This window comes from Rhinoderma darwinii, chromosome 2, assembly GCF_050947455.1.
Source record: "Rhinoderma darwinii isolate aRhiDar2 chromosome 2, aRhiDar2.hap1, whole genome shotgun sequence".
Classification (NCBI taxonomy): Eukaryota; Metazoa; Chordata; class Amphibia; order Anura; family Rhinodermatidae; genus Rhinoderma; species Rhinoderma darwinii.
Genome location: NC_134688.1, coordinates 398,087,888 through 398,365,715, shown reverse-complemented (window position 1 = coordinate 398,365,715; position 277,828 = coordinate 398,087,888). Strand labels below are relative to the sequence as shown.

Genomic DNA, 277,828 nt, shown 5'->3' with positions numbered 1-277,828 from the left:
GACAACCCAGTCTTATCCCCTGTGGTGGAAGAGGATCACTTTCTCACATGGTTAAGATTAGACCATATAAAATTGAAACACATTATGCGGAATTGTGCCCTACCGATATTATAAGACTTGATGTTTATGGGCCCTAGAGACGTTACCTTGTGGTTTGCATACAGGCAGCGTCAATCCTTCATTTGCTTCCTTCACCACATCTCTCCTTGCACTTTGCTTGAGTATTTGCTCCTTCAGGACACTACACTGACAAACACCATTTCCCTACAACCTTTTGCTAGCCGGAATAGGAACCTGGGCCTGCTATCTCCTCATTTGTTTGGATGAAGACTTGTGTGCTCTCCCACAAACTGCCTGTGTGACTCAATGTGTATCAATGCACAGCTGACCCTCATGCTATCTTCTTGCATTCTGACAGTTGCTAGTGCTGTGGGACTGAAGGGGGCACTATGGCCCATATTAGGTGCAGCTATTTATAGAGAGATTTGTGACACTCCTATTTAACTTTCCCTCCACAAATTGTCCTTTTCTCTACTGTGCCTGGCTACTTGACCAAGAAAAGCCACCTCAGGTATGTGCATATGGCAACTCAAAGTCAAACCCCGGCAGTGGAAGTTCACAGAGATTCCCTCTATCATAGTTAACTACTAGTTGACCTTTCTAACTTTCCACAACATCACACAGTTTATTCAGTGAGTTTCCTTTTGAATGTTGAATAATATTTTGCAAAATAGAATATAGAAGAAGAGAAAACTCCACCACCACTAGGGGTGAAATCTCACTTTTATGTACAGTATATACCTCCACACACCAATCAATTACAACTCAACCACAGAGGGGTCTCTCTGACTGGCTCACGATCCCTGACCTTGACATACCTGACTTGCTAACAATTCTGGAATTCTCAAAGCTCTCCTTTTCTCTAGTTAGGTTTAGGTGATCAAAACGGTAGCTCATAACTAGGGGGTGGAGGATGGGTATCAGGGGCAGAAATAGAAAGCAGAGGGTCCCTGTGCAAGAACAGTATAGGGGCCTCTTTCACTCCAATCATAGAGTATCCCCCTTATCAGAGGGTAGAGTTTCTCCCTTTTGTCTCTCCAACAATTCTCCAATAATTGTGAGCTATGAAATGCCTTAGCTCAGTCCCTTATATGCAAACTAATAGACAATAGAGATGCTAGCTGCTTTAAATTTGGCAGAGGGCCCCCTTAGCTGGCTATGTTATGTCTGCCCCTTATGGGCCCTTATACCCTACTGATACCGGTTTAAAATGTTGGTCCTGCTGGCTGATATAATTCCCTGTTTATGGTCATGCGGGGTGATTGCTATTGATATTATGAATCATGTTTAAATAAACATGTGTAGACTCAATGTGATTTACACATAATTATACCTGTTATTACTGTTTAAACAGGAACTACAGGCCAGCATTTTATCTGATCAATCTTACATGAAGATGGCTGTAGGGAGCACTAAAGAGATAATTCTGTGCAATTACATAGCAGCTGCTGAGTGTTAGGTATTGGAGAATAGTACACAATTCAATTAAAGCGTGTACTGATAAACATAAGATACTTATATTGTAGTTAAAGGGATAATACACTGATGGTATGGTCCCACTTGCGGTGGCCAATGGCCCCACACTTTTGCCTGGTATTACCTAGCAGATCATGCAGCTATTGGCCACCGCAGGTGAGTGGGGTTTGAGCTGCAAACTCTATCTTATCTAAATAATCTGTACAATTGAATATCATCTTTTGTTCCCTACTATCTGCCATTTCCGGCTGGGGAGAGAATGGATGTAATTTTCTGTAATGGTAGAGACAAGAGGTCCAGTAAAAATGTTTGCCCCATGATCAGTACTTATCTCAGACATCCTCAACCTTTTGTAGGCTGCGAGCCACTTTCAAATATGACAGATGGTGTTGGGGGGATATTTATCAGACCAATTACACCAGATTTGTGGCGTAACTAAAAAGAATGGCATTCAGACTGAGCAACGTATTTATCAAGTTCCAACTCGATACTTTTTCGGAAACTTACGAATTTTGAATAGGTGTCAGAAAAGATAGGCATGGCCTGCAAATTTAATCCTGATTTCATATTGGTGTACCGTTTAGCAGTGACCCAGTATTAGTAAACGCACTGTTCAGTCATAACATTAAAACCGCCTGCCTAATGTTGTGCAGGTCCTCCTGGTGCCACCAAAACAGCTCTGACCTGTCAAGGCATGGACTCCACAAATGGGTTTGCCCATCAGGGACATTTATGGCATATCCACAGATTTTGCCATAAATGTCAGATAGATGCAGGTCCCACCTCTGGGACCCGCACCTATCTCTAGAACGGGGACCCCCTATACCCAGTTCTACCTTTTTTGGTTCCCACTGCCACTTGTTATTTCCGACCATGTAATCAGAATACAGCGTAGCTCGCTGAGCTACGCTGTTTCTGTAACTCCCATAGAAGTAAACGGCAGTTAACGTAATTGCCATTCACTTCTATGGGTGTTACGGAAACAGTGTAGCTCAGCGAGCTACGCTGTATTCTGATTACATGGTTGGAAATTACAAGGCAGCGGGACATGGCAGCGGGAACCGAAAAAGGTTTGTGGGGCCCCGTTATAGAGATAGGTTCCGGGTCCCAGAGTTGTGACCCGTATCGATCTGACATTTATAGCATATCCTGCCAAAATGCCATAAATGTCCCTGGCGGGCAAACTCCTTTAAGGCACCAAGACATTAGCAGCAGATCCTTTAAATCCTGTAAGTTCTGTGGTGGGGCCTCGATGAATCGGACTTGTTTTTACAGCACATCCTACAGATGCTTGATCAGATTGAAATAAGAGGAATTTGGCGGCCAAATGTACTCCCTGAACTCTATGCCATGTTCCTCAAACCATTCCTTAACAATTTTTGCAGTGTGGCAGGACGCATTCTACATAAAAAGGCTACTGCCATTAGGGAATACAGCTGGAATAAAAGTTGCTGGTCTTCAACAATGTTTAGGTAGATGATATGTATCAAAGTAACATCCACATGAATGACAGGACCCAAGGTTTCCCAGCAGAATATTGGCCAGTGCATAACCCTGCAACCGCCAGTTTGCCTTTTTCCAATAGTGCATCCTGGTACCATCTCTTCCTCATGTAAGTGACGAACACACACCCGACCGTCCACGTGATGAGAAAGAAAACGTTATTAATCAGATCAGACCTCCATTTTCCATTGCTCCATGGTTCAGCTCTGTTGCTCACGTACCCAATGTAGATGTTTTTGGCGGTGGACAGGTCACAGCATGGGCACTCCATGGGAACGGTCTACGGCTATGCAATCCCAAACACAGCAAGCTGTGACACAATGTGGGTTCTGACACTTTTCTATTATAGCCAACATCAACTTTTCCAGCAATCTGTGCTACAGTAGCTCTTCTCTGGAACTGTGTCACGATCTAGGGGTACGTGGACTCACTAGGCTGCTCCGCAGTAGCGGAGTGGCAGCTGTCCAAGTCACAGTCTATGCAAAGTTCGTGGCACAAGGGTACCTGAGATAGTCCGGACAGTCGCAGAGGCTTTAGCACAGATGGGGTTTGACGTGGTAGGTGGCGTCAGACGTGGTGGACGATACCAGGCGTGGCAGGCGAAGCAGACGACACCAGACGTAGTGCATAACAGCAGGCGTAGCAGATGACACAAAGCGACTCCAACACTAGTAGGACGCAGGAACAAACAAAGCACGGGATACAGTATACAGGTAGCAGGGCACGAGAACACTGGGAGCAGCATACAACTAAGGGACCATTTGCAATACAAACATGGGTAGACAACAACAACACTCAGGCAAGGAGTGGAAGGGCGGAGCCCTTTTTATAGTCCAGGGTGATCTAGGGATAGGTTAGGGAAACTTAAGTGAGTCCATGCGCTGGCCATTTAAGACCGGGGACGAGCGCACGCGCCCACCTTATTACATAGTCCAGGACGGGGAGGCCGCACAAGCTGGCTTCTCCAGGGAGGGCGACGCTGGCAGATGGCCAGTAGGCTGCGGTCGTGGCCATTCGCCAACAGGGAGCGGCTGTGGTCCTCGGCTGTAGTTATTACAGACTGAACCAGATAGACTAGTCTTCAATCCCCACACACATTAATGTTGAGCCTTGGGAGTCCATAACCATGCCGGTTGTTCACCGGTTGTCTTTTCTTGGACCACTTTTGGTAGGTACTAACCACTGCATACCGGGAACACCACACAAGACGTGCCAATATGGAGATGCTCTGAATTTGTCTAGCCATCACAATTTGGCCCTTGTCAAAGTAATTTTTGCTGCTTCCAACACATTAACCCCTTCCCGCTCCTTGACGTACTATTACGTCATGGCAGCTGTATCGTTCGCGCTCCATGCCGTAATAGTACGTCTCGGGAGTAACGGCCGTTTCGGCCGTCCTCCCGACACATACAGGAGCTGTGACGCTGCTGTCTTGTTCAGCAGCTGTCACAGCTCCTACAGCGGGGACCGATCGCTGTGTCCCCGCTGATTAACCCCTTAAAAGCCGCGTTCTATAGAGATCGCGGCTTTTTAGGGGTTAAGCTGCCATCGCCGGCCTGCTACGCGATAGCGGCCGGCGATGGTGACTTTGGCAACCGGACACCAAACAATGGCGTCCGGCTATGCCATAGACGGAAGCCTAGTGGGTCCTGACAACGTCAGGACCCACTATGCTTGCTGTCAGTGAGTAGCTGACAGTTCTAATACACTGCACTACGCATGTAGTGCAGTGTATTAGAATAGCGATCAGGGCCTCCTGCCCTCATGTCCCCTAGTGGGACAAAGTAATAAAGTAAAAAAAAAGTAAAAAAAAAGCTGTGTAAAAATAAGAAAATAAAAGTTTTAAAAGTAATAAAAGTAAAAGTCCCACTTTTTCCCTTATCAGTCCTTTATTATTAATAAAAATATATAAACAAACAAATAAACTATACATAATTGGTATCGCCGCGTCCGTAACGGCCTGAACTACAAAATTATTTTGTTATTTATCCCGCACGGTGAACGCCGTAAAAAAAAATATTAATAAACCGTACCACAATCACAATTGTTTGGTCACTTCACCTCCCAAAAAATGGAATAAAAAGAGATCAAAAAGTCGCATGTACCTAAAAATGGTACTGATGGAAAATACAGTTCGTTACGCAAAAAAAAAAGTCCTCGCACGGCTTTATTGATTGAAAAATAAAAACGTTCTGGCTCTTAGAATAAGGTAACACAAAAAGTGAATGATTGTTTACAAAACGTATTTTATTGTGCAAACGCCATAAGACATAAAAAAAAACTATAAACATCTGGTATCGCCGTGATCGTATCGCCCCGCAGAATAAAGTGAATATGTCATTTATAGCGCACGGTGAACGCTGTAAAAAAAAAAAGTATACAAAAACAATAGTAGAATTGCTGTTTATTAGTCACCACGCCACCTAAAAATGGAATAAAAACTGATCAAAAAGCCGCATGCACCCCAAGAAAACTACAATGGATTCCTCAAGGGGTCTAGTTTCCAAATTGGGGTCACTTTTGGGGGGTTTCCAATGTTTTGGCACCACAAGACCTCTTCAAACCGGACATGGTGCCTAATAAAAAAGAGGGCTCAAAATCCGCTAGGTGCTCCTTTGCTTCGGAGGCCGGTGCTTCAGTCCATTACCGCCCGAGGGCCACATGTGGGATATTTCTCTAAACTGCAGAATCTGGGCAATAAGTATTGAGTTGCGTTTCTCTGATAAATCCTTTTGTGTTATAAAAAAAATGGTATAAAAAGAGTAAATTTCACCTCTACTTTGCTCTAAATTTCTGTGAAACACCTAAAGGGTTCATAAACTTTCTAAATGCTGTTGTGAATACTTTGAGGGGTCTAGTTTCTAAAATGGGGTGTTTGATAGGGGTTTCTAATATATGGGCCCCTCAAAGCAACTTCAGAAATGAACTGGAACCTAAAAAAATAAATAAATGAGGCAATACTTCGCTTCTTACATTATACTGATAATGAGCCGTGCCCACCCCGAGATGACCCCAGTTTTGACCGTTTGTATAAACGGAGACCCCTATTAGACCGTTCCAGTGCCCGGTTTTCCCAAGCATACACCCCCGAGAAGTGTTTTTCTATTGATGAGTCCCTGGTACATTTTAAAGGGAGGGTTCAATTCCGCCAGTACCTGCCAGGTAAGAGGGCAAGGTATGGCGTGAAGATGTATAAGCTGTGCGAGAGTGCATCAGGGTATACCTACAGGTTTAGGATATATGAAGGAAAGGCCACCCCCAAACCAGACTGCATCCTGGACTACAATAGGTACATGGGAGGGATGGACTTGTCAAATCAAGTCCTGAAGCCCTACAGCGCCATGCGGTGTGGTATAAGAAGCTGGCCGGGCACATCATACAGATGGCTTTGTACAATGCGTATGTGCTACGTCGATGTGCAGGCCAGAGGGGAACTTTCCTGGAATTTCAAGATCTAATCTTTAGGGACCAGGAAGGGGGGGCACCCAGTACTTCTGGAAGCGAGGCCACACGCATCGTACCAGGGCAACACTTTCCAGGAGAAGGTCCCCAAACCGGTGGAAAGGGAAAGAGTCAAAAGAGGTGCAGAGTCTGCTATAAGAGGGGGATAAGGAAGAACACAATATACCAATGTGACACGTGTCCCGAAAAACCAGGGCTCTGTATAAAAGATTGTTTTAAAATGTATCATACATCCCTTGATTTTTAATTTACCCTGATGCACTCCGCACAGCTTACCCCCCTCATCTTTCCCTTCTGAGCCCTGCCGTATGCCCAGGCAGCTGATAACAGCCACATGTAGGGTATTGTCGTACCCAGGAGAACCCACATTACAATTTAAGGGGTGTATATCTCCGGTGGCGCATGCTGGGCACACTATATTGGACACTGAAATGGCATATACATATATAAAATTGCAAATCTCACACTGCACCATCTGCTGCGCATTATCTTTTACACAGTACCTGTGGGGTCAAAATGCTCACTACACCTCTAGATGAATGTCTTAAGGGGTGTAGTTTTTAAAATGGGGTCACTTCTCGGGGGTTTCAACTGTACTGGTACCTCAGGGGCTTCTGCACACATGACTTAGCACCAGAAAAGCTCCAGTAGGCCAAATGGTGGTCCTTTCCTTCTGAGCCCTCCCATGGGCCCAAAGGGCAGTTTATCACCACAAATGGGGTATTGCCGCACTAAGGACAAATTGGGCAACAAAATGGGGTATGTTGTTCCTTGTGAAAATAAGAAATTTTGATCAAAAATGACATCTTATTGGAAAAAATATCATTTTTTTCATTTCACAGCCCAATTCAAATAGGTGCTGTGAAAAAACTGTGCGGTCAAAATGATAACAAAAACCATAAATGAATTCCTTGAGGGGTGTAGTTTCCAAAATGGGGTCACTTCTGGTGGGTTTACATTGCTTTGATACCTCTGGGGCTCTGCAAATGCAACATGGCACCCGAAAACCAATCCAGCAAAATCTGGACTCCAACAAACACATAGCGCTCCTTTCCGTCTGAAACCTCCCATGGGCCCAAACGGCAGTTTATCACCACAAATGGGGTATTGCCGCACTAAGGACAAATTGGGCAACAAAATGGGGTATGTTGTTCCCTGTGAAAATAAGAAATTTTGATCAAAAATGACATCTTATTGGAAAAAATATAATTTTTTTCATTTCACAGCCCAATTCAAATAGGTGCTGTGAAAAACCTGTGCGGTCAAAATGATAACAAAAACCATAAATGAATTCCTTGAGGGGTGTAGTTTCCAAAATGGGGTCACTTCGGGTGGGTTTCCATTGCTTTGATACCTCTGGGGCTCTGCAAATGCGACATGGCACCCGAAAACCAATCCAGCAAAATCTGGACTCCAACAAACACATAGCGCTCCTTTCCTTCTGAGCCCTCCCATGGGCCCAAACGGCAGTTTATCACCACAAATGGGGTATTGCCGCACTAAGGACAAATTGGGCAACAAAATGGGGTATGTTGTTCCCTGTGAAAATAAGAAATTTTGATCAAAAATGACATCTTATTGGAAAAAATATCATTTTTTTCATTTCACAGCCCAATTCAAATAGGTGCTGTGAAAAAACTGTGCGGTCAAAATGATAACAAAAACCATAAATGAATTCCTTGAGGGGTGTAATTTCCAAAATGGGGTCACTTCTGGTGGGTTTCCATTGTTTTGATACCTCAACGCCTCTTCAAACCTGGCATGCTGCCTAAAATATATTCTAATAAAAAAGAGGCCTCAAAATGCACTAGGTGCTTCTTTGCTTCTAGGGCTTGTGTTTTAGTCCACGAGCGCAGTAGGGCCACATGTGGGACATTTCTAAAAACTGCAGAATCTGGACAATACATATTTAGTAGTGTTTCTCTGGTAAAACCTTCTCTGTTACTAAAAAAAAATTGAATAAAATTGAAATTCTGCAGAAAAAATGAAATTTGCAAATTTCATTTCCACTTTGCTTTAATTCCTGTGAAATGCCTGAAGGGTTAAAAAACTTTCTATATGCTGTTTTGAATACTTTGAGGGGTCTAGTTTTTAAAATGGGGTGTTTTATGGGGGTTTCTAATAAATAGGCCCCTCAAATCCACTTCAGAACTGAACTGGCACCTTCAAAAAAAGGCTTTAGAAATTTTCTTAAGAATATGAGAAATTGCTGTTTATGTTCTAAACCTTGTAACGTCCAAGAAAAATAAAATAATGTTCAAAAAACGATGCCAATCTAAAGTAGACATATGGGAAATGTGAACTAGTAACTATTTTGGGTGGTATAACCGTCTGTTTTTCAAGCAGATGCATTTAAATTCTGAAAAATGCTATTTTTTGTAAATTTTCTCTAAATTTTGCAATTTTTCACAAATAAAGACTGAATATATCGACCAAATTTTACCACGAACATGAAGCCCAAAGTGTCACGAGAAAACAATCTCAGAATCGCTTGGATAGGTTTAAGCATTCCGACGTTATTACCACATAAAGTGAAATATGTCAGATTTGAAAAATGGGCTCTGAGCCTTAAGGCCCAAACTAGGCTGCGTCCTTAAGGGGTTAAAATCCATGACTGACTGTTCACTTATGCTGCATAATATATCCATAAGGGTTCACATGGCTTATTTTCGGGTCGTAAACAGCCGAAAAACATCCTGTTCCGACAGGACGTTTTTTTATGCGGCCGAAAACGAAGTGCAAGTCACTTCTTGAGCCGTTTTTGATTGACCCTATAGAAAAACAGCTCCAAAAACGTCCGTCAAAAACACAGCGAAAAACGCTGGTTGCTAAAAAAAAAAACAGCTGAAAATCAGGAACTGTTTTCCCTTGAAAACGGCTCCGTATTTTCAGATGTTTTTTTGCGAAGCGTGTGAACATAGCCTTACAGATGCCATTGTAACTAAATAATAAATGTTATTCGTTTCACCTGTCGATGGTTTTAATGTTATGGCTTAACGGTGTATGTCCCACTGTGTATGCATTTCCATGGCAGGTTCCATCTGCTAGGATCCTATATTACTATAGGCAGCCAAGCTGTATGGCTCCTATTTGAAACCATAAGGGTATGTGCACATGATAACGACAATTACGGCTGAAATTACGGAGCCGTTTTCAGGAGAAAACAGCTCCTGCATTTCAGACGTAATTGCTCGGACTCGCATTTTGCGAGGCGTCAATTACGGCCGTAATTTGGAGCTGTTCTTCATTGAAGTCAATGAAAAATGGCTCAAATTACGTCCCAAGAAGTGTCCTGCACTTCTTTGATGACGCTGTTATTTTACGCGCCGTCTTTTGACAGCGACGCGTAAAATTACAGGTCGTCGGCACAGTACATCGGCAAACCCATTGAAATGAATGGGCAGATGTTTGCCGACGTATTTGAGCCGTGTTTTCAGGCATAATTCGAGGCGTAAAACGCCTCGTTTACGCCTGAATATAGATCGTGTGAACCCGGCCTAAGGGTAAGGCCACACGGTGCGGCCAATTAGCATTTATGTTGTGTTTTTAAACTGCAGCAAGTCAATTTTCAATAGAAGTCAATGGTGAAACTTTTGTTATGGACAGACTGCTGCTATTATATTACAATGTATTTTTTGTGCAGTTAACGGCATCTTCATAATGTCCGACCGCATACGGTCAATGACCGCAATGCCAAAGGTTGTTGCTGAACTGCTTGCATTTTTGCTAACAGTTCTGCAATGCATTGTAATGAATTATATACAGGAAGCACCGAACAAACTTTAACACGGGTGAAAACGATGTCCATCAATTATTTCCTTTAACCGGTTAAGGACTAGGCTGTTTTACAGCTAAATGACCAGAGCAAATTTGACAATTTTGCTATGCGCTTCTTTAGATGACTATAACTCTGCAGGTTAATAAAGTTCATCTTTGAATTTTACACTCTTTTTAAAGGACAGATAGGGCTTTGTTTGAGTGGCATTTGTCAGTATATATCATTTTTATTTTTTTCTCTAAAGTGGGCAAAATTGGAAAAAAATGCAAGAATTTAGCAATTGCGTCAGTTTATGATAGCATTTTTCACACACGGTATGGACCACGGACAAAATTAATCTCCTTTTACATTCTTCCACTTCTCCCGTGCATGGGGATACCAAATATGTGTGCCTTATTCACTGTGCGGGCATGTGCCAGGGCTTGGCATAAAAGGAGGCTTTTTGGCCTTTTCGGTCCAGGAATTTTGCATTTGATTTTATAGCAGCATACTGTTTTCTGGGGGGCCTAATGCTGCTGAAACATTAGAAACACCCCATAAATGACTTCATTCACACAAGTAGACCCCACAAGGTTTCCTTCAAGGGGTTTATCATATTTTTAGCAAGTCCAGTTTTCTTCTGAAAGTTTCTTGAATAAGATGGAACAAAAAAAAAAATCTGCTATTTTTTAGCAAATGCGTCAGTTTAGGCTAGTATTTTTCACACACGGTATAGACCACGGACAAAATTAATCTCCTTTCACATTCTTCCACTTCTCCCGTGCATGGGGATACCAAATATGTGTGCCTTATTCACTGTGCGGGCATGTGCCAGGGCTTGGCATAAAAGGAGGCTTTTTGGCCTTTTCGGTCCAGGAATTCTGCATTTGATTTTAGAGCCGCATACTGTTTTCTGGGGGGCGTAATGCTGCTGAAACATTAGAATCACCCCATAAATGACTTCATTCACACAAGTAGACCCCACAAGGTTTCCTTCAAGGGGTTTATCATATTTTTAGACAGTCCAGTTTTCTTCTGAAAGTTTCTTGAATAAGATGGAACAAAAAAAAATCAGCTATTTTTTAGCAAATGCGTCAGTTTAGGCTAGTATTTTTCACACACGGTATAGACCACGGACAAAATGAATCTCCTTTCACATTCTTCCACTTCTCCCGTGCATGGAGATACCAAATATGTGTGCCTTATTTATCACATAGAGAAGTAGGAGGGCGGACGATAGAAGAAGCTTATTTCACAAATCGCTTTTTTTCAAAGCTTAAACAAAACTCAACAGAGTTTCTATAACACTTCCAAAATATCTGCTCTTGAAGCAGAAATCCCAAAATATTCATCTAGGGGTATAATGGGAATTTATTTTCTTGGGTTTTCTAAAATAAGAAATTGCAGGTTTATGCAAATGGAGCTCTCCAGCAGATGAACTTTAGAGAATATGCAAACATGACATCCACCCCCCACCCATTCCCTCCCTCACCCTCGGAGTAAAATCAGGGGAAAAATAAAAACGTAATGTAGGGCAAATATATTTTCAACGAATTAACTAAAATCTAATAATTCAGAACAGTGTGGTATTTTTTAAAACATGGCTCAATGCACAGGCCTGGTTGTGAGGGACATGAGGGACAGAAATATCGGGAATCTTTGCGGTGCCCGTCTTTTCTGCAGACGCGGCACTTTTTCTGGGGGTTGCTTCTGGTTGGTGTTGGGGGAATCCGACTGATGAAGTGTCTTTCAGTCAGTCGCGTGACATCCTCAGACTGGGGGCATTCTCGGGTGTCCTGAACATCAAAAATGAGGCCTTCAATAATTTTTTCCTGGAAATCCAGGTATGTGTCTCTGCCTCTGTTTTTTTTGTAGAGCACAAATGAGTTGTGGATGGCCACCTGTAACAGATAAATGGCCACTTTTTTGTACCAGGTTTTAGTTTTGCGTTTTACTAAATAGGGCTGTAAAACCTGGTCGCTTAAATCCACCCCCCCATGTACTTGTTATATTCGGACACGCTCACTGGTTTGTGCTTGTCCGATGTTGCCCCCCTTTCCTTCACTGCCACTGTTCCTGCGGTATGAATCGTGCTTAGCACATACACATCTTTGCAATCCCTGAACTTGACCGCCAGCAATTCTTCAGATGCATAAGCACAGGAGTCCCCCTTTACCATGCGCTTCCCCACTAATTGCTGTGGAAAACCAATTCTGTTTTTGCGCATGGTACCACATGCCCCAGTCCTTGCAGCATGCAAATGCCTAAACAGGGGCACACTGGAATAAAAATGATCACAGTACAGGTGGTACCCCTTGTGAAGCAGAGGCTGCATTATCTCCCACACGATCTTACTGCTGGTGGAAAGATCAGGGAGGCATCCAGGAACATTTATTGTGCGGTCCCGCCCTTCATAAATCCTGAAGGCGGTGGTATATCCTGACCCGCTTTCACACAATTTGTAGAGCTTAACGCCATATCTTGCCCTTTTGGAAGGTAGATATTGGCGAAAGCTAAGTCTGCCATGAAAGTTGAGGAGGGATTCGTCCACACTTACATTCTGCTCAGGGGTGTAAAGTTGCAGAAATAAATTATTCAGGGAATTTATTAGTGGTCTTATTTTGAACAACCGATCCCGGTTTGCATCGGTACTTGGGGGGCCTGTGCGTTGTCATTGAAGTGGAGGAACCTCATTATTGTCTCATAACAAGACCTGGGCATTACTGCAGAATATACTGGGGTGGCTTGGGCGGGTCTTGTTGACCAGTAAGACCTAATGGAGGGCTTTTTGACAATACCCATATTTAGGGTGAGCCCCAAAAATTTTTTTAATTCCTGCAAATTGGTGGGCGTCCAATCTCTGGCATGGGTGGATGAAGGTTTCTGCCTTATATATTGAGTGGCATATAAATTTGTTTCGTGGACAATCTGATTTAGGATGTCGTCCGTTATAAATAAATGGAAGTAATCCATTTGGACAAAATTTGTATTGTCCACGGTTATGCCAGGAGTGGCAGTAAATCCGTGGATTCTAGGTCCAAAAGATGGGGCAGGTGCCCATACAAGAGCCTGGACTGGAGGGACCAGGCTGTCCCGTGCTACTGCGCTACTTGGCCCTGCGCATTCATGTTCTGCAGTTTCAACTGCGTCAGGGATAACGTCCCCTGAAGATGAACCTGAAGTGACGCTGTCATCGTCACTACCTAAAACAGGTTCCATCTCGGACGCCATCTCTGATGCGGTCTCCGACTCAGACCACAGCATGGCGTATGCCTCCTCGGCGCTAAACAACTTCCTCGCCATAACGTCACTAACACTAACACTAACTAAACAAATTTGTTTTTGTTTTTTTTTATAAAACACACAAACTAACTGGTATATAGATTTACACTACCGCTAACAAAAAAATAAACCGCTATTGCTATATATATAATTATATACTCCCTACCTGCCTATTCTAATAGAATAAAAGAAAGAAAGGTAGATAGATAGATAGATAGATAGATAGATAGATAGATAGATAGATAGAAAAAAAGATAGATGGATAGATAGATTGTATAGATAGATAGAAATCTATCTATACAGAGAATGTTTTAGAGTGTAACTGTATTTTTTTGTAACTGTAACTGTAATCTTCTGGCAGCAATTCTCCCGAGTCTCTTCTTCTCCTCAAACTGAAACAATGTTTGAGGAGAAGAAAAGAGGCAGGAGATTTACTGCCAGAAAAGTCAAAATAAAACAAATGTGGTCGCTGTGATAGGTTTTCACAGCGACCACATGTTCAGGGACCATCAGATTGGTCCCTGATACTCTGCCCAGTGCCCAGAGCTGTTGGTAACAGCGTGCGCACAGGGCTGTGTGCACGCGATCGCGTGCACAATGTTTTATATGCAGAAATGCATGTGATCTCTGTGATTGGTTGTCACAGCGATCACATGTTCAGGGGCCAAAAGATTGGCCCCTGACATTCTGCCCAGTGCCCATGGCTGTTAGCAACAGCCAGTGTATAGAGCTGTGTGCATGCGATCGCGCGTGCACAGTCTCTGAAGTGCCGCCGTAAATAGTCTATACGGCGGTCTTCAGAGACCCTGACCGCTGGCCGTATAAATACGGCCAGCGGTCGGGAACCTGTTAAAAACGCAACAGAAATGCAGAATACAGAGACAAAAAACGCATGCAGTTGGCCGCATGCGGTTTTCAAACGCAACAAAACTGCGTCAACGACGCACTGTGTGGCCTTACCCTAAAAGTATTAGCAATACGGGGCGTGGCCTCGACCTGCATGAGGACGGACGTGTGACCGGGAGCTCCGTGGCTATGAAGCTCAAAACGGCTTAAATAAACCTGCATATCAGTACCTAATCTTTCTCCTGGTAGATTAAGACGTCCTGTGTCTAGTGGGCGGCTTGAAGGCGGGTGGTCGGCTACGGAAGGGAGCTGGTTCGGCTCTGGAAACGGCTCAACGCAGCGGAGGGGAAACACGAAGTGCTTCTGCCCGGGCTCAGGCTTCTCTACAAAGATCACAAGCAGCAGATCAGGAGTTGCTGAATGCCTGAATCCTGGTGTGCCACGAGGGAACTGCTGTTTTTCGTGTGGACGGGAGACATTACAGCTTATGCCGGTTCACTGGCCTTGAAGGCGCAGGTCAGACCGGAGGGGAGCAGTTCAGAGGAGAGGATTCGCCATCTTGATCGTCCCGTTCTCCGGAGGTATGTCACAGGGCTCTGCTCTAAACTGAAAGGAGATAACATCTAAATACAGACTTCCATAGGCAGTCCTTCACCTTGTTATCTCTTCACTGCACTATAGAGAGCATAGACAGGAGTGAGGAGAACCCACTATTGGCGGGAACAGGCACCATTTTTCCCTTCCCCTCACCTCACTCTGCAAGACGGTGCACAGTACAGGTCCCCAACACCAGTATCTGACTGAGATTCCTAAATGTACAGATACCTACATAACTTGGAAATTTATTATTATTTCTTTATTCACCTTGTACATCAAAGTTCCTAATGGGCGGCACTACAAAGAAAAAAGACCAGAAATCCAAACCCACTAAACTCACAGAGTTTTTTGCCACCTCTCCTTCTCGGCAGGCAGGAGCAAAGAGACGTCGGTCGTTACCTCCTTCGTCTCCTGCATCTTCCTCCAGAGAAGAATCACTAAATAACGATATGGGGGAAGATTCTGATATACATCCAGTATCGGAAACTACAATTAAAAAGCTATTGAATTCTTTGAGAGACTCTCTACAGTCCGATTTCAAAAGCATTTTGGGGGAGCTGAAAACTGACATTCTTGCCATAGCCTCTCGCATGGATCATATTGAACATAAATCTGAAGCCTTTGGTTAATCGCATAATTTGCTAATAGATGCAAATTCAACACTGGAGGAGGAGGTTCAGAGGTTATCCAACAAAGTTTTAGATCTTGAGGACAGATCACGCAGGAACAATGTAAGAATTCGGGGTATTCCGGAATCGGTGACCCCGAATCAACTCTCTCCATATCTAACGGATCTCCTGAATGTGGTATTACCTCAAAAAACTACCTTGGATATGACTATAGATAGGATCTATCGAATTCCTAAACCACGGCATATCGCGCCACATCTCCCGAGAGATTCCATCGCTAGGATCCATTTTTACCATATTAAAGAGGAGTTCCTCCGTGCTCTGAAAAGCTCTCCAGAACTGCCGGAACACTTCAAAGAAATTGCGATTTATCCAGACCTGTCAGCAGCTACTATGCTAAGGCGTAGACAGTATATTCCTCTAACTAAAATTTTACGAGATAAAGGAATCCTCTACAAATGGGGATTTCCGGTGAAGCTCATTGTCTCTAGAAATGGTAGTGTACATGTGTGTACTTCACCTGAGGCAGCGAAAGAATTGCTTCAAGAATGGGGACTTATTACTTCACCGTCACAGAGTCCTCGACGCCGGGAAGTTTTACGTCCGGAGGTGATCACCCCATTGTGGTCAGAAAAAGTCAGCCGCTCCAGGAAAAGAAGGGGAGACTGATATATATATATATATATATATAAGTATATTGTGCTAAATGTATAAGAGCTTCATTTGTCCTAGGTATTCTTGGTGGTAGATTGTGGAGGTAGCTCATATCTACTTCAGGAAAGGCAGGTCCTACTGACGTTGCCTCCTATTTTTCCCTGAAAGAGGGAAATACTATGTTGTTGTGTCATTTAAGCAATCTGTTAGATTGGAAAGTGTTTTGTTTCTACAATGTAGTTTGCTTTGTTTTATGGTTATTTTTCGGCCTCCCCCCTGCTGCGAATACTGCTATACGCAGGATGATCCTACTTAGTCATGATGGGTCTTAAGTTTGTATCACTTAATGTACATGGTCTGAACTCACCTTATAAACGATCTATGTTATGGAAGGAAGCAAGCAATTCTAGGTGTGATGTATTATGCATTCAAGAGTCACATTTACGTACTAAAGATGCTCAAATTTTATTTCAGCTACCACTACTGTGAAAAAAGCAGGGGTTACTATTGCAATTAATAACTCAGTATTGTTCGAAAATATTGCGTCTTTAATAGACCCTCAAGGCAGATATATAATTCTAGTCTGCAAATTGGATTCAGTTATGTATATTATTGTTTCTCTATATGCACCTAATAAACGACAAATTCCGTTTATTACTAAAATTCTTACTAAAGCTAAAACTATGCAACAGGGCGGCTTGCTGATTTGTGGGGACTTTAATACTGTTATGTATAACAGATTGGATAGATCTAATCCAGGGAGGGGCAGAGGTTTAGATATAGAATCTTTGGTATCAGGGGAATACTTACATGATGTATGGCGTTATCAACACGCATCTGAAAGAGATTTCACCTTTTTTTCGGCGCCTCATACAGCGTATTCCAGGATAGAGTTTTTCTTGGTCGATAGAGAGATTTTATTAAACTCTGAAAAAACGGACATTGGGGTTATTACCTGGTCGGATCACGCCCCCATATCCTTAACCCTGAAGGCAAAATATAGTCTGCCTCCTAGAGCCCCATGGAAACTGAACACGTTTCTTTTGAAGTCTCGGCTCATTCAAGATTCTATACGGGCAGCTTTAATAGAGTTCTTTGAAATAAACTCTCCCTCTGCTACTCCAGAATTGGTGTGGTGTACTCATAAAGCTTTCGTGAGAGGTCTTTTTATTCAACAGGCAAAGCGAGATAGGAATAAAGAAATGGAGGTGTTATTAACAGCAATTAAAGTTAATGAATCCTTGATGAAATCTAATCCTACGCGGGCTACAGGTGAGATTCTTCGAGATTTACGTGATAAACTTCAGGTCTTGAATTTATTTCAATATGATAAAAATTTGAAACGCCTCAAACTGAACTTTTATGTACAAGGGGATAGGCCTGGTAAACTTTTAGCGAAAAGGGTAAAAGTTCAAACAGCTAGATCAAAAATGCAATACTTATCCCTTCCGAATGAACAAAAGGTGTATGAACCTCAAAAGATTGCAGATTCCTTTGCAGACTACTATAGCCGATTATATAACTTGAAGGAGGTCTCTTCTTTACCCCATGTTTCTTCAGACCGAATTAAAGAGTTCCTGTCTGAAATTAACCTCCCACAACTATCTGAGTCACAAATAGTTAGCCTAAATGATCCAATTTCAGAGACTGAACTTAAAACAGTAATGAAGGGTTTAAAACTAAACAAAGCTCCGGGTCCGGACGGGCTCCCTAATGAGTATTTTAAAATATTTGATGAAGTACTTCTTCCATATATGACTAATACATATAATGAGTTGGTGGCCAAACAGTCTCCTCCATCGGAAATGCTGCAGGCGATTTTGCTAACTCTCCCTAAACCTGGCAAATCGACGGATAGGCCAGAGAACTTTCGTCCAATTTCGCTACTAAATAGTGATATCAAAATTTCTTCAAAACTACTGGCAATGCGAATAAATGAGTGCCTGCCCTCCTTGGACCAAGTAGGGTTTGTGAAAGGTCATCAGGCCAGAGATGGCACCAGAAGAATGTTAGATTTGATTCAGATAGCATATGATTCGTCAGAACCCACAGTTGTCCTTGCTCTGGACGCGGAAAAGGCCTTTGAACGAGTACATTGCCGTTTTTTAGAAGCTGTATTAGATAAATTCGGCTTTCACTCCTTTATTAAAATGGCGGTCCTCTCCCTCTACTCCAATCCTTCGGCTCTGGTATATACGGCTGGGTTTTTGTCCAAAACATTTTTTATAAGCAACGGAACTCGCCAGGGTTGCCCTCTCTCCCCCCTAATTTTCGATTTATGTATGGAACCATTTGCGGAAATGATTAGAACATCACCACATATCTCAGGCATTATCGCAGGGGGAAGAGAACACAAAATTCGCCTTTATGCGGACGATGTGGTTCTTATTTGTCAGTTGCCTATGTCTTCCTTAGCTGAAATAACTAGGATTATAGCCTGCTATTCTGAGATGTCATACTATAAACTGAATGTAGCAAAATCACTGCTAATGCCCATTCATATTCCCCCAATAATGAAACCGCTTCTCTCTAGCATTAATTTTATTTGGGCAAATGATGGTCTAACATATCTGGGTATAATGCTGACTCCTCATCCAGCTATAGTTATGAACAAAAATTACACGACACTCCTCTCTCAATTAACGAAGGATTGTAATAGATTGGATAAGTTTCAATTGTCATGGATGGCCAAGATTAATATAGTAAAAATGCTACTTCTGCCCAAATATTTATATTATTGTAGGACAATACCTTATTTAATATCGTCCTCATTATTGTCCAGATTACAAACAGTACTTATGAAATTCATTTGGAACAATAAGAGAGCGAGAGTAGCTAAACATCTATTGTTTCAAAGGGGGAAATATGGAGGACTGGGAGTTCCAAACTTAAAAGCGTATAATGTAGCGGCCATAATGGATCAGATGAAACCAAGTTGGATTTCCTCTGAACAACCTCTATGGTCTCAATTAGAAGACGCAATGTTTCCTACGTTAATAATGAAGCATTTTATGGTAGCTACATACTTAGGGGCTAAAACACCAGCTATGCCTTTGCGGTCGATGTCGGATTCTCAACAGGTTTGGGGTAAATATGTATGTAAAGAAAACTGGATCCATGTGCCATTGAGTAAAATCCCAACCCAAATTATTGCACTCTTTCTCCCGAACATCTCGATTACTCCATGGCTGGAAGCTGGGCTTGAGTGGTTCTCTGATTTTTTTGACGGTTGTACGTTTAAATCTTTTGAGAATCTTGCAAATACATATAACATCACCTCTAGATATTTTTTTCAGTACCTTCAAATACGGCACCTCATGCAGTCAGTAAAGTTTCCATCGACGGCAGAAAGTTTTGGTGCCTTTCACAAATTCCTGTGGGCGAGGTCAGGACAGGGCAAAGGTCTGACATGTAGTTACGACCTTATTCTTACGTTGGGGAAAGGAGGGAATGCAGTGTATATGACAAAATGGGAGGGGGAATTGGGGACTTCCTTCCCTATTGAGTAATGGATTAAAGCATCTATATGGCCATCTAAATTGTCCAAATGTGTGAACCACATGGAATTAATGAAGAAAATCCATCTTAGATGGTACCTTACTCCTTCTAGGATGGTGCACATTTTTCAGGGGTCTTCCAGAATTTGTTGGAGGGACTCACAGGACTCACAGGATCTCTACTACATATGTGGTGGTCGTGCCCTATTATTGCCTCTTTATGGACAGATACATTTAATCTAATTTCAGAGGTATCTGTAATGATGGGGGTAAGGAAACAGACAAGTGAGCCCTAATCTACCCGCCACTCAGTCCCTGCCTACTTGCAACGACCCGCCCTAGGCGACGGGGTACAACTGGGCGACGGTCCCTACGCTCAATAAGTGCACGACAGACAAACAGACAAGGGTACACAGAAGCAAGGGAAAAGGGGCAGTTGCCCACGGCAACACTGTGAGCAACAAGAGTGGTGAACGAGCCGAGTCAAACCAGGAGTGTACGAGGTACCAAACGCAGAGCAGGAGAGTAGTCAGTAAGCCAGGGTCAATATGAAGCAGGGTCAAATAGTACAAGAAGCTGCAGCAGGGCCAGGAAACCAAACGAGAAGAATCACAAGCAAGGAGGAACAGGAAAGGCAGGTATAAATAGACAGAGGGCGGGAGCTAGCTCCGTCTGGCCAGGCTATGATAGGCTCTCCCACTCCTAAGCCTGCCATCCTGAGTGGTGGAAGATGGAGTCAGTCTCACAGACATAGAAGCAGGTGCAGACTGATTACCTATGGGCGTAGATACAGAAGCTGTGCCTGGCAGATCCTTAACAGTATCAGAATCTCAGGTTAGGATCAATCCTTCTCTAGCAATTCTAGACATCTCGCTTGATGACATCTCACCGGACAAGAGGTTGGTCATACACCATATTTTAATTGCTACTAGATTAACTATAGCTTAGTCATGGAGGTCCCCAGCTTCTCCTAATATTGCTGAAGTTATTCGGAGGGTCAATATGCAATGTCATTATGAAACATCATTACTATCACAGGTTCATACTCATCACCATACTAGGATGTTATGGGAAAGGTGGTTACAATCTAAGTATTTCAAGTGAAGCAATAGGATTGATCTAATCAGGGGCATTCTTTCCTTGGAGGCAATGTTTATTTCCATGTTTATTTCCATGTTTGTATTTATATGTATCATTGACAGATCTCAAAATGTTTAGAGATCTTCACATTTCTGTTATGTTTTTGTGTTGGAGAATTCAAATAAAAATCTATTGAATAAAAAAAAAAAAAAAGTATTAGCAATACTGCTCCCAAGTGCAATAAACAAACAGGCCATCGACTTCAATAGACGCGGTAAAATTCTGCATTTCTCCTACAACTTCTCTGAAAGAGAAACGAGAACTGGCTGGCGGCTTCACCTGGTGATAATAGCTGACCCTGCAATCAGCTCATCATTTAGGGAATGTGTGAATCAGGATGCACGTACACGTAGCAGAAGAGTGCTGCATGTGCTTTTAATGCCACGTGGACAAAAACTGCTTTGCAAAACGACAGCAATGCGCAGTGTGGTATATGCTTTATTACGGAATGCTTCTGTATGAATCAGAATAGCGAACTATGCTATCCCGTACAGTGAAAAAAACAAAGGGAAGCTAACGGATTCTGCCCCAATGTATGCCAAAAGGATATGCTCGGCATACATACTGCTCAAACATGATGCGAACACAGCCTAATGCTGTTTAACCCCTTCCCGACCACCCCTCGTAGATTAACGGGCTGCAGCGCTGGTCTTTGTGCCTGCAGCCCATTAATCTACGTGTGCTCCTAACGGAGCGCACAGGCATTCCTTGCAGCCCGGCATCTCTCAGTACTGGCTGCTACTAGCAGCCTTAGGCTGGGTTCACACAACCTATTTTCAGGCGTAAACGAGGCATATTATGCCTCGATTTACTCCTGAAAATACGGCTACAATACGTCGGCAAACATCTGCCCATTCATTTGAATGGATTTGCCGACGTACTGTGCCGACGACCAGTAATTTACGCGTCGTCGTTTGACAGCTGTCAAACGTCGACGCGTAAAATGACTGCCTCGTCAAAGAAGTGCAGGACACTTCTTTGAAACGTAATTTGAGCCGTTTTTCATTGAAGTCAATGAAGAACAGCTCAAGATTACGGGCGTCAAAGACGCCTCGCAAAATCCGAGGAGGAGCATTTACCTCTGAAACGACGCAGCTGTTTTCTCCTGAAAACAGTCTGTCTTTTCAGACGTAAAAGGAAGCTAGCGTGTGCACATACCCTAAGTACTAACGGAAGACATCGGGTGGGATGACAGCCGTAATCCCCACTGAGTAACCTCTTAAATGCAGGGGACAATAGCCGCATTTAAGGAGTTACAACAACATCGGCACCCCGTTACGTGATTGCGGGGTGCCGATGATTGCTATGGCAATCGGAGGCCTAACAAAGGCCCCCGGGTCTGCCATCTACGGAAGGTGATTAGGTCCTGCCAGGACCGATATACATGGTATTGGCGTAATCGCATCGACCACAGAATAAATTAAATATGTCATTTTTAGTGCATAACTAACGCCGTCAAAAAAATAATAAAAAACTATACACGTTTTCACGGCCTAATTCCACTAAAATCAGAGAAAAAGTGTGTGATCCAAATGCTCACTATACCCCTAGATAAATTCTTTTAGTGCTGTAGTTTCCCAAATGGGGTAAATTTTGGGGGGTTTCCACTGTTTTGGTATCTCAGGGGCTTTGCAAATGCGACATGGCACCCGAAAACCAATCCAGCAAACTTGAGCTCCAAAACCAAATGGTGCTCCTTCCCTTCTGAGCCCTGCTGTGGGTCCAAACAGCAGTTTATTGCCGCATATGGTGTATTGCCGTAATCAGGAGAAATAGTTTTTCAAATGTTGGGGCGTTTCTTCTTCTTTATGCCTTGTAAAAATATATCATTTCTAGGTTTTATTGGAAAAAATTTAGATTTTCATTTTCACGGTCTAATTCCACTAAGTTTAGCAAAAAACCTGTTGGGTAAAAACGCTCACTATACCCTTCTATAAATTCCTTGAGGGGTGTAGTTTGCCAAAAGGTGACTTATTGGGGGTGTTTCCACTGTTTTGACCCCACAAGACCTCTTCAAAAATATATTCTAATAAAAAGGAGGCCCCAAAATCCTCTAGGTGCTTCTTTGCTTCGGAGGTCTGTGTTTCAATCCATTAGCACACTAGGGCCACATGTGGGATATTTCTAAAAACTGCGAAATCTGGGCAATAAATATTGAGTTGCGTTTTTCTAGTAAAACCTTCGGTGTTACAGAAAAAAAATTGATTCAAATAGATTTTCTAAAAAAAGAAATTAAATTTATAAATTTCACTTCCACTTTGCTGTAATTTCTGTGAAACACCTAAAGGGTTAAGAAAGTCTGTAAATGCTGTTTTGAAAACTTTGAGGGGTGCAGTTTTTAAAATTGGTAACTTATGGGGGTTTCTAATATATAAGGCCCTTAAAGCCACTTCAGAATTGAACTGGTCCCTGAAAAAAGAGGTTTTGGAAATTTTCTTGAAAATGTGAGAAATTGCTGCTAAAGTTCTAAGCCTTAGAAAAATAAAAGGATGTTCAGACAACGATGCAAAGATAAAGTAGACATATGGGAAGTTAACTAGTGACTATTTTGTGTGGTATAACTGCCTGTCTTACAAACAGATACATTTAAATTTAGAAAAATTATAATTTTTGCAAGTTTTCACAAATAAATACTGAATTTATCGACCAAATATTTCCGCTAACATAAAGTACAATACATCACGAGAAAACGATCTCAGAATCGCTTGGATAGGTAAAAGCATTCCCAAGTTATTGCCAGATAAAGTGAGACATGTCAGATTGAAAAAATCGGCTGCGTCCACAAGGCCAAAACAGGCTGTATCCTGAAGGGGTTAAGCAAACTATCTGAAGTATTAGATCTGCAAAGTTTTGTGGCTCCGGATGTAATGAAGAATGTTCACATTCACTGACAGTTAACATTTCATTACACAATGAATGAACTTTATTTACACAAACCCAGAAAACCCTTTAAATACAGTCCTAAAAGAGGAAGGGAGATAGAAATGAGCTTGCTATTTGACCTTGAACGTTTAATAAAAAATGGTCTTATATTCTAAATCTGAATTGCTGGTTACGTTTTCATTTTCCAATATCACAAATGTTTTCCTTATCCTTTGGCCTCATGTACATGACCGTACATTTGTGGCCGCATACTATCCGCAATTGCGGATGGTATAGAACACATCCTATCCTATAGCCAATGTACACGATTGTGGTTTTCACAGTCTATGCATCGCCCAGAGCCCGGACCTCAATAAAAAAAATAGGACATGTTATTTTAAAGACCGCATTTTCGGTCCGGGCTCATTGAAGTCAATGCAGATCTTGTGTGTGCATGGTCCGTGATTGCGGCCCGTCCGTGCAGTAATCATGGACTGTGCACATGGCTACAGTCATGTGGATGAGGCCTTTCTGAAATGACACAACAAGTGTAATGAAAGAATGAGGACCAGTAGAGGGCAGTAGTGCAGAAAAGTTAAGAAGAAAAGTTTACAGTAAACTGATCTCTGTAATTTTAATGTAAAACACAAATTTTGCACAGATGAATCTGATTCCGGTACTTTTAGAAACCTCCCTTCAACGTATGATTGATTCATCTTGGCATAGGGAAAAATACTGATGCACCACATGGACCTCAATACTAGTTACATTGCAGAACTGTATTGAAGTGTGTGCCCCTGTGCACGTATGCATAAGGCCTTACTGGTAACAGACTACCGCATGATGGTATCGCTAAAAATACGCAGAAATTGTCATAGACAATTTACCTGCATTATGCAGATGATAATATTTAGATATCCTGTTGGACATTTAGTTATCTAATATGCATTCACACTGGGCAATTTTTGTGGCAAGCAAAGAGATGACTAATGTCAGTGAATAAGAATTTAATGTGCGGTTCTGAGGCAGTTTAACACCATGCAACAGTGATGTACTTACTATAGAGGCAGACTATGTGACTACTACAGGGCCCGTGGTGGGAGGGGGGCAGGCTGTGAACTGCTTCTACCGCTTTTCATGACATTGTCATAGTAGCTACCTGCAGCTGCCACTAGACAGAGCTCACTGCATACAGATTCATACAGCTCTCAATTAGTTCAAAACTAGCTGTATAAATGCACATGTAGTTAGCTCCCTCTAGTGGGGGTTTCATGAAACCAGAATAATATAATAATACCATTTTTCTAAAAAAAATATCTCTGCTATCTCCCTCAAAATGCCCCCACACAGTATCATGCCCTCATAGTGCCCCCATAAGGTATAATGCCCCCATAGTGGCCCACCACACAGTACCATTCCCTTATAGTGCCCACCACACAGTATAATGCTCATATAGTGCCTCCCATCACACAGTATAATGCCCCATAGCATCCCTCACACACAGTATAATGCCCCATAGCGTCCCTCACACACAGTATAAGGCCCAATAGTGCCTCACCACAAAGTATACTGCCCCTCTAGTGCCTTCCCACACAGTATAAGGCCCTCATATTGCCTTCCCACACAGTAAAAGAGCCCATAGGTTGACTACATACAGTATAATGCCCCCATATTGTGCCCCCACCCAGTATAATGTAAATATTCTGCCTCTATAAACGTTTAAAATAATTATTTATCAAAATTATTAAAATTGGTAGGGCACAGAGTGCCAAAAGATCCAGGTACAGGCGTTGGCAACCGGATCAAGAACGCACAGTGAGTTATATGTGAAAAAAGACAGTCAGCGCGCACTCATTCGTGAGTGCCTGAGATGTCAAATGTGAATTATCACATAAGCCCACTCAAAGTGCTTGCAAATATTGTTAGAGTCTGATTGCCACAGATTAGTTAGCAGACACACTTCCCAACGCGTTTCTGCACCACATAGGGGAGCGTCCTCAGGGGTACGAGTTGCCTGATTATTATCGTAATGTTCAGAAAGTGCCTGTCAGCTGATATTCAGCTGTTCATTTCTGCGTGGTTACTATGGAGCCGCCTCTTGGTTGGGCGTTGTTTTTACACGCTTTACTCTTCCATTGGATGGCCCGATATTACGCAATGCCTGGTGGGTGGGGCTTAGGTTGTTAAAACTTCCGAGTTTCCCCGGCGCGTGCCAGACCGCTATCAGTGTCTCGTATGCGCCGTCACACCAAATGAACAGCTGAATATCAGCTGACAGGCACTTTCTGAACATTACGATAATAATCAGGCAACTCGTACCCCTGAGGACGCTCCCCTATGTGGTGCAGAAACGCGTTGGGAAGTGTGTCTGCTAACTAATCTGTGGCAATCAGACTCTAACAATATTTGCAAGCACTTTGAGTGGGCTTATGTGATAATTCACATTTGACATCTCAGGCACTCACGAATGAGTGCGCGCTGACTGTCTTTTTTCACATATAACTCACTGTGCGTTCTTGATCCGGTTGCCAACGCCTGTACCTGGATCTTTTGGCACTCTGTGCCCTACCAATTTTAATAATTTTGATAATAAATAATTATTTTAAACGTTTATACAGGCAGAATATTTACACTTTAGTCATTTAAACGTATACCTTCACACTGTAACTTTGTGGTAAATCACCCAGTATAATGCTCCCATAGTCCTTCCTAAAAATAATAAAATAAATACTCGCCTAGCCCCATTCCCATGACGAATGGAGGAGATCCCTCTGCAGATCTCCTTCGGTCAGCACTGTATGTGGCCTGGCGCAGGCAGGCGTGATGACGTCTCTGCATCGTGCCTGCCTGAGCTAAGCCGCTTACAGTACATGTCACAGGGTGAATAGTGGAGCAGGTAGCTCACGGCTACCTGCTCCACCATTGTATTCAAATGTATCTGCATCCTGAGGACTGCCCTGCTGGATCCGGGACTGTTCGGAGGCATGCCCACAGGTTGGAGTAAGGAAGAGTTTTGTGTCTGGTATGCCGTAATTGGCAAGTATATTATGTAACACCTTGATAATTAACCCTTTAAAGGGAAGGTGTCACGCCAAAAATTTTTTAATATGTTATTGCTTTTAGTATGTCATTCAAATAAAACTAATTTATTGGTGTTTTTGTGTTGTACTTTTTTCTTTTTTATTTCTTTTACTTCTCTATGGGGGTTGCCATTTTTTTTCATCTCTGTATGTGTCGATTAACGACACATACAGAAATGGAATACGGCACATACATCCCCATAGAGAATGCGAACGGGAGCCGTTCCATTCACTATAGCGTACGCCGTCTGTGTGGGAATGGCGCATGCGCCACTCCCACACAGTCCAAAAGGAAGGTCTTTGGCAGAGCGACATCCGGCGCCATTTTCATGTGGACCGGAAGCCGCGTTCGGACAGTAAGATGACGACTTCCGGTCGCGGCTTCCGTCCATATGTTCAGAAGCAAGGACTAGGAGCGGAGGGAGAAGAGGCAACAGCAGCGGCAAGAGCAGCTAAGTTATGTTTGTGTATGTGATGTGTGTGTGTATGTTCGTGTTATACTGTCTGAGTACCACTGTATCTAATCCTCCTACACTGCGCATTCGCTCAAAAAATGGCGGCACACAGTGGAGGTTTGAACATTCAACCCCCTCTTTTCTCCTGGCACTAGCCAGGATAAAGGAGGGGGGATTGTGTGAGGACACTAGAGCGAGTGTGTCTTCTCCAATTTTGCAGCATAAAGCAATGAGGTTGCTTTACCACATGCCAATGCTGCAATTTTGGGAATTGCTCCCTCTAGTGAGCAGCTTATGGAAATGTTATAAATTAGAATCTAATTTATAATATTTCCTGACTTGTGAAAAAATTAAAACAATGTGCAATCATTTATATACTAACAGTTTAACTAAAAAAAAATAAAAAAAAATTTCTAGCGACACATATCCTTTAAGAACGTGGACTAGTTTGCACGTTCAGGACGCAGCCCCATTTTTCAAATCTGACATGTCACTTTATGTGGTAATAACTTTGGAATGCTTTTCCTATCCAAACGATTCTGAGATAGTGGTAAAATTTGGTCGATACAGCCAGTATTTTATTATGAAAAACACCAAAATTTAGCGAAAAATTTCAAAAATTAGCATTTTTCTAAATTTAAAAGTATGTGCTTGTAAGACAGATAGTTATAGCACACAAAATAAATGCTAATTAACATTTGTCATATGAGTGGCAAGTTTTTTGAACATCATTTATTTGTTCTAGGACGTTACAAGGCTTAGAACTTTTTCAGAAATTTCTTACATATTCAAGAAAATTTCAAAAGGCTATTTTTACAGGGACGAGTTCAGTTGTGAAGTGGTTTTGAGGGGCCTATATAATGCAAACCCCCATAAATTGCCCCATTTTAAAAACTGAACCCTTAAAAGTATTCAAAACAGCATTTAGAAAGTTTATTAACCCTTTAGGCGTTTCACAAGAATTACAGCAAAATAGGGATGAAATGTACAAATTTTAATTCATTTTTAATTCTTTTTTTTTCTGTAACACAGAAGGTTTTACCAGAGAAACGCAACTCAATATTTATTGCCCAGATTCTGCAGTTTTTAGAAATATCCCACATGTGGCCCTAGTGTGGTAATGGACTGAATCTTAGGCCTCAGAAGCAAAGGAACACCTAGAGGATTTTGGGGCCTTCTTTTTAATCTAATATATTTTAGGCACCATATCCGGTTGGAAGAGGTCTTTTGATGCCAAAACAGCTGAAACACCCCCAAAAAATACACCATTTGGCAAACTACACCCCTCAAGGAATTTATCAAGGGTATAGTGGGCATTTTGACCCCACAGTTTTTTTGCTGAATTTAGTGGAATGAAGCGGTGAAAATTAAAATCTATTTTTTTTTTCCAATTAAATGTAGAAGTTTTCAATTTTTACAAGGAATAAAGGAGAAAAAGCACCCCAACATTTGAAAAGCAATTTCTCCAGATTACGGCAATACCCCATATGTGGTAATAAACTGCTGTTTGGACAAACGGCAGGTCTCAGAAGGGAAGGAGAACCATTTGGCTTTTTGAGCTCAAGTTTTGCTGCAATAGTTTTCGGGTGCAATGTCGCATTTGCAAAGTCCCTGAGAGACCAAATCAGTGGAAACCACTCAAAAGTGACCCCATTTGGGAAACTACACCCCTCAAGGAATTTATCAAGGGGTATAGTAAGCATTATGATCCCACAGGTTTTTTGCTGAATTTAGTGGAATTAGGCCGTGAAAATGAAAATCATTTTAGCTAATAAAATGTAGTTTTAGCTCAGATTTTTCAATTTTCACAATAAATAAAGGAGAAAAAGCACCCCAACATTTGTAAAGCAACTTCTTCTGAGCACTGCAATACCCCATATGTGGTAATAAACTGCTGTTTGGACCCACAGCAGGGCTTAGAAGGGAAAGAGTGCAATTTTGCTTGAATGGTTTGGGCGACATGTCACATTTGCAAAGCCCCCGAGGGACCAAAACAGTGGAAACCCGCCAAAAGTGACCCCCATTTGTGAAACTAGACCCCTGAAGGAAGGGGTATAGTGAGCATTTTGACCCCACAGATTTTTTGCTGAATTTAGTGGAATTAGGCCATGAAATGAAAATGCGAAATTTTTTCCAATTAAACGTGGACATTTAAAATTTTTACAAGGAATAAAGGAGAAAAAGCACCCCAACATTTTGATAAGCAACTCTTCCCGATTATGGAAATACCCCATAAGTGGTCATATACTGCTGTTTGGACACACGGCAGGGCTCAAAATGGAAGGAGCATCATTGCGGGCTCAAATTTAGCTGGAATGGTTTTCGGGTGCCATGTCACATTTGCAAAATGCCTGCGGGGCCAAAACATAGGAACCCCCCAAAAGTGACCCCATTTGAGAAACTACAACCCTTAAGGAATCTATCTAGGGGTATAGTGAGCATTTAGACCCCACTGGTCTTTTGAAGAATTCATGGGAATTAGGCCGTAAAAATGAATATCAAAATTATTCCCACTAAAAAGTTGCATTTTTTCATTTTCACAAGAGATAAAGGAGAAAAAGCACCCCAAGATTTGTAAAGCAATATCTCCAGTGTACGGAAATACCCCACATGTGGTCATAAACTGCTGTTTCGACACATGGTAGAGCTCAGAAAGGCAGAAGCACTATTTGGCATGCAGATTTTGCTGGATTGGTTTTTGGGTGCCATGTCGCATTTGCAAAATCCTGAGGTACCAGAGTACAGTGGAAGTCCCCAAGAAGTGACCCAATTTAGGAAACTACACAGGTCTATATTGGTGATTTTCACAGCATTGGCCCACAATTGCAGGGCTCTGAGGTCAAATAGTAAAACAAACCCCAAAGTAGTGACCCTTATTTTGGAATGTACACCCCTTAAGGCATTTTAAGGGGTGTAGTGAGCATTTTGCCCCCACAGGTATTTTTTCATTAGTAATTAATGTTTTGGGAGGGGTGGTGATAAAAGAATAGATATTATGGAATTGTTTTTTATTGATTTCTTGCGGTGTTCATCGTGTGGGAAAAATAATATTATAGTTTTATAGATTGGGTCATTACGTTTTCATTTTTTCCTAGAATAAAAGACTTATAGGAAAAAAGGCAGCGTTTGTTTTTATTGACTTGAAACTTTTCTTTTTACACTTTTATTCAACTTTTTTTGTCACACTAGGGGACTTGAGGGCCTGCAGCTCTGATCTCTACTCTAATGCATTGCACTACCCACGTAATGTAATGCATTAGAGCTGTCAGTCATTCACTGACAGCAAGCCTATTAGGTCCCGTATCTGGGCGGGGCCTAATAGGCTATCGTACGTGGCAGACCAGGAGGCCATTTTTAGGCCTCCGGTTGCCATAGCAACGATAGGCATCCTCATGATCACATTGTGTCGATACCGATCGCTACAAACCACTAAGTTGCCACGATCGCTTTGATTGTGGCATCTAAGGGGTTAATGGCAGGGATCTGAGCTAGCTCCGTTCCCTGCCGTTACAGCACGGTGTCAGCTCTAACATACATCTGACACCAGCGGCTGATGTCGCAGGCTCAGCTTCTGAGCCTGCGCCATATTGTTACTGTGGCCGGATGCATTTTAAGCCCCGCCTCTGGGCGGGACCTAGCAGGCTTTCGTACTTGGCAGACAGGAGGCCATTGTTAGGCTTCCGGTCTGCCAAAGCAGTCATCAGAACCCCGCGATTTCATTGCGGGGTACCGATCTGCTTGTAAACACCATAGATGCAGCGCTCGCTTTTGAGCGCTGCATTTAAGGAGTTAATTGGCCAGATCGGAGGCTAGATCCAGTCCTGGCCTTGAAGCAGTGATAGCGTTAAGCTATCACTGCTTTAAAACTGTGTCTGCAGACTAGTCTGCAGACACAGAACCCTGTTAACGCTATGACGTAATAGTCCATCAGTTTGCATTAACAGGACAACGCCTGTGACGGACTATTACGTCACATATCGTTAAGTGGTTAAGAAATAAACTCTTCCTTCAATGGATCGTGCACGGATCCATAAACCTCTGATTTTATGCTGAGGTAATTTCTATCAGATTCTGTATGAATCCAACATTAAAAAATGGTGTCATGTTTAATTGGATTCCATATTATGGAGGTATTCTAGGGAGGTATTACGGAGTATCTCTGTAATACGGCGGCACACAGAGGAGGTAATCTATTAAGACTGGTGTTTTTTATATGCCAGGCTTAATATTAAGAGCGGTGGAGTAAAATGCGCCTAATTAATTATTGATTATTATAGAGAGTTTGATCAGCACATTCCAACAAAATTTAAAAAAAGTGTATACAGGTGCAAGAACGCGTGCGACTGCAAAATAATACATTACACAAGAAAATGGCGACAGCACTCTGTGAACGCCAATGCCACTTAAAACACTGCACATATATATAAATAAATATGCATTGCTGCGCAATTGACTTACAATAGTGAGGTTCTTAGCGCACATTTTGATCAAATTGTGTGAGCCCACCTGCCACGACATTTTTGATCTTGCACTCCTCCCATTCTGCCCAGGGTGATTTTAATTAGTATATGTAGGCTTAGTCCCACAACTGGGTGTATGAGCAGCATAGGGACCCACCTTATAAGTGAGTTCACCTTGTCGTGGCAGGTGGGCTCACACAATTTGATCAAAATGTGCGCTAAGCATATTGAGCTAATGTAAGCAGATTCAGAAGCAATGAATATTTATCTATCATTGAGACGTACGCTTCTTAATAAATTGGGTGCATCTCTGGCTGTCCCTATGGTGGAAACAGAAAATGTGTTACTTTTTAGAAAAGACCGTGAGCATTATAAATTACTCAAAAGTCAAATCCCCCCTGCAAATTGCGACTTCTGTGCCAAATAAAATCATGTTAATTGTTGCTACATGTAATTAAAATCATGTAAAATACGTGGACTTCAAAGTGATAGAGCCACAAATATAGGGCTCGAAAAAAAAAAATGCAGCTCTTCAGGTCAGATTGTCCTCTGTGGAATGAAATGAACCTCTTTCTTCAAAAGCCTGAAGGCAACATAAACAACATTCTGGATCCTATTGATAAACCGTTATCCTAGATGTGTGGCATTTACAGTAAATAGGGAGCGATGTCTGTATCAGAGCCATTGAGAAGTCTATATGTACGAGACCTAAGTAAAGACGCGCTCCTCTCAGAGTTACAGAAATAATGAAATGTAACATTAGGCTCTGTTCACATCTGCATTGCTATTTCCATCATGGTGTCTGTCGTTTTACTGGAAAAATGAGCGCAGATGTGAACATAGCTTTATTTATATATTCCTGGTATTGACATCATTTTCTGGTTGGTGGGGTTTTGACTGCCGGGCCCCCACCGATACAGACAATGCAGCGCAATGCAGACAATGAGCTATGTTGTCGTTTCCGGCAGAGTGGGTGACCTGAGAAGGGGCCACAGCGCTAAGGGTATGTTCACACGCAGTGGTTTCAGACGTAATTCGTGCGTTTTTTACGCTCGAATTACGCCTGAAAAAACGCCCCTAATGCGCCGACAAACATCTACCCATTGCTTTCAATGGGAATTACGATGTTCTATTCCCACGAGCCTTTATTTTACGCTTCGCTGTCAAAATACGGCGCGTAAAATGACGGCTCATCAAAAAAAGTGCAGGACACTTGGGACGTTTTTGGAGGCGTTTTTCATTGACTCCATTGAAAAACAGCTCTAAAAACGGCCGTAAAAAACGCCGCCAAAAACGCGAGTTGTTAAAAAAAGTCTGAAAATCACGAGCTGTTTTCGCAGTTTTTCTCGGCCGTTTTGCATCCGTTCTGTTTCTGTTCCGGACCGTGTTTCCAATTTTAACGGACGATTTTGACGTGTTTTGAATCAGTTTTTTTCCCTGTCTGTTTTAAAAACAGATGAATTTCATTTGTCAATTTTTTTTGCCACACAATTCCCTCTGTAGATACTGCGACACACTGCCCACTGTAAGTAATGCCAAACACTGCCCACTGTAGATACTGACACAGCCCCCCCTGTAGATAATCCCACACACTGCCCTCTGTAGATAATGCCACACAGCCCCCTGTAGATAATGCCACAGCCCCCCCTGTAGATAATCCCACACATTGCCCTCTGTAGATAATGCCACACACTGCCCTCTGCGGATAATGCCACACAGCCCCCTGTAGATAATGCCACAGCCCCCCCTGTAGATAATCCCACACATTGCCCTCTGTAGATAATCCCACACATTGCCCTCTGTAGATAATGCCACACACTGCCCTCTGCGGATAATGCCACACAACCCCCTGTAGATACTGCCACAGCCCGCCTGTAGGTAGTGCCACACAGCTCCCCTCTAGGTAGTGCCACACAGCCCCTGTAGGTACCACACAGCCCCCTTGTACATAGCACCCCCGTAGATGCCCGCCCCCGTAGATGGCACCCCCCTTCCTGTAGATAGCGCCCCCCTTCCTGTAGATAGCGCCACATGTATGCACAGTGACATCATGGACTTCTCCTGGAGCTGTCCCCTGCTCCTGAAGCGGAGTCCCCGCCACAGCGGCCCGTTGGCCGGTGATTCCGCTCCAGGAGAAGTCCCTGACTTCACTGTCCATATATGGAGAGTGACTTCTCCTGGAGCAAGATTACCGGCCACAGCTGCGTCAGGGACGGCCGTAACCGGGGATTCGGCTTCAGGAGAAGTTCCTGACGTCACTGACCTTATATGGACAGTCAGGGACTTTTCGGGAGCGGAATCGACGGGCAGATTCCGCTTCACGTCCCTGACGTCATTGTCCATATATGGACAGTGAAGTCAGGAACTTCTCCTGGAGTGAAATCACCGGCCGAAAACAGCTTCTGATTTTCAGCAACTCGCGTTTTTTGACGGCCGTTTTTGGATCTGTTTTTCTATGGAGTCAATGAACTACGCCTCCAAAAACGGCTCAAGAAGTGACATGCACTTCTTTTTCGCAGGTTTTTTTACACGCCCGTTTTTCAAAACAGCCGCGTAAAAAAAACGCCCGGTCGGAACAGAACGCTGTTTTTCCCATTGAAATCAATGGGCAGATGTTTGGAGGCGTTCTGCTTACGATTTTCCGGCTGTTTGGAGGCCGTTTACGGCCCGAAAAACGTCCGAAAATAGCCCGTGTGAACATACCCTTAGGCTTGAATATTTTTGACTAAGGCCTCATGCACACGACCGTGTTTTTGCGTCCGCAATTCCCCTGAAAATCCACGGGAGTATTGCGGCCCCATTCTTTTCTATGGGGCCGTGCACACGACCGTAGTTTTTGCGGTCCGTGCACGGCCCGGGAGCCCGGACCGCAGAAAGAACGTGCATGTCTTATTACGGCCCGGTTCTGCGGTCCGGGCTCATTGAAAACAATGGCCGCGGCCATGTGCATGTGCGGGCGGCCTGCGGCTGACAGTCCGCTGACAGTCCGCAGCCGGCCGACCCGAAAATCACGGCCGTGCACACGGCTACGGTCGTGTGCATGAGGCCTAAGCCCTTTGGTTATTAATGATTTAATAATATGGTATTTTATGAGTTAAATATATATTTGTTATTGTTATTGGTAACCCATAAATAAATAGTGGCCTTATTTCTTTATTATTCTTATTATTGATGTTAGGTTTATTATTTGTGTATGGTGCCTATGATCCCAAGTCAAGTGATGGCATATCCTGGCAGTAAACACTGGGCAGTTTGATGCATGAAAAACTGCACTGTGTGAACTTGGACTAAAAAATGAGGCCACATTTGCAAACAAATTTTGAGCACAGCGAACTATGCCTCAAAAATGCACCTTCTGCTTTGGTGAAAGGGGACATGCAGTTTTCAAGGAATAGCTACAATAAATACCTATAAAACAGCAAATTATAACGTGTAGAGCTGTGGGAAAAATGCCTTTTTGCCCTGTCCTGAACCACTGTCGAAATGACAAATACAAACGGCAAGGCCCGGGGGTTCCCTCTTCGTCTATGCTCAGCTGCAGCTTTACCTGTCCGTCAGGCTACATAGGTTAGTAGTAAAGGTGTCTGCCGGTGTCTTCTCCTCCAGTGACAGGGTGTGTCCCCCCAGCCCCCTGTGGCAGTGAGAGGCAGTCCCTGGAAGCTCTGCCCCGTACCGCAGCCACTCCCTTGTCCCTACACTGACTGCTGGACTGTCACACAGGGGTCCTTCATATGAGGAGGAGGAGGAGGTGTCGCTCACCACACTGAGGAGACCGGGAGCAGCTCCCGCCATGTGAGCCCGTACAGTGAGCAGCTGATAGGAACATCCGCCCGCAGGACTGTCACTGAACTCCCCACTGTGGACAGTGCTACAAGTATCGGCTGGCATGCCACTCGTGTGCCCTCCGCAGGGCACAGTATACCGGCTTCTACCCCCTAACATTGGCCTCCATGTATTCCGGGCTGTCTCTAGTCCGCAGGTGATATATAATACATGTTAGGTCGGTGCTGTTTATAATATGAGGTGACACCCGGTCACACTGTGCAGTAATCCCAGTGACGTTACTACTTCTACTAGCGGGACACAACATGGAGAGCAACGGGCTATACACCACAGTGCCGGTTCCTGGAGAGATGGGGATGAGGGAGCAGAGTGTGTCAGGAGGAGGGGATACCCAATATAGCCCCCCATGTGCAGCACCCGCAGCTTGTGCCCCACCTGAGCCATCTTCTTCAGGTGAAGGTGCCCAGTGGTTGAGTAAGCAGAGGTCCCTGCGGGTCGTGTATGTGCTGAATGACAGCATGAAAGCAGCAATGGGAGGCAGCCCGGAATCTGGCGCACTGCACTGCCTGCGCCGCGCCTGCGACAGTGAGGGGGCGCAACTCACTAGCGTCAACTTCGGGGAGCTGGACTTCGGGGAGACGGAGGTGCTGGACACCTTCTATGATGCAGGTGAGTGCAGAACAGGTAGTAAAAATGTTATCTTTACTTATACGATTATCTCTGCTTGCTGTCATTCAATAGGAGGAACTGTGGTTTACTTCCTGTAGTTGAAAATCTGTCAAATCTGCTGAAAGTCCTCTACATGTCAATGGATTTTTGAAAATACAATGAATAATTGATACAGAAAGTTTATTGGAAAATTGTGCAGCACTTTATTATAGAAAAAAAATCCCTTCCATCAGTCCTACTCCTTCCTGTTCTGACATATATCTGGCATATAATCACGTAGTAGGAGACCGGGTGGAGTATGACTGCAGAGTTTGTAGACAGTTACCATGGAGATTCATAGACCTGCAGTGTAGCTGTAGATTGAAAATGCTAGGAACATTTTAACCACTTCCTGACATTCACCATACACGTACAGCGAAAGTCAGAGGGGCAAGTATAGAGCTCCTGCGTGTGTTAGCTGTGTATTACAGCTGATACCCTGCTCAACAGCTGGGATCAGAGACAACTCAGATCCCGGCTGTCTAACCGATTAGATGCCACGCGACCACGGCATCTAAGCTGTTAGACGGAGAGGAAACCACTTTCACCCCATAGGCCCCCCCTGCATTGTGATCGCGCAGGGAGCCGATGGATTGTCATGGCTGCCAGGGGCCCAATAAAGGCCTCCACGTCTGCCATCTTTGTCATTCTATTAAGTCCTATCAGAGACAGGGTGTGATAATATAAAAATGAAAGACGCACACTGCACTGCAATATATAAGTATTGCAGTGTATTGGGCAAGCGATCTAACGATTGTGTTCAAATCCCCTGTTGGGACTAAAAAAAAATTACAAATTAAATAAAGTTTTTAGAAATCTAGCAAAAAATTCAAAAGTAGACAAAAAATGGTGCAGAACTTTACATAGTTGGTACGGTTGAAAAAATACACATGTCCAACAAGTTCAACCAAGGGATGGGAAAAGGGAAGTGATGAAACAAAAATTCTACACGTTGACATAGCAGCTGATATTTTTATGTTCTAGGAAATGATCTAAGCCTTTTTTAAAGCCATCTACTGTCCCTGCTGTGACGGCTCCTGCGGTGACTATTCCACAGATTCACAGTTCTCACAGTAAGGCTGGATTCACACGAACGTGACGTTTTTGCGGATGCAAAAACGCGGCGTTTTGCGCGCGCAAAAATCACTTGTCAGCTCCGTGTGTCATCCGTGTATGATGCGCGGCTGCGTGATTTTCGAGCAGCCGCCATCATAGAGATGATTCTAGCCGACGTCAGTCACTGTCCAGGGTGCTGAAAGAGTTAACTGATCGGCAGTAACTCTTTCAGCACTCTCGACAGTGAATTCCGATCACCATATCTAGCAACCTGTTAAAAAAAAAAAGAGGTTCGTACTTACCGAGAACTTCCCGGCCGTTGCCTTGGTGACGCGTCCTTGGTGACGCGCCTCTCTTGACATCTGGCCCCACCTCCCTGGATGACGCGGCAGTCCATGTGACCGCTGCAGCCTGTGCTTGGCCTGTGATTGGCTGCAGCTGTCACTTGGACTGAATTGTCATCCCGGGAGGTCAGACTGGAGGAAGAAGCCGGGAGTTATCAGTAAGTTAGAACTTTTTTTTTTTTAACACGTTCATGTATATTGTGATCGGAAGTCACTGTCCAGGGTGCTGAAACAGTTTAACTCTTTCAGCACCCTGGACAGTGACTATCTCCTGACGTCGCGTCCCGGATATTTTTTTGCCGGGTTCGGCCAAAACGAGTTCGGCCGAACCCGGTGAAGTTCGGTTCGGTTGTCCGGGTTCGCTCTTCTCAAAGACACTCTGTTTGGATGTTTGTAAACAGAAAAGCACGTGGTGCTTTTCTGTTTACATTCATCCTTTTGACAGCTCTTGCGCGAATCACGCAGTTCGCACGGAAGTGCTTCCGTGCGGCATGCGTGGTTTTCACGCACCCATTGAATTCAATGGGTGCGTGATGCGTGCAAAACGCCCAAAGAACGGACATGTCGTGCCTTTTTTTCAGCGGACTCACGCTGAGCAAAAATCACGGACATGTCTGCACGGCCCCATAGACACATATAGGTCCGTGCAACGCGCGTGCAAATCACGCACGTTGCACGGACCTTTTTCACGTTCGTCTGAATAAAGCCTAAGGGTACGAACACACACAGTGTAAACACTGTGGATTTTCTGCAACGGGTTCATCGTGGAAAATCCACAGCGTATTACAGTAGCAGCAGTGTGGGTGAGATTTCAACAAATCTCGTCCCCACAGAGCGGAAAACAGATGCAGAAAAAAACGCACATAAATTGACCTTCAGTGCGGTTTCCTCAACATGTCAATTAATGCTGCAAAATTGCAGCTCTTCTGTTGCGAGTTTTCCCCATTGCATTCAATGGGGTGCTTAAACCCGCAACAAAGTGGTGTGTGTTGCGACATTTGCAGCGGAATCACAGCAATTCCGGCGCAAAAATCGCAAGTAATAGAAAAAAAAATAAAGTTGTACTTACCCAGAGTTCCCTGCTTCTTTTCCAGTCCAGCCTCCTGGGATGACGTTTCATCCCATGTGACCGCTGAAGCCAATCACAATGTGGTGCGACTTTTTGGATGCCATTCCCTGCGGTGTTCAGGACGGATACGCTGCGAAGTTTGACGCAGCGTATCTGCCCAGAAAAAGGTCTTTTTTCATAATCATCACTTATCACCTATCCACAGGATAGGTTTTAAATGTCTAATCGGTGATGTTCCGTCCGCTGGGACCCCTACCGATACAGAGAACTAGGGTAACCTACGTGAATGGAGCAGTACTGCGCATGCTTGGCTACCGCTCCATTCACTTTCTATGGGGCTGCAGCAGATAGCCATACAAACCCGTTTTAGATTACGTATTCCCTTGACAGTTGACATAAGGGGATCACCGTACTTGAAACCCCCCCCACCACAAATGGCAGTGCAGTGTTTCTGATCATGTCTGACTGAATCGGAGGTGCCCATTGTTATCAGTGGAGGTTCAAGTTGTCGACATGGATTATTACTGAGGTCTTCTAAAGCCAAATGTCAATGCACTTTCCCTGGAAATTCTCTGCACTTTTAGAACCTGTCCTGTATTAATCACAGTATTTCATTTTTCATTAATATTTAATCAGGATGTACGTGCAAGTGAAGTGGTTGTAATTCATGGTCTGGACTATTGCCATATTGGCATACTTTACCAACACTTATCACAGCTAACATTTCCTGTAGTACTTACTGACAGGGAGGTGCTCCTTGATGTAGTGTTGGCTTGTTGCGGCCTCAGTAATACTTGTCACCCTGCCGCTGAGGATATTGCATCAACCCTGCTATATTTTCCTGCATGTAAAACGTAATAGCTTATCAGGGATGAGGAGCCTGCGCCAATATACAGTAGCTGAGTGGTTGGTACAAAAAGCTATGTGCTGTTTACAAAGTAATCACACTTGAAAAAGGCTGAACGTTCCCCCTGCTTCTTTGGTCATGCAACCAATTTTTTCATGTTGATTCTATGGAAATATCCAAACTGGCATGGTGCACGTCTCTCCATGCCCTGCCTAACCTACTGGGCATGTACAAATATGAAGAGGGGAGCTATAAGCCAGCATGTGCCTTCCTCTTCCTAGCAATAGCAGGAAAAGGCCTCGTGCACACTTAGGCCTTATTCAGATGAACGGGATATACGTCCGTGCAACGCGCGTGATTTTCACGCGCGTCGCACGTACCTATATTAGTCTATGGGGCCGTGCAGACATGTGCGTGATTTTTACTCAGCGTGAGTCCGCTGAAAAAAAGTCACGACATGTCCGTTCTTTGGGCGTTTTTCGCGCAATAACGCACCCATTGAAGTCAATGGGTGCGTGAAAACCACGCATGTCACACGGAAGCACTTCCGTGCGAACAGCGTGATTCGCGCAACAGCTGTGAAAAGGATGAATGAAAACATCCAAACGGAGTGTCATAATGATGGCGGCTGCGCGAAAATCACGCAGCCGCGCATCATATGCCTAGGCCACACGGAGCTGTTAAGTGCCTTTGCGCAGGCAAAACGCCACGTTTTTGCGTGCACAAAAACACCACGCTCGTGTGAATCCAGCCTTAGGCTGGGTTTACACGAGCGTGTGCGTTTTGCGCACGCAAAAAAACACTGCGTTTTGCGTGCGCAAAAGGTACATAACAGCTCCGTGTGTCAGCAGCATATGACTCACGGTCACGGAATCCCGGACCAAAGTAGGACATTCTCTACTTTGGATCGGAACGGAGCAACAGACCATCAGAAAAACTGTAGTGTGCATGGCCCCATTGAAATGAATGGGTTCAGGGTGCTATCAGTGACAAAAACGGATAGCACCCTGAAGGAAAAAACTGAAGTGGGCATGGGGCTTTTTAAGACTGAAGGAATGACAGCGCCAACATATTTGCAGCATTGTACAGAGATTGTCACCATTCACATCAGATCCTTTCCCCAGTGGGGCTCGCAATCAAGTTTCCCCATCTTTGATTTATGTACACACAATATGGCCAATTTCTTAGGAAGCTAGTAGGGGGAAAAACTGGAGTACCTGGTGGAAATCCATGCTTTGTTGCCCGACCTCCCCATAACCATGCATATTTGAGTTGGGGCATGCGTTCATGTTTATTCCAAACATACAATAAATACTCCGAATGGGGTCATTTCTTCAGCAGGTGCATGGAGTTCTGCACGTTCCATTCAGATGAATGGAACAGATTTTCAGTTATAGAAATTTCTGCAAAAAATCTGCCGTGTGTAAACTTACCCTTAGGCCTCATGCACACGACCGTAGCCATGTGCGCGGCCGTGATTTTCGGTTCGGCCGGCAGCGGACCGCAGAACACGGCCGTAATAAGACTTGCCCGTTCTTTCTGCGGTACAGGCTCCCGGGCCATGCACAGACAGTGAAAACCACGGTCGTGTGCATGGCCCCATAGGAATGAATGGGGCCGCAATTCTCCCGTGGATTTTTGGGGGAATTGCGGCCGCAAAAGCATGTTTGTGTGCATGGGGCCTTACACCGGGATCACATGGCTTTGTGCCACACTGTGTGAATGCATTTTTGCTGCCCTGAAAACGTGACTAAAAATTGTTTTTTAGGGAGCCTAAAAAAGGTCCCTAATGTTTAATCATCCAAGTGTCTATACGTTATAGCAGTAGAAAACGTACGTGTTTACCATCATTTTCACAAGTAATGAACGGTTCTAGAACTCCACAACCGAGCAATAAAAAAAAAATCTATATATATATATATATATGCATGAGTCTCAGGAGCCTCTTTACCAAATGTCCAATTTTAAGGGTATGTTCACACGTACACGTCCGATACGCCTGAAATGACGGGGCTGTTTTCAGGAGAAAACAGCTCCTGAATTTCAGACGTAATGGCATGTGCAGGCGTTTTTCGCAGCGTCCATTACGGACGTAATTGGAGCTGTTTTTCTATGGAGTCAATGGAAAACGGCTCCAATAACGTCCCAAGAAGTGACAGGCACTTCTGTGACGCAGGCGTCTTTTTTACGCGCTGTCTTTTGACAGCGGCGTGTAAAAAAAATGACCGTCGGCACAGAACATCGTAAAGCCCATTCAAATGAATGGGCAGATGTTTGCCGGAGCATTGGAGCCGTATTTTCGGACGTAATTCGAGGTTGAAATGCCCGAATTACGTCCGTAAATAGGGTGTGTGAACCCAGCCTAATGGTAACATGGAATCTCAGCTCAGTTTATAGTATACTGGTTGTCCACATAAAGCTAACATACTCCTTTCCTTCTGAAATGCCTTATTCGTTTTGGGATATTTTGTCCTGGAGTTATCTGACAGCTACTTTCACCATTTGCGTCCCTTTATCAAGCCAACTCCTTCGCAGATCCGGCAGGGCTTACCGGAGACGATAGCGCAGCATGCCGCAATATTGTGTTCGGTAAAATCACGGACAGCCCGACAGAAAGTCGACGGAACCTATTAAAGTCAATAGGATCCGTCGGCAACCGACGGTGTCCGCTGTGCAACGGAACCGTTGGTTTCATTATTCCCTTGTTCTGCTCCTCTAACGGAGCAGAACAACGGAACAGCACAACGCATGTGTGAACATATACAGCATGATTAAATTGAAAACGATATTTTTGCCCTGTTTACAATTCCTTTGGGTAAGATCTATTGAAGTTTATTTTTTAGTCCAGTTCTCCCCTGTTCTACACCTGATTTGAAAAAGACCTGGATGTCAGGTTACATCCAGCTCATCTTTCCATTTAAAGTGGAACTCCAATTTAAACTTTGTTTTTTGAGAAGGTACAACTTTTGCTCTCCCTTTTAGCACTTAGATTCTCCAGAATGCTCTTATTCCAGCGGGTGTTATTCAAGTTAAAGGCCAGGTCCCCCACAGTCTGCCTCATGGGAGTAGCTCTGGCTAAAAGGTAAAATATCCACAGTATAAGCCTACTGTACATGAAGTTATTGACATAGTTGCAGAAAAAATATAAGTTTAAGATCCATTAGCGCAATTTGCATACTTTAAAGGGAGTGTCACCACTTTTGCCCTCCCCACACCACTAGATGGGGTGGGGGAGACCTGTTTAATCATACCTATGTCGGCGATCATGCTGCAAGCCACATTAGAGAAATTCATTTTTAATTCTCACGCTACGTATGCTAGTGAAATATGAATTGTTCGGCTTCTATGGCGTAACCCCTCTCCTCTGCTCTTGAGTGACGGCTCTACTGGTCCTCAGTAACTAATGCCGTGAGATCCAAGAGCCCTCACTCAAGAGTAGGGAAGTGGTTGGGGAAATGTTACAGTGGGGAAGCCGAACACCACATTCATTAGCAAACGGTGCATGAGGATTAAAAGTTAATTTCCATAGTGTCGCTTACTTCATGATCTCCGACATGATTAAAGGGGTAGTCCGGACATGAGGCGATTTTTTTTATTTTTATACTGATGACCTATCCACGGGATAGCTCATCAGTATATGATCGGTGGGGGTCCGACACCCAGACCCCGCAGTGATCAACTGCTCCGGCTGCCTGCGGTCACTGGATGTACGTTCCGGAAGCAGATGGCTCTGGTTATAGTATAGCGGCCATGTTGCAGCACCTCTGCTCTACTCCTATTCAAGTGAATAGGAGCAGGACTGCAGCACGGCCGCTATACAGTGTCCTCTGCTTTTGACATCGGCCACTGCATAAAATTCAGTGCCCTGGAATAGCTGATCGTGCGGGGTCCGGGTGCTGGACCCCCACCGATCATATACTGATGATCTATCCTGTGGATAGGACATCAGTATAAAAAACTGCCCCGTGCCCGAACAACCCCTTTAAACTTGTCTCCTCCACCCCATCTAGTGGTGTGGAGGGCACCAAAGACTCCCTTTAAGGAACAATGTAATCCCTACACTTTTTTTCAGTCATTACAAATTTTCTTAAATGTACTAAAATACTAAAAAATATCTGCTGGCATACAGTATATAACTGGACAATTCTTTGTATTTAAGGGGTACTGTATATTACCTAATATAAACGGGGAATTAATTTTATTGTGTTTTATACTAATATATTTATGTCGCTCTGTGGAATTTAGGTGTAGAATACAAGTGCAGTCTCACCTTAATGCCTTGGTCATACTGTTCTCTACAAGGCAGGAAAATGTGTCCCGAAAATGGGGTGCCTGTATTCAGGGAGGGGTTTTAATCTAGAAATACCATTTGAGGGTGTTATCTGCAGAACTTTGATTTATGTCCCTGATGCATGGGGGATTTGATGCTGTGGTTTGAATGTATGGATGTGCATTGAAAAAGTGTTAAATTGCTTATATATTGCTTTTTTTTTTTTTATCACACTAGGCCATCCACTGTGAGATAAATCAGCAGTATCTACTGTTCTCTTCACATGCAGCGCTTTTGGTGGCGTTTTATGCAGCCAGATATTCGCTGGAAGTCAATAGGGAATAATTAAACAGACTATAATAAATTTGTTTTTTGTGGCGTTTTTTCCCCCCTTTTTTGTCTTGCGTTTTTTATGTAAGTGTTATATTTTTTTTTTAAATCACAGCAAGAGTTTGGTTTAACGGTTTCGTCTCTATAGGAAAAAAAAAGCATGTAATAAAATGTCTGACTGCAAACAACAGCGCACATAAAATTCATGCCGTTTCTTATTAGGGTATGTTCACACGGCAGCCTCCGTTACGGCTGAAATAACGGAGCTGTTTTCAGCTGTTTATTCTCTGGAATTTCAGATGTAATGGCATGTGCAGGCGCTTTTCGTAATTGGAGCTGTTTTTCCATGGAGTCAATGGAAAACGGCTCCATTTACTTCTCAAGAAGTGACAGGCACTTCTTTGACGCGGGAGTCTTTTTTACGCGCCATCTGTTGACCGTCGGCACAGAACATCGTAAAGCCCATTCAAATGAATGGGCAGATGTTTGCCGACGCTTTGGAGCCGTATTTTCGGACGTAATTAGAGGCTAAAACGCCCGAATTACGTCCGTAAATAGTGTGTGTGAACCCAGCCTTACAAGGCCAAAAAAATTCCACACAAAAAGTGTGTGAAGGAAGCCTAGTAGAGATAAAATAGTGTAGAGTCTAGATAGGGCCTGTTCACATCAGCGTTCGGTTCCATTGATGGGTTCTGTCAGACTGTTTCGTCAGGGGATCCCATCAACGGAAAGGCAAACGGAAACCATAGCTTTATGTTTGTATTACCATTGTATTTCAATGGTAATGCTTCCATTGCTAATGGTTACTGTTTGTCTCCGTTCTATAAGGTTTCCGTTTTTTTGACGGAATCAATAGCGCAGTCGACTGTGCTATTGATTCCGTAAAAAACAGAAACCATTTGCAATGCAAGCATTACCATTGAAATCAATGGTAATGCAAATGGAAGCTATGGTTTCCGTTTGCCTCTCCGTTCATGGTTCCTCCGACAGAAAGGTCTGATGAAACCCATCACATCCTTACCTCATAGAGGATTGACTAGACTGGATACAATTGTAACTACATCTCAGCTGTGAGAAGTTTCGGGTCTGTACAGGCTTTCAGCCTCTGGATGTAAACAAGAAGGTTGTCTTCTACTGGTAACAAACAGAGATTTTGAAAATGTTGAAGAATTAACCCCTTAAGGACACGGCCAATCTTTGTCTTTTCAATTTTGTTTCTTCCTCCCCGCCTTCCAAAAGCCATAACTTTTGAATTTTTTAGTTGACCTAGCCGGATGAGGGCTTGTTTTTGGTGGTATAAGTTGTAGGTTTTCATGGCACCATTTATTGTACCGCATAATGTACTGGGAAGCTGAAAAACTTATTTGTGGGGTGAAATGGGCAAAAAACAGCGATTACGCAACTTTTTGGGTGGTTTTGTTTTTACGGTGTCCAGCAGGCGGTAAAACATACATGATTACCTTATTCTACGGGTTTATACCATCACGGCAATACCAAATTTATGTTTTTTTTCATGTTTTACCACTTTTAGAATAAAAAAACTTTGCTACAAAATAAAATTGGTTTGTGTCGCCATAATCTGAGAGCCATAACATTTTTTATTTTTTTTTCGTCTATTGAGTGATGTGAGGGCTTATTTTTTTGCGGGGGTGAGCTATAGTTTTTACCAATATGATTTTGGGGTACATGCGACTTTTTGATCACTTTTTCTTACATTTTTCTGGAAATCTAAGATGACCAAAAAACAGCAATTATATATATTTATTTTTTTACGGTGCTCATTAAGCGGGTTAAACAATGCTATATTATGATAGTTTGGACAATTACGGATGCGGTGATACCAGTAATGTGAACATTGCTTTAGGGAAAAAATTGGAAAAGTTTTGGTTTTTTTTAACTTAATTTTTTTTTTCTTAGGACATTTTTATTTAACTGTTTTTTACCTTTTTTTTATTAGTCCTATTTTAGGCTAAAAATGCGCCAAATTTACACACTTTTTAACATGTCGCAAATCTATCAGACTCCTTTCCCTTCTTTACATCGCCTATTGGGTGGTATACTTTAGACCAGTATTTTGTGCCACAAAACTGGCGCACGCAAGTAATAAATCTGGCACATTTCACGACTCAAAAGATCTAAGGCCGTATTCTAAGTAAACGACCCAACGTGACGCACATGTCGCAAATCAATTTTCTTTCTGGTGCACGTAATAATAAACTTGGCCAACAATATATGCATCAAGAAAAAAGGGGCACGAAACGACAGAACCGAAGAGAAAAGACAATAATAAATCTGTCCCGTTGTATATTAGAAAGTTGCAGAACTTTTCATTATAAAATGAATCATATTATGTTGATAGTGATGTACCAAATTATACAAAATCTTTGTGGCCTTTTGCATTCAAACAATAGTTGTAAAGTATTGGAAGTTTTCATTGTAAGCCAAGATATCTGATACACTTGGGTGGAAAACTCTACATAAAAGAATTCTTATAATAGAAATGTTTCACAATTGGCAGCAGGATGGACAGGTTGCATTTATACAAACTGATTTGTGTCTCTAGATCAAGGTCATCGAGTGTCATTCCTCATTTCAATGGCACAAATAATTCAGCTTGAAAGATACAAGGACAGACCAGTTGTTAATGCAATCTGCTATTGATCAAAGACTGTCTTTTCCTTTCTCTGTAGCAACAGCCCATAAATCCACTACAAATGTCACATAACGTAAGGGCCAAAATAGCAATGTAAACCTCTGCCTTGCTGAGCTGCGTACATGTATTCAGAATGACACCAGCAGACTGTTATTGGCACAAATATAGACCTCAGACGTGACATGTTGGGGTATGTTCATACGCAGTGTTTTTAGCCGTTTTTCGGGCCATAAACGTCCCGAAAAACTGCTGAAAAATCGGAAGCAGAACGCCTACAATCATCTGGCCATTGATTTCAATGGGAAATATGGCGTTCTGTTCCGAAGAGGCATTTTTTTACGCCTCGTTTTAAAAATAATGGCACGTAAAAAGACGCCCACGAAAAAGAAGTGAATGTCACTTCTTCAGCCGTTTTTGGAGCCATTTTTCACGGACTATAGAAAAACAGCTCCAAAAACGGCCGTCAAAAATGCAGCGAAAAACGGGACTTTGATTAAAAAAAAAGTCTGAAAATCAGGAGCTGTTTTCCCTTGAAAACGGCTCCGTATTGTCAGACTTTTTTGCTAAGCGTGTGAACATAGCCTTACACTATTTCATAAGATGTATGGTTATTGAATCATTAGTTATCATTGCCCTGATTTAGGCTGGGCGTTCTGATCGTGTTTTTACTGCAGATTTGTAGCATTTATCATGTACTTCTTAACTACTGTGCAAAATGCATTGTAAAAACGGTATGCGTTTTATCATGAATCACTGCAGTTTTGCAATGTGGTTTTCAGTCATGCGGTTATTATAGGTGAAGCACATTAAAATCATGCGGTAAAACACATGAGGTTTTTACAATGCGTTTTTCACAGCAATTAAGAAGCACATGAAAATCGCTGCAAAACTGCATTAAAACGCGGTAAAAAATGATCAAAATGCCTTATGGAATACCAATTTTAAACTTAAAAAAGACAAACACCCTGGTGCAGAGTAAATTGTTTAATTGGACAAGGTTCTTGTTAAGTACTTTATTTATATTTTCCAGGTTGATATTATTCATGGCAATTGTCATTACAATAGACTAACGTTTTCATATAAATATGATTGTAATATAACTCATACAAGCCGTAAACACTACACTTATATACATTACCAGCAGAAGAGATAAGAATACTATGTATATAATTGTATTATATTATATACAAATCTGGTATACTACATACCACAAGCATTTTTAGTGACCAAAAAATTTAGTTCTTCTGCATAGTAGCATTTTAAAACCCTAAAAATTTGGGGTACTGTGATGTGGAGATCCTGGAGGTTCTTCCTGTCCTCCTACTCTGTAGAACGCTGCATTGCTTTATACGGATGATTGTTAGTTCATGAGGGGTTCATACTTCCAAAGACACAGGAAGGAAAAATACATTACATGTGAAGAAGAGTGGAATGGCAAAGTATTGTGGTATTAGTTCTGGGTATGTCTATAGTGTAAACCGACGTTTAATCGTGAGATGTGGAACTTGACTATTATAAAACGTACCTCTAGTATATTCTCCTATAACGATCAATCAGCCATAGTCCCAAGTACCTGGATATAATCATTATAAGACATATTGTAACTTACAGTGCCTCTAGACTCCCATATTAAAACGTATTAACTAGTTTACTTTGTTGGAGCAACAGCTTGTGCTCCAGAGCTGCTGTTCTTCAATTTGTAACTGAGGACAGGAAGTTGAAATCATCATCAGCCATTGGAGTCTATGAAGTACTGCCTCCGCATATATCGCTCTGCGTGACTATGGTGAAAGGGAGATCAAAAACATTCTGCTTTCTCTTCCCCCTTCTCTGCTGTCCAGGCGTTTTACTCCCCTGCCATAATTATACCCCTGTACCTTTCTGGATTAGTACATACACTATATGGACAATATGGTTTAGGGGGCCCCGTTCTAGAGATAGGTGCGGGTCCTAGAGGTGGGACCCGCATCTATCTGACGCCACACTTTTCTTGCGTCCTAAATTTACGCTGTTTACCGTGTGGTATAAACAACACAATAACTTTATTCAGTGGGTTGTCACGATTGCAACGATACCAAATTTATATAGATTTTCTATGTTTTACTACTTTTACACAGTAAAAACACTTTTTTTTTCAAATTATTTGTTTTTGTGTCTCCATATTTCAAGAGCCATAACTTTTTTTTATTTTTTCCACCGATGCAGCTGTATGAGGGCTTTTTTTTTTGCGTCCTGCAAAGTTTTTATTGGTTTTAAGTACCATTTTGGAGTAGGTGCGACTTTTCATCACTTTCTTTTTAAGGAAAGATTCACAGAAAACAGCAATTTTTGCATTTTTTTTTAATTTAATGTATTAAATAATGTAATGACTTTATAGTTGGGATTGTTACGGACGCATCGATACCAAATATGTGTAACTTTTAAACTTTTTTTTTTTTTTTAAATAATCAAGCATTTTGTAATGGGGAAAAAGTGTGCGTGTGCGTGTGTGTGTGTGTGTGTGTATCCAGCCTTTTGAATGTTTTTTGATCATTATGTTTTTTACTTAATGCATTTTCTGGATGTTTTTGTTTACAGTGGGTAATGAGTGAAATATTGTAGTATTGTACTTCATTTAAAGATAGGATTTGTTGAGCCAGGAATCTCTATACCCATCATAAATCATTTAAAGACATATCTGTTTATCAAACCCTATTTTACAGTCTGGATTAAATTGGATGAATCAGCGCTGCCCTGGCAGAAATTTAGGCGACACAGTGCATTCTTCATTCGTTGTTTTCATACACTAATCCTGCACAAATTTTACTTTATCTTGTCTATTGTATTTCCATGCCCAAAAAGGAAGACAAAAGCCCGTTCACCATATTAAAGGACTAAGACTGCATTACATGAAGCACAAACACGATCGATCTTCCAGCCTTCCTTTTTTTTAGTCCCCCTTTGTAATCAAATTATTGGAAGAGGAAAGATTACTATCTTGTTTAGACAACCCTGAGTCTTTCTTTCCCTGGGCATACCTTGAAACAGATCTTATTGGTTTGTAGCGGTTCTAATAGACCTACAGACAGTAGAAAAGAGGACAGACGGAGTTTAGTAACACATGACTGCAGGATCAGACTCTGCATCGGATTTGTCTGTAGTCTGTAACCATGGAGACACATAGGTTTGTGTAAGGACTGTATTCCAGAATGGTAGGATAAGTCAAGGTTATCATTTATGTATTAATTTATGTATTTTGGCTATACAAATTTGGTTGCAAATGTATACATAGCCTTTAAAGTATCCTATGAGAAACTTCTAGTGAACATTTGTGTACAAAGGCCAACATTTTAGCTAACAATAATGACTACAATTCATGTTCACAAATATTTATACCCATGTAGGATTGGAATCTAACATGTTGTGGGAGGGGAGTCTAATATTTGTAAAATCTACAGGCACAGGAAATAGGAAGCAATCAATTTAACAATAATACAAAAGCTATATCTGTCTAGTCGCGAACTGTGAAACCTCGGGATAAAAATCAACATGAAAATCCTAAATTATTTTTTTTGCTATGCTTCATTTCGCAACACAAACTCACTAAGTAAATAGTTTGACAGTCAAATAAAAACACTCTTAAAGACATGCATATTTATAAAAAAGTGAATTCCCCAAATCATAGGACAGCTAAAGAGTAACAGCACTTTCAAAAAACTTTTTATATGTCATAGAGACACATCATAAGTTTTGATCGGTGGGGATACAGGGGCTGACACCCCCACCATCGCTGACACAAAAGTGAAGAAATGCTCAGCTGAGCGCTCTGCACCTCTGTTGCTGAAATGAAAGTGCAGAAGCGGTTAGCTGATCGCTCTGCACCTTTGGCTGTGATCGGTGCTCCTTGTCAGGCTGAGGACTGCTCACATAGAACATCTATGAGCCCGTCTTCAGCCTAACAAGGAGCACCGATCACAGCCGATCAGTTGAGTGCATTAACACTTTCCTTTCAGTGATGGTGGTTGTCTCCGCACCCAGTCCCCTAGCGATCAAAACTACTGATATGTCTCTATGACATATCAAACGTTTTTTGAAAGTGCAGAAACTCTTCAAGCTCGCCATTTATGTGTCAATTTGCCCCTGATCTGATCAGCATTCTTATATTTTTTTACTACTGGGATGCCGATGGTAAATACGTGTACATTGCAAGGTAGAAGAAAGGAAGGTAGGATCCAGCGAAGTATAGCGGTTAAAAGGAAAACTCAGTTTCCACTTTATTGAAAATAAACGATAAAATATCGAACACTGGAAAACGTACGCAGTACAAGGTGGTCTAGATGGCAGAATGAGAGCCTACGCGTTTCGAACACGGTCTGTGTTCTTATTCATGGCTAATTCTAGTGTGCAAATGCGAGCCTGTGGTGGTAAATATATCAAAGAACCAGGTAGGAGGGCGATGTCTCTGCCATACAGGAGTTTCTGGCGTATATCAATACTAACTCTCTCAACTTGAAATTCACTCACACTTTTCATCACACTACTATCAACTTTTTGGATTTGACACTGTCAGGTACTGCTGGGGAAATCATTCATTCTGAAATCTTTCACAAACCTATTTCTGGCAATACCATCCTCCACGCCAGCAGCAGCCACCCCAAACATACCATCTCCTCAATACCAGTCGGTGAGCTTACTATGGCTAAGAGAAACTGCACTAGCAATCAAAGCTTCACAGGAGAACAACATAAAATCTGTAAAAAACTATCCAGCAGAGGGTATAATAAGTGGACCCTCAACAGAGCCCAAACCATAGTTGGCTCCAAAAACAGGGAATATTTACTCTCCATTGATCGAGTTTGGGGAAACAGTGACCCTTCTTGCATTTTGGGAACAGAAAAATCCACACTTGTCCTCCAATTTAGCAACCAGTTTAATGAGATACGGGAAATGGTGTATCGATATATTCCCATGATTTATGAGGATGCTAAACTAGAGATGATACTTAAAAACGGCTGTCGTATAGTATCCCGTAGGGCACCAACCTTAGGGAACATTCTCTCTCCTTCATGTTTGTCATCAAATAAAACAGTTCCAACTTGGTTGCATTATGTGGGCTTTTATAAATGTGGGTCACACCCATGTAAGGTATGTACAGTCACTAAAACTACGAAGAAGTTTTCCGATTCTAGTGGGGAAACTGACTTTGCAATAAAAACACACATCAGCTGCAATAGTGACCACGTTGTTTATATAATTGAGTGCACTAGTTGCAATTTCAAATACGTGGGTTGTACCACCAGGAAACTAAAAATCAGAATTTTAGAACATCTGAGCTATATCAGAAATCTGGCTATTGTCAATATCTCCAACGCGACATTTCATATCCTGTCATAATAGAAACATTAATTTCCTCAAAATATACGCTATCGAAAAAATAATAAAGAGTAGTAGAGGAGGTGATCTCAAGCACAGATTAACGCGTGAAACGTTTTGTATTTACCATCTCAACACAAGATTTCCCCTAGGTTTAAATCTTAGGAAGGAGCTCATGTTCAATTATTAAAATCTGTTTACTGTCACTGAGTACACATACATTTCTGTCTTCTTTTTTTTTTAAACTTGTTTTTTATTGAAAAGTGAGTTTGTTTTATCACATTATGAAGTATAAAAACAAATGTAAAGGACAACAGCGTCCCAATCAATACAACTAAGCACTCGCAGGTGCTGTACAAATCTCAACAATATTGCCATCCTGTTTACTTCACTACTCAAAAGAGGCATAATAAAATTCACAGATAGTACATCCATTCACTTACATTTTCACAACTGTATAATGTTCATACAATATGTTTATATGTGAGAGGTCCGGGAGATCCACTACATTATCCGTCTCATCCCTACTCGCCTATCGTCTCCTCCCTCCCCTCCTCGCATCCACTGCCACCTCTAGTTCCCTTGGGGTGTACGTTGTCTCAGTGCTGTTGCACCATATGTCCCATATCTTATGGAAGTTGTCCGGCCGATCTCTATGTTTAAAAATGATACGTTCATATGATATAGTGGAATTAACCATCTGCTTCCATACTGCAACCTTAGGAGGTCGGCGATCCATCCATCTCATAGAAATGCCTTTGCGGGCCAAGAAGAGGGTCTCCTGCGGAAATATTTTTGTATGACGGGACCATATGTCTTCCTCCAGTATTCCGAATAGACACAATTCTGGAGTCCCTTCAACAGGAAATGGTAGCATTAAGTTGAGGAAACCGATGATCTCTGACCAGTAAGAGCGGAGGTGTGGGCACATCCATACCATATGCCAGAAGTCAGCTGGGGCATGTGAACATTTCGGGCAAGCCGGTTCTGGTATGTATTTCATTTGAAATAGGCGCTGAGGCGTCAGATACGCCTGATGGATATAGTACAGCTGGATGAGCTTATTATTAGCAGCAGGTGACACATGTAAGTGTGATTGTAGTAGGTCTTCAATGGTGTCCTCCGTCAAAGAAGGGATTAGTTGAGACCACCTGGAAATAATCGGCAGTGGAGCCGCCTTAGCCTTCTGTTCAATCAAGTGAGCGTAAATAGTAGAGATCAGACCTCTGGGGCCCTGTGACCGGACCACCCCGATGAGCGGGTAGGAGGAGATGGGTTGACGCTGTCTCGGAAACTGCTCAGCAAGGAGGTGACGCATCTGCAGATATCTGAAGAAATGTTGCCGAGGAAGCCAAAATTTTTCTTGCATTTGTTCGAAAGACAGAAGGATATTATTTTCATACACGTCTCCGAGCACTGTGACACCTGCATCAATCCAGTATGCGGCATCTGGGAACTTTACCAAGGATTCGAGCACCGTGTTATGCCACAGAGGAGTTTCCGCGGGGATGTCTGAAGAACTCGAGCTAGTCATAGCCACTTTCCAGACTTCCCTTGCCACTCGACAGACAGGCAGTAAAGAGGATCTTGGCACTTCCTGATGGAACAACACCGGCCACAATGACTTCTGTGCAGAATAGTCCAGTAACATACCCTCAAGGCCCGGGGGGCGTTTGGCTTGCGTCCAGGTGCCTAGGTATTTGAGTTGGCCGGCCAGATAGTATAGATAAATGTCCGGGAGAGCAATACCAGCCATCTCCTTCGGTCTTTGTAGCTTCTGTAAGGCCAGTTTTGACCTAGACCTACCCCATATAAAGGAAATGATGAGAGACTCCAGTTGCCGGAAGAAGGACTTTGGTATAGGAGTGAATATATGTTGTAGAATATAAAGACTCTTAGGAAGTATCACCATTTTAATCAGATTAATTCGCCCCATGACCGACAATGGGAGGGCCGCCCATATCTTAAACTTTTCTCTGGCAACGGATAATAGAGGATACACATTGAGTTGTAGGGAGAGTGCCGCCTTTCTGGTAAGTCTACCCAGGTATTTAAATTGGTCAACTACAGCAAGTCCTTCTCTCGTGGAGCCCGCCGACTGCGTTTCCCCAGGCTGTAAAAACAAGATGGTCGATTTGGACCAGTTAATGCGAAGTCCAGAGTAATCTCCAAAGGTGTTGATAAGATGCATCATTCTCGGGAGGGAAGACTGTATCTGCGAAACAAATAACATAATATCATCTGCGTACAGTGCAATACGGTCCTCACCCGTCTTGTGTGGGACCCCTTTTACTTCCGGGTCTGATCTGATGAGTATTGCCAATGGTTCCATTGCCAGTGCAAAGAGCAGGGGTGACAGGGGGCAGCCCTGCCTAGTTCCCCTACCTAGGTCAAAGGAGGTAGATGCGAGGCCATTCAGCGCTATATTAGCCCTGGGATGCTTGTAAATTATCTGTATCCATGACACAAATGCAGGGCCGAATCCAAAACTAGACAGAACACTAGCTAAGTAGGTCCATTCCACAGAGTCGAAAGCCTTAGCCGCATCCAAGGAGGCCAGGGCCCAGTCATTTTTGTTACGCTCGCCTATCTGCGCCACCGTCTGGACTCTCCTCAGGTTATCAGACGTACTTCTCCCAGGGATGAACCCAGATTGATCCGGGTGAATAATATCAGAGATGACGGAGTTTAGTCGGAGTGCCAGTACTTTAGTCAGCAGTTTGTAATCTGTGTTGAGTAGAGAGATGGGCCTGTAAGATCCGCAATCCATTGGTGTTTTATCCGGCTTCAGGAGTACAATTATAGTCGCATCATACATCGAGGCTGGCAGAGTTCCTTTTCCAAAGGAGGCATTCAGTATTTCTAGTAATTGTGGTAGGAGTTGCTCCTGATATTTAGTGTATACCTCCAGGGGGAGTCCATCAGGGCCCGAGGCTTTGCCCTTTGCCATGGTGGTCAAAGCTTCCGATAGTTCAGGTAGCGTAATAGGGGCTTCCATAAACTCCCTCTGTGACTCCGTTAGTTGTGGAATATCCATTTCCAACAGGTAATCCCTGATGTTCTGTGGAGACACCTGTATTTTAGATTCGTAGAGTTCTTTGTAGAATTCAGCGAAACGAGACATAATCCGCTCATTGTCGTGTACCACTTCCCCTGTCGCGGAGTGAATACGCAATATTGCCGGCGAGGTCGAATTACTATGAATCATGTGTGCCAGCAGGCTGCTGGATTGATTACCTAGTTCAAAGTATTTCTGGTTGGAGAAGAATATGCGACGCTTCATTTTTTCCTGAAGGAGATGAACATATTCCCTGCCTCTCTGTAGCCACGTCTGTTGGTTTAACGGAGTGGGGTCCTCTATAAATGCGGCTTCCAAAGTTGTACATTCAGCTGCCAGCAGCTGTTCCACCCCAGAGGCCTGCCTTTTGTGGTAGGAGATCAAGGACTGCAAACACCCACGCAGGTATGCTTTCTGTGCGTCCCATAAGGCTGAGTGGTTGTCAAAGGGAAGATTTTCTGCAAAGAACACTGTCAATTGATCCGGGATGCGGTCCTGATCCCCAAATACTTTAAGCCAGAATGGATGAACCTTCCTAGGCCCTCTATACAGGTGTTGGGGTCGTAAATTGAGCTTTACTATTATAGGCGAGTGATCTGACATTGCTCTGGGTAAATGAGAGATACGTTCTAGCATACCGTAAGTTTTGGCGTTACTGCACACATAATCAATCCTGGACAGCGAGTTTCTCCCAGGTGTGAAGCTTGTGTATTCGCAGCCATTGGGATGGCGCTGCCTCCACATATCTATCCAACCCATCTCCCCCAAGAATCCAGCCAGCGGAGTAGACCTGGGTAGATGCCCAGGGACAGGTCCAGGATAAAACTTGTCTGTGGAAGGATCTAGAAGAAGGTTGAAGTCTCCCATACATATCACCCCAGCTGCCGGGAATTGGGATGCAAATTTAGCCGCCTCATATAACACATTCATGGAGGCCGGAGGAGGAAGATAAAGCCCAATCAGTACGAACTGCTGACCTTCAATCCATGCGTGTACGAAAATTGACCTGCCCTCCTTGTCCGTCTGCACCACATCCGGTTCCCATCTGAGTGATCTATGTATCAAAATGGAAACCCCTCTGGAATATGTACTGTGTGTAGAGTGTGCCGACCACTGAATCCATGTTCTATTTAAGCAGCTGGCGGTAGATTGTATAAGATGTGTTTCTTGAAGGCATATTATCTGCGGACCTTGCTGCCGGATAAATGAAAAAGTCAGGTTCCTCTTATGGGAGTCTCCCAGACCCCTCACATTCACAGAAAGAATAGATAATGTCATTATACTTCAATTGCTAAGAATATACCAGTAAGAGAACAATGATAAATGCTTTCAGTTGAGACGTGCAGCAAAACAGTCAGGTTATCAACAATAACAAATATAGAACAACCAATGCTACGCACTGATTGTTACGCTTTTTAACCCCTTCCCGACATCCGCCGTATATATACGGCGCACGCCGGGTGGGGGAATATGGAGCGGGCTCACGGGCTGAGTCCGCTCCATAGAGCGAATCTGTCGGCTGTGTGTTACAGCCGACACTTCCGGGTTACGAGCAGGATCGCGCTTTAGCGCGATCCCGCTTGTTTAACCCGTTAAATGCCGCGTTCAATAGAGATCGCGGCATTTAAATTACTAAAAACAGGGGGGCGACCCCCTGTAACGTCTCAACGGCCCCCCTGCGGCGAGATCGCGGGGAGCCGTTGGTTCACACGGCTGCCTGGGGGTCTGACGAAGTCCCCCAGGTCCGCCATCTTGGTACTCCTAAGAAGCTCTGCCTCCGGCAGGGCTTCATAGGAGACTGTCAGAATCACGATATACTGCATTACATTAGTATTGCAGTATATCGTGCAAGCGATCTAACGATCGCTGGTTGAAGTCCCCTAGGGGGACTAATAAAAAATGTAAAAATTAGTTAAATAAAGTTGTTTTTTTTGTGTAAAAAAAAATAAAATATTAAAAGTTCAAAAAACCCCCCTTTTCCCATTTTCCCCCTAGAGCATAGTAAAAAATTAAATAAATAAACATAATTGGTATCGCCGCGTCCGTAAAAGTCTGAACTATCACAATATATCATTATTTAACCCGCACGGTGAACGCCGTAAAAAAAACAAAATTGTAAACGCCAGAATCTCTATTTTTTGTTCACCTAATCTCCCACAAAAAATGAAATAAAAAGTGATCAAACCGTCACATTTACACCAAAATGGTATTATTAAAAACTACAGCTTATCCCGCAAAAAATAAGCCCTTATACCACTTAATCGACGGAAAAATAAAGACGTTACGGCTCTCGGAATTTGGCGAAACAAAATAAATTGTCTTTTTTACACTTAGGTTTTTACTTGTAAAAGTAGTAAAATATAGAAAAACCTACACATATTTGGTATCGGCGTAATCGTATTGACCCACAGAATAAAATGAATATGTTGTTTTAATTGTACAGTGAATTCCGTAAAAATGGCGCGCAAAAAACCATGGCGGAATCACTGTTTTTTTCATTTTCTACCCCAGAAATAATTTTTTTCCCGTTTCCTAGTACATTATACTGCAAAATAAATGGTGCTTACGAAAAACTACAACTTGTCCCGCAATAATCAAGCCCTCATAGTACTATATAGACGGAAGAATAAAGGCGTTATGGCCTTTGGAAGGTGGGGAGGGAAAAACGAAAATTAAAATCTGAAAAAGGGCTGCGGCGGGAAGGGGTTAATATCACAAAAGTGATAATTGAGGCAAAACGGGGGATCACCTATATATCAGATGACTAATACAGGTGAGCAAGAACAAAGGAAAAAGAAGAAAGCACAATTAAGATAAAGGCACCGGCGTTGTGATTCCCAAATTCGCGGGTAATTGTCCGCTAACTAAAAACATTGCATACTGTTTCTCTAGAAAAGATAAGCCAGCTTCCACCCGCCCGTTCTTCAGATTATCCACTTAACCCCTTAATGACCGGGCATGTTTGTACCTTAATGACCAAGCCAGATTTGTCAAATCTGGTATGTCTGACTTTATCAGAGAATAACTCTGTGAAAGTTTTGAATATCCAAGTAATTCTGACATTGTTTTTTCGTCGCATGTTGTACTTTATTTTAGTGGTAAAAGTAGACTCATACGATTTGCGGAAATTAATTAAAAAATAGAAAAATGGAAGAAATTTTGTAAAAATTACCATTTTCCCCTATATTTAACTGCAATATGTCACATATGTACACACATACTGTACAATTTTTTTTAATTAAATATATATTTCCATCTCTTTACTCTATTTTGGCAGCACTTTTGAAAAAATAAAATAAATTTTCAGCAATTTAGAGGACTTACAAATTGAATAATAATTTTATAAATTTTGAAGTACATTTTGTTTTCCTGCACCAAGCCAGGTTTTCAGAGGCTCATAGATGTCAGAATGGTGGAAACCCCCACAAATGACCCCATTTAGAAAACTAGACCCCTTAAGGTATTTACCTAAGGGTATAGTAAGTATTTTGACCCCACAGTTTTTTGCTAAATTTAATACATAGCAGGTGAAAAAAAAAATAATTTCACTTTTTTTCATAAAAGTATCAGTTTGAAGACCAATTTCTTTGTAAAGCGACCATGAGAATGAAGAAGCACACCACAAAATCTATCACCCTGTTTCTCCTGTTTTCAAAAATACCAACATTGTGGCCCTAATGCGCTGCCTGGACACACGGCAGGACCCAAAAGGAAGAGAGCACCCGGAGGCTTTCAGGACTCATATTTTGCTTGAAAATGTTTTAGGCCCCAATGTACATTTGGAGAGGCTTTGAGCTGCCAGAACGATAGAAACTCCCCATAAACGACCCCATTTAGAAAACTAGACCCCATAAGGTATTTATTTAGGGGTATAGTAATTATTTTGACCCCACAGTTCTTTGCTAAATTTAATGCATATCAGGTGAAAAAAATAATAATTTCACTTTTTTCATAAAAGTATTTGTTTGAAGACCGATTTCTTTGTAAAGCGACCATGAAAATGAAGAAACACACCCCAAAATCTATCACCCTGTTTCTCCTGTTTTCAAAAATACCCACATTGTGGCCCTAATGCGTTGTTTGGACACACGGCAGGGCCCCAAAGGAAGGGAACACCCGGAGGCTTTCAGGACTCATATTTTGCTTGAAAATGTTTTAGGCCCCAATGTACATTTGGAGAAGCTTTGAGCTGCCAGAATGATAGAAACTCCCCATAAACGACCCCATTTCGAAAACTAGACCCCTTAAGGTATTTATCTAGGGGTATAGTTAGCATTTTGACCACACAGGTTTTTCGCTAAATATATTGAAATTAGTCTGTAAGAATTAAAATGTACTTTTTTTCTGAAACAACATAGAAATTTTTATTATTTACAAGGAATAACGAAGAAAATGCACCCCAACATTTGTAAAGCAATGTCTCCCGATTACGACAATACCACATATGTGGTAATAAACTGCTGTTTGGACCCACAGCAGGGCACAGAAGGGAAGGAGCGCCATTTGGATTTATGATTTTGCTGGAATGGTTTTCGGTGCCATGTCACATTTGCAATGCACTGGAGGGACCAAAACAGTGGAAACCCACCATAAGTGACCCCATTTTGGAAAAACCTTCAAGGAATTTTTCTAGGGGTATAGTGAGCATTTACACCCCACGGGTCTTTTGCAGAGTTTATTAGAATTAGGGCGCGAAAATTAATATCAACATTTTTTCCACTAAAATGTTGCATTTTCTCATTTTCACAAGGGATAAAGGAGGAAAAAAACAACCATTTTTTTATAAAGCAATTTCTCCCGAGTACGGAAATACCCAACATGTTGTCATACGTTTATTCATTAGAAATGAATTAACCCTTTCAGGACTGATCCATTTTTTGCTTTCATATTTTAGATTTTCACTCCCCGCTTTCCAAGAGCCATAACTTTTTTATTTTTCCATCAATAGAGTGGTGTGAAGGCTTATTTGTTGCGGGACAATCTGTAGTTTTGATTGGTACCATTTTTGGGTACATGCGATTTTTTTTGATCACTTTTTATTCAATTTTTTTGCAATCCTGAGCAAAAAACAGGAATTCTGACACCGTTTTTTAGGTTTTCTTTTTGCGGCGCTCACCGTACGCTATAAATGACATTTTTACTTTATTCTGCGGGTTGGTACGATTACGGCGATACCATATGTATATAGGTTTGGTCCTTTTTTTTAGCGTTTGCGCAATAAAATGACTTATTTATAAAAAAATAAAATTCTGTGTCACCATATTCTGAGAGCCATAATTTTTTAATTTTTTAGTCAAAAAAGCTGTGTAAGGGCTTGTTTTTTGCGGGACGGATAGAAGTTTTTATTGGTACTATTTTCGGGTACATGCGACTTTTTGATCACTTTTTATTCTTTATTTAGGGAGCGGTGGTGACCCAAAAAATTGCGATTCTGTCGTAGTTTTTTTATTGATTTTTTTTGGGGTGTTCATCGTGCGGGAAAAATAACATTATAGTTTTATAGTTGGGTTTGTTACGAACGCGGTGATACCAAATATGTGTACTTTTTTAACGTGTTCATTTTTTTTCTATAATAAAAGTCTTATTATAGGAAAAAAAGCATTTAGTGTTTATAGAACTTATAACTTTTATTTTTACACTTTTTTTAAAACATTTTTATTACTTTTTTTTACTTTTTTCACTTGTCCCACTAGGGGACATTTAGACTTGCAGCTTTGATCGCTGCTAGAGTGCATTACACTACACACGTAGTGTAATGTACTCTAACTGTCATTGTGACGTGACTGTCACACTGACAGGAAGCAGAGGAGGAACGGCCGGAGGCTGTTCCTCCGAGGCTTCCGTGCATGGCAACCCGGTGGTCATTATCTGACCTCCGATTGCCGTGACAAGCAGCGGTAGCCCCCACGATCACTTCGTGGGGGCTGCTGATGTGCTTCAAACCACTTAAATGCGGCGACGGCAATCCGTCGCCGCACTTAAGGGGTTAACTGCCGAAATCAGAGGCGATGGTCCGCTGACCGGCAAGACTGGTGTGTCAGCTGTCGGGGACAACTGTCAGCGCGGGTCTGTCACTCTGTGTTTTACACAGAGTGACAGTTTGAAATGCGGACGAAAATGAACGTCATGGTGCGGGAACTAGCAGCCGACCATGACGTTCATTTTCGTCCTTGGTCGTTAAGGGTTAACTTGAGAGGTCATGTGTACAGAGAGTAATACCCTTTATAGTCATCTGCCTCACAGCGCCAATTACATCAATATAATAACAAACAGCGGTATTACTACATGTTCCGCAATTCTTCTCTCAGAACTTTGCATATGAGAAATTACCAGAATAATATAGGGCAAAACTCGCATGAGGACACCATTTCAGGATAAGATAGACTAATACTCATCTGGACATCCAAAACGAGATCCCGTGCAGGAAGGCAGGTGTAACAAAGTGTTCACGGTGAACAGTTCCATATATTGTTGCAGTCTCCAGTTCTATCTTTGAGGAGAGCGTCTCAGGGAAGACAGCCATTCATCCGCTTCCAACGGTGTGTTGAAGAAAACTGTCTTGTCTTGGTGTATAACTCGCAATCGCGCGGGAAACGCCATTGAATAAGAAATTTGATGATCTCGCAACCGTTTCTTGACTTGTACAAATGAAACCCTCGTTTTCTGTAATGCCGCAGAAAAATCCGGAAAGAGCAGGATAGTGGTATTCTGGAATCGGATTTCTCCATGCGTACGGGCAGCTTGCAGGATAGCGTCCCGGTCCCGACTGCTGAGGAAGCGTGCTAGCAGGGGTCTCGGTGGGGCGCCAGGTACACGGTGCGCCCTTTCAATGGTATAAGACGGCGATAATACAGCATTCGGTAGAATTTCTTTAAACCAGGTTTCAATAAAGGAACTGGGGTCTCTGCCTTCACAGCGCTCTGGGAGCCCAAGGATCCGTATATTATTGCGTCTCAGGCGATTTTCCAGGTCGTCTGCTCGCTGTAGCCATTGAGTAGCCACTCTATCTAGCTGTGCCAGCTTCCCTGTCTGTGGCGCCACTTTATCTTCTAGCCCAGAAATGCGGTCCTCCGTCTCCCTCACCCGGTCCCTTAAGTTCTGCAGGTCCTGCCTGAGGAGACCCACATCCGACTTTACTTCAGCGATCTTTCCTGTCAGGGAAGAGGTGGAGAGCTGTATAGCGTCCAGGAGCCTGGTTGATACCTGTGCCAGCGTTAGTTCTGGCTCAGGGGCAGGCTGAGCCTCTGGTTGTGCGCTCTCTGGTGGGGAGGCGGCAAGGAGGAAGAGGCGTCGGCGCCATCTTGAGGAGCAGCGCGGGCAAACTCCTTCAACTTCTCTGCAGCCATGGAATGCCGTGTACGATTCATGTTACCCTCTCTATGTCGGCGAGGTCGTCTTTTGGCTCTGTGAGGAATTGTAGCGGTATGTCATAAGGATAAATGCAGGGAAATCGGGGCCGAAAGCGGAGCTCCTAAATCATGCGACCGGTCCTGTCGGCAGTTGGCCACGCCCCCCATTTCTGTCATTTTTTGTCATTCTTTTTCTCATTGTAACTCCAATGCTTTAATGCCTTAATATTTAAGTCCAACTTAGTACTTCTGTAAATATTTTATCTCCTATGCTGTCTGGGCTCATATTTGCGTCACTCATGTGTATGCCATCATTGAGTCTATCTATCTCCAAATTATAAACCACACACTCTCGCTACCTCTCAAGCTCAAATCATTATACCCTGCGCTTGTCCTATACACTGCCATATATATATTTTGGCATCGCATACGTCTCGTTGCATACTTATCTCGCTAAGGAATAGCACCCTATAAACAACTGATACTATATTTGCTTTACCTATCAGGTTTCATTCACACCTGCTGCTATTCTGTTGCGGTTACCCAGACTATAGATCTAGTCTCTCATTTCATATTAAAGATAAGATACTCCGTTTTTACTTTTACATGTTTCATGTTTGTTACAACCAGATACTGTTACTTTTTATTATAGTAATAATTTTGTCTTTGTCATTATAGTCACACGTTTTCATATGTTGCATGTATCTTGTCACTAATCATTTTTTCCTTTTTGTCAAGCATTTGCTTTTGTTCTGTCATTTTTTCCCACTCTTCCTTTTTTTACTACCTTTCATCGTTACTTATTAGTGATGCCCTGCGAGCCAGTGTTAGTCTCTATATTACATCATGTATTTATAATATTGCATTTAAAACCTTTTTTCTATTCCTAGATTTTTCTATATGCCATCTTATACAATTATTGTGACTAACTCATCACATTTTTCGTATACAGTCCATTTGGATTTATACTTATGTTAGTTTTGGGAAAATTTTTCAGTTTTTACCCGGGTAGCAGGGGTTACTTTTCCACCTGCATTATCTAAATCTATGGGCGGATCTGATGTCCAAGTACTGCCTCTTACCTGGTTCTTTGATATATTTACCACCACAGGCTCGCATTTGCACACTAGAATTAGCCATGAATAAGAACACCGACCGTGTTCGAAATGCGTAGGCTCTCTCATTCTGCCATCTAGACCACCTTGTACTGCGTTCGTTTTCCAGTGTTCGATATTTTATCGTTTATTTTCAATAAAGTGGAAACTGAGTTTTCCTTTTAACCACTATACTTCGCTGGATCCTACCTTCCTTTCTTCTATGCTGCTTGCCGTGTGCCATCGCGGAGATCCGGGCGAGACCTGAACACAGAACGCAGAGCTGGTGAGCAGGAGGTTTCCTCTTCCCCCTCCTTTTCCTCATGTTTTTTGTACATTGCAAGGTATCTGCAATGATCTGGATGTTTATTCTACTCATAGGGTGTATTTATTTTTGCTTGTTTTATCACATCCAAAAAAACTATTTTGCCAACGTTTTGTAAAGACTGAAGCAAAATAATGCAACAAAACCAGCACGATTAAATACACCCTGGCAAATACTGTGTCTGTGCTTTGTTTACTGCGTCTTCTTGTATGATAAGCGAGTAAATGCTACATTCTATAGCCAAAAGTATGTGGACACCCCACCTCATTTTTAAGTTCAGGTGTTTCAGGCATACCCATTGACAGCAGGAGAATAAAATCAAGCACACAGCAATCCAATCGCTATAGACAAATATTGATTATAGTATGGTCATACTGAAGAGCTCAGTGACTCTATAAGGGCGGATTTACACGAACGTGTAATACGTCCGTGCAACGCGCGTGCTTTTCACGCGCGTCGCACGGACCTATGCTAGTCTATGGGGCAGTGCAGACTGTCAGTGATTTTTGCGCAGCGTGAGTCCGCTGCGTAAAACTCACGACAGGTCTTTATATTTCTGCGTTTTTCGCGCATCACGCACCCATTGAAGTCAATGGGTGCGTGAAGCACTTCCATGGGACACGCGTGATTCTCGCAACAGCAGTCAAAAGTATGTTTGCAAACAGAGTGTCATAATGATGGCGGCTGCGCGAAAATCACGCAGCCGCACATCCTATGTGATGACACGCGGAGCTGTTTAGTGCCTTTTGCGCACGCAAAACGCTGCATTTTTTGCGTGCGCAAAAACGCACACGCTAGTGTAAATCCGCCCTAAGTCATATTGTCATGATGCCACCTTTGCCACAAGTCGGTTAGTGCTATTAATGGGAAGTGGAAGCATCTAGTAGTAACAACAGCTCAGCACCAGAGGTGGTAGACTACACAAACTCACAGAACAGGGCCCCCAAGCGCGATACCTTGAGGCACAGAAAAATCACCTTTTTGTTGCATCACTCACTACAGAGCTCCAAACCGCCCCTGGAAGTGCCATCAGCCCAAGAACTGTGTGACGGGAGCTTCATGAAATTAGTTTTACTGGTCTAGTAACTAATCACATGCCTAAGATCACTATGAACAATGTTGGCTGGATGCCAGGAGTGATGGAACTGTGATGTACCGCTGAATATAAAAATGCTTAAATAGGGGTGTCACAAAATGTGCAAAGATACAAATGACATACAAAGAACAGAAGACGTATTATGGAAAAGTGCTCCATGAAAGAAGTTTTTCGTCTTGATCAAGTAGCATATACATGATAATGTGTGAACATAGATAAAAACCCGTTTTCCAGGTCGTTTTATACGTGGGGGTAGCCTCCCAAGCCGGGAAGATCTGTCCCCAGAAGCCACTTGGTGAAATGGTCGCCTTGAGCTATATGTCCCTCAATCAGCTCTTTAGTGAGGATACTTAGCTATTCCACACAGCCTCCCTTGCTTTTCCATAATGTACATTCTGTACTTCGTAAGGATAGATGTTAGGAGAACGCTTCATACTGGAATGCATAATGCCTACTGTAAAATTTGGTTTAGGAGGGACAATAGTCTGGGGCAGTTTTTCAGAGTTTGGGCAAGGCCGCTCATATTCAGTGAAGAGTAATGTTAATGCTACAGCATACACAGACATTTTAGACAAATATATACTTCTAACTTTGTGGCAATAGCTTGCCTGTTCCAGCATGACTGTGCCCCTGTGCACAAAGTAAGGTCCATAAAACATGGGTTGACGAATTTGGAGCCCTGACCTCAACCCCATTGAACACTTTTGGGATAAATTGGAAACCAGACCTCATCCAACATCAATGCTTAAGGTGCCTACAATGGGCATGTGAGCATCAGAATTGGACCATGGAGCAATAGAAGAAGGTGAGCTGTTCTGATGAATCACAATTTTTCTTTTTTACATCATGTGGATGGCCGGTTGCGGGTGCGTCGCTTACCTGGGGAAGAGATTGCACTATGGGAAGAAGGCAAGCTGGCGGAGGCTGTGTCCTGTCACTTTGACTCCTACCACCTACTTAAACACTGTTACAGACCAAGTACACCCATACATGGCAACTGTATTTCCCTAACTGCAGTGGTCTCTTTCAGCAGGATAATGCGCTCTGCCACACTGCAAAAATTGTTCAGGAATGGCTTGAGGAACATGACAAAGAGTTCAAGGTGTTGACTTGTCCTCAATATTCCCCAGATCTCAATCCGATCGAGCAGCTGTGTGATTATGCTAGAAAAATAAGTCCTCTCCTTGGAGGTCTTACCTTGCAACTTACAGGACCTAAAGGAGGTGCTGCTAATCTATATCATTTGTTTGCAAATGATGGTCACAAATCCTACAATTATGTCAGAAATGACATGATTTTTTTATGGACACAAAATGCAATTAAATTATAGGATTCATGTGTATAAGTAAATTAAATATTATGTTACATAGCAATTGAAGTAATACATATGATGATTTAAATTTAAACGAAGGGGTGGAATTTTGGGGTGTCTTGGAGGAAAAGAATAACATAAGGAAGTCAAAAAACCCTGGTAGGCCATGATCCAATTTCTCTTAAAAGGAAAATAATTCCTGCCTTATCCCTAGAGGTAATGAGACTGGAGTTGGGTAGCTCTTTATATTATGTTCCAGTTTTACTCCTCCCCCCAGGATGTATGGCTCATGCAGATGTTTACTTCCCAAACTTTACATTTATCGACATTGAATCTCTTTTACGCATTCATTGTGTCTGTGTCAGCCTGTGAGATCTTCCATGGACTCTCTTACGCAAAACGCGCTTTGCTGATTCTGGAAAACCTGGCCACCTCAACAGTCATTGGCTAGAGCCCAGCATCAGAAGCTAGGACGGGGTCAGGTGGCCCTTTTCTATAGATAGTTGTGGTCCCAAAGGTAGGACTTGCATGTATTGGACATTAATAGCATATGCGTTGGATATGCCATAAATAAAACCCTTTAATCCCACCATTCAGGTCATTTATAAAATAGTTATTGTCATAAGAAGATGATTTTATTTTTTTCATGGTTTTTATAGATATTTTATGAATCAACATCAACATTTCTTAATAAGCTTACATAGACTTACAACTCTTAGGCCTTATTCACACAAGCATTGAATACATCCGTGTGATGGCCGTTAAAACAATGGCCGTCACACGGACGCATGTTTTTCCATGGGGCCGTTCACACGGCCGTTGTTTCAACGGACTGTGTGAAGGGTCCGTTGAAAAATAGAGCCCGTCCTATTATCTTTTGTTTTCACGGATCCCTTCAAAGACTCAAGTCTATGGGGATCCATGAAAACGGGACCCACTAGGGGGCACCTCCGAGTTTCCCCGCTCTCGTGTGTATCTAGCCTTACAGTGATGAAATGATAGGCCTTGGGGACTTACCATTTTGTCCCCTATTTACAAAGTAGCATAATAGAGAAAATTGTTCCATTTTATGTATGCATGAGAGAAACATGAACACTATGTATAAAAAATTTAATTGTTAGAAACATGACAAATGTTAACTATTGCTGATACACCTCTTAATTATTTACTTTTTACTTCTCTTGAGGGATGTTCAGTGTGGGTGTACATCACTTGGAGCGTATTATAAAAAAAGACATGTCGGAAATTTGTTAGATATTAGGTTGAAATCTAACGTATGCAAAAGTTGCTAAAAATATACATCAAAGAGCTTATATGATAAGTTTACTTTAATGGAAGCAACTTCTGTGAATACAAGGACAGCACAGACACAATGTTTCCTGGGTATCTACTGATGTGATACACATCTGGTGTGATGGGTACTTTTCAGTTTTGACAAGATCATAGTTGATATTCAAGTTTTATTTATGTGAACAAAGCTAATATAAAAGTAGCTTAATGGGAACATCAATAGAAGCAAACTAAGTACAACGTTTCAAGGGAACAACGCCGATCCAAGGGCTGTTTTTTCAGAAAATCCCACCCAACAGAGTGAGAGTATCGCAATATCACTATCATATTACGGCACATAGGCACTCGGTGTGCAGCCATATGGCGCTTATGTGTTCTCACCTAGAAGCAATTCCATAATACTGCATGTGACCGAGCATGTCAGAATTATTTCCCTCATGGAATCCGTGTGAGAAAAAGAAACTTCCTTATGCTTCCGTGTAACAACAGAGGTACATGGAGGCACAGTATTGGCCTATAGAATTCTATGGGCATCGGATCATGGATCCGTAACACAACCATGTGCATCAGGCCAAAGTGGCATTTACCCTATGCTTGTGAATGTCAGTGGGCCGTTGTTTGGTAAATGAAACAGACAAAGCACATCTTGGCACCTAGTTATCTCCTAGTGCATATTACGTAGCATTTCTGGTTTATGTAGGACATTTTTGGACAATTAATAAGATATGATTTGCAAAGAATGGGGAGAAGTCATATATAGGTAGGCATGTTGTAGTATTGTTCTGAATAAGACGCAGTCATAGCATTTATTATTAGATAGTTTATTTTGTCCACCCTTGCTCTTTTATAGGTTTAGCATTCATAAATTGACTGTACTAGTTTTATGGAACTATTAAAGTGAGTGTTGTGCTGACTCTGTTGTACCACTGAAACACAGATCTGCTGAATCATGACTAAGCTTTTCACTCTGGCTCTTGCAGGCATTCCCATGGCTTTCTGCCTGAGTTCCTTAGTGCAAACATTCCCGGCACAGAGCCTCAGCTGCAGTAGGAGCTCACATTCTACTTTATGCTTTCGAACACGCTGGTTTATTTTTTTGATCATGTGATGTTTTCATCTTCGTTTGTAAGAAAATTGCACTCTCAAGTAGATTGTAGACCAATAGTTGCTGGACCAGTGACGACAGTCAATCCTGACGTAGGGATACAATGGAGTGCAATATGAGGTCTATTGTATTGTGCAGACCTGTGGAAAATATTGCTTCTTTAAACCCGCCACCTCCATTCAACCCCCAAAAACACTCACACTGGCTTGTACAAGCAGGGAATATATGTTGGTTCCCACTATCCATCTTATAGATAGATTTGCAATATCTCTGCAGTCTTATAAAAAAAAGTCTTCCTATGCGGTATGTAAATTAACCGTATGTGTCCACTAGGCGTTTTACCCCAAAGAAAAGTCCTAGGTATTCACGAGATATTGATGCAGCCTCGCCTCCAGCATGTTGATTGACATAATTGTTCTCCATCGTAGCCTGCGTGTGCTCAATGAAATCTTGTATCAGTGGGTTGAAGGGGTAGGTTGCATGTAAACAGTGGCGTAACTACCGCCGTAGCAGCCGTAGTGACTGCTACGGGGCCCGCGGCATGAGGGGGCCCGTGTCGCCCGCCGACACGGGCCCCCACCATGGCCGCAGGCTCCGCTAGCAGCCGCTATGGCTGCTACAGCGGGACGCCACTGAACACTACGGCAGAGCAGGGAGGTATCTCCCAGCTCTGCCATTAAACAAAAGACATGTATTCCCTATCCACAGGACAGGGGATACATGTGTGATCGCTGGCAGCGATAGGGAGAACGGGGGACTGAAAGTCCTCTGAAGTTCTCCACCTCGGACTTCCGGGGTCTGTGTCGGCAGCTCCGTAGAAATGAATGGAGCGCCGGTCGCGCTTGTGCGCATGCGTGACCAGCGCTCCTTTCATTTTTATTGAGCTGCCGACACAGACGCCGGAAGTCAGAGGTTAGTCATTAAGAACTTCAGGGGACTTTCAGTCCCCCGTTCTCCCTATCAATGCCAGCGATCACACATGTATCCCCTATCCTGTGGATAGGGGATGCATGTTATTTGTAGGACACACCATAGGTCTCATTTTTTGGGGGGGGGGGCTGTATGGCGTTCCCTACGGGGGGGGGGGCGCTGTATGGCGTTCCCTACGGGGGGGGGCGCTGTATGGCGTTCCCTGCAGGGGGCAGTTTTGCGTTCCCTGCAGGGGGGGGGCGCTGTATGGCGTTCCCTGCAGGGGGGGGGCGCTGTATGGCGTTCCCTGCAGGGGGGGGGCGCTGTATGGCGTTCCCTGCAGGGGGGGGGCGCTGTATGGCGTTCTCTGCAGGGGGGGGCGCTGTATGGCGTTGCCTGCAGGGGGGAGGCGCTGTATGGCGTTCCCTGCAGGGGGGGGCGCTGTATGGCGTTCCCTGCAGGGGGGGGGGGCGCTGTATGGCGTTCCCTGCAGGGGGGGGGGCGCTGTATGGCGTTCCCTGCAGGGGGGGGGGCGCTGTATGGCGTTCCCTGCAGGGGGGGGGCGCTGTATGGCGTTCCCTGCAGGGGGGGGGCGCTGTATGGCGTTCCCTGCAGGGGGGGCGCTGTATGGCGTTCTCTGCAGGGGGGGGGGGCGCTGTATGGCGTTCCCTGTAGGGGGGGGCGCTGTATGGCGTTCCCTGCAGGGGGGGGGCTGTATGGCGTTCCCTACAGGGGGGGGGGCTGCATGGCGTTCCCTACGGGGGGGGCTGTATGGCGTTCCCTACAGGGGGGGGCTGTATGGCGTTCCCTACAGGGGGGCTGTATGGCGTTCTCTACAGTGGGGGCTGTATGGCGTTAGCGCCATACAGCCCCCTCTGTAGATAACGCCATACAGTCCCCCCGTAGATAACGCCATACAGTCCCACTGTAGATAACGCCATACAGTCCCCCCTGTAGATAGCGCCATACAGTCCCCCCTGTAGATAACACCACACAGCCCCCCTGTAGATAACACCACACAGCCCCCCCTGTAGATAACGCCACACAGTCCCCCCTGTAGATAACGCCACACAGTCCCCCCTGTAGATAACGCCACGCAGTCCCCCCTGTAGATAACGCCACGCAGTCCCCCCTGTAGATAACGTCACACAGTCTTCCCTGTAGATAACGCCACACAGTCCCCCTCTGTAGATAACGCCATACAGTCCCCCTCTGTAGATAACGCCATACAGTCCCCCTCTGTAGATAACGCCATACAGTCCCCCTCTGTAGATAACGCCATACAGTCCCCCCTGTAGATAACGTCATACAGTCCCCCTCTGTAGATAACGTCATACAGTCCCCCTCTGTAGATAACGCCATACAGTCCCCCTCTGTAGATAACGCCATACAGTCCCCCCTGTAGATAACGCCATACAGTCCCCCCTGTAGATAACGCCATACAGTCTACAGGGGGGGGCTGTATGGCGTTACCTACAGGGGGGACTGTAAAAAAGGCACTATCTACAAGGGGGGGGGGTTGTGTGACACCCAGGGGAGGGGGGGCCCCAGTCAAAAGTTTGCTATGGGGCCCAATCTTTCCTAGTTACGCCCCTGCATGTAAAGCTCATGAATCTATGAGTGCATTTTCATACGGTGCAAATAGAATTTGTAATACAATGATCAATTCTCTATACTTTTTCTCCTTTATTTTTTTTAAAATTGAAACCATGTGAGGAGGACCTTACATTGCCATCAAGGGTGTAAGTACGGTGTTATGAGTATTTCTAAATAACTGTATGAGTGCCTTTCTTTTGTGTACTAATCCAAACCGGCATGGAAGGTAAGAGAGGGGTGACTTCGATAGTAACGTACACCGAATTGACAGATATGGAGAGACGAGATGTAGCGGTCAGATGTGAGAGAAACCTTGTACAACATACTTGTATGCATGCTGAGGGACCAGGTGACCAGAGATAGTCCTCATTATTCTGCAAAATGGCTAACTGTGGTTGCAACTTCCTGTCCTCAGTTAGAGAGAACAGAAACAGTTGCTCTAATGACGGAAATACTAAGAAGGCATGAGAACAGGAACCAAAGAACACGTAAATTGTATAATTTGGGCAGAGATGAGCTTCAATAGGCGTTTTTGTACACTGGTGAGAAATATGTTTGCAGATAATGGCTTATGTCTATCCTTTACCTGGGAAACATTATCATGAGAATATTTAATTTAATGTATCTTTATGGTGGTCAGAGCACAAAGTTTCCTGCATACACAGAGAAAAACCTGGTTACCTGCAGCTGCCACTTAAAGAGGCTCTGTCACCAGATTTTGCAACCCCTATCTGCTATTGCAGCAGATCGGCGCTGCAATGTAGATTACAGTAACGTTTTTATTTAAAAAAAACGAGCATTTTTGGCCAAGTTATGACCATTTTCGTATTTATGCAAATGAGGCTTGCAAAAGTACAACTGGGCGTGTTGAAAAGTAAAAGTACAACTGGGCGTGTATTATGTGCGTACATCGGGGCGTGTTTACTACTTTTACTAGCTGGGCGTTCTGATGAGAAGTATCATCCACTTCTCTTCACAACGCCCAGCTTCTGGCAGTGCAGATCTGTGACGTCACTCACAGGTCCTGCATCGTGTCGGCACCAGAGGCTACAGTTGATTCTGCAGCAGCATCAGCGTTTGCAGGTAAGTCGCTACATCGATTTACCTGCAAACGCCGATGCTGCTGCAGAATCATCTGTATCCTCTGGTGCCGATGTGTCCTTGCTCGTCTGACACGATGCAGGACCTGTGAGTGACGTCACAGCGTGATCTCTGGAGAACACGGCTGTGTCTGCACTGCCAGAAGCTGGGCGTTCTGAAGAGAAGTGGATGATACTTCTATACACAACGCCCAGCTAATAAAAGTAGTAAACACGCCCCGATGTACACACATAATACACGCCCAGTTGTACTTTTACTTTTCAACACGCCCAGTTGTACTTTTGCAAGCCTCATTTGCATAAATACGAAAATGGTCATAACTTGGCCAAAAATGCTCGTTTTTTAAAAATAAAAACGTTACTGTAATCTACATTGCAGCGCCGATCTGCTGCAATAGCAGATAGGGGTTGCAAAATCTGGTGACAGAGATTCTTTAAGGGAATTTAGGCAGTTACTGCATACTCTTTATACAGAAAACTCAATATTAAATAGTAGGCATCAAGCTCCTAAGCTCCCTCCAAAGAATCCAAAGATTTTTCATGATTTATTCTATAAATGGGCATCTGTCAGTTGGGACACACATTGATTCTAAATTTCAGAGCTTGTCAGATTTCCATCACTAAAAAAAAAATCAAAACATTGACTTCAAAATGTCTACGTAGCTCTATATCTCAATGAACCTCCTCAGGTGGCATCATCTCTATAGCTTTTCAGAAGATGTGCTAATGTAAGTCTTCATTTTAATCAGTTTCAGGTTTTTTATCAGGTTCCCCCCAACATAGGTCCTTTTTTTAATTTGAAAGTTACATCCCACAGGTTGTGCATCTTTAGTCTGCATTCACAGGTGTAAAATGGCTGTGTTACATAGTTGGTACGGTTGAAAAAAGAAATGTCCATCAAGTTCAACCAAGGGATAGGAGAAGGATGTGGATGAAATAAAGGGTATGGGTAAACTTGAGAACTTTTGTTCTCCCCTATTGATCCAGAGGAAGGTAAAAAAAAACATAAGGCATGGGACAATCGGCTTTTAGGGCTTATTCAGACGAACGGGATATACGTCCGTGCAACGCGCGTGATTTTCACGCACCTATATTAGTCTATGGGGCCGTGCAGACAGTTGCATGATTTTTACGCAGCGTGAGTCTGCTGTGAAAAACTCACAACATGTCCGTTCTTTGTGCGTATTTCGCGCATCACGCACCCATTGAAGTCAATGGGTGCGTGAAAATCACGCATGCCACACGGAAGCACTTCCGTGGGACAAGCGTGATTCGCGCAACAGCAGTGAAAAGGATGAATGAAAACCGAAAAGCACCACGTGCTTTTCTGTTTACAAACATCCAAACGGAGTGTCATAATGATGGCGGCTGCGCGAAAAGCACGCAGCCGCGCATCATGCAGGGCTGACACACGGAGCTGTTAAGTGCCTTTTGCGCACGCAAAACGCCGCGTTTTTTGCGTGCGCAAAACGCATACGCTTGTGTGAATTCGGCCTTAAAAAGGAAACATTCCCCTCCTGATCCCAAGTGGCGATCAGACTGGAGCAACATTCAAACAAGAATTCTATACATTTACATAAGCGTTGATGTTTTGTTCTAAGAAATTATCTAAGAATTTTTTGACGCCATCTACTGTCCCTGCTGTAACCAGCTCCTGTGGTAGACAATTCCATAGATTCACAGTTCTTATGGTAAAGAAGATTTGGCGCCTCTAAAGATTGAAGTTTTTTTCTACAGACGGAGGGAGATCCCCCTTTTTGTATGGGCCATTCATATACTTATACAAGTTGATAAAGTCCCCTTTAGACCTCTCTGCTCAAGACTAAATAAATGTAATCCTTTTAATCTTTCCTCATAACTAGGATTCTCCATTCCCTTTGTTAGTTGAGTTGCTTTTCTTTGTATCTTTTTAACTCTAAGGCATCTTTTATAAACTGGTGCGCAGAACAGAACTGCATATTCCAGATGAGGCCGCACTAATGCTTTGTAAAGTGGCAATATTACATCCCTGTCTTGCGACTCAGTGCCTCTTTTAATACACTCAAAAATCCTGCTGGCCTTATAAGCAGCTGATTGACATTACATGCCTAGTATTTAGTCTATGATCTACAAGTATACCAAGATGCTTCCCAACAAGTGACTCTCCCAGTTAAACACCCCTTAGAATATATGATGCATTCAGATTATTGGTACCTAGATGAATACATTTACATTTATCCACATTGAGCCTCATTTGCCAAATGGAGGCCCAAACACTCAGTGTGTCTATGTTGGCTTGTAATTTATGAACATCTTCCATAGACTAAACTATACTACATAGCTTGGCATCATCTGCAAAAATAGAAACAGTGCTATTAATCCATTCTTCTTTATCATTAATAGGAAAGTTGAGTAATAGTAGTCCCAGTACTGAGCCTAGCGGTGCACCACTTATAATCATGGACCGTTTGGAGTAAGAATAATTGACCACAACTCTCTGGATACTGTCCTTGATCCAGTTTTCAATCCAATTACAAGCTATACTTTCTAAATCAAAACACCTTACTGTATCTTAACTATCAGGGTATGTTCACACGGCCTATTTTCGGCCGTTTTTCAGGCCGAAAAATCTGAAGCAGAACACCTCCAAACATCTGCCCATTGATTGCAATGGGAAATACGGCGTTCTGTTCCGATGGGCCGTTTTTTTACGCGGCCGTTTTGAAACGGCCATGTAAAAAAGTGCAGGACACTTCTTGTGACGTTTTTGAGCTGTTTTTCATAGACTATAGAAAGAAGCTCAAAAAACGGCCGTAAAAACCGCCACGAAAAACGCAGGGAAAATCGCGAGTGGCTTCAAAAACGTCTGAAAATCAGGAGCTGTTTTCCCTTGAAAACCGCTCCGTATTTTGAGACGTTTTTGACTCCGCGTGTGAACATACCCTTAGGCGTCTATGAGGGACAGTGTCAAACGCCTTTGCAAAGTCCAAAAACACTATCCACAGCCGCCACTTTGTCAAGGATTGTAGCACCTCAAATATTTTTCCAATAATGAATGTTACGCTTACTGGTCTATAATTTCCTGGAGAAGACTTTTTCAAAAAATTTCCACCGCATTTGCGCTGCGCCATTCCCCTGGCACTAAGTCAATCACTAGAGATTCTCTAAATATTATGAAATGGGGTACAGAAAAAACGGTACTGAGTTCTTTAAGAACTCCTGAGTTTAACCTATCTGATCCCAGAGACTTGTACACATTAACTTTATTTCACATCACTTTATACAGAGTTAAAGAACCCCTGTACCAAGGTTTTTACGAACAGTGATATTCCCAAATAGCTCTTCGTTGTTCCAAATTACCAGATCCATCAGAGCACCACCTCTAGTCGGGTCCCAAAATTATCCTGAAACAAGTTGAAGAAGTCTCTCCCCTTCGCAGTTGAAGCAGAACTATGATCCCAAATAATATCTGGGTAATTTAAATCTCCGCTTATCACTACATGACCAGCCTGTGCAGACCACTCCATTTGTTTATATATTCAACCTCCTCACAATCTTCACCCACTATTGTCTCTTTTACACTCACCTTCATATCACTTCTCATATACAGACATACACCACCGCCTTTCCTATTTGCCCTGTCTTTCCGAAATAGTGTAAAACCCTGTAGATTTACAGCCCAATAATGTGAAGAATCTAGCCATGTTTCAGCAACATCAACTATATCTATATGTTTCTCCAGTACCAAGGCCTCAAACTCACCCATTTTGCTCGCTAGACTTTTTGCATTTGTGAACTTACACTTTAAGTTGCCTTCCAATTTTTAACATTCAGTTTCAGGAATGGAATTTATTTACATTTTGTGGGCATATTGGTCTTCAATGTTGGTTTGTAACACATGGATCTCCTTATCTTGTTCCCTAATCCTCCCCCTACAGTCCAGTTCTCTACCAACTAGTATAGTCTGAATCCTTCCTAACCTATCTACCCTTTCATTTTCTGCCTTGTCCTTCCTATTCAGCCGCAGTTTAAATACTCTGCCACACCTGCTAGAATTCTCTCCCCAGCACAGCAACCCCCTTCCATCTTCCATTCAGGTGTAAATCGTCTGCAGAATACTGTTTGTAACTGCACGAAAAGCCAGAAAAGTGCTTAAATGGACACTAATTTTTCAACAACTTATGCTAATCTAACTGTACCTGATATAAATCAACTTTGTATTTTACTTACTGTTAAAATTTAGTGTTTTTATCCATCCAAATTCTGTGTGAACACTAGGTGTCTCCCCTCCTTTAATCTGCTGTCCACCCCCTGTCGTGTAGGAAAATCGCCACTGGTTACAGAGCAGAATTGATGGGCTGCAGAAGGTGGGGGTGTGTCTCCTCACTGCCTACCTATACATGCCTATGGAGAGGGGAGGGGGAGCACGAGGAGGGAACTTAAAGAGGCTCTGTCACCACATTATAAGTGGCCTATCTCCTACATAAGGAGATGGGCGCTATAATGTAGGTGACAGCAGTGTTTTTTATTTAAAAAAAAACAAACAATCTATTTTCACCATGTTATTAGCGATTTTAGCTTTATGCTAATGAGTTTCTCAATGGACAACTGGGCGTGTTTTACTATTAACCAAGTGGGCGTTGTACAGAGGAGTGTATGACGCTGGCCAATCAGTGTCATACACTTCTCTCCATTCATTTAGTCAGCGCATAGGGATCCTTTTAGATCACTATGTGCTGTCTTAGGCTGGGTTCACACGACCTATTTTACAGGTGTAAACGAGGCGTTTTACGCCTCGAATTACGCCTGAAAACACGACTCCAATACATCGGCAAACATCTGCCTATTCATTTGAATGGGTTTACCGATGTACTGTGCCAACGACCTGTAATTTTACGCGTCGCTGTCAAAAGACGGCGCTTAAAATAACAGCCTCGGCAAAGAAGTGCAGGACACTTCTTGGAACGTAATTGGAGCCGTTTTTCATTGAATCCAATGAAGAACAGCTCCAAATTACGTCCATCATTAACGCCTCGCAAAATGCGAGTACGAGCAATTACGTCTGAAATAACGGAGCTGTTTTCTCCTGAAAACAGCTCCGTAATTTCAGCCGTAAATGCAGTTATCATGTGCACATACCCTTATACTAACACATTAACGATACTGAAGTGTTTAGACCGTGAATAGACATTCCACGGGATGTCTATTCACAATCCCGACACTTCATTAATGTTTCTGTGGTAGGTACAGCAGAGCAAGCGTAATCTCGCTGTAACCTGTCATTTACAGCGTGATCTCGCGAGATTACGCTAGCTCTGCTGTAACTAACACTGAAACATTAGCGAAGTGTCGGGATTGTGAATAGACATCCCGTGGAATGTCTTTTCACTGTCTAAACACTTCAGTATCGTTAATGTGTTAGTATAAGACAGCACATAGCGATCTAAAAGGATCCCTATGCGCTGACTAAATGAATGGAGAGAAGTGCATGATACTGATTGGTCAGCGTCAGACGCTCCTCTGTACAACGCCCACTTGGTCAATAGTAAAACAAGCCCAGTTGCCCATTGAGAAACTCATTAAATAAAGCTAAAATCGCTAATAACATGGTGAAAATAGATCGTTTTTTTTTAAATAAAAAGCACTGCTGTCACCTACATTACAGCGCCCATCTCCTTATGTAGGAGATAGGCCACTTATAATGTGGTGACAGAGCCTCTTTAAGTAGAGTGACACAGACAGGCTGCATACAAGTCTATGGAGAGAGGAAGGTGGAACAGGACGAGGAAGCAGTAGCAGAGTGAGAAAGACAGACATGCTGGTAAGATTGCTATATCACCTCAATGCTAGATTTACTGCTGTATAATCTACTCCATACTGCTGCAGCTTCTCTCACTCACACACACACATAATATATATATATATATATATATATATAATATATATATATATATACACGATCGATAGAGATAGGAGAGCAGGATTCTCCTCTTCTCTGTGTGCTGTGTGGCCAGAAATAGTGTTATTCCTCACGTACACATATATGACAGCTTATTCTGAAAAGTCACCTGAACTGTTTAGGTACACATTAATGAACCCATATTGTTCTCCCTTATACCGAGACTTGAGCCATGCATAAATTCAGAGTAGATTTAAGATAATTGCTATTGACATTTCTTCATAAGGGCTAATTCACATGTTGCGGATGTGTTGCGGTTTTATAGCCACAAGTTTTGTAAAACTGCAGCATTTTGCAAAAATCTCTGTAAGCCCTTAGCATCTACTAAGTGTTAATCATGTCACTAGAACCATGACCGTAGCTGGGGTACACATGATGAATATGAAGCCCCAACCTTTTCAATTACATTTTAATAGTTAAAAGCAAAAGAAGTAAAAAAAAAAATCTGAATCTCCGTATAACCTGAGTTTTGAAGGTTGCATGCATGTTATATGAAAATAAATATGTTCTCTTCTTTTATTGTAAATCCATTTGACCATAACTGCTGCAGTGATTTATGTTCTCACTGGGCAGGTCATGCCATGCCAAACATGTCAAACACTGAGAGCAAATGAGGTAGTAAGAGTACTTACTCACTGTTCCTTAGCTAGACAAAGGATGCTGGGACTTTGCAGCGGTAAATGAGACAACACTCCATTGTGAGGTTTACATCACACAACCTCATAGTTTACATTACACAAAGTAACTTTTTCTTAGGTTACATTAGAATCGGTTTCTATAAGGCTGGGTTCACATGAGCATGTTACGTCCGTAATGGACGGAACGTATTTCGGCCGCAAGTCCCGGACCGAACACACTGCAGGGAGCCGGGATCCTAGCATCATAGTTATGTACGATGCTAGGAGTCCCTGCCTCTCCGTGGAACTACTGTCCCGTACTGAAAACATGATTACAGTACGGGACAGTTGTCCTGCAGCGAGGCAGGGATTCCTAGCATCGTACATAACTATGATGCTAGGAGCCCGGCTCCCTGCAGTGTGTTCGGTCCGGGACTTGCGGCCGAAATACGTTATGTCCATTACGGACATAACATTATCGTGTGAACTTAGCCTTAGGTTCTCCTAATTCACCTGTGTACAGTACATGCATGACCATTCTGTAACGCAATCCGGTATTGGTGTTGACAAGGAAGGAAGCTGGTAGACGTGTGTGAGGGTGTTCATCAAAAGATTTTAAGTAATCATGTTGGGATTTCTTAAGGGGAGAGGAACTTACAAAGAACCTTGCAGATGTTTGTTGTATATCAAAAAAGAGTTATTAATGACAGAGGCTCAGTGTATACGAGTCAGTACATTTTCAGTGTGTCTTGCACAACTTTCCTGGTTTTTAGATAAAGGCATGCAAGTGCTAAGAGTAGAATATGAGGTCTATGGGGAGATTTATTAAGACTGGCATTTTATACGGCAGTCATAATATACAGATCTCTGGAGTAACATGCACCTCATTTATTAAGAGGCAAGTGCCTCTTAATAAATGAGGTGCATTTCAGGTCATCTGAGTCAAAGCTACGCTAACTATGAGCTGGTGTAGATTTATAATATAATTTACGCTAGTCTCTGGCGTAATTTATAGTAGTAAATGTTTAGCCGTGGGGAGCCCCACTCCCTTTAGCTAAGCTCTGTCTACTTTTCAAAACAGCAGTGCAAACCGTGTTTTTTCCCGCATTTTGCCACTTTTGTGCAGTTTGCGATTTTTCTATGCCAGAATACTGGCGTAGAAAAGTTAATAAATTCCCCACTATGTGTGCGCACATTAAAAAGAACCTGACCGTTCTCCTGATATGTCTGTTTTAATAAATACTTAAGTATTCCCCATGAAATAACTCTGCATTGTGCCATTCCTCTGTTATTCCTCCTGTACCTGCATGAATAAATTGACAACTGGGACAATTTCCCCTTACACTGTCAGCACTGATTGGACAGTGTCAGATTGTGTGGGGACACACCACTTTATAACAAGGGAATTGTTAACAAAAGTTGTACATTTATTCACATACTTCCAGGAGAAATAACAGAGGAAAGGAGTGCAGAGTTTTAAGAAAATATGCCCCAGGATTGTTATTTCATGGGGAATACAAGTATTTACTGACAGCTCCTCTTTGAAGGTTATGTAAATCTTTGTAGCCTTTTTTTATTATTATTAAATGTACTGTGTGTCCTTTGTGTGTTTTAAATATTTTTTCAGATTGACTTTTATAAAACATGTTATTTCGTTTTTGCGAAGACTCTTCTAACACACAGGATAACCTTAATACCGATAACCTTAATACCGATAAGTTAATTAACTTTCATGTAATCGGTATTAGAGTTGTCCTTCGTGTAGATGTATTCAGGGGCGTAGCTAAAGGCTCATGGGCCCCGGTGCAAAAGTACTTGGGGGCCCCCGAAACTTCTTCTCATAGCCGACGACCCGAAAGCTTTCAGCTGCATCGCTGGGTCTCCTAAGTGACACAACGATGCAGCACTAGCAGCCAGGGGCGTCACTAAGGTCTTAAAACGTCAGGGGCAATAGCCCCAATATATATGTACCCCCAAAAAAGTGGGTGTATATGTATGTAGCGAAGCAGCTGTTTTGAAGGGGGAGAATCTCTTACGTGCGCTGCTTCCCCTTCAGTCCGGTCACTTGCTCACACTGTGAATCTCGGCTTCGGCAATTCAGTGTGAGCAAGTGACCGGAATGAAGTGGAAGCAGCACATGTAAGAGCGCTGCACCCCCAACCCATCAGCTATTGATGGCCTATCCTCAGAATAGGCCATCTATGTTTAGGGACTTGACAACCACTTTAAGCCTACCATGTGGTAGACTTAGATACAGGGCCCTTAAGACAGGATTACACATCGTGGGATCCGGTTTGTTGGGCCCTGTATCTAAGCCAACCACATGGTAGGCTTAGATACATAGCCCATGTGTGATCCTGTCTGATGGGCTCTGTATCTAAGCCTACCACATATTAGGCTTAGATACAAAGCCCCAGCAGACAGTAATCTTATACTGTATAAGATTACTGTCTGCTGGACCCTGTATCTAAGCCTACCTTGTGGTAGGCTTAGATACAGGGTCCAACAGACAGTATCACACATCAACCCTGTATCTAAGCCTACCACATGTGTTACTAATCTTGTTTTTTGTGTTTTTATACATGTTCGTTCGTTGGACTATGTCGAATTCGAGGACTACTTCGATGACGGCTTTTTTTTATTCTCAATAAAATGGTTAACGAGGGTTGTGTGTTTTTTTTTTATTTCAATAAAATATTTTTTCTGTGTATTTGTATTTTTTTTAAAATTTATTACTACCGCCTTAGTAATGGTCGCTGGCTGATTGACAGCGTCCATTAATAAGGCGGGGGTTAGCCGATGCAGAGGCTAATTAACCCAGGACCCATTATTACTCCGGTACCCACTGCCACCAGGGGTGGCGGGAAGAGCTGGGTACGATCCAGTACCCAACCATCTGTAGCGACGGACGGGTAAAGGGGCGGCCTCAGGCTGGTATTATTAGGTTGAGAAAGCTCAAAAACAGTGACCTTTCCCACCCTGGTAATGGTAGGTTGCTGCTGCTATGTTGTATCTGGCTGGTTATAAAAATGGGGGGATCCCACGTAATTTAAAAAAAAAGAAAAAATTATTATTAGAAAAAATTATGTGGGGTTCACACATTTATCATAACCAGCCAGATACAACACCGCAGCAGCAGGCTAGCATTACTAGGGTGGTAAGGCCATTGTTTTTGGCCTTTCCTAGCCTAATTATACCAGCCTGCAACCACCCCAGTACCCGACCATCACTACAGATGGTTGGGTACTAGATCGTACCCGGCTCTTCCCAGCACCCCTGAATGCAGTGGGTGCCAGGGTAATAATGAGGGTTAGTGTAATGACAGGGGTAGGGAAACGGACAAGTGAGCCCTATTCTACCCGCCACTCTGTCCCTGCCTACTTGCAACGACCCGCCCTAGGCGACGGGGTACAACTGGGCGGCGGTCCCTACGCTCAGTAAGTGCAAGAGACAAACAGACAAGGGAGCACAAAGCAAAGGGAAATGGGGCAGTTGCCCACGGCAACACTGTGAGCAACAAGAGTGGTGAACGAGCCGAGTCAAACCAGGAGTGCACGAGGTACCAAACGCAGAGCAGGAGAGTAGTCAGAAAGCCAGGGTCAGTATGGAGCAGGATCAAATAGTCAGAAGCTGTAGCTGGGCCAGGAAACCACACGAGAAGAATCACAAGCAAAGGAGGAACAGGAAAGGCAGGTATAAATAGACAGAGGGCGGGAGCTAGCTCCGTCTGGCCAGGCTGCGATAGGCTCTCCGACTCCTAAGCCTGCCATCCTGAGTGGTGGAAGCTGGAGTCAGTCTCAGAGACATAAACTCAGGTGCGGACTGATTACCTATGGGCGTATCCACAGAAGTTGTGCCTGGCAGATCCTTTACAGTTAGTGTTAGCCTCTTTACCGGCTAACATTAAACCCCGTCTTAGTAATAGACGCTGTCAATCGGCCATTACTAAGGTGGTAGTAATGAAGTTTAAAAAAATACAAAGACATAGAAAAAATATTTTATTTAAATAAAAAAAACTCCACATTAAACATTTTACTGAAAATAAAAAAAACAAACGCCATCCTCGAATCCAAAGTAGTCCAACATCCGAACCTGTAAAAATACACAAACACAAAAAAATTTGTAACACATTAAAAAAAGCAAAGCAATTATCATACTTACCTTTCCCGGGTTCAGCGCTTTAGCCACAATGTCAGCGAGCTGGGCCCTGTATCTAAGGCTATCATATGTGACACTGTCTGCTGAGCCACTGTAATCTTATCCACAGGGTCGTAGTGCTATAGATATGCTCAGAGGCTGCAGCGGTGGTCACATTGGTTGAAACTTTATCCCAGGAGACCGGCCTTCTAACGTCATCCAGGCTGGCCTCCTGGGATGACGTTTCATCTCATGTGACTGCCGCTACAGCCTCTGATTGGCTGCAGCAGACACATGAGATGAAATGTCATCCCAGGAGATCGGCCTGGAGGAAGAAGCACAGACTTCGGGGTAGGTATAAGGGTATGTGCACACGATAGCTGCCGTTTACGTCTGAAATGACAGACTGTTTTCAGGAGATCACAGCTCCGTCGTTTCAGACGTAAATGCTCCTCCTCGCATTTTGCTGCTACTGTATTTGCTGCGGATTTTCCGTTGCGAAAAATCTACACTATTTACGTAACGCGTGAACTCACTCGAGCAGTTTACTTCATAGGTCCCAGCTCTAGGGCCCGGTAGTAACTGCGACTGCTGCATGCACTTATTACTATGCCATTGACAGCTTCTATGTATAGTGCACATTTTTTTATAAAAGTCCATTTGAAAAATGTTTAAAAATATATACGACATACATTTCATTACAAAAAAAGGCTACAAAAGTTTCAAAAGCCTTTAAGGGTGAAGACTGTAGGGGACATTGCTGGCTGCTCGCTGCAATTAACAGTCCTCTTTGAACACTTATAGGAAAGTTTGGATAAAAAAAGCCTCCTAAATACTGAACCTATAATGCTCATACTACGTGTTTAGAACCTGAGCTTTAAATGACAATATAAAGTAATCTCCGTCGTGGGTGCAGGTCTTGGTGGTAGTAGCAAGGTTTCAATTACAACTTTGAAGTGGAGAAGTGAATAGTAGTTGAACATTTTAAGTTTTTTCTTACTGCTGACTATTTATTTAGTTTTTATTTATTTGTTTATTTATGGAAATATTTCATTTTAGTCAATGTTGTTTTTTTTCTTGTTAACCCCTTAATGACCAGGCTATTTTTTACGTTTTTCCATCAACACATTCCAAGAGCTATAACTTTTTTTTATTTTTGCGTCGACATAGCTGTATAAGGTCTTGTTTTTTGCGGGACAAGTTGTATTTTTTAATAGCACCATTTTGAGGTACATATTATTTATTGATTAACTTTTATTAACTTTTTTTGGGGGGGGATAGAAAAAAATCTGAAATTTCGCCACTCTTTTGCGTCCTGAATCTACTCCGTTTACCATGTGGTATAAATAACACAATAAGTTTATTCAGCGGGTTGTTACGATTGCAACGATACCAAATTTGTATAGTTTTTGTATGTTTTACTACTTTTACACAGTAAAAACACTTTTTTTCAAAATTATTTGTTTTTGTGTCTCCATATTTGAAGAGCCGTAACGTTTTTATTTTTTCAACGATGCAGTTGTATGAGGGCTTTTTTTTTGCGGGAAGACTTGTAGTTTTTATTGGTACCATTTTGGAGTAGATGCGACTTTTTGATCTCTTTTTAATCACATTTTTTTAAAGAGAGGATTCACAGAAAACAGCAATTTTTCCATTGTTTTTCATTAAATTTTTTACGGCGTTCACCGTGTGGGTTAAGTAATATAATAGCTTTATAGTCGGGGTCGTTACGGATGCGGCGATACCAAATATGTGTAACTGTTTAACTTTATTTTGGTTTTTTAATAGTAAAGCAGTTTGTAAGGGGAAAAAGTGTGTTTTTCATTTTTTTTTCAAATTTTTTTTAAATTAACTTTATTAAACTTTTTTTTTAACTTTTTTACTAGTCCCACTAGGGGACTTCACTATGCGATCCTCCAATCGCTATTATAATACACTGCAATACTTTTGTATTGCAGTGTATTATGCCTGTCCGTTTAAAACGGACAGGCATCTGCTAGGTCATGCCTGCGGCATGATCTAGCAGGCATTCATTACAGGCAGACCTGGGGGCCTTTATTAGGCCCCCGGCTGCCATTGGAGACACAGACACTCGGCGATCTTTTCGTCGGATGTCAGTGGGAGAGAGAGGGAGCTCCCTCCCTCTCTCCAAAACCACTCAGTATCGGTGCTCGCTATTGAGCACCGCATCTGAGGGGTTAAACGGGTGAGATCGATACTAATATCGATCTCACCCGGCAGAACAGGGACGCCCCCAGCCCTCAGCTACCACTGGCAGCTGAGAGCAGGCAGATTTGACAGCTCCCTGCTCTGTTTACTTATTCCGATGCCGCGACGTAAAAAGTCTATGGCATCGGAATAAGGCCCGTTAGTGACCGACGTAAAAAGACTATGGGCCGGTCACTAACCGGTTAATATTAAGTTCTTCAGTATTTCAATCAATCACTTTATGTGGATTTCTATTTTTATATCTCAGACATTGCCGTGTACAGATATTACAGAATTCACTATATTTGAAATGATGGCACACTACTACTTGTAAATCCTACCGCTCAGCTCTAGTTAACATTCTTTTGCTTCAGAACTATTCCCAGGCTGTCTGTCTGTTGGGAAGAATTCTTTTCTCAGAGGAAGTGCATCTATTTATATAATTCTATGAACATTATAAATGTACCACAATCAAGATTGCCGTTTTCTGCAGGCATTTCCTACCACTGTTCCTTTAAAGAACACATGCCCCATGGTCAGGGTACAACTGCATGTATTAAAGGGAGTCTGTCACTAGAATATCCATATTAAACTAGTAACCTTGTATTGTAGAGGAGACTAACCTGTTTCTAGAGTGTAGATTAAATTTCGGCATACTGCCTCCTTTGTAGAGAAATTCGTTGTATTTGGTTTATGCTAATGAGCATTTAGGTGCAACGAGGGCGTCACCGTTGCACTTAAATGCTCTTACGTCGCTCCCCAGTTCAACCCCCTTTCCTCCCTTGTTACATTGATTGACAGGGGCCAAGCAGCGTAAAAGGCGCGTTTATGCCTGACCCCGTTCACACTAGAGTTCTTTGACGAGTTTTTTTTACGCGGAAACCGCACCACAAAACTCGTCAAAAACGGCCCGAAAATACCTCCCATTGATTTCAATGGGAGGCGGAGGCGTCTTTTTCCCGCGAGCTGTAAAACCGTCTCGCGGGAGAAAGAAGGGACATGCCCTATCTTCGGGCATTTACGCCTCTGACCTCCCATTGACATCAATGGGAGGCAGAGAAAGCGTATTTCGTGGCGTTTTATGCCTGCGGCACTCAATGGCCGCGGGCGCAAAACGCTGCTAAAAACGGCATGCAGGGAGAGGAAAATCTGCCTCAAACTTCCAAACGGAATTTTGAGGCAGAATTTCCGCCTGCAAAAAACTCTGTGTGAACATAGCCTTACTATCTGTAACGCGGGAGTGTCCCTGCTCTTTACTCGGCGCATGTGCAGTAGTGCCGATTAGAATGAAGAGCCAAAACATCGTACTGCGCATGCGCCGAGTAAAGAGCAGGGACGCGCCTGCGTTACAGATAGTACGGGGCCAGGTACGAAGTATATTGGAACCATTCATGCTATGACGGATCCGTTGTCTGATGGATCCAAATGGACTCTGATGGACCCCATTGACTTTAATAAGGTCTGTTGGGGTACTGGTATTTTATAATGGCAAGAATAATGCTGCAGATTGTGCTTATCTTGCCGTAAAAAAAATAACAAAAAGTTGGATGTAACCCCTAAAGGTAGTGTGATTGGAGTCTTATTGATTTTTTTTATTATTGTTTAAATGTGCCCGAAAAGAAATGTTGGGTTTTGTGTCTTTGGACAAACATTTTTTTCAAATTTAGTTTTTCGGTATGTTTGCAGACACAACTAGGATTAAATGCAATTGAAACACTCTGAAAATTATTAAACTTTTTACTATTGCAGATGTTGCTGTAGTGGACATGAGTGATGTTGGAAGACAACCTTCTCTTTTCTACCACCTCGGGGTACGAGAAAGTTTCGACATGGCAAATAATGTTATTATCTATCATGATACAGACCCTGATACATCATTATCCCTTAAGGTAAAAAAGTCACAAATATTGTTTTGTCCATTTTTGAACAGAAAGCAAATACAATTTACTTGCATTATTGTAGTGGAATTGGGGATTACATTTATTTAAAAGGGTTTTCCCATCAGAGACATTTATTACATATCCACAAGATATGTCATAAATGTCAGATAGATGTGGGTCCCACCTCTGGGAACCGCACCTATCTCTAGAAAAGGGCCCCATAAACCCCGTTCTACTGCTCTGTGTTGTGGCTGAATCGCGCTATTTCCGAGTCGAGTGGGGCTTATTCGAAAGCTATTTTCAATACAAAAACGATGCTGCAAACGATTTTGAGATAGGATTTTTTTCCCCTGAGATATTTAACGTTAAAGTTATCATCTTTACTATCGGCTGAAATTCACAAGCGACTACCGAAATGTGTACACATGAAATCATATTACAATCGTAGACCAGGTCCATTTTGTATCACCGAGGCCGATTGTAATAATATGTAATTTAAAGTCACCTTGATGTGACATTCCCAAGCTCACACACACGCCCACACACATTTAGGATTTTACCCACGCGGTGCATTTTGGGTAATGCTAACACCGGCGGTAGCCGATAATGAAGATGATAACTTTAACGTTAAATATCTCAGCGAAAAAAAATCCTATTTCAAATGAGACCCCACTCGACCCCCCCGTGCCATTTAAGATTTTGCTGTCCCCGCCCACCCCACTGCCACCAAGGGGGTGGGGTGTTTTTTTTGGGGGGCGTTAACTGGTAGATTTTATGACCCCATTAAATCCCACCAAATTTCAACCCTCTACCTCGAGCCGTTCAAAAGTTATGAGGGTGTTCCGGAATTTTTGGTGGGCACCGTATAACCCACAATATTCCTGTGTATTACCCCCATCATTCCTGTATATAACCCCATCTCATACAGGGATGATGGCGGTTATATACAGGGATGATGGTGGTTATACACAAGGATGTTGGGAGTTATACACAGGGATTATGGGGGTTATATACAGGAATTATGACCCCATCATCCATGTATTTATGTAACTCCATCATCCCTGTATTTATATAACCCCATCATCCATATATTTATGTAACCCAACTTGGGCGATGAGAGAAGAGGAGGAGGTGTGTACGAGGAGAGTTGTGGCGGCTAGGCAAGAGAGAAGAAGTGATGTCAGGGGATACCAGAGAGTCCCGGAGCAGAGCCTATACTAGCACTCTGCCCGGGACTCCGGCTCTGGGGAAGCCCCTGATATCACGGAACGTCACGGGAAATGGAAAGTTTACTCTGGGTGTGGTCACATGACCGCTAATTAGAAGTAAGTAGCCGTTCCAAAAATAAAAATACATTATATTAGAAAGTTAATTATACATGTCACCTTAGGTTAAAATAGAAATAAAATTAATTCCTGGCTAACCCTTTTTAAGTATGCCAAAGCGTTACTATATCAGCGATCAGAAAATCACTTTATGACGACCCCTAATGGGATGAAAAAAAAATTATTATTAACTGTTAAATAATGTTTATGAAAAAACAAAAGTGCACAGTAAAAATATCAAATAAAACAATTTTTTCCCAAAAATTTAAACTGTATGATTATGGTCGTACAATATCGTACCCCATAATAGTATAAATAAAAACTGCATCTGGTCCTGCAAGAAATAAGCCCACATATGATCACATCGACATTATAGCTCTTAGGCCTCATGCAAACGACCGTAGCCATGTGCAAATCGTGGGCTGTGCACATGGCCGCGGCCATTATTTTTAATGAGCCCGGACCGCAGAACACGCCCGTAATAAGGCTTGCCCGTTCTTTCTGCGGTCCGGGAAACCACGGTCCTGTGCATGGCCCCATAGGAATGAATGGGGCCGCAATTCTCCCGTGGATTTTCAGGGGAATTGCGGCCGCAAGGCACGTTCGTGTGCATGGGGCCTTAGAATGCAAAGATGAAAAAACAAATAGTTTTTATTGTGCAAAAGCAGTAAAACAGAAAAAAAACTATACATATTTGATATTGCCCTAATGGTACCGACCCATAGAATAAAGGTAATACGTTATTTACACCGCACAGTGAACAGCGTACATTTTAAACTGCAACAAAACAATGCAAAACTTAATAAAAGTTAATCAGTGTATTATATGTATTCAAAAATGGTGGCATTGAAAAATTCAGCTCATCCCACAAAAAGACTTTTGGAATGCGAAGATGAAAGAACGCAAAAGAATGCTTGTCATTAAGACCAAAAAAGTCTGGGTCGTTAAGGGGTTACATTTACAATAAATACATAGTCTATTCATTTTATCTAAATTCTCTTGTTTGCTTTTTCAGGATATGGTGGCTCAGAAGAACACAGTGAGTATAAAAACATTTTCATAATTGTGAAGTGTACTACAACTATCACATCAAATAAGATAACATCATGATTCCCCCAAATTAATGGAAGATGTTTGTTCTTCTAGTTGATTTACCTTAGTTGGTTTAATAAATTAAACTTCATTACGCAAAAAAATGGACAGCTATCACAGATACTATAGTCTACTGACATAATAAAAAGTGATATCCTTAGAGGTGGTCTGGGGTATTCTTTGATGTCTTTTATTCTGGTTGTCGTGTTCAGTAATATGATGCAATATGTATTCCTAATGGATAAAATGTTATATCATTAGGCAGTATATACTTACAATTATTATATCATTTATTTTCTTATTATTTTCAATGACATCCACTCAAGTCTTCAGCTGTTTGTCACAGTCACACACATGTCTAGTAGAAGCAGTCACTTCACTAATCCTGGCCATGAACTTCATTCTTCTGCTCTATTGATCCAATTACATCACTTGTCTGTCGCCTGATCCCAGGATCACTCATCCATCAGGCCTGGCTCTGACAACTTATGTTACTACAGTTTCCATTTTAATTTAAGATCTTGTACTAAGATTCAAACCAGAGCAATTGTTGGTCGTGGTGCAAAGCAATATGAAAATTAAAGGGCATGGATAACTACAGGTCCCTAACTATATGTAAATTAAATATAAGAACATTTTACATGAAGCGACAATGGAACAAATCCACTGAATCCATACCCAACTCATGTCCAGTCCCCATTTATGAATAGCACCATTTCTAGTTAAAATCCATAGTGAACCAGAAATAGAGATTTGACCTAAAAGCTCATAGTTAGGCCCCATGCACATGAACGTAAAAACGCCCATAATTACGGGCCCATAAACTTCTATTGGCCACGGGTACCTTCCCGTTTGCTTACGGGAAGGTGCCTGGGCGCTGAAAAATATGGAACATGTCCTATTTCAGGCCGTAATTACGGCACGGGCAGGCCCATAGAATTCGATGGGGCTTCCGTAATTATGGGTGGCTACGTGTGTGCACCTGTAATTATGGGAGCGTTGCTAGGCGGCGTCAGGGGATAGTCACTGTCCAGGGTGCTGAAAGAGTTAACTGAGTCAGTAACTCTTTCAGCACCCGGGACAGTGACTACCGCTGGAGTTAATAGTATTAAAAGTTAACTTACCCAGAACTCCCTGCTTCTTCCTCCAGTCTGGCCTCCCGGGATGACGTTTCATCCCATGTGACTGCTGCAGCCAATCACAGGCCAATCACAGGCTGCAGCGGTCACATGGAATGCCGCGTCATCCAGGGAGGTCGGACTGGATGTCAAAAGAGGGACGCGTCACCAAAACCACGGCCGAGGGATGTATGAACTTCTTTTACTTTCAATTGCTGCAGAGACTGCCCGAAAGGGCTGCCCCTTCTCTCCATCCAGCACTGATCAAGAGAAGGGGCTGCCGATTAGTGCAGAGAAAACGGGTCCGTAAATACGGGTTGAATACTGGTGACAACGGACCAATATTAATTAACGGGCACTGGTCGGTAAATACTGGTGGAATACGGGTCGAATATGTGTGACAAAGGACCCGTATTTACGCCAGTATTTACGGGAGGAAAAAAAATGTATGGCGGCCATGACACCTCAGTAAAAGAGGACTCGAAAATAAAAGGATGGCTAAAGAAAAGCGAGAATAGAAACATCAGAGGTATTTTATTTCCGAACAGCCCACATATTGTAAGTTTTTTGTTTTGTACCGGAGGGTAGCTTTAATGCTATGATACTATACATTCACAGAGTTCCTTGGATGACCTAGCATCAAAAATAGGCAATGGTGAAAGAATGATTGATATGTAAGACAGGGTGGGCGGCCTAAAGTTATATGAGGGGACTCCAAGAACCATGTCTAGGATACAGAAATATGTACTATCACCTTTAATTTAACATTTACAATTTGAAGAGAACCAATACTATTTATTTTTTTAACTAAAAGAAGTAATTGCATTTTGGAAAGTTCCGTTTATCACTCTAGTAGTATCACTACCATGACATAAGAAAGCCTTTTCAAATCTTACAATAAATGTATCATGGTTATCTTAAAAATTCTGTATGTACCAAGTCTCTGCAGCCTTGCAGGTTATTTTCAGATTGTTAACCCTTTGGCGCCGCAGCCATTTTTTTTTTTCATTTTGACATTTTGCACCCCCCCCCCTTCCAAAAGCCGTTACATTTTCCTTACGACATAGCCGTTTGAGGACATGTTTTTTGCAGGAAAAGTTGTAGTTTTTAATGTCACTATTTAAAGTACCATGTATTATACTGGGAAACTGAAAAAAAATCTGTGTGGGGTGGAATTGGAAAAAAATTATTCTTTCATTTGTTTTTTGGTTTTCGTTGTTACAGCGTTCACCGTGTGGTAAAAACAACATGTTACATGGTACAATATGGGCGCCCTCACTTCCTGCAGATGAGCTCAGGCCCTCCCCTTCCTAGTTACTAAATAATAGGGCTTAGAAAACCACCTCTTGAAACAGAGGAAATGTTCTCTTATGGACTGCACATCGGAATGTTTTTTCATCCCCTCATTACAAGAGCCATAACTTTATTTTTTTTATTTACCTAAGCTGTTTGAGGTCTGGTTTTTACAGGACGAGATGTAGTTTTTTTTATTGCTACCATTTTGTGGTACATATGACTTTTTGATCAATTTTTATTCAATTTTTTTGGAGGCAAAGTGATTAAAAAAAACTGTAACTCTGGCATTGTTTTTTTATTTATTTTTCATATGGTGTACGCCGTGCTGTATAAATGACGTGTTAACTTTATTCTGCGGGTCAATACAATTATGGTGATAACAAATTTATCTAGTTTTCCTAAATTATACAACTTTTTCACAATAAAATAACTTTTTTATAAAAAGCATTTGTTTTTTTTTTGTTGCCATATTTTAAAAGCAATAACAGAATTTTGTAGTTCCTCATACGGGAGCCACTGAAGAGTTATGAGCCGCCGACAGCACAGACTTTACACAGTCAGTGCTGCTACTAGAAACAAAATTGGTAATACAAGTTATTTAGAGAAACAATTATAGTGCACACTCCTGCAATATAATCATTTTTCACTGAAAGGAAAGGTACGCTTTAATACAAAATCTTAATAGGTTATATCTGCCCTTCATTACACAGACAACCTATTGATTTAAATGGGCACTGTGTAATACTTAATTTCCCCTGTGGTGGCGCTGCAGAGAAAATTAACACTTACTGGTAGGTTTCCCCACAAATTAAATCCACTCGCTGGTGGTTCCAGCACAGGGACAATTTGTGATCAGCTTATTGTAAAGGGACAGTTCTAACAAGTAGGGATTGTATGAAGCGAACAACCTTTTTGGCAATCGGTCATTTTGTGGTGATAGATCCCCTTTAAAGGTATGTTCACAAAGGGTGGATACGATGTGTAAAGGTACACAGCATATCCTCCCTTGAGCCCACAGGGAATTGTGGCCGAAAGACCACACCAAATTGTGGTTCAGTTATTCGGCCCGGAATATCCAATGCAGAAAACAGAAAAAAAGTCTATACTTACCCATAGCCATGGCGACGTGTCCCTCTGATGTCCTTCAGCTTGGCCTCCAGGGATGAAGTTTCAACCCATGTTACCGCTGCAGCCTGTGATTGGCTGCAGCAGTCACGTTGGATTGAAATATCCCTGGATGCAGGAGCATAGAGATCTGGGTAAGTATAGCCTTTTTTTTTTTTCAGAGTTGGTATTTATACGCTGGAATCTTCGCTTTTTCAGCGCAAAAATCACATCTGCTATTTATTTCATTGCGGAAAAATCCGCAGCATATTACAGTAGCAGTAGAGTGGATGAGATTTGAACAAATCTCATCCACAAGCAGTGTACAAAACCAGCCGAATAAAAGTTTATAAATTGACCTGCGTTGCCGTTTTTCTTAATCCGCAGCATGTCAGTTTATGTTGCGGAATTGCTGGTTTTCTGTTGGATTTTATGCAAATCTGTTGCGGAAAATGCGCAGTATTTACGCTCCGTGTGGATTTACCCTAAGTGTAGGCAAGATAATTTAACATATATCTGAGAAATAAATGATCTTCTCATTCTGTGAGAATACATTATACAACTGTTGGCACCCCTTTATACGTGTCTACAAGGAGGTTTAGCAGCAGCATAATATTTCCTTGCTTGATGCGTAATAGATTTTCACTTGTATTTACTGCATAGAAGCTGTTCATTTGAACCTAGGCCAAATCTAACATTCATGAGTCATGGCCAAGACAGAGTGATTTGTAGACTTTTTTTTTCTCCCACATCACATTTCTTCTCAAAGATGTGGTTTAATTGGATAAATCTTGCAGCCTACAAAATGAAGAAATATAAATGAATGCCAATGTTTTGAGTTGTAGTGAAGAAATTCAGAGGAAATAGCAGAGCTTCTAAAACCATTTTTCTTAGTCCCCATTCACACCATGATAATCTGTGAGAATAATTATCATGCTAAATTTTCTAGCCGATGCCATGTGGAAAAAAGTTAACACATGTCTAATTAGCATTTTAATTATTTTGCAGACCAAATTCTCTATATACAGAGCTGTGAAAATGTATCTGCCCCTTACCCGATTTCTTCTATCTTTGCTAATTTGTCACGTTTCAATGTTTCAGATCAATGAACACATTTAAATATAATATAAATACAACGTGAGTAAACACAAAAGCAGCTTTTAAATCATCATTTCAATTATTGAGGATAAAGATTTATGCAAAACCTATATCTTCCATGTGAAAAAGTATTTGCTCAATACACTTAATAACTGGTTGTGCCACCCAACATTGTAACGACTACAATCAAATATTTGTGATAACTTGCGATGAGTCTTTTACATCGCTGTAGAGGAATTTTGTTCCCCTCTTCTTCACATAATTGTTTTAATTTGACTACATTGAAGGGTTTTCGAGCATGAACTGCTGGTTTAACCCCTTAGTGACCACCAATGCACTATTTGACCCTGCTTCATATTGACCCTGGCTTACTGACTACTCTCCTGCTCTGCGTTTGGTACCTCGTACACTCCTGGTTTGACTCGGCTTGTTCACTACTCTCCTGCTCTGCGTTTGGTACCTCGTACACTCCTGGTTTGACTCGGCTTGTTCACCACTCTTGTTGCTCACGGTGTTGCCGTGAGCAACTGCCCCTTTTCCCTTGCTTCTGTGTACCCTTGTCTGTTTGTGTGTCGTGCACTTATTGAGCGTAGGGACTGTCGCCCAGTTGTACCCCGTCACCTAGGGCGGGTCGTTGCAAGTAGGCAGGGACTGAGTGGCGGGTAGATTAGGGCTCACTTGTCTGTTTCCTTACCCCCCATCATTACAACAATGTCTATTGTCCATAAAGGGTACATGTGTCAATGTAGACAGTAGCGGTGATACAGGCTTGAGATAAGGCTTCAGCAGCAGACAGACACCCAGTGGGTGTAACACAGCAGATGCAGCGGAAGATACAGCTCGACTTCAACTCTAAATGGGCACAGAGGCACGGTAGCACAGGATACAGGGTACAGGCAGCAGGAATGGGTAACACTGGGAACTGGAAAACACTGGGAGACCATTTGCAAGACAAACTTTAGGTATACAACAACGCTCAGGCAAAGATCGAGAGGGCAGAGCCCTTTTTATAGTCCAGCAGCATTTTGGATTGATTGCAGATTATCTGCAATTGTGCGTGCACTGGTACTTTAAGGCCGTGCACGCGCAGGCGCGCGCGTCCTGCGGGAAACAGTCTCTGAACCAGGAAGTGAGTGCCGGCGTCTCCATGGAGGGAGATGCTGCCGAGAACTCACATGTCCATGGCCGCGGCCATTAGAGGGTAAGTCAGAACAACGGGCCGCGGCCATAGACGTCACAAGATCATTGTCCGACTGCATAACCCAACTGCGCTTGAGCTTTAGGTCCCGAACTGACAGGCGGACATACTCGATCATGATTTTCTGGTAGAGAGCAAAATTCATCGTTCCGTCAATTATGACAAGTCGTCCAGGTCCTGCAGAAGCAAAGCAGCCCCGGACGATTACCCCACCACCACCATGTTTGACTGCTGGTATGGTGTTATTATATAATGCGGTGTTCGCTTTATACCAGATGTAACAAGACCCATGTCTTCCAAAAAGTTCCTCCTTTGACTCATCAGTACATAGAATATTATCCCAAAAATCTTAGGGGTCATCTAAATCTTTTGGCAAATGCATGACGAGCCTTTGTGTTCTTTTTGGTCAGTAGTTGTTTACACCTTGCAATTTTCCCACGGATGACATTTTCCCCCAGTATTTTCCTATTGTGGAATCGTGTACATTGACCGTAACTGAGGCAAGTGAGGCCTGCAGCTATTTAGATATTCGTCTGGGTTCTTTTTTGACCGCCTGGATGAGTCTTCGATGCGCTCATAATAAAATTTTGGTAGGCCGCCCACTCCTGGCAGGTTCACCATTATTACAAGTTTTCTCCATTTGCGGATATCGGCTCTTACTGTCCAGAGCTCTAGCAATGGCTTTCTAACCCTTTCCAGACACGTATATATCAATGACTCTGTTTGGCATCTGTATTTGAATCTCTTTCGAATGTGGCATTTTATGTGAAGTTTTGAGACCTTCACGTTGCCAGACAGGTTCTATGTAAGTGATTGTTTAGGTTCAACAGGTCTGGCCGTAATCATGCCTGGCTGGGTCTAGGGAAATTTAACTCGATTGTCAATTAAGTTTGGTTAACTGGTTGAATTAGGGGGCAAATACTTTTTTACATAGGACTAGGTAGGGCTGAACAGCATTTTTCTTCTACTTAAAGTTATGTAAAGAAGCAGGACATAGCCAGTTTCGGGACTCCCATGGGATGTTATATTTTCTTATAATAAAGGGAAGTAACAAATCATATTATCCTGCCTATATCTTTAGGTTTTTGTGTGAAGAATGTATGCATGAAATGACTCTTTGGGAGGCAGCAGTACTCCCCCAGACCAAGTAATTACATCTCTGACTGTTAAGCACTTATTATGAGTGCTGAGAGTCATGAAACTGGAGCAGCTTAATCTCCATCATGCAGATGGTTGACAGAGCATGAATTAGGAGTGTTTTTTTTTTTTTAAATTTCCTCTAATTTAATAAAATGTTTGTACAGCATCGTGGAACATCAGTGTTACGACAGTTCTCCTACACCATTGGAAATAGTATTAATTTTGAGCTCCCAAGTCAATAGTTTAAAGCTTACCTGATTTATGTTCCCTTCGCAGAGAGATTCTGTTTAAGGCTAAACGCGCCATGATTAAACAAGGTAGTACAGTATAACAAAGTGCAAAATAAACTATTAACAGTGAAGTCCCTAGGCACGAAATGTCCAATTGCAAGGATAAATCAATGATTAGGAGTCTCTGTTGAAAGTGCCTTATCATTGGTTCTTTCAGACGGAACTAGCTTCAAGCACATCCACATACGGAGTCAAAGCGATCACAGGACAGTCAAAATTAGAGAGAAAAAGAGAACTAAGAATGCACCATGAATAACCATGATACAATATATTCAGAGAATACGAGGTTGACATCCAAGGCTTCCACACCTTCAAATAACATTCTATGGTATCCAAAGACATTGCATTCAATTGATCAAAAATCATATTTCGGTTAATACGGGCCGAACAATATGTAGATGTAAATCTGGGGTCCGCAATGTGGATCCTGGCAGCTAATAAAATATATGGCGCTCGGACGATCACCAATCTCGGGTCACGTCACAAGGGTGAACTACACTACTGAGCTTATGAATTTACCACATAAATCCACACCCACCTACTCTAGATGACTGGATTATGCTAAATTACTCCCGTAGTTTCCAACACCCCAATAATTTATACCACAGTATGCTACCACCACCTATACTTATCTAGGCAATAGGGGCCTACATCTCTATATTCCCTTAACACCAGTTACAATAACACGTTATCTAAATGGAACATAAAATACAGGTAACGTTCTTCACCATCGGAAGATTAAGTTCTGTAAGACTACAAGGATGAGACTTATTAACAGGTTCCCGACCGCTGGCCGTAAATATACGGCCAGCGGTCAGGGTCTCTAAAGTCCGGCGTATAGTATATATACGGCCGCACTTCAGAGACTGTGCACGCGCGATCGCGTGCACACAGCTCTATGCCCTGGCTGTTGCTAACAGCCATGGGCACTGGGCAGAATGTCAGGGGTCAATCTTTTGGCCCCTGAACATGTGATCGCTGTGACAACCAATCACAGCGATCACATGCATTTCTGCTTAGAAAACAGTGTGCACGCGATCGCGTGCACACAGCCCTGTGCCCTCGCTGTTACCAACAGCTCTGGGCACTGGGCAGAGTATCAGGGACCAATCTGATGGTCCCTGAACATGTGGTCGCTGTGACAACCAATCACAGCGATCACATGCATTTCTGCTTATAAAACAGTGTGCACGCGATCGCGTGCACACAGCCCTGTGCCCGCGATCGCGTGCACACAGCCCTGTGCCCTCGCTGTTACCAACAGCTCTGGGCACTGGGCAGAGTATCAGGGACCAATCTGATGGTCCCTGAACATGTGGTCGCTGTGAAAATCACAGCGACCACATTTGTTTTATTTTGAGTTTTCTGGCAGTAAATCTCCTGCCTCTTTTCTTCTCCTCAAATATTGTTTCAGTTTGAGGAGAAAAAGAGACTCGGGAGAATTGCTGCCAGAAGATTACAGTGAAAAAAAAACAAACAGTTACACTATAAAACATTCTCTGTATAGATAGATTTCTATCTATCTATACAATCTATCTATCCATCTATCTTTTTTTCTATCTATCTACCTTTCTTTCTTTTATTCTATTAGAATAGGCAGGTAGGGAGTATATAATTATATATATATCCACATATATATAATATATATAGCAATAGCGGTTTATTTTTTTGTTAGCGGTAGTGTAGATATATATAGCAGTTAGGCCCCATGCACACGACAGCAAAAAACCTCCGTTTTTGCGGACCGCAACTGCGGTCCGCAAAAACTGAGCCATTCACTTTCATTGAACGCTGACACCTTTCAGTAGCACTACGGAAGGGTGTCAGTGCCGTGGAAATGTTCCGGGAATTATGGAACATGTCCGTTCTTTCGCATTTTGCGGGCCGTGCTCCCATACTTTGTATGGGAGCACGGCCCGAAAATGCGGCTGTCAGTCAGCGGCCGGCCGTGCCCGCGATCGCGGACAGCAATTGCGGGCACGGTCGTGTGCATGGGGCCTTAGTTTGTGTGTTTTATAAAAAAAATAAAAAAATAAAATTTGTTTAGTTAGTGTTAGTGTTAGTTACGTTATGGCGAGGAAGTTGTTTAGCGCCGAGGAGGCATACGCCATGCTGTGGTCTGAGTCGGAGACCGCATCAGAGATGGCGTTCGAGATGGAACCTGTTTTAGGTAGTGACGATGACAGCGTCACTTCAGGTTCATCTTCAGGGGACGTTGTCCCTGATGCAGTCGAAACTGCAGAACATGAAAGCGCAGGGCCAAGTAGCGCTGTAGCACGGGACAGCCTGGTCCCTCCAGTCCAGGCTCTTGTATGGGCACCTGCCCCATCTTTTGGGCCTAGAATCCACGGATTTACTGCCACTCCTGGCATAACCGTGGACAATACAAATTTTGTCCAAATGGATTACTTCCATTTATTTATAACGGACGACATCCTAAATCAGATTGTCCACGAAACAAATTTATATGCCACGCAATATATAAGGCAGAAACCTTCATCCACCCATGCCAGAGATTGGACGCCCACCAATTTGCAGGAATTAAAAAAAAATTTGGGGCTCACCCTAAATATGGGTATTGTCAAAAAGCCCTCCATTAGGTCTTACTGGTCAACAAGACCCGCCCAAGCCACCCCAGTATATTCTGCAGTAATGCCCAGGTCTCGTTATGAGACAATAATGAGGTTCCTCCACTTCAATGACAACGCACAGGCCCCCCCAAGTACCGATGCAAACCGGGATCGGTTGTTCAAAATAAGACCGCTAATAAATTCCCTGAATAATTTATTTCTGCAACTCTACACCCCTGAGCAGAATGTAAGTGTGGACGAGCAGATATTTTGGAAGTGTTATAGAAACTCTGTTGAGTTTTGTAAAACCAGCTTTGAAAAAAAGCGATATGTGAAATAATCTTCTTCTATCGTCCGCCCTCCTACATCTCTATGTGATAAATAAGGCCACATATTTGGTATCCCCGTGCACGGGAGAAGTGGCAGAATGTGAACGGAGATTAATTTTGACCGTGGTCTATGCCGTGTGTGAAAAATGCTGGTATAAACTGACGCATTTGCTAAAAAATTGCTAATTTTATTTTGTTCCATCTTATTCAAGAAACTTTCAGAAGAAAACTGGACTGTCTAAAAATATGATAAACCCCTTGAAGAAAACCTTGTGGGGGTCTGCTTGCGTGAATGAAGTCATTTATGGGGTGATTCTAATCTTTCAGCAGCATTACACCCCCCAGAAAACAGTATGCGGCTATAAAGTCAAGTGCAGAATTCCTGGACCGAAAAGGCCAAAAAGCCTCCTTTTATGCCAAGCCCTGGCACATGCCCGCACAGTGAATAAGGCACACATATTTGGTATCCCATGCACGGGAGAAGTGGAAGAACGTGAAAGGAGATGAATTTTGGCCGTGGTCTATACCGTGTGTGAAAAATACTAGCCTAAACTGACGCATTTGCTAAAAAAGTGCTGATTTTATTTTGTTCCATCTTATTCAAGAAACTTTCAGAAGAAAACTGGACTTGCTAAAAATATGATAAACCCCTTGAAGGAAACCTTGTGGGGTCTACTTGTGTGAACGAAGTCATTTATGGGGTGTTTCCAATGTTTCAGCAGCATTACACCCCCCAGAAAACAGTATGCGGCTATAAAATCAAGTGCAGAATTCCTGGACCGAAAAGGCCAAAAAGCCTCTTTTTATGCCAAGCCCTGGCACATGCCCATGAATAAAGCACACATATTTGGTATCCCCATGCACGGGAGAAGAGGAAGAATGTGAAATGCGATGAATTTTGTCCGTGGTCCATTTTGTGTGTGAAAAAGCTAGCATAAACTGACGCATTTGTTAAAAAAAAAAGCTAATTTTATTTTGTTCCATCTTATTCAAGAAACTTTCAGAAGAAAACTGGACTGTCTAAAAATATGATAAACCCCTTGAAGGAAACCTTGTGGGGTCTACTTGTGCGAATGAAGTCATTTATGGGGTGATTCTAATGTTTCAGCAGCATTACACCCCCCAGAAAACAGTATGCGGCTCTAAAATCAAATGCAAAATTCCTGGACCAAAAAGCCTCCTTTTATGCCAAGCCCTGGCACATGCCCGCACAGTAAATAAGGCACACATATTTGGTATCCCCATGCACGGGAGAAGTGGAAGAATGTGAAAGGAGATGAATTTTGACCGTGGTCTATACCGTGTGTGAAAAATGCTAGCCTAAACTGACGCATTTGCTAAAAAAGTGCTGATTTTATTTTGTTCCATCTTATTCAAGAAACTTTCAGAAGAAAACTGGACTGTCTAAAAATATGATAAACCCCTTGAAGGAAACCTTGTGGGGTCTACTTGTGCGAATGAAGTCATTTATGGGGTGTTTCTAATGTTTCAGCAGCATTAGGCCCCCCAGAAAACAGTATGCGGCTCTAAAATCAAATGCAAAATTCCTGGACCAAAAAGCCTCCTTTTATGCCAAGCCCTGGCACATGCCCGCACAGTAAATAAGGCACGCATATTTGGTATCCCCATGCACGGGAGAAGTGGAAGAATGTGAAAGGAGATGAATTTTGACCGTGGTCTATACCGTGTGTGAAAAATGCTAGCCTAAACTGACGCATTTGCTAAAAAAGTGCTGATTTTATTTTGTTCCATCTTATTCAAGAAACTTTCAGAAGAAAACTGGACTGTCTAAAAATATGATAAACCCCTTGAAGGAAACCTTGTGGGGTCTACTTGTGTGAATGAAGTCATTTATGGGGTGTTTCTAATGTTTCAGCAGCATTAGGCCCCCCAGAAAACAGTATGCGGCTCTAAAATCAAATGCAAAATTCCTGGACCGAAAAGGCCAAAAAGCCTCCTTTTATGCCAAGCCCTGGCACATGCCCGCACAGCGAATAAGGCACACATATTTGGTATCCCCATGCACGGGAGAAGTGGAAGAATGTGAAAGGAGATTCATTTTGTCCGTGGACTATACCGTGTGTGAAAAATACTAGCCTAAACTGACGCATTTGCTAAAAAAGTGCTGATTTTATTTTGTTCCATCTTATTCAAGAAACTTTCAGAAGAAAACTGGACTTGCTAAAAATATGATAAACCCCTTGAAGGAAACCTTGTGGGGTCTACTTGTGTGAATGAAGTCATTTATGGGGTGATTCTAATGTTTCAGCAGCATTAGGCCCCCCAGAAAACAGTATACGGCTCTAAAATCAAATGCAAAATTCCTGGACCGAAAAGGCCAAAAAGCCTCCTTTTATGCCAAGCCCTGGCACATGCCCGCACAGTGAATAAGGCTCACATATTTGGTATCCCCATGCACGGGAGAAGTGGAAGAATGTGAAAGGAGATGAATTTTGACCGTGGTCTATACCGTGTGTGAAAAATGCTAGCCTAAACTGACGCATTTGCTAAAAAAGTGCTGATTTTATTTTGTTCCATCTTATTCAAGAAACTTTCAGAAGAAAACTGGACTTGCTAAAAATATGATAAACCCCTTGAAGGAAACCTTGTGGGGTCTACTTGTGTGAATGAAGTCATTTATGGGGTGTTTCTAATGTTTCAGCAGCATTAGGCCCCCCAGAAAACAGTATACGGCTATAAAATCAAATGCAAAATTCCTGGACCGAAAAGGCCAAAAAGCCTCCTTTTATGCCAAGCCCTGGCACATGCCCGCACAGTGAATAAGGCTCACATATTTGGTATCCCCATGCACGGGAGAAGTGGAAGAATGTGAAAGGAGATGAATTTTGACCGTGGTCTATACCGTGTGTGAAAAATGCTAGCATAAACCGACGCAATTGTTAAATTCTTGCATTTTTTTCCAATTTTGCCCACTTTAGAGAAAAAAAAAATAATTATATATACTGACAAATGCCACTAAAACAAAGCCCTATCTGTCCTTTAAAAAGAGTGTAAAATTCAAAGATGAACTTTATTCACCTGCTGAGTTATAGTCATCTAAAGAAGCGCATAGCAAAATTGTGAAATTTGCTCTGGTCATTTAGCTGTAAAACAGCCTAGTCCTTAACCGGTTAATATTTAAAATTTAATACACAATAGTGCAGTGCAATACAAAAAAAATAGTTGCCAGATTAAAAGATGAAAAATATACATACAGTTACAATGCATTCCGTTTATAAAAATAAAAGGGATAAAAGAAACAGAACAAAACCTTACTGATGTACAGCAGTGATATCCTGGCTGTGGGGACAGCTGAAAATATGGGAGGTCACTCCAACTGAGATATGGATCCCCAACGACTGACACTGACCCTCACTTCTCCTGGCATTTTAAACCCATTTTTTTCCCTCCAATTCACTGGCAGGTGATGTCACTGAGAGGAGGCTGTTCATATGATAATGAAGCGTATTCCTCCCATTACACAGTTGTATTTCTATAGCGAAACATAAAAATGATCATGTGTTCTTGCATGAATCCCATAGAAATATAATATTACCTGCATTCACTTTTGCAGACAATTAACAACCAGGGCATTTCAAACACCACTGTAATAGGCCCATGTTTGTAGCCAATAGCCAATTCCAGGTAGTTCCTCTGGGTGTAGGGATGTGAATTTGACATATATATGAGGGCTATTTCCCCATATCATAACTAGCTATGTGGGTCACTACAAATATCAATTATGATGGGGTTTGCCTTGATGCATCATATTTTCTTTAAGCGTAGGCCATTGTCTCAGGTTTCACCTGGTCCACATGGCAGACACACCATAGGTATCCATTTGCATAGCTTTAGATGTTTGGTCAGGATGTGTGGGCAATTACTTCTAACCCTAGGTGAGAATGTTATCTGATGTTAGATACAGGCCAAATTCTTAATCAACACGTCTCGTACCTTGGTGAGGAAAGGGCCAATTACACATTTGCCTGACAGTGGACGTCCTTTGATGGCCAAAGATATGCATTTCTTGGGTAAAACAGATGTATCTTCTGTGACAGAAGGGGTTATGAACTGACCACTTAATAACCTACTTTTGATGATATTACCTATAACACCACAGGCGCCAATTTAAATTGAGTAGAGTCACAATACTACGTTTTTGCACCCAGCAAGCAAACTGCTGGAAGACCAGGGAGTATGTAATATGACTCTAAATAGGAAACAAACCTCAGTCCAAAACAAGTTACCTTTGGGACAATCCCACCAGATATGAGATGCTGAACCTATAGCATCGTAACCGCAAAAGCACATAGGAGGTACAGAACAGTAACATTGATGTATCCTCTCTGTAACCATATAAGTTTGATGTAAAATTTTTAACAAAGTTTTCATAAGGGAAACTTGCCAACTCCCTTTGAGTGTTTCACACATTGTCAGACATGACTCTGTAGGTATTTGGATGTCGAGGTCCTCCTCCTATTTTAACATAAACATAAGTGTTTGTCACTTCCAAGGGGGTTATTTAGCTGAGCATATAATAGTGAAAAAAGGCCTATTCCAGATGGGGTATAGATAGCTAAATGTTTATAAGGGGTGTACTCTAGAGTCTGAGCATTCCCAATTAGTGATTTCAAGAAAGCAAATACCTAGTTAATCTTGAGTTCTTCCCTAACTGGAGGGCTATAAGTCGACTTAGGCTTTGTTCACATCGCAGCTAGGGCTCTGTTCCGTCGGAGCTTTCCATCGGAACGGAGCCCTGACTGACACAAACGGAAACCATTGATTTCAATGGTGACTGATCCGGTGCCAATGGTTTCCGTTTGTCTCCGTTCTGCAAGGGTTCCGTCGTTTTGACGGAATCAATACCGTAGTCGACCTATGGTTTCCGTTTGTGTCTGTCAGGGCTCCATTCTGACAGAAAGCTCAGACGGAACATCAGAACGGAGCCCTAGTGCAGATGGGAACGGAGCCTAAAAGGGGTTTTCCCTATATGTCATGACTGTCAGATAGATGCGGGTCCTACCTCTGGGACCCTCACATATCTCTAGAACGGGGTCCCATAAACAACGTCCTAGCTTTTTTTGCTCACGCTGACTCCTGGCCACTTCCTGATTACATAGTCGGGAGTTACAGAAAAAGCGTAACTCGCTGAGCTTCGCTGTTTCCATAACTCCCATAGTAGTGAATTGCAGTTACAGAAGCAACGTAGCATGCGAGCTACGCTGTTTCCGTAACTACTAGGGCTTTTCCACACGTAGTGGAACTGCTGCGTATTTTCCGTCCGGAATTGCAGATGGAAAATATGCAGCAGAATATAGTAGCAGCAAAGTCGGTGAGATTTAACAAATCTCATCCACACGCTGCGTAAAATTTCAATTGAACTACGGTGCATATTTTTCGTACTGCAGCATGTCAATTCCTGCTGTGGTAAGTGGACTGAATTGCTGCGATTTTCAGAGGAGATATCACCATCTCCCAACATTGAGAAAAACGCCGCAAAATCCGCACCATTTTCTGGAGTAAAAAATAAAGGAAATGGTGCAGTTTTTCCGCCGTGGAAATCCTGATAGTTTCTGCGGAATTGCTGCAGAAATTCAAATTCGTTACTTGTGGACAAGCCCCTATTCAGTTCTATGGGAGTTACGGAATCCGCGTAACTCAGCGAGTTACGTTGTTTACGTAGCTCCCGACCATGTAATCAGAAAGTGGCCGAGAGGCAGCGTTTAGGAGACCTGTTCTAGAGATAGGTGTGGGTCCCAGAGGTCGGACCCACATCTATCTGACAATTATGACCTATCCTGGGGATATGTCATACATGTCTCTGATGGGAAAGCCCCTTTAAATGTAGTAATGGAAAGTAAACGTCCTGTTATAAAATTATGAACCCTTACCAATTTCTGACTTGTCCACCAGTAAAAGTGGAGGATATTAACCCCAGAAAAAAAATAAGGGAAATGGGAAGAACAGGGGAAATGTTTCACCGACTGTATAGTTTGAATCTGACTATTCTCTGCAGGAGCAGCGCATAATACAAAAGTTTAGTGCGTTATTGTACATTTCTGGGAAGGGGACCAATAGACCACATAAAAGCCAGCCAAGAGTAAGAGGGAATGTTCTAATAACACCCACAGTGGATAAGGATGTGCCTGGGCACACCAGGTACACCTTGTGTTCATGCCTATCGGTCACACTTTGCAATATGATGGAGATTTTGTAGCTAAAACTAGGAATGGATCCATTCAAACTTTAAAAAAAAACTGTGATCCAGATCTAAAGATACCCATTGTGAACCCATCTTTAGGTAGCCATATTGTAAGCAACCAACAGCATTAAAACTTCTGTTCAGTGCCCCTTCTGTTTCAGAAGAATGTAATACGGACTCACCTCCTTTTAACCCTTTCCCGCATCATGACAACATTTACAGCTCTGGGGGGAGGTTGTTCCCGCACAGCCTATTAAATATACAGCACAAGGATGCTCAAGAACAGAGTCTGTGCCATAAGTAGCTGGTGTAAGCTATAACATATAGCCAACAACTTGCTGCAGCGGCTGGGATCGGAGCTAACTCCAATGGCGACCATTTAACATCTTATATGCCGAGGTAGCTGTTTTACAGAGAGAGGGGGCTTTTTTTGTAAGCCCATCAGTGCCAGTGGGTTGCCATGGCAGCAGGTACTCTAACAAAGGCCCCTGGTCTGCCATGGACTTAAGCCTATTAGACTGTTTGTCAGTATAACAATGACTGGCATAATACACTACAATATAGCAGTATTGCAGTGTATTAGAAAAGCGATCAAATGATTGCATGATCAAGTCCCCTAGTGTCAAAAAAAAATTGAAAAAAAAATCAAAGGTTATAAAAAAAACCTGCAAAAAAATAAATTTTCCCCGCAAAATGCTTTATTATGGAATTAAGAAATGAATAATATTTCCGCATCCATAACAATCTGCACTATAAAGTTATCACATTATTTATGCAGCACAATAAACTCTGTAAAAAATAAACAAGTAAAAAACAATGCCAGTATTGCTGTTTCTTTGTTCATCTTTCCTTCCAAAAAACGTAATAAAGAGTATTAAAAAAGTTTTATGTATCCCAAATGGTACCAACTAAAATTTCAACTCGTCCGTAAAAAGCAAGCTTTCATGCAGCTATGTCAATGGAAAAAAAATATAGCTTTTCGAATGCGGCAACGCCAATACTAGTTTTTTTATTTAAAAGTGTTTTTTGTGCAAAAGTGGTAAATCATATAAAATCGCCATAATTATATTGAGCCATAGAATAAAGTTATCATGTAATTTATACCACATGGTGTATGTTGTAAACAATGGCGGAATTGCCCAATTGCCAATCCCGCCGCCCCCCCCCCCCCTGAAAAAATGCATAAAGCATATGTACCTCAAAACGGTGCCATTAAAACGATACTACTCGTTACACAAAGGCTTGGGGTATGTGCACATGTAGTGTTTTCAGGCCGTAAACGTCCCGAAAAATCGGAAGCAGAACGCCTACAAATATTTGCCCGTTGATTTAGATGGGAAATACGGCGTTCTGTTCCGACGGCCGCGTAAAAGAAGTGCATGTCACTACTTGTGACGTTTTTGGAGCTGTTTTTCATTGACTCTATAGAAAAACAGCTCTATAAACGGCCGTAAAAAACGCAGCGAAAATCACAAGTGGCTTAAAAAACGTCCAAAAATCAGGAGCTGTTTTCCCTTAAAAACAGCTCCGTATTTTCAGACGTTTCTAATTTTGTGTGTTCACATACCCTCAGGCTATGTTCACACTTTAGTTTATTGCAGGCAGAAAATTCTGATTTTGATGTCAATGGGAGGTCAGAGACGTAAACGCCCGAAGATAGGGCATGTCGCTTCTTTTTCCCACGAGACTGTTTTTCCGCTCACGGGAAATCAATGGGAGGCATTTTCGTCCGTTTTTTGGCACGTTTTCCGACAACGTTTCCACAACAAAAAGCGTGTCAGAAAACTCTGTGTGAACTGGCTCTTAAAGAGGCTCTGTCACCAGATTTTGCAACCCCTATCTGCTATTGCAGCGGATCGGCGCTGCAATGGAGATAAGAGTAACATTTTTATTTTTAAAAAACGAGCATTTTTGGCCAAGTTATGACCATTTTTGTATTTATGCAAATGAGGCTTGCTAAAGTCCAACTGGGCGTGTATTATGTGTGTTACATCTGGGCGTGTTTACTACTTTTACTAGCTGGGCGTTCTGACGAGAAGTATCATCCACTTCTCTTCAGAACGCCCAGCTTCTGACAGTGCAGACACAGCCGTGTTCTCGAGAGATCACGCTGTGACGTCACTCACTTCCTGCCCCAGGTCCTGCATCGTGTCGGCCACATCGGCACCAGAGGCTACAGTTGATTCTGCAGCAGCATCAGCGTTTGCAGGTAAGTCAATGTAGCTACTTACCTGCAAACGCTGATGCTGCTGCAGAATCAACTGTAGCCTCTGGTGCCGATGTGTCCGACACGATGCAGGACCTGGGGCAGGAAGTGAGTGACGTCACAGCGTGATCTCTCGAGAACACGCTGTGTGTCTGCACTGCCAGAAGCTGGGTGTTAACGAACAGAAGTGGATGATGCTGATTCGTCAGCATCATACACTCCCATTCCTAACGCCCAGCTAGTTAAAGAAGTAAAAACGCCCCGATGTACGCACATAATACACGCCTGGTTGTACTTTTACTGTAAACACGCCCAGTTGTACTTTTGCAAGCCTCATTTGCATATATACAAAAATGGTCATAACTTGGCCAAAAATGCTCGTTTTTTAAAAATAAAAACGTTACTGTAATCTACATTGCAGCGCCTATCTGCTGCAATAGCAGATAGGGGTTGCAAAATCTGGTGACAGAGCCTCTTTAAACTAGTGTAACAGCGGTTTCTGTAACTCCCATAGAACTTAATGGAGACAGCTGCACAAATTCTGGGCCGCTTTTTCGTTCATTCTCTGCCTGGATGCCTCATGTCACGGCCATCTCAGCAGGCAGTTCAAGGGGCCTCATTCTTCACATAGGTGCGAGTCCCAGAGGCACCAGACATTTATGTCATATCCTTAGTTGGGAATAACCCTCAAAGCAGCTAAACAGTGCAACTAACCTGTTAGTCTACATTTCTAGTGATGTCTAACCATTATGAAATAGAAAAAATAGAAAAATATGCGAATCTTTCTCTTTTATGCTAAGCGTAGACCTATAAATATAATAACTTCACCACTTTTCCTTTGCACTATTATTGTACATTGTGTACAATGATCTGTGTGTATGTGGTAACAAAATGGTTGGTTCCAACGGATCATACCAATTATAGTGAATAATCTCTGCCTGTATACATTCATTTTGTGTTTCACAATAATCCATTCCAATTCTAAAAAAATACTTGGTCACTGCTTAAATATACAAAATCTTTGGCCTATGTGGCTAAATAAAATTCTGCTCTTGTTGTTTTGCCTGAATTCCATGTGAGGAGATTGAGGCCTGTTTTGGCAGCATGTAGATGGTGACCATTTTGGCTACTTGATTCTTAGGGTATGTGCTCACGACCTCTTTTCAGACGTAATGGAGGCGTTTTACGCCTCGAATTACGCCTGAAAAGACGGCTCCATTACGTCGGCAAACATCTTCCCCTTTGCTTGCAATAGGTCTTACGATGTTCTGTGCAGACGAGCTGTCATTTTACACGTCGCTGTCAAAATACGGCGCGTAAAATGACGGCTCGTCAAAAGAAGTGCAGGACACTTCTTGGGACATTTTTGGAGCCGTTTTCTCATAGACTATTTAAAACAGCTCCAAAAACATCCGTAAAAAACGCAGCGAAACCGGCGAGAAAAACGCGAGTTGCTCAAAAAACGTCTGAAAATCAGGAGCTGTTTTCCCTTGAAAACAGCTCCGTATTTTCAGATGTTTTTGGTTAAGCGTGTGAACATACCCTTAGGGATAGATTCACACCTTGGCCAAGTGTTGATCTATTTATATGGCTATGCACACCTTTTTAAAAAATAAATAAATAATAATTTATTAAATCAAAGTGGTTGTGATTTTAAGCACTTTTTGTATTGACTTTTTTGTTTTCCTTTTACTTTTTATGACACGGCTTGTATGTATCCTGTATACATAGAAGCTTTATCGTTCTCTCTCCGGCTCAGACCCATGTGTCAATAGACATTTTATTTTAATAATACAATATTTGTTTTAATAAAATCTCTTATTTGAGGGTTACTTTACCGTAACCTGCAAGAGACGCCTTGAGGAAAATTATGGAAAATGTTCCACTTATGTACAGTAGGCAACAATGTGAATGAAAATTAATCATATATAGCACAGTAGTGTTTGCACAGAGCAGTAGTGTATGCTTTCCTTTGCATTATTTGTATCTAGATATGACATTTCCCTCTGCCCAGAAGTGTTTCAGTTAATGTCTAGTTGTTTGTACCACCATTCAATGCTAATTTTGCTGCAAACTTAAAGGGGTATTCCTATCTCAGACATTTATGGCATAACATTTTGGGGAAAAAAATTCATTTTCACAGCCAAATTCTAATAAAATCTATGAAACACCTGTGGGGTCTAAGTGCTTGCTACACCACTAGATGAATTCCTTGAGGGGTATAGTTTCCAAAACAGGGTCTTTTTGGGGGTTTCTAATGTTTTGGGTACCTTAAGCCTCTTCAAATATGAAGTGGTGCCTGGAAAACATCATAATAAAATGGAAGCCCCAAAATCCACAAGATACTCCTTCATTCTTAAGGCTTTAATTCCTTTTGAATCAGCTAAAGGGTTAGCAAACTTATCAAATACTATTTTGAATACTTAGAGGGGAGCAGTTTTTAAACGGGGTGGATTATAGCCATTTCTAATTTTATATGCCCCTTAAAGCCACTTCAGAACTTAATTGGTCCCTAAAAAATTATATTTTGGAAATTAGACAGGAAATTTAAAAACTTGCTGTTGAAATTATAAATCTTATAACGTCCAAATATATAAAAGGACATTTAAAAAATTATGCCAACTTAAAATAGACATAAGGGAAATGTTAATTAGTAACTATTTTGTGTGGTATTACTATCTTTCTTACAACCAGAGAAATTCAAATTGTGAAAAATGCTAATTTTTCTAAAGTTTCGATAAATTTTGGTGTTTTTCACAAATAAACATAGAATGTATTGACCAAAATTTACCACTAACATAAAGTAAAATATGTCACAGCTAAGCAATCGTCGAATTGCTTGGATACGTAAAAGCACTAAAAAGTTGAAAAATGTGACTCTGCCAAAAAGGTCAAAACTGGCTGTGCCGATAAGGGGTTAAATGCATGCTGAATGGCTTGTATGTCAATGTTTATGCTATGTTATTTGGGCTCATATGGACACTATAGCAACATTATTGGGAGAGTGAATATATATATAAATCTGCAGAAGTTGGAGACGTGGCCTATTTCTCTGGATGTATCACTAGGGCTTGTCTGAAAGAAAAGTTTTGTAACACAATACATCATACATAAAAAAATGGCTCCGCTAATGTGGACTTACTTTATCAACCACTTGCGCCATTTCCAAAATGTTTTGCAATTGATATGATGGTTTTAGAAAATGGCACATCAAATAGGTGAAGAAATTCAGCCAAGCATGTACGCCAGCCATAAGGAGATGGAAAAGTGTTTCTAGTTGCCCCAAATTTTTAATGCTGTGTGCACCATTTCAATAAATTTGCCAGCATTTCTGCATTTGTAAGTGTCATTCTTATAACCCTTTTGGTAAATGTGCCCCAGTGGATTCTCAGTAATGGTATTACTAGGACTATATTAAAAAAAATAATGTTAAAAACTGTATGTTCTTTTGTCTTTTTTACTAATGACATAAAATAATACCAAGTATAGCATTAACCCCTTCAGGACTGAGCCTGTTTTGGCCTTCAGGACGAAGCCGATTTTTCAAATCTGACATGTGTCACTTTATGTGGTAATAACTCCGGAATGCTTTTACCTATCCAAGCGATTCTGAATTGTACTTTGTTAGTGAAAAAATTTGGTTGATAAATTCAATATGTATTTGTAAAAAAAAACACCAAGATTTGGAGAAAATTTGCAAAAATTAGCATTTTTCTAAATTTAAATGTATCTGCTTGTAAAACAGATAGTAACACCGCACAAAATAGTTACCAATTAACATCTCCCATATGTCTACTTTAGTTTGGCATCGTTTTTTGAACATTCATTTATTTTTCTAGGACGTTACAAGACTTAGAACTTTAGCAGCGATTTCTCATATTTTCAAGAAAATTTCAAATGGCAATTTTTACAAGGACCAGTTCAGTTCTGAAGTGGCTTTGAGGGCCTTATATATTAGAAAGTCCCCATAAATCACCCCATTTTGAAAACTGCACCCCTCAAAGTATTCAAAACAGCATTCAGAAAGTGTTTTAACCCTTTAGGCGTTTCACAGGAGTTAAAGCAAAGTAGAGGTGAAAGTTACAATTATTTTTTTTTCAAAATTTATTTGTAATAAAAAAAATTCTATACCACAGAAGGTTTTACCCGAGAAATGTAACTTATTATTTATTGCCCAGATTCTGCAGCTTTTAGAAATATCCCACATGTGGCCCTAGTGCGCTAATTTACTGAAACACTAGCCTCAGAAGCAAAGGAGCACCTAGTGGATTTTGGGGCCTCCTTTTTTTTAGCATATATTTTAGGTACCATGTCAGGTTTGAATAGGTCTTGTGGGGCCAAAACAATAAAGACACCCAAAAGTGACCTCATTTTGGAAACTACACCCCTCAGGGAATTTATCTAGGGGTATAGATAGCATTTTGAATCCACAGTTTTTTTGCTAAATTTATTTGAATTAGTATGTGAAGACGAAAATCTACTTTTTTTTTCTGAAAAAACGTAGAAATTTTTAATTTTTTCAAGGAATAAAAGAGAAAAAACACCCCAACATATGTAAAGCAATTTCTCCCGATTATAGCAATACCCCATATGTGGTAATAAACTGCTGTTTGGACCCACAGCAGGACTTAGAAAGGAAGGAGCACCATTTGGATTTTGAAATTCTGATTTTGCTGAAATAGTTTTCAGTGCCGTGTCGCGTTTGAAATGCACTGGAGGGAACAAAATAGTGGAAACCCCCGGAAAGTGACCCCATTTTGGAAACTACACTCATCAAGGAATTTTTCTAGGAGTAAAGTTAGCATTTTGACCCCACAGTTGTTTTGCTGAATTCATTGGAATTATTCTGTAAACGTAAAAATCTACTTTTTTTTCTGACAAAAGGTAGCCATTTTTTATTTTTACAAGGAATAAAGGAGAAAAAGCACCCCAACATTTGTAAAACAATTTCTCCCGATTACGGAAATATGCCATATGTGGTATAAAAAACTGCTGTTTGGACCCACAGCAAGGCTCAGAAGGGAAGGAGCGCTATTTGGCTTTTGGGGTCCAATTTTATCTGAAATGGTTTTTGGGTGCCATGTCGCATTTGCAAAGCCCCTGAGAGGCCAAAACATTGGAAACCCCCCAAAAGTGGAAATTACACCACTTAAAGAATCTATCTAGGGATATAGTGGGCATTTAGACCCCACAAGTCTTTTGCAGGATTTATTAGAATTAGGCCGTGAAAATGAATATCAACATTTCTTCCACTAAAATGTTGCATTTTTTAAATTTCACAAAGGATAAAGGAGAAAATGCTGCCCAACATTTGTAAAGCAATTTCTCCCGAGTACGGCTATACCCCACCTGTGGTCATAAATGGTTTTTCATTAGAAAGTAATTAACCCTTTCTGGACTGATCCATTTTTTTCTTTTCCTTTTTAGTTTTTTCCTCCCCGCCTTCCAAGAGCCATAACTTTTTTTTATTTTTCAGTCAATAGAGCGGTATGAGGGCTTATTTATTGAGGGACGAGCGGTCGTTTTTATTGGTACCATTTTTTGGTACATACAACTTTTTGAGCACTTTTTATTACATTTTTAGGTAGAGCGAAGGTGACCAAAAAACAGCGATTTTGCCGTTTTAAAGACGCTCCATACATCACCCCCACAGTAAGACATGCTATGTCGTGGTGCGCGAAGGGGTTAATGTGCAGCGGATGATGCAGAGTGAAAATTACAATTTTCCACTCATATGCCATTTTAGTGCACTACATGTTATGCCCAGTTTGTGCCACTGAAGACAAATACCTCATAAAATATTAACCGGGTTCTCCCGGGTATGGCGATGCCATATCTGTGGACGTAAACTGGTGTTTAGGCACGCTGCAGGGCTCAGAAGGGCGGGAGCGCCATTTGGCTTTTGGGGCGCAGATGTAGCTTGGTAGTTCTATTTGGGGTTTTACTGGTGTTTCAGTTTATAATGTGGGGGCATATGTTATATGTGCGGGGTACATCAGGGTATAATAAGAGGGTATAATAATGGGGTAAATAAATAATCCGCAGATATGTGGCCGGTGTCGCACTGATAAATGGTTCCCGATCTGATCCTCTTTTGGACACTCTGCACATTTTGCATCGCCATATTCTGAAAGCCACAACTTTTTTATTTTTTCTCCACCCGAGCTGTGTGAGGGTTTATTCGTTGCGGGACAATCTGTAGTTTTCATTGGTACCATTTTGGGGTACCAGAAATGTTTTTGATCACGTTTTATTCCATTCTTTGGCAAGCAAGGTGACCAAAAACCATCAATTCTGACAATGTTTTTTATTCTTTTTTTTATGCCCTTCACCCTAGGCTATAAATGACCATTTTACTTTATTCTGCGGGTCGATACGATTACGGCGATACCATACGTATATAATTTTTTTATGTTTTGCAGCGTTTGTGCAATAAAATCACTTATTTATCAAATTAATTATTTTTTGTGTCGCCATATTCTGAGAGCGATAACTTTTTTATTTTTCAGTCAAAAAAGCGGTGTAAGGGCTTGTTTTTTGCGGGACAGGTTGTAGTTTGTATTCGTACCATTTTGGCGTACATGCGACTTTTTGAACACTTTTTATTGTATATTTTGGGAGGGGTGGTGACCAAAAAATAGTGATTCAGGCACTGTTTTTCGTTTACTTTTTTCGCGATGTTCACCGTGCGGGAAAAATAATACTACAGTTTTGTAGATGGGGTCGTTACGAACGCGGTGATACCAAATATGTGTACTTTTTTTAATGTGTTAATTTTTTTATTATAATAAAAGACTTATTATAGGAAAAAAAGCATTCTTTGTTTATGTCACTTCTAACTTTTATTTTTACACTTTTTAAAAACATTTTTATTATCTTTTTTTTACTTTTTTTACTTGTCCCACTAGGGGACACTTAGACTTGCAGCTCTGATCACTGCTAGAACACATTACACTACACACGTAGTGTAATGTGTTCTAACTGTCATTGTGACGTAACTGTCACACTGACAGGAAGCATCGGAGGACCGGCCGGAGGCTGCTCCTCCGAGGCTTCCGTACATGGCAACCCGGAGATCATTGTCTGGCCTCTGGTTGCCATGATAAGGATGGCCAGCCCCCGCAAATGCATGTGGGGGGCTGCCGATCCGCTGTAAACCTCTTCAATGTGGTGATCGCAATCGACCACCGCATCGAAGGGGTTAATTGCCGATTTCAGTGGCGACAGGCCGCTGATCGGCAACGGGGAGAGCAGGGCAGACACCCTGCACAGTTAACCGCCGCTGCTTTGTAGCGCCGCGCGGCGGTTAACTGTTAAAGCGCAGACGTAACTGCACGCCCAGGTGCGCGAAGTTACTGCTCACCTGGACGTGCATTTACGCCAAAGTGCGGGAAGGGGTTAAATCACACAGTCTGGATTTAGAAAATAGAAGATGAAGGCTATTCCCTCAGCAGAATACTGCTTCTTGAATACATTATGCCCCATGCACACGACTGTACAATTTATCCGTAATTACGGTCCCATTAACTTTTATTGCACATGGACACATTCCTGTATATTTACGGGAAGGTGTCCGTGCCGTAGAAAGGCTCCACAAAATATAGGACATGTCCTATTTTTGCTTTTTATGGACCGTGCTCCCATACTTTATAATTGGAACACGGCCCTCAAATTCGGATGGCTGTCCATGGCCGGCTGTAATCTCGGACCGTGATTACAGGCATGGTCGTGTGCAGAGGGCCTTAGGATGTAGGCTGAGCGTCATATTTATTAAGCCCCCCACCCTTTTTTTCTTCCATTTTAAAATTTTCCGTAAGTATCAGAAAAGTATGTTGCAAGTTGCACTCTCTGCGATTTATTTAATAAGGATTTCCAACACTTTTCCACAATTTTTTGCCAGACACACACTTCCTGCGGCAGCACCCGCTACACAAAAATTCCATACTGGCTTGCCACTTGACAATATGGCAATATTAGTTAATATTCTACAATGTCCCTTGCCTCGCCTTTAGCCATTTTTTGACCTTCTACTATATAACCGGCAGATTTTGAAGGGCATTGAGTATTCGCCGAAAGATTCTCATGACTGAGAACACTATCCACTTACCACAAGTTTTGAGAAATAACCAGTGACATTGAATAATATCTTTCAATAGCTCAAACTAATTAGTTTAAAATTCTATTACGTCATGGCAGCTGTATCGTTCGCGCTCCATGCCGTAATAGTACGTCTCGGGAGTAACGGCCGTTTCGGCCGTCCTCCCGACACATACAGGAGCTGTGACGCTGCTGTCTTGTTCAGCAGCTGTCACAGCTCCTACAGCGGGGACCGATCGCTGTGTCCCCGCTGATTAACCCCTTAAAAGCCGCGTTCTATAGAGATCGCGGCTTTTTAGGGGTTAAGCTGCCATCGCCGGCCTGCTACGCGATAGCGGCCGGCGATGGTGACTATGGCAACCGGACACCAAACAATGGCGTCCGGCTATGCCATAGACGGAAGCCTAGTGGGTCCTGACAACGTCAGGACCCACTATGCTTGCTGTCAGTGAGTAGCTGACAGTTCTAATACACTGCACTACGCATGTAGTGCAGTGTATTAGAATAGCGATCAGGGCCTCCTGCCCTCATGTCCCCTAGTGGGACAAAGTAATAAAGTAAAAAAAAAGTTAAAAAAAGATGTGTAAAAATAAGAAAATAAAAGTTTTAAAAGTAATAAAAGTAAAAGTCCCACTTTTTCCCTTATCAGGCCTTTATTATTAATAAAAATATATAAACAAACAAATAAACTATACATAATTGGTATCGCCGCGTCCGTAACGGCCTGAACTACAAAATTATTTTGTTATTTATCCCGCACGGTGAACGCCGTAAAAAAAAATATTAATAAACCGTACCACAATCACAATTGTTTGGTCACTTCACCTCCCAAAAAATGGAATAAAAAGAGATCAAAAAGTCGCATGTACCTAAAAATGGTACTGATGGAAAATACAGTTCGTTACGCAAAAAATAAGTCCTCGCACGGCTTTATTGATTGAAAAATAAAAACGTTATGGCTCTTAGAATAAGGTAACACAAAAAGTGAATGATTGTTTACAAAACGTATTTTATTGTGCAAACGCCATAAGACATAAAAAAAAACTATAAACATCTGGTATCGCCGTGATCGTATCGCCCCGCAGAATAAAGTTAATATATCATTTATAGCGCACGGTGAACGCTGTAAAAAAAAAAGTATACAAAAACAATAGTAGAATTGCTGTTTATTAGTCACCACGCCACCTAAAAATGGAATAAAAACTGATCAAAAAGCCGCATGCACCCCATGAAAACTACAATGGATTCCTCAAGGGGTCTAGTTTCCAAATTGGGGTCACTTTTGGGGGGTTTCCAATGTTTTGGCACCACAAGACCTCTTCAAACCGGACATGGTGCCTAATAAAAAAGAGGGCTCAAAATCCGCTAGGTGCTCCTTTGCTTCGGAGGCCGGTGCTTCAGTCCATTACCGCCCGAGGGCCACATGTGGGATATTTCTCTAAACTGCAGAATCTGGGCAATAAGTATTGAGTTGCGTTTCTCTGATAAATCCTTTTGTGTTATAAAAAAAATGGTATAAAAAGAGTAAATGTCACCTCTACTTTGCTCTAAATTTCTGTGAAACACCTAAAGGGTTCATAAACTTTCTAAATGCTGTTGTGAATACTTTGAGGGGTCTAGTTTCTAAAATGGGGTGTTTGATAGGGGTTTCTAATATATGGGCCCCTCAAAGCAACTTCAGAAATGAACTGGAACCTAAAAAAATAAATAAATGAGGCAATACTTCGCTTCTTACATTATACTGATAATGAGCCGTGCCCACTCCGAGATGACCCCAGTTTTGACCGTTTGTATAAACGGAGACCCCTATTAGACCGTTCCAGTGCCCGGTTTTCCCAAGCATTCACCCCCGAGAAGTGTATTTCTATTGATGAGTCCCTGGTACATTTTAAAGGGAGGGTTCAATTCCGCCAGTACCTGCCAGGTAAGAGGGCATGGTATGGCGTGAAGATGTATAAGCTGTGCGAGAGTGCATCAGGGTATACCTACAGGTTTAGGATATATGAAGGAAAGGCCACCCCCAAACCAGACTGCATCCTGGACTACAATAGGTACATGGGAGGGATGGACTTGTCAAATCAAGTCCTGAAGCCCTACAGCGCCATGCGGTGTAGTATAAGAAGCTGGCCGGGCACATCATACAGATGGCTTTGTACAATGCGTATGTGCTACGTCGATGTGCAGGCCAGAGGGGAACTTTCCTGGAATTTCAAGATCTAATCTTTAGGGACCAGGAAGGGGGGGCGCATCGTACCAGGGCAACACTTTCCAGGAGAAGGTCCCCAAACCGGTGGAAAGGGAAAGAGTCAAAAGAGGTGCAGAGTCTGCTATAAGAGGGGGATAAGGAAGAACACAATATACCAATGTGACACGTGTCCCGAAAAACCAGGGCTCTGTATAAAAGATTGTTTTAAAATGTATCATACATCCCTTGATTTTCAATTTACCCTGATGCACTCCGCACAGCTTACCCCCCTCATCTTTCCCTTCTGAGCCCTGCCGTATGCCCAGGCAGCTGATAACAGCCACATGTAGGGTATTGTCGTACCCAGGAGAACCCACATTACAATTTAAGGGGTGTATATCTCCGGTGGCGCATGCTGGGCACACTATATTGGACACTGAAATGGCATATACATATATAAAATTGCAAATCTCACACTGCACCATCTGCTGCGCATTATCTTTTACACAGTACCTGTGGGGTCAAAATGCTCACTACACCTCTAGATGAATGTCTTAAGGGGTGTAGTTTTTAAAATGGGGTCACTTCTCGGGGGTTTCAACTGTACTGGTACCTCAGGGGCTTCTGCACACATGACTTAGCACCAGAAAAGCTCCAGTAGGCCAAATGGTGGTCCTTTCCTTCTGAGCCCTCCCATGGGCCCAAAGGGCAGTTTATCACCACAAATGGGGTATTGCCGCACTAAGGACAAATTGGGCAACAAAATGGGGTATGTTGTTCCTTGTGAAAATAAGAAATTTTGATCCAAAATGACATCTTATTGGAAAAAATATCATTTTTTTCATTTCACAGCCCAATTCAAATAGGTGCTGTGAAAAAACTGTGCGGTCAAAATGATAACAAAAACCATAAATGAATTCCTTGAGGGGTGTAGTTTCCAAAATGGGGTCACTTCTGGTGGGTTTCCATTGCTTTGATACCTCTGGGGCTCTGCAAATGCAACATGGCACCCGAAAACCAATCCAGCAAAATCTGGACTCCAACAAACACATAGCGCTCCTTTCCGTCTGAGCCCTCCCATGGGCCCAAACGGCAGTTTATCACCACAAATGGGGTATTGCCGCACTAAGGACAAATTGGGCAACAAAATGGGGTATGTTGTTCCCTGTGAAAATAAGAAATTTTGATCAAAAATGACATCTTATTGGAAAAAATATAATTTTTTTCATTTCACAGCCCAATTCAAATAGGTGCTGTGAAAAACCTGTGCGGTCAAAATGATAACAAAAACCATAAATGAATTCCTTGAGGGGTGTAGTTTCCAAAATGGGGTCACTTCTGGTGGGTTTCCATTGCTTTGATACCTCTGGGGCTCTGCAAATGCGACATGGCACCCGAAAACCAATCCAGCAAAATCTGGACTCCAACAAACACATAGCGCTCCTTTCCTTCTGAGCCCTCCCATGGGCCCAAACGGCAGTTTATCACCACAAATGGGGTATTGCCGCACTAAGGACAAATTGGGCAACAAAATGGGGTATGTTGTTCCCTGTGAAAATAAGAAAATTTGATCAAAAATGACATTTTATTGGAAAAAATATCATTTTTTTCATTTCACAGCGCCAATTCAAATAGGTGCTGTGAAAAAACTGTGCGGTCAAAATGATAACAAAAACCATAAATGAATTCCTTGAGGGGTGTAATTTCCAAAATGGGGTCACTTCTGGTGGGTTTCCATTGTTTTGATACCTCAACGCCTCTTCAAACCTGGCATGCTGCCTAAAATATATTCTAATAAAAAAGAGGCCTCAAAATGCACTAGGTGCTTCTTTGCTTCTAGGGCTTGTGTTTTAGTCCACGAGCGCAGTAGGGCCACATGTGGGACATTTCTAAAAACTGCAGAATCTGGACAATACATATTTAGTAGTGTTTCTCTGGTAAAACCTTCTCTGTTACTAAAAAAAAATTGAACAAAATTGAAATTCAGCAGAAAAAATGAAATTTGCAAATTTCATTTCCAATTTGCTTTAATTCCTGTGAAATGCCTGAAGGGTTAAAAAACTTTCTATATGCTGTTTTGAATACTTTGAGGGGTCTAGTTTTTAAAATGGGGTGTTTTATGGGGGTTTCTAATACATAGGCCCCTCAAATCCACTTCAGAACTGAACTGGCACCTTCAAAAAAAGGCTTTTGAAATTTTCTTAAGAATATGAGAAATTGCTGTTTATGTTCTAAACCTTGTAACGTCCAAGAAAAATAAAATAATGTTCAAAAAACGATGCCAATCTAAAGTAGACATATGGGAAATGTGAACTAGTAACTATTTTGGGTGGTATAACCGTCTGTTTTTCAAGCAGATGCATTTAAATTCTGAAAAATGCTATTTTTTGTAAATTTTCTCTAAATTTTGCAATTTTTCACAAATAAAGACTGAATATATCGACCAAATTTTACCACGAACATGAAGCCCAAAGTGTCACGAGAAAACAATCTCAGAATCGCTTGGATAGGTTTAAGCATTCCGACGTTATTACCACATAAAGTGAAATATGTCAGATTTGAAAAATGGGCTCTGAGCCTTAAGGCCCAAACTAGGCTGCGTCCTTAAGGGGTTAAAAAGTAAATATGTATCATGATTACATATTATCTAGCAGTGCTTGAATTGTTGTGTTAGCAAACTGACTCGTATGATGGCTTTATAGAAGCTGGGCAGTCTGACTATAGGATATGATGTTACTGTTGGATGCAAATATTTGAACTAGGGATAACAGTTCTGTTTTAGTCTATTTTAGTCTGAAGGACGCTAAATTTAGGATTTAGAAATCCACAAATACTCAAAGAATGTAGTCTCTTTCTGTGTTTTTATGTTTTCCTTATTGTTACATTGTTATTAGGTTAATTGACCTAGAGAAGGTAACCAAAGAAACCAAACTCGCTCTCATGAACCATGTTTCTGGTTTTCTTCAAAATTCTATTTTTAGATTGGATGTCATTTACTAAGTCACATTTTTGCTTTTGCCATCTTATATTTTCTTCACCAGACATATTGAGGACCTGTTACATTTCTGATTTTTCCACATATTGCAAGACCTTGATTATCTACAGTATTTAAAAAAATATCAAAAATTACCCATAGTATTTTTGGGTTTGCCAGACTCGAGAGACCTCAGCAGTATACTTTCCCCCTTCCCAAACATTCCCACAATGCTTTAAAGTTAGATTTAGTCTATTTTGCTTTTTTTCCCCTGTTTCCTTAACTGAGATGAAGCTGATCAGGACAAGTTCTTAAGACAGTATTCTGTATGTATCTGGAAACCCATTTTGCGCTTCAATCCAAGTACACACGGTCAATGAAGGTTTCACACAATGTCTAGATATCCCTGGGGCATGGTAAAGAAGTAGCTAGGTATTATTATATAGATCCCAGTAATTTAGCATCGTACGTATTTAGTGAAAACGAATTTAAGGCTACTGCTTCATGGGTTCATTCATCTCTTGGTTACTCCCATGGGATTAATGAGTCCAGTTATTCAGAAGAATTTAGCAGTATAGAAATCTAGTAGACATCAGAGGTAGATCATGTTTTTTCAATTGAAAAAGAAAAGACATTTATCATCTATCCACAGTATAGGTTATGTGTTTGATGGCTGGGGGCCCCTCCTCTAGAAAGGGTATTCCCAGCCCCCCCCCCCATTCCTCCTCACTGCAACACCACAGTAAGGAGAACTTTGAATGGAGCGGCCGACAGCAATCAGAGTGCAGTGCCCGGCTGTTTCCATCAGTCCCATTGACATTCAATGAAGCAGCAGGGCGCTTGCTCAATCTCCACTGCATTCAAGCTCTTCCTCACTGCAGGGGGGTACTGTAAGGAGGAATGATGGGCTCGAGATTTACGGTCTAGTGATCGGTGGGGGTCCCAGCTGTGGGGCCCCCAGCGATCAGTCACTTATCACCTATCCTGTAGACAGGTGATATATGTTTTTTTCCTGGAATACCCCTTTAAGGATCAAATGTCATATACTGTATATCTAATATAAACTGCTGGTATATGTAGTCTAACACCTAAAGTTCAGCTAGTTACCCATAGCATGACAATCATTGTGTGGATAAAATAGAAAAGCTTTACAAATATCATAGTCTTGTAGTTAAAGGGGTATTTCCATCTTATGAAGTGATGGCATATAGCTAGGATATGGCATCACTTTATGAACTTTGGGGATCTGACCTCTGGGACCCCCATGATCTTGAGAATGAAGGGGTCACTGGTTTGCTTTAACTATTAAGTGAATGGAGCCGGGAGAGCGCTGTGTATGGAAAATTTAGAAGGACACGGAGGTGCATCAGCACTGCAGATCTTCATTTTTAGGAGTGGTGGTGGTACCCGAGGTCAAACTCCCACCCATCATAAAATCATGGCATAATCTATCCTAGCGATATTACATCACTTTATAAAATGGGAATATCCCTTTAACCCATTAAGGACCGTGCCAATTTTGGCCTTGAGGACCAGAATTATTTTTTTTCTCCCTTAGCATTCTAGCATAACTTTTTTTTATTTTTTGTTCAACATAGCTGTATGATGATTTGTTTAGGTACATACAGGTCCTCCTCAATTAATTAGAATATCACGATCAGCAGAACGACTATGATTGTCCTAGTGCAGCAACTGCCCGACACTCAAGACGATCATATTCGTCCTGTGTCCTCAAGCAGTAAATCGTTCTTTGCTGACCCTAATCAACTGAGTAGTACATTCTGTATACTTGTATTCTTTAAAGTACATTATGGTTTCATCAAATAAAGATTATTCAGTGTATAATAAAATATTTTACAATTTCCAATATATTTTCAATTACATACAGTGTTCAAGATCTCTGCTTGCTGTCATTCAATGGAACTTTAATTGTTTACTCCCAGTGGATACAAATCTGTCCTAGTCATGTAATGGACACACAGGTGCAGGACTGGTTCTAGTTAAAAAAAAATAAAAAAATTTAACCAAAAAACACCAAAGCAAGTCTTATAATTTCAATAATCATATACCAAAAAAACAATAAAAGTATATCATATACCAAAATATAAGTCCAAAGTATTAGACACCATAAATCTTTATTAGATAGAAAAATGACAAATCGGACAGCAGGCTGTCTCCATAAAAACATTACAATCACTAAAACCACTGAGGTTGTAGTCAACATTCCTACTATATGTTGTCACAAGAAAATATAAATGCAATTGCATAAATCACGTATCACATGTAGATACAGACATATTAAAACAACTATGTTATATGTTAGTACTCAAAGAGTTTACAAACTCATCATAGGATATAAGAACCCTGAACAAACCGATTGATACTATATTTATACCATAAGTGCATAAATCCATAGCAGAACTCTAGTAATAAAGTCAATTGTATACTCACCCATAGTAGATCAACAGAATAAATACCCACCAAAACAAGATAAAAATAAGACCACTGGATCAAAACCACCACCTCAGGACCCCGACGTGCGTTTCGCTGTCCGCTTTCTCAAGGGGTACTGATGTGGAGTTGTAGGTAGTGGCTCTATATAGTGTCCAAATGTAGGAGGATCAAACTTTTAGGTCAATAAAGATAATAGACCGATCAATTTTGGGAGGCACAGAGTATTTAAAGCCAGCTGATATAGAATAAACTATAATAAACATCTATGTTACTTACATGGCACATGGGTACTGGGGCAGAGCGACGCCATGGGTCGCATCCGGAAGACAAGAAGTGTGCATGTCAAGCGCCGTCCGTGTCATCACGTTAGCCCAGACACGACGCAGGGCGTCACGATGCCACACACGCATGCGCACCTACCATAGACCTAGATGAAACCCCTATTGGAATAAGCAAGACAATATTATTAATGTGTCCGTTTTTGACGGAACAGCAAAACATTATCCAATACGGATGTAGCCATCTTTAACTTGATTCTGATAACTTGCTGCAGCGTGATATCACACCACAAAAGCCATTGAAAAGTAATTGAAAAAGTCAAGATAAGAGATCTAGCCACTGTTTATTTAATGCGTTAAAAGTCAAGGTAAAGACGGCTACATCTGTACATATTATACAGACAGGTCAAAGAGCTAAGAAAATATATAAAGATATAGTGATGAAGTGCATAATATAAGTGTAATATAATAACAATAATATATTTATAAAATTCATAACCTAATATATAATATTAATAAAGTACAAATGTTCAAACTTACAAGCCAATTAAGGAAGTGAAAAATAAAATATTAATAATATTGATAATCAGTCAACTATTATACTAAATATAAATGTGCAAAAAACATAAAAAATTAAGCTCACCACAAATACATAAGGGTGAGTAAAAGTGACAGTGAAAAAATGTATAAATAAATAAAATAAAAAGATATATAAATAAACAAAATTATATCCAATAGAGAAGGTGGAAAAAATGTGGTTTATCAAGCCAACATAGCAAGGTGCAACGTTTCAGTCCAACATTAGGACCTTTTCAATCAGGTCCTAATGTTGAACTGAAACGTTGCACCTTGCTATGTTGGCAAAACTCAATATAGAGGGTCCACACAGGCCATAGGATCCCAAACTACAACATATTAAGTTCCAACCACATTGGGTACAAAATCAATATCCTATATAGTAGAACAAAACCACAACATTGTGTGTATATGTAAATCATAAAAGTGGAGACACCATCAAGAATACCCAGAGCTACATAATAATAATTATTATTATTAAAAGGATGCAAAAGACAACTTTTTATTAAGGTCAAATGGGACATGAGTGCGAAGTTTTACAATACAACGACACTCGATCTGTTCTAAGCGTTTGAGCAAATTACCACCACGGGACCCAAAGTGAGAACTTATTGATTCCACGGATTTTTAGACCCAGCCATCTTCCATTATGTCTCGGTATTGGCTTAAGTTTCACAAATTTATCTTTGTCCAAAGGATCAAGTCTCATAGCAGCTCTAATATCTTTAGTGTATTCCGGAATGCAAACTCATAGATCACATGTGGTCATACCCACAAGATAAGGCCACAAGGGCAGGTGGCATGATAAATAACCCCAGTGGTGCTGCAATTAATAAAATGACTGATTTTAAATTCATTTTTACCAGAGGAGTCAAGGAAAGTGTTAGTTCGCACTATCAAATTACAAATGGAGCAATGTCCACGTGAAAATACTTTTATACTTGTTATTTTAATGACCCAAGTCTTATACCATAATTTTTGTGTTGAGCAGTCTGAATGTTATTCTGTGCAAAAGCATCTGGCTGTGCAGCTATTGTGGCGCTCAATGTTAGTTTAAGGGGTTAAAAAAGGGTTAACATGTTCTGGCTATGTTGATGCTGGTGTCTATTGGATTATTAATTGTGTTGTTTTTTACTTCCCCCGTTTTCAGGCATCAAGTGGTAACTACTACTTTATTTCATATATTGTAACGCCCTCCGGTGACTACTTTTGTTGTGAGAGTGATGCCCAGCGGAGGGCTTCAGAATACATGCAGCCAAGCTGGGACAACCTGTTAGGACCCCTATGTGCTCCTCTGATTGACAGATGTATTAGCCTGTTAAAGGACATACATGTTACATCGTGGTAAGAAGAAGCCAATGTCTTTGATGATATACAATGTTTTTCACAAGTCTAAGTATATTTAAAGTGGACTTCTACACAAAACCTCTAATTTGCCAAATATTTGTAAATAAGAAGTTAGAGCAGTAGCCAGGCCTCATTCAGGCGGGATTCACACGACTGGGTCCCGCCCGAGCCCGAGTGCCGGCCGGTAAAATCTGCCATTTTGCCCGGCCGGTTTGCATAAAGTTATGCATCCGTTCCGGGCCTGGCAGATCTGGACAGTGACATCAGCGGCAACTCCTGAAGGGGAATCCCCATGTGTTCGGGGATTCCGCTTCAGGAGTTTCCCCTGATGTCACTGCCCAGATATGGACAGAGACATCAAGCGCTCTGTCCAGGAGCGGAATCCCCGAAAACACGGGGATTCCGCTCCTTCAAGGAGCTAAAGTGGGGCTAGCACATAGCAGAGCGGGGAGATACCTCCCCGCTCTGCTATAGTGGCGTCGCTACAGTAGTAGCAGCCGCAGCAGCAGCAGCAGTTGCTAGCCGCGCCATCGAAGGTGTCGCTGGGCCAGGGCGCTTTTAAAACAAGCAGGGGAAGGGAGCCAGCGCAGCGCTCCCTTCCACCTGCTGTACACCCCGGCCCTGCCACACAGTGTACAGCGTAGCCATTCGTCCGAATGGCATCAACTCCTCCTCCTCACATGCACTCTGCGCTGTGAGGAGACAGAGCGCAAGCCACGGAAAACCCGGCTATCACTCGGGACACATTCCGGTGATGGCCGTGTATTACCCGGCCCCATAGACTTCTATGGGAGCCGGGCACCCGGGCGAAAATAGAGCATGTCCTATTTTTTGACGGCCGGTTTTCCCGGCCGTCAAAAAATCGGTCGTGTGAATAGCCCCATTAGGAGTCTATTATTCCTAATGCAGCCGGGTGCCGACCGATTTATGAACGGCCGGCACCCGGCCGGGAAAACCTGTCGTGTGAATGAAGCCTTACACGACAGGGTCCGAATGTCGGCCGGGAAAATCGGCCGTTTTTGGCCGATTTTCCCGGATGGTTTGCATCCGTTCCGATTCCGTTCCGGGCCGAGTTGCTGTTTTTACCGGCCGATTTGGACCCGATTTGCATTCGTTTTTTTCCCTGTCCGTTTTAAAATCGGATGAATTTCATTTAAATTTGTTGCCACACACAGCCCTTTGTAGATAATGCCACAGCCCCCCTGGTAGGTAATGCCACCCAGCCCCCTGTAGGTAATGCTACCCAGCCCCCTGTAGGTGATGCCACACAGCCCCCTGTAGGTGATACCACACAGCCCCCTGTAGGTGATGTCACACAGCCCCCTGTAGGTGATGCCACACAGCCCCCTGTAGGTGATGCCACACAGCCCCCTGCAGGCGATGCCACCCTGCCCCCTGTAGGCGATGCCACCCTGCCCCCTGTAGGCGATGCCACCCTGCCCCCTGTAGGCGATGCCACCCTGCCCCCTGTAGGCGATGCCACCCTGCCCCTGTAGGTGATGCCACCCTGCCCCTGTAGGTGATGCCACCCATCCTGCCCCCTGTAGGTGATGCCACCCATCCTGCCCCCTGTAGGTGATGCCACCCATCCTTCCCCCTGTAGGTGATGCCACCCTGCCCCCTGTAGGTGATGCCACCCTGCCCCCTGTAGGTGATGCCACCCAGCCCCCTGTAGGTGATGCCACCCAGCCCCCTGTAGGTGATGCCACCAAGTCCCCTGTAGGTGATGCCACACAGCCCCCTGTAGGTTGCACCCATCCCCCCCCCCTTCCAGGAGAAGTCACTGACTTCAATGTCCATATATGGATAGTGTAGTCACTGACTTCTCCTGAAGAGGAATTCCCTGCCACAGGTCGGGAATTCCGCTTCAGAAGTGAGTCACGTCACTGTGTCCATATATGGACAGTGTAGTCACTCACTTCTCCTGTAGCGGAATCCCCGGCCATAGAGTCGGGGATTTCGCTGCAGAAGGGAGTCACTTCGCTGTGTCCATATATGGACAGTGTAGTCACTTCTCCTGTAGCGGAATCCCCGGCCATAGAGTCGGGGATTCCGCTGCAGAAGTGAGTGACTTTGCTGTGTCCATATATGGACAGTGTAGTCACTCACTTCTCCTGTAGCAGAATCCCCGGCCATAGAGTCGGGGTTCCGCTGCAGAAGTGAGTGACTTCGCTGTGTCCATATATGGACAGTGTAGTCACTTCTCCTGTAGCGGAATCCCCGGCCATAGAGTCGGGGATTCCGCTGCAGAAGTGAGTTACTTCGCTGTGTCCATATATGGACAGTGTAGTCACGCACTTCTCCTGTAGCGGAATCCCCAATCCCCGGCCGGGGATTGGGGATTCCGACTCCTACAGCGAGCAATAAAAGACCCTCCTCCTCACATGCACTCTGCACTGTGAGGAGGAGGAGAGAGAGTGCGCGAGCGACGGTAGACCCGGCCATCACTCGGGACACATTCCGGTGATGGCCGTGTATTACCCGGCCCCATAGACTTCTATGGGGGCCGGGCACCCGGCCGAAAATAGAGCATGTCCTATTTTTTGACGGCCGGTTTTCCCGGCCGTCAAAGAAATCGGTCGTGTGAATAGCCCCATTAGGGGTCTATTATTCCTAATGCAGCCGGGTGCCGGCCGATTTATGAACGGCCGGGAAACCCTGTCATGTGAATCCCGCCTTATATGTGTTCTACTTAAGGAGATATTAATATTTTTCTTTTCTGTTGTGGGAGCAATTTTGGCAAAAGTGATAACAGGAAGTACTGCCATATTGGTTGTCATCTTTAAATAATTTTCTGTGTAAAGTGTCACTTTTCTATTTATTGATTGCACATGCTGGCAAAATGACGAAATGTTGTCCGTGTATTTGAAGCTAATTCTAGTAATATGGCTGCACTTCTTGTTTTTTTCTCCTGAAATATCTGTTTTAGTAAATACGTATTCCCCATGAAATAACTTTTTTACAACTCTGTTATGCCGTTCCTTTGTTATTCCTACTGGGCGTTACAATTCCCCTCATCAAAGGGTTGTATCCATACACCGTGTCATTCTGTCAGCACTGATAGAACAGTATCATAATAATAATAATAATAATAATAATAATCTTTATATATTTATATAGCGCCAACATATTCTGCAGCACTTTACAATTCAGGGGGTACATTGTACAGACAATAGCAGACATTGAATAGTGATAAAACTAATTTACTATTCAAACAGGAGCGCGGACCCTGCTCGCAAGAGCTTTCAATCTATAAGGGAGACATAAAATGTAAAAAATGCTTGTTAAGTCCAATGGTGCAGCCATCTTTTATACATACGGGGTAGTAACATAAAGCTGCATGAGCCAGTCACCAGCCAATATCTGTGTATGACTGACATGAAGTGCATTAGGGTGCAAAGGCGTGTGGGGGATACTGCTGAATGAGGGGGTCAACTCCTCATGACTAATGTAAAAGGGGGGGGGGGCAGGGAAAGTAGTCAGATTAGGGAATGTTATAGGCCTGTCTAAAAAGATGTGTTTTCAGGACACATTTAAAACTGTGGATGTTGGGAATTAATCTGATTGTCTGGGTTAGTGCATTCCAGAGGACGGGTGCAGCACGAAAAAAATCTTGCAAATGGCAGTGGTAGGTTCGGATTATGGTGGATGTGAAGCTAAGGTCGTTGGCAGAACGTAGAGCCCGAGTAGGGTGGTAGACAGAGATGAGGGAGGAGATGTAAGGAGCTGCAGCACTGTGGAGAGCTTTGTCCGTGAGATTAATAAGTTTGAATTTAATTCCGGCGGTTATGGGCAACCAGGGCAGGGACTGGCACAGGGTAGAGGCGTTGGTGTAGCAGTTGCTGAGAAAGATGAGCCTGGCTGCTGCATTCAGTATAGATTGGAGAGGGGAGAGTCTAGTGAGGGGAAGACCGACTAATAATGAGTTACAGTAGTCAAGACGAGAGTGAATCAGAGTGACAATGAGAGATTTTGCTGTTTCCACAGCAACTAGTGGGCTGTGTAGGGACACACCCCAACTGGTGACACCCACTTGTCAATATATATTTACATTTCCCAGAGAAATAACAGGGAAATGGTACAATACCGATTTCTAAAAATAAAAAAAAGAAGCTGTTCCAGTTTGTTTTTGGGGTGGGTTGGGATAGTGTTTACTAAAACAGACATGTCAAAGAGGTGAAAGTTCCTCCTTAATTCTCTGTGACAAGCAGTGTGCCCAGCAATTCACAAGAGCTGAAAAAGCCAGGATATTACCCTCCTGGGTCTGCACATAACTTCAATTATAGTCCATATGACTTAATGCGAAGATTATAATTGCAGTTACTAAATCCACAGGTTATGCCACAAATGCCTTATAGGTGCTGTATGTTCCGCTCTTTGCATAACTCCCATATACTTCAATTGAAAGGATTGTGCCCAAATGTGTCCATTGCACTGTAGGGAGACTATGGCGGCCTGGAATTGGTCACAAATAATAGCTTTCAACTCCGTTTCATTGACTAGAAACTTCTCTGGCCAGACTTGTTATCAATATATTTGTAACATTGTCTCGTAAAAATGTCATTCCAAACAAACATATCCATGAATTTATGCATAGAAACATCATAAAGTAGATATTCATACATCTAGTTTTTGTTGCAGTTTTTTGAGCCAAACACAGGAGTAGATCCAAAAGAGAGGAGAAATCTAAGTTCCTACTTTGTGCTTTTATATTCTTTTAGACTTATTCTTGATTTTGGCTAAACAATCTGCACCAAAAACTGTGTGACTATAGCCTTAGGCCTCATGCAAACGGTAGAGCCTGTACAGCACACACCGAGGCCGTGCGGCTTTCTAGTACGTTGTGCCACCATACTATGCTCTGGTGGGTGCTGTATGAACGGAACAAGTCCATACAGCATCTGATGGAGAATGCCACCGTTTTTTTGCCATGTTCATATGGATTCCAATAGGAAAAAAGCCTCCATATGCCTCCGTAGGAAATCAAAGGCATACAGGGGTACAATAAGTGCGCATACCTGTGTTTCGGAGTTTGTGCTGAGATGTAATGGCGCAACGTGCATTAGGTCTAAAGGCTGATTTACACAGGCAGATTTGCCCATAACAAGTGCCGATCCACGATATAACGAATCGAGCGGCACTTGTTAACAAGCCTTTTTACACGTGCCGATGCTTTACTGTATAAGGACAAACGATTGTTCATATGATCATTCGGTCCCCATCAGTATGCATCATTGTCGGCAGCATATCCCCTGTTTACTGTGCTGACGAAGATAATTTTATGGGCTGCATAAACGATGTGATCAGGCAACGAACGATTGTTTGCTCATTTGTCGGCTGATCGCTGCCCTGTTTACATGGGCCAATAATCGGGAACAAGCATTTGTAATAATGCTTATTCGGCTGAATATTGGCCCATGTAAATGGGCCTTCAATCTATCTAAAAGTCTTTCTTATCTATGCTTTCTGTGCAATTATTTACTGTCAGGCTTGGGAGGGCTTAACGTACTGTTCTTCAATTACTGACAGGAAGTCGTGAAAAATGTGTGCCCCCATATCACTTTATCTCACATATCTCCAGTTCTGATAATAGCATCCAAAATCAGTGGCATACAGATCGGGCTTGTCCAAATGTAACGGTATTGATGCAGAAAATTTCTGCAGTAATTCCGTTAAAAGTAGCAGACTTTCCGCTGCGGTAATAACTCACCATTTCCTGCATTTTTAAATGCAGAAAATGGTGCGTATTTTGGTGCGTTTTTCACAATGCTGGGAGATGGTGATGACATCTCTGAAAAACGCAGCGACTCGGTGCACTTTCCGCAGCAGGAATTGACAAGCTGCGGTCCGAAAAATACGCATCGCAGGTCAATTTCTGCTCGGAATATTGATGCAGCGTGTGGATGAGATTTGTTATATCTCGCCCACTTTCACATGATGCAACTGCATAATACATTTCCGGCCTGCATATTGTAATTTAATTACCCTACTATGCAACTAGGAGCTATGATGGTTCTTGATGTATGTCAACATATCTTATTTCTTGCCATATTAGATGAGATATTTCTGTCTGTTGTTATGTACAAAACACAATAAAAACCTTTGTTATAAATCTCACCCACTTTACTGCTATTGTATTCTGTTGCGTATTTTCCGTCTGGAAAATATGCAGCAATTCCGCTACGTGTGAACGAGCCCATAAGTGAATTATATTAGCAGCTCTTTTTATATATGAAGAATTGATAGTCTGATCTTTTAACCCTTTCGCTTGCCAGGAGTTTTTTGACACTTTTGACATGTACAAATAAATTCTGAGTTTTAAAATAAAAAAAATACTATACCCCAATACTCATATTTTTATTTTTTTTACCTGGGACACAGTGAAATTGCCACCAAACACTTTATACTCATTGGCACCTGATTGAAATTTTTCATCAAATTGCAACATTTTGTGAAAAATGTATAAAAACAATCATGTTTGGCTAAAAGTCTGACCGAAGCAGTGCCTCCTAAAAATAAACGTTCAAGGAGTGCAGACTTCATACATTCCACTTATGCCCATGTCAACATGCACAAAACTGAAGAGGTCAAAAATCACTACGGGATCCTAATGCCAGTAAACATTGGAGTTACTAAGGTGACAGGGGAGATAAGATCAGCAATAGGGAGGGTGTGATAACATAAGGAAAAGTTCCTGTATCCCACCCTGGGGTCACTGAAAGACTGTATGGGGGGATAGATGAAAGTGACAGGCTGTAATCCTTTTTTTGTCTCTCATTTGCAGCTCACCCCTATCACCCCCTTCCCTACACAGAACCAAGAAGTAAAACTTTTCATCCTGCTCCCTGACTTTGAACGAGTTCTGCACCCCAAATATGACAGCTAAAGCATTGATCGCTAAAATCGTCCCAAAATCAACCCCTTTACTCTAGTCACGTATTTTATACGTCCTTGCCAGTGAAAGGATTAACAGCTTTGGTGAACTTTCTGTTGATTTGAGAATTGCACTGGAATGTTCATATGAACTAAGAATTTGTTTGGGGGAATAATTGATGTTTACTAGCGGAAGAATGATAAATATTTATTTTTTAATTAATTAATGTTGTATTTGGAGTGTTAGGCCCTGTTTACATCTGCGTTGTAGGCTCCGTTAGGGGCCTCCATAGCTGATCCGGCAGGGATTACCAGAAACCATAGCACATCATGCTTCGCTATTGTTTCTGGTAAAATCACGGACACCCTGACGAAAAGCCGCCGGAACCCGTTAAAGTCAATGGGTTCCGTCGGCTGCCGGGGGTGTCCATTGTGCATCGGAACCATTGTTTACATTCTTCCCTTGTTCTGCTCCTCTGACGAAGCAGAACAATGGAACAAACCGACGCAGGTGTGAAAGGCTTAAAGAGGCTCTGTCACCACATTATAAGTGCCCTATCTCCTATATAAGGAGATCGGCGGTATAATGTAGGTGACAGTAATGCTTTTTATTTAAAAAAACGATCTGTTTTCACCACTTTATTAGCGATTTTAGATTTATGCTAATGAGTTGCTTAATGCCAAAGTCGGCGTATTTTTACTTTAGACCAAGTGGGCGTTGTACAGGGGAGTGTATGATGCTGACCAATCAGCATCATGCGCTCCTCTCCATTCATTTACTCAGCGCATAGGGATCCTGTTAGAGCCTTATGTGCTGTCTTATACTAACACATTAACATTACTGAAGTGTTTAGACCGTGAATAGACATTCCACGGGATGTCTATTCACAATCTCTGCACTTTGTTACTCTGTCTGTGGTAGTTACAGCAGAGGAAGCGTGATCTCGCGAGATCTCGCTGTAAATGACAGGTTACAGTGAGATTACGCTTCCTCTGCTGTAACTACCATAGACAGAGTAACGAAGTGCAGAGATTGTGAATATACATCCCGTGGAATGTCTATTCACTGTCTAAACACTTCAGTATTGTTAATGTGTTAGTATAAGACAGCACATAAGGATCTAACAGGATCCCTATGCGCTGACTAAATGAATGGAGAGGAGTGCATGATGCTGATTGGTCAGCGTCATACACTCCCCTGTACAACGTCCACTTGGTCTAAAGTGAAAATATGCCCACTTGGGCATTAAGCAACTCATTAGCATAAATCTTATATCGCTAATAAAGTGGTAAAAATAGATCTATTTAAATAAAAAGCACTGCTGTCACCTACATTATAGCGCCGATCTCCTTATGTAGGAGATAGGGCACTTATAATGTGGTGACAGAGTCTCTTTAACTAATGAATGCAAATAAATAGGTTTCTGTTTGGAAAGTACATATTTATGATAGATAATGTGTGTATATATAGTTTTTAAATAGAAAACAAAAAAACAGTTTTTGCTTATCTCTCATTTCTCATAGTGTATACTTCAAGGAAACTCTGCTTAATGACATCAGGAAGGCCAGAGAGAAGTACCAGGGGGATGAACTTGCCAAAGAACTCACACGCATAAAACTCAGAATGGACAACACTGAGGTCCTGACATCAGATATTGTCATCAATCTGCTACTGTCATACAGAGACATCCAGGTAACATTCTGGGAAGGGATGGTATAATATTCATAGAGATAGATTCTGATATATGGATAGGGCATATAAAGAGTTTTTCCCAGAATCATAAAGTATCACCTATCCACAGGACAGGTGATTATTTTCTGATCGCTGGGGCCCCCACAGCTGGGACCTCTACTGATCATAAAAAAACAGCAGTCCCAAACCCCCTGATCCTCCTCACTTCACCCCTCACAGTGAGGAGGAGCTTGAATCGAGTGGCGGTCAAGCATTCACCCACTGCTCAATTCACTGTCTATGAGAATGACATGCTCAAATAACACTCCATTTAATATCCTCCTCACTGCAGTCCAGTACAGACCAGTGAGCAGTAATGGAGGGTTCGGGACCCCCGTTCTCACAATCCGTGGGGGTCCTGAAGCGATCAGAAAATGATCTATCCTATCCTGTGTAATTTATGATTTTGGGAAAACCCCTTTAACTCATGCTGGAGAAGTTACCATGGAAAGAGTAACATTGTGGAAAGTTGTATATAACTTAGTTGTCTTAAATAAATGTGTTTCTTGTCTGCTGGTTTTACATCATTGTTGTTGTTTGATTAAATTTTTTTATAATTATTGATAAATTTCTCATTGTAAGACACTCGATTAGTAAAGGCTCAATAGAGTACAGGAAAAAGAAGCTTAAATATTTTTACTTCTAGCCATTTTCTTGGGAAGGTTTTTATTTTTTCTCTTGTACAAGTATCATAGATCAGATATGGAACACCATTTAGCGGTAACATTAAAACCACTGACAGATGAAGTGAATAACATTGATGATCTCATTACAATGGCTCCTGTCAAGGGGATGGGATATATTCAGCAGCAAGTGAACAGTCAGTTCTTGAAGTTATTGTGTTGGAAGCAAGAAAAAATGGGCAAGTGTAAGGATCTGAGCGATTTTCACATGGGTCAAATTGTGATGGCTGTACGACTGGGTCAGAGCATCTCCAAAATGGCAGGGCATGTGGCAGGTCTTCACAGTATTCTGTGGTAAGTACCTACCAAAAGTAGTCCAAGAATGGACAGCGAGTGAACCGGCTACAGGGTCATGGGCACCCAAGGCTCATTGATGCACATGGGGAGGGAAGGCTAGCCCGTCTAGTCCGATCCTACAAAAGAAGTGCTGTAGCACAAATTGCTGAAAAAGTTAATGCTGCCTATGATAGAAAGGTGTCAGAACACACAGTACATTGCAGCTTGCTGCGTCTGGGGTTGCATAGCTGCAGACCGGTTGACCCATGCTTACCCCTGTCTACCGCCGCAAGCACCTACAATGTGCTTTGTGTAGTTTATGCCTTGACAAGTCAAGGCTGTTTTGTCAGCACAAGGTAGACCTACATAATATCAGTTGGTTCCCCTTCTCTTTTTTCTATCAGTTGGTTTTAATGTTATGGCTGAACAGTGTATACTGGGGGTTGCAATTTTACATAGGCTGTTCAAAAGTGAGTAACCCTTTTTGAGGATCGTTTTCCTTTAAATGGTTTGCGTACATCTCAGAAGAAATTGTACAAACCAATAATAAGGTTAACTGCCTATACACAGGTCTGTTTTAGCATGTGTTAAAAAGACTCTGTCACCACATTATAAATGCCTTATCTCCTACACAAGGAGATGGGCGCTATACTGTAGGTGACAGCAGTGCTTTTCATTTAGAAAAACAATCTATTTTTACCACATTTGGAGCGATTTTAGCTTTATGCAATTTAGTTTGTTAATGCCCAAGTGGGCGTGTTTTTACTTTAGACCAAGTGGGCGGTGTATAGAGGAGTGTGTGACGCTGACCAATCAGCGTCATACACTTCTCTCCATTCATTTAGTCAGCGCATAGTGACACTGCGTTGTTCACTATGTGCTGTCTTATACTGACACATTAACGTTCCTGAAGTGTCTTGACAGTGAATAGACATTCCTTCCAGACAGGACGGGATGTCTATTCACAATCCCGACCCTTCGTTAACATTTCTGTGGTACTTACAGCAGAGCAAGCGTAATCTCCCTGTAACCTGACATTTACAGCGTGATCTCGCGAGATCACGCTTGCTCTGCTGTAAGTACCACAGAAACGTTCCCGTAGTGTCGGGATTGTGAATAGACATCACGTCCTGGCTGGAAGGAATGTCTATTCACTGTCTAAACTGTTCAGTAATGTTAATATGTCAGTATAAGACAGCACATAGTGAACAACGCAGTGTCACTATGCGCGGATTAAATGAATGGGGAGAAGTGCATGACGCTGATTGGTCAGCGTCATACACTCCTCTGTAAAACGCCCACTTGGCCAAAAAGTAAAACACGCCCAGTTGTCCATTGAGAAAGTCATTAGCATAAAGCTAAAATCGCTCCTAACGTGGTAAAAATAGATTGTTTTTCTAAATAAAAAGCACTGCTGTCACCTACATTACAGCGCCCATCTCCTTATGTAGGAGACAGGGCACTTATAATGTGGTGACAGACCCTCTTTAAGCTGGCTATACATGTGGCTACACAGGACTATTTGGCCCCATCCGACAAGTGTTTTGATATTTTTTTATGCTCATTGGAAAAAGGGACATACGTGAAAATATATTTTCCACTGTACTAATGATTTTCCATATTGGAAAAGTTCTAGTATTATTAGAACAGTTATAGCCACCTTTATTCAAAGAGTTACTAGGCAAGACGGTACAAAAGCAACCCAGAAGTTGTAATAAGGCAACCTATGGCATATCTACAGCAGTAATTAGGGAGTTATCTGGTCTTCTATATACAGCCCCTCTATGTATAACCTTTTTAAGCCCCTATAGTGTTCTTTCTCACGCAAATATAACGTTTCTTAAAAATTCTGTTTAAAATTAACATTGATAGCTGCTTGTTACTATGTTAAAAGATTTTTATCAAACACTGTAAAATGATGAGAGGTAGTGGTGTACATGAACCCGTGAATTCACAAGGGAAAATGTTTAATCTGCCTTAATTGCCTATTAGATGACTAATGAAATATTGGCAAGAGAAATGAAAGCCTCAAAGCAGATAACGATTAATGTAATCTAATTCATATTGAGCCACACAAAACAAACATTGCGGGTGTACTTTTTTTTTTTTTTATATATTATAGCAGCCAATAGATTACAATATGAGGTACAGTAGCACCATATAGAAAACATTGTGCTATCTGAATGTTTCTGTATGTGCTACATGTTTACAGATCATGAACGTTTATTTATTTTTAGGATTATAATGCTATGGTCAAATTGGTGGAAACTCTGGAAATGCTGCCTACTTGTGACTTGGCAGATCAACACAATATAAAGTTTCATTATGCCTTCGCCCTCAATCGGTAAGAATCCCTTGTTGATGTTCCCTATGTCCTTTGTAACGCATGTAGAGCAGATGTTTTCGGCTTTCCAAAAACACTATAGTCATGCAAAATAGACTACGGGTTGCTGTTTATAGCAGTGTGTACTCTGTGAATGGGATCCAGACTACGGTATCTTGTAAAACAGTCTGCAGTCTCCTGATGGAGGAGTTGAGTATTAGAAATTTTGTTTGCATTTTTCCTGTGTCATTGGTGGCCAATAACGGCAGGTATGGTTACATATATATTCTATTATACAGTCTGCAATGTTACTGGAATATTAACTTTTTTAATGTCTATATTCAGGACACTGTGCCCTATTAGTTTTGTAATTAATAAGAATCTTGGATTATATTGGATGTGTGTACTAAAATGTATTTACATGCTTTTTTTTTTCAAATTGAAATAATAAAATAATACATTCAAACCACCGTCAAAATAAAGTTTTATTAACACAACATTTATAATACAGTGGTCCCTCAACATACAATATTAATTGGTTCCGGGACGACCATTGTATGTTGAAACCATAACCCTATGGAAAACTGGTAACTGGTTTCCGAAGCCCCCAACATGTCCTCCCAAAATTATAAAAATGTGGATTGAAGACAAATAAGAACAAAATTACAAATAGGGCATGTATTGTAAGTACAGTGGTCCCTAAAGTTACAATATTAATTGGTTCCGGGTGACGATTGTAAGTATAAAATATTGTAACTTGAGACTATAACTCTGAAAAACTAGAAATTGGTTCCAAAGCCGCCAAAATGTCGACCACAGATAAGAAAAAAAGATGATTTAGCGGATAACTAATACAGATAAAGCAAGTTCTCACATATAAAAGTCAGAAATACTGTAGCTGCTGGAAACTTTAAATCACTGAACCGCATAGTCCAGCTCTGTACATTTGGAAAACAAAAGGTTAAAGAAGCAGGTGAAAGTTCAACGTTCAATCACATAGTCTCTAGGCTGTTTAGTGTAACAACAATATGATTGGGGTATTACATTAAATCACTGCAAGGATAAGGCAAAGAGTGTCCTTGGCATACGTAAACAGTTTTTGTTTTTTTTCTTGATTAACCATTGCTTTTGCACAAAATTTCTGCCCTAATTTGCGCTTTTTTGGTTCAACTCAATTAAGACAAATGTATTTTTGATTTGCACCAAAAAAAAAGATGTTTCTAAAGGGTATAGAAAGGGGCGTGGCTTAGTAGAAACGTAGGATGGCTTAAAATGCACCGACGTGTGCGAAAATTGCGACCACATTTTGGTGCAAGAAACGTCAGAAATTAAGCCAACAAAAGGTGTTTTATAAGGAAGAGAAGCTCTGCCTGGGAGAAAGAAGTAATTTAAAAGACATTCCATTCACGTTGTATCCGGACTGGTTGATGTAGCATGAGTGAGAAGAGAGCAGGGAGGAGTCGGTGCAGGTGGAGGAAATATAGAATGTCTTGTAAAGAGCTTATAGCAGAAGAGGGTGGAGCATGACCAGTATACCAGAAGTAGAGCCGTGGGAATAATGGTGTCATGGACATGACACACGCTGTTACTAGCTTGGCTTACCAATGAAAATAAGAAAATTTTACAACTGACAGACAAAGGGCACAAAGCTTCAGTAAGTCTTGTATTCACTGCTTATTCCTCTCCCACCCACCCTGTGTAAATTAGTTGCCTAATGGCATGGTACCCGTGCCTGAAGTTCAATCATTTAAAGAGGCTCTGTAAGCACATTAGAAGTGGCCTATCTTGTACATAATGTGATCGGCGCTGTAATGTAGATTACAGCAGTGTTTTTTATTTAGAAAAACAATAATTTTTGAAGGAGTTACTACCTATTTTAGCTTTATGCTAACGACTTTCTTAATGCTCAACTGGACGTGTTTTACTTTTTGACCAAGTGGGCGTTGTGGAGTGAAGTGTATGACACTGACCAATCAGTGAACAATCAGCGTCATACACTTCTCTCCATTCATTTATTCTGCACATAGTGATCCTGCGTTGTTCACTATGTGCAGTCACATACTCACACACGAACGTTACTGAAGTGTCCTGACAATGAATAGACATTACCTCCAGCCAAGACGTGATGTGTATTCAGAATCCTGACACATCACTAACGTTTGTGGTTGATTTACAGCACAGCAGGCGTAGTCCCGCGAGATTACGCTGTAAACTGTCATTCACAGCGAGATCTCGCTGTGCTGTAAATCAACCACAAACGTTAGCGAAGTGTCAGGATTCTGAATACACATCACGTCTTGGCTGGAGGTAATGTCTATTCATTGTCAGGACACTTCAGTAACGTTAATGTGTGTGTATGTGACTGCACATAATGAACAACGCAGGATCACTATGTGCAGACTAAATGAATGGAGAGAAGTGTATGACGCTGATTGGTCACTGATTGGTCAGCGTCATACACTTCACTCCACAACGCCCACTTGGTCAAAAAGTAAAACACACCCAGTTGGGCATTAAGAAAGTCATTAGCATAAAGCTCAAATAGGTCGTAACTCAGTCAAAAATTATTGTTTTTTTTTAAATAAAACCCACTGCTGTAATCTTCATTACAGCGCCGATCACATCATGAACAAGATAGGGCACTTATAATGTGGTGACAGAGCCTCTTTAATTTAAGTGTTCTTTTTGATGGCAGTGCACACAGTGCCATCGGCAAGATCGAACTGTCACATAGAAAGTCTGATCCTGTACTGTGACAGGGAACTCAAATAATCAGTTTCCTGTCACTAATAACCACTGAAAACACTGTTCATATTGAGCACTATGTTCCCAAATTCAGAAGCTGCCGCTTCTGCATTTGCGCAGTTGTTGGGAACCCAGTGACGTCACTGCATGTCTTTGTATACAGATCACCGTTAAGTGATCTAATGGGCTGTTGTTATTAGATCACTGTTATCAGTGATCTGTATATGGTGACAGCAAGGATGCTTTCCCTGCTAACCTTTCCCCCCATGATAAAAATGTAATTAATTAATACATATATATGTAACAGAAAAAATTTCAGAAATAAATGAAAAAATAAAACATGAAATAAGAATGAAAATATCAAAATAAAAAGCAACCCAAAAAATGCATATCGCTCTGTACCTACATGCACTAATTTTAGATATCCTGCGTGACACTAATGCGTTCTGCATGGGAATCAGGTGCTAAGACAATAGTACGTTCCTATCACGCAGAATGCATGTTACTACAGGCATACAATAAATACCCTGACCACCAATTTTTGCCTGCTCTACCCTGGCCCTATATGGTTTTGCACCTTCACAAAAAAATTCTGTACCTGGAAGATTATTATGCAGGTACAGATTTACAGAATACATGGGAGATTTAGAGGATTATCTATTTGTAGGTAAAATATTTATTTAACAAACTACCTTAAAACAGAACATGAAAAAAAATGTTTTCCCTGTTTCTGACCATTTACCTAAATAAGACCTATAAAGTTAATTGATGCCAGCTTCAATTTTAAATTATAAGAAAGCCCTATGTATCTCACCAAAAAAATAATTCCTCTTTAGAATTCGGCACTCCAAAATGTGAAATGCACAGGATAGGTGAGAAATGGACAATAGCTGGGAGCTTTATCACTGGGACCCCACCGACCCCAATTCCTCCTCACTGCACGATCGCAGTGAGGAGAGTTTTTTTTTTTGAGAGGCGGTCACGCATTTGTGCTGCTGCTCCATTTAATGTCTATCAAGCCAACAGAGCAGATTGAAGGATGTCATCTAGGATGGTGCATTCTGACATCCTCAGAAGCTCTCCAACAACAAATCTTACAGTACTTGTGGTCATACCTGGAGAGAAGGCCTGATTATGGAATAGTGGGGTCAAAGGTCTGTTCTTCCTTGATAAGATTTTTCTAACTACCAGACTATACTGTGTCGAAAAAAGTAGAGGAAAAGAGGGAGTCAGTCATTGGGTCAGCGATGTGCTGGCAGCCAGGGCAAAATATGAGTATAGGAATATATCAGTTCTGCCTCAATATCCACCAATTGCTTCTTCAATTTGTAGAAGAGCCAATCAAAGAGTCACAGGAGAACCACCGCGGTGTGATATAATTTAGGATCAGGCAGACCTGCTCCACATGAGGCCTTTAGTTCGGTAGCTAATTCTACTTGCCCACCTCCCCAAGCATATTTGCGAAAAGATGACTGAAGGCGCCTAAAGAAGGTGCTCGTGGGTCTAATGGGGAGAGCCTAAAGGGTATATAGAAATCTAGGAATAACATTCATTTTAAGAACAATAATTCATCAAAACCAGGGGAGGTTTTTCATGTCATATTTTCTCAAGTCTTCTCCCGTCATCTCCCATAGGGGGCGGTAATTTAATTTGTACAGTTGGGTCACAGGATAGAATTTTATTTTTATTTTTTTTCAATATTTTTTAATTCTTACAGCAGTAAAAGATCTTGTAGAATCTACATTTCTAACACTTCGCTGTAGGCCATTTTCACACGGCAGTATTTTGGTCAATATTGTGTCTCCGTATTTGTAAGCCAAAACCAGGAATGGGTCTAAAACATGGAAGAGGTACAAATGTATCCATTATACTTTTTCTCAGTTTAAAGGTCCTCTTACACGGCTCGTACTTACTTTTTAAAATGATACGATCAGCAGATGAACGAGCGTTTCCCCAATAATTGGCCAGTGTAAAAGGGCCTTTAGTTCCACTTATGGTTTTCGCTGGCCAAAATACATCCATGTGAAAGTGGCCTTCGCTTTAGGGGAAGTGGTCACCAACAGTTTCCTGGATTTGTAGTGGTAAGTATAGATAATGCTATTGATGTTTTTTCAGGACAGTATAATGTGGGAGTTAGTTAACATGCAGATACAGCTTTGACTTCATGTCTTTCCAGTTTTACATTTCTTCCTTTGTTCTTGGCATGCAGAAGGCTGAACTACATGTAATATATTTAGATACACTTTAACTAAACGGGAATTGCATTTGAATGGCAGAAACTATGAATTGGTAAAGCCCTTGTGAATCTATGAAAAGCATCTGGCAGCTTCTTGTGTACATGTTAACAAAGTCATCATCCCAACACCTGCCTGACCACCTAAAGAAATATTATCTACATCAGATTGGAGGGAAACCTGTTATTAGAGTGCATATTGTGTCTGTCCAACTGCTTCATTCAACTGTCACTAGTGTAAGTGGTGACAAAGTGTAAAAATGTTTTTTTTTAAATTCCCTATTAAGGCCTCATGCACACGACCATAATTCTTATCAGCAATTACGGATCCGTAATTGCAGATAAAAATACAGATACATTAATTGTAATGGCCAATGGACACCTTCCTGTATATTTACGAGTTAGTGTCCGGGCCATAGAAATGACCCGTAAAAAATAGGACGTGTCCTATTTTTTTCATTTATGGACCGTGCTCCTATACTTTATAATGTGAGCACGGTGACAGTCCGCGGCCCTTCCGTGGAGTATTTACTGTTCGTAAATACTCCACGGACATGTGCATGAGGCCTTAGACACTATAGAGCCATTACATGATTGAGGTATTTGATCAACGCTGAACTCCCTATGATATACAATGATGATTGGGAGTGACTACATAATGAACATGTTTATATCTCTTTCTGTTTACTTTAGTTAGGTCAAATGATTTTCCATATATATATATATATATATATATATATATATATATATATATATATATATATATATATATATATATATATATATATATAATTTCTTGTCCTGTTTTCAGGTTGCCTGTCACATGATTGGTGTAACACCATCCGACACATGTAGGGAACGATAATATATGGCTGATATACATCCTGATGTGGGAAAACATGTTTCATAAAGATAAGTCACTAGCTGCTACATTGTAGAAACTATATTGTCACAGTGAATACTGGAAGCACAAAGCTTATACAATGTACAGTTAGAGAACACAAACACTGTGCAATTTTTTTTAACTTGCATTTCTCATTGGTTTCAGGTCTTCTTTCTAAGACTTACTTTATTTGGGCTAATAATAAAAGGGTCTTTAGACACTTTCACATTCTATCCTTGCTATGGCAGTAAGCTACCCATAAGGGCTCATTCAGATGAGCGTGTAACTCCTACATGTGACGGACGTTAAAACAACAGCCGTCACACGGACACATGTATTTTAATGGGGCTGTTCACGCGACTGTTGTTTCAACGGAGCATGTGAAAGGTCCATGGATAAATATGACATGTCCTATTTTATTGCGTTTTCATGCATTCCTCCACAGACTATAAGGGATCCGTGATAACGCATCCCGCACGGGTGCATCTTGAACATGAAAAACTTCAGTTTTTCACGTCCGAGGTTGCACACGCTCATCTAAATGTAGCCTAAGGGGGGATTCACACGAACGTGTATTCGGTCCGTGCGGGCCGCGTGGTTTTCACGCGCCACGCACAGACCAATACAAGTCTATGGGGCAGAGTACAGACAGTCCGTGCTTTTTGCGCAGCGTTTGTCAGCTGCGCAAAAAGCGCGACATGTTCAATATCTCCGCGTATTTCGCACATCACGCACCCATTGAAGTCAATGGGTGCGTGAAAACCACGCAGGTCGCACGGAAGCACTTCCGTCCGAACCGACTGAAACAGCGCACCAGCTGTCAAAAGGATGAATGTAAACAGAAAAGCACCACGTGCTTTTCTGTTTCCAAACATCCAAACGGAGTGTCTTTGAGATGAACTCGTTTTGGCCGAACCCGGCAAAAAAAATTCCGGTACGCGACGTCAGGAGATAGTCACTGTCCAGGGTGCTGAAAGAGTTAAACTGTTTCAGCACCATGGACAGTGACTTCCGATCCCAATATACATGAACCTGTAAAAAAAAACACGAAGTTCTGACTTACCGATAACTCCCGGCTTTCTCCTCCAGTCTGACCTCCCGGGATGACAATTCAGTCCAAGTGACAGCTCCAGCCAATCACAGGCCAAGCACAGGCTGCAGCGGTCACATGGACTGCCGCGTCATCCAGGGAGGTGGGGCCCGATGTCAAGAGAGGCGCATCACCAAGGACGCGTCACCAAGGCAACGGCCGGGAGGGAAGTTCTCGGTAAGTACGAACTTTTTCTTTTTTTTAACAGGTTGCTGTATATTGTGTTCGGCAATCACTGTCGAGGGTGCTGAAAGAGTTAACTGCCGATCAGTTAGCTCTTTCAGCACCTTGGACAGTGACGGGCGTAAACTAGCCTCATCTCTATGATGGCGGCTGCGCGAAAATCACGCAGCCGCGCATCATACACGGATGACACACGCAGCTGTCAAATGGTTTTTGCGCGCGCAAAACGCTGCGTTGTTTGCGCGCGCAAAAACGCAACGTTCGTCTGAATCTGCCCTAAGTCTGTTCTATTCCTATATCACTGTCTCCAGTACACTAGAGCAACCAGGAGCAACAAGTCGTCTGAGACATTTAAAAGCTCTTTTGCATAGACAGCATTTTCTTTAGCCTAATTCTTTGCCAGGTACTAATAATTAAACCAAAGAACTGTACTTAGAGGAATAAACATTGTAAGCCAAGTAATTAATCCTGTTAATAAATAAAATATGGGAACATTCTGTAGCCACTGCTCTTACATTAGTGTTTCCACTGCTGCCAGAGCAAGGTATAAAGAAGAGGCTGTTAATATTAAAGTTTATTTTAGGTTTTTGCATAAAATGTAGATGTCAAATCCAGACACAATGTAACTAAACTAATAACGCAAAAACGTTTGTACTGTTCATGTCTTTTTTATTGAGCACATTGAGTATATATCCAAAATGTAGAAAGAAAAAGTAAATGAACCTCTGTTTTAAGGTCTTCTCAAAGAGCCAATTGGCAAAAGGTGTTTAAATGAAGGAGATGAGATTGGAAGTGTGCGTGTTTCTGCTCAAGAAACATTGGTTAGTGTGAACTATGCCTCAAGGCAAACTTTCAATAGACCTCAGTAGATGTGTTAGGGTATGTTCACACGCAGTGGTTTCAGACGTAATTCTGTCCGTTTACGCCTCGAATTACGCCTGAAAAAACTGCACCATTACTCCTCCAAACAACTGCCCATTGCTTGCAATGGGATTTACGGTGTTCTGTTCCCACGAGGCTTAATTTTATGCGCCGCTGTCAAAATACGGCGCGTAAAAAGACGCCCACGAAAAAGAAGTGCAGGACACTTTTTGGGCCATTTTTGGAGCCGTTTTTCATTGACTCCATTGAAAAACCGCTCCAATAACGGCCGAAAAATACGCCGCGAAAAATGTGAGTTGTTACAAAAACATCTGAAAATCAGGAGCTGTTTTCGCTTGAAAACAGCTCTGTATTTTCAGACGTTTTTTGCTAAGCATGTGAACATACCCTTATAAAGATGCATGAAGCTGGAAAAGGCTGCAGAAGCATTGCTAAAGACCTTGGTATACATCGATCCACTTTTAGACAGATTGTCAACAAATGGAGAAAATTCAGGACATTTGCAGGGAGGAATGGTCCAAAATTCCTCTTCAATTTTGTGCAAATCTTTCTTGCAGCTACAGGAAAGATTTGATGGAGGCGATTGCTTCTAGAGGAGGATCTACAAGTTATTAAATTTAAGGGTTCACTTTCTTTTTCTCCCAGGACTGTGGATGTTTACGAAGTGTGCTCGATAACAGACACGAACAGTACAACTGATTGATCACCAAGATCCTGTGGAGTGGCTTTCCCATACATCAGAAAAAAAAAGATCAAGGCAGCACTCCTTATAAACGATCCTTTTATTCATCTCTGCAACGTTTCAGTTTAACAGAGGCTCCAGTGAGAGCTGAAACGCTGCAAGGATGAATAAAAGGAACGCTCATAAGAGGTGCTGCCTAAGGCTTCGTTCACATCTGGGTCGGGAATCTGTTCATGGGTTCCGTCTGACCTTTCTGTCGGGAACCCATGAACGGAATCCAAACTGAAACAAACGGAAACCATAGGTTTCCGTTTGCATCGCCATTGATTTCAATGGCGACGGATCTGGTGCAAATGGTTTCCGTTTGTCCCCGTTGTGTAAGGGTTCCGTGATTTTGACGGAATGAATAGCGCAGTAGACTATGGTATTGATCCTGTGAAAACGAGGGAACCCTTGCACAACGGTGACAAACTGAAACCATTTGCAACGGATCCATCACCGTTAAAATCAATGGTGATGCAAACGGAAACCTATGGTTTCCGTTTGTTTCAGTTTGGATTCCGTTCATGGGTTCCCCTGACAGAAAGGTCAGACGGAACTCATGAACGGAGTCCCGACGCAGATGTGAACGAAGCCTGAATCTATTTTATTTCAGGGAAATTGAAGGACTGTACATCTCCCAAGGCTTTACCATATTATTTCCTGCCATTATCCTGTACTGCTGACTTCTTTGTTGTTCTAACACCTCAGCCCACTTCAAGGGCTTCTTCCATTGGGACAATTCTTTCATATGCCCTATTAGAGCATATAGATATAATAGATGGGGTTCTACAGTTAGGGATACCCTCTATTAGCCAGCATGTTAAGTGGTGTTACAGGTCACCCATTCCTTTTACAGCTATCTATTTATGCGCTCTCACAAAGAGAGGATATCAATCATTGAGTGAGATTTCCCATTGGACTCATAAGCCCAGAGTATAATAAATAGCACGTTATACTGGATCTTTTCACATAAAGTTATGTATCAATCTTTCAGTTGCTCCTGATCTATAACTAGCTACCTGCAAATAGAGCAGTGGTAGGTTAATTTTATGTCTATTTCTATGTTTCAGTGCTCTGTAACTGAACAAGGGAACATTAAGGAAACGCTAAACATACAAAATGCACAAAAAAATTACAAAAATATCTCAGCAACTTCTCCATTAATGTCCTCATTCCCTTTGATTCTGTTTTGTCTGATATTGAAATTTATATTGAGAAACATAAAAAGAAATCTTCTCTATGTGTTCCAGGAGATCAGTAATTTCCCCCCTTTTTCTCCTCACAATGCTGTGTCTGGCTGTGAGGCCTTATTCACACGAGCGTATTTCATGTCCGTGTTACGCGTGTTAAAACAACAGACGTCAACACGGACCTATGCAATTCAAAGGGGCCATTCAGACATTGTGTTTTTCACGCAGCGTGTGTCCGCTGCATGAAACTCACTGCATGTCCTATACTTGTTTGTTTTCTGCGCATCACGCACCCATTGAAGTCAATGGGTGCGTGAAAATCACGGACAGCACACGGACGTCATCCGTGTGCTGTCCGTGTTTTTCACGCACCAGTTGCTAAAGAAAGGATGAGGAAAAAATAAAACACCTCCTTCAGTTTTTTTTGCTGACGTATAAAACGCGTGACATACGCAGACGTACACGGATGCCACACGGAACTGCAACGTAGGGCAAATGCTACAAACCGGACACGATCGTGTGAATTAGGCCTAAGATAACTGACTGCAGCAGGAGACTCCCCTTCTGTCCTGCCTGCAGTGAGACACACAGATCATTAAACCCCACCCCCTCATCCATTTACCAGATGAAAATGGAACAGATCAGAAGGAAATTAACCCCTTTGTTCTCTGTAGGATTTCTACAAGACTGTTCGTTTCAGGAACCTGCAGTACAACCTGCAGACTGGCAAACAGTGTGAGCAAGATTATCCCCTGCTTAATTTTATCAATAATTTCTAGAGTTCAGCAATTTAACAGATTCAAACATGAATAAAACACCTGCCCCAAGGGATTAATTTTTTTTTAGTGTGGATTCCATCTGCATCTCTCTCAGTAGTAATCTACTTTAACTGATGCAGAGGGCATATAGACAGCAGTGTTCCGTATCTAGTTGTAAAGGGTCCAAGGTTTTTGTGGCATATAAAAACTAAAGATATATGTATTTGGGGCAGTAATCTGTTCTAATAGTCCTGTCTTGAATTATCAGCAGGAGCCAAGATTTGCAATAAACTGGAGCATAAAACGCCGGGATTTGGGCAGTCTGAGACATGTTACTTATGTTAATGTTGGTTTATTTTCTAGTTTGGATCTGAGCCTCTTTACATGTAGAGTAAAATATATCTGATATTTTGTGTTATCCTTGCGACTTTACCACAATGCATTTAGGACAACTAATATCGAACCGAAAAATTATTTAACATTAATATAAAATGGGTTCGCCCATTACAGACAACCTCTTTAATATGGGAGCTGTGGTGAGTAATAGCTTCTATATGTTCTATATGTATCTGCATTCACACGCCCGGACGCTATGGATATATCATGTTACAGGTTGCCCAAGAGAAGAATTTAACAACACATGGCATTAGTGTGATACATATTAATTTCATGGAATATGACAGCTATTTATCAGAAACTGGCAATCCCGTTTATTACATAAAATCTTCAGGGTTGAAAAAAGTTTATGAAACATCACTGAAGAGAAAAAAAGGATCGATCTAAATTTCTGCACTGCATAGTGTAAGGCCTCATGCACATGGCCGTGCCCGTAATCATGGCCCGCGATTGCGGGCACAGCTGGCCGCCGTCACCCATGGGCCGCATTTTCGTGCCGTGCTCCCAAAGTATGTCCGTGGCTAATAGATCCGGGCGGGTCCGCAATTGCGGACCGTATTGCGGTCCGCAATGGCAGAGTTTTTTTACGGCCGTGTGCATGGGGCCTGAAACTGTGGGGAAAACCACGAGTTTAGATGTCTGTCACTTTATCTTGTTGTGTGACCCAAACAAGTATAATGGCCTATACGTGTGCTGCTGATCTCTCTACTTCCATCCAAGTCAATCCTAATTGAATATATGTACAGTTATCAGGAGGAAAATACAATATGTGGAGATCTCTATGACTGCTGCACAGCTGGTAGATGTTGGTAAGAATCAATATAACCATCAATTTGAGCAATAGATTTATTTCTGTTAATTCGAGAATGGACCAGTTTCTTCTTAAGGCCTTATTCAGACAAGTGTATTATATGTCCATGTTCTGCTTGTTAAAAAAAAAACGGACAGCACACAGAGCTACACAATTCATTGGGGCCATTCAGACGTCCGTGGTTTTTCATGCAGCGTGCGTCCGTTGCGCAAAACTCACTGCATCTCCTATTTTGGTCTGTTTTTGTGGACCACGTCGCCCATTGAAGTCAATTGGTGTGGAAAAAACACGGATAGCACACGGATGACATCTGTGTGCTGTCCTTGTTTTTCACGCAAATGATGCTAAAGAAATGATGAGAAAAAACAGACAAACCGGAACACTGATGCCACATGGAAAGCACACTGATACCATGCGGAACTAAAATGCATGAAATACAGTCACATTCTTTGCGGACGCAATACGGACACGTTCATCTGAATCAGACCTTAGGCTCATGGTTATGTAACTAACCTAAAAACTTAAAAAATAAGGTTGTTCCTTCTCTAATCTCAGTAAAGTGCCCATTTTTTCTTGAGTTTAAAGACTGATTGATCTGGTTTAGTTACTAAGCAGGTGCTTCTTAGCTATTGTCTCCCTAGCAACTGCTGTTAGACTTGCCTACGAGCCGTATGGCAAAGTCCTGACAGCAGAGAGGGTGTAATACTTCTTGGCACCGGTTAAAGGGGTAGTATGTGTACATCACAGAGGAGGGGTCATCTGCTAAGGATTCACTTCTATTAGTCAGAGCAGGGCAATACGAAGAGTGTTTTTCTCTCTGATGGACCAGTCTCGTTCATTACTTATAAGGCTCCTTCCTTTTCAAAAAGCTCCATGTACTGTATCAAACGTTCATCTGCTGATCGCTGCCCTGTTTACACAGGGCAATTATCGATAACAAGTGTTCTATTAACGATCGTTTGCCCGATAATTATCTAGTGTAAAAGGGCCTTAACTTGTGCTATCCCCATCTCAGGCTGCAGTTGTTATCAGGAAAAAGTATAACTTACATTAAAAAAAAAAAATTATGGAAAAGGTGTTCAATTTGCAAACCCTTCTCTTTTGAAAACAAAAAATCACCAAGTGAAAGACTATGAAATGTATAGCATATTATAGTAATCTATAAAGTACTCTGCTGTAACCTCAGTCTTGATGCATAGACCCATTCATGACACCCAGTGCCTCTGTCAGTTAACTAATAATTGCTTTTTCTTGAGGCAGCTAGGATTGAATAAGTCACTTGACGTAATGTCATCTTCTCAAGTTGTCGGCATGTGTAATAGGATCATTACTGGAAGCAGCCGGCTGTAACTAGCCGTGCTTACAGAACAAACAATCACATTGCTTATACTGTACATTAGCCTATTCCTGGATACCAGCGGATAAAAAAAAAAAATCATAATCCTTACTGAAAACTGATCAGTAAACTTTCCAAATCCTGTGGCGATTACCAGCACGCCTTCAAGTGGCTTTTAAGCTTAGGAGATGTGTTTGCTTTTCGTGTACAAACGCTTTTTCTACTATTCACTGTACAGTGACCTTTTCATGGGACTGGCGGGAGGAAGTTTTAATTAATGCAAACTGTGTGGTAAATACTTGTTTTATCTGGCTGTAAATGCAGACATGGGCTTATCTTTTAAAAACCTACAGATAATGGTGCCGAGTCTATTCTTCTCCATTCTGAGTCCAGTATTAAAACTAGGAAACACAGTGCATTAGGTGCCCATTTATTATACTTATCCCAGCCTAGAAAGCTTTTTATATTTTGTGTCCTTTTATGTGAACCACTTATTTGCACTTTATAACAAAGCTTTTATTTATAACAGAAGCAGATAGTCTTTGCGACATGTAGTTAACTCAAGTCAGCCATATGTCGCTCTTCTAGATGTATTTTACAAGGGACAGCTTTGCAGATTTTGCATTTTTTTATACTTACATAAAATACTTATTTTTGGGAAAATTTTGGTCTGCATTCACCCATATAAATAGGATCTAAAGTTAAAATGACACATTTTTGAAAAAAAAAAATGAAATTTACATTTATTTTTTTGTAAATCTGCTTCGGATAAATTTCAGCAAAAATCTGTGTGGTCAAAATACTCACTACACACCTAGATGAATAACTTGAGGTTTGTTTTTTCAAAATCAGGTAATTTATGGTGTTTTTTTTTATTGTTCTAGCAGCTGTATGCAGGTACAAATGTGCAATGGGGCCTGAAACATTTTCATTCAAAATTTGCATCCTGAAAGCCACTGGGTGCTCCTTTCCTTTTGGGTCCTGCCGTGTCCAGGAATAGCGTTCGGGGCAAAATAGGGATTTTGATTAACACAGGAGAAACAGGGTGATACATTTTGCAGTGTGTTTCCTCCATTTTCATGTGCGTTGTACAAAAAAATTTTTTCACCTAAATATAATTAATTCCTACAAAAAAAACCAGTGGGGTTAAAATACTCACATCACCCCTCAATGAATACTGTTTTTTTTAGTATCAAGCTGGTCCAAAAAAATGCCGCAATGCAAGCTGCTATGTAGCCCAAATCCACCATGTTAATTTACTCTACTATAACATCTCATTCTGTCCCATTTGTAGGAGGAATAATGCTGGTGACCGAGACAAAGCCTTACATGTGATGCTTCAAGTGCTACAGGCATGCGATCACCCTGCACCGGATATGTTCTGCTTGTGTGGACGGATATATAAAGACACGTTTCTGGATTCTGACTGTAAGGACACTGAGAGCAGGGAGAGCGCAATCGAATGGTAAGATGGATATATCAGCATTTCTAGTTCACCTTTACAAGCAGCAGTAAAAGGGAACATATCAATAAGTTCTAAAGTTCATTGATGCAGGACCAAATTATGGTGAAGTGTAGAAGTACAATTGTTGATAAATGCAAATAACTGTTACCATGTCTAGATGCAAAGTATGGACATAAATTGCAATAATTTTAAGTCATCACAAAATGATTAACAGGGATAAGAATGTTGAACTGTATAGTCCTTCTGTGAACATAGAGAGTCCCCTGAAAGAGTATTCCCATCTCAAAAAATAATGGCCTATTGCTAAGATACACCATCATTTTCTGATCATGGTGGTCCAACCTCTGGGACCCCATCAATTCAGAGAATTAAAGGGGTATTCCCTACTTAGACATGTTTGGCATATCTGCAGGATATGCCATAAATGTCTGATGCCTGTGACGGTGGCCGCTGCCCGTAGATTTCTGACGGGGTCATGTGCGTGACTATCTCCATTCTATTTCAGTTACAGAAACAGTCAAGCAAACGCTGCTCGGCTGTTTCCGTAAGTGCGCAGCCCCCTCTCCACTAGTCTGGAACCAGCGGCTGCTGCCTTACCAGGTAAAATGGGCGTCAGGACCCACGTCTATCAGACATTTATGGCATGTCCTGTGGATATAATAAAAATGTCTAAGTTGGGAATAACCCTTTAAGTGCCAGAAGCGCTTAAACTTCTTCATTGTTTTTTTGCATTGAAGTGAATGGGACCATGCTGCAGGTTTCCCTGCACACCAAAACTCCCGGTCACCGGCTGTGCAGGGAGAATTTTGAAGGGGATGCAGCCCCTTCATTTTTAGGATCCGTGATATTCCTAGTGGTAGGACTCCAACCAATTAGAAAATAATGGCCTATCTTACCGAGCGCTATGCCATCACTTAATGAGATGGAAAAGCCCCTATAAGCAATAGAGGACTTGGGTGTTTTGGGTTGTTACCTTTCAATTTCTTTGTCAGGTGTCAGATACAACATGTAGCTTTTCATGTACAGTGTATTTTATGTTTCTGATGATAATAATTCTCCATGTTAAGATAAAACTACTAAATAAAAACTTTATTTCTATTAGGTATCGAAAAGGTTTTGATCTCCAGCCGTCCTTGTATTCTGGAATCAATCTTGCTGTTTTACTTATTGTTGCTGGGCAGCAGTTTGAGACCTCTATAGAACTTCGTAAAATAGGTAAATATGAAACATTTACCAGGACAATTCACCGAAGATGTTAACGGGAGAGGCTTGTGGTTAAATATCACCATTCACATGCAGAAATGGAATCATACAGAAAGTGCAAGGTACAGATAATTTGTGGAAAGCAGTGGGACTTGTGAGGCTTCCATGCTCTGTACATGCGGCTGCACGGCTGTTTGCAACATCAGTAATTATTGTGCACCAATGTAACACGTTAGTTGCAAAGACCCATTTATGGGGTGTGATCAGGTCATCTGCATCTCCGGTTTTATTAATATTTTTGTTAGATTTTTTCTTATTTTCCACATGATGCCTTATATCTAAATATGGCGCTAAAGAGCACTGCTGGACAAATCCCAGGAGCCAACAGTAAGATTTTGAACTGCCTGCATTTTTGTGCCGCGGGCAAAAAACGCAGCGAAAAACGTTCGGAAAGAAGCACCACGGGATTTTTTCTGGAACTGCGGCAAGAAAGGATATGCCGCTTATTTTTACCACGAATAGCCAAAAGCCGCTCGGGAAAAAAATACCTCTACCTCCCATTGAAATTAATGGGGGGGGGGGGGCGATTTCAGCCATTTTTTGGCACTGATTCCGACGCGGTTTCCTCGTCAAAATCAGTGCCAAAAAAACTGTGTGTGAACAGGGCCTAATAGTAGCCAATTATCCTTAGTTAATTTTGCTATATCGTATCACCGGCAATATCTCATACTGTAATATACATCAATATACATTTTTATATTGAATCTTTGATTTGACTGAACACGGAGCTGGGTAATGGCAGATTATGTGTTTATCAGGAGTGCAGTAAAGCTAGGACTACATCAAGCAACAGCTGCAGTCTACAAGTGAATTGAGTTACAGGCATTCCCTAGACTGCAGCTGATGTTTAATAGTTACAATTTCAAAGTCGCATTACAAAAAGTCTCTGTAGCTGAAGTCTTGATCTATTGGTGCTACTTCTGTTTTACTTCAGATTACAATATGAGACCGCAGACTGCATAACTATGGTCATATGGGTATTAACCATTGAGCTTCTTCTTTCAAGGTGTTCGTCTGAACAGCCTTCTGGGAAGGAAAGGAAGTTTGGAAAAAATGAACAATTACTGGGATGTGGGTCAGTTCTTCATTGTCAGCATGCTGGCAAGTGACATCGGAAAAGCTGTACAGGCTGCCGAGCGCCTTTTCAAACTCAAGCCTCCAGTTTGGTAAGAAATCAGTGCACTCAGGGAACCTACTCTTTAACTCCATTACGCAGCGAATCTGCATCAAAATTTGCATATTCGACAAGTAATTCAGACGTTGTGGATATCACAGCGGACTTGCCACAGATTTCAGCCTTTGCATTGCAAAGGCTAAAATCCACAGTAAAGAGCCTCTGCTTCTCTGCTGGTGGCCACGCATGCGGCAAAATTAAAATTCTGCACTGCAGTCTATTTTCCGCAACGGCTTTTTCCGCAACATCTGCACTAAGTTACCTAAAAAGCTATAGAAAGTAATGGAAAAATAACTCATTTCCAATGCGTACTGTCCGCAGTGGAATTCCACAGCAATTCCGCCACGTCTGAACGTGCCCTAACAGTTACTCTTTAATGTAGCAATTTACCCAAGCGCTTGTTTGCATGGCATTCCTTGAGGTCCATGGTCTGTCTGTAGTCATTGCCCAAAATCGGAATGAATCCCTGTAGAGAAGCAAAAAGAAAAGCGCTGAAAAAAAGACAACCTGCGGCCCATAATGTAATATCAATGGACATTGATGTTTATTGATATTACACTATGAGCTGCGGGTTGTCTCTTAGTTTTGTCTCCATGTACTAAGATTATACAAATCATCCTGACCAGTTTCTAAACCCGGCTGCACAAAATGAGAAAACATGCCTATATAAACCCATACTCTACCTACTGGATAAAAGAATGTCTCTCCAAATAAAAGGTTTTCCTCTATTTATTTGCAGGTAGCCAATCCTGCTTTTGGGAAGAGTAAAAAGCACATGGAGGCCCTACGGTTTTATATGACAGACCCATATACCTCTGTATTGTCCCTCCGTGCCTCCATAAAACTGCATGCAATGGAACGTTCCATAATTTTGTGGAATTTTGTATTAAATTGGAGGCACATGGAGGTACGGTACAATATGGGTGAATAGATTTATATGGGTAATATGACTGTATGCATGACACCATACAGAAAAGGACCCCTGTACTGGATTTAGTTTTGTTGCATTTGTTGTTTGTTTTATAATGCAAAAAAAGTATTGTTTTTTTATAACATCATTTTTATTGAAAGATTTTTGTTATATTTTTTTTGTCAAAACAAGAACAAGTACAACTTTGTTTTTGTTACATATTCAGATTGTTACATATTCCAACAGCTTAAATCGGTAATTGTACTTAAACAAGATTAATATTAAAAAAAACAAAAAGACATTAGCACGGCATAAAATTTCCCTCTTCAAAGCATGAAATCCTCTCTCTCCGTCAGAACCATAGCACCCGAAGATCATTGATCGTTTTATGATGTTAATTTTAATCTCCCTAGTGTTCCTTTTAGATGTTCCCTATTGTACCACGTATATTTAAAAGGTTTGACCATTTCCTGAATTTCTGAGTTAGAATAGTACGCCTCAATAAAAGTTTTCCACTTCGTGAACAACTTTTCTGTCCCTAGTTCTTTGCGTCTTTCCACTTCAAGACGTTCCAACCCTAATAAATGTTTCATCATGTGTAAGTAAACAGCGAAGGGCTACCAGCATAACTACATGAATCAATGATGGAAAAGGACCCCAATCCTGCTCGGTAACTTCTGGTGGTCTAACCTGGTGAAACAGAAGTGTCTGAGGGGATATTTCCAGTGACCATATATGTAATCCCTCTGCCAGTACTGACGCGTTTCAGTTCAATCCCACTCTCCATGCCACAAATTTGTGAGCAAGGTATTACATTTAGGACAAGCCACTATGCGATCTGGGAATAAAGGAGAGGGTAGGATGTTAAAACCGTATATGGCAGAGTGCATCAGTTTAAAATAAGTTTCCACCGTTCGTTGATATGTTTCTGCACTATCTCCCAACCATCTAATATTGTCTCCCCAATACCAAACCAAATGAGTAAATTTTCCCCACATTTTGAACATTCTTTTTGAGTTGATTTTAATAACCATGCAAGGGCTCGATACAAAACAGATATAGTCCCTTTTTGTGTTGCTGGACCTATAACCTCTTCCAAAACATGAGGGATTGCTTTTCTAGACAGATCTCTCAGTCTAGATGAACACAATGATCGCACCTGAAGGATCCTCAGGAAGTGACCCCCAGGCAATTCTAACTTGTTTGTTAGTTCTATCATGGTAAGCCATCTTTTATCCTCCTGATGCATTAAATCCTCAGCACGGGTAATCCCCTTGGTTGTCCATGGAGAAAAAGCATCGCTCTCCCTGCCCTGAGAGAATGGATGATTCCAAAGTGGCATGTGTTTGGAGATCAAATGAGGCAACCCAAATAATTTACAAACTACCTTCCATGCTATAATCGTGTCCCTCAACAATACTGAAGATTTGAGATGTACAGGGAGTTTGGATATCTTAGAGTGTAACATTGCTTTTAAATCCCAAGACGAGGCCTTCGCAGATTCCTGGTCAAGATTAGAGTAATGGCTCGTGTCATGTAGCCAATCTACTGTATGTCTAAAAAAACAAATTACATCATATCCCCTAACATTTGGGAAATTTAACACCCCCCCCGGTTTGTAAAACATACATTTTATAAGCGCAATGCGTGATCTCTTTCCTGACCAAATAAAGGTGTTGAATGAGGAGTTGAGCTTGGATATATCCATGTGTTTGAGCAGCAGTGGGAGCGTCTGAAAGGGGTACAAAAGTTGTGGAAAGCTGACCATTTTGATTAAATGGAACCTTCCCAAAAACGTCAGGGGTAGATGATGCCATCTGTTGAGCTCTGTAGTAATTTGTTGTAGTAAAGGTGGGTTATTTAGGTGATACAATGTGTCAGGAGACTTTCCTATCTTAATTCCCAAATATGTGATATGATGTCGGGTAGGAGAGATCCCGCATCCTAGAGATTCCCACATCAACACTTTTTGCAGAGTTCATTTTATATCCCAAAAAGTCTCCAAATGTAAAAATTAAATAATAGGTACTTAATGCACCTGAGGGTTGGATAAGAAGAGTATTACATCATCTGCAAACAGTGCTATTTTCGCTTTCCCAGCGCCCACCCTAATGCCACTGAATAGATCCGATTCTTCCAAATAATGTGCCAAATGTTCTAGTGCTAGGTCAAACAGAAGTGGCGATAGGGGACACCCTTGGCATGTACCCTTAACTAATTAGAAAAGAGCAGACTGTTTCTTTGAGACCCGGCAACCCATAATCCACATCCTCCCCACACACATTAAGACCAGAATACAAATTTGTTTTTGTGCCACCGTCTGGTTAATGGACGTTAGTTTGTGATGATCCTCTATAGTGGCCCGGTATAATCATGCACACTGAGTGATTGATTTTCTTTTTTCTCATCGGTCTATCCCTATGAACCATTGGGGTTTTTATGATCTGCCCGTCCTCATATCCCTATTCCCCCCCCCCCTTATTTTTTTTTATTTTTTCTCCTCGCTACCGCTAAACGCCAACCTTTAATACACACTCTAAGCAAACAAAACGCATCGGCGGGCACCGCTCATATATTGCCACATACCCTGAACAACTTCAATAGTAGAGACCTGAGGAAGCCACGTTGTGGCGATACGCGTGGGGCATCCAGACCCCTTCTTTCTCCTCCTCTTGAATATTCCATGATCTGGTAGGATTTGTATACCTCATGGTTGTATACCTCATGGTTTGATGCAATATTCGGTTTACTTAGATCCATACTACTACACTTAAAGGAGGAGTCTTTAGGTAGGTCCTTTTCCTGGGGCTTTTTGAGACTAGCCACTTATCAGGGTGGCATTCCCCAGTAGACCAGCTCTAGCATATATTTGCTTTTTAAATTATTTAAACTATGTCTATGTGGTGTTACTGTCATCATTAAAATGTATATTTTTTGTGATAAATATAGTGTCTATAGACTTTTTGCCATATACATACCATAAACATACCATAAACATACAACTATAAAAATAAAAAAAAGCCTTTATACAGCTACATCAATGAGATAGTTATGGCTCTCGGGATGCAGCGATGCAAAAATTATAAGAAATCCTGCTGTTCTGAAGGCTAAAATAGGCTCACTCCTGAAGGGGTTAATAATCATTTTTTTAATGAATTTTTCAACTGAGCTGTCTTAGGAGTTCTGTTTCACTTCAGATTCAATGCGCCATTTGAATGTTGTCTTCTTTTTTACAGTCAGTATTGCGAATATCTCCATGAAGGCCTCTAAGGCCCTGTTCACATCAGTGTTCGGTTCCATTTGGGGTTTCCGTACATCCATTCCGTCAGAGGAATAGATGAGCGAAAACTATAGCTTCCGTTTGCTTTACCATTGATTTCAATGGTAATGCTTCCTTTGCAGTTGGTTTCCGTTTGTTTCTGTTCCGTAAAGTTTCTCGTTCTTATTTCACGGAAACAATAGCGTAGTTGACTACGCTATTGTTACCGTTAAAAAAACTGAAACTTTACGGAACGGAAACCAACTGAAACTGAAGCATTACCATTAAAATCAATGGTAATGCAAACGGAAGCTATAGTTTCCATTCATCTGTTCCTTTGACAGAATAGATGAACGGAAACCCGAAACGGAACCTGACGCTGATGTGAACAGGGCCTGAACTGGACTATATTTACTTTGCATGCCAGGTACCTGAGATCAGTTGTACAGAATTTACTCCTAATACAGAGATTCAAGAAACTCAACACAGAGCACTCTCCAAGACAAGAGAGACTGAATTTCTGGATGGACATCATTGTTGAGGCCACAAAAGAATCTACAAATGGATTGAGATTTCCGGTATGTAATTGTTAAATGGTTTACATACTTTATTTTCTTATTGAATTTCATCATCTTTTTTATATTTTGACGTTTATTTTGTTCTTTGAATCATCTTATGGTGAGCTGCACTTCTTAAGTCGTTGCTGTGCCATGTAAGCTTTTTTTTGTGCTTTTTGAAAACTGACAAATGGGACAATTATTTTTGCTGAAAAAAATTTTGGGATTTTGAAAAGTTATTTCACAAGAAAGTTGGCAAAGTACGTCAATATTTTGTGTTATGTACAGTTTTACATTAAATAATTTATACCTTATTCAGAACTATAAGGCTATGTTCACACGGAGTATTTTGGGGGAGGAATATCTGCCTCAAAATTCCGTTTGGAACTTTGAGGCAGATTTTCCTCTCCCTGCACGCCGATTTTCGCGGCGATTTTCGCGCCGTTTTCGCCCGCGGCCATTGTGCGCCGCGGGCATAAAACAGCGCGAAATACGCTCTCTCTGCCTCCCATTGAAGTCAATGGGAGGTCAGAGGCGGAAGCGCCCGAAGATAGGGCATGTCGCTTCTTTTTCCCGCGAGGCAGTTTTACTGCTCGCGGGAAAAAGACGCCGACGCCTCCCATTGAAATCAATGGGAGGCGTTCTCGGGCCGTTTTTGCCGAGTTTTGCGACGCGGTTTCCGCGTAAAAAAACTCGGCAAAATACTCCGTGTGAACATAGCCTAAATATCCCTCAAAAGTAGAAATAAATGGTGAGGCATCTGGATACAGAAGATTTTATTGCAAACCAAATCACCTAATAGATTTACATCAGATGTTGTTTTAGAAGAGTTCTTCTTACTGAAAACACAAAGTTTATTCCAAAAAGTTCTACCGAATAATTGATCTGGTCCTTCAGCAACTTCATTATATGTGTTGTTGGGGTCACTAGATATGTAGGCATTCTTTTTTAGGTTGGCTTTGCTATGACTTTTATCTTTGGATTTAGATAGTTAACTTGTAACACATTTATATATATATATATATATATTTATTTTTTTTATATATTTTTTTTATATATTTTAATCTTTTAGAATCCATTCATTGTCAAAATCTATTGTTAGGGATCCCAACAGTTTGTGCTCGCATTTTTCAAAAGATGGATTTTAAAGAAGGAGGAATTTAAAAATAAAGCAAATACAATTTCTCCTCTGTCCTCTTCTGTATTTAGCCGTGTCTATGTGCATGGCCACTATGTTATATGACTGATCTAGAGAGGATACTGAACCTGATTTGTGCATATTTCCCCCTGCCAAGGACAAAATCATGGGAGAATTATATATGTCTGAGTATACATGTTTGAATTCCATGGACACTAAAACCTCCATAAACTTATTTTCCAATCACGCCGATATAACTAAATGAAAGTTTATGATTCTAGGTTCTCGTCTTGGAGCCCACTAAGGTTTATCAGCCTTCATATGTCTCAATAAATAAGGAAGCTGATGAAATGACGGTTTCATTATGGCACGTTTCCCCTGTGGAAATGGTAAGCGCTCTATTGTACAATAAAATGGTTGTTGGATAAGCAATATGGCTACCAAACAAATAAAGTGATTGCTCCAACTTATGTTAATAAATGTGTATGTGCCGTGAGTTATGGTTGTTTATGAAGAATGAATAACTCAGATCCCGGCCGTTTAACCACTTAGATGCTGTGGGACCTCCCCTCTGTCTAAGCTGTTAGACAAAAGGGTGTCCCATTGTCACCCGCCGCAATGCATTTGCGGGTTGGCGACGGTTGCCAGGGCTTAATACGAGGATGCTAAAAGCACAATACAATGCAATACAGTGCAATCTGTTGTTGCTATATATGATTCTTGCACTTTTCTGAAATGATTATTTCCTATGTACTCGTATGTTAATAGCATGTATTGTATTTACACTGTGTCCATTATTTATGTGAGCCCCAAGATTAGGCTGTCCCCTTTTTAGTGTGTCTGTGGACCATTTTTATATGTATTTAATATTTGTCAATAAAGTTTTCCTCATTTTTTGATACTCAACAGTTGCAAATTGCATCATTTTTCTTTTTTGGTATATATCTGGGCATGATGCAGGCAATATATTTCTGCTATTTGATCACCCTCTAAAAGTACTATTTATATACACTGTGTGCACGATTATAAGGCAAGTGAGTATTTTGACCATATTGTCATTTTTATGCATATTTCAAACTCCAAGCTGTATAAACTTGACTGCTTATTGGATTGAAGCACATCAGGTGATGTGTATTTGTGTAATGAGGGAGGGTCTGGAGATCAAGACCCTATATCAAGGTGTGCAGAATTATTAGGCAGCTTGTTTTTCTCTGGCAAAATGGGCCAAAAAAGAGATTTAACTGAACCTGAAAAATCTAAAATGGTTAAGTCTTTCAGAGGGATGCAGCACTCTTGAAATTGCTAAGATATCAGGGCGTGATCACAGAACCATCATACGTTTTGTTGCAAATAGTCAACAGGGTCGCAAGAAATGTGTTGAGAAAAAAAAACGCAAATTAACTGCCAAAGATTTGAGAAGAATCAAACGTGAAGTGACCAGGAACCCATTATCATATTCATAGTGTTGTCATATTCCAGAACTGCAACCTCCCTGGAGTGCCCAGAAGTACAAGGTGTTCAGTGCTTAGAGACATGGCCAAGGTAAGGAAGCCTGAAACCCGACCACCACTGAACAAGACACAGAAGATGAAACATCAAGACTGGGCCAAGAAATATCTGAAGAAGGATTTTTCAAAGGTTTTATGGACTGATGAGATGAGAGTGACACTTGACTGACCAGATGGATGGGCCCGTGACTGGATCAATAATGGGCACAGAGCTCCACTTCGACTCAGACGCCAGCAAGATGAATGTGTGGTACTGCTATGGGCTGGTATTATTAAAGATGAGCTAGTTGGACCATTTTCGTGTTGAAGATGGACTAAAAATCAACTCCCAAACCTACTGCCAGTTTTTAGAAGACACTTTCATGAAGCAGTGGTACAGGAAAAAGTCTGCATCTTTCAATCCTCAAAAATTCAATTTGCATAATAATTGTACACACAGTGTATACTATTTGATACTATATGGTGTGTGATCACTACTATATATTTTTTCGGTTGTACTAATAAGTATTGCATTTTATGGTAACGATCGCATGTCCAACTCCTCTAGTGGGAATAAAGAAAATATTAAAAGTTCAAAAAAGTAATGTCAAAAATAAAAAAAGAAACATAATTGGTATTGCCGCGTCCATAAAAGTCTGAACTATTCCAATATAACTTTATTTAACCCGCAAGTGCCATAAAAAAAATAAAAAAGAATTGCTATTTTGGTCACCTTACCTTGAATTGAATAAAAAGAGATCAAAAAGTTGCATGTACCTCAATAGTACCAATAAAAAGTACAGCTCGCCCCACAAACTACAAGCCATACACATCTCCATCTACGGAATAATAAAAAAGTTATGGGTCTCAGACTATGGCTACACAAAACATATATATTTTTTTAACATAGTAAAAGATAAAAAAAATAAAATATAGAAAATGTGGTATCTCTGGAACCTGCATAATAATATTAACATGGTAATTTTAACCGCCCTGTGACTGCCGTAAAAATTGCTATTTTTTTCCATTCTACCCCACAAAATAATTTTTTAAAGTTTCCCAGTACCTTGTATGGTACAATAAATGGTTCCATTAAAAACTACAACTTGTCTCAAAAAAAAAAAAACTGTCATACTATGCCGACTGAAAAATAAAAAAGTTATGGCTTTTGGAATGCAGGGTGGAAAAAATGGCTGCAGCGGGAAGGGGTTAAAGAGATAATGTGTAAATATAAACTCACTTGCCCTGATCAATTCACAAGTTATCTGTAAACATAATAAAGTACTTAGTTTATCAGTATTCATTCATGTGAGTTTATGTGAAATTCTGATTGATGTCATTTGAGGGCATACGTATGCTCAAGGCAACCTACATGGCTGCTGAGGAGGATGCAGATGAGGCTGGGTCTATTTCCCTTGCCATAGGAATTATAACCCAGCACAGGGTTCCCACTCTCCACCGGCGCCACAACCTCGGCATTACTAAAAGGCAGGGGTACTCGACTAGTTTAAGTAAAGGTCCGCTTACCTGGGTCTGTGGCCAGGTGAGAGTCTAAGCTGAACACCAACAGTATGGCCTTGTTCACATCTGAATAGAAGGCTCCGTTACGAAGGTCCGTAAGATTCCACAGAAAATACCACAGACACCCTGACGGACAGTCGACGGAACTTATTAAAGTAAATGGGTTCTGTTGGCTGCCAGTGGTGTCTGTGGTGCAATGGATCCAGCGCTTCCGGTTATTCCCTGGTTCTGCTCCTCTGACGGAGCATAACAACGGAATACCGAACGCAGATGTGAACACAGCCTCAAAATGTCGTCTTGTTATCATTTTGTAAATTTTGTAGAGCTATTTACATCAAGATTTATAATTATGTTTTAGTGGGAAAACCAAAACAGACAACTAAATTTACTAAGACCTTATTCACCTACCCTCATTCAGACCCCAGACCCCTAAAATGTATTCAAACTCGAGTCCAGACCCCTGGAATGTAATCAGACCCTATATGCGGGGTCCGGACAGTTGCCGTCCCTAACAAAAACCTATTAGTACATTCAGGAAGCGATCCTGCCGGTATACACATATAAAGTGTATACTATAAACCATATTGAGACAAGACCATAGTTAAACCAAATATACCTTGGTGCATTGACCCACAATACTTAGTACACAACCTACAGAGTGCGGGGTACAATTAGCACAACACATATATGATAGAAAAATGCAAATTTTATTAGAAATAACAACAATAAAAGATGAGTCATACAAAGTATGAATAAAACGTCTGTCAATGCAGAGAACATGTACAGGCAATTAAGCAAGAAAGAGGGCATGAACAGTGTAAAAATATACACATGAAGTATCAATCTGTCTGAAAGACCATGTAAGACCCCAGTGAAGTGAAGCACTGTATAAAAATACAAGTGTAGTGCTCAAGTGGCAATAGAATACAATTATGAATGCTTTGAAAGGCCTAAACAGAGCTGCACACTGAGAATTGAAAGGAACATACCCATGTTAAACACTCTGCAGAGAGAGAACGTAAGACCCGACGCGCATTTCGGCGGAATGCCTTCGTCCGGGGGTCGAAGTTGCCGTCCCTAGTCTGAAGAACTAGCGAAAAGATCAAGACCTTTTTATGTCTTACATGGGATTCTGATGAAAGTTTTGTGGCACATTGATAGAAGATGACTATGCTTAAATCAGTTGGTTTTTTTTATGGGGGGAAAGTTCTTAGTATTATTTTTAGTTTTTATTTTCATGATTTTTTTCAGAAGGGAATTCATGAGTGGAACTTCACTGCATCTTCTATCAGAGGCATAAGGTAAGAGAAATAGACCAAATGAGGCTGTATGTTTTACCCCTGCTATAAAGGACCATATCTGGAGAAGTTATGAGAACGTTCAGCTGATGGCTTCATGTTTTTAATCAAAGCGTGTACTGCCAACAAACAATGACAGGAAAGCCTGCAAGCAGGACAATCCCTGGGAAATGACAAGTTTATCAGCTACAAAATGCATCTGCTTTTACCGATTTACTCCTTCAACTTGTTCCGCTATAGCAAGCCTTGGCTCCTATGATTCAAAAAGCAGCCAACAACAGCAGTATCACCGCAAGGCCTCGTTCACATCTGCGTTGGAGACTCCATTAGGGGCCTTCATCGCAGATCCGGTCAAGACTACCGGAGATTACCAGAGACAAAAGCGAAGCATGCTACTACACTATTGTCTCCGATAAAATCACGGACACCCTGACGGAAAGCCGACGACACCTATTAAAGTCAATGGATTCCGTCGCCCCCCCAGTGGTGTCCAGTGTGCAACGGAACCGCTGCTTCAGTTATTCCCTTGTCTGCTCCTCTGACGCAGCAGAACCCCGGAACACAGCGACGCAGGTGTGAACTAAGACTAACTCAGAGATTTCAGCAGTGCATTATGCTGAATGAAAGCAGAGCTTTGCCTTTCTTCTATCCCAATTGATTGTTAGTTATAATTATATATTGGCCTCTTACTTTAGTAGGGTCTTTCTCTATATAAGGGTAGTTCTAGACACATGGCTGTACCCTATCAGTAACAGCAGCCATATAGCTGGCTATATAGGAGATGCAGTATCCTAGTAATATACTATGCAGTAACACTTGTATTACCCATACAATAGTCTTATCCATAGTAATGCCTTTGTATTACTCCTAATCATTCTACTGTATAGTTTATGCATTAGCTGTAGCCACAGTAGTGCCTATGCATTAACCCCAGCAACCCCATACTAATATATTCTACATTCTGGGTTCTGCCCTGACAGTGAGATGCCACTAAACTATGCATGACTGGTGTCCCCAAAAAACGCTACAAAGCATCACAAATAAAAACACTGTGTATGTAGGCTTTCTCTTATTTTACCATAGATTTTAAAGTAAGACCTTATGGGAGAGGGTGGGATACTTATATAAGTCTTAACTTTAAATAATGATTTGTTTAAAAAGTGTATTACATAAAATGTATTCAATTAAAGTCAAATAAATATGTACATTTTGTGGTCACCGATAAGAACCAGGATTTTTGTGTTTGAGTGACGAGTCATCACATTGGCACCAGGGTATCTTCAGACTTTCTAGTCAGGCAGTAGCGCCTATATAGCCCTAATATGCTAGTATGTCCATTGGAACTCACGTATTATTGAACAACTAAATTAGAGTTCTGGTCATTTATCCTTATTTCAATAAAGAACTACAAGTGCATTTATGATTCATGCACAATATAGATACGTTTAGTAATAATATGCAAAAAAAACAGTGCAAAGAGAAAAACGTATTATTGAAATATAGTAGTAGACTAGGTAGTGAATACATTGTAAGTTAGAGGGGTATACCCAACTTAAAAATGTATGGCATTTCCACAGGATATGCCATAAATGTCTGAAAGATGTGGGACCCACACCTATCTCCAGAACAGGGATACCCCACCACCCCCTGCCGCATCCAGACGGAGAATGAATGAAGAGGTGTGCGCAGCTTTCCCTTCATTTCTATGGGAGTTACGGAAACCGCTAAGCCCTGGAGATATCAGACATTTATTGCATATCCTATGAATATGCCATAAGTTTTTAAGTTGGGAATACTCCTTTACTCTTTCCTTAGGGACACTTAAAAGCTAGTGTAGTATTTGGGCAGAAAGCATCAGTGAGTGTAGAAAGATAGACAAGGATAATGTGTGTAGTAATAGCAGTCATAATACTTGGTCTCACAGAGAACCCTTGGCAGCTATGGCAGGTTTAGGGACACATAAAAATTCTCTGTTTTTCCATGGTAGACATCCTTATGGCTTTTATTGTGATGTGACACTGCAAGTGAGGGTATGTTCACACGGCAGCGTCCGTAACGGCTGAAATTACGAGGCTGTTTTCAGGAGAAAACAGCACCGTAATTTCAGCCGTAATGGGATGTTGAGGCGCTTTTTGCTGCGTCCATTACGGACTTTAAATAGAGCTAGTTTTCCATGGAGTCCATGGAAAACGGCTCCATTTACATCTGAAGAAGTGACAGGCACTTCTATGACGCGGGCGTCTTTTTTACACCGTCTGCACAGAACATCGTAAGACCCATTCTAATGAATGGGCAGATGTTTGCCGACGCTATTGAGCCGCTATTTCGGATGTAATTCGGGGCAAAAACGCCCGAATTATGTCCGTAAATAGTATGTGTGAACATACCCTAAAGCAAGCCTGGCAGGGTATCCATTTCTTGCAGATGATAACTACTTCAGTTAAATATAGCAAATACTAAACCTCTCTCAGCAAAATTCATTAATATTATTTAAAAAAAATTTAATGATTGATTTTTTTCTTTCTGCAGCATTTCAAAGTTCGATGAACGTTGTTGCTTCCTATATGTTCATGACAATTCTGATGACTTCCAAGTTTACTTCTCCACCGAGGACCAGTGCAATAGGTAAATATACATTTCTGAATCTTCCTGAATCTATCTAATCCTCAGTGTTCAGCAAATGCCTATGAAAAAAAGGGTCAATGAAAAGATATGACTAGATTAGAAAATGATTTCTCACAAATTGAAAAATATTTATAAATAACAAAAATAAAAAAATAATAGCAATATAAGTCCCTGAGTTGCCCTTTTGTCCGTTTTTATCAAAGGGACCCTGTCAGGTGATTTAGTTCAGTACTATCTGAGTGTAGCATATGATAGAGCAAGAGAAGCTGAGCTACGGGATTTGAAGCAGGATTTCGGAGTAAAAAGTATTGTAACTCCTGTCAGGACTCCTAGGAGAGAGTAATAGTCCTTCTTGCACCGCCCACACACTCTGTAGCAGTGTGTGTACAGAGAAAACTGTGTGTGGGCAGGGTAAGCAGGACTCTCCCTCTCCTAGAGGTCATGTCAGGAATTGCTCATTGCACCATGCGGGAAGCCATTAAGTAGTGTTCAGTGTTTCCTCTGATTAAGGTCATCTGGGCTCTGTAGTTCCACCGTTGACAAGATCTCTATACCGGATCCTAGCAACTGACCTATTGTTTGTAAGAAGTGTGCGTGGTATACATTTTACCTTTTTACATATGAATTCATATTTACAGATTATTTCCAAAGTAATCTAAAAATATTTATGTGACCGGGGTTCTGGTTCCATGGTTCATGTGGTTTTTGCCATCAGGATTTTGGTTTCCCTGCCGCTTCCGTGTCCTAGCATTGGATAGCTGCTGTTCACTATTCCACTAATGGGCGTATAAATTCCATTACAAAATGGTCTTCTAGAGGAACGGTCCTCTCAAAGAAGATAGCTAGTATGCATAGTATGTGAAGGAAGTGAAAATATGTCACAAGATAAAGATAATTGATGGTCTTCTCAAAGAAGTGGTACTTCAGAGAGGCTTCACTGTGTATATATATCTAAACTGAGAAAAATTTAGTCCCAGTGAAGGAAAGATGTTGCTTTATATTATAGCTAAGGCCGGAATATCATTGATATAATGAACTAACTGATCTAGATGCTTGCCATCTAGGGACCCACCGTCAGGAGACTGGGAGCCAAAAGAAAAACAAGAGGTGCCAGGGCTGTAGCAGGTGATGTTCTGGCAGTGCTCCCGAGTCTAAAGCAGAACCTGACAACCAAGCAATGCCAGTCAGTACAAGTCATCTGCAGTCAGATTTGCTGCCAGGCTTTTTCTTGAATAGGAGCTCATTGATTTTGGTATAAGTAAAATGTGTGAATGCACATCTGTGGTGATGGGGTATGTATTGGGTGAAGATAGTGGTAGGGCTTTGGGAGAGGGCATATAGAAAAGGGCAGGGTTTTTTTTGCCATTCCATAGTAACATTTATCTGTCCATGCTCACAGTCTGTATATATATATATATGTTGGAATAGTACACCGTGCTCTGGTAGGATTCTGCATGAGAAAGCTTCAAATCCAAAGGAATGAAGATTTGGTGAACTTGTATTTCAAACCAATGTCAGACGCTTCACATCTAAGACTCCATGCACACGTCCGTGCAGTATTTACCGTCCGTTAATACTGCACAGACAGCCCATGGAGTATCACCTGTATTTGCGGACTGTACTCACAGTAAAAAGTATAGGAGCACGGTCCGTAAATACAAAAAATAGGACATGTTCTATTTTTGCGGCTCATTTCTACGGCCCGGAGACACACACTCGTAAATATACAGGAAGGTATCCGTGGCCGATATAAATGAATGTGTCTGTATTTTATAAAAACTACGGATGTGTGCATGGGGCCTAAGACAGCAATGTTCTGACGATAGAAACACAAACACTGCAGAAGTTTGTCCACTTAGAGGACAGAGGCTCTTTGTATATGCCAGCTATAATCTGGTTAATAGTTCTTGATCTGTTTTTGATCTTGTGGAGATCGTGTGGACATGTAGATTATTTCATTTAGAGTCCATGCTGAGCAACATTTAGATGAAAATACAGTATTGGTGCTGTCAAATTGTACTTACAGGATTGAGTTACAATGACTAGTATTGTAAATCAATCAGGGATCCAGCTTTATTAATTTCTAATATACCTAGCTTTACTACTGTCAAAAATGTTCCTACCAACATGTTTAACACATTAAATATTGTGCAGTTTTTCTATATACATTATCTATATAAAAAGTTAAATGACTTGAAGTAGAATGAACTCATTAATGACCTTGTACTGATGATGAGTTAGAGACTTTATAGCCCAGAAATTCATTCACAATACTACAGGCTTCAGAGCTGAAATCTCTCAGCATTTGTTGATTGCCTAGCACAAAACATCAGGCCATGTACATTAATCTATCTAGCTTTCCCACTGGATAACTTGTTAGTAACAGTTTCATGGACTTAAAAGTGACAACCTATTTTTTGAGCCACAAAATAGCAGTTCAGTAATTCACCTGCTGTTTGTATTGGGCCTAATATTTATCAAATCATTTTGCCATTTTATAAAGGTTTTGTACGCTTGTTAAAGAAATCATCACGGATGTTGTAGGCAGCACAGTGGAATTGGAGGGTGAAGCAGATGGAGATACATTAGAGGTGAGTAGATGTGTATAGGGGAGTAATATTTAACATTGCACTATATATAACACCTAAGTGGCTCCTTGAGAGCACAAATAGAAATGATAAGTTCTTGTTTACCAAAACCACTTAGTGGAGTACTATACACACCATTGCTCCTATGTAGTAATTGTCTGTTTTCCAGAGAGTAAAGGCCCCTTTAGAAGAAGAGTCTAATGTACATTTCAATCCTTGCTCCAGGCGGGAAGGAAGCAATAGCGATTTTATGTCGATACAAGTGGCATTTATGTTTACACATTGTGCCGTGTTAATGAAGATGTTTATGGCGGCATGATCGATCAACTGGAGCTCCCATGGAAATTTTACATTCAGCAGGTTTTATTCTGAGACTGTTGACCATCACATTACAAAGTGCCAGTTACGCCCACAAATTATATTCGTTTAGGGATTCCTGTGACCATAGGGCTGAAAATATACTCGACAGCTGTCAAGTTCCATTACGTAATTCATTTGTGTATTGATTCAGTTATTTAATTTCTCTGTTTGATTTATCTATTATGTTGTTCTTATATATTTTGCTCTTTTTGTCTTTCAGTATGAATATGATTATGATGAAAATGGGGACAGAGTAATCTTAGGCAAAGGTACCTATGGAGTGGTGTATGCAGGCCGAGATCTCAGCAATCAGGTCCGTATAGCCATTAAGGAGATACCAGAAAGAGATAGTAGGTGAGTCTTCTATACTAAAAAAAATTCTAGTGTGTTTCCACTGTAGGAAAATCTTGCCTGTAGAGATAGATTGGTAGTATGTACATTATTGAGAAGTTGTAATAAATAAAAACATTTTCCCCTTCCCAGATATTCCCAACCCCTTCACGAAGAAATTGCACTTCATAAATATCTTAAGCATCGCAACATAGTTCAGTATCTTGGCTCTGTTTCAGAAGATGGATACATTAAGATCTTTATGGAACAAGTCCCAGGAGGTTTGTAAAGTATGGTGTATTTAATTCTTTATACAAATGTTCAAAATGTTCAAGAACATATTAAAGGTACAATAGACATACATACTGGCTTTTATGAAAGCTCTGCTAAGAACTAAAATAACTGTTCATAAATTATATGTATAATTCTTCCTTTAAAGGCTTTGTCCACATTACAATCATTTGTGTTTATCACTCCAGTACATCCAAAATTAAAGCCATGTATTATCTATGCAAATAGTCTTGATTAAAAATGTATTTTGTGTCTACTGCTCCTATTTGTCTCCATGATAACAGACTACAAAGAAACCCCGTGTAGTCTGATCCTACAATCATACTTCTGTCCAACTGTCCCCTACAACTTGCTAACTAAAGATGTAAGGTAGTATGACTGCAAGATCAGACTACACTGAGTTTGTTTGTGGTCTGTTACTATGGAAATGCAAAGATTGCTCCTTTGCTTTCATTTTAGATGTATGGTAACATTAACATATTTGGTGGCTTTAGTGATTTATCACAGGATATTATACTAATATATACTAATACGTTGCTTTGTTTATAGCTACTCATATTTCAGTAAAGAACTCAAAGCACTTGGGAATGTACTTTCTAAAATGATAACTTCAACACCTTGATGAGGGTTTCTTTCTATAAACAGGTAGTCTTTCAGTTCTTTTGAGGTCGAAATGGGGACCTATGAAGGAGCCAACCATTAAATTTTACACTAAACAGATTTTGGAAGGATTAAAATATCTTCATGAGAATCAAATAGTACACCGAGATATAAAGGTAATTTAAGTGTCTTTAACTATGTAGTGAGCATTACTTTTTGCACAAAATAAAATTAACATTTGAAGCAGATCAGACTGTCAGAGTAAACCAGGGACGGGCATGATTTACCTTACATGATCTTTTTTTAGTTAAATGGCAGATTAAATTTTAATGATGATAAATGTAATCTTATGGATAATAGCTGTACTTTTAATATTACTTCCTATATATCAAATGCAATACAACTAGGGTAAAACATAGCCGAGGTAAGAATTGGGAATACTTGTTAGATCAAACTAAACAGCAGAGCTCAATGCCAGGCAGCAGCTGCAACAACAAATGTTGGTTTGCTTTAAAAGTGGGACAAAGACAAAATAGTGATTGAAGTATAATTCTGCCCTTATAGAAATCACTTGAATAGGGAAATAGATGGGAGCTTTGGAGAGGCTTTAAAGGGGTTGTCCACCTTCTGACAACTGATGACCTATCCACCGGATAGGTCATTAGTATGTCATCAGTGCGGGTCCGACACCCGGACCCAGCACCGATAAGCCGCTCCGGTGGCCTGCGGACAGCAGATGGTGTGGCACATAATGCGATGTACGGAGCCCAGAAGTAGTTTGCTCGGTACATAGCATAGTGGCCGTGCTGCAGAACTGCAGGTCTGCTCCTATTCACTTGCATAGGAGTAGAGCTGCAGTACTTCTGCTCGGCCGCTATTCCGTGGCCGGAGCTAACTGCTTCCGGCTTGAATGTCCGGTGCACAGAGGCACCGGACCAGCTGATCTGTGCGGGGCCCGGGTGTCGGACCCCCACAGATCATGTACTGATGACCTATCCGGTGGATAGGTCATCAGTTGTCAGAAGCTGGAAAACCCCTTTAAGCTAGATTGATAAAAGGGACGGGAGATCTCTCTTGCCACGACAGATTAAAAAACATTACACATATTGAAAAATAAATAAAATATGCCATAACTAAATGCATATATAATATAATATGAATAACTATATACAGGTACGATATTAGGATTTGGCAGATGAAGTATTCATTCCAAGAACTGCACAAAGGTTATAGTAGCTATAGCATAGCATGAAAAGAAAAAATATCTTAAGGCAGAGGAATGATTAGACTCACGCCTGACAGAATTCCAGTAACTACTTTTTCTTCTACATTTTAATTTTTAATATAAAATAGCTAATCTGTTAAAATGCTTTAGCCTGTGGATGAACGAATAGTAGGATTATGCTTGCATTGCAATGTTTTAGTGTCATAGATTCTGAATAATTTTTCATTGTCACATATCTCACATGTAAGAACTTCCATGAACATAAATTGTGTAGAAAAAATTCTACATTCCACACATTGTTTGCATGCACTAATACAGTAGTTAAAACTTGTCTGGGCAAGAAAACGCACAATAAAAGCCATCACTTCTTTTTGAAGTCTATTTAGATGTAGTGGTTTATTGCAGTAAAATGTGCTTATATAACATTTAAAGCACAGTTACACTTATGGGGTGTAAGATATTAATAAATAATAGAGCAAAGTTCAAAATGTCTCAACTATGTTGAAGAATATATTCAATATTCTTTCTTAGATCATAGAATATTTTTTATTATAAATTTAAGTCTATATTATATCGCCTCACACCTACAATGTTCTTTGAGCTGATAGAGGAGTCTGCATTGTAATACTGTAGATCTAATATTCAGATAACATTTAAGACAATACAATTCATGTGTCCATTCTAAATCATTTCTGTTGTCAGCATTGCTGGGAAAAGATATCACAGACATTTGTTTAGTGACTTTTACTTGCTTGGAGTCAATTATACAATTAAAAAGCTTACATACATTTTACATACAATTTACCTTTAGACAAAATAAACTACATCTACTGACTGTACACACTGACAATATGAACTCCAGGCTTTCCCCTCAGCGAAGCTTATTTGCCTCAGGATATGTGTGACAGTTAGGCTATGTTCACACGGAGTATTTTGGGGGAGGAATATCTGCCTCAAAATTCCGTTTGGAACTTTGAGGCAGATTTTCCTCTCCCTGCACGCCGATTTCCGCGGCGATTTTCGCCCGCGGCCATTGAGCGCCGCGGGCATAAAACAGCGCGAAATACGCTTTCTCTGCCTCCCATTGAAGTCAATGGGAGGTCAGAGGCGGAAGCACCCGAAGATAGGGCATGTCGCTTCTTTTTCCCGCGAGGCAGTTTTACTGCTCGCGGGAAAAAGACGCCGACGCCTCCCATTGAAATCAATGGGAGTCGTTCTCGGGCCGTTTTTGCCGAGTTTTGCGGCGCGGTTTCCGCGTCAAAAAACTCGGCAAAATAACCCGTGTGAACATAGCCTAACTTGACTATCCTTTCTTCTTGCTGGTCTAGTTGGTAGTTTATGTTGCAATGGAAATCATTCCTGATGCATCCAATTCGTGCTGGGCTTGTGTTGGGCAGTTGCTTACATACAGTAGTCGATCTAAACAAACAGAGCTGCATAGGCAAGGGATAGAGGTAGGAAAAGGTCAACAGCCTGAGCACACGTGGTCAGGCTGTTGCCTCTATTAGACATAGATGCAACCACTGGTCATAGCCGTTCCTTGGAGCAAAGCTAAAAACAAGCAGGTAGTAGAGAATAAGTAGCCAGAAAGTAGCAGTGGGTATTCCCAGGATGGACAATTATCCCCTATCCGCAAGATAGGTGATAATAGTTTGAACGTGGGACCCCACCAATCGTGAGAATGGGGGTCCCGAACCCCACTTCCTTTCCTCCTCACTGTTTGACCGAATTTAGGAGGACATTGAATGGAGTGGCAGTCAAGCACACGCTCTGCCACTCCATTTCAAAGTCTATGTGAATGATGGAAACAGCCGAGTACGACATTCGCCCGCCTCTCCACTCAACCTTTTTCTCACTGCAGGGGTACAGTGAGGAGGAACGGCGTTCGGTTCTCGTGATCATTGGGGGTCCCAACGATTAGACAATTATCACCTATCCTATGAATAAGTGATCATTTTCTATTCTGGTACTACCCCTTTAAATATTTTTAAGATTCAACTTAAATTTTTCCTTTAAATTTAAGTTCCAGTCGAATAATAGCAATATCCTAAATAAAGCTTAAATTTACTATATATATAATTATTCTCAAATACTATACAATATTCTGATTTACTCCACAGTGCCTATTATACATAACATAATATAAAGCCTGTGTATAAATTAAAGGGAACATGTCACTAGGTTTGGAGCCACTAAACCACTAGCGTAGCGTTGTGCAGCAGGGGTTTGTTTCAAACCTGCCAACACCAAAATCGGCTGTTTCAGAAATAATTAGCAAAATAAATCACAATAGACCGAGAGTAGTCTGGCGGCATCGTGCGCGTGCGCATTGTGCACATGAAGCTGAGGACAGTACATCTTACTTCATCACGCATACACAGTGTACTGTCCTCAGCTTCATTTTTTCAATGTGCATGCGCCCAATGCTGCTGGACTCCTCTCGGTAAATTGTAAGTTACTGTACAAACTATTCCCGAAACTGACGTTTTTGATGGGCATGTTTGGTACACTAAACCGCAGCTGCATAACGACATGCTGTTGGTTTAGTGGCCACAAATTTACTGACCGGTTCCAAATCGTATAAATTTGTAAAGTCGTCATTCCTTGTTGCTATAGAACCACATTGTTTATCATGCAGTACATTTAGGCTGGATTAATTATCTTGTAACAATTATGTAACCAGTGTCTTTTATCTAGGGGGACAATGTTCTAGTGAACACATACAGTGGAGTAGTAAAAATATCAGATTTTGGGACATCAAAGCGACTTGCTGGAGTAAACCCATGCACCGAGACATTTACTGGTAATTACTTGGTTATTATGTTTCCTTGGTTACAGAGTTCAATGTTGATTACTGTTAGGTCAACGTCACTAGCTATTTGCTGTCATTGCCTAATATTCTTATTATACTCTTTTCTTTGATCTCCTCACATTGTGTCTTTTCACATTTCCTCATTATACTGTACAGCAGTGCAGGCCGTCAGTGCATGCTAGGAGTTGGAGAACCCCAAGTTAGAGACCATTGCTGTACTGTATTAGTGCACGGCATGTAAATATGTAGTAGAACATGTTCTTGCTGTCGGTAATATTTAAGAACTACAAGCAGTATTCTACTAGATTAAGGCTTCGTTCACATCTGCATCGGGACTCCGTTCATGGGTGCCGTCTGAGCTTTCTGTCAGGGGAACCCATGAACGAATCCAAACTGAAACAAACGGAAACCACACGTTTTGACTGAATGAATAAAGTAGTCGACTGCGCTATTCCTTCCGTCAAAACAACGGAACCCTTACACAACGGTGACAAACGGAATCCATTTGTATCGGATCCGTCACCATTGAAATAAATGATGATGCAAACGGAAACCTATGGTTTCAGTTTGGATTCCGTTCATGGGTTCCCCTGACAGAAAGGTCTGACGGAACCCATGAGTCCCGACGCAGATGTGAACGAAGCCTTACAGATGTTCTAGTCATTGGTGTAAATTCATGTAATTTGTTCACATATACATCATTATTACTGTTCATTCAACACATTACTCTAAGACCAGTGCACAGTGATTGTTTGCTAATAGTCAAGGATTGGTAGCTACATGAGAAATCCACAAGAGGGGTGCCGCATGGAGAGGGCGGAAGTGTTTACAGCATTTCAGAGGCATTATACACAGCACTTATTGATCGCTTTATGTAAAATACAGGCTGTTGTATTGCTGTGTTCTTTATGCACACTCGGCATCATATGACAAAACATAATTACTGGGATACCAGAGGTTGGATCAGAACTTCTGTGACAAATTTCACAATTTCAGGGAATTTTTCCCCACATGATGGATATGATTGGTCAATTATGAACTGTCACGGTCCATTATGATGACCATCAAAACTAACCAGAAGTGTGAACAGAGCTTCACAGGGAAACCGTAGTGTGAAGAAATAATATATACAATTATAATGTCCCTTTTTTTAAACTCCCTTTTCCATCACTATGTATGTAGCTCTATCCACAACTCAAATACAGATGATCGCAAATAATAATCTGCAACAAAGTACAGTGTCATTCAAGTGGGTGAGGTGTTTTGTTTTTTTTGTTTGTTTTTTTAAAAAAAACACCTATTCACACACTGCAGAAGAAATCAGAACAAATTTGGGGGCATGCTGCGGATTTTATAATTTGCAGCATGCTCTATCAGTTGTGATTTTTTAACCATGGATTTCACCACTTGCAATGCAGAGGGTGAAATCAGTCGGGAGATCTGCAGCATAATTTAAGGTCAAATTGTCTTCTGTTCGTGACCCTGGTCTCAAATCATTTAAAACATATCAGAATTCTCTGGTTTTATTTTTTTCCCCACACACTTTAGCTTTTAATTCTAAAAACAAATAAAAAAAAGTAAAAAATGGTTTGACAATAAAGCAATGCTTATGATCTGAAGCGACCAGTCTGATGATGTTGGAACTCATTTACATGCAGTGATTACGATACAAAAATCAATGTGCAGCTCCATCAGGAACGTTTTTTTTCCCCAGTAGAGATTTTAAGACCCTCCTATGGTGCCCCCTGGTGTTGAATATGAATGCCTTCAACATTCTCTTTTTCATCTGCTTTTGTGAGAATGTTATTGTAGAAAATTGTTTAAAAGTTTAATTTTAAAATAAAGTTACTAGAAAAATAAAAAAAGAAACAAATTCAGAACCATTGTGTGCATCAGGTCCCATTACTATATTATTAACAATATTGTTATTTATTGTTACATTTAGTGTTTGTATTGATTTGTTAGGATAGTCACATATTTATCCACAAAAGATATTTGTTGTAAAATGAACCGATAATTTTTTCACAATATTCAGTTTACAAGAAAATATGAATTATGGCAACATGAACAACTTATTGTTTGTCACACACACAGACATATGCAGACACCGTTCACAACCGTCCCTGCCTACCCCATTGTTAAAACCTTTACAGACTGGCATAAAAACATATACAAAAGAGCTAACCAATAAGAAGATGGCACATTTCATAAATTCACTATATAACCACCTGTGTGGTGGCATATCATACTGACATCTTTCTATAAAAGCAATAAAGTATTTAGTATGAGATGATTACCATCCCTGACTGTTAGAGCGTACATCCAGTTATAAAAGAAAGACGATTAGGGTATGTTCACACGGCTTATTTTCGGCCATAAAATCGGAGGCAGAACGCCTCCAAACATCTGCCCATTGATTTCAATGGGAAGTACAGCGTTCTGTTCCGACTGGCCGTTTTTTGGAAGGCAGGGATATTACAAGACTTTATGGGGCCCCATAGCAAAACATGGAATAGGGCCTCATTCTAGGAATACTGGGAATAGGGCTTCATTCTAGGAATACTGGGAATAGGGCTTCATTCTAGGAATACTGGGAATAGGGCTTCATTCTAGGAATACTGGGAATAGGGCTTCATTCTAGGAATACTGGGAATAGGGCTTCATTCTAGGAATACTGGGAATAGGGCTTCATTCTAGGAATACTGGGAATAGGGCTTCATTCTAGGAATACTGGGAATAGGGCTTCATTCTAGGAATACTGGGAATAGGGCCTCATTCTAGGAATACTGGGAATAGGGCCTCATTCTAGGAATACTGGGAATAGGGCTTCATTCTAGGAATACTGGGAATAGGGCTTCATTCTAGGAATACTGGGAATAGGGCTTCATTCTAGGAATACTGGGAATAGGGCTTCATTCTAGGAATACTGGGAATAGGGCTTCATTCTAGGAATACTGGGAATAGGGCTTCATTCTAGGAATACTGGGAATAGGGCTTCATTCTAGGAATACTGGGAATAGGGCTTCATTCTAGGAATACTGGGAATAGGGCTTCATTCTAGGAATACTGGGAATAGGGCTTCATTCTAGGAATACTGGGAATAGGGCTTCATTCTAGGAATACTGGGAATAGGGCCTCATTCTAGGAATACTGGGAATAGGGCCTCATTCTAGGAATACTGGGAATAGGGCTTCATTCTAGAAAAACTTGAAGCAGGGCTGCAGTATTTAGGAATGCAGGAACATTTCAAGTATTCACGGGGCCCCATAGCAAAACTTAAAATAGGGCCTATTGAGCTCCATAAATTGATAGTAATTATTATGGTCTTTACTGTGTTCCTCTCAATTCCAATATCCACTGATTTAGGCCCCATGCACACGACCGTGCCCGCAATCACGGCCCGAGATTGCGGGCACGGCCGGCCGCTGACTGACAGCCGCATTTTCGGCCCGTGCTCCCATACAAAGTATGGGAGCACGGCCCGCAAAATGCGAAAGAACGGACATGTTCCATAATTCCCGGAACATTTCCACGGCACTGACACCCTTCCGTAGTGCTACGGAAAGGTGTCCGTGTTCAATGAAAGTGAATGGCTCCGTTTTTGCGGACCGCAGTTGCGGTCCGCAAAAACGGAGGTTTTTTGCTGTCGTGTGCATGGGGCCTTACTGTTAAAACAATATTTACTAGTGATTTGTTTGACTTCCTGTGAAAAGACTTTATAAGACAATGTACTGTATAAAGAGAAAGTCTGTTGATTATCTTCATGTCTTCATCCATATCTCTCAATGGACGCGTCACAAGGCAAATGCCTATCTACCAAAGCAACCGTAGTCAGAGGAACAGCTTTGCAGACTTGGGCCTTATTCACACGAACCTGTGATACGTCCGTGCTACTATACGGACCTATGTTAATGAATGGGGCCATTCAGACTGTCAGTGAATTTAACGCAGTGTATGTGCACTGCGTAAAACTCACGACATAAGCTATATTTGGCCGTGTTTCGCGCAGCACGCACCCATTGATGTCAATGGGTGCGTGCAAATCGCGCACGGCACACGGAAGCAGTTCCGGGTGCCGCGCGTGATGCGCGTTACAGTAGTAAAATAAATGAATGAAAACAGAAAAGCACCTCGTACACATAAAAACAGCGTGTCATCATGATGCCGGCTGCACGAAAATCAATCAGCCACGCACCATATGCTGATGCCACACGGACCTTTTGCGCGCGCAAAACACAGCGTTTTTTGTGCGTGCAAAACGGACACGTCCGTGTGAATAAGGCCTTGCTGTGAAGAAACTTTGTGGAACGCTGAGTGACAATCACAGAGATCATCGTATCTGTATCATGGTCCTGACACGCTCTTTGGTCCCCCATGAGGTTCCATCAGGACATTGATCATTTGCCTCTAAAATATTTTAACAACTTTGAGTTATCCATTTATTGCACTATTCCATTTATTTTACTTTCACATCTCAAAATTGGAAATTTACTTTGTGGAATTTAGTATATATTAAATAAATATAATATACGTTTTAGTGCTAATACTTAGTGAATGCTTAAAGAGGCTCTGTCACCAGATTTTGCAACCCCTATCTGCTATTGCAGCAGATCGGCGCTGCAATGTAGATTACAGTAACGTTTTTATTTTTAAAAAACGAGCATTTTTGGCCAAGTTATGACCATTTTCGTATTTATGCAAATGAGGCTTGCTAAAGTCCAACTGGGCGTGTTGAAAAGTAAAAGTCCAAGTGGGCGTGTATTATGTGCGTACATCGGGGCGTGTTTACTACTTTTACTAGCTGGGCGTTGTGTATAGAAGTATCATCCACTTCTCTTCAGAACGCCCAGCTTCTGGCAGTGCAGATCTGTGACGTCACTCACAGGTCCTGCATCGTGTCGGCCACATCGGCACCAGAGGCTACAGTTGATTCTGCAGCAGCATCAGCGTTTGCAGGTAAGTTGCTACATCGACTTACCTGCAAACGTGGATGCTGCTGCAGAATCAACTGTAGCCTCTGGTGCCGATGTGGCCGACACGATGCAGGACCTGTGAGTGACGTCACAGATCTGCACTGCCAGAAGCTGGGCGTTGTGAAGAGAAGTGGATGATACTTCTCATCAGAACGCCCAGCTAGTAAAAGTAGTAAACACGCCCCGATGTACGCACATAAAACACACCCACTTGGACTTTTGCAAGCCTCATTTGCATAAATACAAAAATGGTCATAACTTGGCCAAAAATGCTCGTTTTTTTAAAATAAAAACGTTACTGTAATCTACATTGCAGCGCCTATCTGCTGCAATAGCAGATAGGGGCTGCAAAATCTGGTGACAGAGCCTCTTTAACATGAAGAATATTGTTCCCTGTAATATGTTTGAACTTCTGACTGAATGTTACTTGGAACAGAACGTTACTACTGTAGTTACATCCTTGTGACAGCTGCGGAATGTGTTGACTTCTTCCAGTAGACTGCTTGGTCACTTGGATTGGATCCCTAATCTTATTAATGACAAACTTTAATGAGAAGCCTTCCAACTAGTTTAATGTCTATAAACCTCCTGTACCTTTCTAAGTGTGAACACGATTCATCAATATGGCCCCATCACTGTTCCTAGTAGAAGATCCCTGCTGGAAAACCTACAATAAATGACCTAATAGTTAAACGGGGCAATAACGGCAGAATATCCGAAGCCCTTACTAATACTTTTATGTTACTTTTACCTCATGAATATAATAAAACGTTTATTTCCAAATATAATCTTCTTGTTTAGGCACATTACAATACATGGCCCCAGAGATTATTGATAAAGGACCCAGAGGATATGGTGCCCCAGCTGATATCTGGTCTCTCGGATGTACTATTATTGAAATGGCAACTGGACGACCTCCATTTCATGAGCTGGGAGAACCCCAAGCTGCCATGTTTAAGGTGCATTTTATATGTAAATCTTTATTTTCAGGATTTGCGAGAATCAGTTCACATGGCATATTCTCTGAGGCAGAAAAAAATCTGCATCAATATTCTTACAGGAATTTTGTGACAGATTTTTAACTGCCAGTGTTTTTTAAGTTTGTTTTTTTTGCAGCGTTTTTAGCATGCAGGTTTTTTAGCAATTGAATCTAATGCAAACATTGCGGGCAAAAAAACACTTAAAATGGGCATCGCAGGTTTTTTCTGCCTCCTATTGATTTCAATGGAAGGTCAGAGACAGACTCCGCTGGAAAAAAGAGCTTGCTGCTTTTTTTTTTTTCACAAGCGGAAAAAAAGGCCTCTGCCTCCCATTGAAATCAATAGGGGGGTTTTGGGGTGGTTTACGCGTTAAAATCCGCGCCAAAAAACGCTGTAGGAACTACACCTAAGACTGGCTCTTCCGTTCCATCGGGTTTCCATTGCTTTTTGACAGCAAGACTACAAAGAGTCATGATGTAGGTGTGAAAACAGGCTCACATTTGATTCATAGATATGAATGTACAATTCCCAAACTGAATTGATCCTGTGGTTGAACAGACCTTTTATTAAAAAGGACTGAACAAATTCCTGTAGCCCCTGGTGACCACCTGGTGTTGAATGGGTAGAGATGGATGCTGTCACTGACGACATCCAACTCCATCTCTCCCTGCAGAAGCAATCCAGTTCCAATCCTGCAACGCAGAGTCACCACATCATGGCTGTCATACAGCTACACACAGCAGCTGGCAACAATCTGCTTGTATGTAGCTTCCTGCCAGCAGAGGGCGCATTGCTGGAGGGGAGTACATGGGGAGGCCTGGATGTTACTACTGAAATGGGGGTGTTCTGAGAGAAGTATTGTGGATGTGACTACTGAGGGGTGGGCTTGTAGGGGATTGTGGCTAAGACTGCTGAGAGGGGTGAGGACTGGGGTATAGTGGCTGTGACTACTGAAAGAAATGGACAGGGGGGATAGTGGCCAAGTCTCCTGGGAGGGGGATGGGTTGAGGGGAGTGTTGCTGTGACTACTGGGGAAGTTGGGGGGGGGGTGCTACTATGACTGCTCGGGGGGAGAGTGCTGAACACAATTTTTAGGATCAATACACATTTGCTTATGGTTTTATTTAAGACCTATATTATCAACCTTGTCACTGATTCTGAGAGCATTTCTAGTAGTTCTATCGAGGAATTCTAAACATGGCTTCTGCTCTTGTTGTTTTACAGGTGGGAATGTTTAAAATCCACCCAGAAATTCCAGAGTCCTTGTCCGCGGAGGCCAGGGCTTTTATATTGCTGTGTTTTGAGCCTGATCCAGTAAAGCGTGCAACAGTAGCAGACCTGCTGAGAGACTTCTTTCTGAAGCAAGCAAATAAAGGAAAGAAAAGTAAAATCGCATTTAAGCCGTTAGGTAAACGTCCATTAATATCAAATCCATTGAGATATCGTATATTACCCTACATACGTTTTGGTTTTTTTTCTCTAACAAAATGTTCATGTAACTTGGGTGCAGGCTAAATGATTTTAAAAACTGGTCAAGTGCCTAGAGATATCCCCAGCTACACATATAGAAACGTAGGATTATATCGTGGCCTTTCTACTGATCACTAAACAGATTATTATTCTGACAAACGTTGAATACACGGACGCATGTTTTTCAATGGGGCTGTTCACATGGCCTTTGTTTCAACGGACTACGTGAAGGGTCCGTTGAAAAATAGAACCTGTCCTATTATCTTCCGTTTTCACGGATCCCTCCATAGGATCAAGTCTATGGGATCCGTGAAAACGGGACCTGCACAAGGTCACCTCGGACATGAAAAACACCATACTGTATACATAACTAATGCAACTATACAGTGCATATAAATAATACTGTCATACTCTACAAATAATGTCTCTAAACTGTGAACAAATGACACATCCACAGCACTATCAGAGCACTCCCATTAATAGTGCCATCATGGCCAGCAGAGTGCCTTCTATAAACCGTGATATACTGTATCCAGGCCTAATTTTTCAGTGACCGATTTTACCCGCCACTATAGTCCCTTTATAAGCAGACCACCCCCTAATCCGACCAAAGACCACCTTTTTTTAACACATTTTTTAGTAGGAGATATTTGGAAAAGACCACAAATTGGACTTTCATGCGCTGCAAATCATCTGGACGTGGGTGCGCACTGCATCACTAGACCGGAGATCAGGAGGAGGAGACTTGGCACATCAGGGGTGAAATGCTGGCAGCATCGCGCCACATCACTGGGGCAGAGAGAGTAGGAGGAGGAACATTCAGCACCACGGAGCGTCATAGGAGAGGAGGAATGAGAAGGGAGGCTCATCAGAGAAAACAATGGTGCAGCGCACATCATGCTGCACTGAACAGCCTTCAAGATTGCTGAGCAAGGGAGGCTGCAGATTGCCCCTGGGGCATCAAGCAGGGTTGCCAACCGTCCGTAAATTTACAGACTGTCCGCAAAAACCCAGTGTTTTTTTCTGCCGTCCGTAGCGTCCAGCAGAAATAAACACTGTCCAGGATTTCTTCTGTTCCCTCTTATGATTTGCACTGTGCATTTGCCAAAATTTACATGCGCAGATGCAGTGCAAATAAGAACGGAAGCGCAGCCAGCAATTAGGAGGAGAGTGGACTTGAAGCAGCTGCGGAGGAGGAGCGTATGACGATCTGTGACTGTCCGTGACTGAAGTGACCTCAGTCAGAGACACACAGACTGTCATTTGGTCGGTGCCGGGACCAGTAACGTGTGAGTTACTAATTTTGCGAACTGCTGCGAACAGTCATCCGCATTTAAAAGTATGGGAGCACGGCCTGTAAAATAAAAAATTAGGGCGTCCTATTTTTACGGATGCTTTCTGCGACCATTGAAATGAATAGACCCGTAATTACGGACAAAATCTATGGTCGTGTGCATGGGGCCTTACTCTTGATTTTGTAATGTGTCCGTAAAAATGTTGGTCTGTTCGTGATTTTTAGCTCAGTTGTCCAGAAATTTCTGAAGTGGAGGTTGGCAACCCTGGAGTCAAGGTTAGCAGTGAGAGGGGATTTGGAGAGCGGAGCCTGACTGGGGTCTAAGAGTGAGATGAGCCATGCTAGTGTACTGTATAAGAATAAGGGGGAGCCATGACAAGGAATTAGAGGGGGGCCATGCTGAGGACCAAGAGGGGAGCCATGCTGGCTGTTTATTTGTGTGCTGTACATGTTTGCTGACTGCATTACACACTTTAACCTGTATTCTGTGAACTTTTTTGTTTGAGAGGACATATACCATAAAAGATAATTTTTCTGTGCTATATGGGTGGTTGGCTCAAAGAGGTTTCACTTTACATATGTTGTCAGCTCTCCCTAGTGGTGACTGCTGGCAGACACATTGTACAGTTATGCCCCATGCACACACTTCAGTTTTTTCCTTCAGGGTGCTATCCGTTTTTCAATGGGGCCATGCACACTACAGTTTTTTTGACGGTCCGTTGCTCCGTTCCGATCCAAAGTAGAGCATGTCCTACTTTGGTCCGGTATTCCGTGACCGTGAGGCCCATGCAAGTCAATGGGGCCGTCAAAAAAACTGAAGGCACACGGAAGCCATCCGTGTGTAACGGAGCCGTTGCCTAGCAACCGCCGGGCGGGCAGAAAAACATTAGAAAAATATTACACTAATCGGCAGCCACTTGTCTCTATCAATAACTGATAGAGAAAAGAGGCTGCTGATTAAAAATAAAATAAAAAGCATTTCATACGTACCCGGTCGTTGTCTTGGTGACGAGTCCCTCTTCTTCCTCCAGTCCGACCTTTTGTGACGCGGCAGCCTGTGATTGGCTGCAGAGGCGGTCACATGGGATGAAGCGACATCCATGGAGGCCGGCCTTCTGACGTCATCCTGACGTGCGTCACCGCCCCTACAGCCTGTGATTGGCTGCAGCGGCGTTATGGATTGAACGTCATCGCTGGAGGCCGGACAGGAGGAATGTAAGTATGAACTTATTTTTTATTTATTTTTATTACATTAAAATTGTATTTCCGCGTGCCGAGCATGGTACTGTCCAGGGTGCTGAAAGAGTTACCGCCGATCAGTGCAGCCCATTAACTCTTTCAGCACCCTGGGCAGTACCATTCTCGGCGCACGGAAACACGGAGTGCACATGGAAATCACACGGCCGCTAAAACGGGTTCACGGACCCTTCAAAAGCGGCCGTGAAAACGGTGATGTAAGTGTGCACGAGGCCTTAAGCAAAAACTGGGGCGTGAAGGGAGGGGATTTGACCTCTTGCGTACGTCCCAGTTGGTGGCAGATAATTCTAAAGGGTTTCTATAGTTTAGGAGGAATTTATTAGCATTTAGAAACTAAATTATATATTAATATAAATGCATTTATTCAAATAGACATCTCTGTCCTTCCCGTAGAGACCACTGCTGTGCTGTCCATGCAGACCTCCTGTATGGACAAGATGTAAGCTCACAAACTATTGCTGGGATAGAGAAATTTAACACAGTGTATAATAGAAATCGGTTATTTTAGCCTTTTTTTTTTTTTCAATTAATCCCATGAGAACTTTTACATTAAATTACAAATTTATGTTTTCTTTAGTCACTTCATATATTTACACTCTACTTTTATAATACATGTTTGACACAGGATAATTAAGATTCTATTGTCGACATAGTGATCTTTTCAGACCAAAATAGCTGTTGTTGATAAAGTCACATGATTGTAAGTGTTCCCTATGTGTATCAAATATCGAAAAGATGTACTGTATGATGCACAGCAATAAGCGGGGGAGGGGGGCAATAGCCATGACCTTTAGATGGACAGACATCATGTTGCATTTCTGCCTCTGTAATTAACATAACATAGTATTCATTTTATAAATCTAGGTGCTTGAACTAAAGTTGTGTTATTGGTAAGGCTTAGCTTAGATGTGGTAAATCTCAAGTAATGAAATAGTTGAGATTACTGAGCTGTAACTTAACTCTTTTGACCAGAATTTTTCACAGTGTGATCTGTAGGACATATTTACGATGAAAAAAAAAACAAAGGTGCAGTAACCATATCACTAGGACATTTAGCTGATATCAAACGCCTACCCAAATCTACCTACCTCGATTTGTTACTGGTATCAAGTAATGGCTTATTTATTTATGATTGGTATGATTCTGCAACACAAACACTATAAAATATTATACAATAAGTCAAAGTGTCTGTTCACTTCTGCTCTCGCTTTTCCATTTTCTGTTCCGTCATAGGAACAGAAAAACGGAAGCACCGGATCTGTCGCATGACGGAATCAATGGCGCCTGATGGAACCCAATGACTTTAATGGGTCCCATCGGGTTTCTGCCATTATGTCAAACAAAATAGCGCTTCATTCTGCTATTCTGTACAGCAAACATGATGGAATCTGTGACGAAGGCCTCCTATTGGATCCTCCGGCGCAGATGTGAACAGAGTCTAACTTGTGTCACATCCTCTTTTCTTACAATTACCCCCTCGCAAATCCCTTTACCAACAACAGAAGAACATTCTCTTGTCTTTAACTGGGTGGTCACATATACAAATTCATGCTTTGGGCCTGAAGCTTTCCAAGTAAGGATTTATTGCGTAAATGAGGACACAATGCCAAAAACTGGACATAGACTTTAGATTTTGTCGACTGAACCTAATGAATGTCTGTGGGGGCTCCTAGCCTTTCCCCTGAAATCTTCCATTGGATTGCACAAGGTTTCGATTCTATTGAAATATGACGCTTTAGCTGAGCTGTTAATGGGAGCGCCATGGCTGACCACTCTATTCCTTACTAATAGAAAGCCAATTTCAAATGAAAAGTAATAAATCCTGTAATTTGTTTAGATGAGTGTAGGCCAGTGTGGTTGGCATTCTTAATAAAAATCAGTTGCCTTTGATAGTAATAAGGTCAGTGTTACGGTTGCAGATTACAATCGCAGTACATCTCTGCCGCTGCCAGTGCCCGGAGAACTGGCAGGTAGCAGTAGTAGTGAGCACGGATCAGTGTCTCCTGACTCGGATGCAAAGCATGAACTACTCTTTGAAAAGGCTAAAAGATCCAGTTCTGAAATTCCTTCCAACAAAGCTCCTATGTCCACTTTATTAAGGTAAGAGCACTATTGACACCAATACTTTAGTTTATATAGGCAAATTACGTTTTTTGTTCTGGAGATGTCTGTATTGCTTTGTTTTTTTTGTTTTGTTTGGTTCTGTTGAAGTGTCAGTATAATGTGGAATATCAGTATAGATTGTGCCATACATTTAATCTATATGGGTCAGGTTCTAATAAATCGTCATAAACGGATTTAACGTAAATGTAGGCAATGTCATGTTTGTCACTTCACCTTTGAACTTCGATCGTGAAGACTACTCCGAAATGATCAATTAAATTCAGCGCATGTAGAAACTGTAATTGTATTCATGAATTCTAGCTGGTCAGCCAAGGAATTAAACATCTTAGAGGGCAGATTTAGAAAGTACATTAAGAATTAGAAAATGAAAATCTTTCTTATCAGTTCTGCGTGTGAATGCAAATGTACTCATCACAAGTTAATCATTGTAAGTCTGGAAATGACAGAGAATACATAGTGCAATTTCTTCTAAGCCCATGTATTAATAATCACACAGTGTGCCAGATGAGGGCTCAGTATCGGAAGACAGAAGTACCCCCCCTTCTCCCGATGAGCGGGATTCTGGTCTATTTCTTCTCAGAAAAGATAGTGAACGTCGTGCAATACTCTACAAAATCCTCAAGGAAGAGCAGAATAAAGTGTCCTCAAATCTGCAAGAATGTCTTATGCAGGTACTGTTCAATAATACATAATATAACATTTATCTTGGCCCACCAAGGGATAGGATGAAGTGGGAGAAAAAGAAGAAAGGGGCTGTAGAATGAGCAGGGACGATGGGAATGTTTTCAAGGATGGGGGGAGCATAGAGAATGAAACTATTGAATGAAAAAAAACAAAGAAAGGGGCAAATGTTAGGTGGAGTCATGGTTCTCCTACCCCGTTTCTAGCTTTTTTGCCTCTACTTTTCTTTGCGTTATTTTAATCTTAGCCACTCTACCCTCCTTTAGCTCAGCTTGCGAATATTTCCTTTTTTACCCCTCCTTCCTTTCCTACTTGATGTCCATCTGCTTTAGACAATTTTCAGTTATTATTTACTACTACTTTTGGAATGGGAAGCAGACCCATGACTTCTGGATTGTAAGGAGTACCATGGCAAAGTCATGGTTTGGGAAAGAGTTTGGTTGTGTAGGATGGGGTAAGGAAGATGAGAAGCATGGCAGTGGGGGGGGGGGCTTCAATATGAGTTAAAGTAATGAAGGTGGGAATGAGGTGAGGTAGAACGAGGAAAAGGAAGGGACCATGGCAAAGACGTGGTGGTGGGTTTAAGTATACGTGGAAAATGGGAGAAAGGTTAGAAACGAGGTGAAAAGCTCGGAAAGGGACAGTAGGGTAATGGAGTTGTAAAGAGGGGCATGTACATTGGGGATGGTGGGAGAATGATAGGCCACATGCAGGATAGTATGAAATTGAAGATAAAGGCGAAAGGGATTAAAAAAAATATAGGGATAATGGGAGGCTTGTAGAGTAATGTAGAGTGTGAAATTATAGAATGGGGAAGATGAGATCTGTAAAGAAGGTCGAGGGTGAGTGATATTTTAATAACCTCAAGGAGATTTGACTGTACAGTAGATGTATAAATATGCAAATAGATACTCATTAAAGGGAGTCTGTCACCAGAATGTTCGTATTAAACTAGTAACAGGGTTTTGTAGAGGAGACTAACCTGTTTCTAATGTTTATTTTCAATTTCTGCTTACTGCATCCTTTGTTAAGAAATCCGTTTTATTAACTTTATGCTAATTAGCATATAGGTGCAATGAGGGCATCACCGTTTCTCCGAAATGCTCTTACGTTGCTCCCCAGTTCAACCCCTTTCCCTCCCCTCTTACATTGATTGACAGGCGCCAGGCAGCGTATTCAAAGCGTTCATGCCTTGCCCCGTACTGTCTGTAATGCGCACGTCCCTGCTCATTACTCGGCGCATGCGCAGTAGTGCCGATTAGAAGAGAGAGCAGAAAGATCATACTGCGCATGCGCAGAGTAAAGAGCATGGATGCGCGCGCGTTACAGACAGTATGGGGCCAGGCATTAACGAGCTGATTACTGTCACGAAGGGTCTGTGGACCCACTGGGCCGTACCGCCTTGGCGGTAAGGCAGCTGGCCAACAGGGAGCAAATGAATGTCTATAGTTCCATAGGTACCTGTGGCAGCTCAGACAGCAGGGCAGGCTCGGCTGGGACTTATTTAGCAGGCGGACGTCAGGTGAGGTGAAGCAGGTCAAACGTGTATGCAGCACGGCACGACTTTGGCACAGCTCGGTGCTGGATCAGAACGGTATGGATTGCTAGGAACAGGAACTGGAAACAGGTATAGGGACAGGGACTGGAACAGGAAGCACACTAGGAGGCCATCACAAAGACAAACTATAGGGAACACAACAACGCTCAGGCATAGAACTAGGGAGCTGGACCCCTCTTATAGTCCAGGGTACTCACGGGTAAAGTTCGTCCATGAGGTCCGATGCACGCGCTGCCCTTTTAATAGCGGGCACGAGTGTGCGCGCGCACCCTACCGGATCCGGCAGAGGTGAGTGGACGCGAGCACTGGCGTCTCCTGAGGAGGAGGCTGCGGCCAGCGCTTGCTGACTCGTGGCTGCGGCTGTCAGGGGGAAGTTGGAGCTGAGAGCCCGCAGCCACGGACATTACAGTATCCCCCCTCTTACGCCCCTTCTTCTTGGAATCAGAGCGAGAGAGAAACTTCTTCAGAAGAGTAGGGGCATTGAGGTTCTCCTCTGGCTCCCAGGACCTCTCTTCAGGACCAAACCCCCTCCAATCCACCAAATAAAAAGTCTTTCCTCTCACTCTCCTGGTGTCCAAGATCTCCTTGACCTCAATTATATCCGAGGGGCCGCTGGAGGCAACCGCAGGGCTGGGAGTCTTGGAATAGCGGTTCAGGATCACTGGATTCAGGATTGAGACATGGAAGGAGTTGCGAATCCTGAGGGTAGGAGGCAGCCGAAGATTGTAGGCGACAGGGTTGATCTGCTGCAAGACCTCAAATGGTCCGAGGAACATGGGGGCAAATTTACATGATGGCACCCTCAGTCGGATATTTCTGGACGAGTGCCAGGAAGAAACCGAGGAGGCTCTCTTCTCCTTGTGTCAGCCTTCCGTTTCATGCGGTCCACTGGCATTAGGATGGAGGATCGAGTCTGCTGCCAGATCTGCAAAATTATTGTGATTAGGAGAACTCCGCCCATGGGAGCAGCGGCACCCAGTCATCATGCTGCTTGGAGATGAAGTGGCGTAGGTAGTTATCCAAATCTGGTTGATCCTCTCGACCTGACCATTAGACCGAGGATGGTAGGCAGAAAAAGTCCAACTTCACGCCAAGAAGTCCGCAGAGGGCTCTCCAGAACCTCGAGGTAAACTGAACACCCCCCCCCCCCGATCAAACACAATATGCTGCGGCAAGCCGTGCATGCGGAAGATGTGTTGGATAAATGACTTGGCCAACTGAGGAGCAGAAGGAAGTGGGCCATCTTCGAAAATCCGTCCACCACCACCCAGACTGCATCGAGCAGAGAGAGGCAGGTACGTGATAAATTCCATAGCTATATGCTGCCAGGGAGCATTGGGCACAGGCAATGGCTGGAGCAGACCAGCAGGTCTGGAGTGGGTGGCCTTGTTGGCTGCACATACAACACAGGAAGAAACGAAGTCCACAATATCCTTGGGCAGAGTGGGCCACCAGAAATGACGAGCAATCAAATCCCGGGTCTTACTTAACCCTGCGTGACCTGCCAGTCTAGAGGAGTGTCCACAGCGAAGGATTCTTCCACGATCAGCCAGGCGCACAAAAGTCCTCCCTGGAGGAATGTCCCAAATTTGCAGGGGATTGACCGAGACAATGCAAGATGGATCGATATTGTTCTGTGGACTCTCAATGGTGTCTTCTGTCTCGAAAGACCTGGACAAGGCATCGGTCCTCACATTTCTTGTCGGCCGGGCGATAATGAAGCTCAAACTGAAACCTTGCAAAGAACAGTGAACACCTGGCCTGAAGAGGGTTCAGCCATCGGGCCGTCTGGAGGTAGGTCAGATTCTTGTGGTCTGTAAAAATCAAGATTGGATGAGCTGCGCCCTCTAGTAGATGTCTCCACTCCTCCAGAGCCAATTTGATGGCCAGTAACTCCCGATCCCTAATCGAGTAGTTGCGTTCTGCGGAAGAGAAGAGCTTGGAAAAGTATCCACATACCCTTGACTTGCCCTTGGGACCTCTCTGGAACAGGAGTGTGTCCACCTCCAACGAGAACTGCAGAGAGACATCCGGATGATGGAGGATAGAGGCTGACGTGAAGGCACTCTTCAGGCTATTCAATGCGGACTCTGCCTCGGGAGTCCACACCTTGGCGTTCATACCCTTCTTAGTAAGGTTAGAGATGGGAGAAGATAGTGAGGAGAAGTTCGGAATAAACTGCTTGTAAAAATTAGCAAATCCCAAAAAGCGCTGTATGGCCCTCAAGCCTTGAGGACGTGGCCACTCCAGGACAGATTTTACCTTCTCAGGATCCATCTCGAGACCTCGATTCGAGACGATGTAACCCAGGAAGGGTAGAGCATCCTTGTCAAATACGCACTTCTCCAACTTGGCGTACAGACGATTCTCCCTTAACCGTAGCAGAACCTGACGGACATGTCTCTGGTGCGTCATAGGATGTGGGGAGAAAATCAAGATGTCATCAAGGTAGACTACAACACAAACATAGAGGAGGTCACGGAAAATGTCATTCACGAACTCCTGGAAGACCGTGGGAGCATTACACAGGCCGAAGGGCATTACTAGATACACATAGTGTCCATCACGGGTGTTAAATGCAGTCTTCCATTCATCACCCTGGCGAGTCCGGACTAGGTTGTAAGCCCCACGCAGGTCTAGTTTAGAAAAAAAATTTGCACCACGTATACGATCAAACCGTTCTGAGATCAGTGGCAACAGATCTTTATTCTTCACCGTGATCTGGTTGAGACCACGGTAGTCGATACAAGGACGAAGAGAGCCATCTTTCTTTTTGACGAAGAAGTACCCGGCTCCTGCCGGGGAGGAAGACTTTCGTATGAAGCCCCTTTCTAAGTTCTCTTTCACATAGGGGGACATGGACAGAGTCTCTGGCAAGGAGAGAGGATATACCCTACCACAGGGAAGGGATGCACCAGGAATCAGTTCAATGGGGCAGTCATACGCCCGATGTGCGGGCAGTGTCTCCGCCTCTCTCTTGCTGAAGACGTCCGAAAAGGCAGCATAATGACCCGGCAATCCTCCCAAATACAGATGCAGCGAAGGCTGAGCCGAACGAATAGGCACCAGGCAACGACCTTGACACTCGGCCCCACTGGAGAACCTCTCCAGAATTCCAGTCCAGAACTGGGGCATGCAGTCGGAGCCAAGGCAGGCCCAGCAACACAGGGTTAACAGCTTTGGGCAGGACATAGAAAGACAGAAGTTCGGAGTGAAGGGCTCCCACTTGGAGCCTCAGCGGCTTGGTCACAGCTATAACAGGATCTGGCAGAGGTAGTCCATTTACTGAAGCAACTGTCAACGGGCTCTCCAGAGGGGTGGTGGGCAATGGCAGAAGGTCCACCAGATCTCTGCGGATGAAATTAGCAGCGGATCCAGAGTCCATATATACGCAGAGACCTGATACGTTTTCTCGCCGGACACTATGGTCACAGGTATAGACAATTTAGACGGTAGTCCATCTTTACCCAAAGTTATCACTCCAAGCAATCCTAGGTATTGGGTTTTTTGGGGGCACAGGTGCACCAGATGGCCATCGAGACCGCAATAAAGACAGAGTCCAGATGTGCGTCTGCATTGTCTCTCTTGGGTAGATAACTTACACTGGTCCGTTATTACCGACTTCTTAGGAGGATCAACATCGGAGGACAGCAGGGATTGCTGCAAAGTAAGGACCAGACTAGGAAGGGCTCCCTCCCGTTGAATCTCAGGTCATCCAGGGTAGATGGCAGATCCCGGGCGGCAAGTTCATCTTTAATTCTGGAAGATAGTCCATGCAGCCACCAGAGCCTCATTGTTCCATAATAGCTCTCCCGCCAGGGTGCGGAAGTGGATGGCGCACTCGCTCACGGAGGTGTCTCCTTGGCGCAGGTTAATCAAAGAGGCCGCTGCAGATGAGACCCGTCCAGGCTCCTCAAACACCATGCGAAAAGTACGGAGGAAGTCAGGGAAGTCACGGGTCTCTGGTCCTTGTCTCTCCCAGATAGGGTACGCCCATGTAAGAGCCTTTCCGGTGAGGAGAGAAATAATGAAAGCGACCTTGGCACCATCAGACGAAAATGTCCTAGCATACAGGTTGAAGTGGATCTGACATTGATTAAGAAAACCATGACAGGTACTTGCTTATCCATCATAGCGGTCGGGAAGTGGCAAAGAAATACTTTGGTCAATTCTGCCAAGAGGTGTAGACTGAGGATCCACATTGCCAGGAGGTGTAGTAGGAAGAACGGCAGCTTGTACCTCCTGCCGACGTGCAAGAATGTTCAACGCCTTGAGTTGTTGGTCCTGTCGAGACCGGAGGTCCAGCATATCCGCTCGCATCTCTTGTGACGTCGTCATGGTCTTTAATCGACCAGCTGGGTCCATGGCCTGAGCGTACTGTCACGAAGGGTCCGTGGACCCACTGGCCGTACCGCCTTGGCGGTAAGGCAGCTGGCCAACAGTGAGCAGGTGAATGTCTATAGTTCTATAGGTACCTGTGGCAGCGCAGACAGCAGCAGTGCAGGCTCGGCTGAGACTTAAGTGGCAGGCGGACGACAGGCGAGGTGACGCAGGTCAGACGTGGATGCAGCACGGCACGACTTTGGCACACCTCGGTTGTAGAACAGGAATTTATGGATTGCTAGGAACAGGAACTGGAAACAGGTATAGGTACAGGGACAGGGACTGGAACAGGAAACACACTATGAGGCCATCACAAAGACAAACTATAGGGAACACAACAATGCTCAGGCATAGAACTAGGGGGCTGGACCCCTCTTATAGTCCAGGGTACTCACAGGTAGTTTGTACATGAGGTCCGGTGCGCGCGCTGCCCCTTTAAGAGCGGGCACGAGCGCGCGCGCACCCTACGGGATCCGGCAGAAGTGAGTGGACGCGAGCGAGGAGGCTGGGGCCAGCGCTTGCCGACTTGTGGCTGCGGCTGTCAGGGGGAAGTTGGAACTGACAGCCCGCAGCCACGGACATTACAATTACGCTGCCTGGCCCCTATCAATCTATGTAAGAGGGGAGAAAGGGGGGTTAATCTTCGGAGCGACGTAAGAGCATTTAGGAGCAATGGTTAATAAAACGGATTTCTCAACAAAGGAGGCAGTAAGCAGAAATTGAAAATAAACGTTAGAAACAGGTTAGTAAAAATAAACAGTATTGAAACCTTTTAATCTGCTAGAAATGACCAAAAATACAAGCACATGGGTAATTCATAATTAAAGAAAATGTAACATTTTGTATATATCTGTAGAGCGCAGAAGACGTGCAGCTTTCAGTTACTCACATCAAACAAATTATTAGTATCCTGAGGGACTTTATTCGCTCCCCGGAGCAGAGAGTTATGGCCTCCACCATATCCAAGCTCAAAGTGGATCTTGACTTTGACAGCACATCTATAAACCAAATCCAGCTTGTCCTATTTGGTTTCCAGGATGCGGTAAGTAGTCAACATCTAAACTGTTGTCATTGTGAAATTGACACAGGCCCCTCATATTTTGCTAATTTACAGATTTTTTAAATTGTATTTTTGGAAACTCACAGGACAAAAGGTACGTTCAGTAATATAGTAGTGTTATAAGACGCACTTGTGGAATTTATTTAATGTGTTCTTTGTTGGTGAAATATTTTCCCAGGTTAACAAAGTCTTAAGAAACCACTTAATCCGGCCTCATTGGATGTTTGCTATGGATAATATTATTCGACGTGCAGTGCAGGCAGCTGTCACTATCCTTATTCCTGGTAAGTGGAGAGGATTCTGTGGTAGTAATAGCAAGCGTTCTGTGTTTATCCTCCCAAGAGAGTCTATTCATTTTCCATTGTCATTGGGAAAAAAATACAAAACAGTATCTAGGCCCCAAGTTTTTTCTTTACTGGGAATAATAGCATAGCATGTTATGATATTCTGGGCAGTCTAAGGGGTTTTCCTACCTTGTAAGTAATGGCATATCACTAGGATAGGGGGGTCCGACCACTGATCATAAGGATTAAGGACGAAAGGGTTGAGTTTCCCTAGCTTTTCCTTGTACATTGCCACTCCCGTCCGGGCACTGTGCAGAGAGCGCCGCTGCCCCTTCATTCTAACAATCACTGGGGGTCACAGTGGTAGGAAAGGCACCGATTGTGTACATGGGCAGACAAACTGTCCCCGTCGAGTTTGTTTAACCTTTCAAGATGTTTTAAATTACAAAATTGTATAATCTTGGTATCATAATGCACGATATAGAAAACAATCTAAATAAGTGCAATCAGTTTTACAGCTGTTATTTTGCAAGTGAAGGTGAGAGGACGTAAAACAAAGTCTAAATGGCATGGTTTTTCTTTTGGCATCTATTTCTGTATGTATTCATCAGAGTGCTCTGCGTATTTCTCACATTAATCTAGTTTGACATTTCCTCCATGTGTGCAATTTTAGTGAATTTCTCTGAACCAAAAAGGTGGGCCATACAGTTACTAAGTAGCTCTTCCCATGTCTTCTTTTCTTATGCTGCACAGAGCTTAGAACACACTTGGGGCCTGCGTCCGAGAGTGAAGGTGTGGACAAAGAAGTGGAAGATGAAGATTACCATCCAGTTCAGCAGAATAGTTCTGAAGAAGCCGTCATCACATCTGGAGTTAGCACGCTTAGCTCAGTGGTTTCACATGAGACACAAGGTCATCAGTTAAACCTACAGCTTGGAAAATTGAAACAAGAGACCAACAGGTAGCATGACCAAAGCCCTCTCAACAAAGGAGGAAAAAAGGCTTATCCACGCTGTGTTCAGGAGATCAGTGCTTCCATCCATTGTCTTTTCATCAAACATGGGAGCAAACTCCAGCACAATGGAGAAAGGAAACATTCTCAAACAATATTATAAGGATTGTTTACTTTCTCCCTTGTGATAGGAGGCATTCCCGATAAAAAAAAAAAAAAAAGACTGGGTGGGGAACAGATCTTCCAATTACTGTGTAAATTAAACCGAAGCGTTTTAAATCTGACTTTTATTTTCAGTTATTTCTGAAACTAGAATGTATGAACGGATTCAAATCATGATATAGATTTGCATCTGTCTGCTCATTGACTTGTCATAAAAACAGAATTAAAAAAATATATAGAAAAAAATGTGGGACAAGGGGGTACGGGAAACACCAAGAAAAATAATAGATGTGGGTGCTACAAGTGTGCCAGGAAAGCACAAATTCCACTAAAGATCAAGAAACACATTATGAACAGGAGCACAATAGTAATAACCTACAATATTTATAAAAACATCTAAAACCAGACAAGGAACCGGTCCATGTGCTATACAACAAAGGGCCAACTGCAGCAACCACCCATGAAAAGGTGTATGTATGTATATACATATTTATGCCATACATTTATGGCATATCCAAGGGATATATATGCTGTGGGTATGCCATAAATGTCCAAGGTGGGATTAGCCTTTCACTTATTTATTTAAGAGACAGGTGTTGGTCCCAGAAGTGGGACCCACATTTATCAGACACTTATTGCATATCTTGTGGATATACCATAAATGTCTAAGATGGGAATACCCCTTTAAGGATTGGTCTACTTGATGGGCGGTCTAAGGCACCACACAATCTGTGCCTACAGGTTCCTGAGATGTAAACCTGGGACTGGCTGCCGCCAATGTATAAATTAATTCCAATATGTGTCATACAGTATGGTAATTCCTGTGTCCTAGAAAAGCGGGTTAGTTTTGTTTTTATAGAATTGAGTGCTACGTTATACTGTACTTTTTATGAAACATTTTATTGTCTGGTTTATTTTGCTCATAGATTATTGGAAGAGCTTGGTCAAAAGGAAAAGGAATACCAGTTTCTTTTAAAACAATGCTTGGAACAAAGAAGCCACGACTTGCATCTCCTCCAGATTAAATCTAGCATGGGTAAATATTCTTTCACAAATCTAGATAGTACATTGCTTGATTCCTAGCCAAGGCTGTTAGACTGTATGAAGCACATTTTAGGATTCGTTCACATCTGCGTCAGGGTCCCGATCCAACGTTCCGTCTGAGCTTTCCGTCGGAACGGGACCCTGACTTGACCCTTATAGAATTGAGACAAACAAAAACCATTGGCACCGGATCCTTCACCATTGAAATCAATGGTGATGGAAATGGAAACCTTTGGTTTCCGTTTGTGTCAGTCAGGGTCCCGTTCCGATGGAAAGCTCCGTCGGAACAGGACCCTGGCGCAGATGTGAACGAAGCCTAACAAGGATCATTGTGCTTACATTTCTTCTTTTCATTTTTAGATGTTCCCAGATCTGCGTCATATGTGTCTATTGGCATTAATAGAGACCAAGAGCTGGTGGATTGGTTGAGACAGCAAGGTGCTGCTGAAGAGGTCGTGGAGCAGGTAATACTCATCTCGGATTATTCTCTCATCTACATTTTGTAATGTTGTCTCATTTATTTCATGTTATCTTCTCAGTTTGTTGAAGAAGATTTTACCCTTTATGACGTTCTGCATGATATCACCAAAGAAGACCTGAAAAGCCTAAAACTCAGGTATGATATTGTAATGATAGGTAGTAAGAAATCCTAACATGTGGTGATAAAAATATCAGTTCAAAAGGTGGACTGTGCACTTGATATAACGTTTGTATATAATTTGTTATTCAATTCAAAAATGCCAAAAATGTTGAAATAAAAAGCAATGTTACTTTTCTATTATATGAGACATAGCTCACTGGTGCTTTTTGCAGTGGCTAAATGTATTATTTTATATACACCTGGTCTGTGTTTGCATTGACACCCTTAATTCACTAAAATAGGGGGGAGGGGCTTGCAGAGCAGACAACCCCCCTCTATTACCACCATATACCCAACAGGACATATAGAAGGGGTAATCCAAACTGGATACGCTATTTCAATTGTCAGAACGACCGCCGATGAATGTTTGCTATACAATTGAATATCTCTTTTATTAGTCCGATGGGTTGATGGTAATAGATTTTAATAATATATTCTATGCAGAAACTTATGTTTTTCTCTATATTCCAGGGGTGGACCTCTCTGCAGGATCTGGAAGGCAATATCCAAACATCGGAAGCCTAAGAAAATTCTTGGAGTGGACAATTAACAGTATAAATATTTGTGATCTGTAGAGATACAGAATGTAAAGTGTAACATATAGGAAAAACATTCCCACTTTTAAATTATTTATCTTTTGTACATCGCTGTATAGGTTTTACCTCCTAGGTGCATGTTATTTCTTATACGTAGAGGTTTTAAAACTGTTGTACTGTAACTAGTGTGCAGAGTTGGGTATTTCTTATGTGATCGCCTGATCATTGCTAAATTAAATGTACACAGTCATGTAGCAAATAAGGTTTATCAGGAGTCAATTTAAAGCAATAACATAAAAGGCGTCTAAAAGCAAAGATAATAAAAGGTAATAAAAGAGCTGCCAATGTCATTCATAAATATATATATAAAAATAAAGGATCCCAGAACTTGAAATCTATCAGATGAAGTAGTGATCACAGGGGCAAGAATTTCTATGGATTTACTGTTAGTGACATCACCGAAGAACTAAATTGTGAACAATAACCTGAATGCAAACGCGCAACAAATGTATAGAAGACAGACGTTCGGTTTTGTGCCTCTTTAAATGACTGAATGACTCACGGAGTTCACCTATATAGCAAGATATAATAGACATGTATCGTTTTCTGATGTTTCCGCATAGTGGTAACAGACGTTTTACATGCTGTATCCATTTTCCTGCAGAAATCAATATATACAGTGTCTCCTGATAATGTCCGTTCTATAAAGCTGAATCCATTCTGATCATATTGTCGGATACAGCTGTAACGGAAGCCAGTTCTGGATATGCATTTTAAATGGCAATGACTACACATTGTACTATTTACTTTATAAAGGACCACTAAACCAGTATGCAGGCACATGTACATATGAAACACCCCCTTCATATATTTGTCTGACGGTATTAAAGGGGTTTTCCAGCCAGTAAAAATTGATTGCCTATCCTCAGGATAGGCCATCAATAGCTTATGGGTCGGGGTATGACTCCTGCGACACCCTTCCGATCAGCTGTTTTGAAGGGGGTGCTGCTTCTCCTTCACTTCTACTTTGCTCACTGTGAATCGTCGACACAGATGTAGTGGCGATTTACAGGTATTGCAGCCTTCTTCTCCCATTCAAGTGAATGTGAGAAAACTGCAATACCTGTGAATCGGCGCTACATCTGTGTCGACGATTCACAGTAAGCAAGTAGAAATGAAGGGGAAGCAGCGGACGAGCGCTGCGGCCCCTTCAAAACAGCTGATCGGCGGGGGCTAGGCCATCAATTTTTACTGGCTGCAAAACCCCTTTAGGTATATTTTTCTTTGTGCAGAACAGGAACCACAATTGCAAGGCTGCTGGAGGGTACTGCACTGAGCCACTTTAATACATATTGCCTTATAGTTTGTAACTGTCATTGTTACAAGGTGTTTATTTATACTTTACTGTCACTTTGTTTAATGGCAGTTTCAGTCTACACCTTTCGCTTTGTTTTTATAAGGATATGGTGCTTACATGTCAAATGACACATTCAGTATTTTTCACTTGGTGGGGGATGAAAATTTTTGTGATAATAAGAAAACATTGTATATGTTGTCATATTGGTCATTCTCTATCTCCAGCCACTAGTTGTGGAACATGTCCCTGTATGTATTGTACTCATGGCCACTGTTCATTCTAGGACAGATTATTGCAGTCCAAATGGTAAAAATGAATGCTTTCTATAGGCGTGCCAGGAGGTGTCCATTTCGTCACTCATATACAGAACGTCCTTACAGACAAGGTTTTGGCTGGGAGGCATCTGCTACATCAAGGACCTTTCCCAACCGCACTGTCTGCAATGGGAGCCCAGATATCACCCCATTTAACACTTCAGTCGGTCCCCAGCTTAGGTGTAGATGGGCGCTTGATTTATACGTGCCATTTTATTGACACTTTTTTAAATAAAATGAAATTTGAATAAGATGCAGCATAAATATGTCAGTTGTGAGTGAAAAGGAAAATTTCTCACCCATATGCAGTTTTATTACAGAGTGCATATAGCGTTGTAGACTAAGCTATTCTATACCAGATCCAGCTAAAAAAAAAAAAAAAAAAGTATACAACGCAGTATACTTTTTTTTTAAATGGGTTCCTATGAAGTATGCCACTTTGTGGCATACATCACAGGCATCCATTTAACATATATCATGGGTTTTTCATCACATATACGTTAAATGATACCATAGTAACCTATGGGAGACGGATGCCTGGTAGGCTAGAATGGTATCTGTTTAACAAATACACCATGAAAATGGTTATGAAAGTTCATGACGTATCCGTTAACTTGATACCATTACAGCCCATGGGTGACAGATGCGTCTACATTAAACATAGGCAAAAAAACTAGATGAGAATGCGCTTTTAACTGTTCATGCTATTTAAGAATTGTATGTTTTCTAGATTTTATGTCTTTGGTTTCAAACATTATTTTAAATAATAGCAAATGTTATGTGGAGAAAATATTTTTGTAAAGCACAAGGCCAGCCATCATATAATGTTTAAAATCCATTGTTTGAGGTAAAATATTGTTCATCATGTGTAGACTACTGGAATACTGCACAATTGTGCCAATACTAACTGTGGCATAATCCTGTATATGACAATTTACTTTTAATATACTATAATATACTTAAAGGATATGGAAACATGTTAGTGGTTACTTGGAGTTAAAAAAAATTGTACTAAGATTTAGTCCGCAATTTTCATTCATTTTCAGATCCCTTATATTCAGTTTACAGGCTGCTTTAGTTCAGTATTTTCTTCTGTGGCTTTCTCCCTCCCGTTAGTACATACTGAATGTGAGGTCAGTGACTCCAGGATGCTGCTGCTTTCACTATCTCCCATGTATCCGCACAGCTTTCTAGTTACACTAATAGCCTGTACTATTCCTGTTCCTCCTCTGCTCTCCTCCCTATCTACTCTGATACTGACAGTCTGTGTGATCTCCCTTTCCTGAACACTCAGATGCTTTCTCCACTCTCTGATCTGAAGTGTACAAGAGAGCAAATTACATCAGCCTGTCAGAAGAAGTGCACTGACAGATTTGAGTTACTAGCAGTAGCTAGTTACTAGCCAGTTATCATCAGGAACTGTAAAGACCCTACAGCAGCAAAATGGTAGGACATTTTTAATGAAGAATATTTAGAATGTTGCATAACTTTGCATTTAGGAAGAAAATCAACAATAAAAAATATTTAGTGCAAAGGTGTCCTCAGCCTTCAATTTACTGCTTAAACATTTCTATTTTAATGTTGATAGCAGGCAGCCACTACGTTACTGTGTGAAATTGCCCATTTGGACAAATAAATGTAGAATGGCTGTAAGGGAATGTCTGGTTGCTTATGATGCAGCACTCCTCCTTACATACACCCATGGATACTTTACTTGATGTTTTAGTGGAACCAGATTTATAAAGTGTGATTTCAAAAGTACCTATTACTGCAAAAACAAATACATCACAATCACTCCTTAGTCAGCTGTAGATGCAATGCAGCCAGAGATATTTAAGATCTTCTTCCCTCTGAGGGTATGTTCACACGGCCTATTTACGGACGTAATTCGGGCGTTTTTGCCCCGAATTACGTCCGAAAATAGCGCCTCAATAGCGCTGACAAACATCTGCCCATTGAAAGCAATGGGCAGACGTTTGTGTTCACACGAGGCGTAATTTACGCGCCGCTGTCAAATGACGGCACGTAAATAGACGCCCGCGTCAAAGAAGTGACCTGTCACTTCTTTGGCCGTAATTGGAGCCGTTATTCATTGACTCCAATGAATAGCAGCGCCAATTACATCCGTAATTGACGCGGCGTTCAAGCGCCTGCACATGCCGTTACGGCTGAAATTACGGGGATGTTTTCAGGCTGAAACAGCCCCGTAATTTCAGCCGTTACGGACGCCCTCGTGTGAACATACCCTTAGGGTATGTTCACACAATTAACAAAATACATCTGGAAATACAGAGCTGTTTTCAAGGGAAAACAGCCCCTGATTTTCAGACATTTTTTGAGCAACTCACGTATTTTGTGGCGTTTTCAATAGAGTCTATGAGAAAACGGCTCCAAAAACGTCCCAAGAAGTGTCCTGCACTTCTTTTGACGAGCCGTCATTTTACGCGCCGTATTTTTACAGCGACGTGTAAAATGACAGCTCGTCTGCACAGAACATCGTAAGACCCATTGCAAGCAATGGGCAGATGTTTGCCGACGTATTGGAGCCGTCTTTTCAGGCGTAATTCGAGGCGTAAAACGCCTCCATTACGTCTGAAAAGAGGTAGTGTACACATACTCTTACTGGTTTCTGGGAAAGCACATTTTCTCTCCCATGCTTGCTGAGTGGGCAGGCTCTTAAATGTGATATGACGTGTGTAGTCTGCTTAAATGTATCTTCCCCTTAAGTCTTTTTTTTTTTCTCTGAAGCCGCATCCCCCTCCTCTGTTATTTTTTCTGTTTTAGGGTGCAGTCACATCTGGCGTATTTACCTTGTAATTACGCAGGGTAGAAATACGCTGCAGAAAACTTTACAATATAATCCTATGGGAAAAATATCCCGCAACAGATTTCTGAACTGCTTGGGTTGCAAAATAATTTGCGCATATGTTTACATCTGTAAACTATTTCCACGTCTCATGGAAGAAAAAAGAGGGACTACAGGCTGCTGGAAGGTGATGTAACACGCCAGTTTTATGAATTCACATGTACTTTACACAATATCTCCACATAGACCTTGGTACATAGGCTCACAGATCCTCATATTCAGTACCTTTCAAGCTCATCCATTTTGGCTTCAGGCCTCTCCTTCCTAATTCAGTAATAGAAAGTTATCATTGTCTGCCCTGTTAGGGTATGTTCACACGCAGTGTCAAAAATGTCTGAAAATACAGAGCTGTTTTCAAGAGAAAACAGCTCCTGATTTTCAGACGTTTTTTGCGCCACTCGCGATTTTCGCTGCCTTTTTAACAGCCTTTTTGGAGCTTTTTTCACTAGAGTATGGAAAACGGCTCCAAAAACGTCCCAAGAAGTGTCCTGCACTTCTTTTTCGTGGCCGTGCTTTTAAGCGTAAAAACACGCCGCAAAAAACGCTCCGTCGGAACAGAATGCCGTTTTCCCATTGAAATCAATGGGCAGATGTTTGGAGGCGTTATGCTTCCGATTTTCCGGACGTTTACCTCCAAAAATAGGCCGACTGAATTTTGAAATAAGTTATATTTTTGTTTCCTTTCTACCCTTTTGGGGTATGTTCACACGCAAAATACATCTGAAATTACAGAGCTGTTTTCAGGCAAAAACAGCTCCAGAATTTCAAACGTTTTTCGCAGCGTCCATTACGGACGTAATTGGAGCTGTTTTTCAATGGAGTCAATGAAAAAATGTCCAAAGAAGTAACATGCACTTCTTTGACCCGGGCATCTTTTTACGTGCCGCCTTTTTGACAGCGACGCGTAAAATTACACCTCGTCTGAACAGAACATCGTAAAACCCATTGCAAGCAATGGGCAGATGTTTGCAGGCGTAATGGAGCCGACTTTTCAGGCGTAATTCGAGGCGTAGAACGCCCGAATTACGTCTGCAAATAGGCCGTGTGAACATACCCTTACTGTGTGCTTGGAAAGAGCAATTTCTGGAGCCATGGAAAGTTTAGTCTGTTGGTATGACCAGATGCAGTTAATCGCCTATACATACAGAAGTGTCCTTCCTTACCTTTCCTCAGATCTCAAAATATCCTGGAGGAGTGTAGCGTGAGATGACCAGCTTTGAAAATTTTGTGATACCGTCACAATATGTCTATGCTGTATGTGTGGCCACTCGCAGCCTGTCAAGGGTTTTGCTAGCATGTCACGATATTGTATTGAATTTGCTTCATAAGAATTGGGAGTCTAATTTCAAGCAAAGGTAATGGTGGACACATTTGTACGTTACACAAATGAGAATGTGTGAGATTCATAGTCTATATGATGGAAAAAGTCCATAACTAAAAGTCACTAGATTGTATAACCTGTGGAATAACCTTAAAGGAATTATCTGGGACTCTTCAAAAATCGGCAACAGGGCAAGGGATAGTGCAGGAGCAGCACATGGCGCTGCAGCCAATTGATAGCCTCAGCAGTGATGCTGCCATTAATGGCATGTGATCGATGAGGCCAGCGATTGGCTGCAGCGGGCCGCTACAGGAGTTTCCGGGTTCAGAGCCGTAGAGAAGCAGGGGGTACCTCAGGGGCGGAGTTTCTGATAGATTAGAACTTTACACCGTCCCCTGCTGCAGACTTCGATTCATTTATTAAAACATAATATACAAACTTGAGGGGATCTTCAGATACCAACTCATTTATTGTGCTCCATAGCTGGTTTGCATTTGTTTTAGTGTTACCAGCAGCATTTGGTTTTAGTCATTTACTGAATGAGCCATCTAATGGTGCAATAACAGCATCATATACCCGATATCTGCAGTATCATTGCATTTGATGTTCATTCTGTCTGTAAATAAAATGTCCTTTTATCTTCATGTCAAAAGAGTTTTCTTTAAGATTAACATTTTATCATCTAGGCATATGTTTACCACACAGACAAACTGCACCCCCATCATTATGCATGCTGTATCTACACCCCAGTAATAACCGTAGTCTCCTAAGGAACCTTCTGAAACAATTAGTTCTTCTGAAGTCGCCATTTAATATAAAGGCTATGTACACATTTGAAAGGTGGGGCTTGGCTGAGAGCCGATCCTGTGTGCGTCTAACACAAAGGATCACAATAATATGTTTAACTAAGTATGGTGGAATTAAGGATTGTTTGTTGCCTATAGGTAAATTGTATAGAAGGTGAATTTACTTTCAACTCTGTTTCACTTGTGGCACTGCTTCTGGGAAATTTGAAACAAAAAAACAAAAACAGTTGTATGGTTCAAAAAAAAAAAAAAAAAAAAAAAAAGCAATTAAATAAGAAAAAACACAATTTACAGCAAGGCCAACTTTATTGACTGCAAAAATGCATGTATGGTAATACACATGATAAGCTTCTGGATAACCTTAAAAACAGGAGCCCTGTATAAATAAATCAAGAAAAGTAATTGAAACACCATTTTGACCACTGGGGGTCATTCAATACGCAGACTCTAAAACTATTGAACCGATTCTACCAGTTGCCTTAAACACAGGAGTCCCAGTTGCATAAATTAAAATAGAGACTGCTATAGACATGTGATGCTTATCCCCATTAGAGCTGGAAATGGTTAAATGAAATAATGAACAGTTTTCATCTTGGGGACCTTAGAGTAACAGACTAAAGAAGAAATGGCTTTCCTGTAGGACTAAATGGGAGGTTTAGCTGACAGACTTGTACTTGATCCAGGGGTTTGCACCTCGTACTTCGAAAGTAGGTTCATTGTGATAAATGTGATTTCCTAGTTCCTCTAGAGGGGGCTCTGGGTCAGTGGTGGCGAACTGGGCGGCTTCCTCAATTTCCTTTCGCACCTCAACATCGATTTCCTACAACAGACAACAGTTGTGTTAGGGAGGGGAGAGTTTGTGTAGCCAGAGAACCCAATCACATAACTGTGAACATGAACTATACCTTCAGTTCTTCCACGCTGGACAAGTTGTTGTTAAGCATCCTGTCCTTCAGCAGGGTGATCGGGTCACTTTTACTCCTCACCTCCTGAATTTCTTCTCTTGTTCGGTAGCTGGAATTAAAACGCTGAAGACTCATTTTCACACTTTTAGGACTTCTTTTTAGAATTATCAGACATTATTACATGGCAACAAAAAGCTAATGCAACCTCCAAACTATGCAGGCTACCTTATTCTGCTATGGTCTACATGTAAGGAAGTGCCCCTCCAGGAAAAAGCTGAAAGTGCTGCATTTGCCAGAGGGAAGGTGCTCACCCTACCCCCGAAGTTGCTGCCCGCTAAGGTCCCGAGCAGTGGTTGTTATGAGCCGCCCAGAACCTGTCAAAGGTTTTAACAATGCGAGTGCAGAGAGTAATTCTGCTTTTCCTTCTGGCAAGGTAACTTTAAACCTATACACTAAAACAAATTGTGCCACCATCGGTGTAGAAGAGCCACAAGTATAGAATGGAATAAAAGCCACCTAGTCTTTGGGTATTGAGATACATGTACTTGCCTAACTCCAGGGTCACTCATACTATGTCCATGGTAACGGTAGGTCTGAAGTTCCATCAGAATAGGTCCCTGAGGAAGGTGCATAGTACAGGTAATATAAGACAAAGCTTACAAATAGTATAACTAGAGAGTGTATACAATATATACAAAACACGCCATACCTTCCCAGATCTGCAGTGATCAGCAGCAAACTTGGTGGCTTCTCTGACACAAAGGACATCCATGCCATCAACCTAGCACAAATAATTTAGAAACAATAAAACCTCTACAAACACAACCTTTCTATTAGAATATCTGATGGCCATTTACAAGCTGGAACATGGGTTGACTGGGTTAACTATGTGCTGGGCAGACGTGTCTGAAGAACAATATCTTGTCGGATTGGGAATCGTGTCTACATGTTACCCTAGGAAGCCCTGTGCCTACAGGTGGCCCTAGGAGGTAAGGGGACTGCTCGAATGTGTTCTCCCTCAAAATTTTTGTATCCCCTATTCACAGGATATATGGGTTATTTGCGAAATCGCTTGGGTCCGACCACTAGGACCCCAAGTGATGCTTCATGACAATGGAGCGCTGGTGCGTATGCTCGCCCAGAGGTCTGACCCCCAGCAATCACGTGTGTCTGTGGGAAACCCCTTCACGGGAACAGGAAACTGTGTGTAACCCATTAGGTTGCAGCCTACTAAAAGGGAGAAATTTAAAAAGGTGACAATCTGTGCATACAGGCTCCGGAGATATAAAGTCAGTACTGAATCTTGGACTGGGAAAAGTTGTATCAGTTACTACTGCTGGTTTTTGGCAGTGCCCTGGGGAGTTAGATTCTCTTTCTATTCACAAGAGAGGAGTTGGGGTTCATCACCACATCGATATGTACAAAGATCAGATACTTACCCTGAGGCCTGGGATGTAGTCCCCACGTTTGTAGTAGTCTGTACTGGCTGCAGCCCGTTCCACAGAGGTGCCCATACCATATCTGTTGTTTTCACAAATAAAGATACAAGGCAGTTTCCATAAGGCAGCCATGTTGTAAGTCTCAAAAATCTGCCCCTGTAAAACCATACAATGAAGAATATTTGACATTCTGTGACCAAACAGAAAATTGCACTTCAAAGCTTACAGTATAGAAAAGTGTAGCCTTTCGGTAGCACTAGCTCGGGGTGGTGCACGAATAGGGGCCCAACCCAATTCTAAATCAGTAAAGAAGTATTCGGCACACAGATTGGAGTTGAAAATGTTTCTTTGTTTTTATTTATATTTTTGCCAGTGGCTAAGTGCAACGTTTCGGTTTTGTTATCCTTCATCAGGCACTGAAAAATTGTACAATCAAAAATCGATAAACATTAAATCCTCCATACATAACAGGAAAATGTCACATGAAGCAAATACATCATCTCATAGGTCGTAGGCATACATACAGTATTATACTGCATAGAGAAATGTTAGTAGCTGCAGTATGGGTGTCATGATAGAATGTATATGTGTGGTATCGATCATACCCAGTATATGTGACGATATAAACGCACTAAGGCCTCATGCACACGACCGTAAAAACTCCCGTTATTACGGGTTGTAATTACGACCCCTAATAACGGGCTCATAGACTTCTATTGGCGACGGGTGCCTTCCCGTTTTCTCACGGGTAGGTGCCAGTGCCGTTGAAAAAGATAGAACATGTCCTATTTCAGGCCGTAATAACGGCACGGACAGTCCATAGAAGTCTATGGAGCTCTCGTAATGACGGGTGGCTACATGTGTGCACCCGTCATTACGGCAGCGTTGCTAAGCGATGTCAGTAAATAGTCACTGTCCAGGGAGCTGAAAGAGTTAACTGATCGGCAGTAACTCTTTCAGCACCCTGGACAGTGACTACCGATCAGTATAAACCTGTAAAAAATAAAAAACGTTCATACTTACCGACAACTTCCTGCTTCCTCCAGTCCGGTCTCCCGCCCGTTGCCTTGGTGACGCGTCCCTCTCGACATCCGGCCCGACGTCCTGGATGACGTTTCAGGCCATGTGACCGCTGCAGCCAATCACAGGTCAATCACAGGCTGCAGCGGTCACATGGACTGCCGCGTCATCCAGGGATGTCGGGCTGGATGTGAAGAGAGGGACGCGTCACCAAGACAACGGCCGGGTAAGTATGAATTTCTTTAACTTTTATTACAGAAAAGGCTGTCCCTTCTCTCTATCCTGCACTGATAGAGAGAAGGGGCTGCCGATTAGTGCAGTGCTATTTTGCCGCCAAAAACGTGCTCGTAAATACGGGTGGAATACGTGTGACACCGGACCCATATTTACGGGCACGGGTTCGTAAATACTGGTGCAAAACGGGTGGAATACGTGTGACACCGGACCCGTATTTACGCCAGTATTTACGGGTGGGAAAAATACGGTCGTGTGCATGAGGCCTAGTGTGATTGTAGGGCTGGGCGATTTTGCCACAACATAAAAACTAGATTTTTTTCAACCCTATGAGCGATTTTCGAGTTGAATCTCGATTTTCTTATTACTTTTAAACAAACTGAAAAAAATACCAAGAGATAATTTAAAGAACATCAAAATGTTTATTTCTTTGCCCGTTTGTAATAGGCATCTTGTACACACACATATATATATATATATATATATAATATATATATATATATATATATATATTTCCTCACCAAGCTAATTTAGCTTTCAATACATAGGCTCCTTTCGGCTCCGCCATGCGGTCACAGCGGCACTAAAACGGCAGAAAATTTCACTTTATGCCCCCATAAAGAAGTTAGGCCACCAGGTTGTACCCCCATAGATTTAGTCCCCACTGTAGATAGTGCCACACAGCCCCCATCTCCCTGCAGGTAGCGATTAGAGGATCGCCGACGCTCTGGTCGGGGATTCCACTTCAGGAGGAGCCCCTGACAACACTCTCCATATATGGACAGGGATGTCAGGGGCAACCCCAGAGCTATTGTCCCGGGCAGAGCGCTACTAGCACTCTGCCTGGGACTCCTGCTCTGCTCCTGATATCACTGTCCATATATGGCTAGTGATGTCCGGAGCAGAGTTGAAGTCCCGGGCAGAGTGCTAGTAAAGGATCTGCTCCAGGACTCCGTTCCGGGGAAGCCCCTGACGTCACTGTCCATATATGGACAGTGATGTCAGGGGCAATCCCAGAGACAAAGTCCAGGGCAAGCGCTACTAGCACTTTGCCTGGGACACTGCTCTGCTCCTGCCAGCACTGTTCATATATGGACAATGATGTCAGGAGCTTCCCAAGAGTTTTAGTCCCGGAGCAGAGCCGCTTCTAGCGCTCTGCCGGGAACTCCTTCTCTCCTGACATCACTGTCCCTATATGGACCGTGATGACAGGGGCTTCGGCACCAATCCTCCCCCCCATCCCTTTTCTGAATGACCTCCCGCCATTGACTGGCAGCATATCACTTCATAAGCTGCCAGTCAATAGAAGACTAAATGCCGTGCCAGTACTGCGGAACATTACGTCGGGCAGCCACAGGAGGAGGGAGGAGACAGCATTGTTGCGTCCTGTGTCTCCTCACTGAATGGATGGAATGGCGGCCAGCTTCAGCGCAGGGGAGCAACAGTGGTAAACGAGCGACTCCATTTTAGTCACAAGGTGACGATGCGGCGGAGCGGAGCTTCCTCCTGTAGCTCAGACCGACGGTGAGATTATGAAAAAGATTCAACGATTCTGTTTAAAAACAAAATAGTCACAGCACTCCAGGGCGAATTAATCTAATTAATTTGATTAATCGCCCAGCTCTATGTGATTGCACAATTTTTCAGCGCCTGATGGTCAACAAGATTGAAAAGTCGCACTTAGCCACTAGCAAAAATATAAATAAATAAAAACATTTTCAACTCCAATCTGCGTGCCGAATACTTCTTTACTGATTCAGTATAGAAAAGGCTTTTTTCTTGATCCTAATATGAATACAAATTTTAACAAAACACAGGCTGAAGCATTGGACAGTTTTCATATGGAAGTGAAGGGGTTATAACTAGGTCATCACATTAAGGCCGGATTCACACGAGTGTGTGCCTTTTGCGCGCGAAAAAAACGCGCAGCTTTGCGCGCGCAAAAAGCACTTAACAGCTTCGTGTGTCATCACCATATGATGCGTGGCTGTGTGATTTTCGCGCAGCTGCCATCATTATGACACGGTTTGTAGGTTTGTAAACAGAAAAGCACGTGGTGCTTTTCATTCATACTTTTTACTGCTGTTGCGCGAATCACGCGCGTCCCACGGAAGTGCTTCCGTGTGCTGCGCGTGATTTTCACGCACCCATTGACTTCAAATATAGAACATGTCGTGAGTTTTACGCAACGGACACACGATGCGTGAAACTCACGTACTGGCTGCACTGCCCCATAGACTAATCTAGGTCCGTGCGAGGCGTGTGAAAATCACGCGCGTTGCACGGACGTATATCACATTAGTCTAAATAAGCCCTTACTTAGAGGAAGGCAAAACACAGATCCCAGGGTCTACACTGCAGAAGTTGGGAAATTTCCCTTGATACATTTTATATCGTACATCCCATTTATTGATAAGCATCTAGCCCTGTTTAGAATACACTTATATGTGCCATTACTACCTCTTGGTAGTAAATTTCCATAGATTTGCTACTTTAAAGGTGGTTTTACAGGCCGTGTTTACCACTTTTGAAACTAGCGCCGAACACGCTCATTTGCTCCATTCAAATGGAGCAATGGTCATTAGTGTGAGAACTAAATGATTGTTACTACTATTGTTCATCCCCATACATCTGCATCTTATCGGCAGCACATCCGTTTACAGAGGGATGCGCTGCTAACTAGCGACCATTTATTGCTGCATAAAATATCCAATCAGTCAATGAGCGGACATTTGCTCGAAAATTAGCTGATCATTGCCCTGTTTACACGCGGCAATGATCGGGAACGTGCGTTTGTATAAACACTTGTTCACTCGATCATAGGCCTGTGTAAAAAGGGGTTAACTGTAAGGAATCCACCTTTATATTGATTTTTAAAAAACATACTGAACCACATATTGCAAAGTAAATAAAAAACATACAGTATGTACAGCGTCATCTAAAAATCTTACCTGATTAGCAGCGCCATCACCATATAATGATAGACAGATCTCATCCTTTCCAAAGTACTTACAGGCCAAAGCAATACCTGCTCCAAGAGGGACCTAAAAAGTATTTATTCAAATTAATTCCCAACAGAAAAACACGAAGATAATAATTTCATAGTATATTTCTAACACAGACAAATACATATATATTAATTATACACACACACACACACACACAGACTTCAGACCCTTTAAATTTTTTTACATTTTGTTATGTTGAAGCCTTGTGCTAAAATAAAAAGTTTTTCCCCCCTAATTCTGCACTTAATACCCCATAATGACAAAGTGAAAACACATTATTAATCTTTGCTAAATTTACTAAAATATCGCATTGAGGTATTCGTACCCTTTACTCAGTACTTCGTTGAAGCACCTTTGGCAATGATAACGGCCTCCAGTCTTCTTGGGTATGATGCCACAAGGTTTGACAAGCTGGATGTGGGGATTTTATGCCAATCTTCTCTGCAGATCCTCTCAAGCTCGGTCAGGTTGACTGGGGACCATCGATGGACAGACATTTTCAAGTGTCTCCAGAGATGTTCAATTCTGTTTACGTCTGGGCCAATCACAGAGTTGTCCCTAAGTCACACTTGTGTTGTCTTGGCTGTTTGCTTAGGGTCATGATCTTGTTGGAAGGTGAACCTTTGGCCCAGTCTGAGGTCCAGTGCACTCTGGATCAAGTTTTCACTAAAGGGTAACTAAACGGTCAACAAACTTCTGACATTCATAGTGACAATCAATGTATCAAAGTACGGACTCCATAGAAAGTCTATGAGAATGTACTTCGATACATTGGCTTTCCGGAAAAAGTCGAACAGAAAAGAAGCGGCTGAGCACTTCTGCAGCTTCGTTTTAGCGATTGGTGGGGGTCTCAGTGCTCGGACCCCCACCAATCAAAACTTCTGACATGTCACCATAACATGGCAGGTGATGAGAAGTGTCTGGTTTCCTCCAGACACGACGCTTAGAATTGAGGCCAAAAAGTTCAATTTTGGTTTCATCAGACCACAGAATCTTGTTTCTCAGTCAAATAGAGCCTTTAGGTGCTTTTTTTGCAAACTCCAGGCAGCTTTCATGTGTCTTTTATTGAGGGGCTTCTTTCTATCCACTCTGCCATAAAACCCAGGTTGGTGGAGTGCTGGAGTGATGGTTGATCTTCTGGAAGTTTCTCCCATCTACACACAGGATCTGTGACGCCCATCCAGAGTGACCATTGGGTTCTTGGTCACCTCTCTTACCTAGGACCTTCTCCCGAAATTACTTAGTTTGGTGGGGCAGCCAGCTCTAGGAAGAGTCTCGGTTGTTACAAACTGATTCCATTTAAGAATTATAGAGACCACTGTGCTCTTGGAAACAGTCAAGATTTGTTTGCACCCTTCTCCAGATCTGTGCCTCCACACAATCCTGTCTCAGAGCTCTACAGGCAGCTCTTTCCTCCTCATGGCTTAGTTTTTGCTCTGATATGCATGGTCAGCTGTGAGACTTTATATAGACAGGGGTGTCTCTTTCCAAATCATGTCCAATCAAATTAATTTACCACCAGGCGTACTCCAATCAAGGTGTAGGAACATTTCAAAGATGATCTAGAGAAATGGGAGGTCCCCAGAGCTAAATTTCAAGTGTCATAGCAAAGGGGCTGAATATTTACGTTTTCATTTTGTCATTATGGGGTATTGAGTGCAGAATGATGGGCAAAAACGTGGATTTTTTTTTAATTTTAGCACAAGGCTTCAACATAACAATATGGGAAAAAAAATGAAAGGGTCCAAAAACTTTCCGAATGCAATATATATATATTTATTATACACGCATACACACAGTGCAAAATAAGTATTTGCCCCCTTTCCAATTTCTTCTCTTTTTGTCACACTTGAATGTCTCAGATGAAACTTTGTAAATGTTAAAAGATAAACTAAGTAAACACAAAATGCTTTTTTTAAATGACGATTTAATTTATGGAAAAATGCTGTTCAGCCCTACCTGGCCACATGTGAAAAAGTAATTCAATTCAATACACAATTGGGTACAATTTCCCTAGTCACACCAGGCATGATTACCGCCAGACATGTTGAATCTCAAACATCATTTAAATAAAAACTTGTCTGGCAATGTGAAGCAGGCTAAAAAGGTCCCAAAAAGCAGCACAGAAATCTTGGAGCAGTGGTGAACCGTCCCAGGAGTGGCTGGCCTACCAAAATTTCACCAACAACGTACCACCAACTCATCCAGGAGATCACAAAAGACAGACACTGAGAAAAAATGGCAATCATAGAAGAGCTGCAAGGCGCAAACCATAGCTGACCAAAAGGCTCAGCTCACATTTGGCAAAAAAACATCTCGATGACCCCCCCCCCCCCCCAAGACTTTTGGGCTAATAATCTGTGGACGTATGCATCAAAGTGGATGTTTTTGGAAGAGATTGGTCTTGTTACAGACCAATCTCTATCTTTTAGAACATAAAAATGTTTGAAATTCATCGCCATAGAACTAATACATCCAACATCGAAAGGGGGGGGGGGCATAGATAGGGTGGGCTTACAGAGAGAATCACACTGGATTTTTAAATTTAACTCCATCATACCCAATGGTCTAAATGAACAGTTAAACTTTGCTTGCTTCCTTTAACTCTCACTTGGGCCATAAGACACAGCCTTGTAGAATATAGTGGTTTATAAACGGTTAGGTGTTCTGTCCTTTAATTGACATATAGAACGGATTTTCTAGTTAGAACGTCGGGGCAGATTTTAGAATGTTCTTCTTGAAGATATAAATACCCTTAGAATAGCTATAATATATCTGTCCCTTTAGAGATATACATTCTCTTATACCCTTAGGCCCCATGCACATGACCGTGCCCGTAAATATGACCTGTAATCACCGCCACTGACAGCTGTCCGCATTTACGGGCGATGCTCCCATGATAAAGTATGGGAGTACGGTCCGTAAAATAAAAAAAAATAGGACGTCCTATTTTTTTCGTAAAGTTTCTACGGCACGGACACCTTCCCGTAAATATACAGGAAGGCGTCAGTCGGCCATAGCAGAGATGTGTATGCTAAAAGACGTCATGCATTCCCATTGTCATACGTCTTAGGACTCTCAAGCAAATATCTCATATATTGATTTATATGGAAGTATGAACATGCCTTTATATCTTTCCAAGGATTAATAGAATGTAATATATGAGCCAATACGAAGCGTACCTCAGCCTTCTGCGATTAAATAACCATTAACATATCTTAAATAGCATCTTCTCCTTATAATAGAAAAGGGCCTGTAATGTCTAAATATATACCCCTCCGAGCTTTATTTCCTTTGTGTCACGCCACTCGTAGCTCCCGGAGAGAGCTCTGTGTTTATATCGCTCTCTGTCCAATAGGGTCCCGCTCTTTGACGGCTGCGCACTAGCGCGCATGTTGGAGACGAGATCCAGAACAACTATTCTGCCAGCGATGCGTCACTAAGGGTAGACATGATGGGCGGCACCTCCACTAGACCCTGCCGCCCACAAACTGGATGTCAGAGGTCACATAGTGGCGGCGGCCAATCAACGTTTCTGCATAGACCACACACCCACGAACATCACGGGGGAGTGGGATTAAGGGAGGCACATAGACCGTCTTTTAAAAGCAGAGGAAACATACGTTCCAATGATGACGTCAGACACCTGACATGGGCGCCTAGAGTGGAACATGGGTCCCACTTTGCCACTGCAAACATTCCCTTTCTGGGTGCCACAACCATAACTATGATTCATAACGTTCCCTCACTACCGAGGAGTTTTTTAATGGCCCTAAATGAATCTAAGCCTAGAAAAAACGCATCGGGAGAATTATGATTAAGGAGCGGTTACAGGAGTTTGGAATATGTACTCCTTTTCAACAGCCATCTGTGTGGCAAAAAATAAACCTTTACATCTGAGGGGCTATTTAAGAAGGTTTAGGTTTCATTCCTAACTAAAATCAAAAGTTTCTGAAATTATTCATTGAATTCAATGCAGAAGTGCCATCTTATTGTATATGTGTTTGTACACTAGTTTTTATATTTTTCTAAAGTAAAAGTTATATTTTAACAAAAACTCGTGTCCTACTCCAGCGATTTGGTCTTGAAATATTTGTGGACTTTTCTTGTGGAGATTAATCCCTGTAGTGAGGGTATATCACTATTTTCTATCATTTACATCTGGCATAGAGCTAGCAAAACATTTCACCATAAGAACATCATACCAACAGTCACACATGGTGGTGGTAGTGTGATGGTCGGGGGTTGTTTTGCTTCTGCAGAACCGGAGCGACTTGTTAGAAGTGATGGAACCATAAATTCTGCTTTCGACCAGAAAATCCTAAAGGAGAATGTCCGCTGACAGTTTGTGACCTAAATCTCAAGCACAGTTGGATTATGCAGTAGGACAATCTGAAGCACACAAACAAGTCCATCTCTGAATGGCTCAAAAGAAACTAAATTAAGGCTTTGGAGTGGCCGAGTCAAAGTTCTAACTCGAATCCCATTGAGATGGTGTGACAAGAACTTAAACGGGCAGTACATGCTCGAAAACCCTCCAATGTAGTAGAATTTTGTAAAGAAGAGTGGGCCAAAATTCCTCTACAGCGATGTAAAAGTCTCATCGCAAGTTATCACAAATGTTTGATTGTAGTGGTTTCTGCCAAGAGTGGCACAACCAGTTATTCGGTTTAGTGGGCAATTACTTTTTCACATGGGTGACATACTGTAGGATTTAGGGGGAATTGGGTGAAGGGAAAATACTTTTTCACGGCAACGATGAGCAATTAAACTATTAGAGAGGTGAACTACATAAATATATTCTTATGTCAAATACATATTTATAATCAGCTCTAAACTTTGACATATTGGGTTATACAACTACAACCCATTCATGGCTGCGTTGGTCATCTCTGAAATCCTTGCTTAGTAGGAGGAGAAGCTGCGCAAATTGATAATAGTTTTGTAGGGAAGAATTCAGCATAAATTCTGCAGAATTGTAGTTCGGTGTAACCTCTATTTTATTTATGTAAATCTCTGCTCGCTCAGTCCGGTGGGTGGTCTCTCACTCTCAAAAGAGTCACGAAGCTTCACGGAGCCAGTCACTTATGTATGAAAAATATGAAGCTGAAATGTGCCAGTTAAAAGAACATACATTTAACATCCACTGCGGTTATTTTGATGGATTTGCATTTCATCCATCATCAAATTACCCTCCGAAGTAAAGCGGTGTTGGTGTGCGCTGTGGAGTTTTTCGGACAGCATAGGAATGACTGGTCTCCATTTGTAGGACAGATTATTCGCAACTAAAACACTTTTTGCACAAATGTTTGCCTTCATAATGAGATCTTCACAAAAATCACAGTATATCTGGGTGATGATGGTACTAAAAATGAAAACCTCTCACATACCTGTGCCCCTACTATGCCATTTCCTCCATAAAAGTTTTTGGCATACATGTGCATAGAGCCCCCTTTACCTTTGGCAACACCGCCTTTTCTTCCTGTTGTAAAAGAACCAAAAGCAAAGAAAATATTAAGTTTCCCACGACTTAACAAATTATAATCTAGCCATGAAGTGACATCACGAGAATATTTTATCCAAAAAAATTGTGATATCATCACCGTCCACATCCTTAGGGATCGGAGAGTAACCACGACATCATAACTAAATACCCTTAAAGAGGCTCTGTCACCAGATTTTGCAACCCCTATCTCCTATTGCAGCAGATAGGCGCTGCAATGTAGATTACAGTAACGTTTTGTTTTTTTAAAAACGAGCATTTTTGGCCAAGTTATGACCATTTTTATATTTATGCAAATGAGCCTTTCTAAAGTACAACTGGGCGTGTTTAACGTTAAAGTACAACTGGGCGTGTATTGTGTTCGTTACATCGGGGCGTTTTTACTTATTTTACTAGCTGGGCGTTGTGAATAGAAGTTTATGATGCTGACGAATCAGCATCATCCACTTCTCTTCGTTACCACCCAGCTTCTGGCAGTGCAGACACACAGCGTGTTCTCGAGAGATCACGCTGTGACGTCACTCACTTCCTGCCCCAGGTCCTGCATCGTGTCGGACGAGCGAGGACACATCGGCACCAGAGGCTACATTTGATTCTGCAGCAGCATCGGCGTTTGCAGGTAAGTCGATGTAGCTACTTACCTGCAAACGCCGATGCTGCTGCAGAATCAAATGTAGCCTCTGGTGCCGATGTGTCCTCGCTCGTCCGACACGATGCAGGACCTGGGGCAGGAAGTGACGTCACAGCGTGATCTCTCGAGAACACGCTGTGTGTCTGTGCACTGCCAGAAGCTGGGTGGTAACGAAGAGAAGTGGATGATGCTGATTGGTCAGCATCACACACTTCTAGTCACAACGCCCAGCTAGTAAAAGAAGTAAAAACGCCCAGATGTACACACACAATACACGCCCAGTTTTAAATATTTTTTTTTTATATATAGTTGTGACAGATCAGTATATTTATTTTTAGGGGGAGGAATCTTTTTTTCTTTAGATTTCTATGTAAAAATATAAAATAAATTACTGAAGAGCACCTTTATATATTTAAAAAACAAACAAACAAAAAACACAAAAAACAAAACAAAAACACACCGTACAATTTCCCAGCTCAGTTGATCAAAGACATTAGAACGGTCTTTAAAATGTTCCTACACCAACTCCATAATATTACATTGACCCTGGGAAAAAACCCTGAGTGCATTACTGGGGCTGGAAAACACGTACCTGTAAGCTCTGCTAGGATTTCCTTTACAGAGATGCCACGGGTATAGGTGTATCCATGGGCACGGTAGGCTGTAATTAGGTGATCTGTGGGGTTTATAGAAGCTTCTAGACCAACACAACACGCTTCCTGTAGAAGGAAAGTAACAGAAAATGAAGTTAGATACAGCTTTGTATACAGCTCCCCTGCTACACCCTGGTCTCCGGGCGAGGGGCAGCCCCTCCGCTCTTCCTGCAGACAAATGGTTTTCAACTTTGATGCCATCAGAAGAAGCTACATGCCCAGTACCCATGACATGCCACATTCAAAATTGCTCACTTAAAGTGAACGGTGTGGACCGGAGCTTTTACCAACCAATACGATTAATAGCACAGAATAATTTTACAATCAGCATCATCACAATGTAATTGTACCTGGCTAGAAAATTGTAAGAGCCGGCGAAGAAAGACAATTATTTTAATAGACAATGTAACTGAATTCAATGGCCCACGTTTATTATTTAATTTACGCCTGCTGGTGGTGGAAATTTCACAGGATAAAAAGTCGAATCTAAGGCTTCGTTCACATCTGCGCTAGGGCTCCGTTCAGATGTTCCGTCAGAGCTTTCCGTCGGAACGGAGGCCTGACAGACACAAACCATACGTTTCCATCACCATTGATTTGGTGAATGGTGACGGACCCGGTGCCAATGGTTTCCATCGTTTTGACCGGAATCAATACCGTAGTCGACTGCGTTATTTATTCTGTCAAAACGACGGAACACTTGGACAACGGAGACAAACTGAAACCATTGGCACCGGATCCGTCACCATTGAAATCAATGGTGATAGAAACGGAAGCGTATGGTTTCCGTTTGTGTCTGTCAGGGCTCCGTTCCGACGGAAAGCTCTGACTAAACAGAGCCCTAGCGCAGATCTGAACGAAGCCTTAGATTGCGCTAACATTTGCAATACACGTCTTTTTTTTATGTCAAAAAAGAAAAAAAGTGGAGAAAATTATGGCAAAGGTGAAACAAGGCGCTGCTTAGGACAGGATCACACACACAATTTTTTTGCAGTTTTTGGGTACATTTTTTGAGTCAAAACACAGGAGTGGACACAAAAGAAAGGTGATATCTCAGTCTTTCCTTTATATCTTTCCTTTCTTGTGGATTCACTTCTGGCTTTGGTTCAAAAAACCGTCACCAAAAACTGCATCAATACGGTGTACGATCCTGGCCTTATAGCAGGCATAAAAAGACATTTAAAAGGAATGTGTCGCTAGAATTTTTTTTTTTTTTTAGTTAAACAATTATTATTTGAGTGATTACACATTGTTTTAATTTTTTCACAAGTCAGGAAATATTATAAATTAGATTCTAAGTTATAACATTTCCATGTGCTGGGCACTAGAGGGAGCCGTTCCCAAAATTGCAGCATGGTCAATGTGGTAAAGCAACCTCATTGCTTTATGCTGCAAATTTGGGATAGACACACGTCTCTAGTGTCCTCACACAATCCCCCCTCCCTTATTCTGGCTAGTGCCAGGAGAAGGAGGGATTTGAATCTTCAAACCTCCTACACTGTGTGCCGCCATTTTCTGAGCGACTGCACAGTGTAGGAGGATTAGATACAGTGCTCAGCAGACAGTATCACACGAACATACACGGAGATAATACACACATCATACACGAACATAAAATTACCTGCTCCTGCCGCTGCCTCCGCTCCTATGCCTTGCGCCTTCGCTTCCTTGAACATATGGCCGGTAGCCGCGGCCGGAAGTCGTCCTCTTACTGTCCGGCAGCGGCTTCCGGTCCACATGAAAATGGCGCCGGATTTCGCTCAGCGAACGAGCTTCGTTTTGGTCTGTGTGGGAGCGGCATATTCTCTATGGGGTTGTATGTGCCGTATTCCATCTCTGTATGTGTCGTTAATCGACACAGAGATGAAAAAAAAAGGTCAGCCCCCATAGAGAAGTAAAAGTGAGAAAAAAGTAAAAAGTAGAACACAAATAAAATTTATTTTAATATCATACTAAAAGCAATATGATAAAAAAAAAATCCCTTCAAGTGTCAGACAACTCCGAATGCACCAGAGTTATAAAGACACAGTCGCCTTTCAATAAATAGGGTGCAATTTTGGCAACTACAATCCCCAATTTAATTGGTACAAAATACACTATCATGAATAAATGTGGGCCGAGGTTTGTACATCTTCATTGTGACAGCTCTTACCTGTCCATCATAAAGATGACAGAATCCACGAATAATTTTCTGCTTGTAGAGCTGATCTGACTTCAGTTCCATGCGCCGGATGGTCTGCATAGTCCTGTAGTACTGCAGTCCCTGCTCGCGAGTCAGCACAGCTGTGATTGGTGGGGCCTCTTCCAATCGGTGAACGTCGCATTTCTAGGAATAGTGAAAAATGGGTATATTAGTTAACAAATGTAGAGTTGTTGGCGCACACGTACCAGGTTTTTTCTTTTGTGATGCACGGAGCTCGGGGACACGGCGTGTGTATGTTGGCAACTTCATATAAACCATGAAACCTCCTTATTACATGTACAATTTGTGTCGCCTCATTAATAGGCCGGGGCTGCAGGGCCAATAAACGCAATGGGATATTGCACCTAATACATCCCTACGTCTACATGCCATTTTTATGCTATTTAGAAAAAAGGGTCACATTTTTTGTAAAGATCGCCTGATATTTTTCACGCTCATTAGGTTATATTGAATTTGCGTGTCATTTTAAACAATATTAATCGATTTACTTTCTGAACGAAGGCTCCACAACGAAGATTCATGCGCAAGGAAGAGCTGGATGTAAGAGGCTGAGCAGCGGCGCAGGGAATCTCCAACTACACACACAAAAGTCTTACCTTGATGTCAAATGTTGCTTCAGATGCAAAGTCTGCATAGCTGCGAGTGGCCACAATAACACGGGCGGCCTTAAAACAAGAAAAAGTGAACAGAAATACATCAGGAAGATGGATAATAGTCGTGGTCATTCATACGAGCTCAACACCCATACAATGAGACAAGTGACGGTAAAGACAACGGGGCATGCGGTGACCCGCCATCATCATAGAGGAGGTGCATGCAGGGAACTAAACATTATGCATCATTTCATCTTCCCTGGCCCAAATCTCATTGCAGGATAACCTGTAAGAAAGGGTCTGAATATTCCTGAGAAGTTACCCACAAGGGTTTGTCTCTGTCTGAATTAGGTCTAAGACTCGGTTGTCACATGCGTCTTGGCTTCTGTTTATAACACAACCCACGATGCTGTATGATGAATACCGCCGGCGCCCGACAGACCCCATTGACTTAGGTTTCGTCATGGTGTCCACTGTTTTGACGATAAGAAAGATGCGGCATTAAATCTGACGTACACTTCCCTCCATTCATTTACACAGCACATAGCAATATCGCTATGTGCAGCTGCATAAACACACATTAACGTTACTCAAGTGTCCTGACAATGAATATACATTACCTCCAGCCAGGTAATGTCATGTCTATTCACAATCCTGACACTTCTGTAGCGTCTCTGTGATATTTACAGCAAGGCAAGCGTAATCTCGTTTTAAATGACAGTTTACAGCATAATCTCACGAGATTACACTTGCCTTGCTGTAAATCTCACACAAACGTTAGCGAAGTGTCAGGATTGTGAATAGACATCACGTCCTGGCTGGAGGTAATGTATATTCACTGTCAGGACACTGCAGTAATGTTATAGTGTGTTTATGTGGCTGCACATAACGATATAGCTATATCGCTATCGGCAGAGTAAACGAATGGAGAGAAGTGTATGACGCTGATTGGTCACTGATTGGTCAGTGTCATACACTTCTCTGTACAACGCCCACTTGGTCATATAGTAAAACACGCCCAGTTGTCCATTAAGAAAATCATTAGCATAAAGCTAATATAGGTCATAACTCTGTCAAAAATGATCGTTTTCCTAAATAGAAAAAACCCCTGTAATCTACATTGCAGCGCCGATCACATCATGTACAATATAGGCCACTTATAATGTGGTGACAGAGCCTCTTTAAAACCTCACAAGTGCCGGACTATCAGATATTTTAGATTATAGGACAGATTATAACCTTCAGAAAGAACCAAACCAGAATATGCTTTTATAACATTGTTTTATAATTGGTCATCTCTGCTAAATCTTCTGCATGCTGGATTATCAGATGCCAGATTACAGGATTCTCTCTGTATTAGGAATATGATGATAATATCTCGCCGAGATCTTAAGCGACTTAAAGAGGCTCTGTCACCACATTAGAAGTGCCCTATCTCCTACATAAGGAGATGGGCGCTGTAATGTAGGTGACAGTAATGCTTTTTATTTAGAAAAACGATCTGTTTTCACCACATTATTAGCAATTTTAGATTTATGCTTATGAGTTGCTTAATACCCAAGTGGGCGTGTTTTTACTTTAGACCAAGTGGGCGTTGAACAGAGGAGTGTATGACGCTGACCAATCAGCATCATGCACTTCTCTCCATTCAATTACTCAGCGCATACGGATCCTGCTAGATCCTTATGTGCTGTCTTAGGCTGGGTTCACACACCCTATTTACGGACGTAATTCGGGCGTTTTAGCCTCGAATTACGTCCGAAAATACGGCTTTAAAGCGTCGGCAAACATCTGCCCATTCATTTGAATGGGCTTTACGATGTTCTGTGCCGACGGTCATTTTTTTTACGCGCCGCTGTCAAAAGACGGCACGTAAAAAAGACGCCCGCGTCAAAGAAGTGCCTGTCACTTCTTGAGACGTAATTGGAGCCGTTTTCCATGGACAAACAGCTCCAATTATGTCCGTAATGGACGCAGCGAAAAACACCTGCACATGCCATTACGTCTGAAATTCCAGAGCGGTTTTCTCCTGAAAACAGCTCCGTAATTTCAGCCGTAACGGAGGCTGCCGTGTGAACATACCCTTATACTAACACATTAACGATACTGAAGTGTTTAGACAGTGAATACATTCCACGGGATGTCTATTCACAATCTCTGCACTTCGTTACGGTTTCTGTGGTAGTTACAGCAGAGGAAACGTGATCTCACGAGATCTCGCTGTAAATGACAGGTTACAACGAGATCACGTATCCTCTGCTGTAACTACCATAGAAACAGTAACGAAGTGCAGAGATTGTGAATAGACATCCCGTGGAATGTCTATTCACTGTCTAAACACTTCAGTATTGTTAATGTGTTAGTATAAGACAGCACATAAGGATCTAACAGGATCCCTATGTGCTGAGTAAATGAATGGAGAGGAGTGCATGAGGCTGATTGGTCAGCGTCATACACTTCTCTTTACAACGCCCACTTGGTCTAAAGTAAAAACACGCCCACTTGGGCATTAAGCAACTCATTAGCATAAATCTAAAATCGCTAATAAAGTGGTGAAAACAGATAGTTTTATTAAATAAAAAGCATTACTGTCACCTACATTATACCGCCGATCTCCTTATATAGGAGATAGGGCACTTATAATGTGGTGACAGAGCCTCTTTAAATAGACACATTTTTTCCTTGAATGGCATCTGTTAATGTACATATCTCATAAAAAGCTACTGAAAAGCCCATGGCTTATGGAGTAAACGTATAGCTACGACATATGCCATACGGCGGCATAAGCCACCCATAGGCTCCGATGTAAAAAACAAGCAAAAAAAAAAAACCAAACATATACCACAATCATATTTTTTTATTTTTTTTTGTGGGACCCGACGTATACCAACCAGGAGGCCAAAAGGTTACACTTTTCTGTCCTCCATCGAGCTAGCGGAGCCCTATGGACACGTTCGGCCCATATGCCGGGAGTATTCCAGACGTCCACAGGTTCTTACCCAGAACTGAATGTAATAATCCTGCTTAATTTCAATGTATAATGGAAACAAGCGAGCTTGGTGTATTGAAGAACATCCAACAACGCACACAACTAAGAAGAAACATCACTGACAACTGAAGTAGTTCCTTACCTCACTAGCAGCCCCCTTACACAGCCGCATGCCGAAACATAAAAAAGAAGAAACATAGTCTTACCAAAGAGATGGGCTACCACGTGGTGTCTGTGGTCAGGATCTACCTGCACCCTGTGCTATGCCCTGGGCACATTCCAGTAGGTCACCCAGGGTTAATACTACAAATATCGGGCAGAAAAAAAAATGAGGCTGTGTTCACATCTGCGTTGAAGGCTCCGTTAGCAAATCTGGGAGGAAAAAAATGACAGACACCACGACAGAAATCCGGCAAACCCCATTATAGTCGATGGATCGGTCACTGAGGTTATTTCAGCTATTTTACTCCTATGACAGAGAAGAACAACGGAAATATAGAACACAGATGTGATCAGAGCCTTAGCAGTTTTCCTGCCACTGGAAAAAAATAAAAAAAGCCGTATGGTGCCACATCCAAAAACAAACTTTCAAATATACTGAGAACAGTGATTCTTCCTGTTACTTAGACGCAGTTTGCTGGGTCCCCCGCCACTTTGGGTACATCGCTGTGATTGGCCACCATGGTATGGGGGACACCGCATCTAATCACATAGATAGAGGGTTTGGCCGGGGGACTAGTAAATAATCTTTGCAGTCAGTAGATTTGAAAGCATATTATGTTTGGATTTATGGAAAACCCTGTTATGGCAGTTTATAATATTTATCTACTTGTTCTTTGAACTTCTGCGTCTTTTGGGGTGTTGCTTAACCCTTTCAGGACCAGGCAAGTTTTAAATTTATTCCTACACCCCTTGCAAGGGCCAGGACAACCCATTGGCATCCTGTGTTCAGTTTGCCAATGAGATGAGAGCGCCCGTTCTGCGTGAAGGCTTAGATTAACCACAGCAACTAAGTGGTTAAACAACTGGGATCAGAGTTACCTCCGATCTCAGCTGTTAGCAGTAATACATTCAATTTGACACCCATGGCATACGGAGCGGGCTCAACTATCCCATAACAGGAGGAGATCCCGGCTCTGCAACATTCATAGAGCCGTGATAAACCGGAGTGTCTAAAGCCGGAGACTAATGGTGACCCCAAATTTATACAACATTGTTAAGCCCTATAACCCCGTACAAGGAGAGAACATCGGACATGATCATGGCAAATCTCAGCAATTGTGAATAACTGAACAAGAGATCTCTGCAGAAATGGAATAGATTCAGCTGGGGCTTGTCTGTGGCCAAGTTCAGCGTATATTCAGCGGAGAGAAGACATGTCACCCAATGTCCTTAGTGGCCTCTGACTGGTTACTATGGAGAACACAGATTGAAGGGGAAGGGACTACTAATGACCGTCCCCGCCGTAGTCTTCCGGTGTCCCGCCGCCTCACATACTAGCACTTCACTCCGGTGACTTGTCCTTCTCTCTCCTACTTACAGTGACAGGTTTCTGAGCCGAGCCCTGGAACACACGGGACAGTAGAGACAGCATCTTTTGCATGGGCGGCCGGTCAGGAGAGGATCCGGGTCACTCTCCAAGATATCAGTCTGGTCACACAGACGACCTCAAAATCTTATCGGCCGCCGGTAACCTTCTAACGGCCAATCCCACAATGCACTGCCGGGCGCGACCTTGACGTCACCAAAACACGTCCCTGACGTATGCCCGCGGCGGCCATCTTTAGTAAGGTCATTGGAGGAATTCGTTTATTTTAGGGATCGGCATCGGCTTTGGTTGTGTTACTGGCCTGTGCTTACAGACAAGTGTGAGGAATAACAAGGTGCAAAAAACGGCAGTTCACAGCCATTGTGGAGCCTGGAAGTCCCTCATCAGCCATCACATACACAAATTATATTTAAGCCGTACTGTGTTGTGTGCACTGGAAACTGAAGCAGTTGTCTATAGCAACAAATGAGGGAATCCCCTCGTCCCTGAGGGTATGTGCACACACACTATTTACGTCCGTAATTGACGGACGTATTTCGGCCGCAAGTCCCGGACCGAACACACTGCAGGGAACCGGGCTCCAAGCATCATACTTATGTACGACGCTAGGAGTCCCTGCCTCGCTGTAGGACAACTCTCCCGTACTGAAAACATGATTACAGTACGGGACAGTAGTTCCACGGAGAGGCAGGGACTCCTAGCATCGTACATAAGTATGATGCTAGGAGCCCGGCTCCCTGCACTGTGTTCGGTCCGGGACTTGCGGCCGAAATACGTCCGTCAATTACGGACGTAATTAGTGTGTGTGCATATACCCTCACCCTGTGCAGACACGTACGTGTACCAGAGCGTCTTCTCATACATTGCGGCCAGTTATTGGCGAGGAGCAGCTTTGGCCAGTTCTGCCTACAGTATAAAGTAGTCCACTTATGATGGGGCCCCACGACAATTCTTCTAGATACATTCCTCTATGGGCTGGCTGGTAGAGGCTACTATTAACCCTATGAGGATGTGGCCTATTTTGGCTTTCAGAACGAATTATACCACACAGGGTGCCCCTATATATTAGGGTATGTTCACACGCTAGCTGGCTTTTACGGCTTTTACAGCTGCGTCGTTTCAGCCGTAAATGCTCCTCGTAATATACGAGGCGTCTGTGACGCTCATATATCTTGAGCTGCTCTTCATTGAGTTCAATGAAGAGCGGCTCAAATTACGTTGCAAAGAAGTGCCCTGCACTTCTTTGCCGAGGCAGTCAATTTACGCGTCGTCGTTTGACAGCTGTCAAACGACGACGCGTAAATTACAGGTCGTCTGCACAGTACGTCGGCAAACCCATTCAAATGAATGGGCAGATGTTTGCCAACGTATTGTAGCCCTATTTTCAGACGTAAAACGAGGCATAATACGCCTCGTTTATGTCTGAAAATAGGTCGTGTGAACCCAGCCTAATAGTTCTACACACTGTGCTCCTAAAAATAATAGTGCTACACACTGTGCCCCTATATATAATAGTTCTACACACTGCTCCTAAAAATAATAGTGCTACACACTGTGCCCCTATATATAATAGTTCTACACACTGTGCTCCTAAAAATAATAGTGCTACACACTGTGCCCCTATATATAATAGTTCTACACACTGCCCTCTGTGTAGCACTACTATCTTCAGAGGGCACAGTGCCAGTGTGTAGAATTTATATATAGGGGCACAGTGTGTAGCACTACTATATTCACTGTGCCCCTATATATAATAGCTACTATATTCACTGTGCCCCCTAAATATAAGTGCTACACACTGTGCCCCCTAATATAATAGTGCTACACCCTTTCCCCTAAATATAATAGAGCTACACGCTGCCCACTAATAATAAATAATGACCACACCATGCCCACTTAGTAAATAATGGCCATACATTTCCCCCTAGTAAATAATGCCCCCATTGTCTGTGCCCTCTTAGTAAATAATACCCAGGAATGTATGCTGCACTGACCTTTCTCTGGCTGCAGCGATCTCTTTTTTGCTAAAGTATTGACTTGGTGGATTCATCTATTCGATCACTGGTGGTTGAGAAGTTCATGATGTAGAGTGTGACAGATGATCTGGTGTCAGCGTAGTGACTAACTTTCTAAGAAGCGTTCATATAACGCTCGTTGCCGATAATTGCCCTGTGCAAACGGGAACGATCTGCAGATGAACGAGCAAAGGCTGGATCATCTGCTGGTCGTATCGTTTTAAAAAAAGTAAAATATTATCGTTGTCGGCAGCACAACTCCCTGTGTAAAAAGGGAGACGCGCTGCCGACATAATGTATAGGGACAAACGATCGGAGTAACAACTGCTCGTCCCCATCCATAGTTCCGTGTGTCAGGAGCAGACGAGCGCAGCACTGGCCGAATATCGGCAGGTGTAAAAGGGCCTTTAGTCCAGGGGTAGAGGTAAAGGAACAACAGGATCTTGGTTGGTAAGATAAGTATAAATTTAATTGGATGAATGAATTAGGGGTGGTGTAAAGATAAAAGAATGAGGGGATTAGGGGTGGAGTAGTGTAGGGGGACTTAAAGAGGCTCTGTCACCACATTATAAGTGTCCTGTCTCCTACATAAGGAGATCAGCGCTATAATGTAGGTGACAGTAATGCTTTTTATTTAAAAAAAACTATCTATTTTGACAACGTTAGGAGCGATTTTGGTTTATGCTAATGAGCTTTCTTAATGCCCAAGTGGGCGTACTTTTACTTTCGACCAAGTGGGCGTTGTACAGAGGAGTGTATGACGCTGACCAATCGGCATCATGCACTCCTCTCCATTCATTTAGACAGCAGAATTGCGTTCTTACTAGAACATGATCTGCAGCCACATACACAGCGATTCTGCTTGATTAACATTAATCCAGTGTCCTGATAATGAATACACATGATCATCCAGCCTGGACGTCATGTGTATTCACAATCCTGAAACGTCTGAATCTTTTCTGTGAGATTTCCAGCACGGGAAACGAAATCTCGTTAACCTCTGTAATCTCGCGAGATTTCGTATCCGTTGCTGTAATCTCACAGAAAAGATTCAGAAGTGTCAGGATTCTGAGTACACATGACGTCCAGGCTGGATGGTACAGGCCTTCAAGTCCCCTAGGGATAAATTACATAATAGTTTTATAGTTAGGTTTGTTAAGGACGTGGCGATACCAATTATGTAAAGTTTATTTTATTCATTTATCCTTATTTCCGATAATAAAAAACTTATGGAAAAAAAAAATGGCAATTTGGGGTGTTTTAAGTTTAAAGTGTAGCTAAACGTTTGACAAACTTCTGACATGTCATAGTGACATGTCAGAAGTTTGGATTGGCGCGGGTCCGAGCACTGAGACCCCCACCAATCGCTAGAACGAAGCAGCTGAAGCATTCGTGTGAGCTCTCAGCCGCTTCGTGTCTATTCGGCTTTTTCTGGAAAGCCGATGTATCGGAGTACGGGCTCATAGACTTTCTATTGAGTCCGTACTCTGATACACAGGGGCGTAGCTAAAGGCTCATGGGCCCCGATCCAAAAGTTCTTACTGGGCCCCCCCCCCCCCACAAACTCCTCATGGCCGACGGTCCGCAGCTTTCAGCTGTATCGCTGGGTCTCCTAAGTGACCCAACAATGCAGCACTAGCAGCCAGGGGCGTCACTAAGGCTGGGTTCACACACCCTATTTACGGACAAAATTCAGGCGTTTTAGCATTGAATTACGTCTGAAAATGCGGCTCAAAAGCGTTGGCAAACATCTGCCCATTCATTTGAATGGGTCTTACGATGTTCTGTGCCGACGGTCATTTTTTTTACGCTCCGCTGTCAAAAGGCGGCGCGTAAAAAAGACGCCCGCGTCAAAGAAGTGCCTGTCACTTCTTCAGACGTAAATGGAGCCGTTTTCCATGGACTCCATGGAAAAACAGCTCCAATTACGTCCGTAATGGACGCAGCGAAAGACGCCTGCACATGCCTTTACGGCTGAAATTACGGTGCTGTTTTCTCCTGAAAACAGCACTGTAATTTCAGCCGTAATGGAGGCTGCCGTGTGAACATACCCTCAGGGCTTAAAATGTGAGGGGAAATAGCCCCAATACATATGTGTCCGCCCAAAAAAAAATGTGTGTATAGGAGACAGCATAGCATATCTATAGCACTACGACCCTATAAACTATGGATAGGATTAGATACATTGGCTCAGCAGACAGTATCACACATGATAGGATTAGATACAGTGGCTGAGCAGACAGTATCACACATGATAGGATTAGATACAGTGGCTGAGCAGACAGTATCACACATGATAGGATTAGATGCAGTGGCCCAGCAGACAGTATCACACATGATAGGATTAGATACAATGACTCAGCAGACAGTATCACACATGATAGGATTAGATACAGTGGCTCAGCAGACAGTACCACACATGATAGGATTAGATACAGTGTCTCAGAAGGCAGTATCACACATGATAGGATTAGATACAGTAGCTCAGCAGACAGTATGACACATGATAGGATTAGATACAGTGGCTGAGCAGACAGTATCACACATGATAGGATTAGATACAATGGCTGAGCAGACAGTATCACACATGATAGGATTAGATGCAGTGGCCCAGCAGACAGTATCACACATGATATGATTAGATACAATGACTCAGCAGACAGTATCACACATGATAGGATTAGATACAGTGGCTCAGCAGACAGTACCATACATGATAGGATTAGATACAGTGGCTCAGAAGGCAGTATCACACATGATAGGATTAGATACAGTGGCTGAGCAGACAGTATCACACATGATAGGATTAGATACAGTGGCTCAGCAGACAGTATCACACGATAGGATTAGATACAGTGGCTCAGCAGACAGTATCACACATGATAGGATTAGATACAGTGGCTCAGCAGACAGTATCGCACATGATAGGATTAGATATAGGGCCCAGCAGACAGTATCACACATGATAGGATTAGATACAGTGGCTCAGCAGACAGTATCACACATGATAGGATTAGATACAGTTGCTCAGTAGACAGTATCGCACATGATTGGATTAGATATAGGGCCCAGCAGACAGTATCACACATGATCGGATTAGATACAGGACTCAGCTCGCTGACATTGCGGCTCCAGCGCTGGACCCAGGAAAGGTAAGAATAATAATTTTGCTTCTTTATGTGTTACTGATTATTTTTGTGTGTTTGTGTTTTTTTTACAGGTTCGGTTGTTGGACTTCGGATTCGAGGACTTCAATGGTGGCGTTTTTTTTATTCTCAATAAAATGGTTAATGAGGGTTGTGTTTTTTTATTTCAATAAAATATTTTCTCTATGTGCTTGTATTTTTTTAAACTTTATTATCACCGCCTTAGTAATTGCTGCTGGCTGATTGACAACCTCCATTACTAAGGCGGGGCTTAATGTTAGCAGGTGCAAAGGCCAACACTAACCCCCAACAGGGGTGCTGGGAAGAGCCGGGTACGAACCAGTACCCGTCCATCTGTAGTGACGGGCAGGCACCGGGGTGGCCGCAGGCTGGTAGTATCAGGCTGGGGAAGGCCAAAAACAGTGGCCCTTCCCACCCTGGTAATGCTGCCTGCTGCTGCTGTGTTGTATCTGGCTGGTTATGAAAATTGGGGGGGACCCCACATCGTTCTTTCCAATTATTTTTTTTTTTTTTAAATGACATGGGGTCCCCCCCATTTTTCATAACCAGTCAGATACAATAAAGCAGCAGCAGCCTAGCATCACCAGCGTGGGAAGGGCCACTATCTGGCCTTTCACCTCCTGATAATACCAGCCTGCGGCCACCCCAGTGGCTGACAATCACTACAGATGGTCAGGTACTGGATCGTACCCGGCTCTTCCCAGCACCCCTGGTGGCGGTGGGTACCGGGGTAATAAAGGGGGTTAGTGTTAGCCTCTGCACCGGCTAACACTAAGCCCCGCCTTAGCAATGGATACTGTCAATCAGCCGGCGGCCATTACTAAGGCCTCATGCACACGACCGTATTTTTTCCCACCCGTAAATACTGGTGTCACACGTATTCGACCCGTTTTGCACCAGTATTTACGAACCCGTGCCCGTAAATATGGGTCCGGTGTCACCCGTATTCCACCCGTATTTACGGGCACGTTTTTGGCGGCAAAATAGCACTGCACTAATCGGCAGCCCCTTCTCTCTATCAGTGCAGGATAGAGAGAAGGGACATCCCTTTCTGTAATAAAAGTTAAAGAAATTCATACTTACCCGGCCGTTGTCTTGGTGACGCGTCCCTCTCTTCACATCCAGCCCGACATCCCTGGATGACGCGGCAGTCCATGTGACCGCTGCAGCCTGTGATTGACCTGTGATTGGCTGCAGCGGTCACATGGCCTGAAACGTCATCCAGGACGTCGGGCCGGATGTCGAGAGGAACGCGTCACCAAGGCAACGGGCGGGAGTTCTCGGTAAGTATGAACGTCTTTTATTTTTTACAGGTTTATTCTGATCGGTAGTCACTGTCCAGGGTGCTGAAAGAGTTACTGCCGATCAGTTAACTCTTTCAGCTCCCTGGACAGTGACTATTTACTGACGTCGCTTAGCAACGCTGCCGTAATGACGGGTGCACACATGTAGTCACCCGTCATTACGAGAGCTCCATAGACTTCTATGGACTGTCCGTGCCGTTATTACGGCCTGAAATAGGACATGTTCTATCTTTTTCAACGGCACGGGCACCTTCCCGTGAGAAAACGGGAAGGCACCCGTCGCCAATAGAAGTCTATGAGCCCGTTATTACGGGTCGTAATTACGACCCGTAATAACGGGAGTTTTTACGGTCGTGTGCATGAGGCCTTAGGCGGTAGTAATATAGTTTAAAAAAAACCACAAAGACAAAGAAAAAATATTTTATTAAAATAAAAAAAAAACACACAACCCTCATGAACTATTTTATTGATAATAAAAAAAAAGCCGTCATCGAAGTAGTCCTGGAATCCGACGTAGTCCAACGACCGAACCTGTAAGAAAACACACAAAAAAACCGATTAGTAACATATGTGTTAGGCTTAGATACAGGGCCCATGTGTGATACTGTCTGTGGGACCCTGTATCTAAGCCTACCACAATGTAGGCTTAGATACAGAGTCCAGCAGACAGTAATCTTATACAGTATAAGATTACTGTGTGCTGGGGCCCTGTATCTAAACCTACAGTGTGGTAGGCTTATATACAGGGCCCAGCAGACAGGATCACGCATGGGCCATGTATCTAAGCCTACCATGTGATTGGCTTAGATACAGGGCCCAGCAGACAGGATCACACAATCTGTGATCCTGTCTCATGGGCCTTCTAAGCCTGCTACATCGTAGGCTTAGGGGTTGTGCAGTCCCTAAACATTGATGGCCTATCCTCAGGATAGGCCATCAATAGCTGATGTGACTCCCGGGACACGCAAATCAGCTGTTTTGAAAAGGCCGCAGCACTCGTACGCAGCACTTCATTTCACTACTCGCTCACACTGTGAATCGCCGACACCGATTCACAGTGGGACCGGAATGAAGTGACCGGAATGAAGGGGAGCAGCTCTGGAACGAGTGCTGCGGCCCCTTCAAAACAGCTGATTGGCGGGTCCCGGGAGTCGGACCCCGCCAGTCAGGGCTACTCTTACCTTCCTCTTCGGCCGCGGCGGGAGTTCTGTCCTCATGATGCTGTGCGCGGCGCATAGCGCTGTGACGTCATGCGCTGCGCACAGCGCTTGACGTCAGGACCTCCGCTGCGATCCGGAACCAGGAAGGTAAGTACAGTCTGTTACTATAGTAACAGGGGCCCAAGGCCCGAGTTACTATAGTAACTTTTTATTGATGTGGTGCGGGGGGGCTGTGGCTTCGGGGCCCGGTCACAATTGCGACCGCTGCGACCCCTATAGCTACACCAGTGCTGATACATTTATTTCCGGAAAAAGCCGAACAGACACGAAGCGACTGAGCACTCACACGAGCGCTTCAGCTACTTCGTTCTAGCGATTGGTGGGGGTCTCAGTGCTCGGACCCCCACCAATCCAAACTTCTGACATGACACTATGACATGTCAGAAGTTTGTCAAACGTTTAGCTACACTTTAACTTAAAACACCCCAAATTGCCTTTTTTTTTTTCCATAAGTTTTTTATTATCGGAAATAAGGATAAATGAATAAAATAAACTTTACATAATTGGTATCGCCACGTCCTTAACAAACCTAACTATAAAACTATTATGTAATTTATCCCTCAAGGTGAACGCCGTAAAAAAAAATAATATGAAAAACAACGCCAGAATCACTGTTTTTAGGTCACAGCTCCCAAAAAATTGAATAAAAAGTGATCACTAAGTCACATTTAACCCAAAATGGTACCAATAAAAACGACAGCCCATCCCGCAAAAAAAATCCCTGACACAGCTTTGTCCACACAAAAATAAATAGAATAAATAAATAGAATATGGCAACACAGAAAACCAATGATTTTTAAAAAAAAAAGTGATTTTATTGTGCAAAAGTTGCAATACAGGAAAAAAACGATATAAATTTGTTATCGCCGTAATCGTATCGACCCGCAAAATGAAGTCAACACATAATTTATGGCGCATGGTGAATGCCAAATAAAACCCAATTCCAGAATTGCTTGTTTATGGTCATTTCCTCTTCCAAAAAATGAAATTAAAAGTGATCAAAGTGTCCCAAAGTGGTACCAATAAAATCTACAGCTTGTTTTGCAAAAAAAAAAAAGACCTCACACTGCTCCATCAACCGAAAAATAAAAAAGTTATGGAACTAGTAATGCGGTGATAAAAAAACATCCCGATGTGCAGGCTGGAGGGGAACATTCTTTCAGTTTTAGGGCCCTAGTATTTAGGAACTAGGAAGGGAAGGGACATAGCACATCCGCTGGAAGCAAGGGCGCCCGTATTACACCAGGGCAACACTTTGCCAGCATTATTTTGCAAACTACAAAGGAGGATAAGTCCCGTTTATCAGTGCGACACTGGCCTCTGCATAACGGATTGCTTCACAACATACCACACATCTATGGATAGTTTTATTATTTACCCCATTATTATACCATCTTATTATGCCATGATGGACTCCGCACAGATTACATACACCGCCACATTATAAACTGAAATACCAGTAATACTTAAACAAAACTACTACCTAGCAAAATCCACGCTCCAAATGGCGTTCCCTCCCTTCTAAGCCCTACAGTGTGCCCAAACAGCAGTTTACATCCACATGTATAGCAATGCCATATCCGGGAGAACCCGCTTAACATTTTATGGGGTAAGATTCTCCAGTGCCACAAGCTGGGCACAACATATTGTGCAGTGAAACGGCATATCTAGGTAAAAATTTTCACTCTGCATCATCCACTGCGTATTCATTTTTGAAAAACACCTGTGGAGTCTAAATGCTCACACCTTCTTTTGGTACATCATGGGTTTTGCAAATGCGATATGGTGTTCGCAAACCATTACTGCAATATCTACGCTCCAAAAGACAAATACCACTCCTTTTTTCTGAACCCTCCCATATGTCCAAATAGCAGTTTTTACCCACATATGGGGTATTACCATACTCGAGAGACATTGCTTTACAAATGTTGGGGTGCTTTTTCTTCTTTATTCCTTGTGAAAATGAAAAATGTTGATCTAAAACGACATCTTTTTGGAGAAAAATAAAATTTTTCATTTTCACGGCTTAAAGGGTAACTAAACATTTGACAAACTTCTGACATTCATAGTGACATGTCAGAAGTTTTGATTGGTGGGGGTCTAAGACCCCCACCAATCACTTAAATGAAGCGGTAGAAGCGCTCGTGTGATCACTCAGCCGCTTCGTTTCTGTACAGCTTTTTCCGGAAAGCCGATGTACGGAGTACGGGCTCATAGAATTTCTATTGAGCCCATACTCTGATACACTGATTTCCGGAAAAAGCCGAACAGACACGATGTGGCTGAGTGCTCACACGAGCGCTTCTGCCACTTAGTTTTAGCGATTGGTGGGGGTCTCAGAGTTTGTCAATCGTTTAGTTACCCTTTACTTCTAATTAATTCAGCAAAAAACCTTTAGGGACAAATTCTCACTATACCCCTAGAGGAATTCCTCAAAGGGTGTCGTTTCACAAATGGAGTCACTTTTGGGGTGTTTCCACTGTACTAGTTCTGCAGGAGTTCAGCAAATTCGACATGGGGTCCAGAAACCATTTTAAAAGCCAAATTGCACTCCTTCTGTTCTGAGTCCTACCTTGTGTCCAAACAGCAGTCTATGACCACATATGGGGTATTGCCATATTTGTGAGAAATTGCTTTACATATATTAGGGTGCTTTTTCTCCTTAAGTTCTTGTGGAACTTAAAAGAAATTAGTTAACCCTACACTTTATTGGAAAAAATGTAGATTTTAATTATCACGGCCTTCTTCCAATAATTTTTGCAAAAAACCTGTGGGGTCAAAATGCTCACTATACCACTAGATAATTTCCCTGAGGGGTGTAATTTCCCAAATTGGGTCACTTGTGGGTGGTTTCCAGTGTTTTGGCCCCTCAATGGCTTTGCAAATGCCTCCATAAACCATTCCAGCTAAATTTGAGCTCCAGAAGTCAAATGGTGCTCCTTCCCTTCTGAGCCCTGCCGTGTGTCCAAACAGCCTTTTATGACCACATATGGGGAATTGCCGTACTCGGAAGAAATTGTTTCACAAATGTAGGGGTTCATTTTCTCCTTTAGTCCTTGTAGAAATTAAACAATTCTACGTTTTATTGGAAAAAATTAAATTTTTCATTTTCACAGCCCAATTTTGTTAAAATCTATGAAACACCTGTGGAGTCAAAATGCTCACTACATCCCTAGATGAATTCCTTGTAGGGTGTAGTTTCCAAAATGGGGTATTTTTTGGGGTGTTTCCTTTGTTTTGGTACCACCAGACTTCTTCAAGGCCCCAAAATCCACTAGGTGCTCCTTAGCTTCTGAGGCCGCTGTTTCAGTACAGTAGCACTCTAGGGCCACATTTCTCTGGTAAAACCTTCTGTCTTACAAAAAAAAATGGATTAAAAATAAATTTTTGCAAAAAAATGAAATTTCTAAATTTCACGTCTACTTTGCTTTAATTCATGTGAAACGCCTGAAGTTTTAAGAAACTCTCTAAATGCTATTTTGAATACTTTGAGGGGTGTAGTTTTTTAAATGGGGTGATTTATGTGGGTTTGTAAAATATGGGCCCCTCAAAGCCACTTCAGAACTGAACTGGTCCCTAAAAAAAAACCTTTTGAAATTTTCTTGAAAATGTGAGAAATTGCTGCTAAAGTTATAAGCCTTATAATGTCCTTGAAAAATAAAAGGATGTTCAAAAAACGATGCCAATCTAAAGTAGACATGAGGGGAATGTTAATTAGCAACTATTTTGTGTGGTATTACTATCTTTCTTACAAGCAGATATATTTAAATATATAAAAATGCTAATTTTTGCAATTTTTTGCTACATTTTGGTGTTTTTTACAATTAAATACTGAATGTATCGACCAAATTTTACCACTAACATAAAGTCCAATGTGTCACAAGGAAACAGTCTCATGATCGCTTGGATAAGTACAAGCATTCCGAAGTTATTACCACATAAAGTGACAAGTCAGATTTGAAAAATTAGGCTCTGTCAGGAAGGTCAAAAGTGGCTGCAGTGGGAAGGCGTTTAAGTATATGTACTCCTTTGACAACTTTTTTTTCTCAAAAAACAATGTAAAAGAGTGTTTACTGCACCTTCGCAATTTGTTTTTACTTTAAAAAAAAAATACTTTTTGAGATACAGCTACTGGATACATAGAAGCTGTATCATGCGTTGAAACCAAAATCCGTCAGGTGAGCGGGACTGACAGCTTCTGTGACAGTGCGTCACGCAGGATCCAGCTGTTATCAATCACATCTAAGTTTTGAACTTAGATGTGAGCTATAATAGGTGCCATCCAGTACCAATAAGTTGTTTAAAATATGCTGAGGAATTACAGTTAACAATTATACACAAAGTATATTAGAAAATCGCGAATGGCTTTATACAATACATTACAGGTCGTGTACACTTTTGAATATCTTTAAAGGGTAACTAAACGTACGTTTTTAACATGTTCTGTTCTGTGAATGCAGATTAGTAATGATTCTTTAAGCCACTAGGGGGAACACATGTTTAACAAAACTTAATGTTAAGTACTGTATGAAGGTAGACAAATTTGCTGCTTACAATCAATCGGCTTTCTACTTATTAAGATTTCTAAATTTACCTAGAATCATTTTGCATGTTTACTGGATAAATCAACATAATAGAAGTTTTGGTCAGAATGGACTCAAGACACCATTGAAAGTGCAGTCCTAAAACATTTGCTATTTATGGTTTTTTTTTTACATCAGAGACACCCACCTCATTCAGAAAAAAGCCAGGAATTACAAATGAATGCCTCCCCCTATAATGTTCATTTGCCTTAAAAAGGATCTGTCACCTCTACTGACATGTCTATTTTAGGAAATGCTTATGTTCCCCATAAAACCACAATTCTGGAAATATTTTTTTAGAACTTTTCAATGTGCCATTCCTCTTTTTATTGCTCCTAGAAATTTATGAATACATTGACAACTGGGTGTTTCCATTCTCCTTGTCACTCCTTGTCACTGATTGGACATTGTCAGTCTGTGTAGTGACAGACCTCCAACTGGTAACACCCAGTTGTCAATTTATTCCTAAATTTCTATGATGAATAACAGAGGAACGGTACAACATGGAGTTCAGAGTAATGATGCTTCAGAATTGTTATTTCATAGGGAATACATGTATTTACTAAAGCACATATGTCAGGAGAGGTGACAAGGTCCTATTTAATAGGGCATATGGACAAAGGTTGTCTTTTTGAGACCCTTTAATTGACATGATTTATTTTCAATACAACCAAGTCCCCTTAAAATTAGATGATCTCAGTATATGCCAGCAATCCACAGTAATCTCTTGGGGAACCCGGCAACAAATGTTCATTTTCCATGCCACAATGGGGAACATAAAGCATTAGATGGTTTCCATTAAAATCCAAGGACAGTTTGTGTTATGCTTGGATATGCCACATTCTTTTGAGATATGTTTTTGTTGACACTCTTTGATATTTGAAAATGTTTTTTGTTTGTTTTTTTTAAACCAGACAAAAGTAAAAAAACAAAAATAAAAAAATAGATATGTAATTGAGTTGTTCTCTCAAGTTTTTAAAAGTATTTTCAGATTTTTTATAGTTATAACTTACTCGTTTTTTTGTGTTTCTCAAAAGTGAAAACAGGAAATGCAGCCATTACCGATCCAGGGGTCGTCACATATTGTCATATTCCTAAAGGGCAAATCAGGTCAGCAGATTTGTAATGGCAGAGTTGTAACGTTTGTAAAATAGGTTATATCTTAGATAACTAAAAAATAGCTGAATAGAACTTATTCTAGAGAATTGCTCTTAGACTTATAATCAGTGGCGGATTAAGTAGACCATGGGCCCTGGGCTGTTACCCAAACTTGGGCCCCCCCTTCCTCACCGCCGCCCTGCCGCGCCGTAACTATTTTTAACACTACCTTTCTGGGCAAGCATTAACAGTGTTACGATTTCCCTTGTCACAGGGCTGTGTCCATACATACTGAGAGTATCACACTGTGCAGGGACACATCCTCCTGACAAGGGGAATTGTCTATCAGTCCTGGACTACAGAAAGACTTTTTGTGAAATACAAGGATTCCTATAATAAACATGTCAGGAGAGGTGACAGATTCTCTATAAATCTAGTGACTCACAGGTGACGACGTCTCAGATTCTAGTAGTTTTCTTCCTCTTTTCTTCTCCATCCGATCCAGCGCTCATGACGACTTCTCCCGGCCATGACTCATTTCTGCAGAATTTGCCACTCAGACGTCTCCTCACTTTTCCAACATTTCCACACCTATAAACGAAAATAAAGTTATCATGGTGCCACATACTGTGCCCCTAAATATAATAGCACTAAACACTGCGTGCCTGAATATAATAATACCACACACTGTAAAACACCACATACACACAGCCCCCTGTACATAGTGCCACACACAGCCCCCCATAGATATCGCCATACACAGCCCCCTCTATATATCACACATTCCCCCCGTAGAGAGCGTTACACACAGCCCCATATAGATAGTGCCATACAGCCCCCTGTAGAGAGCGCCACACAGCCCTCCCCCTCTTGTAAATAGCACCAAAAAGCCCCCCCCTATAAAGAGCGCCACACACATACCACTGTGGATAGCACTACACAGCCCCCCCTTGTATATAGTGCTACACAGCGCTCCCCCTTGTATATAGTGCCACACAGCGCCCCCCCTTGTATATAGTGCCACACAGCACTCCCCTTGTATATAGTGGCACACAGCGCTCCCCCTTGTATATAGTGGCACACAGCGCTCCCCCTTGTATATAGTGCCTCACAGCGCTCCCCCTTGTATATAGTGCCACACAGCGCTCCCCCTTGTATATAGTGCCACAATGTTATGTACACATTTAAAAACTTTATATCATAATTTTATATATATGCATATATATATATATATATATATATATATATATTAGTATGTGTGTGATTGATTGATTGTATTAAAAAATATTTTCACTTTTTGAGATACAGCTGCTTTGTATCCTGTATCCGTCAGGTCAGCAGGACTGACAGGATCAGTGACACGCAGGATCCACCTCAAATCTATCACATCTAAGATTATAATTTAGCGCAGGGCCCGTGTCACTGATCCCGTCAGTCCTGCTGACCTGACGGATACAGGATACAAAGCAGCTGTATCTCAAAAAGTGAAAATATTTTTTAATAAAACGTAATTACAAAGTTGCACCAAACACACATTTTTATAAAAAATAAATTAAAACAACGTGATTTTTGCGACGTTTTTTCCGTAGACAATGCAGGTTTCGTTTTTTATCGTTTTTATACACACCTTTTTTGCTATTTTAGAATTTTTATTCATAAAGTTTGAAAATAATAGTAAAAAAAATAAGCTTTTTTACGTTTCAGCTATTTTTTTGGTAATAACATAGTTTTACCCTAAAATAGACCTTTTATTTGTGATCGCCATTGTCTACCGTAAATTTTAATATATTACATGTCTATATTAGGGTAATTGGGTCAGCGCTAGCGTTACAACAATGATTGGCGGGGGGAATGTTTTTTTTGGGGTGGGTATTTTATGTGTATTTATTATTTAATTTTTTTTTGCACTTTACTTTATTATTTTTTTATTACTGTGGTCTGTTCCTCAAAGGTCAAAAAAGACCTTTGGGGAACTTTATATATACTTTTTCTTTCTTTTACACCATGTTTTTCCACTGTAACTGGAGCTGCACAGCAGCCCCAGTTACAGGGGAAATCAGCCCTCTCATAGTGACGATTGTCACTAATAGGGCTGTGCTGGGTCTAGTTAGACCCAGCAACCGTCTGCCACTAACGGCACCCGGCGATCATGTGACCAGTCACATGATCACCGGGAGGAATAGAGACAGCGCCGCTGCTGCTGTCTCTATTCCTATACACAGCGTTCATTGAACGCTGTGTAAGACATCGGAGAAGACAGAAGCAGAATAGCTGCTTCTGTCTTCTCCTCAGGGTCCCCGGCAGTCACTGACAGCCGGAGACCCGACATTCAGCTGCCCGATCGCGCGGGCAGCATGTTAAAACCCGAGCCGTAGAAAGTCTATGGCTCGGGTTTTAAGGACCCGTCCCTGACCGCTGGCCGTAAAAATACAGCCAGCGGTCGGGAACCAGTTGGGCAGGAGGATAAGCCTGTACTGACCTCAGCGCCGGTGACCGCCCGCCCGGCTCTTCTTGCAGCTTTGGAGTAACAGAACAGCCGTCCGTCGCTGTTCTGTTACTCAATGGCGGCGCCCGCACTTGTCAGGGAGGCGTGTCCTACCCCTGGATCCCGGCCAATTCTCTGCTCCTCCTCATCTTCGGCTTGTAGCAGCGCTAGCGCGCTGAATAGGTTTGCAAAATGATGTGCGGTTCGGGCTGCCATGGGCCCCCTGGGAGCCTCGGGCCCCGGGCGGCCGCCCGAATCGCCCATATGATAATCCGCCACTGCTTATAATATTAACTTATTTACAACGAATTAAAGGGAAAATAACAAATATCACCTATTTACAGGATAGGTTAGAATTGTCTGATCGGCCCCACTGATCACGAAAATGGGGGACCCAAACATTAGACGGAGCAACAGTCAAGCATGCACGCTTCCACTCTATTCAAAGTACAGTGCTCGGCTGTTTCCGTTAGTACCATAGACATTGAGTAGAGGGGCAGCGCACATGCGCAACAACCGCTCCATTGAAAATCATTTTCACTGCAATCGTGCAGTGAGGAAGGACTCCCTTCCAGAGATCGGTGGGGGTCCCAGTGGTGGGGCCTCCAGAGAACAGACAATTATTATCTATCCTGTGGATAAGGTAGAATTGTCAATTCTGGGACAATCCCAGTTTCAGTTGTTTCCTCTTGACAACTATTAGTTTACTTTGTGGACACTTGTCCTTACTGTGTACGCTGTATGCAATTCTTGGTGGACTCAAATGGCAAACTTGGATTACTTTTGCTATGCCGAGAAAATAAGAGACATTGAGTACCTCTAGTGCTTCCCTTCTGCTGACAATTTTTTATTCGATCTGTCCAAATGTATCCATATTAAAAAAAGATTATAATGTTATTCCCATTATACAAAGTGATGGCATATCGCCAGGATATGATATCAATATGCGATCGGTGGGGGCTCGATTGCTGGGACCCCCATGATCCTAAAAATGCAAGGGAACTGCAACACAGCTCCAATCAAGTGAATAGGGTCATGCTGCAGTTCCCTGCACAGCCTGTGGATGGGAGCACCGCTGTATAGAAAACACCTGTACGTTGTGACCTCTTTATTCTCAGGATCGCAGGGGTCCCAGCAGATGGACATCCACAGATTGCAATTTGGTGGCATATCCTATTGACATGCCATCATTTTGCGTGGTTGGACTAACCATTTAACTTATTTCTAGATGAAGATACCGTTTTTTAAGTTTTTGTAAAACTGAATGCTGACACTAGAACACAGAAGGCAAAAGGCGTTTTTGATAATTAGGTAATGTCTGGACGAGAAGCAACATTCACAACCAACACAAGTGAGAATCTTTAATGTCTGTTTCAATTCAACTTTTAATATATAACTATAAAACTTGTTTGTTACTCAATTAATAAAAATGTTATACGTGTGCCATTAAAAGTACGTCAACCCAAGAAAATGTAAAAAATAAAGAGTTACGACAAGCTACAGAAGTGTAGAAAACTTGGATTGGCTATAATCTGAAATAACTTTGTTGCAGAAAATATATTCCTGTAAAGATTTCAAGGGTTTGGCTTTGCAGAACAACCTCTTTAAAAAAAGGTCCACCTGCTGAAAACCATGTTTATCAGCTGATACAGCCGGTTGAAGCTCCGGCTGGCCTCACATTTCCTTTGCTGCAGCCACTACAGGGAAATGTACTATTAAATAGCTAGGCCGAGACCCAGAGTGGGAGCCATATTTTCTTTGTGGCCTTCCATTCTGGATAATAGAGGGGTTCACAAGTAGCGAGGGCAACAGGGGAGAATAGGAGGGGAAAGAACTCCTGGCAAAAAGTACAGCAGTCAGTTTAAAGTGTAACTAAACTTTATTTATTTTTTTGACTCAATGGGACGTCAATAGTTTTGATGGTTCGAGCACTGAGACTCCCACCGATTACTAAAAGGAGGCGGCAGGAGAGCACGGGTGCTTAGTTTCTTATCGTTTTTTTTTCGGAGCGGTATACGGGCTTAATAGAAAGTCTATGAGTCCATACAACGAGGAAAGCCGATCAGAAACGAAGCAGCACGGAGCTCACCCGAGCCCTTCTGACGCTTTGTTTAAGCGATCTGTGGGGGTGTCAGTGCTCGCACTCCCACCAATAAAAACGTCTGACATGTGACTATTATATTTCAAAAGTTTTTTAAAAGTTTAGTTACCCTTTAAGAAGTCACCCTGACAGGTGTGCAACTCATGAGGCAGCTATGGATCGACACGGTACGCTTGGACGTCATCAGAAGGAAACTGTAAGTATAAAAATAAAAAAAGGGAAAGAAAACAATTCCAGGACATAACCAGCATAAACTGAGATGCAAAAATATTTAAATTTATTATACATTTTATATAGATATAATTTCCCTGGTTAATACTATAAACAAGTTATAAAAAAAACTAATTAGTTCTTATGCCCGCCCACCACCAAAAACTGACCCACCCTGAATGCCGGAATCTAGTCTGAGATAGCGTGCATGCGCCCGTCACGTATGGTCCGACACCCTTCACTGCTTTGTCCAAGCCTCAAATCTAGTTACTGCGCATGCACCGCTATGGTTTCCCATTGTGTGCATGCAACAGAACAGGACATCGATGCGCAGGCGCGGGATTTCATGTGTGTTTGGTGGGGCGAGGAGCTGACAATCAATAGTATGGAGGCGGGGTTAACTCGGAAAGGCTTGAGGAATGAAGACATGACTCTTTTTGAACGAAGATATGACTACAGAGCCTACTTAGAAGATAATTATAGGTTACATAAAAATGATTTTTCACCCGCTAGCACCAGGCATTGCTGGTTTAATAGGTGAAATGCTGGTGACAGGTTCCCTTTAACAAGTGCTGAGGTCAAGGAGGAGAGGGATCACAAAGAGACCCAAAATCCACTCTGGATGTGTATTAGGCTGCCATGGATGGTCCATCGCTTCTCGGCCTTTTGGCTAAGTATCTGTTCTTATCAGTAATTAGTAATCATCTCTGCCGGTGGAGTATTGATAATCGTGCAGGGATGACAGAACTCTGCTGAGCGGGGCAGAGAACCACACGGTGGTCTGTCCTATTGTATGCATTTGGTTTAAAGGAACCATTTGTAGGTGACCGGGCAGCCACCGGATCAAAGACATGGGTCGGGTAGTTTGAAAGCTCAAGGTGCTAAGTGCCCCAGGAGTGGTGACCCTGGGGTGCCTGAACTCACTGGGGGTGGGATCCCACTGAGTGATGGCACATTTGCTCACACATCTCTTTCACGCTATTTGAGCACACACCTTTATTTGCCTGGCCCTCTGGCTGGGCAATGAGGATTCATTTTATATCTGGCGGATGTCTAGACTGTATCACAGCGCACATTCACTTATTTAAAGATGTTTGTTTAACTGTGTGTTCGTCACATGTGTCACAGTATTTAGCGATGCGGTACACTTTTGGGACCCTCCCGAGTTCTAGGAGGAGTTGTGTGGCCATACTGGTTTAGTTTTCCCCTGCAACCCAACCTCCCTTCTTCTGAGGAGGAGGGGAGGTGCAAACCTGATGTGGACATTGGGGTGGCAGCCCAGGTGGAAGCCTTTTGAGTATCGTCTGCACTTTTTTTGCACTTTGGGTGATAGAAAGCACACCTTTGGCTTTCAATAAAAATTAAAAAAAAACATGCTAAGCTTGCTGCCAAATTATTAAAGGGAATCTGTCATCCACATTATACTGGCTAAAGGTTCCCTTTAAGAACTTATTACAATTTTGGACTGGCGTACAAACCCTCATCATCCTGGTACATTGATGCCATCTGTTTAGGGATACTGTTGTCCTTATTATTATTATTTCCCTGGTTGCTGTTAAGCTGAGAAGTGAAGAGCTTCCAGGCTGTGTTGCACAGTTAACGTGTCAATAAAGTTACATTTTTATGCTTCCCCTATTATTATTATTACAAACCTGCCTTATAAGAAGATAATCCGTTTTTTTCTGTAAGAGATACTTCTAATATTAAATAACTTAAGAAACCAAAAATATTTGTTTACTTTGCTTAAATTCCAAATAGATTCAGTATATTTCTTTGTTGAGACACACAGGTTTAGGGCGGCCTAAAAGATATTTACTGCCATTATTTCAGCATTTCAGACTAATAACAGTTTTATTTTTAAGCAGACAAAAGCGACTTAATGCATACCTTACTTTTCAGGGGACTTTTCAGAATAAGCTGTCATATGAGTGTACATGAGGAATAACACTATTTCTGGCCATTATATGACTTGTATTCTGTATTTTTCAGCAGTTTCCCCTCTACAGGCTCTCTCTCTAATTCTGAGATTTCCCTAAACTAATGAGTCATGCTATCATGTCTTCTATATACTGTACACATAGAGGAGGATAATCCTGCTCTCCTTTCTCTATCACATATATTGAAGCAGCAGCAGGATGGAGAAGATTATACAGCAGTAATGAGCAGTGTGGCTGGGAATCCAGCACTGGAGTTATATATAACACTTACTGGAAGCTGAAGCACATCTGTGTGTGTCTCTCTGCCTTTCTCTCACTCTGCTCCTTCTTCCTTTTCCCCCTACCCCTCTCCACAGACTTCTATGGGCTAGTTTGTCTTGTGTTGATGAGACGGAAAAAGCAGTAAATTCAAAGTGAGTGAACAGTTCGGAGGGGAGAAGCCTTATAAGTGGAAAAAGACATTTTTCTCTAATACAATATATTACAAAGTTTCTAATATTCACTTGTACTATTGATTTTTGAAAAGTTTGTTTAAAACTTAGTGACTATTTAAGCTGCCCATTTATATGGGATAAAAGTCGGCCGAAATGGTCGATTTTAGCCATTTCAGCCGACCATCATTTGAACGTTTAACACAAATTGTCTTTTGCGATGGCCGATGGCAAACTTCGGTCTGCTATAAATGTGATTGTCAGGTTGGAAAATTTCACCCGTGTTTGCCAAAACAACACGTGTTATTGCATGATTGACTGAATTTGACCAATCATTTGCCAATTTGCGCAAGACCCAGGGAGTCTTTTTTTTTAAGCTGATTCCCTGATCGGCAAGTATATTCTTTTCTCTTGCTGTTAAGAGAAATATATTGACAGTATGGGTCTCAATCTGTTATGGACAGGCAATGAGTTATACATACATAATATAAATAAAAGTGTGTTTTGGACTAAACTAAATCTGTCCATAGATGAGTATTTGTGCAAAGATAAAGTCGACCATACACGAGATAGCTGTTGGTCAAATACTCCTTTAGACTCCATCAGAAAAAAACACACTCTGCAAAGCTTTCACATTTATTTCAATGGGGAGAGTGTAATAAGCTATTGTTAGATGTCTCTGGCAAAAGTTTATCTCCCGCCGGAAGAAAATATCTGGCATCTTGAAATGCCACTTTCCCCCTGATATCTACAATTGGGGTACAGTTGAGAGACCCCCATACACAGATCACTAGCGAATCCTGCGTAAATCAACAGGTTCAGCTGATTATTATGTAATGTTTTTTGGATAGCTTAAGGGTAGGTTTTATATAGGCAGTGAGAGGGTGGAGCTAAAACACGTCTAGAACAAAAAACTTGGTATTTACCATACCTGGAAAAACCTGGACACTGACCCTGAAATGGAGCTGTCCAGCATATCAGGTAGCTGAGTGAGTAGTGCCTGCTACCTAGAACAGAAAGTTTCTGGGACCAAATCTTAACACCTTCTTTCCACTCACTTTGATTCTCAACAATGGAATTCCAGAAATAAGACTCAATGTACACTCGGTGGAGATCTTACCCCACCAGTTAGGAAAACTAAGTTAGGAAAACTAAGGGTCATTAGGCCTGCGGCCCATTCAATGCTTTTCCAGGCTTTACCACACCCGTTTATGCGGCTGTGCCTGGTACTGCATCTCAGCCCCATTTAAGTGATAAGGATGGGTCATCAATGTGTCTTTCTGGAAACTTCCACTAGGTTTTCTTTTAAGATACAATATTGTGGGCTTTGTAGCAATTACATAGTCTGCTGTAACTACAGTTATAGGTGTCAAGAGATTCTCAATAAATACACACTACAAGATATGGTGGAATTACACCTTCTATCTGCCTGTGCTTGGCCTGTTCCACCATTAGTACTGCACTAATAATACTCATACCTCCCAACCGTCCCGGATTCAGCGGGACAATCCTGGATTCCAGGTGGTGTATCGCTGTCAACCTAATTCTGAAGCAGGGAATCATCAGCTCCCTGCTTCAGAATTAGTTCATATCGGAGGAGCAGAGGGAGCTCCTCCGCTCGCCGAGAACTCCCGGGGCACAGCGCTACTTTAAGCGATGTGCTCGGGGAAGCCCTTGACGTTACTGTCCATATATGGACATTGACGTCAGTGGCTTCTCCTGGAGCGGAATCCCCGGCCAGAGTCGGCAACAGAGATTCCGCTCAAGGAGTATATGGAATGGAATATGGACAGTACCGCCAGGGCTTCCCAGAGCACAGCGCTTAAAGTAGCGCTGTGCCCAGGGAGTCCTCGGCGAGTGGAGGTGATCCCTCTGCTCCTTCGGTCTGAACTAATTCTGAAGCAGGGAGCTGATGGTTCCCTGCTTCAGAATTAGTGGCTACTCCTTGAGTGCAATCAATGTTGCCGATGATCTGGACGGGGATTCCGCTCCTAGAGGAAACCCTAGGTCACTGACCATATATGGACATTGACGTCAGGGGCTCTTCCTGGAGCGAAATCCCCGGCCAGAGTCGGCAACGGGGATTCCGCTCAAGGAGTAGCCACTGACGTCACTGTCCATATATGGACAGTGACATCAGGGCTTCCCTCTAGGAGCGGAATCCCCGGCCTATGCTCTGGCTGGGGATTCCGCTCCTAGAGGGAGTCCCAATTGCATTATCTACAGGGAGTGTGTGGCGCTATCTTCAAGGGGGTGTGGCACTAGCTACATGGACACTGGCACTATATAGGGGCACTATCTACAGGGGACACTATGGTGCTATGTACATGGGCACTGTGTCACTATCTACAAGGGCACCGGCACTAGGGACAGTTAAAGGGGCATTATACTGTATGGGGGCATCTGTATGGGCATTATACTGTATAGGGGAATCTGTGTTGACTTTATACTGTATGGGTGCATCTATGGGGCATTATAATGTATGGTGACAGCTAGAGTGCATTATACTGTGTGGGGGCAGCTATTTGGTATTATTCTGTGTGGGAGGCACTATGGGAGCATGATACTGCGTGGGCTGAATCAGGTCTGTATGGGCGGGGATTGGGTGGAATTTAGGGCGTGGCATAAAAGAAAAAAATGTTGGCGCTATGCGCACCACATTGGTTGTCCCTCTTTGTGATACTTGAAAGTTAGGAGGCATGATACTAATAGGTGTCATATTTTTGGATTTTAATTCATCAGTTTATAAAACAACAACTATGAATTTCACATTCTAACAGGGTGAGACAGAAACTCAGCTAATGTTACTTTTTCTTTATGCCAAGTTTCTGGCAATGTAGTTGGATTAGGAACAGAAATCCCCACCCTGGATAGCATTCCTGAAACATGAACTTACTGAACTCTGCAGACCCAGAAGCCCTGGCCTAGTCTGGAGAGTGAAGCCTGGCTCTCACAGGGGGAAATTCCAGAGAAAAAAGTTTGAGAAATAGCATACTAGCACAGAGGATTCTTAAATCGCATAATAAAAAAGAGAACACGGTCATATAAAGGGATCTTGTACTTTAAAAAAATACAATAAAATGTAGCTAAATAGATTTTAGATGATGACATTTACTAATATACATCCGGCTTTGCTTGTTGTCAAGTCTGATTTTTCTCAGATATGCTAAAAAAAAACGAATGAACCTTATGTGCTACACATCTGCTCCACTCATAAGTACACATTGGAGTGGAGTTCATGAGTAGAAGAGTACGGGCTCATGCACAAGAACGTATTACAACCTCCAAGGTGTACGGAGCCGTAATATGGAAGCTATAGTTGTCCCTAGGGCTCTACTGTATCCATGTATGCCTCCAATTTCACGCACACAGAAGTTTTTTCCATTTGATTTATACAGAATAAATAAAAAGCAGGACATGCTCCATCAGACGCTATATTACAGAGCTAATACCCCTCAAAGCAATGAGAATAATTCTGCAAAACAAAACCGTATGGAGCTGAAGGGACTCTGTTGACCCCGTACAGCCTCCTTCTACGACTCTTTGTCGTATTCTGCTGTAGACAACTAGTCACCACTATGGTCAGCATCGGCAGAGATGTGGGAATGGCGCCAAATTTAAAAACTAATTTTGTGGGTGTAACTATGTATGACAATGGGCTATGGTGTACATTTCAGGATCATGCAAAATATTTGAGTTTTCAATTTTTTTTATTTTATACGTATGTAAAGCGGGTGAAAGATCAACAGTCTTTAAAGCATAAGAAAATAGTGTGTTAATTATCAGTTTAACCCCTTAAACGCTATGTAGACCTTTGGAAGAATTTTTTTTTTTTTGTGTTAAATCAACGTCTCGTGCGCTTCTAATCAACTTTCAAATTGACTGTTTCCCGGCGCTCAGAAGTGATGTCTTCCTCTACAGCTTGCCGAGAAAATAGTCCAGTTCTTCTCCGCTTGTTAGTGTAGAATGGAACTGTGCATGCTCTGATTGTTCGCTGACAACTGGAGAAGATCAATAGCATAAGACACTGGCCTGCTTCACAAAAAGATCATTGCGCGGTGACAAGAGCTGGGGGGATGGGAAAGAAACTGCATATATGTGTCCACCACAGGCAGATGCAGAAGGTGGACAAAGATTTTGGGGACAGCAGGAATTATAAGGGGCGCTGCCACTGACGCCAATATAAGTTATTTTTTGATACAATCATTATTTTGACATGAAGTACTTTACAAAAATGCTTTATTTTGAACTAACGTATAGAAGCAATAAGAAGCATAGTATATCCTCAATAGAAAGATATATAATTTCTGCAGTCGTCAAAATTCTATTTACCCAAGAAGCATATGTGATAGCGTTAAAATATTTTACTAGTCTAAGGTCCTGTTCACACAGTTTTTTGCAGGCGGAAAAATCTGCCTCAAACTTCCTTCAGGAAGTTTGAGGCAGATTTTGACCTGCCAGCATTCTCTTTGCCGCTTTTTTCCTAGCGTTTTTCGGCCGCAGCCATTGAGCGCCGCGACCCATACCTAACAGGTTGCCTGTCAGTTTTACACTGACAGGCAATAATGCTTTGGTATACTAAGTATACCAAAGCATTATATATGCGATCAACAGATCGCATAGTGAAGTCCCCTGGTGGGACTAAAAAAAAAATGTAAATCAAGTAAATAAAGTTTGTGAAAAAAAAAAAAATTACAGTCGAAATCAAATAAAACTACTTTTTATGCCCAAAAAGTGGTTTTATTTAGTAAAAGTGTCAAAACAAATAACACATACACATATATGGTATCCCCGCGATCGTAACGACTTGACCAATAAAATTAACACATTAATTAAACCGGCTGAACAGCGTCCAAAAAAAAATCAAAAAGCAACGGCAAAATTCTCTCTTTTCTCCCATTGCCCCCATAAAAAATAAAATAAAAGTTAATCTATAAGTCCTATGTACCCAGAAATAGTACTAATAAAAACTACATATTGGCCCGTAAAAATCAAGCCCACATACGGCTACATTGACAGAAAAATAAAAAAATTACGGCTCTTGGAATGCGGCGATGCAAAAACAAGTAATTTTTTTCTAAAAGGCTTTTTATTGTGCAAACGTAGGAAAACATATAAAACCTTTACATATTTGGTATCCCCGTAATCGTGCCGACCCATAGAATAAAGTTAACATGTTATTTACGCTGCATAGTAAACGGCGTAAATTTATAACGTGAAAATGAATGCTGGAATAGCTGCTTATTTTCAATTCTCTCCTAAAATAAAGTTAATAAAAGTTAATCAATATATTATAAGCATCTAAAAATGGTACAATTCCAAAATACAACTCGTCCCGCAAAAAACAAGCCCTTATAAGGCTATGTCGACGGAATTAAAAAAAAGTTACGTCATTAACGTGCAAAATGGCCTGGTCATTAAGGGGTTAAACATTTAACAAAGATAAATATAAATAGTCCACCAAAAGGGACCTTTGTCACAGAGGAGACACAAACTAATCATTTACGTTAGGTTAATGGTATCTACTGATAATCATCTGGATTTATAATACAGTACTTGACTGATCATGTGGGTATATGAGAAAAAAATGGAAGGATCTTACCAGACGTGATCCTACTATGTACAGGTCAGCAATGTGACTTAGGTAACTCCTATTGGTAATGAGTAGGCAACACAAATGGTGTTCCCACAGTTGTGGGTCGCCATCCGCTCCGGGTCCTGGCTGCAATATACCGAAATACTGACTATACCAAAGCATTATAGTCAGGGCCTGATAGCGTCTGTAAAGAGAGCCACACAGGCCCCTGTAGGGTGCGCCACACAGCCCCCTGTAGGGAGTGCCACACAGCCCCCTGCTAGAGAGTGCTGCACAGCCCCCTGCTATGGAGTGCCGTACAGCCCCTTCTATGGAGTGGCGCACAGCCCCCTGGTAGGGAGTGCCGCACAGACCCCTGGTAGGGAGTGCCGCACAGACCCCTGGTAGGGAGTGCCGCACAGACCCCTGGTAGGGAGTGCCGCACAGACCCCTGGTAGGGAGTGCCGCACAGCCCCCTGGTAGGGAGTGCCACACAGCCCCCAGCTAGAGAGTGCCACACAGCCCCCTGGTTGGTAGTGCCACACAGCCCACATTCCCCTGGTTGGTAGTGCCACACAGCCCACTGGTTAGTAGTGCCACACAGCCCCCTCATTGGTAGTGCCACACAGCCCCCTGGTTGGTAGTGCCACACAGCCCCCTGGTAGGTAGTGCCACACTGCCCACAGCCCCCTTGTAGGTAGTGCAAGAACTACGAAATGACCCTGATAGCTGGCGGGTAATAGACATTCAAAAAAGGACAACTGTGCAGGAGCACACAAAATACCCAGCTTTCCCAGCTATCAGCTTTCCCATCCACTGTAGCTCCCTGAGGGAGCGGAATCCCTGTGTGGCCGGGGATTCCGCTCCTGGAGCGCTCCTTAATGTCTCTGTCCATATATGGACAGTGACATCAGGGGAAACTACTGAAGCAGAATCCCCGTCCACAACGTTGCCGACGCTGTGACCGGGGATTCCACTCCAGGAGAAGCTCCTGTCGTCTGTGTCCATGACGTCATTGACTTCTCCTGGAGTGGAATCCCCGGTCATAGCGTCTGGTATATGCACGCATATAGTATTACCGCAATCATAACGACCCGTATAATAAGGTTAACATGTTATTTAAACCGCAGAGTGAATGACATAAAAAAAAATGCAAAATAACCACGGCGTCATTGTTTTCTTTTTCAAAATAAAAAAAAATCATAGCTCCTGGAATATGATGAAATATAAATGCTTTTTTTTCCCATGAAATCTGCTATTATTATACAATAGCAGTAAGACATAAAAAAATACGTATATGATATTGCCATAATCGCACCAACCTATAGAATAAATCTAACTCACTATTTATTCTTACTTGGGGAACAGCATAAATTTGAAATGCAGAAAAACAATAGCGGAATTGCTGATTTTTTCTATTGCTCAAAAAGAGGTAAACGTTCAGCAAACTTCTAAGGGTATGTTCACACGGCAACGCAAAATACGTCTGAAATTACGGAGCTGTTTTCAGGCGAAAACAGCTCCTGAATTTCAGACTTTTTTGCATGTACTCGCGTTTTTCGCTGCATCTTTTACGGACGTAATTAGAGCTGTTCTTCATTGGAGTCAATGAAAAACGGCTCCAAAAACGCCCCAAGAAGTGTCCTGCACTTCTTTGACCGGGCGTAATTTTACGCGCCGTCTTTTGACAGCGACGCGTAAAATTACACCTCGTCTGCACAGAACATCGTAAAACCCATTGCAGGCAATGGGCAGATGTTTGCAGACGTATTGGAGAGGTCTTTTCAGGCGTAATTCGAGGCGGAAAACGCCTCCATTACGTCTGAAAATAGGTCGTGTGCACATACCCTCATAGTGACATGTCAGAAGTTTGGATTGGTGGGGGTGCAAGCACTAAGACCCCGACCAATCGCTAAAACGAAGCTGCAGAAGTGCTTGTGTGAGCGTTGAGCGGCTTAGTTTCTGTTCGGCTTTTTCCGGAAAGCCAATGTATCGGAGTACGGGCTCATAGACTTTCTATTGAAAGGACCAAAATCTCAGTGCTCGGACCCCCACCAATCAAACTTCTGACATGTCACTATGACATGTCAGAAGTTTGTTGAACGTTTAGTTACCCTTTAATAAAAGTTAATCATTACGTTTTATGTACCCCAAACTGGTGCCATTAGAAAATACAACTCATCCCGGTTTGCAATTACAGTCCGCAAATACGGACCAATTCACTTCTATTGACCAGGGACACCTTCCCATATATTTACGGAAAGGTGTCCAGGCCGCAGAAAGCCACCGCAAAAGATAGGACATGTCCTATCTTTGGCTTTTTCCGGTCCGTGTTCCCATAATTTGTATAGGAGCGCGGGCTGAAAATGCGGGTGGCTATCCGCGGCCGCCAGTGGCCGTGCCAATAATCGCGGACCGTGATTACGAGCACGGCCATATGCATGAGGCCTTACACTTTAAGATGGATCATGCAACAGGCAAATTGACATCTGCATTGTTAACCCCTTAAGGACACAGCCTATTTTAGCCTAATGGACCAGGCCATTTTTTTCAAATCTGACGTGTCAGTTTATGTGATAATAACTTTGGAATGCTTTTATTTATTCAAGTGATTCTGAGATTGTTTTCTCGTGACACATTGTACTTTAAGTTAGTGGTAAAATTTGGTTGATACATTGAGTGTTTATTTGTGAAAAATACCAAAATTTAGAGAAAATTTGCAAAAATTTGCATTTTTCTAAATCTTAATATATCTACTTGTAAAACAGATAGTAATACCACAAAAAATAGTTACTAGTTAACATTTTCCATATGTCTACTTTATGTTGGCATTGTTTTTGAACATTCTTTTATTTTTCCAGGACGTTGCAAGGCTTAGAACTTTAGCAGCAATTCCTCACAATTTCAAGAAAACTTCAAAAGGCTAATTTTCAGAGACCAGTTCAGTTCTGAAGTGGTTTGAGGGCCTTATACATTAGAAACCCCCTCTAAAACACCCCATTTTAAAAACTGCACTCCTCAAAGTATTCGGCACAGCATTTAGAAAGTTTCTTAACCCTTTAGGCTCTTCACAGGAATTAAAGCAATGTGGATGTGAAATTTACAAATTAATTTTTTTTTGCAGAAAATTAGTTTTTTTCTGTAACACAGAAGGTTTTACCAGAGAAACGCAATTTCATCTTTATTGCCCAGAAATATCCCACATGTGGCCCTAGTGTACTACTGGACTGACGCACAGGCCTCAGAAGCAAAGGAGCAGCTGGTTTTGGGGCCTCCATTTTATCCGAATATATTTTAGACACCAAGTCAGGTTTGAAGATGTTTTGTGGTGCCAAAACAATGGAAAGCCGCCCAAAAATACACCATTTGGCAAACTACGCCCCTCAAGGAATTGACCAAGGGGTATAGTGAGCATTTTAACCCAATAGGGTTTTGGTGAATTTAGTGGAATTAAAATTTTTTCCAATAAAATGTAGAAATCTTCAATATTTGCAAGGCATAAAGGTGAAAAAGCACCCCAACATTTGAATAGCAATTTCTCCCGATTACCACCATGTCCCATTTGCAAATCCCCTGCGGGACCAAATCAGTGGAAACCACACAAAAGTGACCCCATTTGGGAAACTACACACCTGAAGGAATTTATCGAGGGGTATAGTGAGCAATAAGATCCAACAGTTTTTTTGCTGAATTTATTGGAATTAGGCAGTGAAAATGAAAATCAAACTTTTTTCAAATAAAATGTAGTTTTAGCTCAGATTTTTCCATTGTCATAATAGATAAAGGAGAAAAAAGCACCCCAACATTTGTAACGTGAACTCTTCTCAGCGCTTAGAAGGGAAGGAGCACCATTTGGCTTTTGGAGCTCAAATTTTGCTGGAACGGTTTGTGGCGCCATGTCACATTTGCAAAGTCCCTGTGGGCCCAAATCAGTGGAACCCACCCAAAAGGGACCCCATTTTCTAAACTACACCCCTGAAGGAATTTATTGAGGGGTATAGTGAGCATTTTGACCCCACAGTTTTTTTTGCTGAATTTATTGGAATTATGCTGTGAAATTGAAAATTACATTTTCTTCTGATAAAACGTGGAAATTTTAAATTTCTTCAAGAAAAAAAGGAGAAAAAGCACCCAAACATTTGAAAAGCAATTTCTCCCAATTACGGCAATACCCCATATGGGGTCATGAACTGTTGTTTGGACGCAGAAAGGGCTCAGAAAGGCAAGAGCCCTATTTGGCATGCAGATTTTGCTGGCTTGGTTTTTTGGCACCATGTTGCATTTGCAAAACCCTGAGGTACCAGAGTACAGTGGAAGCCCCCAAGAAGTGACCCCATTTTAGAAACTACACCCCTGAAGGCATTTATCATTTGCCTGGACATATGACAGGGCTCAGAAGTGAAGAGCACCATGCGCATTCGAGGTCTATTTTGGTGATTTTCACACCATTGGTCCACAATTGCTGGGCTCTGAGGTCAAATAGTAAAACAAACCCCCAAGTAGTGACCCCTATTTTAGAAACTACACCCCTTAAGCAATTTTAAGGGGTGTAGTGAGCATTTTGACCCCACAGGTGTTTTTTCATTAGAAGTTAATGCACAGCAGATGGTGCAAAGTGAAAATTGCAATTTTCCACTGATATGCCATTTTAGTGTACTATATGTTGTGCCCAGTTTGTGCCACCAAAGACAAATACCTCATAAAATTTTAAGCGTGTTCTCTCGGGTATGGCGATGCCATATATGTGGACATAAACTGCTGTTTGGGCACGTTGTTGGATTCAGAAGGGAGGGAGCGGCATTTGGCTTTTGGAGCACAGATTTAGCTTGGTAATAGTTCTGTTTGGGGTTTTACTAGTATTTCAGTTTATAATATGGGTGCATATGTAATCTGTGTGGAGTACATCAGGGTATAATAATGCGGTAAATAAATAATAATTCATAGCTATGTGGCCGGTGTCGCACTGATAAATGGTGCCCGATCTTATCTGCTTTTGGAAGCCTCTGCACATTTTGCATCGTCATATTCTGAGAGACAAAACTTCTTTATTTTTTCTCCACCGGAGCTGTGTGAGGACTTATTTGTTGTGGGACAATCTGTAGTTTTCATATGTACCATTTTGGGGTACACGCGATTTTTTGATCACTTTTTATTAAATTTTTTGGCAAGTAAGGTGACCAAAAACCAGCAATTTTGACAATGTTTCTTATTCTTTTTTTTTACAGTGTTCACTGTGCACTCTAAATGACAATTTTACTTTATTCTGCGGGTCGATAAGATTACGACAATACCATATGTATATAGTTTTTTAAGTTTTGCAGCATTTGCACAATAAAATCTCTTTTTTCATTTATTTTTTGTGTCACCATATTCTGAGTGCCATAACTTTTTATTTTTAGGTAAAAAAAAAGCTGTGAGAGGGCTTGTTTATTGCAGGACCGGTTGTAGTTTTTATTGGTAATGTTTTGGAGTACATGCGACTTTTTGATCACTTTTTATTCCATGTTTTGGGAGGGGTGGTGATAAAAAATAGCGAGTCTGGCATTGTTTTTTATTTTATTTTTTTGCGGTGTTCACCATGCAGGAAAAATAACATTATAATTTTATAGTTTGGGTCGTTACGAATGCGGCGATACCAAATATGTGTAATTTTTTTAACGTTTTCATTTTTTTCCTATAATAAAAGATTTATTATAGGAAAAAAGGTGTTACACTTTTATTGAACTTTTTTATTAACTTTTTTAAACTTTTTTTGTCACACTAGGGGACTTCATGGCCTGCACATCTGATCTTTACTCTAATGCATTGCACTACCCATGTACGGCAATGCATTAGAGCTGTCAGTCATTCACTAACAGCAAGCCTATTAGTTCCCGTCTCTTAGCTATCGTACATGGCAGACCAGGAGGCCACTGTTAGGCCTCCGGTTGCCATAGTGATAGTAACGTTCGGCATCTTCACGATCACATTGTGTCGAGGCCGATGGCTACAAACCACTAAGATGCTGCGATCGCTTTTGATTGTGGCATCTAAGTGGTTAATGGCAGGGATCTGTGCTAGCTCCATTCACTGCCGTTATAGCATGGTGTCAGCTGTAACATACAGCTGGCACTGGCGGCTGATGTCGCAGGCTCAGCTTCTGAGCCTGCACGATCTTTCTTTTGCGGCCGGAAGCCTTTTAGGCCTCTCCTCCGGGGCGGGACCTATCAGGCTTACATACTTGCCAGACAGGAGGCCATTGTTAGGCCTCCGGTCTGTCAGAACAGCCATCGGAAACCCCGCGATTGGCATTGCGGGGTTTCCGATCTGCTAGGATACACCATGGATTCAGCGCTCGCTTTTGTGCGCTGCATCTAAGGGGTTAATTGGCCAGATCGGAGGCTAGCTCCGGTCCTGATCATGCAGCAGGGTGTCTGCTGTAATATACACCTGACACCCGCTGGCGATGGTGTGGGCTCAGTACGTTGCATTGCATTAAGTCCTTAACGACCACAACATACTATTACAGTGGATGTTGTTAAGGGGTTAGAGAAAGAAAATATCAATGTGTTGGAGTGGCCAAGTCAAATTCCAGATATCAACCCCTTTGAGATACTGTGGAGAGATCTTAACGACCGCCCGCTGTCTTTTGACAGGTCCCCGGTCAACAGCGACGTCTTTCGGCATTGCTGTTGAAAAGGCATATTAGTTCTCATGGGAGCGCTTATTCTCTGAGCAAGAGCTGTAACAAACAGAAGCCTTCTGAATACAAAGAACTTAAGGAAGCCTTCTGAATACAGTTGGGTTTGGAAAAAAATTAGACCCCATCTGTTTAACCACTTGATCGCCGTGGTCCGTGACTACAGCATTATCAAGGGGAATCCCCTCTTGATCACGTCACCAGAAACTCGGTGACACGATCAGGGACTGGGGGAACCCTCTGCAGTCAGGGCTGTCTTCTCAGTAAGCCTGCTGTTAGGGCACACTCTATGCTGCCCCAACAGCAACATGTGTCATAGTGACACAGTATAATGTATTAGCATAAAGGGGTATGAATAAAGTTGTAAATAAAGTTAAAAAAACATGTAACAAAAAACAAAAAAAGTTAAAAAAGTCATTATTTTGCATAAAATATATTTTATTGCCCATAATTTACATTAAAAAATCCTACACATGTTAGGTATGTACATGACTGTAATTACGTGAAGAATTAATGTGACAGGTTATTTAGCATGAAGCATGAACAGGATAAAAAATAAACCAAAAAAGAGTTGCCATAGGTACCCTTTCTGGACTATAGACTCTGTACCATACCTGTTTGGCCAGCTGCCATCCCGCTACGTGGAACAGCCCAGTGGCTCCACACCCCGCACAGTGACAATAACCATGTCAATGAAAAAATAAAAAAAGTTATGGCTGGCGAAAGACAGAGGCAAATTGAGAAAAATGTACCTGATCATTAAGGGTATGTTCACACGTAGTCAACCAAAACGTCTGAAAATCCAGAGCTGTTTTCAAGGGAAAACAGACCCTGCTTTTCAGACGTTTTTTACCAACTCGCATTTTTACCAACTCATTTTTTTACCAACTCGTTTTTGGAGCTGTTTTCATTGGAGTCTATGAGAAAACAGCTCCAAAAACGTCTGAAAGAAGTGTCCTGCACTTCTTTTGACGAGGCTGTATTTTTACGAGTCGTCGTTTGACAGCTGTCAAACGACGACACGTAAATAACAGGTCGTCTGCACAGTACGTCGGCAAACCCATTCAAATGAATGGGCAGATGTTTGCCGACGTATTGTAGCCATATTTTCAGACGTAAAACGAGGCATAATACGCCTCGTATACGTCTGAAATTTGGCCGTGTGAACATACCCTTAGGGTATGTTCACACGTAGTCAACCAAAACGTCTGAAAATCCAGAGCTGTTTTCAAGGGAAAACAGACCCTGCTTTTCAGACGTTTTTTACCAACTCGCATTTTTACCAACTCATTTTTTTACCAACTCGTTTTTGGAGCTGTTTTCATTGGAGTCTATGAGAAAACAGCTCCAAAAACGTCTGAAAGAAGTGTCCTGCACTTCTTTTGACGAGGCTGTATTTTTACGAGTCGTCGTTTGACAGCTGTCAAACGACGACGCGTAAATAACAGGTCGTCTGCACAGTACGTCGGCAAACCCATTCAAATGAATGGCCAGATGTTTGCCGATGTATTGCAGCCCTATTTTCAGACGTAAAACGAGGCATAATACGCCTCGTATACGTCTGAAATTTGGCCGTGTGAACATACCCTGAGGCTTTTTCACGCCCGGTCATTAAGGTGTTAAGAAAGCTGTACATAAAAGAATGAACTCAAACATCAATGAACTATAACAATGTTGTAAAAAAGGGTAGACGGACATTTGTCCAAAACATTGTGAGAGACCGATAAACTTCTCCAGAAACGTTTACTTCAGGTTATTGTTTCTAAAGCTAGTTCTACATGTGACTATATTATAGGGTGTACTTATTTTTTTCCACCTGATTTCAGGATGTTGGTTTACGTTTTGAAATAAATGACTACATATAAATTTTAAATCTGTTCTGCTTTTCTTTGTCACCAGAGGTTCTTCTTTTGTATATAGAAGTTGGTGAGGACTACGCAATTGTTATCTAGTCCCAGATAAGTAAAAGCATAGAATTTCCTATGACTGTATATTATTTGGTTATTGTTTCCGACAACATTATGGCACTTATTGAACAGGTGGACAGATTTTCAATTATACTGTAGCTGGAGTTGCGGTTTAAGGTGGGTCCATTGTAAATTCTGTATTGGAAAAAACAAATCCCTGCTGCTGCAATAAAACCCATAAAAACACCAGACGTGAAGCGAAAATTGGCAACCTCACAACCCAGCAACACTATAACATTAATGCCGAATCTACCAGCACACTGAGCAACCTACATAGCTCTTAGCTGTGGTAGAATATATGTGTGTGAGTCATCCCTCATGAGGAGCTAATGTTAGGCTTTGATTTATGCGAGCCATTCAATCTCATATGGAAATGAAATGCTATTTATGCTGTCTGCAGATTTCCATTACACATCTATTTAAAATTAATGTCCCTGAAATCATGTATTTTCTTCTTGAGTCTTAATTATTCCAATTTGGAATTTAAGGTGCCATGTGTCGGCAAATAACTGACTGCCATAAAACGTGGGAAACATTAAAATGGCATTAGTTAAGACTAAAATAAAATCCCTACAGCTGGTCATATAAAAACACACACATTGCCTCACTAAGAGTTGTAGTAGGACTACTGATGATGTCACTTCAATCTTTATTATTGCACCGCCATTACATTCTCTCTTTCTCTCTTCTCACTCTCTATCTTGCTCTCTCTCCCTTCATCTCTATCTGTAAGAATGTGGGAATGACCCCCAACACACAAAAGTGGCACAAGTTATACTTTGTTTACATTATATTTATTGTGCCAAGAAATAGACAGCACTATAGGTAGGCCTGAAACGTGCCTCAAGGAGGAGTGCCCCAGACTCTGGCCTACTGAGCGGTGAGCCAGTCATCATCGCCTGCCTAAACCAAGTTGTGACAAGTTCAAGAACTATGCTCCTTTCTTGTTCTGCTGAGAAGTGTTGCATTTCTGTTGCTGTGGTGATGTGTGAGAGTAACACCGGTTTGAGTCTTTGTTTTTTGCCATCATCCTGGCCTTTTCTATCCATCTTTCCACTACTACCCTGCACACCTTACATATCTATTTATCTTATCTATCTATCTATCTATCTGTCTGTCTGTCTGTTCAACAAGAGGTGCGACTACTTCTAAAAAAGCAGAACTTTTTACAGTTTGGTGATCTAGAGCAGTCATGTGTGTGTCTACATTGTGCCAAGAAGAAAGGACATCAGCCATAGGCCTCATGCACACATCCGTGTCCTTTTATACGGCTTCAAAACACGGACCACACACGGATGGCTTCCGTGTGCGGTCTGTTTTTCTTTCAGACCATTGTATAGAGTGGGGGAGACTGATCGACAAAAACGGATAGGAATAGGACCTGCTCTTTGTTTTGCGGATCAAGCACACGGACACGCAAAAAAACCCAATGGATGTGTGTATGGTCATAGAAATAAATTGGTCGTTGTGCTATCTGTTACAAAAAACAGATAGCACACTGAAGACAATAACTGATGTGGACATGAGCCCATAGCCTCATCAATCTGGGAAGGGTTATAAGGCCATTTCCAAACAATTTGAAGTTTACCATTCTACAGTGAGAAATGATTACAAATAGAGAGAGTCTTCAGGACATTTAGGCCTCATACACACGGCCGTGCCAGTGATCACGGCCCGCTATTGCGGGCACGGCTGGCCGCCAACGGCCACTGCTCGCATTGTCAGCCCGTTCTCCCATACAACGTATGGAAGCACGGCCCGTAAAACACGAAAAATAGGATATGCTCCATAATTACCGACACAGTTATATGGCACGGACACATATCCATAGCGATACGGAAAGGAGTCCATGGCCAATAGAACCGAATGGGTCAGTAATTGCGGACCTTATTATTGTATGCATTTACAGAGATTTTTTACGGTTGTGCGCATGGGGCCTTACCAATTATTCCAGCAAATTCAGTCCAAGGTCAGACTGTTTAATGCTCAGAGATATAAAGAAAATCCAAGAGCTACACCACGTGACCTACAGGCCTCCGTAAGCAAATTAAATGTTTATGTTCATGATAACGCAAAAGATGGGAAAAGAGAAAGCCCTTCCTTACTCCTAAAAATAGCAGCTCGACTTATGTTTGCAACTTGCATCTGGATAATCCAAAAGTTCTAGGACAATGGCCCAGATTTACCAATGATATCTAATAGCTAGACAGTGAAAACTTAGACCAGGCAGGCACAAAATGTGCCAAATTTATCACAGTGGTGCATGCTACATGATCATTTTGGCACATCTTGCATGACCTGTTAGACAATTTTCTCTTCCTTATACCACTTTTGATTTGGCTTAAAGCGTAGCTAAACGTTTTACAAACTTCTGACATGTCATAGTGACATGTCAGAAGCTTGGACTGGTGGGGGTCTGTGCACTGAGACCCCCACCAATCGCTAGTACGAAGCAGCTGAAGTGCTCGTGTGAGCGCTCAGCCGCTTCGTGTCTGTTCGGCTTTTTCCGGAAATAAATGTATCACTGTTCGGACTCGATAGAAAGTCTATGAGCCCGTACACCGATACATCGGCTTTCCGGAAAAAGCCGAACAGACACAAAGCGGCTGAGCGCTCACACGAGCACTTCAGCTGCTTCATTTTAGCGATTGGTGGGGCTCTCAGTGCTCGGACCAACACCAATCCAAACTTATCACATGTCACTATGACATGTCAGAAGTTTGGCAAACGTTTAGCTACACTTTAATATGCGCCAGAATTTTGGCACACATTGGCACATTTTAAGCCGCGCTTTATTTACGCTAAGCCACACCATTTTCGCCATGTCCTTACAGAACACTTTCAAAAGGTTTCCACATATGAACAGTGATGTCTGGGTCTTCCCTAGAGCGGAGTCACGGGCAGAGCGCTAGTATTGGCTCTGCTCAGGGACTCTGTGGCATTCCCTGACATCGGTGTCCATATATGGATAGTGTGTCAGGGTCTTCCCCGGAGCAGAGTCCCGTGGAGAGCGCTAGTATAGGCTCTGCTCCGGGACTCTGTGGAATTCCCTGACATCGCTGCCCATATATGGACAGTGTGTCAGGGTCTTCCCCAGATCGGAGTCCCGGGCAGACCGCTAGTATAGGCTCTGCGCCGGGACTCTGTGGAATTCCATATCATCGGTGTCCACATATGAACAGTGATGTCTGGGTCTTCCCCAGAGCGGAGTCCCGTGCAGAGCGCTAGTATAGGCTCTGCTCCGGGACTCTGTGGAATTCCCTGACATAGCTGCCCATATATGGACAGTGTGTCAGGGTCTTCCCCAGAGCGGAGTCCGGGGCAGACTGCTAGTATAGGCTCTGCTCCGGGACTCTGTGGAATTCCCTGACATCGGTGTCCATATATGGACAGTGTGTCAGGGTCTTCCCCAGTGCGGAGTCCCGTGCAGAGCGCTAGTATAGGCTCTGCTCCAGGACTCTGTGGAATTCCCTGACATCGCTGCCCATATATGGACAGTGTGTCAGGGTCTTCCCCAGATCGGAGTCCCGGGCAGACCGCTAGTATAGGCTCTGCTCCGGGACTCTGTGGAATTCCCTGACATCGCTGTCCACATATGAACAGTGATGTCTGGGTCTTCCCCAGAGTGGAGTCCCGTGCAGAGCGCTAGTATAGGCTCTACTCCGGGACTCTGTGGAATTCCCTGACATCGCTGCCCATATATGGACAGTGTGTCAGGGTCTTCCCCAGAGCGAATTCCGGGGCAGACCGCTAGTATAGGCTCTGCTCCGGGACTCTGTGGAATCCCCTGACATCACTGTCCATATATGGACAGTGTGTCAGGGTCTTCCCCAGTGCGGAGTCCCGTGCAGAGCGCTAGTATAGGCTCTGCTACAGGACTCTGTGGAATTCCCTGAAATCGCTGTCCACATATGAACAGTGATGTCTGGGTCTTCCCCAGAGTGGAGTCCCGTGCAGAGCGCTAGTATAGGCTCTGCTCCGGGACTCTGTGGAATTCCCTGACATCGGTGTCCATATATGGACAGTGTGTCAGGGTCTTCCCCAGAGCGGAGTCCGGGGCAGACCGCTAGTATAGGCTCTGTTCAGGGACTCTGTGGAATTCCCTGACATCACTGTCCATATATGGACAGTGTGTTAGGGTCTTCACCAGAGCGGAGACCCGGGCAGAGCGCTAGTATCGGCTCTGCTCTGGGACTCTGTGGAATTCCCTGACATCGGTGTCCATGTTTGGACACACGATGTCTTGGGCTTCCCCAGAGCCGGAGTCTCGGGCAGAGCGCTAGTATAGGCTCTGCTCTGGGACTGTGGGGAAGCCTCTGACATCGCTGTCCATACATCGACAATGATGTCAGGGGCTTCCCCAGAGCAGGAGTCCCAGTGATGTCAGGAGCACAGCTGGAGTCCCAGGAAGAGCCTACTAGCGCTCTGCCCGGAACTCCAGCTCTAGGGTTGCCCCTGACATCTCTGTCCATATATGGACAGTGATGTCAGGAGCAGAGCTGGAATCCCAGGCAGATTGCTAGAAGCGGCTCTGCTCCGGGACTGTGGCAGCATCTACAGAGTGCACTGTGGCAGCATCTACAGAGGGCACTGTAGCAGCATCTACAGAGGGCACTGTGGCAGCATCTACAGTGTGCACTGTGGCAGCATCAACAGTGTGCACTGCGGCAGCATCCACAGAGGGCACTGCGGCAGCATCCACAGAGGGCACTGCGGCAGCATCCACAGAGGGCACTGCGGCAGCATCCACAGAGGGCACTGCGGCAGCATCCACTGAGGGCACTGCGGCAGCATCCACTGAGGGCACTGTGGCACTATCTAAAAAGGGGTTGCCCAACCTTGACATGTGTGTCTGCCAAACGCTGCTAACTGAGCCGTCGGACTGCATTTAGCGACACTTAAACTGGATTGTTGAAATAAGCATGTGGAGAAATATTTCAAATTTTAAACCTAGCGCTATTAGTATAGTAATGTAGTATTATTATAGTAGTTCAAATAACTAATTGATTAACAATAATTTAGTATTGTGTCAAATTTGAAAGTAATGCGGCCCGTCACTGGTAGATAGAATGCAGAGGGCAGGCATTTGGAACAATTACCTTCATATGTATAACCATAATAATCATAATATAGGGACAGGGGAAACAGAAATTGTAACAAATTGCTGTTGACGTCTGTTCTAATTTGCCAGGCAGTGTCTGACAGCTGAGGCTGAGCACCTGACGTTTGGTTGAATGAGCGAGTACAAATGCTACAGCGCAGGTTTAAAGAGGTTTTCACTCCAGGACAACCCCTGTCTATATACCCTATTAGTCAACAGCTAATCGCTGGGGGTTAGAGAAGCTGTCAACCTGCGGATCACCTGACCGGCTTCTTTTTAAATTGGGGTTGCCTATATATACATTCTAATAAAGCGTAATATATAGCACCAAACACAAAATTGTCCACAAACACAAGAATACGCACAAGAATATTACCCAATCCTAGGCTTAGCCTAGATAGGTGAGACGATGATAAGAACAACATAAAACATTTTTCACATCTTTATGGATGATGTTTCCGAGAAAGGAGGAAAGAATTCACTCAATAAAGTAATAAAAAGCAGAGATGGTGAATGAATCAGCAGGGCATATCTATAGGGGGTTCAGTTGACTCGGGCCATAGTACTTGAGGGGCCCTAGTAGCCACTCTGCCACATAAGAAGCCACCAGTATTGCAAATGACAATGGTACGTGGGGGGGCGGGTGGCCCTGTTACAGACTTAGCATTAGGGTCTCAGGAACTTTAAGTTAGGCTTCTGTTCTGTGCACCAGATATAATGAGGAAAAATTTATCATACTGATGCAACGGAAAAGTGGACCCGATTACCATGGCAACAAATCAGATTCCAGATCTTAATATCCAGCGGCTCTTTTAAAAAATATCAAATTTAAGAAAATTTAGATCGAGTCCCTGAACTCCTCAGGGCTGTTGAGTAATGGTTTTATAAGTGATTCATTAGCAACTAGTCTGTGTTCCTCTCAAACCCATTTGGCATATAAATAAATACCAGCTTGTTCCTTCTCAATTCATGTGGGGAAAAACATGAGACGCAAAAATTAGTTTTTCATTTTTACATGGATTAAACCAGCCAGATTGCTAACTTCATTTTCTGTACTGAATTGTTGAATCTACAGGCCTAGCCAAATGCTTTATAACTTTATTTATTACAAAACAAAAAAAGAGACAGACTAGATGATACACTTCATGTACGAAAACTGTTCTAACAAAACGTCAGTGTTACCTATAACAACCAATCAGATCCCAGCATTCATTTTTAAACTTGCTGTGGAAAAATTAAAGCAGTCATCTGATTGGTTGCTATAGGTAACACTACATTTTAACTTGACAACTAACAGGAAAAATCTCCTTTAAATCTTCCCACAATACCACTGCCCTCTTTAGCTCTCAGGAGAAGGAGAACATAATTGTAGCTTCGGGCTTTCACTTACAGCTAGAAAGGCCTAAATAATGCTGGATTACTAGTATAATGTGATTTGTTATCGAAGGACTTAATTTCCTACATCTTTTCTGCGTGCAATTAAAAATCTTTGTGTGCAAGTGGAAATCACGTATGTGTTGTTGTTGACCCTTTAGTGACCAGCCTTTTTTAGGACTTAATGACAGAGCGTTTTTTTCCGTTTATGATGGTTGCATTTCAAAAGCCATAACATTTTTACTTTTCTGTAGACATAGCCATGCGAGGGCTTATTTTTTTGGGGAACAAGTTCTGTTTTTTAATGGCACTATTTTAGGATAAATATAATTTATTAGTTACGTTTTATGAACTTTTTTGGGGGGATAGTGGAAGAAAAACTGAAATGGCGCAATTATTTTTGCGTCCTAAATTTACGCCATTTACCACGTGGTATAAATAACATAATAACTTTATTCTGAGGGGCGTTAGGATTACAGCTATACCAAATGTATATACTTTTATTATTTCTGTACAATACAAAGACTTTTTGATTTATTTTTTGTTTTTGTGTAGCCATATTCTAAGAGCCGTAACATTTTTATTTTTCTGCGGATAAAGAAAAAGCAACACGACCTTTCTTGCCGCGGTTCCGCCTCTGACCTCCCATTGAAATCAATGGGAGGCCGAAAATGCATTTTTCGCTGCGTTTTTTGTCTGCTGTCCTCAATCGGCGCGGGCAAAAAACGCGGCAAGATAGTGTGGGCAGGTCAAAATCTGCCTCAAAATTCGGTGCGCGGTTCCAGGCGGTCGCGGGTGCGCGGGCGGTCGCAGGTGCGTGCGGTCGCGGGTGCGCGCTCGCGAGTGCGCACGTGCGGGGGTTTGCGGGTGCGCGCGATCAGTCGCACGGGCGGCGGTGTTTGACGGCCCCCATGACGACCCCCATGCTACCCAGGGCCGCCATCAGGGGGGGTATTAGGGGTACTGATGTGAGAGGCCCGGCCAAACCTAATTGAAAGGGGGGCCCGCAGCTCACGACATTCTTTTGGTGAAAAAAACGGGCCCCATTGCAGGGGCCTGTTTTTTTTCTACCAAAGGCAAGTCGCGGCAGTTGCCGGGCCCCCCTTTCAATTAGGTTTGGCCGGGCCTCTCACATCAGTACCCCTAATACCCCCCCTGATGGCGGCCCTGGGTACCATGGGGGTCGTCATGGGGGCCGTCAAACACCGCCGCCCGTGCGACTGATCGCGCGCACCCGCAAACCCCCGCACGTGCGCACTCGCGAGCGCAAAAATACGGATCCGTTGTCTGTATTTGCAGTCTACTTGCGGTCATGTTCATTGGGCCATATTGGTCCGTGCGCTATCCGCAAAATTACAGATAGCACACCGACAAAAATACACGGCCATGTGCATTAAGCCTCCAGTTTATGCTTATGTGGGCCACCCGACTCTCCTCCAATGTCAGATTTTGGGGGAAAAAATATTTGAATTTCTCATACCCGATCCTTTGTTCCTTTGGAAGATAAGCTGCTGCCAACGGTGCCTGGCAGCTGTTAATTCTCCTCTCCCTATTGAAACAACCAGCACTTCATTTACATTTCCCCTCACCGCGGCTGTGCAGTGAGGAGGAACAAGTGGGGGTCTCAGTGATCATACATTGCAATATAAAAAATGTAAGATATTTATTAGCATTAAAACAGCATTGCTGTTATAAATAATATAACTGACAATAAACTTCAGTGTGCATGTACCCTCAACATAAGATAACAATTTGTGTCCTTGTGAGACTTCACAAGTAAAGGTGGGGTAACATTATATTACTGTAATTGTTTAGTATACCACACACAATTGCGGTCAAAGCTCTCAATTTTCACTTACTAAAATATGGCACATATGACAAGCATTTACAGGATTTTGCGAGAAATTCCCTTATCTTCCTTATGTCCCATAACTACTTCAAATTCAATGGCCAGTACTATCTCCAAAAACGTGGAGTCTCCATGGGAGCCAAATTTTCACCATCAGTAGCCAACCTCGTTATGGCCTGGTGGGAAGAAATTACCATCTTTTCTATGTCCAATCCCTTCAACAAATACATACATTGGTATGGCAGATACATCGATGACCTCCTACTCATATGGGAGGGAGATGTATCTGCCATACAAGACTTTCTTACCTACCTTAACAACAATGAATTCAATTTGAGATTCACACATAAAATAGGCAGGAACAACATCAATTTCCTAGATTTAAACATAGTTGCTACAATTAATGAAGTGATACATTCTGAAATATATCAAAAACCTATTTCAGGAAACACCATATTACACGCCAGTTCGAACCATCCAAAACATACGATTACATCTATACCGGTAGGCGAACTCACAAGAGCCAAAAGGAATTGTAGTACAACACAGAGTTTTGAGAAAGAACAATCAAACATGAGTAAAAAACTGGCCAAAAGGGGGTACAAGAATTGGATGTGGAACAGGGCCAAGGAAATTGTTAGGACCAAGGATAGACACACTCTATTAATGGACAAAGAGTATGTAGCGACCAATACCAATAAACCAACCAAAGCAATTCCTACATTAAGTTTGCAATACAGCAATCAATTCTCCACTATCAGAAGTATGGTACAAAAGTACATTCCACTATTGTATGATGATGACAAACTAGTAGATATATTAAAACAAGGATGCAGAATTGTAGCACGAAGAGGTCTAACAATAGGGAACACATTGTCCCCCTCACTACTACCATCAAACACTACTAAAGCCACATGGTTGGAGCAATTGGGTTTCTATAAGTGTGGATCCCACCCTTGTAAAATATGCAATTACACGAGAATAGTCAAAAAATTTGAAAACTCTAGTGGACAACAGAGTCATCCCATTAAATCATACATTAATTGCAACAGCGATTTTGTAATATATATAATAGAATGTACCAGCTGTAACTTGAAATATGTAGGAAGTACCACCAGGAAATACAAAACAAGAATCTTAGAACATCTTGGTTACATTAGGAACCCGGCAATTGTCAACATATCGAATGCCACACGACATTTTATTACGTGTCATGACAGAAATACCACATATCTAAAAACATATGCCATCGAAAAAATTAAACACACGGCTCGTGGGGGAAATCTTAAAAAATTACTCCTAACACGAGAAGCCTTTTGGATATTTAATTTACAAACAAGGTTTCCGCACGGACTTAATTTAAAAAGAGAGCTAATGTTCCTATATTAACCAAAAATTAAAAATGGATAAATAAATTGCCTATGGGAAAAATAAATTGGAAAAACCAAATTGAAATAATACATACCTCATAACCCATAGCCAGACGAAATTTGAGTGTTATTGGTTTTTCAATCGGAGTGGGAGTGTTTTGCGGGAGAGGGTGTACACAATAGGAAGTCTTTCCATCCTGCTCGATTGTAGATGTTCCATTGGAAAAAAGAATAAAAATGAATGTAATCTGTCATACAAAATCTAGAGGTTACAGTTAAAATAAGTTGGCAATGTAGTCAATATATGTTGTAGCATATGAGATACAAGTTAATTCTCAAATTCATGTTTTCAATAGCAGGATTGTCAAATCCCATATCTCTTTATCTAACATAGATTCAGTTTATATAACTTCATACCGTATGATAAACATACTATAAACTTGAAAATCTACACATATATAATATGTTCAATTAAAAATAACAGCTACTCATCAATAATTATTTCATATTGATCGAATTATGTTAATATTAAATGATAAACTATAAAAAATAAATATATATGCACAGAAAATATTCAGGCAGTAACATCGATTATAGTAAAGATATGCATTGCAACATAGCTATATATAATTGCGCTTAGCAATGAATTCTATCCTATATAGCTGTGTAAATATGACACAGTAATGTTCTGTACAGAAATTAATTTATGTGCATATATAGAGTTTTTTCCACTATCTTACAATGAATACCACGGTGAGGTACTACAGAAATAAAAAATATCAAAATATTTTATATTCTTAGATGTAATATCCATGATATACTCATTTATTTTATTATGTTAATTATCTTCAGATCCCAGCACACTATCTGTTGGTATTTGTAAAGTCTAATTTTATATGTTTTCTTTCTGTCTTATGTTTTGACTTTTCTATTTAGATCGGTTTGTTTTTACACATAATTGTCTAATTTCGAAACAAGATGTAACATCGGTATTAATTCAGCACCCATTCACACACAGATACTAAGCCCTATTTCTATTTATTGTGGAAAGCTTGAACCACGGTTTCTCATGCGGTTCTGAAGTAAGCCAGTATATTTTCCCCTTTCTTACATCGGGGCTCTTTTAAATAGTAAGATAATACAGCAAAGGGAAAATATAGCAACTAAGCCAATGTTGCTCGCATAACAATTCTTTTTTGCAATAACAATAGAACAATAAGTCAGATTTCTGTGCTTTGTATACAAACTGACACATATAATGATTTAAAAGATAAGACAAATTTTCCTGTGTTTTAGAAACACACAAGCTGTTCGCAATCATTTAATTCAGCTGGCCTCCTAGCTCCACCTAGTAAAACACAGTATATAAGTTCATATCCATGGGCCCCAGTGTGTGAATGGATGCCATGATTAAGAGCACTAGTCGTGCTTGAAACGCGTAGGCGCTGAACACCTACAAAATACTGCCTTGATGCCTGAATGCACCTGATATCGAATTTTAAATTTTTGATACAAATAAAAGTGGGACCGAGATCCTTTTTAAATCACATACCTGCAGCGCTGGATCATATTCTTTCCTAATCCACTGTAATTGTTTGACAAAGAACCTGTGGCACAAACTTTTTTTATATAAAAAAATTCTGTTTTAGACTAGCAAAGTGGAGAAATCAGGTAACTTTTAAGTCAAAATGTTGAAATACCATTTGTGGCCAGCAGGTGTGCAGCAGAGCTCTTCCATTAGTTTTTATCTAGGGCAATGCAGTATATCTATGTAGTGCTGTGTCTATAAAGATATATATACAGTGAAGGGGTTCTAAAGAATATCAAGCTGTATATTTGAAACGGTTATGTATGGAATGATGGATTGATAATGATAGCGTTTTAATAACAAGAATGTTAACAAGAAATGTTTAGTGTTTCTTTCTGTAATGTAGTATTAAGCCAGTTCATACAAAAGAGGTACTCTGTCTTTGTAAAGAGAAGAGTTGAAGAAACTGGTGCCGAATATGCCCAATGTTAAAGGATATTTTTCCTAGTAGCACTGCCCCCCCCCCACCCCCAAAGAAAGGAGGTACCTATCTGCTTTACTAAGTAGTCGGAGTCAGAGAGTATATTGAATGTGTGCAATAGATGGTTTCTAACTGTGTTCCATGAAAAATATCCTTATTAAGTTGGCGACTTTTAGCGCAAGTATATGTTTCAGTGCTAGACATCTTGGATTGTAGGTAGGGTGTTATATTGGCTCTATGGAAGATCAGTAACATCATATCTTGGTAGCTACTCACAGGTATGATAGTATTGAGTTTCACAGTAGTCTATAAAATAGTTTTTACATCTAGTAAATTGCACAGTCTTTTAATAGTAATTGAAAAGCTAAGTCAGTGATGTTGTTTGCCATTGAAATGGGTAGTAAGAAGCCCGTCCCTATGGGTAGTGCTTCAGATTTATCATAGTAAAGCATAAAACCTGACACTGTACCACAAGACTCCAATGTCTGCATCATTTCAGGAATAGCAGTTCACTGCACTATTGATTCCGTCCAAAACAACGGAACAGATGGAAACTATTAGTTAGGTTTCCATCACCATTGAGTTCAATGGTGAGGGAAATGGAAGCTGAGGCTTCCATTTGCCTTTCCATTGAGGGGTTAACCAGACGGAACCTCCGACGGAACCCCTCAACGGAAGGGCAACGGTGATGTGAACAGGCCCAAAGATATGTGCATTTTTCACAGGGAAAATTGTCTAAAGTCTCTCTAGTTTCCTGTTCTGCCTAAGGAGAGTGAGGAGTATGAATCTATGCCAGCCACGACTGGGTATTAGGTGATGATGTCCAACAAATAGAAACAGATTTGTCTAGATTGGTGTCTCTAGTTAGCAAATACCAAAATTCCTAAGGGTGCCCATACACATTAAACAGAACTAGGCCAAACTCGCTAATTTCAGTGGAATCGGTTGCCTCTCCCCTGACATCTGCAACAAAAGCTTGATTTTAACATCCTTCATTGATCCCTTATTTCCACAGGAGATAAGGTGCTAAAGGGGTCTAGCACAGTGGTCTACAATCACCGGGCCGCAGACAAATAACGGGCTGTGGATCATTTGGTACCAGGCCGCGGGCAGATACTCTGCATAAAGTTGCATTGCGTATCCGCCCACGTGGCAGCAGGGATTTCCGGGCGAAAAACTGCACCAAACTATGGTGCAGTTTTTCGCCCAAAATGTCCACTGCGGAAAACTGCAGCATTTGGCCGGGCTGCTAGCAGGCTGGCCTACTTCATCCCAGGAGACAGTTGCAGCCTGTGATTGGCTGCGGCTGCGGTCACATGGGATGAAACGTCATCCCAGGAGGCCGGCCTGGAGAAAGAAACACAGACTTCTGGGTAAGTATAAGATTTTTTTTCTGACTTGCGTTTTTTGCGACAGAATTGCTGCGATTCCGCCGCAATAAAAGCAACAACTGCTAGTTGTTGCGGGATTTACCTCCCCATTGAATTCAATGGGGAAAACCCGCAACAAATAAGCAGTGTTTACGCAAATACAATTGACATGCTGCGGAATAAAACTCTGCACTGTATGTCAATTTATGAGTGTCTTTTCCGCTCATTATTTACGCAGCGTTCTATCTCATCCACTTTGCTGCTACTGTATTATGCAGCAGATATTCCTTAACAAATTCTCTTGTGGAAAATCCGCAGTATTTACGCAACGTGGGAACTGACCCTAAAAACGTTTTCATTTTAATTTTATTTCTATTTAATTGCAGTCTGCAGGGTGTTTTGTAATACGCGTGATTCCCCTCCCCGCCAGTCTGTGGAATAATTGTCTTGCATGAAACTGGTCCTTGGTGCAAAAAACGGATGGGGACCGCTGGTCTAGCAGCCACTTATTCTTTCCCCACATCTAAATAAACATGCATTCTTGGAGTCATGAGAAATAAGCGCTTGGACGACAATTATTTAATGTGTATGGCCACCTTCTGACACCTCCGAAGTGCAGATTTTGGGGCAATAACTAAGCGACTGTGTGAGAAAATGATATACAAATAAAATATCAAACAACATTTAATAATGAATACTTCCATACACCCTTTTAGGTCATTTTGCATAAATAGAGGAGTAACTCTAATCTCTTGGATAGAATGGGGAGTGGTTTCGAAAAGTGTTTTTTGCTTTGGAGGACCTGTCCTGAACCAGCAATATTCAGACAACCCATTAAATTGAATTGGCATACAGTAAAGAAAAAAAAAAGGGTATGGTAATGCATGCTGTAGCTCCACGATATATTCCAAAAGGACACGCTTGTGCCATTTGTCAGGTTAATGGGAACTTTCCATGCCAAAAGTATACCGCAAGCACAGTGTGAATAGAGCCTTATACCAAATTACATGCAAATAAATTGCTCTCCTTTTTTTTTCCAACCATTAGTAAATATAAGTAATTTGGAGTACATTCTGTATATCTGTTCAATAGTCTCTTGTTATACAGTATCTATTTAGTTGCATGGCACAGTGTTGTGATGTAGAATTAGATGGAGAAGCATAACGAGGTAGATTTATCTTTCCGAAAATATTGCTTAATTTGTTTTTAGCAAGATCAGAGAATACTCATCCTTTTAATAGTATCTCTTGCTAGACAATGCTGATTATTAATTATACATAGTCATGTATCACTAGTAGGGCTCAGACACACGACAGTATTACAGAGCCTTACCAGTTTCGAAAAGTGGCAGTAATATTATCCTACACTGGTTTTTGTAACCACATGTACCACAGTATGTTTGTATGTGTGCCACCATAAGAAAAACAACAATTCTCTATCGGATGCCACACACGAGTGCCAAATTCCCTCTACAATTAGACAATGGAGACTGAGTATTGACATGGACAACTAATTTTGACACAGCAAACACTTCTGTACACATGCGGTAATCATACAGAACACCACATAGAACTCATTCAGACGTACACAGAACTCATACTGTAACCGAACAGAACACGATCTAAATGAAAAACGGTGCCGCATGGTACCAAGGGATGTGTACATGAGGCCGTAGAATAGCCATATTACTGACAGTGGCTAATTCTTTGGCTGGGTTCCCACGTAACGTAAATGCTGCAGAATTTCCACAACGTCATTCTGTGTGGAAATTCCACAGCATTTACAGTAGCAGCAAACTGGTGATATTTAAAATCCCCTGCCCACGCTGCTGGAAAAAAAACGCAGCGAAAACGTTTATACAATTACCTGCGGTGCAGAATTAAAGTCCGCAGCATGTCAATATATGCTGCATCTTCATTGCTTTTATGTTGCGAGTTTTCCCGAATAAACTCAAAGGGGATGCAAAACCTGCAACAGGAAGCCAAGTACTGCGACTTTTGTGGCGGAATCGAAGCGAATCAGCCGCAAAAATCGCAACTCAGAAAAAAATTCATACTTACCCAGAACTTCCTGCTTATTCCTCCAGTCTGGTTTCATCCCATGTGACTTCTGCAGCCAATCACAGGCTGCAGCGGTCACATGGACTGTAGCATCCAGGCAGGCCGGCCCGGACACCAAAGGAGGGACGCGTCACCATGACAACGGCCGGGTAATTATGGCAATTTTTTTTTTCTTCTCCGCTGCGTTCTGCAGTGGAAATTACGGCCAAAAAACCGCACCACAATTTTGATATCTTAATGACAGCAAATACATTTTATTTGATATCTAAATTCAAAGCTAGATCCAGTTTATCGCTTTAGTGTTTTAAAAAATGTATTTATACTGAATATGTTCTACTGGGTGTGAGGCGATCACTGACATGATAAAAGGGTTGAACAACTAGAAATGACTTGTTAAATGAGGAACATCTGTCAGGTTAAAGTAACAAGTCTTTTGTGTCTTGCAGATTCATCTGAGCATTTTCTCCATCTGGTTAGAGGTTATACAAGTGTACTCAAACTAGAGAAAGTGTCTGGGTAGCGCTCCACCCTGTAACTTTTGTCCATATTTAATTTGTTTTTCTATGTCATGTGTATTACAGACTTAATACATGAGAATATTGATCCGGTCAGACAGATCCAACATGTAGCAAGCCAATGTAATGCGTAATTATATATAGTAATTACAATAGGTACAATTTTTATATTGAAGGTCTAGTCCAAATAGTTAACAAAAATGACCTGAATCCATCTGGATAGCTTACAATGTAATACATCATTACAGCAAATCACATCATTCTGAGAGGTGTTCGGACGATCAGCACAGCCCGCTACACATTTATATTCTGGCCTGTGAATAGGGACTCCCTGGCCCTGTGGAGCAATAGGGCCTGACCAACCACATCTGGACTTTTGGAGTTGCTCCCAGCAGCAGTGAGGTCTTTTTAGAGCAAACTCCCTGCTCGACAAATATTAGTCCACCCCAAAATATGAGAACATCCCTTTCCTAGTCAGCCAATATGAATTTATCATACACAGTACCCTTTGGCTCAGCTGAAAAATGAACAAT

The 277,828-nt window shown here is 42.0% G+C and overlaps 2 protein-coding genes across 3 annotated transcripts; one reads left to right on the top strand and one right to left on the bottom strand.

Annotated features, from left to right (window-relative positions):
• Positions 1-35,463: 35,463 nt before the first annotated feature.
• Positions 35,464-199,666, top strand: MAP3K15 (mitogen-activated protein kinase kinase kinase 15). Its single transcript, XM_075854028.1, has 29 exons — positions 35,464-36,212; positions 87,056-87,195; positions 89,527-89,550; positions 125,869-126,062; positions 134,463-134,631; positions 137,867-137,973; positions 152,478-152,648; positions 153,751-153,863; positions 154,918-155,077; positions 159,682-159,832; positions 161,231-161,338; positions 165,209-165,258; positions 167,785-167,880; positions 170,384-170,471; positions 171,049-171,182; positions 171,312-171,439; positions 172,095-172,225; positions 175,972-176,077; positions 181,861-182,018; positions 183,264-183,447; positions 187,980-188,160; positions 188,681-188,855; positions 195,663-195,848; positions 196,045-196,150; positions 196,904-197,111; positions 198,191-198,300; positions 198,669-198,772; positions 198,848-198,924; positions 199,420-199,666. Exons 1-29 carry the CDS (start codon positions 35,849-35,851, stop codon positions 199,496-199,498), a joined length of 4,002 nt encoding a protein of 1,333 aa, XP_075710143.1. The 5' UTR covers positions 35,464-35,848; the 3' UTR covers positions 199,499-199,666.
• Positions 199,667-206,435: 6,769 nt separating this feature from the next.
• PDHA1 (pyruvate dehydrogenase E1 subunit alpha 1) lies at positions 206,436-227,055 on the bottom strand. Of its 2 annotated transcripts, XM_075854026.1 has the most exons (12): positions 226,867-227,055; positions 225,469-225,483; positions 222,341-222,409; positions 221,694-221,867; positions 219,481-219,607; positions 218,145-218,236; positions 212,698-212,790; positions 208,493-208,648; positions 207,763-207,834; positions 207,603-207,670; positions 207,054-207,162; positions 206,436-206,968 (listed from the first exon to the last, which is right to left on the bottom strand). In XM_075854026.1, exons 1-12 carry the CDS (start codon positions 226,927-226,929, stop codon positions 206,804-206,806), a joined length of 1,203 nt encoding a protein of 400 aa, XP_075710141.1. In that variant the 5' UTR covers positions 226,930-227,055; the 3' UTR covers positions 206,436-206,803. The 2 variants fall into 2 exon arrangements, with proteins under 2 accessions (XP_075710141.1, XP_075710142.1); XM_075854027.1 differs by lacking the exon at positions 225,469-225,483.
• Positions 227,056-277,828: the final 50,773 nt, after the last annotated feature.

Coding starts and splice junctions, on each gene's coding strand:
- MAP3K15 (XM_075854028.1), top strand. CDS start 35,849: ATGGAGAGCAACGGGCTATACACCACAGTGCCGGTTCCTGGAGAGATG. Junction 36,213..87,055: donor GGACACCTTCTATGATGCAG/GTGAGTGCAGAA, acceptor TTACTATTGCAG/ATGTTGCTGTAGTGGACATG. Junction 153,864..154,917: donor TATAGAACTTCGTAAAATAG/GTAAATATGAAA, acceptor TCTTCTTTCAAG/GTGTTCGTCTGAACAGCCTT.
- PDHA1 (XM_075854026.1), bottom strand. CDS start 226,929: ATGCAAAAGATGCTGTCTCTACTGTCCCGTGTGTTCCAGGGCTCGGCT. Junction 208,649..212,697: donor GTGATGGCGCTGCTAATCAG/GTAAGATTTTTA, acceptor ATGGTTTTACAG/GGGCAGATTTTTGAGACTTA. Junction 207,671..207,762: donor ATCACTGCAGATCTGGGAAG/GTATGGCGTGTT, acceptor CACCTTCCTCAG/GGACCTATTCTGATGGAACT.